The following is a 285,916-nucleotide window of genomic DNA, read 5'->3' on the forward strand; positions in this document are numbered from 1 at the left end:
GGAGGGGCAGAAGTTGGAGTTTGACAAACACATCAACCTCCAGAAAGACAAGAGCACTCAACTCTTTTTTTCCCTCCATTAGCAGAACACGCCTCCTTCTATGTGCGGCTCTCCTTTTTCTAGTGGAGAAAGGAGTGGGGAAGGGAGAAGGGGAAATAGGAAGGGGGCATTCTCAGACCATCAGTGTCCTGGCTGGTGCCGGTTCAGGAGCCTGGGAGCTGAGGGAAGCAGGTGGTGTGGCCCACGGGTCTTCATGTCCTTCCTCTTCAAGAACCAACCATCGCCTCTCTCCATGTACCATGTGGGAGGCAGGGAGGGAACTACACTTCTTGAGAAATGCTGTCAGCCTCCAGGCAGTTATCACTCTCAAATGAATGTTTCCATGATCAAAACCCAGTCTTGAAGAGCTTGCCATTATGGACCAGTTAAACATGTGTTGGGAAGAGTGTGTGTGTGTGTGTGTGTGTGTGCTGTCAACCTCTGTTGATCACTGCCACTGGGGAGGAACTTTCTTGGTGTCTTCCATGTGTTACCTCTTCCTTTATCTGAAGAGGAGGCTTCAGTTTACTCCACTTTAGCGATGTGGCAACTGCTTCTTGTGGGGTACAAGGGACTTGCCCAAGTCCAAACAGCCAGTAAGTGGCAGAACTCAGATGTAAATCAGCTGTGATCACTCCCAAGCCCTCTGGGGCCACAGCTCTCTCTACTTCTAATACAGGTGCACCAAGTGACTTCTCTCACCTCTCGCTTTGTGACAAAAACTCCTCCCTCCAAATTCTCATGCTCTGTGGGTTCCGAGCAGTGTTCTTACTGAGAGGCACCTTGGGCTTCTGAAGAAGATCATCATGTGGCCAGGGAGGCCCCCATACTGACCTTTAGCAGCATAGGAGTGAAGTAAAGGGAACTGACCAGAAATATTCCATGGGGAATATTCCACCCCCTACCCCCAGGATAGCACATCCACCATGATGCCACCGTGCAGAGGCTGTTCAAGGTCTCTTGACAGCTGTTGGTGACTCAGTGTCCAGAAGGAACAGGCTCAGTTCACAGGTCCCCAACATGCAGCTGAGAAGGAATTCGTGTCTATTGAACATGTACCATGGGCCAGAAACCTTTTAGTGCAATTTCTCCCTGAGAAGTGCTGGGAGAGAGATGTTATTGTCATGTCTCCATTGAACAGGAAAAGAGTGGAGGCTAGGGGATTAACACTATAGAATTATTTGTGCATTAATACTGGCTTTCCCATTGGACTCTTGGCTTCAGGAGCAGAGATCTGGTAAGCCCAGCACTGAGCAACACCATTTGTTGTCTGACCTCCAAATCTAAATGGCCTCTGACTACCTAGAAAAGGAAGGTTATGGGGCTTGCTGTGGCATGTCCTTTACCCCAGAATCCTTGCCCCAGGAATCGTCTGCCCTTGTTGTCATATAGTACAGAACAGGGACATTGGTGGGAGGCAGATATGAGTGACAGTCCTGGCTACAGTTGCTGGCTGTAATTTAACCTTTCTGAGTCTCAGTTTCTTGCCTGCTGTATCCACCCACAGGGTTTCTGTGATGATTAGAAGAGAGGACAGAGATAATAGATCAGTGTGGGACATAGGAAGTGGTCAGTAAAGGGTAGCCCTTCAGAAGGCAAGGAAGGAGCAGTGCTACACCACTCAAGGATCTGGGAACAGAAAGCTTCTATTCGAATGGAGCTCTGTCCCAACCCAGCAGCCGTGTTGGAACCTGTGGTGGGAACGTGGGGCAGCCTCATCCCAGAGAACTTCTCCCTCTTGCAGTGGCTCCTACTGCTCTCAGGATTTCTCCATATAAAGGTGGACCTGTAAAGGCACTTCCTTTCCCACATCAAGGGCCCTTGGAAAGTTCAGCATCCCAGGTCAACAGCATGAGCTCACAAGCTAGAGAGAAGCCGTGTTCTGGGCCAAGAGGCAGAGCCATGAGGTCAGTTTCTGTTGGTCAGGCAGAGTTTGCCATTTTGGAGAACACATCACATATCTTTCTCCAGGGAGGTTGTCCAGCCCCCAATCTTCTCGTGGCATTCATTTTGGCGTTCATTTGCACCAAATGTTTGGCCTCCCAGCCCCTAAGTGAGACAGTGCCCCATAGTTTAGAAGGTACACATAGATAACTGCTTGTGATGACACAAAGGGGTATGTCAGCTGCTTGTGGCATTTGCAGGGCACCTCGGCACACCCCTAACCTCAGTCCGACCCTTCCTAGTGTAGGTAAAGGGTACCTTCTTTCCGGAGACTTGACATCCGGTAATTCTATTCAGCACCGGCCCAGGAGCTGTCCTTGGTGCTGACCAACATCGCTCCTCTTTATGGCCAGGGGCGAAGGACCCCTATGACAGAGGGTGGGCTTTTAACTCTTCGTATAAAGCTGCACTTGGCTGCAGAGTTGAAAGTTCCTGAGCCTTCATGGTACCTGAAGCTTGATACCACCTGGCTGTCCTCAGCCTCAGAAGGTCGTGAGGCCCTGTTTGGCCTTGGGAATAGCACAACATGCACAGCCCGCTGCTTGTAGAGAAGGGACCAACAGGTCACAGTGCCTAGAGCAGAAGAAGCTGCAGAGGACGAACTCCCCCATCAGAGGCATAAGCTCTCCAGGGCAGCAGGATACCAGTCTTGCTCATAGTCCTAAAGATGTGTTTATTTGATGTACTCTTTCCCCTTTCCATGTAGTTAAAAGACATTTCTTATTCATCTGTGAAATAAGAGAAATGGACATCTTTAAGGAGATAAATTGAACTCAAGCCTTGGGTACAGATGGGACTTGACTCACAACCACTGCCTGGGGCAGGGTCCTTCTGGTTCTGCTATAAGACTTCCTAGCTTAGGATGAGGACTGAACCTCAGAAATCCCCTTTCCCTTCTCACAAGGATACCTCTGGCTCAATTATACTTATATCATTCATAAATGTCTGACCAGGACTCAGCTCATATTTCTAGCATAAATACACGCAGAGATGTTTGAGTGAAATGGGAATGGGGGGCTCTGGAGTCTCACACTCAGCCTTATTCCTACTCTCCAGGGTTCCCACTCCCACAGGATTTGCACTAAAAGCTGTGGTGCTAAACAGAGCCTTGGTAAACAGTGAACATTGAATGGGTTCAGGTGAGGGTGAACAGAAAAGTTTAGCCTGGGGGCATTTCAAAGGACCCTCACTTCCTCTACCTTCAGCTTCTCCTAGCCCTGCTAATTTGGTAAACATACATACTGTGGAATACCTTAAAGTATAAGTGCTTAGCCCAGATGAGAGAGAATGTCTCAGTTTAGAGAACTTACCCATAATCATGCTCTAGACACAAGAAAAATATTTAGCTCTTGTTATTTTATGCAGTAGACCTCCAGCTAAAATGGACACATCTGTGTGGAACTCTAACTTCTTTCCAAATTTCCACTGAAATGACCAACAACAGAATATGGAAATAGGAAAAGCATTCATAAATGCTAGAAGGTGGAGAAGTGCAGCATTGCCAAATCATAAATTCAGATATTTGAGATACTCCTTCAGAAAAAAATAGGACAAGACCAACTAGAAAGAAGGACCAATCCAATCCCTGGTAGAGCACCGTAAGCATCACCTGTGAATATCCAAGAATGAGAGACAAGGGCAGCTGGGGACACATATGGATTTCATCCTCCCCTGGGTCATAGCAAAGGTGTAGCATTAGTGCTGCACTAGATTTGTGTCCAATAAAAAGGATGACTTAAAGTATGTGAAGAATAGGGATATTGCCCTATGATTACCATTACAAATACAGTTAAAGAAATGTCTCTGAACAGGGTCAGAAATATATGGATTTTCATCTAACCCTCAATAACTGAGTGACCTCAGGAAAGTTACTTGATGATCTCTGAACTTCAATTTCTTCCATCAGTGAGGATGATCTTGAAATTAATTTCATAGAGCTGTGAGAATTAAATACAGTAATCCACATTATGGACTCAGCGCGGGGATGGAACTTAGTAGGTAAATATTACTTCCCGAATTGGTTCCAGTGTTAGATAGGTAACATGATCCATGTTTATATCTATTTAAAAAAGAGAAGTCCAGCTTCACTAATAACTAATATGGAGGTTGAGTCTGGCAAACCAAACGTCAGGTGGATTTTAGTCATGTCTGGCAAAGACCATGTATTAGGGCAGAGCAGGAACTCCCACTGCAGAAGGTGGACAGTGGTCCCCCTCACCACCAATTCCTGCTTTCAGAATTTTGCACCTATTGTAGTTTTCATGGACTCAGCTACAGATACATGTAGATTATCTTTTCTTAAATAGTTGAATCTTTGCTCATACTACCTTTGTCTGGTTCTGGTCTTAGGGTAATGCTGGCTTCATAGAATGATTTAGGAAGTCTTCCCTCTACTTCTTTCTAGAAAATTGGTATACTTTCTTTCTTAAATGTTTGGTAGAATTCACCAGTGAACCCATCTGGGCCTGGCGTTTTCTGTTTTGTAAGGTTATAAATTATTAATTCAATTTCTTTAATAGATACGGGCCTTTTCAGATTGTATATTTCTTCTTGTGTGACTTTTTGCAGATTGCGTCTTTCAAGGAATTGGTTCATCTAGGTTTCCAATTTTTGAATATACAGTTGTTCATAATATTCATTTATTGTCCTTTTAATGTCCATGAGACCTGTAGTGATGTCCTTCTTTTATTACTTATATTAGTAATTTTGTCCTTTCTTAGCCTTGCTAGAGACATCAATTTTACTGATATTTTCAAAGAACTAGCTTTTGGTTTCATTGATTTTCTCTATTGATTTCCTGTTTTCAGTTCCATTGATTTCTGTTCTAATTTTTTTTATTACTTTTCTTCTGCTTACATTGAATTTAATTTGCTCTTCTTTTTCTGGTTTCCCAAGGGGGAAGCTTAGGTGATTAATTTTAGGTCTTAATTCTTTTCAAATATATGTATTCAATGCTATAAAAATTTCCTTTAAGCACTGCTTTTGTTGGATTCCACCAATTTTAATAAGTTGTATTTTCATTTCATTTAGTTCAAAATACTTTTTATTTTGAGATTTCTTCTTTGAACCATGTTTCACTTAAAATTGTGTTGTTTAATTTCCAAGTATTTCGGGATTTCCTAACTATCTTTCTATTATTTATTTCTGGTTTAATTCCATTGTGATCTGAAAGCAGACATTGTATTTTATATTCTTTCAAATTTAATATGTGTTTTATGGCCCAGAATGTGGTCTATCTTGGTAAATGTTCCATGTAAGTTTGAGAAGAATGTGCATTTTGCTGTTGTTGAATGAAGTAGCTGATAGATGTCAATCATACCCAGTTGATTGATGGTGCTGTTGAATTCACTGTATCATTAATGAGTTTCTGTCTGCTGGGTTTGTCCATTTCTGACTGAGGAGAGTTTATGTCTCCAAATATAATAGTGGATTTATCTATTTCTCCTTCCGGTTTTATCAATTTTTGCCTCAAGAACTTTGATGCTCTGTTGTTAGGTCCATACACATTAAGGATTATTATGTCTTCCTGGAGAACTGACTCCTTTATCATTATGTAATCCCCCTCTTTATCACTAATGACTTTCTTTGCTATGAAGTCTGTTCTGTCTGAAATTAATACAGGTACCCCTGCTTTCTTTTGACAAGTGTTAGTATGGTATATCTTTCTACAACCTATTCCTTTTAATCTATTTGGATTTCTATTTAAAGTGGGTTTATGCAGACAACATATGGTTGAGGTCTTGTTTTTTGACCCATACTGACAATCTCTATCTTTAAATTGGTGTATTTAGATGATTGACATTTAAAGTGATTATTGACATAATTGGATTAATATATACCATATTTGTTACTATTTTCTATTTGTTGTCTTTTTTTTTGTTTCTGTTTTTGTCCTTTTACATTTTTTCTGCCTTTTGTAACTTTAATTGAGCATTTTATATAATTCCATTTTATCTCCTTGCTTAGCATATTTGTTATATATATACACACATTTTAAAAACTTTTTTAGCAGTCGTGCTAGAGTTTGCACTATACATTTACAACTAATTCAAGACCACTTTAAAATAACACTATGGATTCATGAGTAGTGAAAGTACCTTATAAGTACAGGATATTTCTAATTCTTCCCCCTATCCCTTGGATCATTACTGTCATAATGTCACTTATACATAAGTAATGCATATAATTATATACATATGCTTATATACAATGTATGTATATAATTATCAAAAATGTATACAACTATATATGCTTATGTACAAATCATATATATATGCATATATGCTTATATATGCAATTATTTTGAACAAACTGTCATCTGTTAGATTAAGAATGAGAAACTAAAAGTTTTTATGTTACCTTCACTTATTCAATTTCCAATGCCCTTCCTTTCTTTATAGATTAGACTCTGACCTATCATTTTCCTTCTCTCTGAAGAATTTCTTTTAACATTTATTGCAAGGCAGATCTACTGGAAACAAATTATCTCAAGTTTTGTTTGTCTGAGAAAGTCTTTTTTTCTCCTTTTCCTTTGAAGGAGATTTTCACATGGTGCAGACATCTAGGTTAGTTGTTTCTTTTCTCTCAACACTTCAAATATTTTGTTCCATTCTCATCTTCCTTTCTTGGTTTCTGAGAAGAAGTCAAATGTAAATCTTACCTTTGCTCCTTTATAGGTAAGTTTTTCTTTTTCCTTTTGGCTTCTCTCAAAATTTTTTCTTTATCTTGAATTTCCTGAAGTTTGAACATGATATGCCTAGGTATAGGTTGCTATTATTGTTGTTTTGGTATTTATCATTTCTGTTATAGTGTTTGTGATCTCTAGCATCGTTTTTATTCCTTCTTAGAATTTCTGTTTCTCTGCTTACATTACCTATCTGTTCTTGCATATTGCCTACTTTTTCCATTAGTGCTCTTAGCATATTAATCATAATTGTTTTAAATTTCCAGTCTGATTATTCCAACATTCCTGCCATATCTTATTCTTATTCTGATGCTTGTTCAGTCTCTTCAAACTGTGTTTTTTTTTTGCCTTTTAGCAGGTCTTGTAATTTTTTTGTTGAAATTTGGAGATGATGTACTGAGTGAAAGGAACTCTGGTAAACAGGCCTTTAGTAAAGTGGTGGTAAGGTATGGGGGGAGGGAAAGCATTCTCTAGTCCTAGGAGTGGGTCTCAGCCTTCTGATGGACCTCATCTTGGTCTTGAACTTCACCAGTACTTCTCCATTATTTTCCCCCCTAAGGTGGGACAGGATGGCTCGAGGGGGCTGGAGCTGGGGCATTTCCCTTTTCCTGGGTAGGTTAGGTTCTGACAAAATCCCTGTAGATTAGGCTTTGGCAAAATAGTTTTTGTGAGGACAAGCATTATCAAGAAGTACAGAATGCTCTGCTGTATTTTAAAATGATTCATTTCCCCCTCTCTCTACCAGAAGCATGAGGAGATTTTTCTGTGATATTCATTCTGAGGATTTGGCATAGCTCTTGGAGGTAAAACTCACAGAAGTGTGGGGTTCCCTGATGACTGGATGCCCCTAGAGTTTTTAACTCTCAAACGTGTCCATTTTGAACCTCCAGAAATTCATCAGTTGCTCTCACATTGGCTCCCCTGAAGGTTTTTGCTCCATTAACTTGCATCTGCCTGTCTATCTCTCCAATATGGGGGATAGCAGTTTGTCCTGTGACTTCACTTCTCTGAAGAATCTAAGAGGAGTTGTTAATTTTTCAGTTTGTTCAGCTTTTTACTTGTTAGGACAGAGTGGCAACTTCTAAACTCCTTACATGTTACACTAGAATACCAAATCGTTGAATCTTAACGTGCTCTGTGAGGAGACGTAGAATGACCGTGGAAGTCCTCTGTACCACAGAGAGGTTTGCTGGTTACCACATGCAAATTACTAAGAGGATCATTGAAATTCATGAGGTTACACCTTTGTCTTTGATAAAAGGACAAGTGTTCTAAATTGTTGACATTAATGGAATTTTTCCTTGATCTTTAATGTGATGGAAAATGAGCAGTACCTCTCAAGGAAAGGAGAGACATGGTCAGATTTGATCATTTGAAAGATCACTTTGGCTGCATCACGCAGAATAGGTCTCAGGCAACCTCAGCAAGAATGGTTTTAATCTAGTGTTTGGGGCTGAGCTCTTTTTACTCACACTTCCGATACCAAATGTGTAGATTTTTCCCCCTTCACACCAACCACTTCTCTGACTTTCCAGACAGCAACTGGGCATCCTACAGTTCAATTCAATTCTGACAACCTGAGTTAGCATGAGACTCCACAGATTTAAAGACTCAGTCCCATAAGAGTGCCCTCACTAGTCGCAAATTTCAGGCCCCCAGGTTACCCACACTACCATCAAATTGGATTCCTGTGACACCATACAACACACCCCCAACCTGAGTTTCGATAATTTGCTAGAATAGTTCACAGAACTCAGGAAAACAGTTTACTTACAATTACTGGTTTATTATAGAGGATACAGCTCAGGAACACTCAAATGGAAGAGATACGTAGGGCAAGATATGAAAGGATGTCATGGCTTCTCCAGACTTACCATCTTCCTGGTACCGCAATGTGTTCACCAACCTGGCAACTCTCTGAATTACATTGCTTCGGGGTTTTTGTTTTTGTTTTTTTTATTGTTTAGGGGTTTTTATGGAGGTTTAATCATGTAGATATGATCGATTATTAACCTGTTCTTCAGCTCATCAACCTCTTAGAAGCTGAGGACGGGGATGAAAGTTCTAGGATTCTGATCAAGGTTTGGTGTTTCTGGTGACCAGCCCTCATCCTGGAGATACCTAGGCATCTGCAAAGAGTACCCTTATTAGAAGAAAAGACACTGCTTTCACTCAGGAACTTCCAAGGCATTTAAGAGCGCCATGTCAAGGACTGGTGGCAAAGACCAAATATGAACTTAAGAAGGTTGGCTCTGATGGGAAAAGAAAGCAGAATGGGAACTATGAGGCCTGGACATTCTTGGTATTTTTTGAAAATGAGAAAGGTTAGATGTTTAAATGAGAGATGAGAGAGGGTATAATTAAATGCACTATATTAAAAAGGAGATATGGCATCCAGAGGAGAGGATGAGAGAATGACCTATGAAAGAAAAGGAACTGGGTCCTCCACCATGACAGGAGGGAAGAAGGGAAGGATGCAGGCAAATGTATAAATTTGGGGGTAAGATTTGAGGCAGTTCCTTATGATGGTTTTAAATTTCCCTATGAGGTAAAAGAAGGAGAGTCACCATCTGACAGGGAGGGAAACAGAGAGAAGCCTGGGGTTTGGTAAAGGCCTGGAGGATTTGAAATTGTTGGGAATGTTTGAAGAATCTACAAGAGAGTAGAGTGAAAAACTCAAACCATGAAAAAAATAAAGCCATAAATGTAACTCTATTATACAAATTAAGACATTTGTTGCAGGAGAAGGGGGAGGGGAATCGAGAGAATGATCATGTCCCAGGTTTCGGGTGAGTTCCTGGGACTGGCCACCAAGTAGGGGTCCTTGGCACCATGCAGGAAAGAATCCAAGAGCGAGCCATAGTAAAGTGAAAGCAAGTTTATTTAGAGAGATTCACATTCCATGGACCTTCTCAAAAGGTGAGAGCAGCTCGGAATGTGAGGGTGGTTAGTTTTTATGGCCTGGGTAATTCCACATGCCAGTGAGTGAGAGGAATAGTCTATTTTGGGGAGGGGCAGAGATTTCCAGGAATTGGGCCACTGCCCACTTTTTGGCCTTTTATGGTCAGCCTTGGAAATGTCCTGGCACCTATGGGTGTGTCATTTAGCATGCTAATGTATTACAATGAGCACGTAATGAAACTCAAGGTCTACGGGAAGTTGAATCTTCTGCTATCTTGGGCCTAGTCAGTTCTAACCAGTTTTTGTCATCAGCTGTGTCATTCTTTTAATAGTTGTATCCTTCCCCCTTCCTTCTTGTCTCACATTGTCTCCATCAAAAGATAACATAAAAGGAGTGATGATATGAGCCATGAGTGGGGAGAAGATTGTCCAAACAATTGGACATTTACCAATTTGTAACACATTTAACTCTCACTGCACAAACACCTAGGATGTCTAGAAAGATTCCAAATCAATAAGAAAAAGAATAATCAATAGAAAACTGAGCAAAAACCTTGAGCAGGTGTTTTACTAAAGAGTAAATTCAAATGACTGATAAACATGTGCAAAGATGTCTGATGTCATTCATCATCAGTAAAACAAAAATTAAATCCACAAGACAATACTATACAACAACCAGATATACAAAAATTGAGAAATCAACACATAAAGTATTGGTAAGGATTATGTATTAGTTTCCTATTGCTGCTGTAATAAATTACCAAAATCCTAGTGGCTTAAAACAATACAAGGCTACCGTCTTACAGTTCTGGAGGTCAGTCTCATTGGGATAAATTCAAGATTGCTGGAGGCTGTAGGAGAGAATCTGTTTCCCAGACTTCTACAGCTTTTATAGGCTATCTACTTTCTTTGGCTTGTCATCCCATCCTCCATCTTCAAAGCCAGCAATGTACCATCTTCAAATCTCTCTCTCTCTCCCCTTCTGACTTCTGCTTCTGTCATCACACCTCCTTGTGTGACTCTGAACCTCATACCTCCCTCTTATATGCGTCCTTGTGATTATGCTGGCCACTCCCATGCCCCCTAATCTCCCCAAGTCAAGATCCTTAACTAATCATATCTGCAAAGTTTGTTTTAAATAATGTAAGGAAAGGACACATATTAACAGTTCTGGGGATTAGGACATGGACTTTCAGGGGGCTAGTTTATTCTGCCTACCACAGGTTGGAATAATGGGCACTCCATACACTGCTGGTAATGTGCTTAAAGCTGCTCCAGGTTCCTTGCTCAAAACCCACCAATCCCCACCTCTAGCAGGAGTTAACATTATTCTTTATGTTAAAGAGTTCAAAGGTAAGAAAGGAAGCTGCAAACAAACCAAAAGAACCCAGATGGAACCACCTGAGACCAAGATGGCAACTGATCTGATCTCCAACAGACCCTGAGTCTCACTACACAGTGACTTGGCTACATTAGCATATTAAATGACACACCCACTGGTGGCCATGACCAGATATTTAGGACCAAAAAAAGGATAACAAGGGGGTGGCACCCTACTCCCTCGGAAGAGCCTGCCCCTCCCCCAGTAACTAATGCATATGACTCCCCATCATTAGCCTCACTCCTCCTCCCTTTGTCTTCACTCTTTAAAATTAATTCCCTTTCACCACGTGGGCGAGATGTTGATTTGTGAAATTCGTGACCGCTTCTCCATTTTTGGTCACTGAATAAAGCTTGTGCAGTGTTATCAGCTTTGGTTTTGTTATTGGGCTGCCTTTAACACGAATGGAAAAAGAACCCTCCCCCGCTGAGCCAGAGAGCCTCGCCAAGCTAGGGCCTGAGCAGGGTCCATATGACTTAACTCGGTAACAGATGAGTGTTTATTAGTACAACTGCTTTAGAAAACAATTGGATATTTCCCAACAGAATTGAAAGTGTGCATTTCCTATGACCCAGAAGTTGCATTTCCAGCCTACACCTGAGGGAACCCTTGCACCTCGGCACCAGGAAACAGACACTGGAATAATCAAAGGGGTCGAGTCCTAGTATCCACCTCTCTGATCTCATCTCCTTTTATTTTTGGTCTTGCTTACTCTTCTCCAGACACACAAGATGTTGTGTGATGAAGAATTTGGCTGGCCTTCGTCCCCTTGTTCCTGGTGGGGGGAGTGCCTGAAACCCTTGGAGTTTTCTGAGTGATACAGGTGTCTTCACTATTCCTGGTGGGCCTTGAGAGCACACCTGAGCTCATGCTAATGCGGTAACTCAGGGTGGGGGCTGACCATCCAGAAAGACCAACCAAGTGATAAGAGGATTGGGGCTTTGAGTCATGTGACATAAACCCGTCTTCCAGGGTAAAGGGAAGGGGCTGGAGATTGAACCATATGGGCAATGCATGATTTAATCACGCATATGCAATGGAATCCAGGACACAGAAAAAAAACTCTGGACACAGAAGCTTAGGTGAACTTCCCTGATTAATAATACTATGTTCCAGGAGGGTGATGCACTGTGAGTCTGTGGGGGAAGAAGCTTTGCTTTGGGGACCCTCCCGGATCTTGCCCTATGAGACTCTCCTTCCTGATTTAAATCCTTTTTGTTATGGTAAGACTGTAATCATAAGTACAGTGCTTACCTGAGTTCTGTGAGTTCTTTTAGTGAATTCTTGAACTTGAGGGAGTAGCCAGTTGGTCAGAAGTGTGGGTAGCCTGGGGACCCCTGAACTTGGGGCTGGTGTCTGAAGTGAGGACTTATGGGTGTCTGATGTCTTGTGAGGACTGGACCCTTAACTTGTGAACTCTGGCCTAACTCTGGGCAGTTAGTGACAGAAGTACATCGCACAGACCCTTTGGTATTGGTCCTGCCTGGAGACTGATGCACTGGCTCCTCCTTCTGCTGGAACACCTCGCCTCAGATGGCTGCATGCCTTGGCTTAGATGTCAACTCAGTGGGAAATACCATAGACCCTCCCAATGCAACTTCCCACCCTGGTAATTTCCATCTCTTTCCCTGCTTTTGTTCCTAATTAGGACTTCTCATCTTTTGACATACACTATTATTTATCTATATTTTTTCCTATTTTTTGTAGTCTTCCACCCCTAGAATGCTCATGTGGGAAGGGATTTGATCTGCTTTGATCATTCTTCTATCCCAATGCCTAAAGGAGTGCCTGGCACATAGTAGGTGCTCAAGAAATATTTGTCCAATGAATGAATGAATAATAGCAAAAATGTCAGCTTCCCAAATGTCTGCTAATAGTAAACCAAATAAATGTATTATAATAGAATACCAAACAACAGTAAACATGAATAAACTAAATAAATTCATCAACGTGGTGGATGAATCTCACAAACATAATATTGATGATACAAGCAAGTGACAGTAGGAAATATAGAGTATGATTCCATTCACACAAGTTCAAAAATGGCATACATATCTAGGGGTAAAAGTTTAAACAGAGGCATGGGATAATGGTTACCTCTGGGAGGGAGGTGGTAGTGAGACAGGAGGGAAGGGGGCAGGGTATGACCACTGAAGGATTGACACAGCCATTGAGGACAAGACAAACTGGTTAGAACCAAGATGGCGGAAGATCCATCTTCCAGTAGACCTGGAGCCTCATGGTGCACCGACAGGCTCCCCAACAGTTTCATAAAAGTCAAAAAGTGGGCAGGGGCCTGATTCCTGGAAATCCCTGACCCTTTCCCAAAGTAGTCGGAATAATTCACTGACCTGTTAGCATATGAAATTACTGGGCCCATTAAAAAACTAACAACTCTGCACCTCGTGGTCGCTCTGTCTCTTGTCTCTTGCCTTCTGAGAGAGGCTGCGCTCTGTCTATGGAGTGTGTATCTCTCTAAATATACTTACTTTCGCTTGACTATACCTTTCTCTTGAATTCTTTCCTGCGTGAAGCAAGAACCTATTCTCTCGCAACAGTAGGGAGAAGGGATAAGGGGGGAGCAACTGGGGAGGACAGAAAGGGGGCTTCTCATGTACTGGCAATGCGCTGTTTCTTAACCTAAGTTCTGATTCCATGGGTGTTCTCACGTGATTCTTCTTAAAACTGTACATATACATTTCATACACTCTTCTGAACATCTAACATATTTCACAGTTTAAGAAAAGGAGAGAAAGAACTGGGTGACTGAGTAGTGTTGAGGTCTCAGTTCCATTGAGGAATTTAGTGTGACTTTAGAGTGCTAGCAGGGCTGTGTCATTGCCTCTAGCAGCACTTAGATACGTGAGGGTACATCTGGAGAAGGCAGAGTTGGATTCATCTGTCACTGGAGTTTTGCCGGGTGGGAGACAGGAAGGTAAGACAAGAAGGGAAATCTAGCGTATTGGCAAGGGAGCAATTGAAAACCTGTTCTGTGGAAACAAGGCTAAAAGGGGAGGAAAGTAAAATTAGGAGGGAGAAAGCTGAAATCCTGGGAAGACCTAGTTTGGGCCGGGAATCAGAGATCTAGAGAACCCAGTGCAGTCAATGACCAGAACTCCATGGGTGTAAAAAGCTAAACCAGTATAATCATTGTGATGGGACGTCTTAAAGCGGGGGCACATCTGAGACAAGACAATGTCTGGGTGCAATAGTGGCTGAATTGCTACGGGCCTATGTATTTTGGTTCCCACAACCTGCAGAAATCCCTCCACCTCAAAGCCAGCCCAAATAAAGCAACGTTTCTAAGTACTACTGAAAGGGAGCAGGACCCTGTGCCGTCCCCTCCCCTCAACCCCTGACTCTTGTTTATAGAAAAGCTGAAGTCTCCCAGGCCTCCCTGAATCACAGACGAGCAGGCTCAAGTTGTTCATTAGGACAAGCCTGCAGGCATTGGGGGATGGCAATGACTCTGACCGCTTGTCTCAATGATTAGCTGAGATTATTCCTTAATTTCCCTTTAAAACTTTCATGGCTGAACAGAATCTTTGGAGATGGTTTTTTTGAGGGGGGATGCTGGGTACACCAGGTTGCAGCCATTCTGATTAAAAGCAGCTTTCCTTTTTGTTACTAAGGTTCTTGCCCCCAGGATCATAACCCTGCCCCTTCCTCAAACAGAAACCAATTACTCTTATCTAAGTCTCAGAAGGCAGCAGCAGAGAAGAAATAAGAACTAATTAGAAGCTACCGAGTCCAAGATGGTGGAGGATCTGACTTCCAGGGGACCCCGAGCCTCATTATATGCTCATTGTAATGCATTAGCTGCTAAGTGACACACCCACCAGCGCCATGACAGTTGACGATTGCCATGACAACAACCAGAAAAGCCCATACAAGGACTGAAAATCTCAATCAAGGACTGATTGGCTTCATCACACCTGGAAGAAGGGCATGATGGCAGAAGCTTCTCATAAAAGCCCATGTGGCCTGACTCTGCCTGGAACTGTCCCTACGGCCCATCTTGGCCAACGGCTCCGCCTTGAGCACCTCTTTCTAATTGGAGTGCTTCTCTTCCCTTCTCCCTGCTTTCCTTCCATTTCCCCTTCTGAGCAATAAAGCAGCTGTTTACTTGGTCCCTCTGCCTCTGCTATGCGATTTCTTTCACAGTCTGAGGCAAGAACTCACACTTTGGTGGGCCTCCTAATTTATGGGTGCCTCCATCTGCTAACACTACCAGTGTGTGCATCTGGTATTCTGTCGCTATGCAGATACACCTCGGACTCCCTCCCCAGCATGGGTAAGGGGGATAGCAGACAGCAGGAGTGCTTGGAACAAAAGGATTTTTGGCTCCTCCCCTTTCTTTGACCTAGGCACTTTTGGCTCTGTCTATCCAGTAGCAAACACTTATCACCATTAGCACTATTAGCGCCATTAGAGTCTCCTGGTCTGTCACCATTATCCATTATCTAACTGTTGCACCAGCCTTTCAACTACTGCCTCCGCTTCCCATGCGCATACTACAGAGTTCTTCTTCGAGGCCACAGTGGCAATGCTGTATTCATTGGCAGTAATGGATCATACTTATTCTCCCCATAATCACTGATAGAGCAAAAAGGAGGGGAAAATCAGAAACTTGTGGACATCTCAATAAAAAGAGATGACAAGGTAGTCACAGAAGCCTGTAATTATATTGGTGATTAAAAAGTATTTCTAAATTTACATATAGTAAAATTCACTCATTTTTGGCTCTTTTAAGTCTTAACAGATACATAGAGTCATGTGACCACCATCACAAATCAAGATACAGATACACTTCATGGCCCCTAAAAATTTCCCCATGCTTTTGTCAACCCTCCCTTATCCCTCACCCCAGCAACTCCTGAGGACCACTGATCTGTTCCTCATCTCTACAGTTCTGCCTTTTCTAGAATGTCATATAAATGTCATGTACATGTGTGAATGAAAATACTGCAAGCCATATCAGTAAACAAAGAATGCTGAAGCCATCAAGTCATCAGCAGCTGCCACCACTCCACAGTGAAGACAAGCCTGCAGCCTAGCCTCTGCAGCCACTCACAATGGTGCACTCTGAGGGGACTCAGAATAAGAAAAGACAGGATACTGGCCCTAGATAGCTAGATGCTTGTCAAAGGAATGAATTCAATGAGCCCAAGTGTTTGCTCCCTCCCATACATAGAAAATTCCTCCATACATACTAAATTCTTTAACTTGAGATGCCTGATTTTCTTTAGTTAACAAGTAATCTTAATGTTCCTACTACCTGGTCTTTGTTGTAAAGCTCCTATATATCCTGGCTCCCCCCCCCACCTCCAACTCTTCAGAGCAGTCCCTCACAACAATCTGAGAGGCTGTCATCCTGGGCTCAAGTCCTCAAAATCGTCCACTGAATAAAACATAACTCTCAACTTTTAGGTTGTGCATTTATTTCAGTCGACACATGGAATCATACAGTTGGGGTCCTTTTGAGTCTGGTTTCTTTCACTTATAATGCTTTCGAGAATCACTCACGCTGTGGCTGAGGAGTAGTCCACTATATGGATGTATCAGTTTGCTGACCCATTTGCTCACTGGAAGGACTTTTGGGTTGCTTCCAATTTGTCTCAGGAACTGACATAATACAAGATATATTTCAGTAGCAGTGGAGGTTTGGACTTTATTAACCAACCTGACCTAACTAACACATACAGAATAATCATTCTTCTCAAGTGCATATGGGACATTTACCAAAATAGCACACATTCTGGGTCATAAAGAATGTATAAGCAGATTTCATATAATTGAAACAATTTCAGAGTACATCTCTGCCTTTTGTATAATTAAATTGGGACTCAGCAACAGGAAGATGACTAGAAAATCCCCTAATATTTGGAAACTAAGCAACACCCTTCTACATAACTCACAGGCCAAAAGAGAAATTAAAATGGAAATTTAAAAAAATCTTTAGCTAAATGATAATAAAAACACATTTAAAACCTGTAAGAGACAGTAAAGTAGTGTTAAAAGGAAATTTATAGTTTTAAATGTATATAGTAGAAAAGGAGATTGAAAACCAATGAGCCTGGCTTCCAACTTAAGAAATAAACAAACAAAAAGGAGAATAAATATCCCTCCAAAGTTAGAAATATCGAAATAATAAAACTAAAGATAGAGATCAATGAAATATAAGGCACAGTTGAGAGAACTCAACAAAGTTGAAAATCGCTTCTCGTGGAAAAAAATTATAAAATTGACAAAACTTCAGCTAGTCTGATCAAAGAAAGAAAAATGCAAAGATTCCCCAGCATCAGAATGAACAGTGGGACATTACTACAGATTCTACAGACATCTGAGGAATAATATGAGGGTGTTAGGACAACTTGTCAGTAAATCTGCAGATTTAGACAAAATGGAAAAATATTTCAAAAACACAATTTACCAAAGTGACATAGGAAAAAGTGGATAATCTGCATGGCCCTATATCTATTAAAGAAAACGAATTTGTAATTTAAAAACTTCCTACAATAGAAGTCAAGGTGCAATTATGCTGTACACCAGAAATGGACACATTGTAACTGACCATACTTCAATTTAAAAAAAAGTCAAGGTGGAGATGGTTGTTTGTGTTCTCACTGAAAATCTGTCAAGCACAAATTTATGATTTGTGTACTATCATATATGTATATTGCACTTATAAAAAGCTGTAAATGTTCACTTAAAGTAAACAAATAATATTGGGAGTGTTGGGTGGGGGTATAAATGAAACGAAGTTGGTTGGCCATGAAAATTGTTGAAGTTGCATCATTAGGCTTATTATACCTTCTTAGGTCCTTTGTAAATGCTTGCAGTTTTCCATAATAAAATGTTTTTGTAAAAAAAAAAAAAAAGTCAGACCATAACATTACTGTGGAAAACCCTCCACCAGCTTTGCAGCTCCCTCTGACTCAAAGCCACAATGGGCCAATGGCCAACCAGGATCTTTTTGATCTGGTTACTCCCTGGAATCTCAGTCTGCACCACATTCTCACTCATTTTCATACCACTCTGGCCTTGTTATGGCTTGCACATGCCCAAGGCATATTTCCATCCCAAGGTGCCTTTGCACTTGCTGTTCCCTTTGCTTCAAATGTTCATTCTTCAGACTCAGCACGGCTTACCTCAGTCAGGTCTTTGCTCAAATGTCACCCTTTCAGTGAAGACTTCCCTGACTACCCAAAATAAAATAACTGACTCCATACATTGATACCCTGTCCCTTCTCCCTGTCATGCTTTTCTCCAGAGCATCTGCTTCATCTGACATATGAAATATTTACTTGCGGTTTTATTTACCTCAAAGATGCAAAAATGCAAAAATTCTCCCTCAAAAATGCAAATTTCAACCAGACTGGGATATTCACACCTGTATCCCAGTGCCCAGAATGGCACTTCGCATATAGTAGGTGCTTAATGAACCCATACTGACTGAATGAATAAAAAAGGTCCTCTGCCTCTCCAAGGTGTGTTACCTTCCCATTCCTCCATCCAGGCCTCTCCAACCTGCAGGCTTCCTGGTCCCAGATTTGTTCCATATTCACCTGAGTCTGGGCAGCCTGCAAGGGTCATTTCTGACCTCGGCCCCACCTCCCCAAACCCAGGCTGTTGCCAGAGAACAGGGATACCCCTTCAGAGAGACAGGAGGCTCCGCTGGGAGCCAGAAGACTTCTTAGTGGTTTTGGAAAAATGGGGACTATGGAATTTCTCAAGATGGTTTTGGACCCTTGCTCTGCCACTTACCAGCTCTGAAATCCTGCAGGGTCACTTCACTTCCTAACCATCTGTTTACTCATCTGTCCCAGGGCAACAACACCAACACCAACCATATAGAGTGGTTGTGATGGTTAATGGGCATAACCAGAGGGACCAGATTTGCCCGCGGAAGCTCTTTAACTGTCAGATGCTGATGATAAAAATTTTGGCGGCTCTCAGAGAGCCCCCAAAGGGTCTTTTATAGGAGGTGGACACATCACCTTTTAGGTTGTTTGTTACTTTATCCTTTATAAAATGAAAAGCTGGCCCTGTCGCTCCCTGCTCCCTCCCTCTTTACCCTCAACCCGTGCCCTTGCCCAGCGCCCTGTGCCCTGGACACGCGCTCTACCTCGCCATGCACCTTCCGTTCGGCACTTTCCCTCTCCACGAGCCTGCCACGCGCCCCTCCTCACCCGGCGCTCTCGCCCCACACACACTCTCTCGCTGCGCCCTCCTTCTCCCGGCGCCCGCCCCGCACCCTTGTCCCGCGCCCGCCCGCTCCCCGCGCTCTCGCGCCCGCCGCTCCGTGCCCGCTCCGTGCCCGCCCACGCTCGCTCCCTCGCTCGCGCTCCCCGGCGCCGGCTGCGGAGGGAGCCGCTCTGCCCGCAGCTGGCGCAGCGCGGGGGCGGCCGCGGGTGGGCGGGTGCCGCGGGCCCGGGTGCCGAGCATGAGCCGCCGCCGGCGCCGGCCGCGCGCTGCTCGGGGCCCGACTGCGGCGCGAGGGCTGCGCTGGAGCTACGCTGGCCCGGACAGAGGTAGGCAGCGGCCGGCGACCCTCAGTCCCTCAGTCCTTCCCTCCCTCCTGCGGGTCGTCCCCTCCGGTCCCGGCGCGGACAGGGCGGGGCGTGCGCGGGCCCGGGGTCCCGCCCCGCGCGGCCGTCGTGGGGTCGGGGCGCAGGCTCCCGGCGCTGGCCGGGGGACGCGCGTGGAGGAGGGCGTGCGGGAGCCCAGTGCGGAGTTGCCGAGAACTCCGCCCCGGGCTGGGCAGCGCCGGGACCCCCAGTACCCCGCGCCTGCGGGGCACCGGGCGGCCTCAGCCTGGGCGTGACTGGAGCGCACTCGGCAGGTTGGAATGGGCACCCGCTGGCTGGTCCCTTGTCCCGGGCCTGGCGTGGAGGAGGGGGCTGGGAAATACGAGGCGCTGGGGCTGCGCAATTGGAAGTTTCCATTGGCTTGTCTGCATTCTGGGGCCCGCGGTGGCATCTCACGCCCTTGCTGTTTGGCGAGGAATTGGGGCGTGAGCTCAGCATTTGAGGGGAGCCGGCCAGGGCGAGATGCCCACCTCTGCACCGTGAACAAGAGTCATTTCAAGGACCGCGCTCTTTTTGCCCAGGCCCTCCCTGCTGGAAATAGAGCCTGGGGCAGGTGCAGCTGGTTCTGGTCTGCTTATGTGAGGGGATAGGGGGCCCTTGCTGTTCAGGGAGGGACACACAGCCGGCCCCTTGTCCCCTGTATCTCTAGCTGCTTCTGCGCCATGGGGCTGGTGGATATTTACAGCGAGGCCACCTGCCTCTTGGGAGCCGGTGGCACCCTCCTTCCCTGCTTAGAGTTGGGAGCCCCGTCTGGTTCACCCTTCCCACTGCTGCCCTGGTTCTCTTACCCTCTGGAGCAAGGGAAGGGCCCGCATGGCCATCTACCCCAGGGAGCCTGGACATGCAGATTCAGGTTGGCGTGCAGGGCCACCTCACAGAGGAGGTCTGTTCTGCTCCTCAGGGATCTCCCACCTCCCTCTGGACTCAGTCTTGCCCAACCCAGCCTAGCGTGTGTCCAGGCCCTTCCCTGCCTGGGTAGGATGTGTAGCACCCTGTTGTGAGCAGGAGGCCACAGGTCTTGACTTTTGAGCTATAGGCTGACTGCTGGCTCCTTCGAGACTTGCTTTCCCCATCTATAGAATGATGCAATGGTTTCAGTGACTTCTGAGGCCATCATCCCCCTGACATTCAGGGACACTTTACATTGAAACTTCAGGACCCCCGCTCAGAATAGGAGGAGGGGATCCAGAATGGAAGGAAGTGGACGGCCTCGGCTTGGGACACAGGAGTAGGTTTTCTGCCCCTCCAGCTTTTCTTTGTTCTTAGGGACACATGTCATAGTGACCAGCAGCCCTCTGGGGTTGCAGGCCTGGGTGCAGAATCTGCAAGCCCTGGTCCTGAGAAGAGTGAACAGGATGCACCCATTTGCTGACACCCTCCCAAGGGCAGCTGTTTGCTTTAGCACATGGCTCCCACGTTTGGGAGCACAAGCAGGTGTCCCCAGGTATGCCATGGGGGCCCAAGAGCCAGCCAACAAGTTTGTTTTTCTCTGGGAGGCAACCTCAAACTGCCAGCCTGATGGCTCCCTTCCACCTGGCAAATTGTGGAAATGGAACAGTTCACACAGAGCAGAGGGGTTTTTTAGTGTAACTTAGCAACTGCAGGCTGAGGAGGAGGAGGAAGAGGAGGAGGAGGAAGAGGAGGAGGGAAGGGGAGGAGGAATACTGGCACCACAAGCATTTGTGCTGGGTCGGCTGAATGAGACCAGTGGCTGCTGGGCCCAGGCTGAAGGGGGAAGGCATCTCCAGCACAAGTTGCCTCCCTCCAGCTAGCCAGGTGAGGGACAAACTTGCTAGTCCATCTCCTGGGTCTTCTGGAGGAGAGCGGTTGGAGGCTAGGATGCTCAGATGTAGCCAGAGAGCCCCCGAGCACACCTGTCTCCCCATCTGTGGATAAGGGACTGAATGGGCAGGATTGGAATAGCGTTGGTTGATCTTTGGTTTTTAACCACAGACCCCTGTTCTTGAGCAACATGTTTCACAGAAGCCAAATTTGTCAAATAGGCCAAGTGAAGGTGCAGGGCGAGGAGCAGGAGCTATGAGGTTCAACCACTGCCCTCAGGAGAGGGGGCTGGGGCTGCAATGGGCCCGTGTAGGATGCACATCTCTGCAGGACCTACCCCAGAAGCCCACAGTAGGAGATGCAGGTCAGGGCCTGTCCAGGTTGTCCTGACTCAGTGTGGCTCCCAGTCCCAGCCCGGCCCTCCTGCTGCCCCTGCTGGGACTCCTCCGCTCCCCCTCTTCCCTCCGGAGGCCATCTGCTGCAGCCCTGGGCCGCTCTGGCTGTTTTCTCTCTCAGAGCTTCCAAATGCTGAGCAGAAATCTGCCTCCTGTAACTCCCACCCACTCCATGCTGCCTCGAGTTCCTTTGCCCTCACTTGCCCATCTCCCTCCTGCAGATGAGTGTTTACTTAGCAACATGTCTTCCAGGCAGAATCTGAGGAGGGAGGCAGGGAGGGAGGTCCGTCATCACAGGGTACCTAAGTGGCATCAGTGGTGAAACTGCCCGGCCCATGGTTATGGGAGGTGAGGTGGGCCTCTGACACCCATTGGCCACATGTCAGGGCCCCCTGATCTGCTGGGGCCTCGGGAGGACAGTCTGTCCTTTTTTAAGAGGGTGTGCCCTTCTCACGTCTTTCTGGGCACAGAGACCGTGTGTGTGTGTGTGTGTGTGTGTGTGTGTGTGTGTGTATGTGTGTTGGAGAGTGAACACAAGGCTGCCCTAGGCTGGTACAAGAATGGCCTGGTCACTATGGAGTCATCCAGAATGTCCTTGCACTGGGGACACCAGGAAGCCCAAGTCTAACAAGCTTGGAGCTGGGTTGGGACAGTCAGCTGACAGCAGCCTGGCAAGGGCATGACAGGAACATGGAAGGGAAAGCCGAAAGCCCCGCCACATCCTGGCCTGCCTGGAGTGTGTGAGGGCCAGGGACCAGGTGCGGAGGAGAGGGGCTCACCCTGGGGCGGGGAGGGTTCGAGGATTTGCCTCCTGGGATGAGCCTCAGGCCCTATAAAGAGGCTCGTGAGAGGCGTCTGGTCGACAGTGTGAAAGTGTCAGGGTCCACACTGATGCCAGCCAGGACCAGGGAGAGGCAGGGTGGCTGCCTGTCGCTGCCCCTGCCTCAGGGTGGACAGTCAGATGGCCTCAGGCGTCTGTAGAAGCATTTCCTGAGAGCCACACAGGTGTCTCTGAGCATGATTCAGGGCAACACCCAGCAGTTCTGCCCTAGAAGCTTCTCCTCATCTCACGTGTTTGACAGGGAAGCCCCTCAGGGTCAGTGAACTGGTGCCGAGATGTGCACACAGCACAGGAGGAAGGGAACCTCTCACCCCCTGACCACCATGATCGCCTACACTGGGCAGAGGACAGGCTGGGGACTGTGCTGCCCACGAGCTCCGGGCCTGCCGTGTCCCTTCTGAGCGGGCTGTGAGGTTCTCCCGGGCCCTCACCCTCCCTCCTTGGTGCAGGGTGAAATCGGGTGGGGTGGGGAGTGGGAGAGCCCCACCTCCAGGAGGGGAGGCCTGGCCCTTGATGAGTATCCAGCTTTTCAGAGGAGAGCATCCCATTTCTGTTGCGGGACGCATGTACAGGGAGCTGGCCCCTGGGGTGCCGCGTTCCATTTGTCCAGCTCCTTGCAGGTGCGGTCAGTGTAGCTGCCCTAGTGGACTGTTGACAACTTCAGAGGTGAAGTTACTTGCGCAAAGCTTCTTCCAGTTTAAACACAACAAACCTTTCTTGGCTGTCTCCCCCTCCAGCTATTTTGCACCCTACTCTCCTCCTCTGCACGGGCTGACTCTGAAGGGTGTTCTCTGCTTGCTCACTGTGCGTCCTCACTTCCCACTCTCCCCAGCCCACTCCCATCTGGTACGCCCCTGACTCCAGGGAACAGGTCTTCCGAGGCCCATGGACATCTCCAGCCCTGCACACATTCACAGCCCCTGCTTCCAGGCTGTCATCCCCCTGGCTCTGTAGGCCCAGACCAGCGCCTCCATGTCTTCCGGCCTCCCTGCAGACCTCCCCTCCTCTCTGGGGGCACTCAGGGTTCCTGTTCCTCAGGATCTGGGCACACCCCTATCTCCTCCCCACTGTGGCTTCTGTTCCTTCCTTGATGCTGATCCCATCCCAGCTGCTGACTACCTCCCAGGTGACCACAGGCAGCCTGTCCACTGTCATCGCTGCCCTGAGCCTCACTTGCTCCAGCCCCTGCATCTGAGTAGGCGGGACAGCCAGGGTCTCCCTCGAGCCTCTGCCAGGTCAGCCCTCACATTGACTGAGTCTTCAGTCAGTCTGCCCTCCTCCCTCTCTTTCACCCTCTCCTCGTCCCCTTGCCCATCACGACCGCCGAGGGTTGGGCTGCCCTCTCCTGGCTTGGACAACTGCAGTGGCCTTCTCCTGCAGAGCCTTCCCCACACCACAGCCAGGTGCCCTTTTTCACCTTCTCTTTGTAAAAATGCCTGGAGTCTTCTGCTGCCATGCAGGACTGCCTGTCCCCACCTAGTTGGCTCCCAGCCTTCCTTAGGGTGCCTTCCGGCACAGGTGTGCTGGGAGGGGTGCCCTGGGCCTCTGCAGCACACTGCCTCTGTGCAGTTGTCTGTCTGGGATCCCTTGGAGTTAAGTCTATACCTGGCCTGTTGGCCCCAGTTGGACCACCAGCTCCAAGATGGTGGCTGTGCTGGAGGACTCAGCAAACAGTCGTGGGATGCATGTGAAAATCTCTGAACTGCTGTGCGTGGTGGCGCAGAGAAGCGCAGATCTGTCTGGGGGAGTGCCTGGCCTGGGCCACATTGCTATCCCCCTTTCAGGGAGAGGAGAGGGGAGCTGACTGACCCACAAGCTCTGGGACAGGCCAGGTGGTGGTCTCTGGAGACCTGGACCTGTTCAGGAAAGAGTAATGGGGGTGGGGCTGGAAAGCCAGGCCCTTGTCTGTTGTCACCACCACTTCCGTTTCTCCAAGTGTCACCCTCAGACTGTACCTTGAAGAGAGAGTTCTCCCTGGATCTGGTTGTCATGGCAACACTGTTAACAAAGAGTAGCTTCCGTGGAGGAGGCTGGCTCACCCAGAAACTGAGGGGGCTGGGAGAGGGTGTGTGTCTGATGGGTTTATTAGTGGGGGCCTGTGTTCGTACCCTTAGCAAGGCCCAAATCACATGGACCCTTCAGCCCATGGGGCTCTCTGGGCCTCTGGTACCCAGACCCTCCCAGTATGATTGTCATGAAGCCTCAATTCCATCTGGGTGTGGCCTGGATCCCAGCCACAACTGGATCACCAGGCAGGCCCAGGGAGGCCTCCGATTTTGGTGGTGGGGAGGATGTGACCAGCCTTGGCACCGTCACTTTCCAGGATGAGGACCCCGACTTTGTCACTGGAGAAACCCAGACGCAGAGGCAGGGACTTCTCTTGCCTAGGACTTCCCTGAAGACTGGATCTGTGCCCAAGCCCCTTAGGTTGGGAATTCTGAACAAGGCCTGCCCAGGTTCCGCTCCTCCTCTGAGGTTACGGTTTGATTGAATGAGGTAGTGACACGCAGTGCTGGGTGAAACCCTGGAGCCTGGAAGCCCTGGCCATGCTGACTGCAGATGGTTAGGCCTGGGATCCAGGTCTCTGGCCTCAGAGCTGGGGGAGGGAGAAGGAGGGTGAGAGGCTGGCCACGGGGACCAGCTCAGGGATTAGGTTGGATGGATTAGGGTTGGATGGGGTTGGAGGCTCACGTAGAAGGGGCTCATGGAGTTCCTAGGGGACCCTCCACAGCTTTCATGAGTTAATCACTCGGAGCAGGCAGGAGGCTGAGTCAATTATTCATTTTATTGTGGTTATTTCAGTGGGTGGCCCCTGCTGGACATATGAAGCCAGTAGCAGGAGAGCATCGAGGCTGCCCTTGGAGGAGCACATGTCCTGTCCACACTGCCCATGGCCAGCCAGGGCCCTTCCTCCTTGGCCCCACTGTGGGAAGGGGCCTCCATGCCCTGCGCCCCATCCTCCTTGGGCCTGGGAGCCCAGCCCACCCCCGCTCTGTGAGCCTTCGCTGCTGGGATGATGGGTGAGCAACTGGGCCCTGGGCCCTCACTGCTGGGTCAGCAACGTGAGGGTTCTTGAGGACTTCAGAGTGAGCAGGGTTGGCCCGGGCCCAAGCCGTTCCTCTGGGAAAGTCCAGGGCAGCCAGAATCACTTCCACGAGTGGGCGTGTCACTTGGGGCGGGGCCTGGAGGGGAGCCTCCCACAACGTGCCAGTCACCTCCCTACCGCCCCCAGACACGGAGGGCTAAGGAGCTCACGTGTACTTGTAGAACCGAACAGTTAATGATCGGAACATTCGTGAATATTGCCTGCAAACTGGCGGTCACAACACCTCAAGGAATATCACTGAAATGCTATGATTCAGACCCTGTTTTCTGCCTACAATGCAGTTATGATAGAAATTAATAACAACACGTAACTCTAAACAGTCTAATATTTGGAAATTTTGAAACGTGTAAATTCGTGACTCAAAGAAAAAAAATCATACTGGCAATTAGATGATAATGGACTTAAATGATAAAAATATAATGAAGGATACTTGTGGGACACAGCCATAGTGGCACTGCAAATGTGTCACCAGCTGACCTTGTCTGAAGAGCCCATGTTCTTTGAGACATCCATGTCGAGGTGCCTCCTCCTTGGCCTTGGCCAATGGGAAAGGGACGCTCCGGGTGCCTTGGGAAGGGGTTAGAGGCAGGGAGCAGTGGGCAGTCCTGTGACTGCCAGGGTGCCTGAGTTTGGTGTGGAAGCCCCTGGCTTCTCCTTGCTGTCAGGCCAGGCTGGGTCTGGGGGAGCTGCCCTGCCCCCAGCTTGCAGAGACCAGGAATTTTAAAGCACACTTTCTGGCGGCCCTGGCCACCAGGGTGCGGCCCCAGGTCCTAGCCATTCACAGCCCTGGAGGGGAGGATGCCAGGGGTGTCGAGGTCGGGCTGAGACTTTGAAGAGCTGTTATGTGAGGTGGCTGGGGACACTGTTAGGGGAAGGAAAGGAAGGACCAGTGCAGGGAAAGGCCCAAGGCTGCAGAGTGGAGAGAGGACAGAAGAGCTGGTGGTATGGTGGAGGTCCGAGCCCTCGGACCACCCTGTCTGTGCTGAGGAGCTTGGTATGCTGGGCACGTTGTGTGTGTGTGTGTGTGTGTGTGTGTGTGTATGTGTGTATGTGTGTATGTGTGTGTGTGTGCGCGTGCGCGTGCGCGTGCGCGCATGTGCATGTGTGGAGGGGAGGGTATTCTGACCAGCCCTCTGTCCCAAGGCCTCTGCTGAGCATCTCACTAATACCTGACTTAATTTAATGCCGTAAACGTTTCTTATTTTTGGTGCTGGCATCATTACACCAGTTTTGCTGATGAGCCTCTTGGTCCTGGGGAGAGAGGCGAAGACAGAATTTGAACCCAGGTCTTTCCTCTGTGCCAAGGAGCATTTGGTGACGTGGAGTAGGTGATGTGCTTCTTTGGTGCCTCTCTTCCTCTTCCTGTGCCCTTCCAGGCCCTGAGGTGGCTCTCACCTCTTTCCTGATATTGACCGTGACCTACCTCCATCCCTGTGCTTCCCTGAACTCACACTCACACCTCGGGTCTCAGCTTGGCCAGGGCTCCTAGCAAGAGCTTCTTAACCTCCTGGGGCGGGTGAAATGCCCTTTCTCTGGGGCTGTAGGGCCCCAGGGTCTTGTGATGGTGGTAACTAGCTCCCTGGGCGCTCTTCTAAGTGCTTTGCCTGTGTCCATTTAGCTCACACATACCTTTGAAAGGCATGGCTTAGGTCAGATTCCCCAGATGCAGAGACTGATGGGGGTTCTGATGCATGGGGTGCAGAAGGTGTGCTCTCAGGGGGCCAGCAAGCAGGTAGGAAAGGGGAGGAGGCCATTTCAGGCTAAGCCTCTTCTGACCCTAACTGCATGGGGGACTCCGGAGTGCAGACTGCACTGCCAGCTTGTCCTGTGAGGCAGGGGACAGGCTCTGTCCCCTCTACTGCTCAGCTCTTGGCTGCTGGCCCCTCCAGTCCTCTGGAGAAGGTTGCAGGTGTGAATGGCACGGTGTGCTGGCTGCCCTAGGGGACAGGTGCCCCAGGCTGGTAGGGGGTCTTAGCAATCTAGGTGAGCCCCAGTAACACCCTGCCGCAGGTGCCACTGTCACCCCCACCCAGGCAAGAGGCTGCCTGCTTTCTCCGTAGTCCTTGAGGGGCTTGGTATGCAACCTCAGGTCCAGCCTGCTTCTGCCTGTGGCATCCTGTGGTCTGGCTCCCACGGCCCTGGCCACTTTGCCATGATGCCTCATCTTCCTGGGTGCATCTGCATGCGCCTGAGTCCTCTGCTTTGTGCTGCTCACTGTGGGGCCCCTGGACTGAGGGCTGTGCTGGTGCATGGAGGGGCTCTGTCAGTTTGTCCAGAGAAGACCTGACCAACAATCACGGTTGTCAGCCTGGGCTCCATGGCGGGACGCTGGGCAGCCAGAGGTGGGAGAGCCTGAGACTGAGGGCTGTCCAGAGCCCATCAGACCCGAGAGAAGGTCCTGGCACCAGGCCAGTGAGGGTAGTGTGGGGTGAGGGGCCCTGGCCTGGCTGTCTGGGGCCCACATTCCAGCCCCCGCCCCGTCTCATCGCCCACCCACCGCTGTCCTGCCCAGGGCTGATTGGCTCCCTGGGGTCCCCATTCTGGTATGGCCGGCAGCAGGAGGGCCCACAAGCTCTTCCTGGCTTCTTGCAGCCCAGCTCAGGGGTGGACAGCACAGGGCACTGACCTGGAGGAGGCAGATGATTAGGGGCAACGGTGAGTGAAAGATGGGCTGTGAGCCTGGCCCCTGAGAGTGCCCTGGGGCAGCATCCTCTGGCAGCCCACCCTATACCTGCCAGGCCCCCCACAGTGCCCTGTCATCCACGCCACTGGCCTGCCCAAGCCACGCTGTTCCCCTCTTCCCAACCCCATCCCCTCCTTATCCTGTTTTGTCTTCCCTGTTGCACACTTTTCACCCCTTAGTTACATTAGCCATATATTTTTTAAAATTGTAGTCAGTTGCAATCTGTTAGTTTCTGGTGTACAGCATAATGTTTCAGTCATACATGTACATACATATATTCGTATATTTGTTTCTGTATTCTTTTTCAATAGGTTACTACAGGATGTTGGATATAGATAGATAAGTTTTTATCTATTTTATATATAGTAGTTAATATTTGTGAATCTCAAACTCCCAATTTATTCCTTCCCACCCACTTTCCCCCCAGTAACCATAAGTTCCTATTGCACACTTTGAACTTTTCTTCCTCTATGCTCCAAATGGCACTCCTTCCTCTCAAGAATGGTCCAGGGAGGGCCTTAAAGCCTCTCGGTTTGCTTGGCCACATTCAAACCTGTATCTAACAGTGCCTCAGCTCTGGGCCCCTGGGGCAGCCTTGGGCGGGAGGCCCTCCTGGCAGCACCTGGCCGCCTGGCCTGGGAGGGCAGGGTGCCTGTCACTGTGGCTGGAGGGGCCTGGCATGAGCACAGCCTGGCGGTGAGTGGACACCGGTGGTCCGACTAGGCTCCAGAGTGCTTCCCTATGATGCTGGGGATCTCCAGTTTTCATAGATTGGTAGCCTCAGCGGCGTTTTTCGTAGAAGGTTCCAGTGCTCATGATGCTACTTCAGTCTTCGAGGTTCCAGATGCTGGAGGACTCAGGGTCCCCTCTGAGACAGGAGCTAGGGCCAGGAGGACAGAGATGGATCCACTGGGGGTTACAGAAAGGGTCACTTCTTTTTCAATAAGGGTCACATGGCTAAGAGGTTGCAGAGTAAGCTCTGGAGCTCAGGCCTGCCTGATGCCCAGGTCCAACGGCTCTGCCCCCCAAACCCAGCAAGTAATGAGATTGAGCTGGGGGTCCCAGCCCCCTCCCACCGAAGCCCCTCTGGTCCCATAAAGTGGAGGCAGAGTGGGGCTTCAGGGAAGTGGTAGCCTCTGTGCCCAAACCTGCCCATCCTGACTCCCTCTGGCCGCCTTCTCCAGCCTGAGCTCAGCCCAGACCCCCTCTGCAACCTGCCCCTGGCACCTGGTGTGGCCACAGGAAATGCACTGCAACCTATGGCTTCAGATGCAGTGTGGCAGGTGGCTTCCTGCGTTGTCCCCCTGAGGGCTGTCCCCTTGTGAACTGAGGGCTGTGAGTACCAGGTGAGCCATGAGTGTGAGGGCAGGGCAAAGGGGGAAGGGCCCTGACTGGGCCGGACCTCAGCGCTCACGCTGCCCCAGCAGGAGGGTGTAAAGACCTGGCCCTGCCCTTCACCTCAGGCCTCTGGACAGGCTGGCTCGTTTGGCAGTGCTGGTTTTGGACATTTCCGCCCGTGAGTCCCCCATCTCCCACACACGCCTACTCAGATGATCCTGAGTTGAACTGAATTAAACTGCTCCTGTGTTTCCCCATCTTTTGGTAACGGGTTGACTAAAACAGGGTTTTCAGAGCCCCGGGTCCCTGAGTGGCTCAGGGGCGGACAGGCCTCTGTCTGTGCTCCCACACACACCCACCCCCCTGCCCCACCCCCCCAGCTGCCCTGAGCTCACCTGGGGTGTGTGACTTGCGCCAGGGGTTGTAAATGTTGGAAACTTCCGAGCCTCTGCAGCTCTGACGTCGGAGGCGCTAGTGTCCTGGCCCCAGCCTACCACCCTTACTAGGCTGCAGCCGGGTACCTTGGCTGGAAACATGACTGCCTGGTCTACCTGGCCCTGGGCGGTGGGAGGAGGGCAGCTGTGGCCCCATGAGTCTGCCAGTCCCACGGGAGCACACCCATCCCAGGCCAGCAGGGATGGCTGGAACAGGGCCTACATGTCCCCTGTGGGAACCCAGAGAAGAGGAACCCAGCTTCAGTGAGCTATTTTATTGCAGGAATAAAAGTGATAAACAGCCTAGTGAGACCATTACCCAGGCTGGTGTTAGAGGATGATAATGTGTCTGTCCCAGGCCTGCTTGAAAAGGAGAGGGTGCATGGACTCTGGAAGCTGTCATTGCCCAGTTATCTGTGCATGCACGGCCGGGCTAGGGAGGAAGGGGAGGCCTGGGCAGAAGCATTGCTTTACAGGACACTGGTGCTGAATCGGTCTTCAGGCCAAATAGGACAGAGTTGGGGACTGGGACACAGAGGAGTGTGGGCTCAGATGTCCACAGAGTGAGACGGATGTGGAGGGGTGGCATGGACCCAGGCCTGCCCTCCTTACCACATTACTGTGACCACTAGAGTCACGTAAGACCCACATGCCAAGGTGCGGCGCACCTCTCCCCTCCCTGAGTTGGACTCGGGCAAAGCCCCTGAAGAACCCAGAGAGCCTAGGCAGGTGTCCGGTCATCATCCTGTCATGGGGATGCGTGCGGGAAGCTGTGTGCCAGGCCGGGCCCAGGCTCTGGGAGTGCAGACAAAATCCAATAATAGATAGAGAACAGTACAACAGGTCATTAGGGGGCTATTGTTGGGGGCAGGAGGTGCTGGGGGCTTCCATGTAGGGTAGAGTGAGCAGCGCAGCATCACGGGGAAGGCTTTGCAGGGAGGAGGAAGGGATGCCGTGTGGACATCGGGAGGCAGGGACTTCCCTGCAGAAGGACCAGCTATTCCCAGGCTCCAAAATGGACGCATACTAGTGTGTCTTGAAATGCCAGGAAAGTGGGGGGGAGACAGTCCACCGATGACATGTCACCCTGATGTGAGCCAGGGGACTTGTGGCTTGACTGAGGTCTCACGCCACCTCCACGGCTCACCCATATCCACGCGTGTATGGCTCCAGCAGAGGGGCAGCTGACCCGCCACACTAGCTATGTCCCAGCCCCAACGTGGACAGTCCTGTGCCTCCTCCAAGAGAGAGCCTGCTTAGGGGTCCCACTTGGGGAGGCCTGCTTGGGGGCGGGGCTAAGATCAAGGGAGTCGTATTGAGTTTGGGGTGCTCTTGGATTGACTGAGAGGCATGGCTTGTGTGTGATCGTGTGGGTGGAAATTCTCCCCAGCTCTTCCTTTCCCTAGAATTCCCTTTCCATTTACAAATCCTGGTATTGAATTTATTTTAATAGCATTCAAAAAGTAAGACGGATCGATGTGGAGCACGTCTCCTCCCATCCCTGGCCAGCTCTCGCCTCCTCCCAGCTGCAGTTATCTGTTTCCTGAGCACCCGTCCACCTGTCTGGTCCCTGCACACCGGCAGCACATCAGTTCTTGTCATGCACGTGGTGGCGACGGCCAAGCACTGGCTTGGCTTCACCTCGGAGCCCCTATCTCAGCGTGCCTAGAGTAGCCTTGCTGTTTTGAGCACCTGTGCGGTCTCCTCATGATGCATGTGCGATAAACCATTCATCCAGGTGCTGAAAGGTGGCCATTCAGGCTGTGTCCGCCCTCCTTTTATAAGCAGGGCTGCAGTGAGGATCCATGCACAGGTATCATTTTGCTTGAGTGTGAGCACAGGTGTAGGATAAATCCCTAGGCATAGAGTAGCAGGGTGAAATGGAGGTGCAATGATGATTTTGATAATTTTTGCCAAACTGTTGTCCACAGCGACTCTAATTTATACCTCTACCTATTTGAGTACCTGGAGCTCCCTATCCCCTTATCTTTGCCAATCTGATAGGGAGAAATTGCATCTCGTTGCAATTTTAGTTAGCATTTCTCTTAGTGAATGAGATTGACCGTATTTTTATATGTATAAGATCCACTGGTATTCTCTTTTTGGTGAACTGGTGTTTGAATTATTAACCTGTGGGGTTAATGGCATTTTTCTTACTGATTCATAGAAGTTCTCTAAATATTAGGAAACGTACTTTGGAGTGTGAATTGTAGATCTTTCCCCCGATTTATTGTGTTTTCATTTTGTTTGTTACGATTTTTGCCAGGCAAAGTTTTAAAAAATGTATGTAGCCAGAACCATCATTTTTAAAAATGGTTTTGGGGCTTTGTAACATACATGAAATCATGTGAAATTACTATTTCTGTAGGCAATAATGCTTGTCTGCCAATACTTTCATGGGATTCAAACTAACAGAAAAGCCTTCTCTTCTGTGAAACTATAAAGCAGTTTTCGTGTGTTCTTCACGTAGGTTTACTGTTTCATTTTTTTGGAATGTGAATATTTGATCCATCTGCTGGACTCCAACTTAATTTTTTTCCAGATGGCCACCCATTTGTCTGACACCACTTCTAATTACCTTTTCTTCACTGATTTGAAATCTCACCTTTATCATATACTGAGCTGCCATATGTGTTTGGGGTTATTTCTAGACTTTCTTGTTGGCTTCATTGCTCTGACTGTATATTCATGTGCTGGTACCATGTTTTACATTTAACCATTATTATGAAAATTAAATTGCAATGAAAGTTAAAGAGAATAGAATAATGAACCCGCGTATTCTCATTCCCCGGATTCAGCAGTTAAGATTTTACCAGCTTGCTTCACTTGCACATTTTCTTCCTCCCTCCCTCCCTCCTTCTTGTCTTTTCCTTTTCTATTATTCTTTTTCCTGAGCTCCATAATTTGCCCCTAGATACTCTGGTATAGATCTCTAAAACAAACAAGCAAGGCCATTTTCAAACACAACCACACGGTCAGTAGCACACTTCACAAAATTAACAGCAATTCCTTGCTATCATCCAACACCCAGTACACACGCAGTTTTCCTTAATTGTCTTGAAAATGCCTTTGGCAGTCAGTTTTAAAATTGGGAACCAAATTAAATCCACATGTGGCATTTGGTTTGCATTGTTCTTTTTCTTTTTCTTTCTTTTTTTTTTTTTAATTGAAGTATAGTCAGTTACAAGTTGTCAATTTCTGGTGCACAGCGTAATGTCCCAGTCATGCATACATATACATAGATTCGTTTTCATTGGTTTGCATTGTTCTTAAGCCTCTTGAATCTAAAGCAGCCCCTTCTTCCCTGATCACCTTTTTTATAAAGCCATTGGCTTGTTGCAGAAACTTGGTGAGCCGTCTGTGGAAGGTCCTATTTTCAAGACTTGTGTTTGCTTCCTCTCAGTGTCGTTGAACTGGTTCCTCCACTCCTGGTATTTCCTCCGGACTGGAATTCAGCTCAAACAACTCCATTTTGTGGGGGTTCATGTTTTCTTAGCAAGAGCGCTTCATGGTGCTGCTATATTCTTTGCATTGCATCATAGCCGGAGTCTATATCATGGTGGGTCTTGTTGCCGTGGGCATGAACGTGGGGGAGATAGACCCTCCTGCCCTGGCATTCCTTTGTCCATCCTTCTGACTGTTTCAGCCATTGACAGCCACTGTCTGAGTATGACATCCAGGGTTGTAACATGGAACCTTTCTAACTGTTCCTTCCAAATGCATTTGTGGAATTCTAATGTGAAAAAATGTTCCCTCATCAACCAGGGCTATTTGGGTTTAATCTTCTCATTAAAAATGGAGGATAAGTGCTCAATTCTTTCCTTTGCCGACACGAGTTTCCTCTGATCTTCGCGATTTGTGCTTGTTTTCCTAACTCAGCAGCCTCACCTGACCACACTCCTTTTCAAGTTTTCATTACCATTTTTTTCAGGGATAGCCCTGTATTTACTGTAGAATTCCTTTATCTGGTAGGTCTTAGCCTTGTTAACTGTGCTGGTATTTACTGTGGTTATCACTGAGTCTCAGTCAGACGGTTTCCTCATTGTGATGTCACACCCATGAGGTTTCCCATCAGTCCTGATATACTGAGGGGCAGTCTTACAGCAGGTGAGGTTTGTTTTTCCCCCGAATGCTAGATCTTGTTGGAGCAGAAATGCCTACAAATGTTTGGGAGGCTGGTGAAGAGGCTGCATGGAGTAAGGCCCGCCTGGGACATGGGAAGAAGTGCCTCCCAGCTGTCTTGTCTTCTCTCTGTCCATGGATGTGAGCCATCTGTGCATTAGGAGAGGGGGTGGGAGGGGAAGCTGAAGGCCCGTGCGGGTGCCACCACCTATCGAAACCAAAGAGGCTCCTTTGCAAGGTTGAGACAAGGAGCACCTCCGGATGTGGCAGGGCTCCCAGCTGGAGAAGAACCTGGAGCACTGAGGGAGGCGGGGCACACATGCAGTCCCTACAGTATTCCCAGTGAAGGGCCTGAGGTGGCATGGATGCATGATGAAGAAGGGCCTTGGGAGCTGGTCCGGTGCAGCCCCTGGAGGCGCAGACCTGGGTCTTATGGGAAGGAAGGGTCTGTTGGGGCAGGGCCTGTGGGAAAGGCCAGCACAGAGGGTCCCTGGACTCCAGACTCCAGATCATCGCCCAGCTCCATCCATGCTGACGTTTGGGGGTCTGAGCCTTGCCCCTGTCCTGCCTTTGGGGTCTGATGAGGCCCCCTATGGATGGGTTGATGCTGGTGTGGATGATGGGCAGTGAGCAGGGGTCTCTGACTTCATTGGCCAGAAGAAGCCACTGGGAGCAGAATCCACACCTAGGAGCTTTCTTGCCTCTCTCTGACTGGGAGGCCTTTCACAGCCTGGCCTCGTCCCAGGCTCGGAGCTGAGGCACCGACAGCGAGGGTGTGGTGGTACCTGAACGAAGGGTTCCTAGTGTCCAGGTGGCCTTGTCTTCACTCCCCTCCCACCCCAGGCACTCGGACCCAGATGTCTGTTGACTGAGTGAACAGGTGGAAGCTGCCTCCCCCGACATTGCAGTGCTGAGGCCACCAGGGTGGGCACACTGGCGGGCCATCTGGACTGCTGCACATCTGAGTCAGCACTGTGATGGGGCATCCAGAGGTGTGTGACCGATCACAGGGGCTTGCTCTGCTGGGGGTTGAGAGTCTCCCCTGAGGTGGAAGCATTGAGGAGATTGGTGGGAGTGGACCAGGGACCAGAGGCGGGAGCGAGCACAGTGTGGGGGAAGCGAGTTTCTTGAAGCTCCTGTCTGGTGTGGGGGGCAGTGGGGGCAAGGGCACAGCAGGCCCAGGGCTTCCTGCTTTGCAGGCTGGGGTGTTCTTCCCCCGCAGTGTGGCCTTCATCCCAGCCACCTACTTCCTAGCCCTGCCCAGCCTGGCCTGGGCTCCTGCTGACCCGGAGGCTGCCTCTGGCCGGAAGGGGCGCTGGGCTTTGAGCACAGTGCCTCCTTCTTTCTGTTCTCAAGCCATCTCCCAGCTGTGATTTTAGATCAGTTCTTAAAGAGGGGTCCCAGGACAGCAGCATCAGCATCCCCTAGGATTACGTTAGAAACGGGGGTTCTCAGGCTCCGCCCCAGACCTCCTGAATCAGATGCTCTAGGGGAGGGGGTTGCAGTAAGTGTTTTCATAAACCCCCCAGGGGATTCTGATCTCTTTTAAAGTCTGGGAACACTTTGCAAGAGGAAACAGACCAGCCTCAGGGTTCAGGCCTGGACAGGAATAAGACTCTTCCTCTTGGTTCTGGAATCCTCCCAGACCACAGCTTGCAGATCTGAGCCCACCAAGCCCTACTGAACTCTAAGCCTGCTCCCAGATGCTGACCTGCCAGGGAGGGCCAGCCCAGAATGTCCAGTGAAGTTGGGACCTGGACACTCACTGTAATGGGGCCCAAAGGCCGCAGTGCAGGGACCTTTGAGTTCAACGGCAAACAGGAACTTTTCATTGCATTTGCCTTGGTCTCTGGATAGCTGCCCAGTGGCATTCGGCCAACCCTCCGCCTCAGTCACAGAATCACGGGGCAGAATCATGGGGGCAGACAGGGTCGACTGCACCCTTGGAATGGCCCTCAGGGGCTGTGGTTCGTGCCTTTACCTAAAACCCTTTTGGGAGGTTAGTGGCTGGCCCAGGGCCAGGACGTGGGGGAGCTCACTTCCCAGGTCATCCCTGCCTGTCATCCCCCCACACTCAGCTCAGACAATCACTCGGGTGTCACTGAACCCAGTTACTTACTGAGCACAGATGAATCAGATTTCCTGTAATTGGCATCAGGAACTTGGGAGCTTAGAAGGGTTTCCTGGATACTTGGGGGCTAGATGTCTCTTGTTGGCATCTATCTCCTTGCCTGGGGCAAAACAACATTTGGGGCCAAGAAGCCGCTGCATTAGTGGGAGGTCGTACCTGGTGGAGACCTTCCCTAAATGGATCATTTGACAAAGGATCTCTGACTCTGGGTAAAGGAGAGGGTGGGATGAGAGCTTTCATATGAGACCTTTTTATTCTCAAAGATGCCCTAGGACAGTGGCCTTCTCCAGTCCTATGGAAGCACAGAGCAGGCTCAGAGAGGCTGGGGAACCCAGTGGAAGTCACTCAGCAGTGAGGGTCAGACCCGGGACTCAGACCCGGCCTGGCTGTCTCCAGAGCTCCAGGCGGTGTCTGAGAGACTGGGACCTCACCCCAGCATGGTCCTCCTAGTCTGACCGCTGGCCTCGTGGTGCTGGAGGTGCCATGGTGGGAAAGGCAGGTTCCATGGTGTGGCCTTGGGGACCACAGCCTGGCTGCCCGCCTTCCTCTGAGTGGCGGGCCAAGGCTGAGTCAGACCTGGCGAGTGGGGGGTCTTTGTCAGGAGTAGACAGCCCCCCACAAGATCCAGAACGGTCACTGGGGAGACGGCTCATTCGGAGATTCTGTCCACGCATGGGGCCCAGACTGCAGCTCCTGCCCTTCTGGCTCTAGGCCCCGCACAGCAGGGGGCCCTTCATTAAGTGTCAAGGCAAGTGAGCAGAATTGTCCCCAAGACAGGCATTCAAGGGTGGACCTCACCCGCCTGGCTGACCTCCAAGCCCTCATCGTCTCTAGGGTCCTGGGCAGATGTAGGTGGAGTTATAGCCCAGGGAGGGTCAGGGACAGGAGCCCCTGGCCCTTCACAGCCCAAGGGGAGTCCCAGGTTGGGGAGGGTACATCCGATGTGGTGAGACCACACTCCATTCACTCACCCCTAAGGCATGTTCACTGTCCAGGGAGCCCTCAGCCTCCTGCCCACCAAGATTTTTCTCTTTACCCCTCCCTCCAGTTCCCCACAGTGCCCCCTCCAGTGGTGTCCACTTCATCATGGATGCCATGTCCCCTCCCTGCTCCGTGCATCCCCAGCCCGACCTTTGCTTACCCACTGACTGATGGCAGGCGAATGCCTCCCACCCCTCCCCCAGTGAAGCCATTGCCCTTGCTCTGTGCTTGGGTCCTCGGCCTCGCCTTACCTTCTGTTCCACTCCCCAGGCCTGGTCCCTGAGACCTGTGCTCTCGGCCACTTCACATCCCAGGTCCGGAGCCAAAGTCCTGGCCAGGCTGGTGGCCTGGGGCCGAGGCCTGCCTGGGTCTTCATGAGCCCTGGCTCAGGCTGGGTCCTGCCCCGAGGCTGCCCTGACTCTGGTTGGGGCGCATCCTCTGTCCCACGTCTGGCGGCTGTGCCCACCAAGCCCCCACCTCCTGCCGGTTACCACACCTGGGACTGCACCCCTCCTGACTTCCACCTTCCTCCCGTGGGGGAACAAAATGCCACAGAGTCGAAGTCTGAGGAAGCCGGAGCCCAGACCAGGGATGTCTGGAGTCTTTTCCGTAGAAAGGAAGTGTCTGTCCACAGGGCCTCCCTCAGCCTCGCCTGTGGCTGCGGCCCTCAGAGGCCCACCTGCCCTCTGGCCTGGGAGGTGCAGACATGGGCTGTGGGCATTCCGGGCTCAGTGGGGCAGGCCCAGATCTGCTCTGTGGGGTGCTCGCCTCGGGGTGTGGGCAGAGGACCGATGATGCCTGTTCTGACATAGGACATATGGGACTTCGTGAGCGTCTCACGTGCGGTAGCTCAGCTAATCCTGAGAGGCAGGGCCCTTCCCACCCCCATCTTACAGGTGAGGAGACTGAGAGGTTAAGGGCTGGCCAGGGGTGTGGGCAGGCCCCAGGCTGTACTGTTGACTGCAGGGGAGAAGGGGATGCTGCAGGGATGCTCTGGCAAAGGCCTGGGCTCTGTGGGTACCTGCTGTGGCTCAGAGGCCCTACAGCCACGCCCCTGGCAGGTCTGGCTTCTCAGTTTGCCCACAGCGCCCCATAGAGCTGGCCCGTGAAGCAGCACCCCAGGCGATTTCTGTGGCTGCCTCTGCTGGGCTTGGTACAGTGACCAGACACGCCTTCCCTCTTCTTTTTCCCACAATGCAGTGGGAGTCATGCTCTGGGCCACCAGGGTCAGCCCAGAGCCAAGGCCTACCGCCTGGCTGGGCCGAGGGCAAGCAGTTTGACACCCCAGCCTCAGTTTCCCCATCTGTGAGGTGGACAGCTGGGCTCCCCGGGGTCAGTGCTTACTGCCGCCGTCCACAAGTTTCCCAGATTCTGTCGCCCTGAGCCCCCCAGGTGGGCTGATGGGCCAACTCTCCTTGCTGAGCTTCTCATGTGAGGCCAGGTGGCATCCATCACCCCTTGTAAGGCCTGAGTTCCTTGGCCTGCTCAACCCTGTCACGTCTTGCTGACAAAGGGCCCTGCGGGCCTTCAGTGGTTTTCGGGGCCTCCTTAGGGCAGGAATGGTGAGAGGTGCCAGGGATGCCAGACGGAGGCGCTGGTCAGAGATGCCCGCAGTGTCCAGCCTGGGGGCTGCAGGGCTGGAGCTTGGCCCCTGCTTCATGTCTCCCCCAGATGCCTGTACCCCCTAGACCCTGACTCCCCAGCACTGAGTGCCTACTCAGGCCTGGGCCTCCTCCCTCTCCCTCATGTCCAGAGCTGGTGGAGGGGGACTGTCCCAAATGATCCCCTCCAGCAGAGAGCCTATGGGGCACACGGTGGCCGGGGTGCAGCCCTGACGCCTCCTGCCTGGCACAAGTGGTTGCCCCTCTGGTCTCCTCTGTAAAAGGAGATGATCTGTAACCTGTGCTCCAGGGCAAGGTGGCTGTGCATGGCTGGGGGCCTGGGTCCTCTCTGGTCTGCCCCTCCCCAGCTCCCCTCCCTGGCAAGGGTCCTTGAGCACTCCCAGCCCCAGGCTCACATGGGTCCAGGTCCAGCCCCGGCCCACCAGGCCGAGTGTAGGGGAGGCTGCACAGCAGGCCGAGCTCGGCATGACCAGGATGGTCAGTGGGCTTGCGCTGCCTGCAGTCAGGTCTGCTCTGGGTCACCTGGGGGCCTCCTGCCATGCTTCACCCAAGCAGGGGACATGGTGCACAGCCTCTACTGTAAACAGTCTGACAGAGGTAGCAGTGGGGTGAGGAAGGGGAGAGGGAGGGAAGGCTGGAAGGGCCTCCCTAATTCACATGCATGCCATAATTTTAGTGTTGCCTGGCAACCAGAGGAGCCCGGATAGCACTGATGCCCCAGCCCCGCGCTGGGCTAACCTTCCTCGGGGAGTAGGGTGTCAGCGGGCAGGCAGAGCTGGGAACCTGGCACCTAGTGGCCCTAGGCTCTCCCTCCAGGGCTGTCTTCCCAGAGGAGCCAAAAGTGATGAGGGTTCCAGGAACCGCCACACGCCTGCCACCTGGTGGCCCTGAGGCTGGGCTTCCCTCTCCCCTCCAGCCCCGGCCTCCAGGGTGCCCTGATGTGGAGTCAGGGCTTTGATTTTGACTTTGACCCTGACCAGTGTCCTGTGTCCTTGGACAGGCTGCTTCACATCTCTGACCTCAGTTTTGCACTCCTGTCAAACGGTCCAGTAACACTCCTCATAGCAGTTACTGTGAGGAGTAAATGACAAAGCTGCGATGTTTTGATCCTGGGGCCATTCAGTCCTCAAGGGCACGGTGAGCACCTATGAGTTGGGCTGTGGGATGCAGGAGGCTCCACAAGGAGTAGCCCCTGTCCCCAGAAGTTGACAGTCTAAGAGGGGGTGAGGGTGACAGACTATCCAGGGCCTTTGGATAAACTGGATGAAGGCGCAGCCCTGAGGCTGGATGGGGACTGGGGCCAGGTCGCCACAGCCCAGTCTGCAGGACCCTCCCTGTCAGGGGCCAAGCCCAGAGTGGCGAGCGAGGCAAGGGTGGTGGCAGTGGGTGGGGCAGGAAGAAGTGACATTGAGCAGGTGGCCAGCGAGGGTGTGTGGATAGTGTAGTCAGCCAAGGCCGGGGGTGGGGAGGGTGCCTGGTGGTGGCTCCCGGGAGGGGCTGAGGCAGGACAGTGACCTTGGGAGGGTTTTCCTGCATCCCCTCCCCATGTGGCATTTCCACCCAGGCCAACCAGAGGGCCTGGCCTGGGCTGGGCTGGACTGGGCTCGAATCTGCCCGGCAGTGACCAGGCGGTGGCTGAGGGGACTTCCCAGGAGGGTGCTGGAAACCCCAGTGCTGCCCAATTTCCTCTCCAAATGCCTGGGAATGCTGTGGCCTCTGCCCAGGAGGAAAGTCCCCAACTTTCCCTGCTGGGCTCTGTGGCCAGGGCTGCTGGGGTCCAGGGGCCTCCGGTGGGTGTGGCTACCAGCCATGCAAGGGGGCCATGTGGTCAGACCCTGACTGGGACATACCAAGTGTCACTCATGTCATTGCTAGTGTGCTCTGAAGAGGCTGCCTGCCTCCTTTGGTCCCTTCCTTTAGCCACAGTTTCGGGGGCTCCAGGGACAACCCCTGCTTGAAGTTTACCCCACAGTGACCTTGAGCTACAGCCAGTGTTCCAGATTTGCTTTAGCCATAGACACTGTGCTCAGGGAACACAGCCTTTAGGAGGGGCACTACCAGGGCGACCTCTGGGCAGGACACCTGCTGGACCCGCCAGCCCCCCCCCCGCCCCCTCCTGCCGCACAGGGCCCGAGAGACCTGGTGTTGCGGTGATGTGACCTTGGAGTGAAGGTGTCAGTTCCAGGTCCTCTGAGAAGCAGACAAAGTTGGGACTGGACTAGAGGTACAAGAGAGGGAGGGAGCTGGAGAGGGGCAGGCCAGCAGTGCCTCTGTGAGCCCCGAATGGAGAGATTAGGCTTGGAAGGACCAGGCAGGAAGAGCTGCAGACTGCAGACCACAGACTGCAGCCTGGTCTGGGTCAGGGCGATGGGGCCCGCGGGAAAGGTGCGTGTTAGGGGAAGCCTGCCCTGAGCAGGAGTGGTTTGGGGGTGGGGAGAGGGAAGTGTGGCCTCAGCGGGCACCATGGCAGATGCAGAGGCTGCACTGGGCACCGTCAGTATGTTGGGGGGTCCATGGCCCCTCACGGGCATCTCGGCACCACTGATGCAGTGCAGTTGCCTAAGAGGGCCCTGAGGGCAACCCCTCTTTGTCCCCCCTGCCCTCTCTGCATCCCCTCCAACACCTGGGCTCCCCACCTTGGGTATTGCTGTCCAGCTCACTTCCTCCTTGGACAGCTGGGATCATGGGAGGCATCCTGGAGGGAGGCATCTTCTCTGGGTACTGACTTGTGCCGACACCTGCTACGGCCTGGCATGTAGGTCCCCTTCAGTCCTCCCAGCAGCCTTGCAGGGTGGGGAAGGTGGTACCAGACCCAGGACGCTCTCCTGAGCACAGCAGGGACAGACAGGCGGACTGTCAGCTCTGTGTGTGTGGCCGCAGGGTGGCATGGGAGGCCTCCAGAGCCCACGTCCAGATGGGCTTGTGCCAAGAAGCCCAGGAGGTGTTCCTGGTGCCACCACTGCCACTCCCTGGTGCTCTGACGCAGAGCTGGTTGCCGTGGCCCCAGGGATGTGCACAGGGTGGCTGCCTGAACTGCCGAAAACTAACCAATAACACACACTTATCCTCGTATGGTTCTGTGGGTCAGAAGCCAGCGTGGCCTCAGGGGACTCAGGCCAAGGTGCTGGCCGGCTTTCCTCTCTGCAGACTCTGGGGGAGGGTCTTTTCCTGCTCATCCGGGTACTCATTCCACATGCTGTGGGATTGAGGTCCCTATTCCCCGTTGGCTGGCACCCCCGCACCCCCAGGCCTCGCACACTGCTCCCTGCATCTCAGAGCCCGCAGCGAGGTGTCGGGTGCATCTCTCTGACCCTACCCTGTTGTCGCATCTCTTTCTCTGACCACAGCTGGGAAGGTCCTTCAGTTTTACAGAGTCATGCAATTAGATTAGGGCCACCTGATGATCCAGAATAATCTCCTCATCTCAAGGGCCTTAATTTAATCACATTAGCAAAGTCCCTTTTGTAGTCTAGTCCTTTTGCCCCCAAATCCCTTCTGTCCCCTTCAGAGTCACAGGGATCAGGATTTGGGTATCTCTGGGTACCATACCCACTGTTGAGAGCCTAGTCTCGTCTTTGGAACATCAGGAAGGCCTCTCTGTCAGAGGGCCTCGGGCAATCACAGCCCAGCGCAGGTTGGGGCTCCCCTGCAGCCCAGCCTCCCTGGTATTAGGGGGTATCAGCCCTAGCACCCCTAATGGCACACCATACACTGTGAGAGCACGGGGGAGCAACCACTCCCCACGATGAGCTTTTCCAGGGCTGGGTGTGCAGCCCCACTGTGGACACTAGAAGGGATGTGGTGGTCTCCTCATGATCAGGCTCCTTGTGAACTTGGGTGGACCTGAGGGAAGCGGGCAAGTGTGCTCAGTGAGGAGAGTTTGGGGGAGGGGGGAGTTTGCTGGCACGTTGTGGAAGTTCTGGTTCAGAAGATGAGCCATCAGGGCACAAGAAAAGTATCTGCTCAGAGCAGGGAAACTGGGATGGGAATGAGGAGGTCCTCAGGGCTATTCTCAGGGTGCTGGCTGCCAGAGAGCCCCAACCCGGTCATGCCTGCCACAGGGCAGGAGGGGCAAAGCCAGCCCTTCCTCTGGGCAGAATTCCTGACTTAGCCTTCACGGCCAGCCCTTCCTGCAGGCCATTCTCTGGTTGCAGCTGGACAGAGCCTGCAGGCACACTGCTCCATGGAGCCATCTGCTCCACTCAGGCAGTCCTGGCACAGGCCACCCCACCAGAGGCAGAGCTGGGCCAGAGCACGGCTCCTGTCCTGGTCTGGTTGCACCGCATCCACCCTCACAGTCCAGGCCTGGAGGAGCAGGTGCCCATGGGCTGAGCAGGGTGGCTGAGCCGGGCATGCCGAGGCAACGACCCAGATTTCTGACAGTCCTGATGGGACTGAGCCACCGTTCAAGTGTGTTTTACAGTCTGCTCAGGGTTCGCACAATTAACAGGACTGTGCTGCGTGTCCCCAGCCAAGTCTGGAGGTGAGATGGCACAGCCTGGGGCTCTGAGCTGACATCTCAATTTTCACAGCTGCCCGCGTCCATCATGCACACCGGCGCCCCCTGCTCAGCTGCAAATGAGGAACAGCAAATCAGTCTCTGTGGCTTTTTCCTTTCTTTTCAGTCCATGTGTGGGTGTGTTCCTGCTCCAGCGCTTGTGCCTCCCGGGGAGTGTCTGATAAAGCCCCAAATCACAGGATGGCGAGGGGGCGGCCAGGGAGGCAGCATGTGGCTGCAGCCCTCCCTTGGGCAGACAGGGGACCAGCTGCCCAGCCCACGAGGACACTTCTCTTGAGGGCTCCAGGTGGCTGCAGCTGGCTGATCTGCACTGCAGGTGGGGACTGGGGCAGGAAGGGAAACCGAGTCTCAGAAATGGGGTCACAGAACAATGGAGCCAGTCCCCAACCCTAGAGCAGCCTCTTTCCACAGCCCTTCCTGTTGGATTTCTGGGTTTCGGGTGCCTTCCCCAGCCCTTCCCTCGTGGGCCAGCATCCCATCAAAGGGGCGACCCATGCCTTCCATGCCCTGCAGCCCTGGAGGTGCCCCCAGAATTACAATACAGTTTGCACTGCCTTGAGTGATGCCCAGGCCCCAATGAATCTTACTCTGCTCCTTGGGGCGGAGACCCCTCCTCAACACTGGTCCTTTTAGATGCATAGCAGGCTGTAGGAGCCTCTGCCTGTCCCAGGACAGGTCCTGCTGGCAAGTCCCCCCCCGGGACCCAGGCTTCTCAGCCCCCCCTGGTTGGTCAAGCCTTGTTCCTTGAGGGCTGCCCAGCTTCAGCCTCTTGCCTTCTCTTTCCCTTGCCCTACGGGAAGCTGCCCGCAGGTGGCAGGTGGGGAAATAGCTGAGCCATGATGCCCTTCCATGTGCCTTTGACAGAGGTGAGGGGACCTGCGTGGGTACCTGCTACATGCATGCGCCATACCTAGGGGTTCTCAGACCTGACTGCACGTAAGAATTCCCCTCAAGCTGGTGGGAAGTGTAAGTTCCCAGGCGACATCGCCAGGGACTCTGGTTCAGTCGTCTGGGGGGAACGCGGTGTGGAGCCCAGGAATCTATTTGTAGCAGTCTTCTTGGGTGGAGAGGGGAGCACTTTTTGAGAGTAAATTATGCCAGACAACAGGCAGAAACCGGACTGTCCTCCGTCCGCTGAAACAGTTGTCTCCTTGTAGTTAGTGACAGGTGCTTGCTAAACTGGGAGCCTGTCTTTGCATCACCTCAGCTGGGGATTGTCAAAGCTGCTCGGGGTGTCCTGCGGTGGGGACCCCTTTCCACCCTCCCTCCAGGGTTGCCCACCATAGGCCTGAGACTGCAGCCTGATCCGTGGGTGTGCAGTGCTGGGGGAGGCACTGGGCTGGGAGCTGCGCCCACCCTCCTGGGTGTACATCCCACGCTGCATTTCCCAGAGGAGGAGAGTGAGGCGCAGAGAGGTGAAAGCCTTGTGCCAGCTCCCTTAGTGGGGGCCACAGAGCTGGAGACCTCGCCAGAAAACCGGGTCATGCTGTGTGCTGCCTCCCTCGGGGGCTTTACTGGAAGAAGACAAGTGAATAATCCTGCTTTAGAAAGAAACTTTAAACACATGAACTGAAGCATCTGCAGGAGCATTTTCTCTGATAAAGGAACTACCAGAGGCTGGAGCCAAATGCCTCAATTAGCACGACCTGACTCAGACAAGGCCCCCTCCGTCCCAGGACGTGGTCTCCTGCCAGACACCCTCCCCCAACAAGAACCCCTGCCCAAGACCCTGGGCCTCGGTCCCTTGGGGCAGTGGTGCACACAGAGCCCCGATTCCTGGGCATTGAGAGTGAATTGTTTATGTTTCTTCTATTTCATTCTAAAGAAGGTTCCTTTGCAGAATTCTGTCAATGTCTGAAGGAAGGTGAGCCCGTGCGGACAGCCTGATCGCGGAGTTGGCAGAGCTCCATGCACCTCCGTAACCTGTTCTCGGGTTCTGTGCCTCCCTTCCCACCCAGTGGCACCCCTGCGCAGCAAGACAACAAGACACCGTGGTGGGACTCAGGCCAGACTGCAAAGGCCAGGGCCTCCCTGCGGGCTCAGCCCGTTACTCTGAGTGCCTCCTTCAAATTGGAGGCCACGTGGTGTGTGGCAGGCGTTTTCAAATTTTCTGTAGCAGTGAAGTGAAAGAAGCCCAAGATAATGCAAAATAGATCAAAAGAAAAAAGAAATCAGCTGTTTGAAAGGAGGTGGGGAAGGCGGCTGAGAGTCTGGTAGGGGACGCAGACAGTCATAGGATGATCCCAGGAATAGCGTAGCTGTGATCTGTGATCTGGGAAGAGTTGCGGAGAAAAGGCTCCTGATCCCTGGCAGGGAGGTGGGGGCCCGGGGAGGCCGAGCAGGAAGAGCGTTCTGAGCAGAGGGAACACCGTGTGCAGGGCCCTGTGGCAGCATGGGAACAGAGCCACCCAACAGCAATGGGGAGAGGGTCAAGGTGAGTCTGCCCTGCCAGCCAGGTCATCAGGTTTTGTCCTCTTTGAAGCCATTGAAGTGTTTTAAGTTGGGGTGGGCAGAAGCCACACTCATGATCCCATCTGTAGAGTGATGAGCAGATGAGGAAGGGCTAGGATTGGGGGGGCAGTAGTGAAATGGCACTGGGGGGTCAGGGCCGCTCCCAGGGGGAGAGCGGACGGCTGCTTGGACTAGGGCGTGCCAGTGAGGTTGGACAGACAGATGTGGTCAGACATGGGGAATACAGAGCAGGCAAACTACCCGAATCGGGTGATGGATTGGATAGGAGGCAGGCGGTGAAGGAGGGGTCTTGGCAGAGCTTCTTGGTCCTGAACTGTAGCGTCCTACTCACTACAAGGATACAGCTTCTCAGTGTCTCTCTCGTTTACAGTTGCTTCTTTTATGATTTCTTTTCTTGCTTAAAATATGTTTTCTCTGGGGTCGGTTCTTCACTTGGCCATTTGGCTTTCTGCTTTCATGCTGTCCATTCTTCTCTCAGTCTGTTTATGCAGGGCTGTCTGTCCATTTGAGGGAGGAGGTCTGGGTCCAGCTGAACACTCCCCCTACTGTACTGGGGTCTGGCTGCAGCGTCTTGTAGCTGTGTGGAATTCCCAGGCAGACACAGCGCGGGGAGGTGGGATGTGTCAGCATTTGCCGTGAGGCAAATTTGGGTGCAGGGGGCTGGCTGGCAGGTGCACTGCCCGTCCCCTTGGTGCCAGCACTCGGAGGGCTTCCCACCGGGCACCTGGCTCCACACTGGAAGCTGCTTAGAAGACAGCTCTCCAGGGGGTGGCTATAGCTCAGTGGTAGAGCACACGCTTAGCATGCACAAGGTCCTGGTTTCAATCCCCATTGCCGCTATTAATTAAAAAATATAATGTCTACATATAATTTAAACTATAAATATAATTTATTAAATAAATTTAAAAAACAAACCTAATTACTTCCCCCTAAAAAACAAAACAACCCCCTAATAAAGAAATAAAGAAATAATGAAATGGAATAGAGTTAAAAAAAAAAAAAAGTAAAAGAAGATAGCTCTCCATGTGGGGTCTGCCCCTGCCTCCCACTCCGGTAATGACCTTTCTTACATCCTGCACCTGGAGGGTGGGGGCGACACTCCCCCACCTCCGGGGCAGACCTCTGACTGGTCTTTGTATGCCCACCTCTCCCCTGAAAGGTGGGGTTTCCTGCTCCCGCTTCTCTGTGGCTTCTTCCATCCACCCGCCCCATCTGCCTTCCGTTTTCCAGAACTGTGAGTCACTCGTGTCCACCAGCGACCCACCCTATTCCACAACTTTTCCTCTGTTCTCTTTTATGTCGTGGAGGTTGGGAAGGGTGAAGAGCAAATGACTGTGCTCGATTCACTGTGGGGGAGTCAGAAGGATTTCTTCCTATGTAAAGTGCTTACAAATCCATAGCTTTTATTTCCTTTTCTCAGGCCTGAAACTGTCGCAGCCATCACTGAGCAAATCCTATGTCACCACAGTAAAGCCCAGAATCTGCCACTTCTCAACCCCTGCACACTCTCCCCAGCATGTAAATTTTTGCGGGAGCTTCTAACTGATCTGCTTTGACCTTGATCCCTGTGGGCTTGGCTCCATCAATCAATCACAATGGTTTAAATTCGATTGCGTCATCCTCTACCTCAAACCCTCCAGCAGGAAGTGAAGAGAGTGTGTGAATAGAGGAAAAAGGCAGGGAACACCACAGACATACATAGACTCCACGGGTCTGAAGAGGTGCCCTGTACTGGGGTGAATGGTGTCCTCCCAAATCTATGGCCCCCCGGGACCTGTGATGTGACCTTATTTGGAAATAGGGTCTTTGTGGATATAATCAAGTTTAAGTGAGGCCAGACTGGATTAGGGTGGTCCTTAAATCCAGTGACCGATGTCCTTATAAGGAGAGGGAGTATAGGGACAAGAGGGAGGAAGGCCATGTGGGAATGAAGGTGGACACCGAAGCAACATGTCTGCAAGCCAAGGAACCCCAAGCATTGCCGGCAATCGCCAGAAGCTGGAAGAGGCGAGGGAGGGCTCTTTCCAGGACTTTAGAGGAAACGTGGCCCTGCTGACACCTTGTTTCCAGACTTACAGCTCCCCAAGCTGTGAAAGAATACATTTCTATTGTTTCAAGCCACCCAGTTTGTGGTAATTTGTACAACCAACCCAGGAAACAAATACAAGCCTTATCCCAGCCCACCAGGCCCAGCAGGGTCTGTTCCGACCTCTTTCCACCCTCACTCTGCCTCAGAGACACTGGCCTTGAGCAGGTCTGTTCTTTGAACAGACTACATATGGTCCTGCCCCAGGGCCTTTGCACTTGCTGCTCCCTCAGATCCACATGGATTACTTTATTCAGGTCTTGCTAAGTCACCTCATCAGGAAAGTCTTATCTGACTGCCTGATTTCAACAACAAAGCCATTGCCTCCCCTGTCCATTCCTGGTCTACCCTGCCTGTTGTAGTTCTCTGTTTGGCACTTACTGCCAGCTGGTATATATTCACTTGTTTAGTCTTTGTGCCTTCCCTCTACCACGTAAACCGCATAAGGGCCTGGACTTTGTCCATTGCATTTATGATTGTATTGCTAGTGCCTGGAACAGTACAGGTCACACGTCCAGTATATCATCACTGAATGAATGAATGAGTAAGAAAAATCCACAAGCCAGTTGAACAAAGGGGAAAATGCCAAAGCAGGCGATTCAAGAAAAGAAATGTCCTTTTATTTCAGTCTCACTCATAATTGAAGAAATACAAATTAAGTCTGCAACGAGAGCATCCTCGCTTATTAGATTGTAGTGAATGTGAGGTGAATTGGGTGCTGTCCTGAGAGTACAACTTGGGCCATCCCTTTCTTTTTCTTTAAAAAAAATTGAAATATATAGTTCATGTAACATGCAGTTCATCCTTTTAAAGTGAATTAATTCTGTGTTTTTTCATATATTCATGGGGTTGTAGAACCATCATCGCTATCCAAAACCGGCACATTTTCATTACCCCCAAAAGAAACTCCCATACTCATTAATAGCTGCTCCCCCTTCCCCCACTTGCCAACCCTTGGCAACCACTATCTATTTCACGATCCTAAGGATTTGTCTATTCTGGAAATTTCATGTAAAGGAAACATACAATATGCAGCCTTTTGTGTCTGGTGCCTTTCACTTAGCATGATGTTCTCAAGGCTCGTTCATGTAGCATGTACTCCATTCCTTTTCATAGCCATGTCGTATTCCATTGTATGGCTGTCCCACATTTTGTTTATCCATTTGTCAGTTGATGACTATTGGGGTGTTTCCACTTTGTGGCTAAGATGAATAATGCTGTTATGAACCTCCATGTACATTTTTTTCTTTAATTTTTAAATTTAAAAATTTTTAATGGAGGTACTGGGGATTGAATTGAGGACCTCATGCATGTTAAGCACATGCTCTACCACTGAGCTATTACCTTTCCACCATGTACAGTTTTTAAAAATTTTATTTATTTAATTTTGGGGGGGTAATTAGGTTTATTTATTTATTTATTTTTAGTGGAAGTACTGAACCCAGGACCTCATGCATGCTAAGCACATACTCAGCCACTGAGCTATACCCTTCCCACACCATATACAATTTTTAAGCGCGCATAAGCTTCCGAATACCTTGGCTGTGTACCCAGGACTGTACATGCTGGTAATGCTATATTTAAAACCTTAAGGAACTGACAGACTGTTTTCCAAAGCGAGTGCACAATTTTACACTGTCACCTGTATTGTATTAGAGTCCCAGTTCCTCAGCAGCTTCTTTAACACTTGTTATTATCCATCTTTTTTATTACAGCCATCCTGGTAGGTGTAAAATGGTATCTCACTGTGGTTTTGATTTTCATTTCCCTAATAATTAATGATGCTGATCAACTTTCATGTGCTTACTTATAATTTGTATGTCTTCTTTAGAGAAGTATCTATTCAGATTCTTTGCCCATTTCAATTGGGTTATTTGTCTTTTATTATGGAATTGTAAGAGTTCTTTATATATTCTGCATATCAGACCCTTATATACAGTAGTAGTGCCCCCTTATCCAAGGGGAGTGCATTCCAAGGCTTCCAGTGGATGCCAGGGATAGTACTGGACCCTATTTATACTACACTTTTTCCTATACATACGTTCCTATGATACAGTTTAATTTAGAAATTAGGCACAAGAAGAGAGTATTCAAATTGCCAGCATCAGTGCTCTTGCCGCCAAGTGACACATGGGCAGACAGTGTATACAGCGTGGATATGCTGGACCAAGGAACGATTCACATCCCGGGTGAATGAGTGAGACGGTGCACGATTTCATCATGTTACTCAGAATGGTGTGCAATTTAAAACTTATGAATTGTTTATTTCTGGAATTTCCAATTTAGTATTTTTGGACCACATTTGACTGCAGGTAACAGAAGCCATGGAAAGTGAAACCATGGGTAAGTGGGGACTACGGTGTATGGTATACAAATATTCTCTCCCATTCTGGAAATTGTATTTTTCAATACCTGTATGGTGTCCTTTGAAGCACAAAAGTTTTAAATTGTGATGAACTCCAATTCATCTCTTTTTCATTTGGTTGCTTGTGCTTTTGGTGTCATATCTAAACAAGCCATTGCTTAACCCAAGGTCACAAAGATTTACAACTGTGTTTTCTTCTAAGAGTTGTATGGTTTTAGCTCTTACATTTAGGTCTTAGATCCCTTTGGAGTTAATTTTTGCACATGATGTGAGACAGGGGTTCAACTTCATTCTTTTGCATATGACTGTTTCGTTGCCTTAGTACCATTTGTTGAAAAGACTATCCTTTCCCCCAGTGAACTGCTTTGCCACCTTGGTTGAAAATCAATTGCTCATAGGTGTCCGAGTTTCTTTCTGGACTCTCAGTCCTATTCCCTTGGTCTATATGTTGGTCCGTGTGCCAGAATTATGCAGACTTGACTACTGTAGCTTTATAGTAAGTTTTGAAATGGGGGAATATGAACCTTCCAACTTTGTTCTTTTAAAAGACTGCTTTAGCTGTTCTAGGTCCCTTGCATTTTCATGTGAATTTTACAAACGACTGTCAATTTCTGCAAAATAAAACAACAATTTGTCGATTTCTGTAAAATAAAACCAGCTGGAATTTTGATAGGAATCACGTTGAATCTGAAAATCAATTTGAGGAGTATTGCCATCTTAACAATATTGTCTTCTAATCCATGAATGTGGCTGTCCTACCATTTGTATAAGACTAAGTTAATTTCTTCCAACTTCAGTGTACAAGTTGTCCACTTCCTTTATTAAATTTATTCCTAAGCATTTTTTTTTCTTTTTGATGCTGCTGTGAATGGAATTGTTTTCTTAATTTTATTTTCAGATTGTTCATTTTAGGTGTATAGAATTACAACTGATTTTTGTATATTGATCTTGTATCTTGCAACCTTAATGAACTTATTTACTAGTTCTAATTGTGTGTGTGTGTTTATGTGTATTTTTTAGGATTTTCTATATACAAGATCATGTCATTTGCAAATAGAGATCTTTTCACTTCTTCCTTCCAGTATGGATGTCTTTTGTACCTTGAATCTTTCCTAATTGCTCTGTTAGAACCTCCAGTACAATATTGTATAGAAGTTGAGATCTTTCTTCTTTTTAAATACAGATGTTTACAGCTATAAATTCCATCCTAAGCACTGTTCTAGCTGCATTCCGTAAGTTTTGGTGTATCACGTTTTCATTTCCATTTATCTGAAGTCGTTTTAAAGTTTCCCTTGTGATTTCTTCTTTTCCCTGTGGTTATTTGGGAGTGTGTTGTGTAATTCCCACATATTTACGAATTTCCCAGATTTCTTTCTGTTATTGACTTCTGCTATTCCTTTGTGGTAACAGAACATACTTTGTTTGATTTCAGTTCTTTTAAATTTATTAAGTTGTGTTTTATGGGTGAACATGTGATCCGTTTTGGAGAATGTTCTATGTGCACTAGAGGAGAAGATGTGTTCTACTGTTACGTGTTCGATACACGTCTGTTTGGTCTAGTTGTATTGTTCAAGTCTTCTATTTCCTTACTGATTTACTGTCTAGTTGTTTTATCCATTATTGAAAGTTGGATGTTGAAGTCTCAAACTATTTTTGTAGAATTGTCTCTTCTCCCTCCTTAATTCTTTTTTCTTTTTTGGTGTCTTTTCTTTTTTCCTTTTTCACTTTTATTAGGTAGAATTATTACAGTTCAACTGCACATACACATTGCATGTAACTACACTATACTGCACATTTTTTTTTAGTTTGCATATATATATACTAATTATTGTTTCTAAGAACAGATTAGATCTTTAGCTTTGTAAACTTACATAGTTGTCAAAGGAATAAAGCTTACTACAAAATAAGAGTCAACAGAATGTAGTAGCCCAATCATAAAGGACAGTTAAATGTGCTTACACATATTCAAGAAATCAATCATCTTATTTATAAATAATAATTAGTTCATTTATGTCCTTATTATTATTGTTATTGTTTTTTAGATTCCTCATATAAATGATGTCATGTGGCATTTTTCTTTATCTTTCTGACCAACTTTGCTTAGAATGACAATCTTCAGGTCCATCCATATTGCTGCAAATGGCACTATTTTATTCTTTTTTATGGCTGAGTAGTGTTCCGTTGTATAATATGTACCACATCTTTATCCAGTCATCCGTTGATGGACATTTGGGTTGCTTCCATGTCTTGGCTATCGTAAATAGTGCTGCTATGAACATTGGGGTGCATGTGCCTTTTTGAATTTTATTTTTCTCCAGATATATGCCCAGGATTGGGATTGCTAGATCACATGGTAAGTCTGTTTTCAGTTTTTTAAGGAACCTCCAATACTGGCTGCACCAATCTACACTCCCACCGATAGTGTAGAGGGTTCCCTTTTTGCCACACCCTCTCCAGCATCTATCATTTGTAGACTTTTCAATGATGGCCATTCTGGCTGGTGTGAGGTGTTATCTCATTGTAGTTTTGATCTGCATTTCTCTGACAATTAGTGATGCTGAATATTTTTTCATATACCCATTGGCCATTTGTATGTCTTCATTGGAGAACTGCTTGTTCAGGTCTTCTGCCCATTTTTGGATTGGGTTGCTTGTTTCTTTGATATTAAGGTGTATGAGCTGTTTGTATATTTTGGAAATTAGTCCCTTGTCAGTCACATTGTTTGCAAATATTTTCTCCCATTCTGTAGGTTGTCTTTTTGTTTTGTTGATGGTATCCTTAGCTATGCAAAAGCTTTGAAGTTTAACTAGATCCCATTTGTTTATTTTTGCTTTTATTTCCAAAACTGCAGGAGCTGGTTCAAAAAATATATTGCTGTAATGTATGTCTGCGAGTGTTTTGCCTATATTTTCCTCCAGGAGTTTTATAATATCTGGTCTTACATTTAGGTCTTTAATCCACTTTGAGTTTATTTTTGTACATGGTGTTAGAGAATGTTCTAATTTCAATCTTTTACAGGTAGCTGCCCAGTTTTCCCAGCACCACTTATTGAAGAGACTGTCTTTTCTCCATTGTATATTCTTTCCCCCTTTGAAATAGATTAATTGACCATATGTGCATGGGTTTATTTCTGGACTTTCTATTTCTGTTCCATTAATCTGTGTGTCTGTTTTTGTGCCAGTACCATATTGTTTTGATTACTGTAGCTTTGTGGTATAGTCTGAAGTCAGGGCACATGATTCCTCCAGCTCCATTCTTTTTTTTCAAGATTGTTTGGATATTTGGGGTCTTTTGTGTTTCCATACAAATTTTACCATTTTTTGTTCCAGCTCTGATTATTTATTCTTCCAATCCAAGACACGGTGTATCTTTCCATTTGTTTATGTCATCTTCAGTTACCTTCATCAGTGTTATATAGTTTTCAGCATACAAGTCTTTTGCCTCCTGGGGTAGGTTTATTCCTTGGTATTTTATTCTTTTTGGCACGATGGTAAATGGTATCATTTCTTTAATTTCCCTTTCCGCTATTTCATTGTCAGTGTATAGAAATGCAACTGATTTCTGTATATTAATTTTGTATCCTGCAACTTTACCATATTCACTGATGAGTTCTAGTAGTTTTCTGGTCACTTCTTTAGGGTCTTCTATGTATAGTATCATGTCATCTGCAAACAGTGACAGTTTTACTTCTTTGTTTCCAATTTGGATTCCTTTTATTTCTTTTTCTTCTCTGATTGCTATGGCTAAGACTTCCAAAACTATGTTGAATAAAAGTGGCGAGAGTGGGCATCCTTGTTCCTGATCTTAGAGGAAATGCTTTCAGCTTTTCCCCATTAAGTATGATGTAAGCTGTAGGTTTGTCATATATGGCCTTTATTGTGTTGAGGTATGTTCCATCTGCGCCCACTTTCTGGAGAATTTTGATCATAAATGGATGTTGAATTCTATCAAAAGCTTTTTCCTGCATCTATTGAGAGTATCATATGGTTTTTATTCTTCAATTTGTTAATGTGGTGCATCATGTTGATTTGCGTATATTGAAAATCCCTGCATCCCTGGGATAAATCCCACTTGATCATGATGTATGATCCTTTTAATGCATTGTTGGAGTAGATTTACTAGTATTTTGTTGAGGATTTTTGCATCTATATTCATAAGTGATACTGGCCTATAATTTTCTTTTTTGGTGATATCCTTGTCTGGTTTTGGTATCAGGGTGATGATAGAATCAGTTTGGAAATGTTCCTTCCTCTGCAAATTTTGGAATAGTTTCAGAAGGATAGGTGTTAACTCTTCTCTAAATGTTTGGTAGAATTCTCCTGTGAAGCCATCTGGTCCCGGACTTTTGTTTTTTTTGGTGGGGGGGGGTTTAATTACTGATTCAATTTCAGTACTGGTAATTGGTCTATTCATATTGTCCATTTCTTCCTGGTTTAGTCTTGGCAAATTGTACCTTTCTAAGAAATTGTCTGTTTCTTCTGCTTTGTCATTTTTGTTGGCGTATATTTGCTCATAGTATCCTCTTATGATCCCTTGTTTTTCTGTGGTGTCAGTTGTAACTTCCCTTTTTTCATTTCTGATTTTGTTAATTTAAACCCTGTCCCCTTTTTTCTTGATGAATCTGACTAAAGGTTTATCAATTTTGTTTATCTTTTCAAAGAATCAGCTTTTAGTTTTATTGATCTCTTCTATTGTTTTTTAGTCTCTATTTCATTTATTTCTGCTCTAATCTTTATGATTTCTTTTCTTCTACTAACTTTGGGGTTTGTTTGTTCTTCTTCTCCAGCTGCTTTAGGTGTAAGATTAGGTTGTTGAGATTTTTCTTGTTTCCTGAGGTAGGCTTGTATCACTATTAACTTCCCTCTGAGAATTGCTTTTTCTGTGTCCCAGAGGTTTTGGATTGTTGTGTTTTCATTTTCATCTGTCTCAGAGTATTTTTTGATTTCCTCTTTGATTTCTTCTGTGATCCACTGGTTGTGTAGTAACATATTGTTTAGCCTCCTCATGTTTGCAGTTTTTGCAGTTTTTTTCTTATAGTTGATCTCCCCCTCAATTCTATAAGTTTTTGCTCTTAAAATTTGGGACTCTGTTGTTAGGTGCATATATTTATAATTATTATATCTTTTTATTTATATATATTTAAACTGGAATACTACTCAACCATAAAAAATGATGAAATAATGCCATTTGCAGCAGCCAGGATAGACCTAGAGATTATCATATTAAATAAAGTAAGTCAGAAAGAGAAAGATAAATATCATATGATATTACTATATGTGGAATCTAAAATATGATACAAATGAACTTATTTACAAAACAGAAATAGACTCACAGACATAGAAAATAAACTTATGGTTACCAAAGGGGAAAGGAGGGGGAGGGATAAATTAGAAGCTTGAGATTAGTCGATACAAACTTCTGTATATAAAATAAACAAGATCCTATTGTATAGCACAGGGAACTACAGTCAATATCCTGTAATAAACCATAATGGAAAAGAATATGAAAAAGAATATATGTATATACATAAATATGAATCAGTTTGTACATCAGAACTAACACAACATTGTAAATCGCCTGTACTTCAATTTTTTAAAAATGTCCTTCTTTATCTCTAGTAACAATTTTTTTCTTAAAGTCTGTTTTGTCTGATAAAGTCTATGTTGTCTGATATTAAAGTCTATTTTGACTGATTTGGCCATTCCAACCCTTTTTTGGTTACTGTTTACCAAAGATGGGATATATTTTCCATCCTTTCACTTTCAATCTATTTGTCTTTGAATCTAAAGTGTGTCTTTTGTAGAAAGCAAATATTTGGATCATGTTTTTAAATTCATTTTGCTACTCTCTAATTTTTAATTGGAGCATTTAATCCATTTACATTTAATGCAGTTACCACTAAGATAGGGTTTGCTATTTCTTTTTCATGTTATTGTCATCTTTGTTCTTCTGTTCCTCCGTTATTGCCTTCTTTTGTGCTGAACAGAAACTTTGTAGTACCATTTTAATTTCCTTGTTATTTCTCTTACTATATATTTTTTAGTTATTTCCTTAGTTATTGCTTGGAAGATTAACATTAACATCTTAACTTATAAGCATATAGTTCAGATGAATACTAACATTTCAGTAGCATACAAAACCTTGGCTGTTCTGTAATTCTGTTAGCCTCCCCTCTCCTTTGTGCTCTTATTGTCATAAAATTTACATTTTTATACATAGTGTACTCATCAGCACATGCTTATAATTATTGCTTTATGTAGTTGTCTTTTAATTCAAATAGGAAGTAAAAAACAGTTACAAGCATAAAACACATTTATACTGTGTTTTGTATTTACCTATATAGTTAACTTTACTGGTGCTTTTTATTTTTTCATCTGGATTTGAGTTCCTGGCTAGTGTCCTTTAATTTCAGCCTGAAGAACTCTCTTTAGTTTTAGTAGTTAGTGCAGGGTAAGTCCCCTAATGATGAATTTTGTTTTTATTTGCTGGGCAATTTCTTCTTTATTTCTGAAGGACGGTTTTGCTGCACGAAGAATTGTTGATTGATATCTTTTTTCTTTCAGTACTTTGTGTGTGTTATCCCACTGCTTTTTGCCCTGCCTTTCTCTGGTTTCTGATGGAGAATCTACTTGGAGTTTGTTGAGCTTTTTGATTGTACAGACTAATGTTTTTCATCAAATTTGGGATGTTTCAGCCATTAATGCTTCAAATATTCTTGTTTTTCCTTTCTTGCTTTTCTTTCTGATACTTCCATTATGCACATGGTACACGTGATGGTGTCTGAGGCTATGTTAATTTTCCTTCATTCTTTTTAGTTTTTGTTCCTCAGCCTGGATGACATTAATTGACCTCTCTTCAAGTTCACTGATTTGTACAAATCTGCAGTTAAGTCTATCTAATTAAATTTTCATTTCAGTTACAATTTTCAACACTGGAATTTCTATTTTAAAAATAATTTTATGCTTTTATTGATATTCTTTATTTGGCCAGACATTGTTAACATTTTTAAATTATTCTGGTGTAATTTCCTTAATTTATTTTTCTTAAATTCTTTTTTCTAGTTCTATTGAAACTAGAAACTTATAACAGTGTATTAGTTTAAAGTTTACAATATAATGATTTGATACATGTATATTTTGCAAAATGATTACCATAATAAGTTTACCATCCATCACCCCATGTAATTACAAGTTTATTTTCCTTATGATGGTACCTTTTAAGATTTATTCTTTTAGCCACTTTTAAATACACTATACAGTATTGTTTACTATAGTCGCCATGTTGTACATTACATTCCACTCATCAGTGAGATCATACAGTATTTATCTTTCTTTGTCTGACTTATTTCACTTAGCGTAACACCCTCAAGATCCATCCATGTTGTCACAAATGGCAGGATTTCCTTCTTGTTCATGGCTGAATAGTATTCTAGTGCGTGTGTCTGACATTTTCTTTATTCACTCATCTGATAATGGACATTTAAATTGTTTCCTTGTCTTGGCTGTTGTAAACAAAGCTGCAGTGAACATTGGGATGCAGATACCTTTTCAGGATAGTGATTTTTTTTTTTTTGGGATATATACCCAGAAGTGAAATTGATGGATCATATGGTAGCTCTGTTTTTAATTTTTTGAGGAACCTCCATACTGTTTTCCATAGTAGCTGTACCAGTTTACATTTCCATCTTTTTTCTGCATCCTCAGCAGCAATTGTTATCTGTTGTCTTTTTGATCACATCTTAACAAGTGTGAGGCAATATCTCATTGTAGATTTGATTTTCATTTCCCTAATGATTGGTGATGTTGAGCACCTTTTCTGTGCCTACCTGTTGGCCATTTGAATATCTTCTTTGGAAAAAAACCTATTCAGGTCCTTTGCTCATTGAAAAAAATTGGATTGTTTGGCTTTTTGCTATTGAACTGTTTGAGTTCCTTATATATTTTGGATATTAACCTCTGATCAGTTGTGTGCTTTGCAGATATTTTCACCCATTCTGTAAGTTGCCTTACTTAGTATCTTTGATTATATTTAAAATAACTGATTTAAACTTTTTGTTTAAAACAAAGTCAAATGTCTGGACTTCCTCAAGGACAGTTGTTAGTGATTGATTTTTGCTTGTGGGCCATATTTTTTTTCCTGTATATCTTGTAATTTTTTGTTGAAAACCGAACATTTAAGATAACTCAATGTAGCAACTCTGGAAGTCAGATTCTCACTCCTTTTTAGGGTTGCTCTTGCTGTTTGTTGAAGTCATTGTTTGTCTGTTTACTGACTTTTCTGAAATAATTCTGTAATGTCTGTATTCTTTTTTTGTGTATGGCCACTATAATTTCTGTTTGATTATTTTAGTCGTCATTTGATGACTGAATAGAGATTTGCTCAAATGCCTGGAACCAGTCTCCAGTCTCTGCCCAGGGGCTCTGCGTGCGTGTTTGGGCTCATCTTTAACTCTCAGCCAGGCAGTTGACAACTCTGCCGTAGCCCTCACTTCCTGTTTGCACAGAGGCACGAAGTCTTACCTAAGCATGTGCATGCGCCTGAGCATGCATGTAGCCTTCCAGATTCCCAGGAATACATTGCAACTTTTAAAAGTCCCTGCAGGCATCTCATCTCTTTACTGAACTTTGTCTTTTAAGCTTTTTGGTTAGTTAATCATTTGCTCCAACTGTTATCCACTGCCTGAAGCAGCTGTGAAGTTAAATGCCTGTAATTGTTTCAGGAAATCAACCGTCAGGAATAGGCTTTTTGTACAGGGTGAGCTCTGAGTCAAGTCAAATACGGACATCCTTGCAAATGAGTCTTCCAGGGAACCACCAGGCAGGTGAAATAATGACAGTTTTCTGGAAATGAGGTTTGAAAGAGTTCAGCCCTGTTCTGCTTCCCGGCAGTGACTTCCAGGTTTTGTGTTTTCATGACAAGCTTGGGGTCTTGTTTTTCAAGGCTTTGGGAAGTAATGGGGGGACTAGACCAAGTTAAATCACCACACAACTTACAATTATTAGCAATATTCAGCTGTTTTTTTGCTCCACATCTCTGATTAATTTCCAGAGTTCTAAAAAAATTTATTCTGATCATTTTTGCCAGTTTTCTTGTTGCTTTTGTTGGGAAAGGGTTTTGGGAGTTCCATACTCTGCCATTTTGCTGACATCTGTTCATCCTCTTTTGAGAGCATGTCTGTGATGTCTCTTGTAGCTTATAATGCACATAATCTTTGATCCGACACATCCAATTTTAGAAGTTTATTTTTCAAATATGGTCACATATTTTAGATCAGACCCTTGGTCAAGATGGTGATTGAAGACTGTTTGTGATTACCATATTATGCCGCACCTGAGTGCCTTTGCTAGGGGACAGCCCAGCTACCCAGCAGAATGTCCTGCAGCTGTTACAGATCATGAGGTGATGCCCAGAGAAAAAGCAAATTGAAAACAGTGTGTGAAGTGTGAGCCCTTTAGTTCAGGAAAAAAACCCCTGCATGCACATGTAAATCATCTCATGAACACAGAAAATTCTGGCTGGTTGCACACAAGAAACTTAATTGTGGGTGTCTTGTCTTTGGGAAAGGGTTGGGGCCTCGGGTGGAAGGGCACTTACTTTTCCTTGTATAATCTTTTGTATTGTTGAATATTTTCTTGTGAGCATATTCAATTTTATTTATTTAATTTATGCAACCTTTTTAAAAATTTTTATTTTATGTATTCACTTTTTTTAGGTTTGTGTGTGTGTGTTGGGGCAGGGAGTAATTAGGTTTTATTTATTTATTTTTAGAGGAGGTACTGGGGATTTAACCCAGGACTTCGTGCATGCTAAGCGTGCACTCTACCAATTGAGCTATACCCTCCCCCTGCATTTTCAGTTTAAAACAGGTAGAATAAACAAGCAAACTAGGCAAACAAATGTGTGAATGCAGGCAAAGGCCTTGCACAGGTAGGCTCTGGTCTCCTCCCCTCCCCTGGGGTCCTGGTTCTGGCTGGGAGAATGAGGAACATTACTCCTCAGGCCATGCCCACAGCTCTCCCTCCTACAGGGTCCCCAGGACAGGGGTGGGACCCTGGAGGGGAAGGGCACATGCTCTGCTCTCAGCTCTGTGACTTCACGGGGTATCCTCAGGACAACCCTCAGATAGTGAAGGCAGGAACTGCGGGTGCTGGCCAGGTGGCCGCAGCTGTCTGGGGTGCCACTGTGGTGGCATCCTTCAAGAGCCTGTGATTCTGGGAGCAACTGTGGGAGACCCCTCCTTGGAGCGTTTGTGTCTGGTCTAGGAACAGTCTCAGAAGCACAGGTCACCTCGTGTCTGTTTGGCATTGAGTCCCTTCCCACCAGCCTGAAGCATCCTTTTCTCTGGCTCAAGACAGGCCCTGACTGTGTGTGGACGCTTGTGGGCAGAGAGCCACAGTAACTCCCCAGGGAGGAGGGCAGAAGTCCCAGAGGCCCACTGCCTGCTCATACCCTGTCAGCCGGACCAGCCTCCCCTCTGGAGGCTCCTTCAGGGTCCTCAGTGCCCCTCCCTGCTCAGATGCCTCCCGTCCATCACAGACGGCCTCTTCCTTCCAAAGGAGGCTGGGGGAGTGCCCAGGGACCCTCGCAGTGGCCCTCGTGCCTTGTCAGGTTTGTAGGACTATATGTGCCTATGAGGTTGGGACAATGATCAAGGAAATCGGAGGAGGAACCCAAGCTCTCCTTCAAACCTAAAATAAAAATATAAGTAAACTATCAAAAAGCATACTGTAACTCTGCAAAATACTGAAGTCAGCCAAGTAAATAGAGATGCTCAAGCGTAGGAGACTGTATGTTCTGCTCCAGTTAAAACCTTTTCCCGAAGGTGGAATTCGAACATACCTGGGTCAGGCACACCTCTGCCTGCTCGGCCCTTGCTCCCCTCCTCCCCGCCCCCCGCCCCCGTCAGGGCCTCACCTGGCCCAGGTCCCTGCCCAAGGTGTGTGAGGGGCGGGTCTCCTGGTGCCTTTGCCCAAAAGATTGCAGGACAAGCCTCTGCTCTCCTCTACCAAGAGGGAGGCTTGTGGCAGTCCTGGGACATGTGCCTTGGTGGCTGCCGGCTGGGCTATGTGTGTGTGAGCAGGTCCCTGGGGACTCCTGCGGGGCTGGGTGGGGCTGGGCCCTGTGGAGGAGCAGCTCAGGAGGAGGAGAGCCGAGGCCAGCCGGGCATCCTTGCACGGAGCCCCTGTGGACGCCCCTGGTATCGAGCACCTGGGGTTGGCTCCAGGCTGAGGCTCTGCTGTGAGCAGTTACGTCTTGTGGGAATTCAGGGCCTGAGTTAGCCAGGTGCCCCAGGATGGGTCAGGCAGAGACAGTGAGGGAAGATGCGGGAAGACTGTTCCAGAGGCTGAGGAAGGGGAAGGGATCCAGGCCAGGGAGTGTGTGCGGAAACAGAAGAAATAAAAGTGGCGGATGCAGTCTGCTTGTTCTAGAAAGGTGATTAAAAAAGAAGTTGGAAGGCAGCTAACAGATGTGTGGTGTCAGGGAGACTGTTTGTCGGTCTGGAAAGGGTGGAACTGAGAGGAAGTGGAGACGGAGGCTGAAGGGGAGAAGGGGGTGGAGCGGAGGAGAGAACATGATTGCCTGGGTGGGGCCCAAGGGCTCCGAGGCCCCGCCCGCCTGATGCTGGGGCTCCATCCAAAGGGGAGGATGTAGTGGGAGAGCAGACTAGGAGCCTGCAGGGCTAGGGACCAGGCGGAGCCCAGAGGCATGAGGCGGGCTGAGAAGGAGTTTGGGAGCTGTCCAAGGATAAGGGGAACCCAGTGAGACAGAAGTCCCTTCTCTCACTTGCTGGCAACTTCAAATCCCAGCCCCCACCTCCCCGCCCCACCAAGCCAGGCTAGTCCCAAGTCTCTGCCCCTGTTCCCTACCCCCCACCAGCTAGCCCTAAGCATCCTGCCCCATGCCCCCAACACACACACTCATTAGGGGACCTCAGATGTGAATTCTCTGGCAGAGTCTCCTCTGAAAACTGGAGCCAGATGACCTTGTGGGTGGTGGTCGCTGACCCCGCCTCACCACACCTCTGAGCATCCCTAGGAGGCCATCGGTCCCCTGCCCCCCTGCCCTGAGTCTTCCCTGTTCCTGGAACAACCGAATGAGAAGCCTCACCTGGACAGGTTTGTGATGGAGCACAGCCCTTCACAGCTGTCCAGCTGCTTTCCAGCTTCCTGGGCCCTCCCCACAGAGCAGAGGGGGTGTGGAGCCCATGGTCACATAGCAACTTGGCCTCTCCAGGACTGAAGCCCACGACAGCCCCTGCTTCCTACCTGGGTGGCCTGCAGGTGCTCAGAGGACAGGTGACCTCAGGCTCCACCTGGCCTGGGCCCTGCCTGAGGCAGGGAAACCTAGGACAGAGAGGGTACAGAAGGTGAAGGCAGCACTGTCACCTCCCCTTGGACACCACAGACCAGCTGCCCTAACGGGCAGCAGTGGACACCAGGACAAGGGCACTGTGGACACCCGGCAGGCACAAAAGAGGGGTTCCACCTGGGATCCCTCCATGAATGCTGCCCCTTTGGAGCCAGAAGCAGGGGATACAGAGATGCAGGAGGCCAGGCCCCACCACCCGACGCGGGCCCTGGGCATTGGGCATGTTCTGCCCACACTCAGGTCACATAGCCCTAATGACCAAAGGACAGGTGGTAGATGGGGCGGCAGCAACAGCATAGCTGAGTCCTTTCTACCTGGGAACCACAAGCATGCAGGGGACCTGCTAAACTCTGGCCCCGAGGGCAGGGGGACAGCGGAACAGGGCCAGCCCCCTAGCATCTCAGCCACCCCAGCCATCCCAGCTCCCATGCTGCCAGCTCCACTTCTCTGCCCAGCAGCCTCAGGACTTCACTCTGCAGAATCGGAGGTGGCCAGGGGTAGGGCCTTTAGAGATTACTCGTCCAAAGGAGGAAACACTGAAGCACACAGAGGGGCACAGCTTGCCCAGGGCCGCACAACAAATCTTATGCTCTAGCCCTGCTGGGGGCTGGTCCACCACCTGCATGTAGATCCCTGAGCCATGAAGTGGTCCATGCTAGGAAGAGGGGGAGCTCATGGTCCCACAGCAACTTGGCCTCTTGCTGAGGCTGGGCTGGCCCTGTATCCCTTCATCCTGTTCCAGGAAGAACTATTTATGGCTTCTGGTATCTGTTTATTCTTCTTGAAAAAGCGTTTTTGAAGTATCAAGATAACCAAGTTCATACAAGCCATGCTTGAATTTCCAAAATCATACTGTAGGCATTTGGACTGTACCCAAGAGGAAAATGCCAGCAGCCCAGAGGCTGCATCTATGGATCCAGAGAAGGATACTGGGGACAGTCAGGACCTGGCTTGGGGTCCAGAGGAAAGAGGCAGGCACTCTGGGTAGTCTTGGGACATCTTCCTAGGAGTGAGGGATGACACAGACGTGAGAAGGTAGAGGTTCCCTTGATTCCAAGAGAAAGAGGGCATACATATTCTCAAGCTTCCCCTGGGTGGCTGTGGACTTTGAGATGTAGGGGAGAAGCAAGGGTTCCCAACCCTAATTCACACCTTACATGAGTGGCCTGAGCCCCTTTTCCCCCTTTAAGAATAGAAACAAAACCTTGGTCTACAAAGTCAGCCCTCCACTGCAGTGGGTCCCCGTGGCCCCTTGGAGGAAGGCAGATGCTGGACCCAGCCTCTGCCAGCTGGAGGGGGCAGCAGAGGGAGCAGCCAGCCTGATTACGTGCATCCCTTATGCTGCTCATATTGCTTAGACCTGGTCTAAACAGTGAAGGGTTTCCATCCAGTTGCAAAACAGCTACTGTTGGGTCAGCCCCAAGTGGGTTAAAGCTGGCACCCAGCTGCATTGGGGCTGCTCAGGGCCTTGAGAGGGGATGTCGAACCGTGCACCTTCTGTTTCACATCTTCTGTTGGGTGAAACCTCCCAGGTAGCCTGTGTCTTGCTTCCTCCCTGTGCCCCTCCCTCCCCCAACTTGGCAACTCAGCTGAGCTTCTGGAAAATTTCTGGGTGTCTCTCACTACAGGTTCCCACATTGGTCTTTCTATGCCTTGAATGCACCAAGCTCCTCCTGGCTGGGGCCTTTACCCTCACTGGGCCCTGTGCCAGGCACACCCTTCCTAGTACGTTCACGGGATACTCCCACCCAGCATTGCAGTCTCTGCGCCAGGCTCACCTCCCCAGGAAGTCCTCCTCTGACCCCCAGGCTCTAGGCCATTGCCCTTCTCATCACCAGCTGTATTTTGTTTCTTTGTTTACTTGTTGACCCCCCTCCCACAGCCCTGAGAGTAACCCCAGAGAGCAGGGAGTGTGTGTCTGAGAACTTGGCACATAGTAAATATTCATTAACTTAAAAAAAAAAAAGGAATAAGTGAATAGTCTAGTTAGGGATGCAAAATGCCACCCAATTGTTGAAGAACCTATCAACGAGGAGCTGGAGGAGGGGTGCAGGGGTGCAGATCCAGGGCCTGTGCCTTCTTCCTCCACTCCCTCACCTGAAGCAGACATTGCTAATGTAACACAGCATGTTTGGCTTTTGGAGCCCAGACAGAGCTCTGACCCTCAGGGAGCCCTCTAGGGAGGCCCTCAGGGAGCCACTAGCGCTCCTTAAGAGGTGGTGGGAAGAAGACTAGGGTATAAGATGAACATTGTGAGTGGGCTGGCAGTCCAAGGGCGAGGCCCTTGAGCATGCTCTAAGAGTCAGGAAGGCTTCCTGGAGGAGGTGACTGGGTGGGCCAGAAAGGCATGGGGACAGAGAGGGAGGGAAAAGGACAGTTTGGAGTGTGGATAATAACGTAAGCCTTGAAAGTGAGAATCAAGTGGATACGTCCCCAAGACAATAAAAACCAGCCTGTGTGGAGAGGAGGGCACCTGTCAGGCTGGCTCCCATAGGTTGGTACCAGGCAGAGCCTTCTGGTCTACCAGCTGGAGAGAAGCTAGCGGGTTGTAAGGAGAGAATTGCTGAGCACTGCTGAGAACACACACCAGAACATGCTCCCGGTGGGTGAGCCAGCATGGGGTCCTGTCCAGGCTCTTTATGACCAAGAGTGGAGGACAGTCCCTTCGAGGACCCAGCTGTGTGGAGGGTGCTGCTCCCATGCAGCCACGCTACCTGATGCAGCCTTTCCTGATACCCAACCGGCAGAGTCCTCAGGCTTCTCTGACCCTCTATGCTGCCCATATTCCCTGGGCACCCTTCCTCCCTTGGTTACACACCTCGGCTGATGGGAACAAGTCTCCCTTCTCTAGGAGCTGCTGAGGATGCTTGGGGGCAGGCATCTCCTGGTGGTCTACTGCTGAACCAGCCCTGCCTCCCACCGAGCATCCTCGGGAGGAGCACTGCAGCCTCATGTCCTGGTTTTAGCAAAAGAACATGCATTGTGTTAGGCCTATGACAGAGTCCATCATGTTCACTAGAGAACACTCGGGAAGCCTTCGACAAGGGTAAACACGGAGAAGAGAACAAAAGAGGACATGAGAGAAGAGGCCAGTGGGGGGCAGGCACCCCGGTTACCCTTTCTGGGTGTATGTACCAGTCTGTTTTATAGGCATATACACACACGTGCACACGGAGGCACACACAGTCATGTGGGTACTCGCACGGTACACATGCGCCCTCATGCACAAAGCACGCACGTGCTCTCGGGACATACATGCATGTGCACAAGCACAAGGTCACGTGCGTGTGCACGGACTTGCTTTCATCCAGGCCTGCTGCCAAGGAGTGGCACTTCTCCCAAGTGGTGCCGTGTGGAAACCCATCTCTGTCATCCGCTTGTCTCCTTTTCCCACCGGTGACCCTGACACTTCCGCTAACACCCTGTATTACCGTGAAAGTTATTTTTGCAGATTTCACAGGTGAAAATTGGTGAGTCAGGCTTTTTGTTGCCATGAGGCAATTTGCTCCTTGTTGATGGGCCTTTCCTGCTACTTCATTTCCACGCCCCTCCGCCTCTCTCCAGGCTCCGCAGGGTGCCGCAAGGACATTCACGCCTTGTCCTTGTCCCACTTGCCGGCCTGTTTCCCAGGCGGTCCTCCACTCAGGTGGAGCTCTGTGTGGGGAAAGGTCTCCCTCTGTCTTTCCCTTTATACCACCTGTCTTTGCCCGGCGGATACGTCCATTAGGCTCTTGATAGGTGCCTGGTTTCCATCGTGATCTGCTTCGTCTCAGAGAAGTCACCTGCCATGGCCCCTGCCTGCTGGTGGTCTGGCAGCCTCCTCCCTGGCCTTCCCATCTCCATCTCCATCCTCCAGCCCCTGCAGCTGCCCAGAGCCTCACTGGGTCCCACTGCCCTGGGCCTGACCCCACCGCCAAGCCCTGTGTCCCTGCCCTTCTCTCCCTGTCCTCTCACTGTCCTCTCTGTGCCTTTGCATGGGCTGCCCCTAGGTCCCGTGGCCCCACTCTCCAGTCCGAGTTCTGATGCCACCTCTCGGAGCAGTGGGTCCCCATGCACGGGTGGAGGGAGTCTCTCTGAGGATGGGGCCTGGCTGTTGCCTTTTTAGCAAGTTCCAGGGTGGGGATCAGGCCAGATTTGAGAGCCCCTGACTGGAGAAAGCCTCCCAGCTCAGCTTTCCTGCCCTTTCTCCCACCCCTGCATCTGTCAGCTCCATGGTGCCGCTGAGTCTGGATGGGGAGGGTGGGCCATGGACTCCTGGCCTTCAGGGGCCCAGATCATGATTCCAGGAAGAACTTCAGGAGATACTCATGTCCTTTTGGCCTCCAGGAGGTGGAAGTGGACAGATGGATTCCTGGAAGCCTCATGTGAAAACACATTATAAATCCTCTGTGCCAACTTAATGTGTCTCCCAAAGGGGAACCTTTGTGCAGATGGAGATTCTGATTCCCAGATGATTGAGGAGAGAGGCACGTTTACTATCTGATGGTGCGTTTGTGCCTCAGGAGTGCCTGGAAACAAGGCTGCCTCTGCTCCAGCTTCCAGCCTGGCAGGGGTCCCCACCCCGCCCCAGGGCATCGCAGACCCAGGAGGCTAGGCTTAGGTGGGGCAAACACACAGGCAGGGTGATTGCTGCAGACCCACAGCTGGTCAGGAACAAGCCAGCAGATGGACCAGAGTGGCTGGCTAGCATGAGGGGGACATTAGAAGGGCCCTTCTCAGCTGCTGCAGGGTCTCCTGGAACACTTGGTGAGACTCTGAGAAGCCCAGGGTGGAGAGCCCAGGGCTCACCCATCATGGATCCCAGAACTCTGTTGTCCTGCAGCTCTGCGGACCAGGGCATCCTTGGGGAGCGCTGGCCTGAGGCCACAATATCCCAGGAGACAGGCCAGCCCATTTTTGTACTTCCTTGCTTTGTGGCCTTGAGTGGGTCCAAGCTCTGCTCTGAGCCTCTGTCTCCTTGCCTGTGAGACAAGTGGAGACTGTGGACAAACTGCATTGGTTTATGGGTTGGTGCAAACCCAGAAAGCAGCTCTACTGTGGGGCACCCAGCTTGGTGCTTGTTGTCATGGTAACTGACAGGGAAGGGGCAGGTACAGAGCTGAGAGTGAGCTGGGCTGAGGTCACCGATGAGGTGGGCCAAGTGACACCCTGTGATGGAAGCAGAAGGACAGTGGTCTGGGCCGTCCTGCACTCACCCTTCTTCTGGCCTTTGGACGTTGATGGCCAGACTCCTGGCTCCTGGATGGCTGTGTGCCTGAAGCAAGTCTCTGGGCCTCAGGCTCCCTCCCTGTACAATGGACGAAGGGGAAGTGCTGGACCAGTGGTCCCTCACTCCACCCTCGAGCCTGCCTTATGTGGTTCCTGAGCTGGTGTTTACCAGTCACCTGCCAGGGCCGTTCATGTTGCCTACACTTCCCATGTACTTTCCTCAGCTCTCACTGTCCTCCTCGGGGCATCATTACGGCCTCTTCTGCCTAAAGATGGCAAAGAACCAGCATCCACTCAAATCATATCTCCTGGACAGAGCGGCCTGCTGTGCCCCAAGGCCACAAAGCTGCCCAGCCTGAGGACACAGGCCTCCCGGAGGACCCAGCCCTGGGATCCTTGTCCTGCCAGCTTTGGGACCCTGCTAGGCCCAGAAGTCTCACCTCTGGCCCTGATCTGAGTGATCACTCTAGGGTCAGCCTCCCTGTGGCAGGGCCTCCAAATGGGGAGGCCATGTTCTCTTAGAAAGAGGAATGTTCTCTGAAGATGACAGCCCTGGAGTGGACCAGGTCCTTCAGTGTCAGGGCTGCCTTTTGGCCAGGCCAAATGTCCACGTCAGAGGAATGGGAACTCTGGGGAGCAGCTGGCAGGTGGGGCCTTGGCCCTCCAGTCCAGCAGGAGTCTGACCAGGTGAGCAGCCAGCCTCCCCCGCAGCCTCTGCCACCAGCACTGGCCAGGGAGGCACATCTGGGCTTCCTTTTGGGGAGAGGGGTTTCCTCCGCCCACCTTGCTGCGGGGGAGGGCATTCTCTCTCCTCCTCTGCTCTCAGAAGACAAATGCTGGCTGCTGGGGCCACACACAGACAAGAAAACAACCTCGCTCCAGAAGCTGGACCAGCTAGGGAGTGCTGCCTGAGGGAAGCCTTTCTTATGAGAAATCAGTTGACCTCTTTGAGAGCAGGAACCTGAGTGTGTCCTCTCTGAGGCATTTGGGTGGAGCTGTAGAAAGAGCCAGAGCATGGCCTCCCCCGTCCTGGCCCACCCCTCAGAGGGCACCAGGGCGTGGACCCAGTGCTCCTGCAGGCCCCCCTGGGCAGGCCGCTGCCCCCCTGCCTGGTGATCTCCGTGCAGAGGGCTCTGGCCCGTGCTCTCCCCACCACTGCGAGCCAGGATCGGGGGAGGCACTCAGTGTGAAGGGGCGGCAGGATTCAGGGGAGCACGGCCAAGGAGGGGCACTGCTTTGGAACTGCCCTCCTTCACTGGGAGGACAGGACCCAGATGTGCTCATGCCTGGGCCTCCCTCCCCGCCCCCTCCCTCCCCAGCCTGCATTCCCGCCAGGGACCTCACCTGGTGCAGGAGGGGCCGCTGTCCTTCCACACTCAGCTCCCTTTCCAAAGGGCTGCTTCGCTAACATCCAGCACCTCCTGGTGCCCTTTGTGGGAGCAGGGTCCCTCTCCCGCACACCAGGGTCTCTGCGTCCTCTCAGCCCTGCCACCAGGGCCATCCAGGCCTTTCCTCACCCTCCCCACCAAGGACCCTTTGCATCTGGCCAAGCCCCCTGGGAACTGTCCCCACCTATCCCACCTGGCCCCTCGGGACACTCCTGCCACCCACTGGTCCCTGTGCCTGAGGAGCCCTGCTGCAGGTATCTTTCCTCTGCAGCCTGTTGCCAGGAGAGTGATGACAGGGCCTGGGTGCAGTGAGCGGCCACTGTCCCAAGCAGTCTGTGCTGTTAGTCACAGTTAGGTAAACGCCCAGTTACACACGTGGCTAGTTACACATCTGGGGCAGGTGGGCAGCTGTCCCTTAACCTGTTATCAGATCAGGACAAAGACGAGGGCCATGGTCAAGGGCAAGCAGAGGCTCTGGGGAGAGTCTTGTGGGGGATCCTGCCCTGCTGGAGGCTGTTTGCTTAGGCAGAGCAGTAACCACTGTGATATGAGGGGGACATCAGAATGGTCCCCCATTTGCCCTGCCCCACGCCTTTGGCTCTGTTGGTACCTAAAACCATAGTGATTTGTGTGCTTTGAACATTATTCTCCAAAAGGGAGTATTAATGGGATAGTGTTAGGGAAATGCAGAGACCCCTGTGGGTTTCCCAGTGGACAGGCAAGTCATGCCCAACTGGTCCAGGTCCCCTGGGGACAGGGCCAGCAGCCAAGGAGAACTGGTACTCAGCCCCTCCGCAGGGTGATGGGTACACATGCCATGATGCTCACAGATGTGCTTGGGTGTGAGCGATTTAGGGCGACCAGTGACCCCTCAGAGTGCTGACTGGCCCTCAGGCCACACCATGTCCTGGAGGTTCCCGTTTGCACTCTCCGTGAGGGTGTGAAGGAAACTACAGGGGGCCTCTCATCAGACCGTCCTGAGTACAGGCAGCCCCGGGCGGTGTCCCAGGGCAGGCATAGAGCCTCTGGACAGCGCCAGCCCTTGGAACTAGCAACTGAGAAGTTCCTAGGGCTCACAAGGTGCTTGATTTGTTTTGCTTCGTGTTTTGCCAGCCACTTTGAGTCGGGTGTCATGAACCCTGCTCTATACTTAGCAAATGCTAACTCAGAGAGGCGCCCACCTCGTCCATCGTGCTCAGGGCTGGAGCCGAAGCTCCGCCTGCAGAACTCCCTGGGTGACAGGTGGCTGGCAGAGGTGGGGGTGCGGCTCCAGCTAGGCAGTGTGGGGAGGGCAGTCAGTGGAGGAAGCAGAGCCTGAGTGTCACCTACTCCTTTGCCCTGGGTGCTCACTCCTGCATGGTCCCACGGATGCCATCAGACTTTCCCCTGGGCCTGCTGGCAGCCTGCAGCACCCCCGCCCCGAACCCTGGCTTCCATAGTCTTAGCCTCCGCAGGGTCTTTGCTGTCATGCTGGTCAACACCCCCTGTGTGGGCACTTGGGTTCCGTGTTCCTTGGTTCTGCAAGGTCAGTCACCCCGCCTTAGGCCACCTTCCATCTTCTGAAAGTAAAGCCCTGCAGGCTGTACGTTTTTAAAGGAGGGAGCAGGTGTTTTTACCAGAAGGGCCTTTGGCCTTGTGGGGAATGGGGAGAGGGAGGCTGAGACCCCTAGTGTCCCTAAAATACTGCTTCCCCCAGTTCGGCTTCTCTGAGGTGTGGCCCACAGCAGACTTGGAAGGACCTTGGGGCTCACACGGCTTTGTCTGCCTTGCCTGGGGTGTTATTTCTTTTTTTTTTTTGTCTCTCTCAACTTTTTTTATTTTGGTGGGGGGAGGTAATTAGGTTTATTTATGTATTTATTTTAATCTTTTTAATGGAGGTACTGGGGACTGAATGTAGGACCTTGTTGCATGCTAAGCGCACGCTCTACCACTGAGCTATATTCTTCCTCCTCTCTCAACTTTTTTTAACCATAAATTGTTTTGAAGTGTAATGTACATACAGAAAAGTGCATGAGTCATAAATGTTGCGGCTCTGATTTCTCATGGTGTGAAAATGTGGGTGACCAGCACCCAGCCCCAACCCCAGCGGCCCCCTCGGATCCTGATTTGCTCCACGTGATGGAGGTGAGACTTGCCCTTGCATGTGGTTGTCTTCGTCCATTCTCATTGCTGGGGGTGCTCTACTGAGTGATTACACCTCCTCACTATGGAAGGCAGCCAGGTGGTTCCCAGTTTGGAGCCACTGTGAATAGTGAGGCTATAAACACTTATGGATGGGTCTCGTGGTGTATCTAAGCATTTCTGGTGGGTCTACACCCAGGGAGGAATTTCTGGGCCTGCTTATGCTCACGTGGCGTTTCTGGTTTAGCTCCCACCACCAGTGGCTGGGAGTTTCTGTTGTGCCACATCCTTGTCATCACTTGGAATTTTCTGCCTTTTCATTTTAGCCATTCTGGTGGGTGTACAGCAGTATCACACGGGAGTGTTACCTTTCCTTCCCCCAGTGACTAATGGCGTTGAATGCTTTTTCTTACGTTTACCACCCTTTTGGATAACCTTTTTGGAAAGTACCTCTTCAAGTCTTGGGCTTATTTTTAAAAAGTTGGGTCTTTGGATGCTATTTATTTGCATGGGCTCTTTAAAAAAAATTTTTTTTTGGAGAGGGTAGGTAATTAGTTTTATTTATCTATTTATTTTTCAGTGGAGGTACTGGGGATTGAATCCAGGACCTCGTTCATGCTAAGCACGCACTCTACCACTGAGCTATACCCTCCTGCCCACCTTTTTTTTTTTTTTTGTAATGGTTCTTTATATATTCTGGATCTGAGGCCTGTGCTGGATATATGTACACTTACATCTGTACCTGCACAGGTATACACAGACATACACATGCATACATATTTATTCAACAGATAGGTGTCCCCGCAGGCAAACATGTCACAGTCATTGGGGCACAACAGGGGAACAGGGAACAAAACAAAGGCCCTGTGCTCCCACAGCTCAAATTCTCCCTAGAGGAGACAGACAAATAAGGAAGGAGAAAGAATGTGTTGGACTGAAGTAGCCATGAGGAGAAGAGTTCAGTGGGAGAGGAAGTGTGGGAATGGAGGTTAACACTGTATATATGTCACCAAGAAGGTGACAGGTCAGTAAAGACCAAGGGGGAGAGCCACGCAGACACCCAGGGAAGAGCGTTGCCCATGGAGGAAGGGGGGACAGGGCCTAGAGGGGTGGTGGTGGCGGGTAGGGCTGGCCCAGAGTGAGCGAGGGGTGAGGGGAAGGAGGGAGGTTTCAAATGGGGGCAGGCAACTAGGATTCTGGCTTTCATTTCCCTGAGGGTTCTGGGCAGAGGAGGGACGGGGCCTAACTCAGATTTTAACAGGGCCAATCCAGCTGCTGTGTTGAGGCAGCCCGGGTGGAAGCAGGGACAGTAATTAGGAGCCTGTAGCAGTAGGTCCAGCCTCCTGTCCCAGTTTCCCATCTGTCCCTTGGGAGGATGTCCAGGGTCACTGTCATCCCAGAATCAGGCTTCCTTGCTCTGCGCTCAGAGCGTCCTCTCATGGTCCTGGGATGGGTGCACTGCTCCTGGCTGCATGTCCAGCCCACATCATCTGGGACATCTCATCTTTCCAGAAGCCCCCAGCACATGTCACTGGCCACACCACACCTGGTTCCTTCTCCACTTTTGAAAACCAACTCTGACAGAGTAACAGGGTTCCTGTGTTGGTCCTCACAAGCCCTCCCGGCAGCACCTCGCTCCCTGTGCCCAGCCCCTCCCACAGCTTCAAGCAGGGGAATAGCCTGGCAGGAGTCAGCCCTGGCACTCCACCTCCCCACCTCCTTGGGCACCAGGAAGGATGTAGCTGTAGTCGAGGTACAGACATGAATGCTGAGGTCACACCTGTGCACAAAGGAGAGCGAGCACCATCCGTGTCTGCCAGGAGGTTCCCATTGCAGAGGGACCTCCTTCCTCCTGTGGAAGCACATACCTTATCAGGGTCCTTAGGGATGCTGGTGAAATCTGTGGGTGAGCATCTATAGGAAGGCACTGTGGGGCTGAAAGTCAGCTCAGCCATCTCCTCTGGGCTGGAAGATATACAGAGGCAGAGGGGAGGGCTTGCTTTGGGTACAGGTGATGGCAAGGGTTTTAACTGCCCACACGGACTTCCTGAGACCATACTGTGGCCTACTTTAGGACCCAGATGTCCTGCAGGACTATGGGGTAGAGCTGAGGACTGCAGGGATAGGTGCCTGGCAGGCTTCCCCAGGGCAAAACCGCAGGCCACACCCCTCTTGGTGCTCTGGAGCTGCCTGAAGGTGTAGGGTGGCCAGGCAGGCTCCGGACCCCAGGGCCCAGGCTGGTCCCGGTGCCATAAATCACTCACAGGGGCCACTGTGAGCTTTACATCCTCTGACTGGCCTGAAATGAGATGCAGAAGCAACAGGGAGAGAAGGACAGTGTGAAAGCTTAGCTGACTGTGCCAGAGGTCTGCAGCGCTGGCCATTTCTGGTAACAAACACCCTCCGCCCCCACTCCACTGCCTACCCACAGGAGCAGTACAAGGCTCTAGTCAACAGTGCAGGAGCTGGAGCAGTGAGATCTGGGTTCCAGTCTCAATAGAGAAAGTGGGGTGGGGGCAGACCTCCAAAAGAAGGACACCTGTCTCCAAACTTCTGCATCCTCTTGGGGGAGGCTGGTGGATGGACCCAGCACAGCCCCTAATTCCTCAAGACAGAAATAACTGTCCACCAAAACTCAGCCTGAGGGCAGTCTTGCTTCTTGTAAGAGAACAGGCAAAGGAGAAGGGGTAGCTGGGAGGAGAGGTGGCCAGGAGTGGCGGGGGGCTGTCAGAGGCAGGCATCCTGGGACCTGCCTGGACACTGACAGGAACACCTCTCCCCATCCCAGCCCCAAGGCTTGCTCCTGAGCTCTCCAGGAATCCGGCCCTGCTCCCTCTCCCAGCTTAGTCTCTCGGCTCTCTGGTTCCCAGAGAGGGCGCTCTTCCCTCAGTCCACCTTTTCCATTCAAATTCTCAGAGCCCGGACTGAGGGCTACGCAGAACGCGGTGGAGGGGAAGGCGGGTCACCTGACAGGATTCTTTCTGAGCGCTGGGACTCCTGGGGGCGGAATGACGCCTCACTGTGCCATGTGCCAGGCCCGCCCCACGCCGTGTCTTAGATTAGTCCTTCTACAAAAGCAGCAGCTGTGTCCCCTGTGTTCACTCAAGGAAACAGAAGGACAGAGAATTCCGTGGGACGCTCGAGGCCAGAGCTGTGTGGAGTGAGCGCCCCGTGAGGGGAGGCATTCAAGCCAGACGCTGGCCAAGCACCTGCTGCAGCTCTGTAGTGGACATCTACGATGAGGTGAGGTTGGAGAAGGGGAAGAGAGGCTCGAGGGAGGATATGGGGGTGCAGGGGGCTCTCTGTGAGCTGGATCTCACCAACACAACCGCCCCCATCCTACGCTAAGCAGCGACCCACGCGGCGCCCCTTCTCCCCGGGCACAACCCACCCGGCGCACCGAGCACCGACATCCTGCCACGGCCTCCCCACTGATGCCACCGCTTGCGCCCCCTGCACTCCCGGCGCCTCCAAACCCAGCGCTTACACTGCGTCTCTCTCGCGCCCCAACCCCTACACCTTCCCCACCTCCCCTCCAAGCAGCACCCCGCCCCTCCGGCCCTTTCCCCGCCCCCGTCCTTTCCCAGCCCCCTGTGCCACGCCCCACCCAGATACCCCGCCCCCTGGCGCCCCGCCGCCGGCCTGGCCCCTGGCTCAGTCTCACTGTCCCCCGGCCCGACCCGATCCCTCGCTGCCCCTAGCTGCTCCTCGGTTGGTACTTGGGCCCCGCCCAGACCCCTAGCGTTTCCCCGGCCCTGGCCCCGCCCCGGGCGCCCGCTGCCCCTCGGCCCGGCCCCGCCCCGCGGGAGGCTCTGAGCAGGAGGAGGCGGGCGTGGAGAAGTCCGCGGGCGGGACTGAGGTGGGGGTGGTACTGCCTTGGCACGCGGGGAAGAGAAGCGGTCACACACGGGACGCCCTAGGCGCCGGGGGACAGCGCGAGGAGCAGGCAGCCAGGATGTTTCTGGAGCCCCAGGTAGGGCTGCGGCGCGTGGCAGGTGCGGGGCGGCGGGTCTCGGAGGCGGTGACTGGACGCGCTCGCCAGGCAACCCTTTGGTTGCAGTAAGGAGCGCGGGGCGAGTGGTTCCTGTGCCGCCGAGTTCGGGAAGGGGTGCTGCCCTCCGAGCAAGGTGTGCGGCCATCATATGCATCTTTGGCCAGACCGGTAGGGAGCCTGCTTTGGGAATCACTCCCTCTGCGTGTCCCCACTGGGGCACTTGCTGCCAGGTGGGCTGTGCCCAGGGCTCAGGACAGAAAGGCAGCCGAGGTTGCCACCGCCTTTCCTGGCGTGGCTTGCGGGCGCCAGTGATCGTCTGTGGCTGAGCAGCACCTGCAAACCTGGTAGGGACCTCTGTGGAGTGAACAGGTCCAGGTAGGCAGGAGACAGCAGCCCCAGCAGCAGGGCCCCCGCAGGATGGTGGCTGCCCTGGGACTGTCACAGTCAGGCTTGTAAGAGCCAAGACAACGGTGGATTCCTTTGCGGACTTGAGGGGCGCAGAACCACCTGTTTGCCCTGGAGGAGATGCATGGAAAGGAGGTTTGTGATGAGGTGGGCACGTGGGAGGTGTGTATGTGTGATGTGTGGGCTACAGTGAGAGTGTGAAAGTGTGGGCATGTTTATATATGGTGTGTGTGTGAGAGGGGTGGGGAGAGGGCAGGATTGTGCCTGTGTGGGCCCACAGATGCCTGTGTGTTTAAGGAGAGTGCACTCCAGGCTGGGGCTTGGAGGAGCGTGGGCTGCCAGGTGAGGGGCAGCTTCCTTTCTACATAAAGGGAGGGTGAGAATTGTCCTGGAATTAATCCTGAGCATGAGGCAGTGTCAGATTTCTATGGCTGTTGATAAAACCCCCCCTCTTTGACACTGGATCCGGCTGTGCAATTCAGGTGCGGCTGTTCCAAGCCCTCTCAGCAGGGAGCTGACCGGCATAGACCAGAGGCCTCAGGCTCAATGTGGATGGGGGCGCAGAAGAGGGCCACAGCTGGGCTGACCAGCCCTGGCTGTGCCCAAGAAGCAGGACTCGTTTGTCCCTTATTTTGTTCACTTATTCAGTGCACATTTATTGAGCACTTGCTGGGTGCAGGCACCATGGATTCATCAGGGAAACCAATATACCACAGTCCCAGTCCTCATGGAGCTCACCTAGCAAGAGAGACAGGGGGAAAAAAGCACAATCAACAGATAAAATATGGACTGTTACACAGTGATAAGTGCTAAAGAAAAAAGTAAAGCGGGAAAGAGGACTAGAACATATCAAGGGTGCATCAGGCAGGATGGTTTAGGTTATCTGCAGTAACCAAACAACCCCCAAAGCCAGGGGCTTATAACAACAGGGTGTAGTTTTCACTTATCTGCATGTCCATCGTGGGCTGGCAGGGCCCTGCTCCAAGCCTTCCTCAATCTAGGACGTGGGCTGACAAGTCCCACGGCAGAGGGGAAGAGAGGCTCTTGCACTAACATTTTAGTGCCCCAGTTCAGAGTGCCACACGTCACTTCTACTCAGTGCCCTTGAGCCTGATGAATCACATGACCCCACTCAATTGCACCGTGACCAGTAATGACAGTTCTGCTCAGCCTAGCAAGCAGGGTCCAACATGTTTGTTTGGTGCCCAGAGTATTGACCACCAGTGTCAGGGGTGCTGTTTGTACCTTGGGGAGGGCATTCCAGGGAGGCCTGAGCATGAGGACCTGATGGAGGAGAGGGAGGCAGATAAGTGGCGGTGGGGGTGGAGGGCACATCAGGCAAAGGCTGGGCAGGGATTTGAAGAGGAAGCCGCCTGTGTCTTCAGGGACCAGACCAGAGACCAGTGTCAGGAGCAGAGCTGGTGAGGGTAAGTGGACAGTCTGGCCAGCGCCGCAGCCCAGGGGCTCAGTGGAGGAGGAGGGAAGGGCTGATTTGGACACACTCTGAAGATAAAGCAAGAGGTCCTGCTGTTGGTGGAGATGTGCTACTAGAGACGGAGAGGAGGTGGGCCACTCCAGGAAGGAGAGGTGGGAAAGGTTGCAGGTGGAGCAGGTGGGGGCAGGAGGTAGGACAGTGTGACACCTTCAGGGCAACGTCACCTGCAGTGGGTGGGCAGTATGGAGTTCGGGGAGGGTCTGGCCTGGGGTGCTAATTTGGAGTCTCAGCTTGCTCTTTCCTGTGGGCCCTTGCTGCCTCCTGGCCCTGGGCCCAGCTGGCCCCAGAGACCATGCCCCCATCTTGCTGGGCATGCTTGCTGCTGGAGTTGGGGGGAGCTTCATGTGAGCTCTACCAGGGGAGGCAAGGTGAGTTGAGGGAGCCACAGCATCTTGTGTCAACCTGGCCATTGTGTGCCTTGGGGGCTGGCCGAGGCGCAGGAGTGCTGACAGCACTACCATGTGCAGATCACAGACCCAGCAAGCACAGGGCACAGTGGTGCAGGGTCTTCGAGAGCTGGGTTGTCTGGGAGAGCCAGTGGGGGGAGAGAGTCACACATTGGCTTTGGGATAGGTAGGGTTTGACTTGAGGGATGGAGCTGGGGTACCTGTGGAAGCTGCCTGCACCCTCCATACCTCTGGGCTCCTTGGGCCTCATCCTCTGGAGAGCTGCTGGTGAGTGACCAGAAGAGGGCTGGATCTGTCAGGACTGTGATGTCAGCCCGGAGATGTGTTATCTCCCTGCTCTTCTTTCTCCTAACACCCTGGAAAACCCCTCGTCATCCTTGGAAGCCCATCTCAAAATCACCTCCTCCAGGATGCCCTCTCTGACTTCTCCCTACAGGGTGAGTTCCCTTACCCTTGTGCCTCCTCAGCACCCAGCACAGACCCCTAATCCTGAGTTGCTCACACCGCACTGTGGTGTTACTTCTGTCTCTACTGGTAGACCCCGAGGTCCATGGTGTTTTCCATTTCCAAGTGTGCAGCACAGATCAGAAGGACCTCAGGGATGTTTGTTGACTGAATAAGTGAGGGAAGGAAGAAACAGATGCAAGGGCTGGAATGGCCCATGGAGGCTGCCTAGTTCTGCTTCCTTGTTTTACACACGGGGAAACTGAGGCCCATAGGGCATTGTGGCTTGCCAGAGTTCAGCCAGGATGTCAGGGGTCAGAGCTGGCTCCCAGACCAGATGCCTCCACTATGCTGGGTTCTGGGCTGGCTGGAACCCTGTGGGTTCCAGGACAAGGGGAGCCCAGAGGCAGACAGATGGAAGGGCCCTGGGTGATCTGTCAGGTGAGAGCGTGTGGACGATGGCCCGCGGGTCCCTGGAGGAAGGCAGCCAGGGGCCTCCACTGTGGTTCTTCGCTTTTCTCCCCCCTGGAGCCCTGCAGCCCCCAAGGCTCCGGCCCTGTGGCCTCACGCTCGCTGGCCGGGCAGTGGGGTTTCTCTGGCAAACCCACCACCCTGTGTCTCAGCCCCCAGTGGAATAACCCAGCCCTCACTTTCCCACTCACACTGCCTGCCTGGCTGGGGCCAAGCCCACGGCATTTCCCAGAGGTCAGTGTGGCTGCCACACGAGCCGCCCCCTGCCCATGGCGAGTGTGAGTCAGAGGACTTGGGAGCCAGCCCTCGGGTCTCCTTTAACCCTCACAAGTCGCTGTTCCAGTGACGCAAGGGGAAGCTGAGGCTCTGAGGTCTGAGGCGACATGAGCAGAAGGAGCTAACATCCGTTCTGGGGCTGGCAGACCACAGAGCCCGCCCCTCTGTGAGCAGCAGGGCCCTCTGCAAGCATCCTCAGAAGAGAGGCAGCAAGTTCCCAGAGGGGCCCAGCCCAGAGGGCAGAATGCTGCAGTGTCATGGGTGTGTGGCCAGGAGAGGGGTCTGTGGGCCAGGCGGCTGACCTGTGAGCAGGCCAGCTGGGGACAACAGTTCCCTGGCCCATGGCTGGGAGACCTGCAGAGCTGGGAGGCCCCAGGACACACACGCATTCAGGCACCCGCTCGCACACACCCGCCACTGGAGTCAGCATCAAAGCACGTACTCCACGTGGATGTCTTTGGGGATGGGGACACCTGGACCCAGGGGAGGTAGCTAGTTAAGATACTGACCTTTCAAAAATTGTATGTTAGGTAATTGGTAATTAAACTCTTATTAGTTTGAGCAGATTTCCAGTTGGGCTCCCTGGAAAACCCAAGAAATTAATCATATTACCTGCATATAAGGAACATTCTAGCTCTTTATTTCTAATGTGTCTTTTAAAAGTTTTCTTATGTTTTCTAAAAGGTACAAAACAACATTGAATAATAGCAGTTGTCCTTGGCTTGATCTTTATTTTAATGAGGAGGCCTCTAATGTTTTACTGTTAAGTCTGAAACAAGTCCTAAATTTCAAATAGATACTCTTCGTCATGAAGTACACTCTATTCCTACATTAATTGCCGACAGTGTACACCAAGTATGGAGATTCAGTTTTATCCCAGGCTTTCGTGTATCTAGCAAAATCATCAAATTCCTTTTCTCCTTGGACCTATTAATGTGTTGACTTACTAGCTTTTCTGAGCTAAATTATCTTGTTCCTGTACTAAATCCCACTGGGTCAGGCTTGATTGTGCTTTGAAACGCTGCTGGGTTCGGTTTTGCGAATATGTTGCTTGGGGTATTTTTCATCTATATTCATAGGTAAGAATTTATACGGACTTTTCTGTTAGGGGAGATATTTTTCACATTTATAAATCATGGTTATGTGAACTTCACAAAATGAATAGGAGAGGTTTTTCAATATGAATTGGGTAGTTGAAATAGTTTAAATATCATACAAAATTATCTTACTCTCCAAGGCTTGAAATGATTCATTTTAGAAACTGGCCCAGCCAGGGCTTGCTTTTATTTCTCCCTGAGGTTTAGTTGGCTGTCAACTTACTTAATTTGTACTATGGTTATTGGCCTTTTGGGGTTCTAAACATTTTTAGTCTGTTTTGGTTATTTATATTTTCTGAATAATACCCTAGTTTAAAATGCTTTCAGATCCTTTAGCACAGATCTCCATCACCTATTCTTTTTTTAAGAATTTTTCTTGGGGGGGAGGTAATTAAGTTTACTTATTTATTTATTTTTGGAAGGGGTAAACTGGGGATTGAACCCAGGACCTTGTGTATGCTAAGCATGCGCTCTGCCACTCGACCTATATCCTTCTCCCCTCTACCTGCTCTTTTAAAGTCTCTTATCCACACCTGTGGTTAGGTTCCCTTTCTCATTCCTAATAGCTATATTTTTGCATTTCTCCCTTGCTCTTTCTTTATTCCTTTCTTCCCTCTCAGTCTCCCACCCTCCCTCTTTCCCTCTCTGCCAGCTTCCTTCCCTTCCTCTATCCTTTTTTTTTTTAATCGGAGTTGCCAGAGGTTTATCTTTTTTTTTTGAGATTAATTTTTGCTTTTTGCCAGTGTAACCTAACAACAGTGACTTGCGAACTATTTTGACCTAAAAAATACATTTTACATCACAATCCAACAAACACACACATATATATGTATATAACTGAAACTGTAGTTTTGCCAAAAATGTCTACTCTGAGTTTTCATGTTTTTAAGACTAAGAGGTTTAGCTTTTTAATTTGTGTTTTCAAAAGAAAATCAGCTCTCAAATATAACCAGCAAGTTCTACTCTCTTTCCTAAATCAACTAATTTATCTTTTAGTAATTCCTTTCTTCAGTTTGCTTTGCTGTATGTCATTTTGTTGAGAAGCACTTTTTAGCTTTTGATTCAAGTGCTTAGTTGGTTTTCATTTTTCCCTGTTTCTTTAAAATATATTGACATCTATGAATTTACTCTGAGTACAGTTTTGGCCATATTGAATTTCATAAGGAGTTTTCTTATAATGGTTATTTTCCCAATGTCTCTGTAATTGGAGTTTTGATTGCTACTCAAATAGAAATATGTTTAGGGAAGTTTTTTACCAAGTGGGTGAATTTCAGTTCATTGCTTATTTGTTAATATCCAGCTGGGTTTATTAATATCCAGACACATCATTCTGTCACCTGTACATTTCTTTTTTATTAATTGAAGTATAGTCAGTTTACAATGTTGTGTCAATTTGGGGCACAGCGTACTGTTTCAGTCATACATATACATACATACATTCGTTTTCATTTTCTTTTTCATTATAGGTTACTGTAAGATATTGAATATAATTCCCTGTGCTATGCAGTAGAAACCACCTGTACATTTCTGCATGGGGACTCCATCAGGGTTTCATTGGTGATATGAGGTATGAACAATGTGGATGAGTACTCAAGGGTGGAGCAATATGCCTTGCTGTTTTTAAGGCATGGTATTTCATGTATTTTTCTCTGTATGTTTCCATTCCCATATCTGGAGAGAATGCACTGCAATATTTTCATCTATTTGGGTTTCAACCACTTGTCAGGAATTGTAGAAAGTTCTCGTTTTCATTCTGCCTGTCTCTGGCCCATGAAGAGGAGCTCCCTGCACTGTAGTTGGGCACAGGGCCCATTTCCTGGGCATGGACGGCGGGGCAGGCGTGTTCTTGGCAGTTTGCTTTTCACTTTCAGCCCTTGGCAGAAAGAACAGCCTGTAGGCAGGAGCCCGGGGCTGTTCCTGGCTCTGCCCTGCCAGACCATGTGGCCTCAGGCTGTCCTTAGCCTCCTGGGCTACCCCTGGACAGTGGATAGTAAGACCTTGCAGGGCGCTGTGGGGATGTGTAGGATGGCCTGGGTAGGTGGAAACCTGTGAATGTCACTCATTGGCACTGAGACTGCTGGGCTGTTTCAGGGAGGGCCCTTGGGGCCACATGCACAGCTGGCCCTCGGACCCTGCCCTGACCCCTCACAGTGCTGCGCTCACTGGCCCCAGCCTGCACACTGCAAGCCAGTAGCTCCTTCTGGGCCAGGCTTTGTCCATCTCCCAGGGGCCCTGGCAGGCTCCCACCTGCCTTCACCTTGCACCTGCCCTCCCTTCTCCTGAGCCTGAGCTGATGGTCCTGAGTTTCATATGAGATCATGGTGGCTACACTCACTAGGGTTCAAATCCCAACTCTCCTACTTTGGAACTGTAAGGCCCAGGACTGATGTCTTAAGCCCTTTGGCCCTTCTTCCTTGCCTGGAAAATGGGGTGATGGCTACCACGCCAGCAGCGTGTGCAGTGCGGTGTGTGAAGAAGTGCACATCCTTGGGGAGGGAAGGATGGACGCAGCTGTGCTGCTGGTACTCCCGGGGGCTGGCCCACCACCTGGTTACTAGCCCCCAGGGCCAGGGGGCACAGGGCACGTGGCAGGAAAGCTGCTTGTGTACAGGGAGTGTGCACAGGGAGTGGAGATGTCAAGACACGTGTCCTGGTTCTGTTTCTGAGAGGCTGTGGCTGCTGGCAAGGCTGTGGCTGTCCGGACCCAGCAGGGAGCTGGGCGCCCCCTGCCCTCCTGCAGAGGCAGGCGCTCAGAAACCTCCAGCTCCTGCTGCACAGAGGGATCCCAGGGGTGCAGCTCTGGGTGTTTGCCAGGAGGATGACAATTCAGGCGAAGGAAATTGATTTTTATTTGTTTTTAAACACAAAGGAAAATCGTTGCTCAGCCTAATTAGATGCCATTTTAAAATAAAAGAACTGTACGTTCTTTTTCCCTGTACCCTGGCCACCCGCCAGGCAGCATTGGGGCAGAGTAGAGGCTGCCACTCACTCCTGGAAAGGCCTGAGCGTGGCTTATACCCCTGCACCCCCCCTTCCATCCCGAGGGGCCCAGCCCTCAGCTCTGTTGTCTTGCTTGCTCACAGGCACACCCTGTCGCTCCTTGGGGTCCTGCCTGGCTCTTGGAACCTGGGGTCCTGCCGGGTGGGAGCTCTGGCGGCTGCCCCAGATTCTGATTAGCAGACTCATTAGTGGCAGTCTTAAGTGGGTGCCCCATATAGGAAGGGGATCGCAGAGGCGCAATTCCAGTGGGTTGGAGGCCTGTACCCTGCCCCCCAGCTTGCCCCCTCTAAGTGGCACCTTGAGGGGATTCCCAGAAGTGACAGGATTGGCCCCAAGTTTATCTCAGTTTCCACACCCTCCTGTCTAAGGCTATGCCCAGCTCAGCCTCCAGGAGTCTGAGAGTCACTGGCCTGTGTGCAGGAGCACATGGTGACCCCTGTGGAATCCGGGGCCAGAGGGGAAGGGGGGGGGACAGGGAGGCACAGCGGGAGGGCCCCCCCCGCAGCCCCTCCCTGTCTTGAGGGCCTGAGTGGGAGGCCAGTGTGCCAGCAGCCCGCCGCCCTTCGGGGAAAGGGCAGGGATTCTCTGAAATCCTACCTGCTCCTCCTGGGGCTTCTCAAGGCTCAATAATGGGATGGTTATTGGTGGACAATGACATTTTGTCCCTTGAGCAGCCACCCACCAGAAGAAGCTGACTGGACAGAAAGGGAGACAAGAAGGAGGAGAAAACCCGGACTCGGCAGAATCTGTGTTTAGGAGTGTGAAGAAGAGAAGGCAAGATTCCTTTAGTCAATTCAAATAGGATTCGGTAATAGGAAGGGATTCAGAAGACAAAAAAAATGAATCATGCATCTGTAACAAAGCTTTAATTGTCAGCATCTCTTGGAGGCCGGGCCTTTGTGGAGAAGGCGCCCGAGGCACTGCGTGGCTCTGGTTCCCATGGCAGCCGCCTCCTGGCTGGAGTCCGGCCTGTCCTCCCCCGGCCCCAGGACTGCCCTGGCCGGCCCGAGGGTACACGAAGGTAAATGTGCTCTTCCTGTGGGCATTTGTAAATATGATTTCTTGAAGCTTGGTTTGCGTGAAAATCACCCCTCACTCTCCCGCTCCCAATGCCCACCAAGCTGAGAGGATGTGAGCTGCAGGGTGCTCCTGTGGTCCCACCTGCCAGGATGGGGCCAGCCAGCCATGCCCTCCCAAGGACTTCCCTGAAGAAAGGCCACAGGGGTATAGGGGAGAGGCCTCTCCAGAGAGGTATGTCACCTCTGCCACTCCCCACTCTGGCTGGGGGCCAAGCAGCCACCCCTAAGGCAGAGCCAGCTCTGAGCGCCACATGCCAGGACAGCTATCTGCCTGCTGGAAGGAGGAGGCAGCTTCTCTCCACTTTCTCCCTATCTGCAGCAGGGGCCCATCGGCCCCGTGCAGGGCAAGAGGAGGGGAGAGAGCCCAGAGGTGGGATCAGCACCAGTCTTGGTAATCTGTGTCCAGGAAGGCAGTGGGTAACCCAGAGGACAAGTGTCCCAAGCGCCTATCAGTGTCCTGCAGTCCTGATTTCATCGAAACCAGCAGGTGCTAGGTAGGTCCTGAGCTTCTAAGCCTCATGCCACACCCACTACCACATGTGAGGCCGGTGCTGGAGATGCCGGTTGACATAGGAGGGCATGTGGCCTCACTCCCCCTACTGGATCCCCAGCCCATGTTTGGAGCCAGACCCTGAGTATCTTCAGCGTGTGGCCCCAGCAGATAGGACTAGGGCTTGCTGGAGCTTCAGAGAGACATATTTCAGCTCCAAGTTAGGAAGATCTGAAAGCTGGGGCTGGGGGAAGGAAAGAGCTGCCTCCAGGAGGGAGCTTTCTGCCATAGGAGTGTCTGAGCTCAGGCTGCTCTCCTGACCCTTATCTCCTCTTCTTCCTCTTCTAGAGCACTGATCTCCTTCTAACTCATATTATCTCCTCCTTAACTGTGTGGTCATCATGCAAGCCAGCCACAGCCTGCTCCAGGGGGCTCCATGGGGACAGAGAGCCCTGTTCCCTTCACTGGTAGATCTCCAGTATCTAGGCGGGTCCTTGGTAACATTTGTGAATGAATGAATGGTCAGTGGGTTGGTCGAGGAGTTCGGGCTCCATGGAACACCCCACCTCCTACCCAGCCCCAGCGGACATGATATCAGAGAACCGGACAGTTAGCCCTAGAAGGGTGTTTGGGTGCAGGAGGCTCAGCCTCTGTCCCCCAAGGTCCCCAGTAGAGCTGGGCTCGAGTGTTGCTGGCCCTGGTCCAGGTAGCCAGCTTGGGTCTCTCCCTATTGTGGCCTCTGAGTGCTCATGGGGCTCCTGCCCTGCTCCCAGCTAGGCTGGATTTTCCTGGAACTGGAATGAAACCAGAGACAGCCCCATGAATGCACTCGTTCTGAAACCACTGCCAAAGGCTGCCCTCTTGGGTAAGCGGCCCACCGCGGTGGGGGCCAGAGCTGGCACCCAGCTCCCCACCGGGAGCACTTTCCCTCTCTCTCCTCCAGCCAACTGAGAGGAGACTGGCAAGATGTGTAATTTTCAGTTGCTAATTGTGATGCCCTGCAGCTTGCTGAGCTAAAAATAGTCCCCGTTTTGTTGAGTAGGTTAAAAAATAGAAGCCCATGTGCTGCCTCCGAAAGTAGCACCCCTTGCAAAGCCTGGCAGAGGCAGGGGGCTGAGTGGAGCCCCTCCTCCAACTCCCAGCAGGTCCCTGGGGACTCATGCAAGATGGACCCTCAGGGTCATTTTTGTCCCAGTTTTTCAGGAAGCTGGGATGCTTAACTTGGCACCCATGGATGAGCTTCCGGGAGCCTGTCGATCCCTGGAATCATATGCAGAGCGCCGTGGGAAGATGCACTTATCTGTGTGTCCAGGGCAAGGGCCTCAGCCTTCAGCTGATGCTCAGAGGGTCATGCCCTGGCCAGGCGCAATGATGAGGAGAAATGACAGTCCTTAGAAGGAGCAGGGCAGTGGGGGGACCTACTCACCGCTGCCTGCCTGGGCAACCTTGTGCAAGTCCTGTGAACGTGGCGTCCTTATCTGCACGCAGTGTCCCATGGGTTGGGGGGATTGCATTAAGTGAGATGGGCTGGGCTCCCAACTCCTAATGACGAACATTTAAAGTACAGAAGGTTGTCCCCACTCTCAGCTGGGGTAGAGCTGGCTGTGCCTGAGGCCAGTTATCTGAGGGCAGAGCTGGTGTTGGGAGCAGGTTCCTGGGCATCAGTGGCCAGGAGGCCTGAGGACCCCAAAGAGCCCAGAGGTGGGGACCCTCCCACGTGGCTCCCAAAGGATGAGGTCCCTTCCTGCCCTCCCCTCCCACCCCATCTTCCTGCCCAGAGCTGGGGACTGTAAAGCATTATGGGATGAGGCATCCAACTGGAGGCCCACAGCCCTGCTCCCGGGCAGGGACACTCACCCTCAAGGGCTGGGAGGCAAGAGATGAGGCAGGAGTGGCCCCTGGGCACGGGAACACCCCCAGGAAGGTGTCAGGGCTGCCCATGAGCACGGACAGCCCTGCACACGGATGCTGCAGTAATTGGCTGTTTCTCTAGAGTCAGTGTCTCCTACATTCCTTACTCAAGTATGTTTAAGTAAATTATTTGTGACAGCTTCAGCTGTGGGAGTCTTTTACGAGACCATTGGGCAGTGTCAGGCCTCCCCCGGGCCTTGTTGGGCCTCTCTGTACAGGAAGCAGAAAAACCACTTGGGAAGGGCCTTTACCCAGGCCCGGACAAGTGTGCAAGCATAGGATGGAAGGTACGTGAAGGTGGATTGGTGTGGGTATCTGGATGCACACAGCAGCTCTGGCCGTCGCAGTGAGGCCGGCAGCTCCAGGGGCCAGGGGCCAGGGGCTCCTGTGTGATGGGAGTGGGGCCATCTTGGGCACAGCTGGAGTTTGTGAGTGGGAGGACTGTGCCCCCAGGTCACAAAAGCTGTACACGTGTGCGTGTGCCCGGCTGCCCCTCCCAGCGCAAGTCCGGCTTCTGTCCGCACGTGGCCAGGAGCCGATACCCTCCTCCTGGTTTTGCTGCCTGATGGGGGGCCGTGGACTCCCCTTTGCTAGGGCCACATTAGAAAGCCCTGTAGCAGTGAGTGGCACCCAAATTTCTAGCTTAAAGTCTCTTGAAGAGGCTGCAAAAAGGGAATTTCATTCAGAAAGTTCCTAAAAACGCTCTTTTCCCACCTGTCCCAGCATCTCTCACAGCACTGGGGCTGCCTAAGATCTTCTCTTACTCTCTTAGACCCTGGCTGCCCCCTTCTGTCTCCCACGCCCTCAGTCCAGGCTTCCGTGTCCTCAGTGCTTTGGTGGGTGTGTTCCTTAGAAAGTGTGCACACGTGTGTGTTGAGTGGGGGGAGGGGTCAGCTGCACATACTCTGAAGCTAAAGTTTTTGGCTGAGCCCCTAAAAGAGGCCTCCGAGCTGAGTTGTGTTGATGGAGAGCACCAGGTTTTACCCCTGGAAGGGTCCCGGCACGGGGGACCACGTTCCAGCAGCCCTCAGCCTGGCTGAGCAGAGCCCAGAGAATGGCGTTTACTTTCTGAACGATGACACACTTGGTGTGTGAGCACTTGTTCTGGGCTGAAACCATGCCCCGTGCATTCTCCCTTCCTGCACCCCCAACTCACGCTGCAAAGTTTGGGGACCAGTGTCCTGTTTGACAAACTCGGGGCAGGGGGGCTCACACAGATGGAGTAACTTGTCCCAAACCAGCAGCTGGAGGGAGACCTGGGCCCAGGTCTGGGTGTGTCAGGCTCCTGACCCCGGGCCCTTGGGGGCACTGGGAACCTCAGCTGTGCCTAGTTAGATGGGGAAGGCCTGGGCAGACAAGGATGGGCTGCTCTTCTCTGAGACCAGCTTCCCTAGAGATCAGAGGCTGAGGTAAGCTGACGTGTGAACACTTCATGGGGGAGCTGGTCCTGAGGAAGCAGGGAAGGAAAGTGAATAAATACAGGGGATGAGTTCTGACATGGGTCAGTCTTAGCAGACTTCTTTGGAGAGACCCTGTGAAGCTTGTGGCCATCTGGGGTGAGGAAGGAGAATTTGCCTGGTGGCTCCTGTGTCATCATTGGTCCAAGTTTGCCCTAGGGTGTTTCCTGGCCCTACACCCGGGCTGGATGGATCCACAGGGTCTCACACCTGAGCGAGAACCCACAGCCAGGGCAGGGGGCCGGTGGCCTGCTGATGGCTGTGAGGCTGTGTTGTTGGGCCGCTGGTGTGCCGTCAAGGCACAGGTGCGGGTGGCCCATAACGGCACTGGTAGGGCTCCCAGCGACACATTTTCTCATCTAAGCTTCACCGTGACCTGGAGGGAGGGAGGCAAGAAACTACACTCAACTTACAGCTGAGGACCCTGAGGCTCAGAGCACTCAGAGGCTTCTGCACCATCATCATCAGACAGTGTCTCCTGACTCCATTCTGGACTCTCACCAGGTCCCAGACGCAGGCCTGAAACTACAGGAAAGGACTTGGGCAGCTGTGCATGCGAAGTTCACGGGCGGGGCTACAGACAGGAAGCGTTAAAGGAATGGAGTTTTGGAGGCTGGGAGCTGGGCTAGACCATGGCGTAAGGGTAGCTGCAGGACTGCGCGGTGGCCACGTCTCGCTCTGGGGAACAGCAGGAGATGGAGAACCTCCACGGAGCCTGGGGGACCCGGACAGCCTCTGGTCGGACAGAGTGGTGGGGGTGCCCTAGGAGGGGGCGGAAAGAGGGAGGGGGCAACTTACACCCCCTTGCTTGGCCCACCTGGCCTACCTGATCTACGGCCAGCCTGCTGGACACTGCTGGTGGCAGCTTAGCCAAGCAGGTAGCAAAGGGTCCCACGGGCTCAGCCTTTGCCCAGACAGTCTCCCCTGCCTGCTCCCAGCCCACTCTGGTCCCCACAGTGCAGTTCTGTCTGTGCAGGGGCAACAGGTGTGGCCTTCTCACTTGGCATCCTGGCACCTTTGAGGCTTGGCCAGGAGGACTCTGGGCCAGGTGCAGGGAGGCCCCTCTTCCTCCATGGTGCCCCCAGAAAGCCAAGGAAACCCAGGTAGAGACGGACAAGTGCTGACACATGGCAGCTGCCTCTGAACTCAGAGCCAGCTCTCTCTCTCTCTCACCCCTGCACCTGGGCACCTAGGCACCTGGGCCGGTCTTCACGCCCACCTGGGCGGCGCGGAAGTGGAAAGTTCATGGGGCCCAGCTTCTAGGAGCCGATGAGCCGCTTGCACCTGGCTGTGAGCCCGTTGCATCTAAGTTGCTTGCCTTCCTGCCTGAACAGGGGAGGAGCTGTAAGGAGTCAGAGGAGGCAGGCTGGGGGCAAGTGCATCCCTTGCTCCCCGCAAAAGGGCCGCTGGCTTGTCCAGACCAGTACCAGCTGACCTGGGGCAGAGGTGCAGGTCCCCAGGGCCTCCATCCACGGGCCCACCCCACCCCCCTCGTCCCCCTACCCTCAGGCTGGCTTCTGGAGGCTTCCAGAGCTCTCCACCGAGTGTTTGTCTGAGTCTGCAGCCTTGAAACAGGTCTGAATGTAGCCAGAAGCAGTGGGGCCGGAGAGAGGCTCCTTGTGCTTTCTGCTCCCATTTTCACCTCGAAAGCCTGGAAAAACCTCCGGTGCCTGGGCTGTGCCCCCAGCCAGTTAGATCAGAATTGTTGGAGTGGGAGCCGGGTGAAGTGATTTGTTTAAACTCCCCAGGTGACTGTTGTGCAACTGCACCTGAGAGACACTGACCTAGGTACCTAGAAGCTGCTCTCCTCACCTGGAAGCTCAAAGGACAAGCACGTTCAGGGAAAGTGCAGGCAAGTCCCCTCTGGAGGTGGCTGGAACTCGAGGCCCTGCATTTTAGCGGTTGACCAGGTGATGGCGCTGCTGGTCAGGCCACACTTGGAGCTGCGAAGCTTTATAAAGGAGAGGACCTAAAACTCCAGAGAATGGTGAGTTCTGACTCAGGGCAAGGTGTGCTGCGACTGCCGACAGGCCCCCGGGGGTGCTAATGTTGCGGCGCTGGTGCTGAACTTGCTTCAGAGCATCCATGTGGGGTCGGCCCCCTGGGGCCCCTGGGGGTCTGTGTCTGCAATGGCCCGTGTGGGCGCTGAGCAGGCACGTCTGTGAGTCAGCTCCTCAGGCAGGAGGTGCTTTCCCAGGTGGGCTCATTCAACCCTCGCAGCAAATCTCGGAAGTAGCGCTCCCCGTGCCCATTTTACAGATGAGGAAATTAAGACTCCAAGGGGTTCAGGATCCTGATAAAGCCACAACAAGTGGCCAAGCCAGGCTCAGACTCGGGCCTCCCTGACTGCCTGGCCCTGCTGTTATCTCCCCAATCTTGCACTTTCTTCTTTGTCTTCTTCCAACATCTCCATGCCTTCATTATCGTCATCCACCTCAAAGTTTAACATAAGACTTGTCAGTGGAGGCTCCAAAGCTCTCATTGCATCCCCTTGCTCTGATTATCCGCTGTGTGACCTGGGGCAGTTACTTGGCCTCTCTGTGCCTTGGCCTCACCTGCAGCGTGCATAGAATAAGGGTTTCTCTCATGGGGTCATTGTGAGGATTAGTGAGATGATTCAGCTCTAGCGTTAGTGTTGATGGCACTACGCAGCACTCGGAGTCCTAGCTAGTGCATTTCTGATTGCGATTGCTCCTGCTGTGTGTTCCCTCCCAAGGTGGGAGCCCAGGTTTCCTGTATGCTGTGCTCAGAGTGGCTCTTCCCGGAGAACGGGACCAGCTGGGGGCGATGGACACACAGGTGTGTGGCCAGAAGCCTCAGTTTCTGCTCTTGCTGGGACGGGAGAGGAAGACACTATGTCAAGAGCAGAAGATTGAGACAACATTGCAAACTGACTATACTTCAATAAAAAAAATATATATACAAAAAAAAAGGAGGGGGTGTGCAAAAGAAACCACAGGGCTTGGTGGGGCGGTAGACAGAGATGCCAAGTAGTGGTACAGCCGGGGGAGTCCTGCCATCATCCCCATTTGACAGCTGGGGAAATCAAGGCTGGTTAGACTTGTCTAGGAACAAGGAGCTGGCTCATTGCAGAGCTGGGATTCGAATCCAAGGGTGCTCTAAATTCCTGCCCAAGAGGACCCACTGGGGGAACGTGCCTCCTCCCGTTTGGCACTGAGCCTGGAGACCCTCCCAGGTGCTCATTGTGGGGAGGGGTGGTGGGTTCTGCGAGGGACTGAGTGGGTAAGGAAGGGGCTCTAGGAGTTCCCCGGGACTTCCTCAGTGGCTTAGCATACAGAGGAGCGGGGAGAGACCGGTCAGGGAGGCCCGGTCTGAGGCAGGGTCCCAGAGTTGGGGAGAGGCAGGGGTGGCCCTGCACAGCCCTTGTGGGGGTTTCGGGCCTCTGCCTCGAAGCCCACCCTCACAGGTGACCCGCTCACTGGTGGCCATGCTTTTGTCCACAGGCCCAGCCCTGAGGCTTCAGTCTCCATAGCATACTTTTATTCAAAACTCAGCTTCTTTGCACTAAAAGACAAAACTTATTTTAAAGATGACAAAATAGATGTGCCATTTAGAAAAGTTACCGAAATAGTTGACAAATGTGTAGAACCAAAAGTGGAAGTCTCCTCCCCTCCTCCACCCCCTTACAGCGAACTCCGTAATTAGTGTGGCCACGGGTGGCCAGGTGTCTTCTGTGCATTTATGTACAAGTCGTGTACACGTCTGTTGATGTCATTTGAAAGTGACCAGTATGAGATCTTGTCCAGCTGGGGACTCCAGTTGTGGGGCCCTTGGCCCAGCTGCTGTTAGAGGGGTCACTGCCCCAAGCTGAAGGGAGGGTCCTCACCTGGCTGCTCCCTCCCATGGCCTCCTGGGCTGTGCATGGGCAGGGTGTTGGTGCCACACAAGAGTCGGGGACCTTGAGGGAGGAGCAGTGTGATGTGTCCTGAGCTGACCAGGGTCAGGTGTAATGAGTCCCAGTGGCTGCCCAAGATGGATGGACTGGGACCCCACCCTCTGGGCAGGTGACTCCACCCTAAGTGTCTGCCCTTCACCTGTCGTTGGAGACAGTGCGTGCTGAGGATCCCCAGGGAGCTGTAGACTGGGACCCAGCATAGAACTTGGCCCCCCTGGCCTCCTGCTAGGCTTGCTGTTCCCTTCATGGGCTGCAGAGCTGGGGAGCTGCATCCCTAGGCTGGCTTCCGGTCTCCCTAGCCCCGGAGCAAGTGTTCCTGCAGGTGGCCTTGCCCTGTGGGGGACCCAGCAGGGGCTGTGAGCTAGTGGGGTGTTAGTGTGCTCCCCACTGCAGCACCTCCCGACCAGAGCAGTGGGAGAGGCCAGTGGCTCCAAAAATGCCAACTCTGATGACCAAGAGACTTGGGGTCAGGAGGTCCAGCTGACCAAGTTTACTACCCTCAGGTCACCTTTGGAACTCAGAACTGTGTGATCTTGCAGAAGTCGCCCCACATCACATGACCTCAGCTGAGCACTGGGGTTCGGGACCTCTCAGGAACCAGTGACGGCCCAGCAGAGCAGCGGCCAGTGCCGCGGTGCCTGGGAGCCCACCTTTGTTATTTCATCCCACAAATGGTCACTGAGCACCGCTGTGGGCCAGGCTCCAGCTCAACAAGAAGACATGAAGGCAGGTGATCAGCCACTTCTGGCCTTGTGGGTCAGCAGCCTAGGCATTAACCCAAGGAGGCTTCCTCGAGGCAGTGACACCTGGGCTGGGCTTGGAAACCCTAGGGTTTCCTCAGTTGAGTTCCTGCTTGCTGAGCCTCTGTTTTACCATCTGAAAAATCAAGGTTTTGCTGAAGTCAGTGGTTCTTTGACTTGAGCAGCATCAGAGGGCCCACCCCAAGTTTCTGAGGCCTGAGAATGTGCATTCTCACATGTGTTGAGGGGATTGTCCTGAGTCTGAACCTCCATCCTGGAGTGAAGGCAGTGTGGAGCCTGGGGGCCACAGACATTGTCCCCAGGGCTTTGTCCTTCCCTTGAGCTCTTACCCTCCTTGCAAAGAATTTTCTGAGAATTCTAAGGTGACCTTCAGGCGTTTGGCAGAGAAGCCAGCATCGTTTGGTCCTGGTGCCCTTTTTCCCCGGTGTGAGGCTCAGTTGATGTGCTGTGGGGTGGGAGTTGGCTCTGCTTGTGAGCCCCAGGGGGCAGCAGCCCGGGGCCCCTCAATAATCACAGCTACTCTTTGCTCAGTCTGCACAGTGGGGAAACTGAGGCTGGAATGGCTCAGAGGTTGGCCCTGGTCCGGGTAAGAGAGCAGGCCAGGGCCGGGTGGAATCATTGTCATGGGTAAGGTCAGCACTGAGGGCCGCGGAGCCTGGGGAGGGCGTGTGTTCTTTCCACTCCCCTAGACGGGGAGGCGGCGTGGCTGCAGCGGGGAGGTAGCTATGGGGTGGTGGCATCTGCTTGCCGGTGACCAGAGAGGGTGAACCTGGCCAGGGGCCCTGCCCAGGCAGGAAGGGCCAGCTCCTCCCCTCTGACTTCAGCCTGCCTGCCCTTCAAGGTGGGAGTAGCCAAGTGAGCAGACCAGGCCACCCTGGCCAGCAAGAGGGAGAGTGCACCCATGGGCACTCTTGTGGGAGGCCCCAGCTGGCAAGTGTGCGTCACCCTGACCCCACAGAGCCCCTCTAGACACAACTAGCTGCCTTGGGTGGTGAGGAAACTGAGGCTCAGGCCTTATAAGAGCTCTCAGCTGAGCCCTCAGCCCCATCACACTAAGGCCCCAGACTGCTTCCCAACGCCTGCATGTAACAGGCACTTCAAATCCCGTGCGTCCAAAGCAAGTTCCAGGTCTTTCCCCAAACCCCAGCCCCAAAGCCCTTCCCCATGCTGGTCAGTTGCTCAGGCTGAAAACCCTTCCTCACAGCATCCAGAGTTGACCCTACTTCCCTCCTACTCTCCTGTCACCTGACCCAAGCAGTCTCTCACAGGATGCTGCTATGGCAAAACCCACCGATTGGTTTTCAGGCTTCTCCCTTTCAGAGTCTGCACACGGTGGCCAGAGAGACCTTCACCCTGAGTCAGGTCACTCCTGGGCTCAGGGCCCCCACGCCTCGTCTCATGTGCTGCACCTGGGGCCCCCAGATGTGCACAGTCTGGCCTGTCGCTCCTCAGACCACTCTCTTGCTACCCTCTTCCCGTACACTGGCCTCAGGACCTTGGTACCTGCTGTCCCTTATGCCTAGAACATCCCTCTTTTATCCCAGGAAGCTGCACAGCTGACACCATCAGTCTGCCTTGGTGCAGCCTCCCCAAGTCTGCCTTGACCCCCCCGCCCCACCCCCCAGGTGTTCTCCTGGTGGTGGTTTTCTCCATAGTTCCACTGGGACGGAACCCCAGGAGGCAGGGCTCTCTGTGTCCAGGTCCCTGGAATGAGGCCTGCTATGCACAGAGCAGGTGCTGAAGAAACATTTATCAGACATATTTATCAGCAGCTTCAGGGCCACCAAGGAGCCTGGCCGCTCACCTGAGCTGACGTCTGGTGACCCCGCTCCCGGCCCTGCTGGGCTCCCACTATGCACCCGCATGCAGGCTGCAGGCGGCCTGGGAGGAGGGCCTGGCAGAAGTGCCTTTGATGCCTCACAGCCTCATTCTTTCCTCCCAGGAAACTATGCCCCAGACGTCCGTGGTCTTCTCCAGCATACTTGGGCCCAGCTGTAGTGGACAGGTGCAGCCCGGCATGGGGGAGCGAGGTGCTGGGGCTGGCGGCTCCGGGGACCTCATCTTCCAAGACGGGCGCCTCATCTCCGGGTCCCTGGAGGCCTTGATGGAGCACCTAGTCCCGACAGTGGACTATTACCCTGATGTGAGTACCTGGTGACTGGTGGGGATGACCTGGGCTCCAGGCGAGGCTGCTTCTGGGATGGGGAGGGAGGCCTGGCCAGAGCTGGATGGAGCAGCAGGGAGGGGCAGGGCAGCAGGGACCCCCAGCCTCACCTCCTGTGCTTCCCTCGCCTCCTGCTCCCTCCCCGACCCCCAGCCTAGGAGAGGGGAACCTCCAGTGACTTCACTGCTGTCCCAGGCGGGTGGGAGATGGTCCTGGGGGAGGAAGAGGGGTCTAACGGGCGAGGCCAGTGCCTCCAGGTCCTGGTGAGCGTCTACGCAGCCACATGTCCGCCTCTGAGCTGGGAAGTTTGTGCGTGAACCGCCATAGTTCTGAATGAAGGGGGCCCAGCCCCTCACCCACCGGCATGCAGACCCCAGGGCACGTGCCTGTGTGGGCAGGACTGGCCTTCACCAACAACCCAGATCCTCTCTTCACCTCAAGATGACTCTGGCACATTCTTGGAACAGTGAGAGAGAGTTCCCTTGTCACGTGAGGCTTCCCTTCTATGTCCAGTAGATGGCATCTCTTAGCCGTGGGGTTGATGCCTGCTCCCTTTTGAGAGCTAAGTTGCCCCTTGGGGGGCCCCCTCCCCCTGAGGGCAGAGCCCAGCTCCTGACAGACAGGGCTGCAAGGGACGGTGGGGAGGAATTGCCCCCTCCGCCCTCAAGCTTCCATCTGATGGCACTGGAGTCAGCCAGGCTTCTTTCTGGGGGTTCCTGGCCCACCTTGACACGTCAGGCCTCCTCCTTCCCTCCTGGGGCTCTGTCCACTCCTCTATCTTTCCATCTACCCCATAAATCCTCTCAGGGCCTGGTTGGGGCTGGTGTTGGTGGTGCAGACATGAAAGCTGAGGGCCCAGGTGGCTGAGCTGGAAAGAGGGGGCTCTAGGCCCTGAAGAAGCCCCCAGGGGCTGGAACCCCCAACCCTAGTGCTCATCTGAGGGGCAGCTGCCTGCGTGGCAGGGGGAGGACCCGCCCCTCTTCTGGGCTTGTCCCGGAGGAGCCTCCTGTCCCCAGAACTCTGTGCCTAGGATCCCACCCTGCTCCCCAGCAGAGGGCAAAGGGGTGGTGGGGGCGGAACGGGGGTCCAGCTGGCACCGGCTCCTCTGCTGAGTGCCCGCGCTCCCCCACCCCGCACGCTGGGCAGCTGGGGACACACCTCTCCAGTACGGCCGGTGCTCCCCTCGGAGACGCAGGGCTGCTGCCTTGAGCGCTCCTCTTACCCTCGCCTGAGAGCTCCGAGGTGTGACACCTGGGTGCCTTTCTTCACACTCTGGGCCATCTGCTTAGAAGGGGGACCCTGAGGGTCACACTGCTGACCAGCTGGGACCTGTGAGCACCACTGCACAGCCTGGGGACAGGATGTGGGAAGTTTCACGGTGCTTAGAGGATTTCCCTGCTGCTCCAGGGAAAATCCTTTCCTTGGAGCAGCAGGGAAATCCTCCCCTAGTGGCCACAGGGCTGCGTAGGGGCAGTGAGGGGGGCGGGGGAGCCCAGAACTGAGGGCCCCAGTTCTGTTCCAGGAAGCTGCGCTCCCAGCAAACACGGCCTGGCTTTCTTCAGATTGCAGCAAGGAAGCCCTGCTCCTTTGGGCCTGGAATGGGGGGCAGAGGGTCCTGGGCCCTCAGCCTACAGCAGCCAAGTGTGGGTAGAGGACTGTCTGAGTAGAGTTCCCAGGAGAGCCCCAGACAGCCTCCCCCACCCCTAAGGCCTCCCTGTCTGCAGGCAGGGCCAGGGTGCAGATCCAGAGGGCATTGATCCATGTCAGACCAAACACTTCTGAGAACCCTTGGCCCTGGGCTCTGCTCCCTGCTCTCTTTCAGTCCACATCGTGACACCCCTTAGAGGCTGCACCACACAGCCAGGTGGCGGGGGCAAGTGGAAGTGGGACTGGGGGGCCCTGGCATGGCAGGCAGTGACGAGGCCCACAGCTGGTTAGTGAAGGCACAGGGGCTTGCAGCATTTCCTGATGCAGGATCCTGGGACTAAGACAAGACCCGCACCCCACAGACAAGACCCCCACCCCACCACCATCAACCAGGCCCTGCCTCCCTGGCCAGTGAGGATCTGGAACAGAGCAAGCTTGGTGCCTGGCCCAGGGAGCACCGTGGACTGGGCAGCCGACCCACTCAGGCCCACAGAGTCCCACAGACACCCAAGGCCGGGTTTACCCCCGTGTAGGGTGGGGCGGGTAGGGGAGAACCCCAGCAGAGGAAGTCTGCCAGGGGTCGAGCTTATCAGGGGAGGCTTCTGCCAGCGACTGTGAAGAGGTTTGATCTGTGCCTTGCACGGCGGGCGGGCAGGATTTGGGTAGCAGAGAGAGAGGAGGAAGGGCATTGGAGGTGAGGTAAACCACGCAGAAGGTGATGTTGGGCCTGGGAGGCAGCTGGACCAGGTGGGGGAGCAGGCCGTGACCATACCAGGGGGCTGTGCCAGGCCTGACCTGATCTTTGCCCTCTCTCTGTCTCTTTTCTTCAGAGGACGTACATTTTCACGTTTCTCTTGAGCTCCCGGGTCTTCATCCCCCCTCATGACCTGCTGGCCCGTGTGGGGCAGATCTGCCTGGAGCAAAGGCAGCAGCTGCAGGCTGGGTCTGAGAAGGTAAAGGCGTGCTGTCTGTTTCTGTGGCCCTGGCTTCCCCTCTCGCTCACTCTCTGGAGAGAAGCCTGCTCAGAGGAAGCTGGCAGGACAGGGGCTGGCTGAGCCCGGCCTGGGGCCCTCCCTGATGGGGGCAGGTGTGCTGGTCTCTGCAGGCCTCCTGGCATATGTGGGGCCAGGCTCCCCAGGGTCTGCAGGGCCGCACACAGAGCTGAGCACACCTCCCAGGGTGCTGGGTGTAACTGCTGTTGGCGGGTGCGCACCCCCTCCCTGGAAAGGGCCACAGCAGACAGCTCTGCCAGCTCTCCTGGTCAGTGCCAGGACCCCCAAAAGGGAGGGTCCACTACAGCTGGTGGAGAAGCAGCCAGTGGGGCTGGAGTTTCCAGTGACTCAAATAGGGCTGTTTGCCACTGTCGTTTCTTCTGGTTGAGTCAGTCTTTGGGCAGTCAGGATGATCAAGAAACCATGGCTCATCCCTGAGGGCCTAGGGGCAGGGGCCAGGGGCCAGGGGCCAGGGGCCAGGCTTTTAGAAGCCCAGGGTCTGGTGCAGAAGGAGGGGTGGTGGACGTACTGTCAAAGGGCTGGCAGGGCCTATTCTGGGTTTTGGCAGAGCATGGCCTGTTCTGGCTCACTGGTGACCTCTTCCTCCCTGAGGCCGGGCCTCTTGCCCATGGAAGTTTGCAGCAAAGGCCTTGAACGTCCATACCCTCTTTAGAGTCTCCTCTCCAGAGGGGCTCCTGTCCCAGAATGTGCTGGGCAGGGATGGAGACAGGCATCAACTGCAGCCTGGGGTTCAGGAGAGGTTCCTGAAGGCATGGGTGGAAAGAAGCCAGATCAGGGTGAGTGGGGGATGAAATTCTAGGCTGAGGGTCAGTGTGGGGACAGTAGAAGCCTGAGAGGAGCCTGGGGTGAGCCTGCAGGCCTTTGTGCGTGGTGACATGCAGGGCGGGACCTCTGGGGAGGGAATGCAGGGCTCAGGTTCCTGCTAAGTGTGGGGTACTGGGGACATCTTAGGGGAGTGTCCGCAAGCACTGGACTGTGGTCAGGAGTGGCTGCAGGGGCCAGCTGGGAGAGCCTCCACAAGGCATGGGAAGCCATCACTAGGGGACTGGCTAGGGGTGTGGGTGGAATCCGGTTGGCTGAGGCAGTGCCAGGGGGCATGGATGTGGGAGGGGCAGGTAGATATAGGGATGGAGAGTTGGGTCATGTGGGAGCCGGGCCCTGTGGGCTGTCAAGGTCAGAAGGGTCCAGGTTGGGTAGGCGGACACAGGGAGCTGGTCAGGGCCAGGGAGGAGCCAAGGCGGGCACAGGAGGGGTTTGGCATGTGTGAACCAGTGCTGGGCTGGGCACGGAGGACTGGCCAAGAGACTGCAGCCGAGCATCCGACACCCCTGCCTTGGGCTGTATGTGCGTGTGGACCTGGGCCAGCAGAAGTCAGGAAGAGGGTGCCTGGCATGTCTGTGCCTCTTCCCAGCATTTGCCAACCTGCTTTTAACTGCGAAGAGGCAGGCTAGAGTCTCTTGCTTAACATTAGTGATTTTGCTTGGTTCTCAGTGAGTTCTTTTTTATGCGTAACTTCTAATTACAACAAGTAAAACTATTTTCTATGTCATGGTAGCGTTAGGACAGGTTTTTTGAAAATGAATTTAAGTGAAAAAGAGCCAGCTTAAGGGGAAAATGGAGCAAAGCAGGTGTAACAAAGCTGCAGGTGCGCAGGACCAGGGACGCCCTACCTGCAGCTCTGACCCCAGCGTCGGGATGGAGGACAGGTCCTGTGGGGGATGGGTGGGAGGGTGTCACAGAACTGGGGGTGGTGAGGGGCATGTTCCCACTTGTCATCTCTCACCCACTCTAGAGGGTCAGCCCTCACTCTGTGCCCTGCCATCCCACCAGGTCAAGCTGAAGTCCTTCTCAGCTAAGATCGTGCAGCTGCTGAAGGAGTGGACAGAGGCCTTCCCCTATGACTTCCAGGATGAGAAAGCCATGGCAGAACTGAAGGCCATCACTCACCGGGTCGCTCAGTGTGACGAGGTGAGGACCCTGGCAGAGTTCCTTGTCTGGGGGAGGGTGAGTCTTCGGGGCAGCTCTGTGTGTGGCCCCCTTTGCTGTACTCTCCCAAGAGGACTGCAGGTGGCTCTGTTTGCCCCCAGCCCCATGATGACAGCTCTGCTGGCCGGCAGCAGGCCAGACTCACCCTCAGCGTCCTCAGCATGTGGCCTGGGTGCATGATCCCGGGCCCCACCTTCTGCTGCCCCGGGGGTGGGTGGAGTGGGGGCCTGGTGAGAGGCTGTAAGAGCCTGCCCGCCTCTGCTGGCTCCCAGCTCACTCCTGGTCTTCAGTGTTGAGAAGGGCCCCTCCAGGGAGGTGGTGGGCTCGCCTCCAGCCCACACTGAGCGGGAGCCTGGGTGTCCACGATGGAAGTGCTCCTGTGCTCAGCAGCCTCTGCCTGCCTGGAGGGCTCAAAGTCCAGGGAGAGTTTGGGGAGGGGCCAGGGCTCCCCTCACCCAGGGAAGGAAGGCCTGGTCCTGGAGGAAGCCCTTCTGGATTCCCTCATCCCTACTGTGGGCCCCTCCTGCTGGGAGGAGGTCACAAGAAGTAGCTCAGCTGCCACCACCGGGAAAGCCATGCTCATCAGACCCGGAAGCCTAGCCCTGGCCTTCAGCTCCCTTCCCCATAGGACAGCCAGCTGAGCCACCCTCCCCAGCAGTCCTCGAGGGAGCCCACACTATACCCCGCTCTGGCATCAGCAGCCCAAGTCTTCATGGCAGGTCTGGGTGGGTGATGTGGGCTCGAAGGTAGGCAAGTCCCTGGAGATGAGATGGGCCCCTCCAGGGCGGCGCTGGTCTTGCCGCCAGCCCACGCCAGCATCTTCTTCACCCCCTGCCCCTCTCAGGAGAACGGCACGGTGAAGAAGGCCATCGCCCAAATGACGCAGAGCCTGCTGCTGTCCCTGGCTGCCCGGAGCCAGCTTCAGGAGCTGCGTGAGAAGCTTCGCTCACCGGCCGTGGACAAAGGGCCCGTCCTCAAGGCCAAGCCACCAGCTGCTCAGAAGGACATCCTGGGCGTGTGCTGTGACCCCCTGGTGCTGGCCCAGCAGCTGACTCACATCGAGCTGGTCAGTGATGCAGTGTGCCCTTCCCAGGACGGGTTTGGGGCATATTCACTGGCACTTACCCAAGGCCACTGGCCCCCGGCACCTTCTCACCATGGTGCTGCAGGGCCTCCCCCACCAGTCAGACTGGGGTGTCAGGTGAAGCCTGCCTGCTAGCTCTGACCACTGCCTCTGGTGTGTGTGTGTGTCCACCTGCGCACCACGCATCCCCAGGATCACGGCAGCCCCGTATTAATGGGAGGGGCTGAGGACATGGGGACTGCAGTGGCTGCAGGATGGAGGACTGACCCGGGAAGAGATGAAAGGTTTCAAAGGGAAAGGCATCCTCTTCCCACCGCATCCCCCGCCCCAGTCACCTCATCCTGCCTGTGCCTTGGGCCCTCCCAGGGGCGGGCCTTCTAAACTCCTGGGATACACCTTGTGGCGGGGGCTTGCCCATGGGTTGGATGTTCTGATCAAGGAGGGGCTGTGGCTGTGGTGCACGCCTGCAGGAACGTCTTGACTGCTGCTCTGAACGTGCCTTACACCCCGAGGGTGGGCCTGCCTGAGGACGGCAGGCATGTCACCCTTCCTGTACTGTCTCCTCACTCCACCCTAGGAGAGGGTCAGCAGCATTCACCCCGAGGACCTGATGCAGATTGTCAGCCACATGGACTCTCGGGACAAGCACAGGGTGAGGGGCCGCTGTGTGCTCTGGGGTGGCCTGAGGGTGGGCCTGACACCTACACCTGGGTGGGTGGGGGACTCCCCAAGCATGTCTGAGCACCTCCACAGTGATGGGCCTCACAGCCTGACGGGCATGGGTCCTGCCTCCTAGCGCCTGCTCCAGGGAGTGGGTGGGTGGCCATGCAGGGTGATGCGTGCTGGGAGGGAGCCCAGCATTCCCAGAGGCCTAGGGAGCCAGCCTGGCCTCCAAGCCTAGCCCTGGGGGCATCCTGGGAGATCCCGCCTGGCCAGTGGCAGCCCCCCTCTGCCCCCAGCTTTCACAGTCTCCCCTTCTGGCCATGACTCCTGCTCCTTGGTGTGGGGATGGGGCTGGGGCAGCACCCACTGGCAGGGTCCTCTGGCTCCCTGTGACTTGCCGCGTCCCCCCAGTGCCGAGGGGACCTGACCAAGACCTACAGCCTAGAGGCCTATGACAACTGGTTCAACTGCCTCAGCATGCTTGTGGCCACCGAGGTGTGTCGGGTAAGTGCCGTGTGGTGGACACGGGGGCGCGCCATCTCCTGCGCCCTCTGATGATGGAACTTTGAAAGTGGAGACAGGAAGCTTTTATTGCCAGGGCTGCCCCAACTCCCACCACCCCCACTTCCAACAGCAATGCCTTAAATTGCAACAGAGGCCTCCCACGGAGTGCACCCTGTGCCCGGCGCAGTCTGCAAGTCAATTTGGGGCTCCCTTGGTCCTCTGCCCTCCTGCCCCTCTGCCTAGCATCAAAAATGCCCCAGCTGCATTTCCTGCCTCTGCAGCCTGCGAGCATCCCCTCACCCCAGATCTGACAGCTCTGTGGGCCCAGGGCGGCTCCCATCTGGGCCACCTTTCAGGGGCTGGTGCCAGAGGGGACAACCCCTAGTCAGGCACACGCTGAGCAGCCTGGCTGCCCTCCAGGTGGTGAAGAAGAAGCACCGGACCCGCATGCTTGAGTTCTTCATCGATGTGGCCCGAGAGTGCTTCAACATCGGGAACTTCAACTCCATGATGGCCATCATCTGTGAGTGTGCGGGCCCAGGGGGTCCCCACCCAGCTCTGTCTGGCCCGCCCTCACCCCGCCTATCATCCCCTGCAGCTGGCATGAACCTCAGTCCCGTGGCGAGGCTGAAGAAAACATGGTCCAAAGTCAAGACGGCCAAGTTCGACGTCTTAGAGGTAGGCTGCCTAGCTTTGTCCTGCCGTCGTGTCAGCCAGCCTGGCTGCGCCACCGCGAGGAGGCAGGCAGTCTGTGCTCTCCTTGGCCCTTGGGAACTTCAATCAGAACTGGCATCACCAAAAGCAAGTTCTGGGGAGTGGTTAGTAAAGAGTTTGGCAAAAGCAGGCCCACAGCTCCAGGCTGGACAATGCCAACTAAGCGGTGACCGCCCTTTCCTGGCTCAGCGTCTTATGGTCCTGGATCCTCTGGGTGGCCCAGGGGCTGACAGGAGAGCCCACTTACAGCCTTGCCCAGATGTATTTGATCACAGAATCTGTTTTTTGGCAAATGTGTGTCTTGAGGATCTGGTCAGGTTTGGGAGGTATCAGCCTAAGCAGAAGGGCAAATGAGGGTTTTGAAAGGAAGGAGGTGAGACCCAGACTCAGCAGGGCAGGGATGAGGTGTGTGTGAACTGTGAGATTTCTCTACAGCGTTCTGGATGATGCTTGCACCCAAACCCAGAAGGCCCTGGCCCAGTGCTCAGCCCTCAGCCCTCAGCCAGGTGCTTCTGGGCTTCCCTCCTCGATGCTCACTCCTGGAAAGGATGCTCACTCCTGGGGACAGTCCGGGGCTACCCGGAGCTGTTTCTTGCAGAGTGTCCTGAGCAGGTCTGAGGGGCGCAGGGAAGCACCGCCCACCACATCCTCCCGTCTTCCCACAGCACCACATGGACCCATCCAGCAACTTCTGCAATTACCGTACAGCCCTGCAGGGGGCCACACAGAGGTCCCAGATGGCCAACAGCAGCCGGGAGAAGATCGTCATCCCCGTGTTCAACCTTTTCGTTAAGGACATCTACTTCCTGCACAAAATCCACACCAACCACCTGCCCAATGGGCACATTAACTTCAAGGTCGGCTCAGCGCCTTCATGGTCTAAGGGGAGGGGGCCGGCTCTCCCAGCACAGGGTAGGGCAGACCTCCTGGCCTTGCTCCAGGAGAAGCAGAATCCATCTTTGCCATGAGAGCTGTAAGGCAGTGGCCCTGTGGCAGAAGGGCCGTTTAGGACTGACAGCTCTAGTATGGTCGTGGGTGCCATTTGACCTCAAGGTGTGAGGATGGCCCCAGCTCTTCTGGGAGGATAATTACAGGGCTATTTACAGGGCTAGGAGCCACAGGGAACCTGTATCTTGGTCCCAGCACTGACCCCACCAGGGAGACAGAGAAGGGGCCACTCCTGGGGGTTTGTGGGTCAGGAAGACTTTTGGCAAGAAGGGACTCGGGCAGGGAGAAGGCAGCAGAATTCCAGATGAATGCTTACAGGTACCTGGCCAAAGTCAGGAGGGTAGGACAAAGGTGACTGGGGAGTGCAGGGGGAGCTGGGCTGTCCTGTGTTCACCTCACACAGGGAAGGGGAGGGAGTCCTGGATTCTTACCTGGGCCCCAAAGAGTGAGATCAGGCGTGTTCTGGTTGGTGGTACTATGCTGGGTGTGGCTGGGATGCCTGCCTCAAGCTGGAGTCACAAATGCAGGCCCTTTTGGGGTCCCTTCGCTGGGGAAGCAGACGCTGCAGCAGCCTGATGGCTCAGGTAGAGGGCAGGGACAGAGCTGCCCTGAGGACACGTGCTGGCTCTGATGTTGCACAGAGTGCTTCCGCGGCTACCAAGTCAGCTCTGTAGGGCCACTGTCCCATCTCGCTGGGACCAGGGAAGTAAGCAGCAGACTGAAATCAGAGCCTGTATCCCCTGCCCTAACCAAGATTTTCAAGCTTATGGTGACAAATGAACATCCAGTTGGTCTTCTGCCCCTTCAGAAATTTTGGGAGATCTCCAGACAGATCCATGAGTTCATGACATGGACACAGGTAGAGTGTCCCTTCGAGAAGGACAAGAAGATTCAGAGTTACCTGCTGACGGCTCCCATCTACAGCGAGGAAGGTGAGGGCCACCTCCCCACACTGTGCAGGTCACCCTGACTCCTTCCCCCAACCATGGTGCCATCTTGGGGTTGCCCTGGGAGGCAGGCCTGGTTGTTAGTCCCACGCTATACTGGGGAAGCTTGGCTCGCAGAGGTGAGTGCATGAGGCTGGGCTGTGACAGATGACAGATTAAGAATAAGGGCAAGAAGAGGTCAGGCTCCCGAGGCCATTTGAGAGCCAGGGCAGGGTTGGGCCAGCGCTGCAGAACCAGAAAACTTCTCAGAGTTCTCAGGCAGGTATCCAGGAGTTCTAGGCCCCATGGGGCCTGGAACCCCACGCAGTGGAGACCTGTGGATGCGCCCAGGCCGTAAGTCCTTGCCTGCTTGGTCCTGGGCCTAGCTCCAGCCCTGGACGGGAGTTTGAGAAGGGCTAACTGGTACAGGAGGTGGACTGACCACGTGTGGACATGGGTTCTGAGGCACTTCTTGTCTCTCAGCTCTCTTCATCGCCTCCTTTGAAAGTGAAGGTCCTGAGAACCACATGGAAAAAGACAGCTGGAAGACCCTCAGGTAGGAGAACTCAGAAACAGTCCGGTGAGCCCCCAAGACCAGCCCCATGGCCACGTCTACAAGGAAGGGAAAGGACAGGGTGGGGGGCAGCCTGATGGAGCTGCGCACCTCTCCATGGACCAGGTAGAGGAAGGCATCCCCGGTGCAGGTTGAGGACCTGGGGTTTGAACGGCCCTGACTCCTCCCCTCAAAGACCAGTTCTTGGAAGCCGGGCCCTCCTCTAATAGCATGGGCCGGCCCGCTGCTTGCTCAGGGGAGGGGCTGGCCAGCCACCTGACCATTTCCTTGTGCCTTGCCCACCTTTAGGACCACTCTGCTTAACAGAGCCTGAAGGCACGGATGCAGCCTGCAGACCTGGACGAAGCACACATGTGTACTGAGTTTTAATCTTGATTGATATGGGTTGAGATGAGGAGGCCTCACTGGTTGGGGTCCATTTTGTATATAACTTTTATGAAAAAGAAAAAAAGAAAAAAGTATTTCATGCATCAACCTTTGGCACTTAACAAAGTTTTTTTGTTTATTTTCAATAACAGGGCAGGGCCCTGCTTTGGGGAGGGGTGGGGAAAGTGTATCATGGGAGATGGCATCCATGATAACATCTTATTCTAATGAAATGTAGATTTTTATTTTCTACTTTTGATTATTAACATCTTACAAAAAAATATTTTAAAAAACCCAACCAAAACCAACGTGAGCCCTGCCTACTTTCCAGCCAGTGTCTCTGAAGTCGGGGTTAGTGCCTTAGAGGGTACTGGAGGGCCGGTCTCCCGCTCCTTTCTCTTGCCCACAGCCAGTGCCACTGGGAGGCGCAGGGAAAGCTTTGCCCTGGACCACAAGGGCGCCTGCCCTCAAAGCCTGGGCCAGCAAGGTTCCGGCAGGCGGGGCTTGGGCGGCCGGGAGGTCTCGTTTGCGTAGTTCTGGAAGTGAACCTTGAATATGGGCTTTCCGAAGTTTACATTTTCATTTTCCTTTATCAGGGATTTACGGGGGTCTGGGGGGAGGGCAGGGGGACACCTGGCAGCATATTTTCTGTTGGAATATGTCTGGCAAATTGTTCTTCAGCTACATTTTAAGAAAAGAGATCTGAAATGACCTAAGGGGGAGAGTCGTGGAATTGTCAGTTTTCCAGGCTGTAACTGAAAGACACACTTAGGTGCAATAAAGCGAACACAAAATACAGTTAAGGATGGGGACATTCAAAGCTGTCTTGAAGCCCAAGAACAGAGTGAAAAGAAGCAACTCACAAGTCAGTATCCTCCCTCCCTCTGGGTGGGGGGCCTCCCCTAATAGAATCTGAAACACAGAAAGTTAGCCAGGCCAGTAATGCTGGAGCCCACTCACATGAAACTGCCCAACACGTAGAGGTATTTTCTACACCCAAACTTGAGGAGTACACTCCGTTTTCTGTCTGATGTCCTGGCCATGGGACAGTGATGGCCCTGCTCCCTCGAAGGCCAGAAGTGGGCAATACACGCTGACTCCATCTCCCTCACAGCGTGGCTTTCATTCTGTACAAGCAGACTGGGAACCACTCACCCTCGTTTCTCTCCGCACGCCTGGCTTCCACCGGAGCCTCCAGCTGGGAGGCCTGGGTGAGGACGGGTCAGCTAGTTGCTAATTCCCAAAACTCCTAGGAGAGCCTGGAGATGTGAAGGCGAGGCTTCAGGAGGGAGGTGGCTCCATGATCCGCTGGTGACATCACCCTCAGCCCTGGGTGGAGCAAGGATATTTACACTGTATTGTCACAGTGTTTTTGCACTTTTCAGATGTTCTAGATAGTACATATTGTATATTGATAGTACATATTGCTTTGTTTATGTATTTGAGATAAAGAAAGGTTTAAAACTTGAGAGTATATATTTGGAATACAATGTGAGAACATTTTCTGTACACGTGTCAAGGAGCTTTCACATCAATGTGCGCGTCCCTGGGTTGTCAGTTCCAGTACCTATCTGACAGTGTCTACATTTGCTACTTTATTTTCCCAATTTGATACAGACCCTAACTATGATGTTTTGGTATTTCGAGGTGAACTCTGAGTATAAAGCTGTACCATACATAATGCAGGGTGGCAGTTGTCGGTGTGACTGGACATACTTGCATCAATAAAAGAACATGTTGCTCCCCTCGTGTGCCTGTCCTCTGTGCGTGGCTGCTGAGGGTGGATGGCTCTGATGCTGGCAGGAGGCACGGGGATGCCCAGCTGGGGAGGAGGATGAGACTGCCCGGGCCCAAAGATGAGATGGCCTTCCAAAGATGGAACAAAGAACCCTCACCTCCACGTTCTGACAAAGGGCTTTTCAAATAAACAAGGCAAAACAAGACAAAGTTGTACAAGAGGCATGTTCTGGTCCTGCTTTCCTCAAAGAAAGATCCAGAAAGCTGTTGAATTACATAGTCATGTCAGTTCAGGAAACCTACCTGAGTTGGCTGTAAAGGGTCCTTTACTGCAGGACTAATCAGAACCTTTGGTGTCCACGGGCGCTGTGTGTCAGCTGGGGAGTACCCACTGACATCTTTCTGCAGAGCAGCCTGCAGAGTGCAGTTCTGTTTCAGTGAGTCACACTCAGGGGCTCTATAGAGAAGGGATTTGTTGAGGGGCACACGAGAGCTTGTGGAGTTGAAGGGAACACTAGGATGGAAGCTGAACTCCCGCATGCTTCTCTGTGGCCTGTCACACAGGCCAGGCTGGATGCTGTCTGCTCGTTATAGCTCACCAAACCTGACTCTGCTCCTTAGAGCTGACTCAGCCCACCAGAGCAGCGCTGCCCACCGGAGAACTTTCTAGGGTGATGGAGTACTCCATAGCTGCATCATCCAGTCTGGTAGCTACACAGAGGTACTGACCATGGAAATGTGGTCAGCGCGACTGAGGAACAGAATTTCTAATCTTACTTATGTTTACAAAGCTAGTGGCTACTGGCAGGAGGCTCAGCTTCTGGGGCCTTGTCACCTGCTACCCCTCCAAGTGCCTCGTGGAGTGGACTGCACACAGTAGGTGCTCAGGTGGAGCAAATGAGGACCCCTATGAGGATGCGTAAGTGAGTTTTGGGTAAGTGACACCACTTTTTAGGTCCTTCCATTCAATGGTATCTTTAATTTCTTGGTAAGGCTATTTCTGGAAGTTTCTAACTACCTCAGCTGAAGAAGGGGCACGTCATTTAGTCTGGGTCTTAGACTCGGAGCTTGAGCTGGGAGCAGGAGGCGAGCTGGCTTGGCTAGCCACAGCACTGTCCTTCACCCGCGGGGTGGTCCCTCCAGGCAGTGCCTCTCCAGGTGTGGGTCCCAGACCAGCAGCAGCATTAGCAATACCAGACACTTGGTTCACAATGCTCTCAGGGCCCCACTGCAGACCTGCTGAATGGGAAACGTGGGAGTGGGGAGGCCCGGGCGAGTCTGAGATGCTCTCCCAGCAGGTTAAGTTTCTGCAGGAGTTGGCAGAGCACTCTGCTGCCCCGCCACTAGCCTCACCGTCCTGCCCGCACCTCCTCCATGCACTCGCCGTCCATTCTCACACATTCTCTGAGTCTCCTTCCGTCCTCTTGGTGGGTGGCGCTTGTGCTCCTTCGGGCCCTGCCCCACCTGCCACATCACACCGTTGGCATCCGTCTCATGCACTGGAGTCTCAATCTCTCTGTGTAGGAGCCTCTTGTCGAGTATCCGTGTGGCCAGTGACCAGCACAGTGTGTGGTTCTTAACAACACCATGGATGACTGAGTGCTAGCTTTTCCCCACGTTTCAGGAACAAATCTATGTTACAGCGTCAGATGTGACAGGAAGATAAGCTAGGGATCTCTACTAAGGCTCAGAGACTTCTGTGACATACTAAGAATTTTTGTGAAATATACACCTACCACCACACCTATACATTTGTAAAATGTGAGTCATGTCCCTCAGGGAGGCAAGATAGGATCAGTGTAAGAGCAAGGAATCAAGAGCTACACTGTGGATTTGAGTCCTAGTCTTCAGTTCCCAGCTGGGTACCCTGGGACTACTGTCTACCTTGTTAAGCCTCCATTTCCCCATGATTAAAATGGAATTACACTACTCTCGATCTCATGGGGTGGTTGTAATGTTATATGGCAGGAAGTGCAACGCCTCATTGTTTAGAAGCAGTCAGTGTTAGCTGTGTACCAGCAGTGGTGCCCTGATGAAACTAAATGCCACTTCGCCCACAGAGAGAGGAATCTGGGAAGAGCGAAACAAAGGATTGTAAGTGCCCTTCTAAGGTACAACTGAAGTCCTGGTCATTACAAATGTATTCTAACACTACCAAAAAACACTCAAGTGTCAAGTTTAACCAACATATAAACATATATGAGAAAAAATTCACACAAAGTTGTGATTCAAAACTACTTTCTAAATGAAAAACTGACTACCCATCTATAGGCTGGTAACATTAGATCATGCCAACATAATTTCTATCCTTATTCTCAAAAAGGAAGTCGTGACACTGTGAGGAAGGCGAGGGGCTGCCAAAATTCCCCACAAAAATCTATCTCAACATATCCAGGACTCTCAGGTATGGAACTTCAGCAACAATGTCAAGGGAACAATACTGTCAGGAATGTAAGAAGTTGAGCACTTGTCCATTTCTGGTAGCATGAAGAGAAAGTGGCTTGCCTATTGAAATCAACTGATAAACTTATACAAAATTTTAACATCCAAGTCAAAGTGGGAACCCAGAGCTTCCATTTTTCAATCCACAAGGGGGACAGAGAAGAAAGTCCAGGGCCTGCTTGAGAAATTACCGAAGTGTAACACAGAGAGACAAAGACTGGAAAACACAAAATAGGTTAACAGACGTGAAGGATACTACTGGTTTAACATGTGTTATCATGTTATAGAAGGAAAGAGAGAGAGAATGAGGAAGAGACAATGAAAATGTAATAGCTAGAATCTTTCAGAACTGACAAGAGACAATCCCAAAAGCCGATTCTTAAGCAGGATCAGAAAAAAATAAATCTGTGCACTCAGACATATCATAGTGATACAGAACAGAGGTAAAGAAGAGATTTTAAAGACAGCCAGAGAAAACGATGGTTGATTTCTTTTTCACTTTGGAGTAGACAAAGGTGGTTAAAATTAGACACCAAAATTACTAGCCATAAAAGAAAACTGATAAACTGGACTTTTATTAAAACTAAGAACTTTTGCTTATTAACAGATAACATTAAGAGAATAAAGAACAGTCCTCTGCCTATGAGAAGATATTTGCAATATATAAATCTGACAAAAGACTCATACACAGAATATAGAAGTAACTCCTATAAATCATTTTTTTTAAAAGCCAGTTAAAGAAAAAGGACAAAATCCTAGAATAGGCATTTCACAAACAGGATATCCAAATGGCCAATAAGCACATAAAAAGATACTCAACATCATTTCCCTGATGATAAACTAAAATCAAAATGAAGTAACTGTACACACCCAACAGAAATTAGAGTCCAAATTAAAAACACTGAAAATACTGTGTTGGGGAAGATGTGAAGCAACTGTATCTCTCACATGCGGCTGGAAGGGGGTCAGTGATTTGAAAGGACTGAGACAAATCTGCCAACATCTGGCAAGGCTATTCAAGAAAAAAGAAAAAGAAAAGGCACAAGTCAACAGTATCAGGAACGAAAGAGAGGCTATCACTATAGACCCTTACATATGACACAGATAACAAGAAGATACGGCAAATAACTTTGTACATTTCATCTAAAATTTCAAATTTATCAGTATAAATTCCTAGAAAACAGGACCCTACCTAAATTAACTCAATCAAAACCGATTCTAGAAGAAATAGAAAATCTGAATAGTTCTACAAGCATTAAATAAATTAAACCAGTGATCAGAGATCTTCCCATATAGAAAAAGTTCAGGCCTAGGGGGCTTTCAGGCAGTTTTGCCAAATATTCGAGGAAGAAATAATTCCAGTCTTACAAAACTTTTCTAGAAACACAGTAAGAAGGAACCCCCTAGTAAGAAGATACAGGTAATCTTACTCATGAACATCGATTAAAAAATGCCTGAAAAAATATATATACACATCCATACACAAATATATACAGACACGTAAATAAATGTGTTTGTGTATGCACGCAAACCAAATCCAGCAAAGTATAAGGCTAATGTAATACATCATGACAAACTGGAATTTACCCGAGGAATGCAACGGTACTTCAGGAATTTGATTAACCTAATTCATTAATTTAACATATTAAAGATGGAAAAAATATATATGATCATCTCAACACATACAGTATTTGTTAAACGCTCTCAAGCATGATAAAAACTTGCCAAGTAGTAACAGAAGGTAATTTTATTAACTTAGTAAAGAGTATTTATAAAAACACCTACAGGAAATACCATACTTACTAATGAAACACTGAGAGTGTCCCCCTTGAAATCAGAAACAGAGGCAGGATGTCCACAATTATCACTTTCAGTCAACACTGCACAATAAATCCTAACAAGCACAGTAAGACAAGAAAAATAAAGATATAAATATTGAAAAGGGCAATCAGCAAGCAATAGAAGGAAGAAATCTTTAACTTGATAGAGAGTATCTATCAGTAACCAAGGGAAAACTCGTATTTAATAAGGTGACATTGGAAGCTTCACAGTTTTTACAATTTATAAAATGACAAGATTTTCCCCCTAAAATGGAAAACAAAAGTCAATGGAAACTCATCGTGGAAATTTTTGAAAATATAGAAAAATCACAAAATAAAGAATATTTGATTTTCAAAAACAAAAATAAAAAAAACCCCAAAAAGATACTGAAAAGAAACAAATCTTCTACTACTCATAGATACATGATTGTATAACAAAAAAATGTAAAAGATACTAAAAATACATTATCAGAATTGTGTTTGGCAAGGTTGCTGAACACAAAAATTAACACACAAAAAATGAGTTTGATTTCTAAATAGCAGAAACAGACAATAAAAATAAATAAAAGTTACAATGGCATCAAAAATGCAAACTACCTAAAAAAACCTAACAAATAATACATGTAAATCCACTGTGTGAAAAAGTATAAGATTTAATCGAAAAACAATAAAGACTGAAATAGAAATGCCATGTTCAAGGACTGGAAGGCTCCATATGATAAGAAACACACTTTCCCCAAAGTGATCTTACAGATTCAGTGAGATTCTACTCAAATTCACAAATGTTTTCAAGAAACTTAAGCTTATTCTAAAATTTATATGAAAGTGCAAAGGCTACAAATAGCCATGACAATCTTTAAGAACAAGGTGATGGACTAGCTCTCAGCAATGTCAGCTTCTATAAAGTTACAGTAACTTAGACTGTGATGTAATGATGCGGTCATAGAAAGCCCAATGTGCTGAACAGATGAGAGCCAGGGTTAGGCCTGTGCACGTCTGACATCTGATGGATGAAAGTGTTTTTGCAGATCAGTGGGTAAAATACGGACTTCACAGTAAGGCAGCACTGGAAAAAAGTGAAATGAAATCCTTACCTCACACATCATACACAAACACCTCTTCCACTTAGATTAAAGACCTAACTGGGAAAAGCAAAGCCATGTATGAGGTATTCGGAAGATAATACAGAACAATAGCTTTAAGATATCCTTCTGTATTACAAGGTCATAAATCAATAATAAGTAGACTACATAAAGGAAAGAGATTAAGTAAACACATTAAAGTTAATTTTTATTCATCAAAAAGTACCATCGAGAATGGGAAAAGACAAGTCACATCCTGTGAGAAGATATTTGCAAACATTTAACCAACAAGAATTGGTACCCAGAAGATGTAAGGAATTTCTGTGAACTGATAATAATGGGCAAAAAGACTGGAAATGCAAATTATAACAACAATTCATTCTTAAAGACCACTAAGATTAGCAAGAATGAATAAGCCTGACAAAATTAAGTATTACCAAGGATGCAAAGTGAATCTCTTATAGTGCTGGAGATGGTCCACTTTGGAAAGTAAGTTGAATGTGTACACAACCAATGACTTGGCATCGTTACTCCTAGAGAGATTCTCACATGCTCGTAAGAGACACGCACAGCAGTATTCAAGACAACATTGCTTGTGATAGCCAAAGCAAACAACAGAAAAACTACGAATGATCCAAATATCTATAAACAGTAGCATAAACATTGTAGTATATTCATTTACTAGTCATTAAATGAATAATTTTGAGATTGACATGAGTGAACCTCAAAAACATTAATACTGAGAGAATGTATAATGAAATGATATGCATAAAAATTCAAAAACAGGCAAAATAGTCTATTGGGTAGAGATACACACACAGTTGGGAAAACTGTGGAGAAGAACAAGTAAAAAATCATCACAAAAATCAGGATAGTGACTATTACGAGTAAGGCTATGTGATCGAGAAAGGGTACACAGAGGTCTTTTACTGGTGATGTTCTATATCCTAATCTGGCGCATTGGTGTTGGTGTTACTATTCTTTAAAATACACAATTACAAGTCATACACTTTCCTGTATTTACGATTTTTACAACAGAAAGAAATTAACGTCACATTTTCATTTAACTTTTGGTAATAAAATACTTTATTGGTACCGTTTAATGTCAAAAACATAGTAATGTTTACACTGCTCAACTTCCATATTTAAATTAAAAGCTTGTTTTAAAAAACAGGAGAAAAGAAAAAAAATCATTTGATTCTGTCAAAAAACAAGCCACAACTCACCTTTGCAAATAATTAGGTTCTCTCATTTTAAATACCCTAATTCACTGGTCTTTACAATAAATAACTATAAAAGGAGACGATGGCCTGAACAATTTTGCAGAGAATATTTTACACATCTTTAAAAAACAAGCCTAAATGCTACCCCAACTTAAAACTTGTAAGAGTAATTAGTAAGAGTTATTGTAAAATTGAATTCATGTAGCACCAAGAAACACAGGATTTATAATATCTGAGATAATAAGAGTAATGATTTATCCTCCATGAATTTTCAGGGGTTTATATACAAATAGCAAGAATTCAATATAAGTCTCTTTTAAAAGGCAAAGGTTAAAAAAATCTGTGCATGCCTCTCACCATGTCTCCAATTTGTTGAGCTAGCAATTGACCCTATGGTAAAAGACCCATGCGTGGTAAGTAACATAGTACAGTCCTATCTGAATATGATTTCTTATTCATCTTGTCTCATTCATGTAATTTACACCTCAATTAAAACACCACTCTATCTGCAAGTTATATATCTCCCTAAAATATCCTGCAATTCACATTTCCATTTAGACAACCTTCCTCTCCTCCCCTTTCCTTGAATCAGTGTGATCTAATGGTATACCTCATTAAATTGTTTGGTCTTTCTCCCTTCAGTGAAACTCCCCCTTAACTCAAGGTATTATAATGCAAATACAGATGAAGCATAATTAATATATTAGAAAAAAAGGATAATAAGTACATATGGATCCATGCTAAATGAGACAATACAAAGCAAAAAACACACAGTACCATGCTATGCTCATCTATTCTGAACCACAAGAAGGAGCCCTGGCTCATGTAAACTGCTGCTCCCAGACACCCCCGGTGTCCTGTACTCCAACATAATTATCTGTTCTGTTCAAGACATTTCCCTGTTTATCTCTGTTTGTTCAAAACAGTCTATAGCAACTTTGACTCCTAAACCTGAATATGATGATAAATTAGCAACACGTTATACTTTTAATCAAGTCTAACCTAAGTATTTTCTCCTATCACGCATTTGTTTAAAAACAGATATTCAGGGGGCTAACCAACATAAAGTTGAGGGGTTTTTAAGCTCTGCCTTCTCTTGACTAGTTGGGGATTTCAGATGCGTCATTTAACTATCCTATCCTCTGCTTCAGTGAAAAAGGATTCTGCAAGCAACTGACCAAAGATCCTCATTTAAAAACCAAGCAGGTTCACCCAGTGGTTGGCAGGTGAAGAGCCCTTGTCGACACACTCCACCCACAACACTCCATCCTCCTGCAGGAACACGATGCTCCCGACCCACCATCAGCACAACACATTCCATCCTTCAGCCCAGATGCACCCAGAACACACAGCAGAATATGAAGCCGGGTAGAAATTAACTCAAAACTACTCAGAACAAATACCAGATTTTGCTTTGTCAATGATTCCATAGTACAGTATTCTCACAAAACAGAGGCTTGTGTTACAATACTCCTCATACCAAGTTAAACTGCTAAAGTCAAGTCATGTCAGCAAGAACACAAAAGATAAGCATGTCTTCTCTGAAAGAGGCACTGCATCTGGAATTGGAATTAAGGCTAAATAAATAGTGCTGGTTTGTGGTTCAGACTAATGCGCCAATGATTACATTAACCACCAGCTTCGCTGTTTGTCCTGTATGCCTGTTTGTGAAGATGCGTCTCTATCTCCTCCCTGAAGACCAGCATTCCCAGGTGCGAGTGAGAGGCCTCGTTCATGGCTTTGGACTGGATGCACATGCGGTACTGCTCGGGAGTCAACTCATCAGCACAGCGTTTCTCATGCCAGAGGTGGAAAAGACCAGGGACTGGAGTCCGAATCACAATCAGGTCACCATGTAAGTATTTTCGATAAAGATGAACATCTTCTCCACCCCAACCTTTGACTTCCATGTCAAATCCACCTGCGGGATCAAAACTGACACTATTAAATAACTGCCTGATAAAGATGTAAACATTCTGCTTCAAATGAGAGGACATGGTATAGTCCAAAGACACCTAACAAGGAAATTCTTGTTTGGAAATCTGGTTACCAGCTGTATCTAGAAGCTCAAAGTCTGTTGTTGAAAGTATCAAAGTAAGATTAAATATTTGAGAATACTTTGTAAACTTCAAGGTTCTACATGAAATCTCTAGAAAGTCAAACAAAGGAGAAGGAAATATAAATCACCCATAACACCACCATTAATATTTTATTATGTTTTCTTTCAATCCTTTGAGATCCAAGTTTTTCTGGGTCACAAAAACTTTCCAGAGAGGAAAACTGAAGAAATGGCCAAGCTGGAGACACAAAATTGAGACTGGGCACACAGATGATTTAAAGCTACAGAAGTGGATGAAATTCCTGGAGTTTAGAAGGAAAACAGGACCCAGGTCTAAACGCTAAGAAATGCTGATATCTAGAGGGTAAACAGGCATTGAAAGACAAGTCAGCAAAAAAGACTGAGAGATGGCCCCAGAGGAGGGAGACAGTTCTGGAGAATGTGCTATCACAGTAGTCAAGTAAGGAGAGCACCTTGAGGAAGAAATGGTCAAGCATGTGCTGCTCAATTAAGAACTTAAAAAGAATCAAGCAGACCTGGCAACATAAATGTAATTTCCAGCCTTACCTCAAATGAGGGAGACAGGGTTCAGACTATTTTCAAACTGGTTTAAGCTGAACTAACTTCTTAAAGAAGCATGGTAGATACAAGCTATTTTGAGTTTTTTTGAAGAGCTAGAAAAATTTTTAAAAAACAGAGAAAAAAATTAATTCTTTAATTAAGAGCTAGGTTTCCAAATTATATCTTTCGTCAAATAATTCTAGGTCACTTAATTTCACACTCACAGGATGACTATCCTGAGATCGCTGAAAAGGATACTTTAAATAGTCACAGCTGTATTCAGTGCTGTGTCTGACATGTATGATCTTGGCTTTTCTTCCCTGTAAATATGAACCAGCTCTTCAAATATCAGAGATGGTATAGATAGTGAGAACAAACAGAGGACTTCTGGTTTCTGATTCAGCATGTACAGAGCTTAGAAGTCACCACTCCATCCTGACAAGTAAAAAGCTGGGCAAACTGCAAAATCAACCACTCTTCTCAGATCCCTCAGAGAAACAAAGTCACAGAGCAAATTGCTGCTCTCCCCCAAAGCGGAGAGGCAGATGAGTAAGACAACCACGAATATTAGAGAAGAAACCCACGAGCAGAAATCTCCAAGGGAACCAGTACTGGGGCAGGAAAATCTGAACCGTAATTGATGAATTGCTAGAGGCTCAGTGGAAAAGTCTGAGCTGGAAACTCCAGGGGGCCCAGGCAGGGAGGGGCCCCTGCACTTCTGTAAGTTCACCTCTAGGTCTACCAGGTTCTCACAGTGAGGACTGGAGAAAAATCCCATAGTGCTTCCAGGAGGAGGAGGAAAGTAACCATTCTGAAATATGCCAGAGCATTTTGTTCTTCTTAACAAGGCCTGCCCTCAGGAAAAAATATTTTACCAGAGTCTAACCTATCTGGGGGAAAGGATATACTCAACTCCAGCCCACTCCAGCCATCCTGTCCCACCTAAGGCTGGGGCAGTGTCTGAGAAACAATTGTGAAGTTCACAGTCCAGATTCACAGGCTCGCTAAAGGACTGAGACCTTATCACTGGACTATGAAACACTTCCTCTTCTTTCACATTTTTTAACATCACATCACTGAAGGCCTGTTTACGGCTATTTCCTTCACCCAGCACATCATGTTCAGCTATGAAGAAAAAAGTTAGGCAAACTACAAGTCAAAAACAGTTTAAAGAGAAAGAGCAAACATCAGAACCAGACCCAGATATGGCAGGAATGTTGAAACTCTAGGACTGGGAATTTAAAACTGTGATTAATGCTAAGGATGCTAATGAAAAAAAGAGACAACACGCAGGAACAGGTGGGTAATGTAAGCAGAGAGAGAGGTATTCTAAAAGAATCATAAAGAAATGCTGAAGACAGAAAACAATGTAACAGAAATGAATATCTTTGAGGGGCTCACAAGTAGACTGGACTTAGCTGAGGAAAGAATCTCTGAACTTGAGGACACACGCATAGAGACTTCTAAAACTGAAAAGCAAAAAGAAAGAAGACTGGGGGAAGAGGGGAAAGAAGAATAGAAAAAACAGAATAGGATATCCAAAAACTATGGGACAACTACAGAAGGTGTAACATATGTATAATGGGAATACCAGAAGGAGAAGGAACAGTAAAGGAACAGAAGCTCCAAATGAAAGAGGCCAAACTGCAAACAAGTGCTGCTGAGGGCAGGGGCCCCCTTTCTCACCCAGCCCGCCTTCACAGGGCAGAGGTTCTACTCCAGGAGGGAGTGTGGCCCTTCTGCTCCCACCTAATGTCCTGATAATAAAGCGGGGATGTCACACTGAGAGCAATGTGACACTGTCTCCCCCCACTCCCCAGCTCTGGAGCAGAGACTCAGAGACTTTTGTCAGGGGAAGGGGCAGTCCCTAAGAACAAATGCTCCAGAGCTTTTCCCAAAGGAATTGACTTTATTTGAAACAGAGTGCAGAAGTTCAGGCCAAAGGGGGTTCTTGACAATACTGGAGATTTTGGTGTAAACAATTAAGAGGAAGCTTGTAGCCCTATGAGAGCAAGCTAAAATGTAGGCCAGCTAGTTTACCAGAGAGAAGCAGGGAAAGAGACAGCCAAGCAGAGCCCTCCTAGAGGCCAAACAAACCTCAAAGACTTGCCTCAAAAACTATCCTGGGTTCAATTTAATTGTTCAGACTGTGGAGCAATCTATGTCCCAGAGCACTGTCAAAAACAAGAGAACAATCAGTGAGCAAATGAGTGCAGCCTAATAGTCAGGAGTGTCACCAACAGTGGCAGAGAAAAGAGAGAGTCAAAGAAAGCCCTGCTAAATCCAGCACCATCCCAGGATGACTGTGCACATGCACTGATGAGTGACACGAGAAGCTTCGTGTTGCTGGGAGGGAGAGAGTGGGGAGACAGAATTCACTGAAATAGTAAAAGCCAAATCAATAAATAAATCAGCAAAAACAAAACAAAATACAAGCTCTGGACACAGTAGGAATCAATATCTAGAATCAACACATTATCTAAAATGTCCACTTTCCAAAGAAGAAATTATGAGGTAGGTAAAGAAATAGAAAAGTGTGACCTGTATACAGGAAGAACAGCAGGCAACAGAATCTGCCTGTGAGAGGGTCCAGATGGCAGTTTTAACAAAGATTTCAAAATAATCATTATAAATATGTTCAAAAAATTAAAAGAAATCATGCATAAAGAAGTAACAGAAAGATGACAATGTCTCATCAAGTAGAGAATATTGATAAAGATAGAAATTATATATTAAAAAGAGAGAATTCTGGAGTTAAAAAGTACCATAATGCAAATGAAAAATTCTTTAGAGCAGCTCAACAGTAGATCTGAACTACCAAAAGAAGAATCAATGAGCTTGAAGATAGATCAACTGAGATTATACAGCATGAAAAAGGAGAAAAAGAATGAAGGAAAACGAACAGTCTGGAGAAATGTGGGACACGATTAACTGTCCTAACACGTATCTAATAGAAATATGAGGAGAAAACAATGAGAAAGGAGCAATAAGAAGTAACACAGGTCAGAAGGTGGTGATGCATCCTTAATGTTTACTAAGCAAGAAAACAGGGAAAAGGGTACCAGTTTCATTTAATAGTCTTTTTGTTACTATTTGCTGATTTTTCCATCACTTGTCACAAATATAAAAAGACAAGGTGGAGGAACTTCCAAAATAAAAGGCTTGATTATAAAAATGAAAGTAAAATGGACCTAAAAAGTAAATAAAATATATTCTATTAAAGATACACATAATGTATTCTAATACACTACAGCAAGGTAGCCCCTAAATGAATCAGGAGACATGGAATCAGGTTTCAGCCTGCTTCCTTAAACTACGCTTTGATGCTTTATTTTTTGCTGGGTAAGAGAATGAAGCTGGGTTGGGGCAGGTAGCTTAGATCAAATTCTTCATGGTCATCTCTGGTTAAGGGGAGTGGATGACTAAATCAGTGTTTCCAAGTCCCCCACTCCAACTTCAACCAGAGCTAGAAAGAGCAGGCTTTTTTTCCATTTGTTTTGAATACTGGGATTTTGCACTAAGTCCAAAAGACAAATAAAGGTGGTTTCATCTCTAAATAAAAAATATGAAAGCCGTGGACTAGATAATCCAACATTACTTCTAGCTGTAACAATCTGTGAGCACAACACCAAAGTTAGGTAAAGATTTTTTATAAGAGTACTCAAATGCAAATACGGGTATTTTATTTTATCTTTAAGACTTCATTCTTCTGTTCAAAGACACTAATTATAAACTCACTTTGACTTTCATATTTCCACATTCTTCTTTTCAGTTAATCTGAGACATTCAAAATTTAATAGGAAAACACTCAAATCTGAGATATTACCTTATCCTTAAACGTAAGGTACACTCACCAATGGTCAGGAAATCTGATCGATACTGACAAGTCATTCCAAAGCCAAAATCTCGCCAGAAGCCAGAATCCTTTTTGTGAACCTTAAGTTTAAAAAACAAAACTCAATTTAACCCCTCAAAAACTATACACTGTTTTAATCAACAATGAAACAAAATATTTTCCAAACAATACTTTTTCCTATCATTTATGTGATTATTAATGGATCACAATTTGTGTTATAAAATCCTTACAAAATTAACAAAAATATAGTAATCCCCATGAGCACAGGATTCTTGCCACTTTCAATTTAACTGAATTCAAGCCTTGTACAAGATGCAAGTTGAGGTTACTATTAATCAAATGGTGTGATGCCTGACCTCAAAGGGCTTACTTTTTTTTTAATTGAAGTATAGTTGATTTATAATGTTGTGCTAGTTTCAGGTGTACAGCAAAGTGATTCGGTTACACACACACACACACACATATTCTTTTCCATTATAGGTTATTACAAGAGATTGAATATATATATATATATATAGTAGGCCCTTGTTGTTTATCTATTTTATATGTAGTAGTGTGTATCTGTTAATCCCAAACTCCTAATCAACCCCTCATTCCACCTTTCCCCTTTGGTGACCGTAAGTTTTCTATGTTTGTGAGTCTATTTCTGTTTTGTAAATAAGTTCATTTGTATCATTCTTTTAAGATTCCACTTATATGTGATATCATATATTTGTCTTTATCTGACTTCACTTAGTATGATAATCAATAGGTCCATCCATGTTGCTACAAATGGCATTATTTCATTCTTTTTAGTGGCTGAGTAATATTCCATCTCACATATATGTATATATTCCATCACACACACACACATTATATATAGATACACTACATCTTTATCCAGTCACCTGTCAATGAACATTTAGGTTGCTACCATGTCTTGGCTATTGTAAATAGTGCTGCTATGAACAATGGGGTGCATGTGTCTTTTCAAATTAGAGTTTTTGTCTTTTCTGGATATACGCCCAGGAGTGGGATTGCTGGATCATATGGTAACTCTGTTTTTAGTTTTTTAAGGACTTTCCATACTGTTCTCTATAGTGGCTGCACCAATTTACATTCCCACCAAAAGTATAAGAGGGTTCGGGGGGCTGACATTCTATTTTAGGAGGATACCAGCTATACAAGCACATACCGTAACACACCAATCAATTCTACACAGTAGACCTCATTTGGTGCCTAGTCTGCATCTTTCCCCCACCCTCTTCCTGACTATATAGTTTTGCTCAGGTAATTTACCTGGCCCCATGAGCTTCAGGGACGCTCCATTCACCTGCAATGTCAGACTGGGCCATGAACACTCTATACCAGTGAGAAAGTCTCACCCCACTTACTGTAGGAACTGATTTACTAACAGGCATTAGACAAAATTCGGGCCAACATGCTAAAAAGGAAGGTTGTTGAGAACTTTGCAAAACAAAGCCCCCGCATTCTGCTGAGAGAGCTACTAGAAAGACACCTGCTCTCTTTGGATGCTGTAGGGCAGAAGCAAGCAAACTACTGCCTCCAGGCTACATCTCGCCTGCCATCTGGTTTTGTAAATACTTTTATTGGAACACAGCCACACTCACTTGTTTACAGACTGTCTGAGTGTTTTCGTGGCACAATGACAGAGGTGAATAGTTGTGACAGGCACTGTATGGCCTGAAATACCTAAAACATTTTCTATGTGGCTTTTTACAGAAGAAGTTTGCCAACCCCTGGTGTATGGTATAGATGTGACATTTGGAACTGCTGCGGTCCTTTTCCACAATGAAGGACACCAGCTTTAAAATGGAGCAGTCACCACTGAAGTTCAAGCAGAGAAAGAAAAAGAAAATCAGGGCTTTGATGGTATTGAGCTTGCAGAATTACATGAAAGCTGAATCCTGATAAACGTCCTTTTTAAATTCATTCATTCAACAAGGTTTAATCTATTGCACTTGGTTCTGGGAGCTGGGAGCCAGCAGACGTGACAAAGTCCCTGCTACCACAGAGCCTCTGTTTTGATGGAAAAATAGCAAATAAATAAATGTAAGTCTTACGTGGTGATACATGCTAGGAAGAAAGATGCCAGGACAAACAGCATGCTATAGAGAGAAATTTTAGATATAATGCCCACAGAAGGCCTTTCTGAGGAGGGACGCTGGAGCAGGGACCCTAGTGAAATCAGGAAGCAAGCTATGTAAATATCTGAGATCATTCCAGACAAAGCACGTACAATGGCTCTGAGGTAGAAGTGCACTTGATGTGTTCGACAAACACTAAGGAAACAATGTGGGAAGACCCCAGAAAGCAAGCGTGAGAAGAATGAGGCCCCAGGGCAAGAAATGACTATATTTTTCAAACATAAGCGGTATTACATTATTTCTATATGTGTATAGTAATGATCCAAAAGAGGCAAAATGTTAGGATAGGGGAGAATAAAAAATGGCTGGAGGGGCGTCCCTGTTTAGGCGTGAGGGATGAGCTCTATCTAGTTCACCAAAAAAGGACGAGCTGGCCTTATGAAGGGACGTGGGCAGTTCCTCCACCGGGAATGGAGAGAGGCTGGGGATGTGATACGGAGCCAGTGAGGAGGATGGATCTCATGACAGGAAAATAAGGAAGTGAACGTCTCACTGCTTCTCTTTTCTAAGTGAGATACGAAGCAGGATACGTGGAGAGTGAGAGTGGTGAGGGCTGCTGGCAGGTGGGAGGACAGTGTCACTGGCCCGCACAGCGAAGGACACAGAGTGGGTGGACTAGGGTGTGGCACGGGACCACAGGGCAGTCATACATTTAAAGCTATGCCCTGCAGTGGGACTGTCTCTCACTCTCTACCCACATTCTGCTGCTCTGGGGCCTGGTTGACAGAGCTGCCCTTAACTAGGTTGGGGTTTTAAGAGAAAACACTGGAAGAACAGAGAGATGAAGGAGATGAGTATAGAGCAGAAAAGAGGCTGTGGATAATGACTGACCATGGAGTCTGAGTTGTGTATGGAGGGAAGTGGGGATATGGGTGTGAGGAGGGTGACAGAAAGCAGAAAGACAGGCACCTCATCCAAACTGCAGCGTTCTAAGCCACTTCCTCCAAGAAATGAAGTTAGAGCTGGGATCTGAGAGGTTAAGTAGGAGTTAGCCGAGTGAAAGAAGTGCTGGGAGAAAGTTTTAGGCAAAAGAACAGTTTGTGCAAAGGCCTGAGATCAGAAAGAGCACTGTGGGTGAAAGACAGTGGGACTGAACACTGGAGTCAGAAGTAGAGGTGCCCACAAATGTGGAGCAGGGATTAGAAAACTTTCATAAAAAACTAGATGGTAAGTATTTTAGGCTCTGCAGTGCATAGACTCTTTGTCACAACTACTCAACTCTGCCACTGTAGTGTGAAAGAAGTCATTAAAGATAAATGATCAAATAAACATGCTGCATTCCAAAAAACTATTTATGGCCACTTAAATTTGAATTTCACATAATTTTCATGTATCATGAAGTATTACCCTTTAAAAAATACTTTTCAACCACTCTTAACTTATGGGCCATACAAAACTAGGCAGCAGGCTGGATTTGGCCTGTGGGCCACAGACTGCTGACCCCTGGCCTAGAGGGATCAGCAGGGCCACGTCAGAGAGAACCCCGTGTGCCTGGTCACCTGGTTTGGGCTTTATCCTAACGGCAATGGGAATTATCTGAAGAGGAGGAGCAGAAGGAGTAATGTGATCAGACGTTCTGGGGAGATCACTCGGCGGATAAGAGAGAATAGATAAGAAGAGAGAAGATGTAAGAAGGCAAGACTAGAGGCAGGGAGGCTGGTTAAGAGGCAACAGCTATAACCTGGGAATGGGAAGCTGGTGGTATAGACTATCATGGTATGTAGAGAAAGAAAAAATTCAGTGGATGTAAAAAAGATTTAGGATGCAGAACTGACAGAAGTCAGCAAGTGACTAAATGGGCAGGAGCAGGGGATGAGGGGGAAGGATCAGTCAAGATGGCAGCAGTCTGATGTCCTGACAACGGGTATGTGACAGTCCTCCCCCCGAGAGTGGGAGCCGGGGGAAAGGGCCAGCCCAGAGAGGAATGATGTGGAGCTAGGTTCTGGACATAATGAGTCTGAGTGATCCGTAGGGCAACACTGTGGAAATTCTTGCAAAAAGCAGAAATACAGTAATATTCAGGCCACTTCTGAGATGGGTAAAGACAGCCTGAAAGAGCTGCTGTGTAGAATGGAAAACCAACTTGAAAACAGAATGAACCAGGCAGTACTGAGGACTTGGCTCATGTAGGAGCTAATAAATGAAATACAAAATTTCCTTTTCCATTTGGGGGTGGGGTGGGGAGAGGAAGCCTTCTTCCCTGCTAACAGAAAGTAAAACTTCCTGAAGACAGCGTTTTTTCTTAATTGCGATCACTGCTATATCCCTAGCACCTAGAACAACGCACACATGGTAGGCTTTCAATAAATGAAAAAATAAATAAACTTATAGAGGTGTAACTTTTGTAGCAAAACCAAGATTAGGCTCTTATCTCCTTAGTTAAAATATAATCCTGGTGCAAAGTATTAAAACACTCACCCTGACATTTCTACCCCGTGCCAATTATGATTTTATAAATATTATGACTTCATTTATAACTTTAGTTTCTTTAAAAATTCTTCAAATATTATCAGGCTTGTGGAAAAGTCATTGGTTTTGTTTGATTTTTTAAAAAGCAGCACATTTTCACTGACGAAAGTAGAAGGAAACTCATTATTGTTCATAACCCCTGGTTGTTAATATTTTATTGCATTTTAATCTGTCTCCTAAGCAGGTGGGGGATACAGCTATCCACACATAACCTACATCTCCAGCCCTCAGCCCCTCACAGATGCCAGGTTCATGAATCCCCCTTTGGCACCTTCAATACACAACACAAACCTGTCATGCTCAAATTGAAGTTTTCATCTCTCCTCTTCCACTCCTGTCTTTCCCTTACTCCCCACATCCAATCCACCAGCAAGCTCTGTCAGCTCTGTCTCCAAATCATACCTAAACCTTTCTCCACAATCACCACCCTCACGTAAGCCACAGCACCTCCCCTGATCTACTGCAAAAGCCTAACTGGCTACCAGCAGCTAGAGCCATACACAGTCCACTCCCCGCAGAACCAGAACTCCCCAGGCTTTCCTTTCTACTGCATTTAGCATAAATTCAAACTCCTTACAGCAGCAGAACAAGCTCTATGTGACCTGGCCCAGCTGGGTGCCCCCTCGCCCACTGTGCTCCAGCCACCTCAGGAAATCCACTAGCTGTTTCTCCTGCCTGGAACCGCCTTCCCAGTCACTGTGTATCAAGTTCCTTCTTGTCATTCAGATGGCCCCTCCACAGCCCCATCTCAGGAAGGCCTCTCTGACCAAACAACCCAGAAACCACCTAATCACTCTTCACAGCTCAGCCTGTTTTAATGATCTGCATGATACTTATTAATTTTATTTTCTGTGTCTTCCTACCACACTAAAAATTCTTATGAACAATAACCATGTCTGTATGGTTCTAGGTGCTGTGTTCCAGTGGTGAATAATGGCTGGCATAGACTGGACACTGACTATCTGATGAATAAATGTAACAGAGGCAGTCTGCACAGCAGGTAAGAGGGAGACTGGAGCTACAGAGCCAGGGCTCCTGGCCCCATCTCGGCCCCTGTGCATTTGTAGGGGGGTGGGGGGGTGGGGGGACGGCACTCAACTGGGTCCTCATATGTAAAATAGGGGGAATAATAGCACCTGCCTCAGAGGTTGTTACAGGATTAAATGAGTTAATATGTATGAAAAACAACAGTACCTTGCACACAGAAAAAGGTACCAAAACATCTGCTATTATAGAATTAAAATATCAAAACAAATATAAATACATATATATACTATTTCCCATTTTAAACTTTACATTTAATTCTACATTCACACTCCTGTTCCATTTAATGAACATTTTCCTCTTGACACATAATATTTACCATGGTATATACTATAATTCAATTTATCATTTTATTATTAGTTTTGCTTGTTTTTAATGTTGTTAATATTATGCACATTGCTACTCTGCAGTTCTGCTACTACCTCAGGCAGAGACTCTCTGGAATGGAAATTACTGGGTTAAAGGGATGAACCTGTTTGAAAACTCCTGATTCAGAAAGCTCATGCTTCCCACACCACTGGTGGGATGGAAGAGCCCCCATCCTGCCAGCCTCACTCACATGGCTGCTTTTAAAAACAGTGATTTTATAGCAAAAAAAAAAGTAATTGCACTGCTGTTTTAATTTATTCTTATAAGAATGACTTAAATATATTTATTGTGAATTATCATCAGCTGTCTTTTACCTGTTTTTTTCCCCATATTTCATATTTATTTGTAATATAGCTAAACATTATGGAGAGCAAGCTTTCTTCTTGTGTTTGTAAGGAGATAAGCTTAGAAAGCTTAAATAACTTGCAATGGTTACAAAGTGAAACTAGAACTTGAAGTGGAAGTTCTTAAACTTATTTTTCTATACAACATCTACAATGAATCTGCATTCAAATCATTCTTTGCCCACACCCTCCCAAACCAGACAAGATTATTAGCTCTTCACCCTAACAGGTTGAGTTCATTTTGCACTTTTTTGGGTTTGTTTTTCAAGTAAAATTTTTTACAGATGAACTTTTTATGTTGAAATATTTTTTCAGGTTTACAGAAAAGTTGTAAAATAGTAAAAAGTTCCCAGATGCTTCTCATGTAGCTTTCGGCTTCCCCTAAATGTTATTAGCTAACATTGTTGTGGGATATTTGTCAAAGTTAAGAAACCAACACTGGTACATTACTATTAACTAAACTCCAGACTCTGTTTGACTTCCACCATTTTTTCCTTTAATGTCTTTTTTCTGTTCTAGGATCCAGTCCAGGGGACCACATTTCATTTGTTATGTCTCCTTAGACTCCTGAGAAACTGTGACAGTTTCTCAGTTTTGTTTTTGATGATCTTAACAGTTTTGAGAAGTGAAGTATTTTGTAGGATGACCCTCAGTTTGGGATTGTCTGAAGTTTTTCTCATTAGGGTAGGGTTGCAGGTTTTTGGAAGTAAGACCACAGGGCTAAAGTGCTCTTCTTGTTACATCGTATGAGGGAGGACATGACAACACTGGTGATGCTAACCTTCATTACTTGGTTTAAGGTGGTGTCTGCCAGGTTTCTCTGCTAAATTTAGTTTTTCTATTTTCATACTTGTTTATTGGGAAGTGAGTCATCTATCTCCACCTTCTGGAAAAGGGAGTATCTACAAAAGTTATTTAGAATTCTGGTTCAATCCTCCATACCTCCATTAAAAAACAAATACATAAATAAATCAACCAATTTATTCATTCATTTATTATTATTTATCTATTTATTTGCTCACAAATTTATTTACGTCAGTAAGGATTCATGGATATTTATTTTATGCTTGGCGTTATAACCCAGTACTATGTGATTTATTTTGTTGCTCAAATTGTTCCAGATTTGCCGCCGGGAGCTCTTTCAGGCTCTTGTGCCCCTTTGACGTACCCTCATCCTTTTGTTGCTTGAATATTTCCTCACTTTCTGGAGCTACAAGATGCTCCAGGCTCCTCTATTTCCTGTCTCAGCATTAAGATCTGGGAGCTGGGTGTGCTTATTACTGTAAAGAAGTCACTGCTTCTAGACCCTCTTGGGACAGAGCTAGGTAATACACATATGTATACCATGTATGTACCCCTTGACTTTTTAGTTTAAGCTGCTATTAATTTCTCTTTTATTATGTGTTTCATTAACAACTATGTAAACAAAAGTTTTACTGGGTTTTTGTTGCTGTTGTTGATCACTATTTTATTCTCAGGTCTTTCTCCTTCAATGTGTTCATTTCTGATTCAACTGAATTAGAAAAGGCCTGTGAGAAGTAAACTCTGAGTCTTTCAATGTTCAAAATGTCTATTTTGCCCTCAAATAGGTCAAATATGGATTCTAGAACTGAAGTTATTTTTCTTCACAATGTTCAAGGTATCTCTTTATTGTTTTCTAGCACCAGTATCATCACAAAGAAGGCAAATGCCAACCTGATCACCATTCCTTTGTAGACAAGCTAGGTTTTGCTATTTTTGGCGTCTCTGGAAGGTATTAGGATTGTCCCTTAACTTCTGCTCTCGAGTGCCAGAAGACTTATCTTTCCTTGGTTCTTTGATGTTTTCTTCTATTTCCTCCCTGCTCTGTCCTGTCTCTTCTCCCCCTTCTGGAACACCTACTAAACAATCTGGGAACTTCTGGATTGATTTCCCAGGTCTCAATCTTTTTCTTACATTATCTCTTGGTCTTTATGTGCCCAGTTGGCCCATCTTCTAGTTTACAGATTTGTTTCAACAGTGACCATTCTGCTTTCAGCCCATTTACTGAGTTTTATATTTTCACAATTTTCAAGTCCTGACTCTTTTTTAGCAACAAATACTGTTTTGTGAAATTAATGTTTTCTCTAATTTCCTTTAAGACATACTTAATTTAAAGTTGTTTCTATCTGTATTCCTATTCTCATGTGTTAATTTTCCTATTTATTAAGATTTCGTACCTCTTTCATAATGTTGGTTTCTGTCAAATGTTTTGCTAAGTCTTGGTTAGCTGCTACTCATTTTTGTTTCAAAAATCATTGTTCAAAAACCCATGGCTGCTAGTTATGATTGCAAGGGTCTATCTCCAGTAACAGTGGAGGAAGGGCTAAATGTGGTCTCGGGCAGAATGTGCCAAAAGCAGCTCACGTTTGGAGTCTGGGGCTCCCTATCCACCTTACAACTCGTATTCCGAGGACCCTACTCTGCCTCTCTAGCTCCAGGGTCCAGCCTGTGTATCTGCGATGCCTGTTGTTAAGCACCTCTCCTGGAGAAGTATACATACTTCACCACTCCCTGTCTTCTGAAATGAGCCCGGAGGATGCAAGGTAGCCCCATCTTCAGTGTTCTCCTGAAACATTCTAGACTGTTCTCTTATGACAACTATTGTCATCTTACAGAAATTTCCCAAAATTTAGATCCACTAATGGAATTTCTCTCATTCCCCAATACTAACATGCCTTTTTATTTTTAGCAATTCATTCTCACAAAGCATTGAGGGTGTTAGATAAGGCAGATGTGGATGCTCAGTTTGCCATTTTGCCCCCAATTGTATCTGTGCTCCTAAGTAATACTAGACTACAGATAAGGTAGAAGTGTACGTGTACGTGTGTGTACGTGTGCGTGTGTGTGTGTGTATACATGCTTTGCCAGGGGTTGGTATGAAGATAATGTTGGCCTCATAAAATATATTAAGTAGATCATATGGCACCAATATTACCTGTTCTTTGAACGTTTGGAAAAACTCACCAGTGAAACAGCTATGTATCTTCGGGTAACTGTTTGATAACTCTTCTAATATTTTAAATTGCTCTTAGTCTCTTCAGAGCTTCCATCTCTTTTATTCATAAAATGCTTTTATAAAATACTAATATGAACTTAATTCATACTAATATTTTATCAATTCTCAAATCCTTCCTTTCATTTAGAATTTTTTAAACTTACTATATGAAACTGATTTCTCTCAATGTTTTCTTATTCTACCAATGTTTTCTTATTCTAATTTCCTATGTTGTGTTTTCCTTTTTACCCTAAATCTGCCCACTTTATGATTACACTTTTTCTGCAAATAAAGAATAAGCTCCTATGTTTGTCAACCTATTAGTTTGGTTCATTAATTTCTGCCTTTGTCTTTATTTCTTTCTCAGTTAGTTTTCTTTTTTTTTTTTAAAAAACATGTTAAATTATCTTCTTAGTTCATTTATTTCCATTTTTTCCTAATATTAACAATAAAAGATTAGGCTAAATACAATATAGTAGCCTAGACTGGATCCTGGAAGAGAGAGGACGTTAGTAGAAAAACTGGTGAAATCTCAATAAAAACTATAGTGTAATAAGCAGTAACTTTCCGAAGTTAATTTCTTAATTTTGACAAATGAACCACAGTCATATAAGATGTTAGCAATAGGGGAAGCAATAGGGGAATAGGTGAAGTACAGTGACTCTCTATACTATCTTTCCGACTTTTCTGTAAATCTCAATTACTTCACAGAAGTTTATTTAAATTTTTTCCCAAAACTTATATAACTTTGTCAATAACTGTAAGTTCTGATATATGGCATTCCTATTCCAAGACTTTCTAAGTAATTTCCTGTAGTATATTATTCCTTCTTATTTATTTAGTAGTTTTAATTTCTAGTTAGTAAGTTTTTTAAAATTAAAATTTATTTTTAGTATTACTAGAATTAAGTTGGTAGAAATAGATAATTTTCACATTCTAGAACATGAGTATTTCTCTGTGGCCTAAACTCTGCCCTCACCCAATGACATTTAATTCTGAAACAATACAAAAGCATTTTATGGAGGTGGGTAGACTATGGATATGCGTTTACAGTAATTACAGTTTTTAATTGAAGCTTTGTTTTCTACTTTGTTGTGAAACAAACATAAAGGAACCTAGCAAGGATCTTTGAGGCCTTTCATAACCAAGTCTTACCAGCTGCTGCTCCACAGGCGGTGGCACATCCTGATTGGCATAAACGATGGCAGGGTTGTAAAGACTGAACACCACAGGGTAAAACACCTTCTTACCTACAAATTAAAATATATGTTTACATACAAAAAGAAGTCATAAAATAAACCACTGATGTTTATTGCAATATCTACTAAGACTTTGTTAAAGTGTTTGTTACATATTGTAATTTTATTTTATTAATGTTGTATTTTATCAATATTCAGGCTACTGAAAACTCATGTTGATGAACACGATGATGACTTCATAATATATCAATAAGTTAGACTATGAAACTATAACCCTGCAAAAGAACAGAGAAAAAAAGACTATAAAGAGTGCTCTATTCCCTTGTGATACATTTATACCCTTTGACTTTGGGGAGATACACAAAAGCATTTTCTCAGCTGTTCATTAGGTGAGCCATTAATTAATCATTATTTCATTGAATTAACAGTAATAGATAAAGGTTAACCTCTGACAATCACCAAGAGACTTAGAAACTTCTGTTAAATCCACTCTCCAAAATAAATCATAGGAACAGTGAATCCAAAGGATACTGTATCATGGATATACAGAGAATAATTAAAATATAGAACTGCAGATTGATCTGAACAAGATTTTGAAACCCTGGGAAAATTAAGAGTTAAAAATATCCGATGTGATAGCCCCCTTCAAAAGCCTTTGTCATGAGCATTCAAACTGTTATCAATGAAGGGACCTTTAAAGCTAATCAACTAGCCCACCTCCCCTCAATAGAGACCCCCTTGCTGAGACTGGCCTCAATCAGAAATGATAATATGAAGTGCTCAGAAGCTGTCAACGACCCTGCAAGTAATGGGCAGCCTTTTATTACAAGATCCCTAGCAAATGTTTAACTCTTCGTTAGAATCCACTTAGGAAAGGGGAGCTTGATTTCCCAGAGGCAATTCTATTTGTTTTACATTAAAGAAATAATGTAACATTATATAAAATATTTTATATAAAATATTTCTCTTATATTAAGCAAACACATCTCCTTCAGCTTCTACATTCTGGGCTTCATCCTGTCTGGTGTAAAAAAAAAAAAAAAAAGTAAATCTAACCCACATTTACTCACTAGGTCTCACAGGGTTCCTGACAACTATCCCTAAATAAATTGACTTGTAAGAAGGTAGTAATTTGAATGATATGAGTAGTTCTATATCAAAAACATTTACTGTGAGATTTTTTTTAATACAGAAAACTTCCTTTTCATATTTAAAGTAATATTTGATACATAAAAATGTCATTTGCTCTTATGTTTTTGAAAACTATATACAACATAAAACAAAGTATAAGTAATCATCCCCAAATGCACAGTCTGGAGACCAAGCACCAACTGATCCTCAACCCCCGTAAGCGTGCACGCCCGTAAGTGTGCCGGCACCATCTGCCTGAGGTACAGTGCTGCTGACTCTCACACATCACACTGTTGGCTTGGCTCTTTTTCTAATGGGTGCTGCTTCCTCCTTGTCAATTTCATGACTTTTTATTTCTTTGCATGTGTTTATTTAGATTCAAATACAGACACTGGCATTTGGCCATAAGAGAACAAGGGGTATGAACTTGAGGGGCAAATTTTCACTTTTCTACTTAAAATTCCAGTTAAATTATGCCTAATATAACTCAAAAAAAAAAAACATAATTAACTTGATTCAAAATATGAGACATGCTGACACTGTTTTAAATTCTACACTCAACTCACCCACCACCATTTTACACACCTGGCTCAGCATTCAACCGGCAGCTGTTAAGGAATTCGGCTGAGAAATAGATGTCAACATCACAGAAGAACATCAATACCTCTCCCTTGTCCCAGGCTCGAGCACCCACATTTAGTCCTCGTCCACGGTTAAATTCTTCATTCAATGAGACCAAGGTGTAATTGTGAAAATCAGACTCACTATAAGGAAAGCACATATAACAAATGGTAAGTTCCATTTAAAGTTGACTTCCTTCAACACAACTTACAAAACATATTTTACACTTCAGGTTATTTACTATGTTGGTTCTACATTCATACAGGGAAAGGCAATCAGGAGCTTCATGTGTATGACCATCATCAAGGACAGATACTCACTAAATGCCCACATTTGAGGCAACATGCTAGTGGTGTGAGGTTAATAAGCGTTGAGAGACCACTACCCTTCAGGATCTTAAAAACCTACTGGGAAGATAAGAAATATACACAGGGAAAAATAGCCATCATGTTTGGTAATAAATAATGCAAACCTCATGAATGATACATACAAAGGGTGCTCTTCTCTCAAGTCTGTCATATCTTTGCTCAAATGTCCCCTTATCAGAGGGATCTCCTCATGCTGTATGTGACGTAGCCCTAAGCTCCCTTCTCTTTAACGTCTATCCCCTTGCCCAGCTTTGTTTTCCTCAGTACCACCAGACATGTCTGTTCGAGTGTCTTCCACTAGAATGTAAGCTCCATGAGAGCAGAGGTTTTGTTCTGTTCACTACTATGGACACAGTGTCCCTCAGAGAGTAGGAGTTCAATAAATATTTGTTGAATGAATGAATGAACAGCAGTTCTGAGAAAGAAAAGATTGCTTTTGTCTGGAGTAGTTAGAGAAGATGCTAGAAGCAGAATTTAAGTTATGCCTTGGTTAGAATCCTGAATTCAGTGGTGAGTATAAAGGTCATTCCAATTAATTCTTCTCAAAGGCAAGGAGGCAAGAAAGTAGAAAGCAATTTAAAGAACAGGGATGAGACAAATCAGATTGGAACAGAGGGGTCCTAAAATGGGAACAGTGAGAGAAGATCAGAAAAGGGTCAGACTGAGGGGTACCTTCTGTGAGAAGTTAAAGCCAGTGTTCTAAAGGCAAGGAGGAGTCAGGGTTTTTCCACTAGGGCAGTGGTTCTCACAGACAAGTCCTTGCATCCACAGCATCAGATTCCCCTGGGAACGTGTTAGAAATACAAATTCTCAGGCCCCACCCCAGTCCCCTGCATCAGATACTAGGGGAGGAGCTGAGCATCTGTCTCTCTCTTGGGACAAGTCACTCCAGGTGACTCTGATGTTAAAGTTGGAGAACCGCTGTACTAGGGGATAGCTGGATCAAAAAAGCAACATTTAAAAAAGATTACTCTTACAATAGTATAGAATGGGGAATGGAGAGATGGAAACAAAGACTCAAATAGTGCATGGAGTGGACTCCAGGGGCTCCCCTTTTACAGGTTATAAATCTCTCCCTTCTTTGGGGGAAACTTCTGATCACCACCTCACACTCCCCAGCACCAAGTGGAGGAACTAATCATAGAATAGCCCAACCACAGTAATTTCCTAGGGACCGGACTAGACTCAAGCTGGGCCAATCACAATACCCCCACCCCACCTGGCCATAGTGACTGGCTCAAGAGTGGGCAAAAGTCCTTCTCTGGGATTTGCTCAACTGGACCTGGGAGAAAGCTCTTTTCTCTCTGATGGTAAAGCTGAGAAGATGTGAGCTCAGAGCTGCCAACAGCCATATACCTCACATGTGGAAGAAGCCACTCTGCAACAGGAGAATGAAGTCAACATGCAGAGAAAAACAGGTAAGAAGACAATAAGAGATTCTGATGGTATTTGAGTCTCTGGTCCCAGCTCCTAAGATACCAAAGCTGTTTTGGTTTTCTTCATTAAATCTGGTTATAATAATCCCTTTAATTTCAGGAGTTAGTCAAGATTCTTCAATAATGCTCCCATTTTCCTCAAGCAAGTTTAAGGTAAGTTTCCATCATTTGCCACAGAGGAATCTGGATTAATGCAGGGACAACTTTGTAATAACAACGTGAGCCATTAGCACTTAGTAGGTGATCTGAAAATGGTAAGGAGGGAAGAGATAAGGGAAGAAATGGAGGGAGGGGGAACCTGGGTTAGAGTGGTGGCTGCAGCAAGGAAAGGACAGAGCAGAGGTCCTGTGCAGTGAGCAGGAGCTGACAAATAAGAGGTAAAGAATGAGTGAAGACTCTGGCTCTCAGACATCAAGCCCAGGGGATCGTGAGAATGGTCTTAGTCTGAACTGAAAGGGGGCCATCAGGAGGAGGAGCTGATGAAAGGGGAGGAGAAGACAGTGTCTGTTTTTTATACTCCAATGCTGTGAGAGTCCCTTTGGGGTAGGAACTGCAACTCCTTCCTCTGGGCCCAGTCCTATCCCAGCCACCCCAGTCAGACTCCCGAGCAGTGTACCTGGAACATAGTCGGTGGGACTCAATGAATGTTAGTTGAACGATTCGAGAAGAATGGCCGGCCAAATCTGGACTCTTAGGGAATGGCCACAACTAGCAGAAAGGTAGAGAAGCAAGTAAAGGATACAGAGTTGATGTGGTCAGAAAAGACAATCAACCTAATATCTTACATTATAACATATCTACATTTACAAAATATTTACATTTTACAAACATCAGAGGAAAGTTTCAAGAAGGGAGTACTGGTTAGGTATCAAATGTAAACAAACAATCAAGGAGGATGACAGAGAAAAGCCAGATTGTGGCAGTTAGGTCATAACTTTGGGCCCATAACTTAGAGATAAAAAGGTTGAGAAGCTACAGGATTAATAATGGAGTATTAAGGAATTACTAATTCATTCATTCAAACCTCTGAGCACCTACTATGTGCCAGGTACTATGAGTTGCTGGGTTAGAGAACTACCGTTCTGTGAGGTTTAGCTGTGAAAGGACAGAAACCTAAGAGTAGCTACTGGGAACCGTAGAGTCAGGCAGGGGTCTCTGAAGGATAGGGGAGTCCTAAATAAGCATCACTTGCAGGGTGAGAAGGAACTTAGGAAAATGAAAGGAAAGAAGGGTGGCAAGTAAGAGACAAGCTCAGGAGATGAAATCAAAGTGAAGAGGTTAGATTTAGAAAAAGGGAAAGAGTTCAACGGAAGGAAATGAAGAATAAATGGAGGCAAATATACAGAAGGTGAGCGGGCCACAGAGTGAGAGCACCCAGATCAGCTAGGCTGTCTGCTAAGAGGCTAAGGGAAGATGAGTCATCTAGAGTTGCACGAGTGAACTCAGGGGTGAAATGAGGAACTTGCTACCACCACCACTCACATGCTCAGCTAACAGCAGCTATTCAAAATTATTGACTCATTAAATATCTGAAATACTCATTAAATATCTGAAATTCTCATTCTTCTAAAGTTATATATCAAGGACTTCAATGCAAACATGCCTCACCAACCTTGCGACAGATTCGAGGATAGACTTGACTTCAGATAGTCCTTCTTTACCAAAATACACCACTGTGAGATGAATTCTCTTGTCCTGATGAATACATACATCCCTAACAGAATTGAAAAAGAGTTCATTCAGGAAAATACATAAGGCACTAGTCATTCAGAAAGCAATCACATGAAGCTTTAACAAGAAAATGAACGAAGCATTTCTTACGTAGGATGAAATCACATGGAGCTTTAAGTGAAAATAAAACTGGCAATATTGCTGAATTATTAAAGGCGTCACAGCAAGCACATGACAACATATATGTCTAAATGAATGCAACACTTGAAGGGGCATGTAAGCAGCACAAGAAGTCGCCATATTTCAAAACATCTTTGGAGCTTTTGCTTTGGCATTGCCTTCAGAAGCAAGTTACAAGCTGCTCAAGGAAATAAGTTCAATCAGTTCAAAAGCAAATAAATAAATAATTCAAGTTTTGAGTCAAAAGGTATTTTGTCTTCAGACTGCCTAATTCCAGAAATTATACCTATTGTCAAGGAATAAATATTTGCCATGACTGAGATTATTAACTATAAAGAATAATGTAGCATCTGAAGATAATTCCAAGACAGGCAATTAAAAAATGTTTTAGGAAGTCAGATTTCAAGTGAGCAATTTCAAAAAGATGAAACTCATTTGGAAGCATGACTTTTAGATATTCTGAGAAATTCTGCAACAGAATTGTGTAACTAACTTTTACATTCAACAACTTCAATGAGAACAAAGACTGGAATTACGAAGTTATTAAAAAAAAGCATATTAAAGTATTAAAAACATGACAACTGTTAGAGTAAAATAAAAAGTAAAACTTTCAAGTAGTTACCTAATATGAAGCTGTTAATTTTTTTTAACACTTCAGCATTTAAAAAACCCAAATTTAATGATCAAAAAAAGAAAAAAATATTTAAAAAATGTTATAATCTCTGCTTCCCAAGATGGAATAATGTTCTCCCATCTTTCACTTGAATATTTGTATTTCCAAAATTTCTTTCAATTTTAAAATTCAAATTGTTCTCAGTGGAATTTTCTGGAGAGATAACAATGTTCTATATCTTGATTGAGGAGACAGTTACATGAATGTACACATTCGTCAAGTCATGAAACCTCTATATTTAGAATATGTGGATTTAATTGTTTGTAAGTTATTCCTCAATAAAGTTACTTTTAAAAATTCAACTTGTCCTAAAATGAATTAAAACACAATTATAAAGGTCATCAAATTTAGTTTCTAATAATTGTCACCCTCAGTTTACTTCATAGTTCAAATTGTCAAAAATACAATATAGTACACATACTATAAGAAAAAAGGGAACATCAAAACATAAAGTTCCCCTGAGCCTGCAGAATTACTCTGTAATTCTAAGTCATCATACTCAGTGAAGGTAAGTTAAATAAAACGGCAAGAAATATGCTTTTTTTTAAAGGAGCACTTAGCCAAATCACTAAGCCTTGAGAGTTACCTGAAGTTCTGCATAAACTGCGCGAACGCTTCAGTCCTTTCAGCAAGTGGCACGATGATATTAATAATTGACCTAGTAATGTCAATCATCTCGCTTTTCACTTTCATGAGAGGTCCAAAAGGGCGGAAGAGGGTCACGTGTCTATATTCCATAAGGTCTGCTTTCTTAAAAAAGAGCTCATACTGTGTGCCCTTATCTCTCTCAGTACGATAATAACCTAAAGGAAAGAGTTAGGAACAAAGATGTCTCCATGTCAAAGTTTACAAATTCAATGTGGCTACTGATTTCACCCAAATATCAAGAATGCAAAACCAAACTTATAGGAGTTTTATTTATTTGTAAAAATATTTATCCCCACTGTACAGTCGGTAACAACTATTTCTTTAAAAGGAGAGGTTAAAAAAGCATTCACCACTCCGCTAGAGTATTCAATCCATAAAATATGCTCCAAATGACAGTGATTCCTTGGGGAGGGTATAGCTCAAGTGGCAGAGTGCAGTCACACTATGTACCTTGGCATACACAAAGTCCTGGGTTCAATCCCCAGTACCTCCTCTAAAAATAAAATAAATAAGTAAACATAATTACCTCTCCTCCCAATTAAAAAAAAATGACAATGATTCCTTTTTACATATGACTTTTTAAATAGCAGAGCCTATCAATACAAAACCAAATGACGAAAATAAAGAAATTACTTATAGCAATACTAAATTCTAGACCTGAGAGTCACAATGTCTATTAGTCGGTTCAGCTTAACAAAAACGAATTGAGTGCATTTGTGCCAGGCACTGATGGTATAAAGAGCGATACATGTCCCAGTTCTGAGGAAGGGTCAGCTGAGTGAGGGTGATAGAGAAATAAAGAAATAATATTACAGTGATATACACATGCAAACATACACATTCTGAACAGAGCAAAGTCAGACGAAAAGTTAGCATAAATTTAAACATGGTGATTTGAGATGCCTTTAGGAAAAAAGTATGGAAGTCTCCTGGGCAACACTGAGGAGAGAGGTTAGACTTACAGAAGTGTGAGTCAGTCAACATCTGGGAATAAATCAGTGAACAAGTCCCACTCCTCCTGAGACTGACAGTCTAACAGGAGATGGGCAATGCCATATACTATGAAAAGTGCTTTGAGAGAGAATACAGGGTAGAGGTCACAAGAGCACAAAAGTGCTTTGAGAGAGGACACAGGGTAGAGGTCACAAGAGCACAAAAGTGCTTTGAGAGAGGACACAGGGTAGAGGTCACAAGAGCACATAGGAGGCACTGCTATCTTAGACTTGCAGGTTGGAGATGCCTTCCCAGAAGAAGTGACATCTAAGCTAAAGTCTGGAAGAGGAACAGGAGTTACTCAGTCATTGTCAGTAATTATTTTTTTTTTTGGTGAAGGAAGAGGTACAATGGAGAAAAAGTGAGGGACAAAATATGTTTCATGCAGAGAAAAATCCTGTAAGTGACAGAATCCAAGGAGAGTTATAAGAAAAGCAGAAGCTGTAGAAATAAAACTGCCATAGGTTCCTTTCTTTTTAGGCGGACATGAAGACATTTTATACATCTTAGTTAGTTATCTTATTTCCTCTGTAGCTTTCAATTCTGCCATAAGTTACAAACATACAGAGTCAGAAGACAAAAAGCTGAGCATGCAGAAAAATTAGAAGAGTTCTGAAAGAAACAACCCATCAAAAATTGCAGGAAGTGACAGCAGCAGAAAGAGATGGCTATAGGCAGAAGATAGCTGAAATGCCACAGAAAAGCTCAATGTCCTCCTGATGGCCTCTAAAAGCCTCAAGCAAGTGATACCCATGATGATTTGGGATCAAAAAAGCCTACATGTGGTATACTGTTTATAGAATGAAGCAAAGACAACTTTTAAGAAGTATTTGTATACAAAATGGCTTTAAGTCTGCAATTAAATATCTAGCAGGGAGTATTAAGAGGGAGATGGGTTGAGATCTATAATTATTCCTGTTTATATCAATGAACAAATATCTTAAATTACAAGTGTTCCTCAACTTTTGAGTCATGTCCCATACTGATATAAAAATCCATGCCCTTTCTGCAGTCTGTAATAGAAAATCAGGTTTATTTCTTTACTTTTACAAATGCCAAATATGCTTTTCAGAACTATGTATGCCTGATGTTCTGACATGTGTTTCTCCTCCCCCCAAAATATAGAATAACCACTAATCAGCTAAATTAGAATTTTTTCTTTCCTTCAGCAAATGGTTTTCAAATCTTGAGTCTCAGTTCATATATTTAAAAATATATAAAAAAGGAACATCAAGACCAGTTAAGAAATGAATGCAAATACATATATATGCAAATACACACACAACCTGAAGAGCCCTTCAGCTTGGGGGGTATTTTGCTACATGAGCTTAGATTTTTTTCTATTTCCCTGCTCCTTATTTTCTATTTTATTACGGCCACATTATAATTTTTTCTAAAAAGTCACTTCAGATTCTTGTTGGAATTTAGTGGTTAAAAATTTAAATGCTTTAATACTGTGGGTAATGACTGACATATCGCCAGCATACAATAATAGGATTCTATCATACTAACATAACTATGGATCAACATATTTTTCACATTACCTTCTATGAAGTCATTTTCATTAAATATCAGTTTCTCTCCAAGGGGACCATCCTCATCTTCCTGTTCATCATCTTCATCAGGATTATTAATGACCTCCAAGCCGGCTTCAATAACTTCTACCAATTCATCTCGCTTATCTTTTCTAACTGGCTTTTCCTCAGGATGGCGAGTGAGACCCATTTCCAACTGGAATACTTTCATTAAGGTAAAACTTTCAAAGGGAATGACTCCATACTCACTAGGTAGTCTGGCTCCTATGCTGACTTCTGCTTTGTCAATTTGGGAATGAAGGAACTCTAAAAGATCACTAGGTGCTTGCTCTTTGTTTCCTTGATAGCCTATGCCATTAGCCCCTACATTCCTTCTCTCCTGCAATGATCTCATCTTCTCGCTCATTTCTTGTAATTCTTGTTTTAATTGGGCAATTTGGCGTTTCAGACTGGTTGCTCTGGTTTGATAATGTTCTTCTTGTTCCTGTAGGAGGGCTTGATAATATTCTTTACCATAATTTTCCCCAATGACACCAGGAAGAGATGCATTTCCATCAGTCTGGGGGGCACATTCCAGAAGATATAAAAATAACACCAAACTGCAGAGTAAAGCAAGACCAAACAGTAGCCAGTGGGTCCGGGTCTGAAGAATCAATCCTCTTCTAGGCATTCTTATTATTATGGACTTGTCTAATGAGATAAGCTCTTTGCTTGTTCATTCCTTTAGCAAAAGGTTATAAAAAAGTAAAAACAAAATCAGGATTTCCATAAAAAGTACCAAAATGAATTCGGCTGTAGCTTAAAAAATTTCTTCCTTCAGCAGTGAAGACTACTTGCAGAAATGAGAAATAATGCATTTTTCCTGTACTTTTAGCACGATATCCAGAATAAAGAAATCTGACCTACACATCAGGTAAAATTCCATTACATGGGTGGTGATTTTTCTGAAAGAAACAGATCAGAATCAATCAGAATTTTGTTTCCTTAAGCATATCAAATTGTTGATAGCTTCGATAAACTTGGCTATATGACTACTGCAGGTAGAGCACCATGAGAGGCACTAATTTAGAATAGTCAATAAAACCTGGGAGAAAGTATTAAGAAAAATACCTTACAAAACACTAAAATTTCGCACGTAATACTTTCAACCAGAATGTCTATACATCCATAACCTGAATGAATCAATGAACCATTAAAATTATGTTTAGCATAGTTTGTATTATGTAGATTCTATTGGTCTCTAACTATTTGAAAATTACATCACATATAACTCTTTATTAACAAAATATTTTGATTAACTTGCCATTTCCCATCTATAGCATATCACCATTTGGGAAGAACTATAAACTGTTTTTGTTATATTCATAATGGCTTTCTAGAGAGATACTGTCTTCCAGTTTATCCAATTCAAGCATTCTACTTCATTAATTTCTATAGCTCAACTCAGTCACTCTAACAGCCCTAAAATTAAGTGGGGGGAAAAGCAATTTCAAAAGGTCACAGACATCTGGAAAACACATTAAGAAACATTTTTATATCCAAAGTCCTCCAGTAGATTATTTGAGCATTAGATCACATAATTCTTTCCACCGTATTGCACAGCAACAGATTTCCTATAAGTCTGGAAAGGTCTGGAGTCTATATAAAGAAAAAAAAACATGAAAATGTTTATCTGCAGGGAAAAAATTTAAGAACTGTTTATAAATTTATAAAATTAGATGCTATCCTTCATACCACAACCAAGTTGTGTGAGGTCTTCCTTGTTTCTTTCTAAACTAAAAATCCCCTTCTAGAAATAGAGAAAGTTAGATCTAGAAGACAGGCACAGGGAAGGCCTCCCCTGCAGAGAGGACTTCTGTTCTAATGAAGTGTTTGTCAAGAAGAATATGCGATATTACAGTAGGCTTTTAACAGAGCTGGCTTCTACCAGTGCAGCAGAACCTATGGAGGAAGGTCACGTGGGAACATCAGTCCTAGCCAGCTTCTTGGTCATTAGGAAAGCCTGGATGCCTTCTGTGAAAAATGCTGCAATGTGTGTTTTCTGTGGCACATATCTGTGCAAAATGCAGGACAGATTCAAACTTCTTATGGCTAGTGGGCCACAAACTATGGACTTAACTACCCTTTTTCATTTATTTCTTTAGTTAACCAAAAGATAACTAAGTATTCTTAAAAATTTAACTCACCACAAGTAAGTTTTACTATGGTGGCATCTGTTTTACTGATTGTAAATGTTATTTAAGTGACACAGAAAAAAAGGAAAAAACTCAGTATTAAGAAAACTAAGCAAAAAACAAGGATGCAAAGCTAGTATTAGTTCCAGGACTTTAACATGCCTCAAAACTGTAATTCTTAGCATAAGAAACCACTTAAATTTCATTGTTTAAAAGTTAAAACTCAGAGGTATCTCTTTTAACTATTTATAAGTTACTACTAAGCCTGTTTATCAGGGAAAAGACTAGAGCTAAAAATGTGGAGATATAATCTTATATAATTGTTGATAATAAAGTTATACATATTTAACTATACTATATTCAAACTTAATAATAGAACTAACAGTATATAATTTAAGTATTTCAACCTTTTATTAATATGATACCTCACAGTTTCTCTTTCTTTATATAGATAATATATTTTAAACTGTGAGAAATCACCCATTAATGGGTCACTACCAAAGGTTTATTTTTCAGTGAACTAGAACAGGAAATACTGGTGTATATCACATATAGTAGTTTTTGGTTGCAAATATATATATATATACATATATACATACACACACACACATGCACACACACATGCACACACACATATACACACACATACATACATGCATAGGCATGAGATATCCACATAAAGTGTATTTATAAGTGGGTTGTGATACAAAAATCTTGATACTGCTTTAGGAAGTATTTTTATACATTTCCCTTGCCATCTTTTCAGAATAGTGTTGCTATTATCTTCATTCTGGATAGGAAAAACAGGCTCAGAAATGAAACGATTTAAGTAAGGTTAATTACGTTACATAACTACTAAGTGGTAGCATTAAAGCCAAGGTTTCTTTCTCCCTCCTTTAAGCAAAATATAGGTTTCAGATATCTTACATGCTTATCTTACAGTTGAATATTATCCACTGAAAGAAAAGTTGCTGTAATTACTTTAGAATACAAATGTTAGCAACACAGCTCTGTGGTTGGTTGTTAAAAATACGATTCCAATTAAAGTTTTATTTGCCTAGTTCCTGAAGGGAACTCTTTAGCCACATCCTGGAAGACTAGATTATGACAGCTCTGATTATGCTAAGAACAGTATTAGAGAAAACACCCATTTTCTGCTGTTACACCTTGATTGCCATCATTCTCTGTAGTGTGTCTGTATGATAAACAAGGTTCACTCATAACCCAGAGTTAATCCCAAGCAACCTTTCAAGCACCAACAGCAGACAGTAAAGTGTTCTGAGGAGAGAATGGGACACTGTCGAGATGGGAAATTGAGCTGTCAAAGATATATAAAACAAAATCAAAGATCTCAGAGTTGAAATAAACCTTAGGAGCCATCAATTCTTACTCTTTAAAACAGACTAAAGCCTCTTATAATCAAGATAGAATAACATGGACCAGATTTACTCTGACACTTGAAACAACTAAAAACAAACAAAATTAATTAAAAAAACCCCCAATATATATGAAGCAATGATTTTCAAGATACTGAACATTAGGTAATAACGTACAGTGACCCAAAACAAGAAAACAACTGATTGCAAAGCTTACTGCCTTAGTTTCCAGGACACAGCACAGGGAGTCCACTCCTAAGCAGAGCCCAGCCAGCACCCTGAGTTGCTAAGATGGAACTGACAGTCTGAGGAGACCAAGGCAGCTAGATTCAAAGGATATAGTACCTGAGGAGAGAGCTGCAGCAGGGGAGAACTCCAGAGATCTGAAGATGACACCCTTTAGGTGCGCAGTAGGGCACTGATCACTGCAGGTATAGGAAGAAACTAACTGAAGCTAAGGAAAGAAGCACACAAAAAATTAGAAGACACAGAACCCAGCATTCAAACAGAGCCAAGAACAGTGAATGTTCCCACCAGACAGACTGGAAAACCTCAAAATTCATGGGGCATTGGGTAAAGTACTCAAAAAGGTCTTGCCTCAGTAGTGGGAAATAATTAGCTCTAGACTAAACATGGGTCTGGTCCTGCCAACAAATCTTAAAAGCAAGACCTGAAAGGATCAAACTGTTTCCATGTAACTGCACAACAAGCCTCACAAATATTTATAGGAATATAAAAATATCCAGCACCCAGTAAAATAAAATTCAAAATGCCTGACATCCAAACAAAAACAATCATGCACACAAAGAAAAAGAAAAATACAGCCCATAATGAAAAAACTCAAAGATTGAAACTGACCTAGAAATGATACAGATGCTCAAGTTCACAGAAAAGGACATTAAAACAGTTATTATAACTGTATTTAAAAAGATGTTCATGTTCAAAAAACTAAGGAGAGACATGGCTGACATAAAAAAAAGTTCCAAATTAAACTACAGGAGATGAAATCTTCAATGTCTGAGATGAAAACTATACTGAAAGGGATTGACAGCAGATTAGATATTTCAGAAAAAATATTCATAAATTGAAGACACAGCAAAAGAATTATTCAAAATATAGAAGCAAAAAAGAATGAAACACATAAATAGAGCACCTGGTAAACTGTATGACAACTTCGAGCTGCCTAACATATATAGTAAGTAGAATCTCCAAGGAGGGAAGAGGCTGGTGGAAATATTTAAAGAAATAAGGCTAAAAATTTTCCAAATTTGATGAAAACTACCAATATATCAATCCAAGAAGCTCAACGAATACGAAACACAAGAGCCACGAAGCAAACTAAAGCAAGGCTCATGATGATCAAATTGCTCAAATCTTAAGATAATTAGAAAATCTTAACAGTGGCTTAAGGAAAACCACCACACACAAGAAACAGAGTGGAGCAATGGCTTTATAGGACTGAAAGGAAAAATACGTCTACCTAAAATTCTATACTCAGAAATTCTAGGTATCTTTCAAGAACAATTACTTTTTTTAGATATTAAAAAGTCAGAAGAATTCATCACCATCTGACCTGGCACTACAAGTTCTTTAGGCAGAAGGAAAATGATACCAGATGGAAATATGGAACTACACAAAGCAATGAAGAAAACAGAAACGTTAACTACATGGAAAATTACAAAATTTCTGTTATTATTTAAATTGCTTTAAACTGTAAATGGACTAGGCCCTATAAAGACACAAACTACTGCTACTGACTCAAGGAGAAATAGTAAATATGAATAGATCTATAATGAGACTGAATTAGTTATCAAAACACTACCCACAAAGAAAAGTCTAGAACCAGATGGTTTTACTAGTGAATTCAACCAACTGTTAGCGAGAATTAATAACAGACCGGTTTGGCTCCGACCCTGTCCCGAACCCAGCCTGGCCCACTCCCAGCCCCGCACGCGGCCGCCTTGGGAGCAGCCCAAGCACAAGAGGGACGCGTGCCTGGCCGCCAGCGCAGACGAGACGGAACTCCCGACCTCCAAGGAGGAACTGAGGATCAACGCGGTTCCAGAATCAATTCCAGTGGTTCATGAACCACCGGGCCCCAGCCAATGTGTTACAAAAATTCTGCTACCTGTTACACACATGCAAAAAAAGTTTATACCTGACATGCCTACCCTGAATTCCATAAAAGGATTTCAATAATGAAATGTGGAGTAACCTCACAGGTGGACAGTCTCCCTGGACCCGTGGCTTAGATTCTGGGTACAGGAAGGATTTGGTGGAATTCTCTAGACTTGAGCTGACCCCTACCTTCGCCTTAATGACATGCTTTGTCAAGTGAGCTTCATGACACCAGAGTTAAAATGTTTAGAGTCCAAACTTGGTTTTAAAGAATGCATAGCCTAATTTGATTGTTTACTGTATTTGCCTGGATATCCATCTTTTATTCTTTTTTTTTTAAATTGAAGTACAGTTGATTTACAATATTGTGTTAGTTTCAGGTGATTCAAAGTGATTCAGTTTTATATATATATATATAGATTACTTTCCATTATAGATTAATACAGGATATTGAACATAGTTCCCCGTGTTACATAGTGATAAATTCTTGTTGCTTATTAAAAAAAAGAATTAATACCAATTTTTCACAAACTCCTCCAAAAAGCATAAAGAATACTTCTCAACTCATTCTATAAGGCTGGTATTATTCTGATATTAAAACCAGATAAAGGTATCAAAAGAAAACTTCAGACCAATATTCTTTATGAATACAGACAGAAAAATCCTTAACAAAATATTAGCACACTGAATCTATCAACACATAACACCATGACTCGTGAGATTTATCCCCAAAATGCAAGGTGAATTTACCATCCAAAAATCAATGCAATACACCACATTAGTAAAGGACAAAACCCATATGACTGTATCAATAGACACAGAAAAAGCATTTTATGAAATCCAGCACCACTTCCTGAAAAAAACACTCAACAAACTAGTAGAAGGGAACTTCCTCAACCCGATAAAGGGCATATACAAAAAACCCGTAACTAACTTCATATTTAATGGTAAAAGACTTCATGTACTCCCCCTAAGACCAGGAATAAGACAAGGATGTCTGCTCTTATCACTTCTATTAAACACTATACTGGAGGATGCTCTAGTTAGGGCAATTAGGCAAGGTAAGAAAATAAAAGACCTCCAAGTTAAAAAAAAATAAGTAAAACTATTTGCAGATGATGTGATCTTGTATACAGAAAACACCAAGGAATTCACTAAAAATCTATTATAAGTAATATATGAGCACAGTCAGGTTGCAGGATATAAAATTAATACACAAAAATTAATTGCATTTCTATATACCAGCAATGAACAATCTGAAAATAAAATTAAGAAAACAATTTGATTTATACAAAAAAGAATTAAATGCTTAGGAATAATTTTAACAAAAGAAGTACAAGACTTGTACTCTGAACACTACAAAACACTGTTATAAGAAATTAAAGATTTGAATAAATAGAAAGATACCACGTTCACAGATTATAAGACTTGATATTATTAAGATGGCAGTACTTTCCAAATTGATTTACAGATTCAATACAATCCTCTTCAGATTCCCAGCTTTATATAAATCAATAAGCTTATCCTAAAATTCACACAGAAATTCAAGGAAACCAGAATAGCCAAAACAGTATTGAGAAAGAAGAGCAAAATTGGAGGACTCAACTTTCCCATTTCAAAACTTACTTCAAAGCTACAGTAATCAAGACACGATGGAACTAGCATTAAGACTAGACATACAGATTAATGGGATAGAATTTAGAGTCCAGAAATAAGCCTTTACATTAAGTCAACTGATTTTCAACATTGGTGGCAAGGTAAATCAATGGGAAAAGAACAGCCTTTTCAATAAATGGTGCTAGGACACCTGGATACTCACAAGCAAAAGAATGAAACTGAATCCTTACCTCAACCTAGTCAAAAATTTACTCAAAATGGGTCAAAGATCTAAATGTAAGAGTTAAAACTATAAAATTCTTAGAACAAAACATAAGTGTAAATCTTGAAATAAATAAATAATCTTCAAATAAATAAACTGGACTTCATTAAAATTAAAAAGTTTAAAAAAATTAAAAACTTTTGTGCTATAAAGGATATCAAGGAAGTGAAAAGGATGGAAAAAAATACTTGTAAATCATATATCTGTTAGATGTCTACATCAAAAATGCATAAATAACTCTTACAATTCAACATTAAAAAGATAAATAATCCAATAGCAAAAGATATGAATAGACATTTCTCTAAAGATTAAGCCTACAAATACATGAAAAGATGTTCAGTATCATAAGCCAACAGGGAAATGCAAATCAAAACCACAATGAGATACCACTTCATATGCACTAGGAGATTCTTCAAAAATAAATCACGGAGGGAGGGGCATGATGGGGGGAGGGGATTACGAGGTACAAACTTCTAGGTATAAATCACTACATCGTACACCTGAAACTAATATAATATTGTAAGTCAACTATATTTCAATTAAAAGAAAATCGCAAAATGAATCACAGATCTAAATGAAAAACCTAAAGCTATAAAACTAGAAGAAAGCATAGGAGAAAATCTTTGTGACCTTGAGTTAGGCAGGGATTTCTTTGATAGGACACTAACAGCATAATTGATAAATGGGACTTTATCAAAATTTGTGCTTTTTGAAACACACTATTAAGAGAATGGAAAAACAAGTCTCAGACCAGGAGAAAATATGGGCAAAGCATATATATGATAAAGGACTTGTATTCAGAATATATTTTAAAAGTATCAAAATGCAATAACAAAACAAACACAACTCAATCAAAAACTGGCAAAAGATATGAAGAAACACTTCAAATAAGCACATGAAAAAAAATGCTCAACATTGTTAGCCATTAGGGAAATGCAAATTCAAACCACAATGAGATACCACAGAATGGCTAATATTAGACAGGCTAAAATTAAAAAGACTGATGTGCTGGTGACAATGTGGAGGAACTAGAACTTTAATACACTGCTGGAGGGAATGTAAGATGGTTTCACAGTCAAGTTAAATATAAGCCTGTCTGATTGAGCCATTCCATTACTAGATATTTAACCAAGAGAAATCAAAGCATATGCCCACACAAAGACTTGTACACAAATGTACATAGCAGCTTTATATGCACCATCCCACCACTAGAAACAACTCAAATGTCCATCAACAAGTGGATGTGTTAAACAAACTGTTACAGCCATACAATGGAACACCGCTCAGCAAGAAAAAGGAATACACTGATACATGCTTCAGTGTGGCTGAATCTCAATAACAGAAGCCCAACAAAAGACTACGATGAGAGTATGATTCCATTTATATAAAATTCTAGAAAATGTAAGGTAACTTGTAGTGACAGAAAGCAGAGGAATGAGTGGTTGCTCGGGATGGGGTGGGGGTAGGGAAGGTGGTACGAGGAAGGAATTATAAAAAGGCACAAAGAAACTTTTGGGAGTGATGGATATGTCCATCATTTTGATTGTGGTGATGATTTCAGGTATATACATATGTTCACATTATCAAATTGTGTACTTTAAATATGTGTAGTTTATTACATGTCAATTATACCTCAATGAAGCTGTTTAAAAAACAAAACCAAATCAGATTTAGTTCTAGTAGTAGTGCCAAAGAGGCATTTGTAAGTAACCTCCATTTTGTTCATTAAGACAAGCACGAAGATTTGTTGACTACAAGTTTGGATTTAAAAAACTAAGCACATCCCCTGCCCTCCCCACCCCTCAAAAATGTAGAACACAGATTACTCTGAAGGTCTTGTTACATCTTCTCTATTTGGCTTGTGATTTTGAGACAACAAAAGAGTGTTAACATAGTTCATTCTACAGCACTGATTCCTACATAATACAACCTTAAAGCAGTTTCTACTCAATCTTTTGATTCTATAATTTTACGGAACTAATACACATTTCATACATCATTTCCAGGATGCTTACCCTGCAGTGTACCAAACTAACTTCTGCAATAAGAGTAGCCTACTGCTTCCTGCAAAATACAAACAATCCATTTGAATCTGTATCTATTTATTTTCAAAGTTCTAGTCTGTATAATCTTCCTACATTTTCTGTACAGAATAATTTCTTATTAAAGTTTTAAAAAACTAAACATATAATTTTGAATTCTTCTTTTTAAACAAAAACAAAGTCACAAAAATTATTTGGAAAACAAAAGCTCTGCTAGTAAATCAAAACATTATGAAGTACAAACATATGTGAGGGAGGGAATTAAAACTTTTTATTTCTTGAGCAATTAATGAGTATTATAATGATATATGTATTCCATAACACATCATTGAATAAATGCTTTGTAAATATTCAGAAATACTGATCACCAAAAGGCAGCATGATTCAACAAATATTTGAGTACCTACTGTGTGTCAGTCATTGCAATGAATGGAATGTTTCTCCCCTCCCCCTGCCAAATTCATATGCTGAAATTCTATCCCCCAAAATGACAGAGATAGGGCCCTTGGAAGGTAATCAGTGCATAAGTGTGGAGCCCTCATGAATGGGATTAGTGCCCTTATGAAAGAGACCCCAGAGAACTAAGTAGCCCTCTTTCTGCCATGCGAAGATATAATGAGAAGTTGGCAGCCTACAAGCCGGAAAAGGGTCCTCACAGAACCCAACCATGCATGCTGGCACCCTGATCTCAGACTTAAGAAATATATTTGTTGTCTGTAAGCCACTCAGTCTATGGCACTTTGTTATAATTATCCAAACTGACTAAGATAGGCACTGTGTTGGGTGCCAAGGACAAGTAACATCAGATGGATCATTCTGACAAGTGTTTCTGGGGAAAACTAAACTTACGGATTTCAGCCAGATAGATGGCACTAATACTCATATTATTATAGGTAAAACAGAAAAATGTGCCAAAGGCAGCCAGTCATACAGTGAAAATAATTCAAAGAGTCAAGTATAATAGCTACTTGATAGCTATGTAATCTTGGGCATAATATTTAACCTTTCTGGCCTTCATCCATAAAAAGTAGTAGTTTGTCTGGATGGCCAAGGTTCTTTCCAAGATGTTACAACACCTTTGATTAAAGACAAACTAAAAATACACATATACATACACACACATTCTTATTTTTTGGAGGATAAAACTGATTTAAATGCACATGCCGTTTAACCCAACAATTTGCAATTCCACTTTTAAGATTCTATACTACAGAAATATTCATACTAGTTTATAAAGTCACATGCATAAGATGTTTACTAGTGTTATATATAACAGCAAAATAAAAATAAAAACAACTTAAAGTCCATCAATAGGAGAAAGGTTAAGTAAACTGCAAACATTCACGCAACAAAATATCTAAAAGGAATGAGGTAGATCTAGATGTGCTGACAGAGATAATGCCTATACAATGTTAACAAATTACAAATATCTCAGTTTTCGTCTGTACAACAGGCTTGGGAGCCAGATGGCCTAAATTCATGTATCTGCTCTACTACTTTTTAACTCAATACAGACAAGGTTTCTTAATCTCTCCATAAACTTCAGTTTTCTCACCTGTTAAGTGGGGATAATTACAGATCCTACCTTGCAGTGTTATTGTAACAATTAACCAAGTAAAATATGACAAGCATTAAGTGTACAATAAGTTTTAGGTATTATTCCCCATTATCCAAAGTTTTGTTTCATTGTTGTTGTTACTGGTTAAACCTATCAGTCTTTTCCTGCATGACATCTTGATTTTGGTATCCCCACCTGAAAAAATCCTAATATAAAATTTATCTTCTCAAATAGATAGTCAATTCTTACCACTTTTTAAGCAATCCATGGGCCAGTCACTAATTTGAAATGCTACCTTTATTATCAGCAAAATTCTTATATATATGGAAGTCTATATCTGACCTCTAAATCAGAGGTTAGCAAACATTTTTGGTAAAGAGTCAAATAATAAATATCACAACCAGTCAACTCTGTCTTGTAGCAAAAAAGCAGCCTAGAAAATGCATAAATGAATGGCATAGATGTGTTCCAATGGATGCTGAAATTTGAACTTCATATAATTTTCATGTCACAAAGAATTATTCTTTTGTTTTTTTTCCCAAGCACTTAAAAATATAAAAGCCACTCTTAGGTCACAGATCATACTAAAATATGTGGTCAGCCAGACTTGGCAACCCATGCTCTAAACCCTTACAGTTTTTACACTCCTAAAATTTTTTTATATTTATAAAATTCCACAAAATAAATACATGTGATCAAAAGGCTAAACATGCTATAAGGGCATACAGTGAAACCTCCTTCTTCTATCCCAGAGGCCCAGTTCACCTCTCCAGTTTTTGTGTATCCTTCCAAATGTATTGCCACTATTAAACATCTCAGCATAAAAGCCTTATATGTGCAAGTAAAGAAATAAGTTTTACTGTTTTTTAAAATCACTATTTCTTGAATTCCACATCTATTTTCTTGGATTAATTTTTCATTTGATATAGTACATCCTGCGGTATTCCGAGTGAGTCTGGGTAAAAATGATTTTATTTTGCTCCCACTTTGAATAACAGTTCGCTTAGGGATAAGATTCTGAGTTCAAAGTATGTCCAATGAGTACTTTTAAAACACTGCTTCACTGTCATCTAACATTCCATGTCCCAGATGAGAAGTCTAATCTGGCTGCCCAAGACTCTGCCTGGATATTCCAATCCTCTCGATCTGTTATCTCGGCGGTTATTTCTCCTCTTCTAATTTCTCTTCCCTCCTGGAACTCCTATTAGATGTACATTGGCTCCCCTGGATCTATTTTCCATGGCATAGCTATCCTGTCCTTCTTTCTATATTTTAATATTGAAGCTTATTTGCAGAGCAGCCTGTGTATGTTCAGTAAGCATGATAACCTCCCAAATCTGAGCATACTAGTATTTACCTCAGAGTTCTCTTCTCTTACATGAACTCCATTCTTCAGGTCTAGTCGTTGTATTTGTTCAGTCTAGGGCATCTCTTATATGCTACTGATTTCACACAAATGTTTAGTGACTTTTGTTGTCTGTTCCCATTACAAACATATCAGTATCTCAGCACAGGTGGAAATCACTGCACACCTCTAGCAAATTTACATTTATAACTAACTTTATAATTCAGTTTTACATTTATATCTAGGACTTGTGCAGTACAATAACAATGTTAAGTTCTTTGACTTGCAATCCCATGATTCTTCTATCCATTTTTAGTCACATCCTTCCAGTGTTTCATTTCCCCTAACAACCACTAACTTGAGTAACACAGTTCTTACCAAAGTGTTATACAACCAGCTGTATCTAACAGACTTGTCTAACAGTTAAACAAATAATGACAGTTTGGTAGAAGACTGTCACAGATCACAATCCAAGGTGTAAAAATAATAATATGGTAATGAATCACTTAAATCTTGAAATCATAATAGTTATGCTTTTTACCAGTCTTTAATACTATAGAATTTAAATAACAAACTGTATTAAAAAAAAAAAAAAACTCCATGCTGGTTAAAACGTAATTTTCCACCTGCCTTATGATTTAGCCATTTCACAGCTGACAGAAATGCACAGATGCTTACCAAGAAATTTATAAGACTGTTCACAGCATTCTTCAAAATACATAAAACTGAAAACATAAATACCCACCAACAGGAGAGTAGTCATATAATCATGCAATGGATTACTACCCAGCAATAAAAAAGAATGAACTACTAATACATGAAACATTATGGGTGAATCCCATAAGTAATATGCTGAATATATTGTATGATCAAGCCCCAAACTGACAAAACTAACAGATGATGACAGAAATCAGAATACTGATGGGGGGAGGGCGGGGGGGGGGGCAGGCATACAACTGACTTGAAAGAGGCAGGCAGAAACTCCTGGGTTGGTGGAAATGTTGTATAGGTATAATTTGATCTAGCTGGTGGACGCACAAGTTTTAGTATATGTGCTGCCGAAGTGAGCACAATGCACAAGTTAATAAACATAAAAATTCACTGAGCTGTACAATTAAGATTGACGCACTTAAGGACTTCATATATATTTTATACCTCAATCAAAGAGTTAAAGAAAAAAACCCCATAATTTCCGGACCGATGGAACTAAAACTGTATGTCAAAATTGCCTGAGCCATAAATATTGGAAATCCAACATCCTTTTTACATTCTTTAAGTCATAATGACAATTTTAAAATACGGTATCAGAAGAACAATACAAAACGAACGTTAACATTCTCAGTCATAAAATACTTAGCTTCCTACTTCCACGTTCGAAAGTACTATTTTAATACAACATTAATTCCACCAGAAATGAAGGCCCAGCTCCTGAGAACCTCCAATGACAGTTAAATGTCCAGACATCGCATATAAATCTCAGGAGTAGGCTGAAGGATAAAAGCTTAAGATTTATAATCAAATTTTCATTCTGCCAATAACATCATCATAAATAAAAGCTTCACCATTGCGTTTACTATTATGCCTCAGCAAGTTGCTCAGAAAGAGCGTAATTTTCAAGATGAAGTCTGAAAATGCAAAAGATTTCCCGTCCTGTAGTCTCTTCGGGCCCCACTAATTCCTACACAAATGTGCATCTTTTAAAGGCGCCTAGCGTCTGGCAGAAATAGAGAGGCTGCCGTCGGAGACTATTTTAATGCAATAAAGAGGAAACAGCTGACTACAAAGTTTATCCACTGAGCGGAGCATAGATGGTGCTGAGTTAGTTAAAAAAAAAAAGTGATTAAAAATAAAACACTAGCAAACCAACGGCTTCTGCCAGCACTGTTCTTAAAAGCCAACTAACTCAAACCACTCCGAAAAACCACGGCTTTTCCTGACACCCGAGCAGACTCTGGAGGGTTTGCCCGTGAGGCGACCCCACAGGGACAGGACCCCCGGAGAGCCCGTTCGTGAGGTGACCCGACCCGGACAGGGACCCATAGTCCGGGGCCCGCGTCCCAGCGCCCTCACGGGCCGGGCCCAAGCCGTGGGAGCCGCGGGAGGGCGAGGCCAAGTGGGCCGAGTACTCACAGCGTTCACCCGTCCACTCACCGCGGCTGCCGCCCCGCCGCCAGCTCCCCAGCCGCGGGCACACCTGGGCGGCGCCCGGCACACTGGGGCCGCCACCCCTTCACCGCCCACTCTCCGGGCGCGCCGCCGCGCCGACAACCTCCACTTCCGGCGCGCGTGAGGAAATGAGGCGGCCTTCACGGCGCGCGCCCGCCAAGCCCCGCCCACGCTCGCCCCGGCCTCGACAGCCCCGCCCACGCCCCCAGCCCCGCCCACTCCCTTTCCACGCCTGGTGTTTGGCATAGAAGCTCAATAATTGGCGTCCAGTACTGATTAATCCATTATCTGTAACAAGTATGTCTGTGTGTGTGCGCGCGCGCGCGCGCGCGTGTAGCTCAAAAAACCATTTGCGGAGGCTAAGAGAGAGCTGGAAGCGGGAAAGCACTCTTGCCGGAGCAAGCGTTTGCAAGGACGGGAGTACTAACTCCCGCCGGACGTTTGGCTTTGCAGGAGGGAGGGACTCCGCGGGGGATGGCTGGACTTTCCTGCCCGGGAGCCCTGTCCTGGGAGCTCGAGGGGGCGATGAGTGTCTGCGTGGGCACTGAGCTAAGAACTGACAGGCCGCCAGAGGTGTCAGAGCATCCTCAAGAGTGCTGGGCTGCGCGTGAGGCCCCAGCAAAGGAAGCCGTGGACTGCCTGCCAGTCACATTTCTTTGAACCTGAATTTCCTTATATGTGGAAGGAGGGGCTTGAGGTAGATTTTCTGGAAAATGGCTTTGAGGGCTGACATTTTACAACTTTAGTAACTGGAAAAAAAAGAAAAGCCCTCCCTGACATCCCCTCCACTCAGCTGCTTATTCCAGGTTCATCCCCAAGGCACTTTGTCCAGCTCTGAGCTGAGCAGGTTGAGGGGATACCAGGCAGCACCAGCCCCTGCTTGTGTCTGGGCAGGACACCGAGGTGCTAAGAGGGGCTCTGCCTCCCATCTGGGCTCTGCTTTCCTTAGCGGGTTACCTTGGCAGGTTATGTGGGCGTGGCCTCTCTAAGCCTCAGTTTCCTGAGCTGTGTTATGGGGACAATAATAATAGCAAATGCTTCTTAAGATTGTTGTGAAGATTAAACACAGTTTTGTATTTGAAGTGTTTGGTACTGTGCCTGGCAGGAGGCAGGCAGTCAGAACTCATTGTCATCATTAAGTGCTTTAGTTAACAGCAGATGTCTGGGGTGACTGTGGGGTGCATTCTGTAGGAGTGGCAGTGTTCCAGGGGGATTTGTTCCTAATCACAGCTGTCTTTGTTGGGTGATGGTTGTTGGGATGTCTTTCATCCAGATGTTTTCCTTGGAAATGCCCTGTGGGAGATCCCATGGATAGGAGAGTCTGGACAGTCTACTTCTAAGCCAGGTTTTCTGAATGTCCAGTCTCTATCCAACTTCAAGGTCTTGCTCCTTTCTCATGTCATTTCTGAGCAAATGAAAACATTTATAGTCCTACCATCCACTTTCCTCCAACATGGCCCAAGAGTAAAAATTCATCTAGTCATAGATTCCATGGGTCTATAAGCTCCCAAAAATAAGGACCATGTCTTTCTCATCTTCCAGCACTTTGCACATAGTAAGTGTTCAATAAATATGAATTGAATTGATTAAAATAAGAACATGTAACAGTCCCTCCCTTGTCCAGAATCTCGGCCACTTGACCAACTCCTCGAGATAGCATGCCTGACTGTGTGTACTGCCTGTCATAATTAAGCTTTTGGTCTGGTTGGCTGGTTATGCTCTAGTGTGAGTCTCCTGACATCCCTGTGGAGTAAGTTATGGTCCTCAGTTTGCAATGGAGAAAACGGAAACTCAGAGGAAACTGCAGAGGCTCTCCCAGGACGGGCCTAGCATGAAATCATAGCATAGGGTTAGGATTAGTGTCATTTCTTTAAAACTGTTCTTTGAATCCTCCATTAGAATTGTTTTTAAAATAATTGCGGTTCTGCCATCAATGGATTTAAATTGTAAGCTTATTATTATTATTTTAACTGCCAAATCAAATACTAAATGTATATAATTTGAATTTGGAGAGAAGATAATGCATAATTCAAATTTTACAGCAGATAATGAGTGATATACTGGGGCTTATAAAATAAGTAGTTCCCTTGGGAAAAATACTAAAGTACAGTTTTGGTATGATTAATATCAGAAGAATGTAGTTTTTAATAAAACTAAAATTTCCCACCAATCTCTAATCTGAGGCTTTTTTTGAAACTATAAAGCTTTCCCGTCCTCCAGCCTGTCTTTGAGTCTCTGCCAAAAGTAGTGGGTCTGACTCCCTTGTTACTGCAAGCTTTGAATAAATAGCCTTTGCCTATTTCATTTGGGTAGTCTTCATTTGTTTCCATTTTTCCTGGTGGCCCCACCAAGATATGGCTGCACCAGAGTCTGCTTTTTGCCTTAGACTGCAGCCTTCAATCGGGTGCAGGACCCTCGGAGATCCCCTTGTGCCTTGAGGTTCTTGGTTTATCCAGTCCACAAGGCACTGGGTCTTACCTCTGCTCTCTTTGCGTTGAGTTCCCTGGCTATTTATTCGCAGTTTGGTACTCAGGTTTTGTTGTTGATTCCCATTTGTTTGGCATCTTTGATAGAATTGGGTCGTTCTTTTGCATCCTTTTTTGCCGTCTTCCGTGTTACTGTATTGTGTTAGGTAATGCTTGGCATAAGAAGGAGGATCAAAGAGTAGAACTGTATGTTATCACTTGTATGTGGAATCTAAAAAGTAAAACAAATGAATGTATATAACACAACAGAAACAGACTTACAGTTACAGAGAATAAACTAGTGATTACTTGTGGGGAGAGGAAAGAGGGGAGCAGCAAGATAGGGGTATGGGATTAAGAAATACAAACTACTACATATAAAATAAATAAGCAACAAGGATATATTGTACAGCACAGGGAAATATAGCCATTATTTTGTAATAGCTTTAAATGGAGTACAGTCAATGAAAATATTGACTCACTATGTTATACACCTGAAACTAATATAACGTTGTAAATCAACAGTACTTCAATAAACAATTTTTCACAAGTCATAGTCAAAATAACACAAAGTGTTGTTTGTCATAAGAAGGAGAAGCAAAGCCTAGAACATAGGCCCTAGGACCCTGTTGCTGCAGACAGCCTCACTGACCTGTGAGTCTGGGGTTCTCACCAGACGGGCATCCACTAGGACACATTTTATTGCAGTTGCCAAGGAAACTGGCTGTGGTTCTTCCACCTCGATTTTGTGTCTGGAGAGACATGAGGTGCACAAGCATTACATTCCTTCCCACTCTCGTGGTGTTGCCTATGTCTAAATCCTCTCCCCCTCCAGGAAAACTCCTGCTTCTTATATGTACCCTATCTGCAATCCCAAATCTTGCACCTATCTCTCTAAAGGGCGTAACATCACCAAGGATACTTTGGGCCTTCAGTGGCCACTCCAAGGAACGTTCAATCTGAACAAGTTTATTTGCGAGGTGGTTTAGAAAAGAAGAGGGTTGGATCAAGACCCTAATTCTTTTTTAATATATATTTTTAATTTGCTTGCTTACTCTTATTTGCTGCAGATCCCTGGTTGTCATTCACCAATAATGGCCCCTTTCCTCTTGTCTGTCCTCTTTATTACAATGGTTAGGGTCAGAACATACTAATTCTAATGCTATTGTTAGATTATCCCAAACAGTAGCCACTGCCCTAGATCTTAAACTGGCTGCTGAACCTACCATCCATCCCCAGACCCCCATGATGAAAACCACAAGGAAGTTTTAGTCTCATCAAAGGAGACAATAGGGAATCACAGCTGATGGCAGCTCCATTTGCAATGTGGAAATGATCTTAAACAAGTTAACCTGTGACTTTTCCTAGTGTCCTGCTTTCCCAGAAAAAGAACCAGTTACTACAACCTATTGACCAGATCTTAGGTAATTCTAAGTTTGAATTCAACAACAACCCTTTCACAGGGTGATGAGTCAAATATTTGCCACGTGTAAGAGACCAACAGAGATCTAAATCTGTAACCCAGCTCACGTAAGTCCTGGTTCCAGCCTTCCGTCATGAACAACTTCTTTCCTAGATCTCCAGGTGTCCCTACTAGATACTACACCTTTTGCAGTCAGGATGCCTCGTCCTGTTTGCTTCAGACTAACTTCTCATGCCTGTTAGGAATGATATTCCAAGACTTGTCTGTACACAGAGACCCTAAGTCTATAAATTACCAAAGATGAAAATTCCGAGCTCCAAAACAAAGCCACCCTTGATTATTCAGCAATGCACCTGGGGGAATTACTGACTCACTGTTCATGTGAACAATTAGAGCAGTGTTCCCATCAGTAGGGATCGTACATAAAGGACAGTGAGAAACTTATCACCAACTCTGGCAGAAGTCGTTAGCAGTACCACCTCTTCCCTACATGGAACACAGATCAGTCTCATCTTGTTGCATCGTTTTAGATTTCTTGTTAGTCATGATTGGTGCCACTCCTAATACCATACTTGGATCACTGAAACAGGGAAGCTGGGACCGACTATACAATGCCTTAAGGCAAAGCTACTTGGCTCTCTAAATTTGATCCTCGTGGCCTATATGGGGTTTGTTCTTGACTTGGGTTGCGTTCTTGGTTCAAAGCATTTTACAGGGATTATTAACTGTACTTGTGTTTGTCACAGTGCTCACGATGCTGGTCCACTGCATTCTACCTGGGGTCTGAAATGCTTCTGTGTAGCCACTTGCCTGTCAGATGACCACCATGATGATGCAACAACAGAATGGCCAAGAATACCTCACAATACAGTTAACAATGGAGATGACTGAACAATCAGTCTCTAAGCAGTGAAGCTCTGGATTTCCAAGCTTCCCTGAATTCATCAATCTTCAAGCAAGAAAATGACCAAAAGAGGGGACTGAGAGACCGAATATGCAAACAGACAATGGCCAGACCACATATAACTGAAGAACTCTGACCCACAGCCTCTGCAGTAACCAGCCCAGAATGGTCAGGATTTGATCAATGACTGTCAGAGTCCCAATTTTTTTTGCCCCAGTTTTCAACTTGGAACCAATTAGAAAAAGCCAAATACATTCTCCAAGTGAATCACATAAGAAGCTTCTAGTTAGCCTGCCTCCAGCTTCCCCATGCCAACAACTTCCAATCACAGCATATCTGAAGCTTCCCCCACTTTTTTTTCCCTGTAAAGCTTTCCCACTCCTCTGCCTGCCTTTGAGTCTCTGCCAAAAGCAAGTGATGGCAGTCTCTTCTCTTGCTATAGCAAGTTCAGAGTAAATAATCCCTGCTCATTCTTTTTCTAAAATTTATTTACATTGTGTCATTTACATTGTGTTACATTGTGTCAATTTCTGGTACCCCCTGCTCATTCTCATTTTGGTGGTCTTCATTTATCACTACAGAGCTAATGATGATAGGTAATTTGACCTCTCTTAAAAAATATAATTTTCTGCCACAAAACTTCTTTTAACTTCTTTCAGTGACTATCTTGTGAGAGACCAGAACCCTTCTCTCTTCTGTGTCATTCCTATCCTTGAAAACTGCTTCCTGTAATCTGACCTTTCTTTCCTATACATTCATGAGGTCTCCCAACCCCTTTACCCCAGAGTTCTGAGCAATCCCAGAGCTTTGGCCTCTCAAACTCTATGGCCACAGAGGCTCAAGGAAAAAATTCAAGCCCTTTAAAACTCCCAGAATAAAAGGTAAAAAAATATGGAGCAAGTCACATGCTCTTGTTGAGAGGAGACTCCAAGGACAGAGGCTGAGACACAGGCACATGTGAACTCCCTGGAGACCCCCGGACAAAGTCCCTTGCCTCAGGTAGCAAGAGGCAGCCTTATGTTCTTCCTCCTCCTGGGCTAGAACCTTCCCAACCCACAGGAATGACCTCCCTCCATGAGGGAAATGACAAGTGCAGAAAAGGACTGGAGTGCAGATGAGAAACACGAAACACGTCTCATCAAAAAGGATACAGTTAACTCTCTACTGTTTATAAAGCTGACATCGATAAATAAAAACACGGACACAAAAAGTGTTTGCATTTTTATTCACAAAATTGATAGTCTGCATGGTAAATACGTTTGTGTAGGAAATATTAAAATGGTTTCCTTCTCAAAAAATGATTTTTTTCTTAGCTTTAGAACACACTTTCCTTATCTTGCCTGCCCACACTAATTTTGAACTTGAATTGCTCAGTGTCATCTGCAAGGACGCAGGATTATGGTCTCTCCTGGTGTGGTACAGAACTCCTGATGTCACAGTGATTGGCGTAGTCCCCGGCCATGGTTCCCCCCATGCTGCCTGGCCCAGTTCCCTGTGACATTGATGTCCCTGAAGCTGCTACAGCGAGATGGCCTCCCTGTCACTGCTCTCCTGCCTGGGCTCCTGCTGAGAGGTCGCGGTTGGCCAGGTCCTGGGATTGAGCACGTCCCAGAAACATCTGCCAAAATATCTTGTCATTTGACATAGCAATCAAAACCTGAGTTGCACAGGTAAACCGGAAGTTCTCTCAGGTGTTCACAGTGTGTTCCTCTTTAACTCTGGGGATGAAGCTCATTCTCCCGGCTGTCACACAGCCACTCATCCAGCCTCAGCTGCAGGACACGGCAACACACTCCAAACTGAAAAATTCTCTACATACAGGTTCTAGTTTCTCCTGAGCTCAGCCAAGAATCGTTCATGTGAGTCCCAGCTCCCAGGAGAGATGGGAGGCTCTACAGAATTCTAACAAGGCTGCCGAGGTTGTTGCCACGGAGAAGGGACGGGGGTGGGGGCAGGCACCCTCAGTGGAGGTTGTTTTCTGTAGATACAGGCCCACCTGGAGGATAAGCACCAAATGTGAAGTTCATGCTGAAGGGAGATGCATGTTCCCACTGCCGCACTTGCCCTTTCTGACCCAGGGCCCCAGAGGTAAGGATTTCTTAGGCAGTTTCTAGAACCACCCTACATACTCCCAGCCAACTATTCCACATGTCAACATGCTCCAAGGAGGAGAGGAAACCATTCACTGCTCTGCCTGGGAAAAAATGCTCTAATTGTAGTGGGGGAAATTATGCCTTCCCACTGAATTGTCTTTTATATATTAAGTATTTGTCCAAGATCTGTTCTCAGACATTATGTTCAACTATATTTCCAGCCAAATTAGCTGGATTTGTGGCTAAGGAGTCCTTTATGGGGGCTGGTGAAGAATGTGGTTTTTTAATTTTTTTGGAAAAATAAACCATACACACATACTCCTAATGGAAGTTCTCTGCTCTGGAAAAAGGGTTTTTCAGTATTTTGGTAGTAGTTTTTCTCAGCATGGTTTTCTAAACATACTGAAGTAAAGGCTGCAGGAAATAGCTGACCCAGAAATTATGTTTATTTCCAGTCTCTGTGGTCCACGTTGAAGGAGGAAGCTGAGAACAGACATGGGCGCTGAGGGCCAGGACTGGGGCAGCCCCTGGGTGATGTGTACACGTGCCTGTGTGTGCACGTGCATATGTAGGCACCCAGGACATGAGACAGGCCCTCAGTGTCCAATGCACAACTGCAACCATAAATCAGATTTCTGTTGGTAATAACTGGCATTTGCCTAATGACCCACCTGCTCCTTACCAGATGTCTAAGGAGGAGCTCAAAGAATTCCTACACAATCTGACAGGAGGACATAAACGGAAACATTTAGCATCTTAAGCTTCACAGTGATTCAGGGCAAAATTTCTCCTCCAAATTCTACTGGATTTTCAGTCATGATTATGCATTTCACCTTCTCTCTCAAAACTGTCCAACTCCAGCTCCAGCAAATAAACAGCAAGCAAATGGCTAGAAGAGCAAAAGTCTGAACTAGGCATTGCTCGCTGCTTATTTTAGGGGAGCGAGGAATTCCTTGAACGGCAGAATTAGCTGAGTTTTAAGTTATTATAAATGTGGCTGTTCATGTATATATTGTGTAAAACAAGTCAGTAACACCCCCAAGTGCCTCCTAGTCCTAGGTCACTAGCCCTCGCCAGTGGCCCCCACAGTAGATCCCCTGGTGATATCTTACTCCTTATATTGAAACTTCAAAATCAGAAATCTGACGTTTCCAACTAGGAAGTTAAAAAGAAGAAGTTTACACACTTTACGATACATGATTTTATTTACAGGACTGAAATCACTTTCTTAGTCACCTTGATTACAAATTAACACGGTATGGTTTAATAATAACCTTTCATAAATAGATTTAACAAAGTTTAATCAATCACTGACAGAGTGCTACTTAATACTCAGTAATACTTAACACTCGGTAACTTCTGCATATATGCATATGAAAATTCTGTCTGATAGGACTAATTGATACGAGTACTTTTATAACTTAGGAATAGACATTAGATAATGAGTCAAGGGTTAATTCCACTGGGTCAGCCAGTTAGACCTGGAGTTCTCACCCTGCCGAGGACAAACCTGCTGTGGCCACTCCACTTACCGAGTAGGCATTTTTGATAACTTGAGTTTATTCCTACTTCCGCATTTATCAAGACTATCTTTAAGCACATCTGAAACCCCAAAGTTTACTGCAACTAGATATTTGTAAAAGAACTTATCACAGTGTATCTGGACAATGGCCCAAATCTAAACCTAAGCCACGCTGCATCTGTAGTAAGTGTTTTTCCAGAGCTTTCCCCGGCTGTGTGTGCACACACTCCACCCCTCCCCAGCCCTCCCCGCCCCATGAGGCTCCTCCATATACTCATCCAAACCTTCCTGGCCACAAAAATGCCCTAATTTTACTGCTTTTGTGAAATGCCTATAAAATACAGTATTTTCAGGAGATGACCTTAAGTCCGTTCACAGTGCTTTAAGTCTGAAGACCAGGCAGTGTTTTGGTAACCAACCCTCTCCTGCAAGGTTACAGCGCTGAGACAGAAAGAAGAGCCGCTGGGACTTCCCGAAAGCCACCCCCGCAGGATGGGAGGAGCGCTGAGTGCCTGTGACCACAAACAAGCGGTGAAGAATGACAAGAAGCTTATGAGTCATGGTCAGAACGTAAGAAACAAAAATGTCGGGCTGTAGCAGCTTTCAGTGACAAACACAGGAAAAGTGAAGACATGTACTTTCTCACATAAGCTCTATGAGAGCCAAGACATTGTCTTTTCCACATCAGAACTGTAATCAGAGGTGTAGTGGCCCTTGCTCATTGTCGAGGCTACTTCGAATGTAACTAGCTGAACTGTCCCTTTTAAACTGAGCACAAGTCCCACCCACTAGCATGTGAGATGGGCCACCACCGCCTTTTGGTGCTGGATGTGTGTGTGGTGGTGGGAGTGGGATTCACAGCAGGGAAGTCTCTGCTGTCAGCAATCCTTGCACAGGAGGCACTCCCCTTGGACGCCCTTTTCCTCCGTACCTTTCTCTGTCGGGGGTGGGGGAGCGATTCCTCAGCAACAGTGACAGATGTGTCTTGAGAGCCCCCTTTCCTCACCCCGCCTGTTGACACAGCAAATACGGCATCACATCTCTCCATTGTGCTAAATCTAAGAATCATTTTGATCATGATAAAAAAATCATACATCTTCCTAAGAAAAGGTAACACGATTTAAAAAAAAAAAAATTCTCAGGATCTCAAATGCTGAGCAGAGTCCTGTCCCGAGGTCCCCTCTTTCCCTCCAGCCCTGGCTGGGCTTTGACATCACGACAAGGCCTGGCTGGGCTCTCGTTCTGAACAGAGATGTGTCATCTGGGCCAGATCTTATGTTTTCCTGCTGCCTTTGTGTGTGTGTGTGTGTGTGTGTGTGTGTGTGCTTCATGTTTAAATTGTGTTGCCTCATTGGGTGGCAACCAGAAAAATCCAACAGTTCAGGTAGTGAGTGAGGAGCCCACACGTGTGAGCACGGAGTGTGTGGGGGTCCCAGTGCGCTACGTCTGCTGGGAGGGAAAATCACCAGCCAGTGTGAAATGCACAAGGAGGGGCCGGCAGCCTTTCCCTTCTTGGCATGTTTCTCCCCCTTGTGAGTCCATTACCTTTCCCAAAGAAATGTTAACTATCAAACGCGTCCATTAATTGTGCCGCTGAGGGTGAAACCATCCAGTTAGCATATACACTATCATTTGCATATCTTGGACACCCAGTGTTAGTGCCATCGGCTCTCGTGGGTGGTACAGGACTCTCTTCAGGCCAGTTCGGGTCTGACATGCCTAAAAATGAAAACAGATCATTTGTTCTGCACTGAAGAACCAAAACTTCATGTGCAGACAGTAAGGCCTTGGCAAAACTCCCTTTGAGGTTCAAACCAAACTTCTGATTTCTGTGCCAATTGCCTGAAGGGTTTCGTGCTCCAGGTTTCCAAAACATTGGTATATCTAGGGGGAAATATCACGTGCTCTCTTGGTAACTGCAACTTAACAGAAACTATCAATTTTGACTTTTATAAGCTTCAGACTCGCAAATCTGATTTATATTTGTGGATTGGTTTAACTCTTTTTCTAAGGCAGCTTAAAGCATCCGCACCTTGCTGTACTACTGCAGCAGGAAGCTTCTATCAAAAGTTCTCTAATGGAAAGGAGCCTGCTTGTCTTCCATCCAAGCCTACCACGGAGGAGAGGGTCTTCAAATCAAGGGTGCACGCAGGCGAGTCCCACAGCGTCGACGGGACAAATGGCAAGTAGCACTAGCCAGCAAGGATTCAGTGACTCAGGAGGCATGCAAAAGGAACAATCTCAGCTGAAAAAAATGCTTGAAACTCCAAGATTTCCAAACAATCAGTGATGACGTTAGGAAACAGCAAAAAATTTCGAGTATTGAATAGAAGACGAAAGAAGGAGTTTTGGCAAGAACCATATTTACTGTCCATTGCAAGACCACAGCACCACAGACCACGTTCTTTCAAAAAGCGCTTTGCTCCAGCTTTTAGCACTGACTTTATAAGTGACAACTGTCATGACAGCGTGTGATGCAAAGGATGTGAAAACAGCCGTCTGCATGTGTCCTCCCCGGTGGTGGTCCCCAGCACCGGGTGGCCTCCAAGAGCCACGGCCTGCCCAGACAGGGCCTGGAGGGGACCACTGGATGCTCCTCCTTTCTAAATGAAATGTCTCCCCAGATCATGTAAATTTCTCTCAGTAGTTAAATTAGAAGTACTATGACTATGACCCACCCCAGAAATGACTTATTGTTTTCCCAATATCCCCTGAGAATTCTGCCCCACTTTTTCTTCTTTGTCATCTTAAATTGCTGGGCAGTCTGGTGATTACACATATTTTCACATCCTTTAAAAAAAAAAAACACACACACAGTTGTAAAAATGCCTGAATGTAAACGGATGCAAAGTCAGACATTTACAAACAGAAAGGTTCAGAGCAGACTTTGGTTTCATTCAGACCAGAAACACTCTTAAAAAGCATTACAGAGAGTAAGGACAGCGCAGAGAGGAACAGTGTGGCTAGAACCTAGTAAAGGCATGTGAAATTCTACCATAGAGTTTGTTTTCGATCCACGTGGAGGGGAGGGCTCGAGGGAGGGGAGCACTACTACAGTCCACCAGGGGCATCTCCTCCTCCGAGAGGTCGTCATACAGCAGGGAGCCGGATGGGGTGGGTGCGGCCAGGTCCAGGTAGTCCTGGAAGGGAGAGGCGGCTGGTCACCCCTGGCGCGGGCCTCTACCGGACACGTCCCGGCCCTCCCCGCACCAGAGTGGAGCCCTGGCCGAGTTGCACCCCAAGCCTACTGGCTGCTCCGTGGGACCTGAGCCCCTTGCCAATTGCCAGCCCTGAGCTCCCCGACACCTGGCCATGCTCTGTGGTCCCCACTGCTCCCCACTGGAAAGCCACCTCCCTGGGGGCAGAAATGGGTTCCTACTAGCCGAGTCCTCTCCCTGCAGCACTCGGGGCACCAGGTCCAGCACTGGCAAACTGGCCTGTTTACAAAACCCGAGGCTCTGGGAGAGCTCGCTGCAGTCCCATGACTCAGATAGGAATGCCAAGAAGAATCTCAATCTGCCGAATTCTTTCCAGCTTTCCTCCAGGCACTCCTGCCATTTAGAACATCACTTCAGGACTCAGAAATCTGAAGTCACGGATGGGGGTTTTGCACAGGATGCTGCTATAAGCTTCAGCTCCCAAGTATGACAATTCTGGAGTACCTGCTATTCCCACTGCCCTGGTTAAATGTGTCATGAACGGTTGAAGCATTTTTTTCTGGCTGCTTCTCAGCACTGTTCTAGGAAGGCCGTCTCTCGGCCTCAGCTATCACTTTTGTTTAGGACAACCCTGCACTCATAGGATTCGGAGGCTTCCACCAAGTGATACACTGATGTTAGGTTTTATTACAAGTCGCCTCGTCCATGCATCTTGCTTTTTGTGTTGGAAGAAATGACAACTTTTAGTAAATGTCTCAATGCAAGGATGAAACTGCGAGGGCAAGGTCTGGGCCTGCTTTGTTTACGTGTATCCCCAGCATCTAAGGTAGAACACGGTACACAGCAATGGCTCAAGTAATATTAGTTGGAACTTTGACAACTTCTCAATTACCCAGAGTATAACCTGGGGGCCCAGGGATATGTTTTGTTTGGCCCACATTGAGCTTTTGGAAATTAAATGAATTGCTAACATTAAAAACTTGGAAACAATATAAATATCCCATAAAACTCAGAGGAACTGACCCGCTGGCACTCATATTCTTATAGGTTACATGTGCCTACGGTGAGGGGTCCTTTCGAGGCGGCTGGTGGGTTCCCATCTGTCAGAGTCTTCACTGCTCCCTAGTCACTCCCCGCTCCCCGCACTCCCGGCTGGGCCCCTCAGAGCATCTGAATTTAGGGCACGCTAATTTCAACTAAGTACTCATGTTCTGTTAATGAAAATGATTCTGTTTGGCTTTGGAACATTTTCCTCCCACCCCTGCCTGTGGAGGGCTCTCAAGGTAAAAATCTTGGTTTCCTCATGATTTAAAAGAAGCCCAGGGGGCCGAGATCACAGACAGCAGCTCGGTCACTGGCTGCCCCTGGGGACAGCCTCCCTCTACCTCTGCACTGGGAACTCCACAGCCCAGGGTGATGCCAGAGTCCCCCCACTGCCATGTTCAGTCTGTGGGTAGCTGGTGCCAGGAATCGGCTCCAGGTACTCACTCTGCTCTTAACCATCATCTTATCCAGGTCTTTGCTGATGTCAGCGAACACTGGCCTCTTGTCCGGTTCCTGCTTCCAGCACTGCAGCATCAGACTGTACCTGGTGGGAAGCACAGGTGGGCGGTTACAATCCAGCAAGGACTAACTGCCCAATCATGGCCACCACACCCAGAGAGTGCCCTGGGCCAGGGGACTCTGTTCCCCAACCCCAAAGCTGTTTCTGTGTCACTGACATCCTTCTCTGAGCGGGGCCAGGGTTTGAAGGGTCACCAGGAGCTCACAGTATCTGGCCCTGGGGTCCAGCTGTGCCTGCTACGGTGGCTAAGGCAGAAATGCCAGTCTTTAAAACTCTTAAGAAGGATGAACTGGGTATAAACACAAACACACCTGCCAATCACACCTGTGTCTCACCCCTTCCTCTCTTTCCTGGGGGCCTGGCATGGCTGCAGGGCTTCCAGGGCTACCACGTGGGTGTGAGCTGCCAGCCCAGGCCACCCAGGGAGGTGGCACCTACTCACCCTTGTGCTCCCCCATCTAGCCCCGAGCCGGGCACGTGGCAGGTGCACGATAGACTTTGTGGAATGAATGGACCAGTGTGCCTCTGTCTGTGGATGACCCCTTCTCATGTGTTCTCAACTGTCCTCCGAGAATTATCTGATGGAACCATACCACCAGATGAGAAGATTCTGGTGCCCTTGGGCTGAAGTCCAGGCCCCCCAAGCCTGCCCCTTGCCCGTCTTTGTGCCTCCTCTTGGGCACTCTCCTATAGGCACCCCTGGGTCCATTCTGAATCACTTGCCCCTCCCAAGGCATCCTGGGATAGGTCTCTGGCCTTGGGCTCAAGGACTGAAGCACCCTCTCATCCTTTCCCACTATCTCTCCCCAGGTCCTGTTCCCCTTCATCTTTGTAAGTCCTTCTAGGAAGCCCACCCAGCCCCCAGCGGTGTTGGGGTCCCCAACATCTGCCCTTATGCCCAAAGGTGATTCTCTGACTTCTGCCCTGTCACTACTGGCACCCAGGGCTACCGAGGGGCAGGAGGGAATGACGGTGTGTATCTGTGTCTGAGGGAGGCTGGGCCAAAGCAAAGCCTGCTCACATCTCCTCACTGCAGTTGTCTGGCCTCTCCATCCGGTAGCCTGTCTTCAGAAGGTTGAAGAGCCGCTCTGGAGGAATCCCAGGGTAGGGGTTGCCCCCTAGGGTCACAATCTCCCACAGCAGGACACCGAAGGACCACCTGCAGAGAGCAAGAGGACCAGTGAGTGGCTGCACTGGGTCTGCGGCACCCTCTGTGCAGCCCGGACTCCCATCCCTCCAGCAGCTTCTGACCCAGAGTCCCCAGGACAAGGAGTGGTCCGAGTGCTCACGGTTTCTGCCTGGGCCGACCGCACAGATGGATGAGGGATAGAGGTGGGGGTGAGCCGTCCTCACCTCTGCCAAGCTCAGCCTCCACACCCAAAAGGGACAGCAGCTGGCCCCTGAGGTGATGCTCTGAAGCATCAGACATGGCATAGAGAGACCAAGCAAGTACAGCAAACACGAGGCGGGACCTAGGCCCCGGGGCACGGGGCTCCCTGCACAATTCCTCCACCTTTTCTGTGTGCTTGGAAATGTTCATAAGATCTTAGAAGAAAAAAAAGAAGCACCGCTATAGAAAAACACTTAACTGTGAGGGAAAATTTACTGTGAGGTGGGAGCAAAATCGTATCACAAAACAGCATTATCACACATATGGGAATAAAAAGCATGTATTTGTACAGCACGGAAAACACTAGAAGGCTGCGCCTGTGAGGGCCAGCAGTGGGTGTTTAGGGGTGGTGGGATCCAACCGACTTTTCGTCTCTTCATTATGCTTTCCTCTGCATTTTCCAATTGTTTTACAGTCCACTTTGTAATCAGAACACAGTTGTTGAAACAGTTTGAGAACTAACTGCCTTTTCACAGCCCACGTTATCCAAAGTATGCATGCCTGTTCAGAGCTGAACACTTGGAACAAGTCTGTTGTATTTTTGAAGACTATCAAGAATGCAGTTGGACCTGGAAGACTGAGTTTTGGTTCCTGTCTTGCAGCAACTGGGGGCGCACAAGCCTAGAAACTTACTTACTGAAGGCCATCCCTGCCTGCTGGGCAGGGACCAGTCCCGGGGGACTTGCCTGAGCCCAGCCATGCTCAGGCTCATAGGAGGGGGACTGCTTGGCTGGGCCTGTGTGTCACTAAGATGCCCGGAGAGGAGAGGAGAGGAGAGGGGAGGGGAGGGGAGGGGAAGGGAGGGGCGGGGAGCGAGACAGGGGAGGTGAGCAGGGTTTGCAGCCGCAGCTCACTGCCCTCCTGCATTCCACCTCGGCCTTCAGAACTACTGCCTGGGCCCTCGCCATTTGCTGAGTGAACACACAAAGCCTCAGCTTGGGCCACTGCGGGTGGTTGGCATGAGCTGACGGGCACTCAGGGCCAGTGCTGTTCCCCAGCCGAGCTGCCCAGACAGGCGGCATGGCCCCCTACACGTGTAATCTCCACCCCAGGAAGTCAACACCTGGACTCACACATCACTCTGAGTGGTGTAGATATGATCGAAAAGGGACTCGATGGCCATCCATTTGACTGGGATCCGACCCTAAAGAGGGAGCGAGAGAAAGGCATTAATGCCACTCTGACATCTTGGGGTGAGGGGTGGGGGAGGGTGGAGCCGTGTCCCAGATGCTTCCAGCTCTGAAGCGGGGCTGAGTAATGGTACCCAGCATGTTCCTGGGTACAGAACTGGCAGCACAGCCTCGCAGGGGCTAGAGCTCCAGCCTGGCCCTCCCAGGCCTGGTTGAGATGTTGGAGGGAGTCAGCTGGCCTGCCCATAGCTACACAAGGTATGCCGGTCATGCACCACATCCCTGGTGAGAAGAAACCCAAGGAACTGATAACTGAGTGCAAGCCAGGTCCCCCTGTGGCCGAGTCCAGGGAGCACTGGGGTACCCTGGGTGGTGCTGCCCAGTGGGTGGGCCAAGAACACCATCCAGCAAGATGTTTTCCCAGTTTGGGAAGCCAACATCCAGCCTTTCCGTCTTAGGGACTTCTGATGCAAACGAACACACTAAAGGCTCTTCTGAGAAGCTCAGAGGAGAAACAATCTGTGTATGTGCCTTGAGGCTAGTTTTTCCCTCTTATTTTATTCCAGGGCCCTTTTAGCACCTTCTGAAAGGGTGCCTCTCCCTCCCCCCATCCCACCAAGGAGGTGCTGGGATCAGACCTAACAAATCCTCTCTAATCCAACTCGAGAACTAGCTTTCCAGTACAAGAAGGTCAATCTGAAGGCCGAATCAATAATAAAGGCCGTGCATTGGATTTTAATGCAACTTTTACTGTAATTCCTTTTTGTTTAAAGTACTCTTTAGGATTTACATCCTTGCTGAAGATGAAGCGTGACTGTTTGGGGGAGCGTGTGCTCATAACAACGCCGCCTGCACCCTGTGCTCTCGGGAGCCGTGCTTGGCCACCTTGTGCTTCTCCATCAGGACCAGGGCGTCAACAGGAAGACTCCGTCCACCCTCTCCACGGGGCGGGGAGCAGCCGCTCCCCACTTCCCCTTCAGTAGTTCTGAGATACGCTGTCACAACGGAAACCCCAGAAAAAATGAAACATCCTCACAGCTCTTGGCAGCACTAGGGCTCCTCAGGTGTATGCCGTTGCTTTTTTTGTTTTTCTCTTTGAGCAGCATCTGTTCTGAATGTCAGATTAGCTGTGTCTCTTGAAGGGGCCCATGAGCTGGCCCTGTCTCATCTGTCACAGTGAGGCTGCAGGAGAGGGGCTGAGGGGGCAACAGAACTAACAGGGTCAAGACCGGTGCCCCAGGGAGCTGGATGATGCCAGGGGACCAGGTATCCTGAGATGGGCCCTAATCACCTATTTCAGAGACTTGGGAAAAAAGGCTTCTGAAATCCTTAGGCTGCATCTCTGGAACCCCGTCTCCAGGGCCTCTCTGTGCACCTTCTAAACTCACTTCGCCAGGGATTCCCAGGTCTCTGTCCCAGCAGAAACCCCACCTGTAAAGTGGTTCATTCTCTTCTGCAAAGAATGACTACAAAGCTCGGGTGTATTTCACTTCACTCTGCTCTGAGCAAAGGGCTAATGTTCCACAGAAAGGAAACAGTGACCTCCACTCTGCAGAAGCGAGAGAAACAACTGTGGAGAAGACTTATTTCTGCAGCGTTAGGTGACCTTCAAAAGTGATAGTGATGAAAAGCAAGAGATGCTGCCAGGCCCCAGCTCCCCGGAGGGCAGCTCTGAAAGGGCGCCGGTGGCACTGAGGAAGAGAAGGAACAACGAGGTACTCAGGACTGCGGAAGGGTTCAGGGATGAGGGCTGGAAGGTTAGACTCTAAAAATCTGCTTTATCTCCTCCAGGTGTTCTAAGGGCTCTGCCCTCACCCTGTGGGCACCCGGACCGCTGCCCCCACCCAGCCCTGGAGCCCCAGGCCGCCACACCCCACGACCTGGTACCTTGCTCCTCTTCACGTAGGAATCCTCTTCATAAACATCTCGGGACAGACCAAAATCCGAGATCTTCATCCTGCGCCCTTCGGCTACCAGGACGTTTCTGGCTGCCAAGTCCCGATGGACGAGCTGCGAGGAAGACAACAGCAGGGACCCCTGAAACCCCAGCCCACTGCAGGCGGTTGGAGGGGCTGGGCTGGGGCGGCACGCACCTTCATCTCGGCCAGGTACTGCATCCCCCGCGAGATCTGCCAGGCGAAGGAGATGAGGTCGCCCATAGTCAGGGCCCGCTCCTCCGGGTTGTCCAGGTAGCTGGAGCTGCGGCTGTCTCCGCTGCCCACGTAGCCGGGCCCTGCCTTGCGGCTTTCTCGGAGGAAGCCCCGCAGGGAGCCGTACTTGGCGTACTCCACGATGAGGAGGAGCGGCCCTGGGGGCAGAGGGGCTGGGCTGTGGGCTGAGGGCCTGTGGGGTCCCCGTAGGTGCAGGTCAGGCAGAGCACGGGGAGACCACGGGGCCCCGGGGCAGGCCCTGCACCCTACCTGTAAGTGGGCAGACAGCCCTGCTCTGGGTGGCAAGTGCCTGGGTTCTGGCATCCTGAGAAATGATTTAAGTCTCGGCTCTCTCTAACATCCCTTGCTCTCCCTGTTGCTAGGGCCTGTGCCAAAGCCAGCTTCCCGGGGGGTTGAACATGACCTTCTCCCTGGTGCCCAAGGCAGGCAGTCACTGTGCTCAATGCTGCCCGGGGAGGCACCCCCTGCTGCTGGGATGTCAGGCCCTTCCCGCCACACCATGGCCTGGAGACGGCTGATAGAGGCAGAGGATCTGGATGGGCATGTGGCCACCTGCTCCCTGTTCCTGCAAGCCCTCAGCAGCTCCTGGGCTGCGGTCCTGCCCTAAGGCCGGCCCTGAGTTCTGCTGGTGCTGACCAGTGTCTCTGCTGTCCTTTGCTCCCTGTTGGCTCCCTGTCTCCCTCGTACCTCAGACACATGTACCCACACACACACACGCAGTGGGAGGCCCCTAAGGATCAAAAGATCAGGATGCTCTTATGTAAGAGATGGTGACAATGCCTTTACCATGCAGGGCTGGGGTTGGGTCACCTAGAAGTTATGGCACACCTAGTCCCCAGTAGGTACCCAATAGGCGGAGTCCATTCCTGGAGCTCCCTGCCCTGAGGGCTCTGCCTGGGGCAGGGTACTGATGACCAGAAAGTCACCAGAGACCTCCTGGCAGCCCCAGCAGGCCCAGAGAGCACACTTGGAGTAGAGGCCTTGTGCAAGCACTCATGTAGCACCTCTCCAGGCCCCCTCAGTGACATGTGAGCTCCAGGCAGGGGCCAGAGCCAGACACCGTGTTTCCGGGAGGACAGAGGACAGGGGCCAGGAGGAGGAAACAATGAGGAAAGGGGGAGGAGGAATGGGGCGGTCCAGAGTGCCCTGGCCTGTGCCCGGCTGCTGCTCATCCCCAGCCAGCCTTACCACCCTGGCTGCAGGCCCCGTACAGCTTGATGACTTGTGGGTGGTTGACCTGCTTCAGGAGGTTGAACTCTGACTGTAGGTCCCGCATCTCACTTGTGGAGGCATTCTCTGAAATGCACGTAAACAAGGCAACTTGCAAAGCAGTCCCTTCTGTTAGCCCCTTTCTGCAACTCCACTGAGCCACGTGACCCGCATCAAGGATCTGCACAGACCCCAGGAATCTCCTTCACAGACACTCTACCCAGGTTCAGACTGAGGCCTGCAAGGACCCCACCATCTGGGGCTGCTCTCAGCCCGTGGGGTGGTCGACAGAGGCTTCATGTGCCTCTGGGGAATAAGAAGCCTGAGAAGCACTCCAAGTGAGCAGGACCTTTCCAGGGAGAGCCTCCCAGGGCTGGGCCATTTGTGCAAGTGGCATTAGTTCTCTGCAATCGCCATCTCTCAAAGGCAGTGGTGCACAAAGATCCCCTCATTCATCCTTCTGGGAAGGTAAGAGGGCTCCCTGGTGTCCCCAAAACACTTGCTGACCAAGCACTCAGCAGTGGGGGCTGAGGCACAAAGGTGAAGGCTACAAGACTTCACAGAAGTCTCTTGCCATGCTGAAGTCGTGCGTCCAGAGAGCAGACAGAGTTGTGCTCAGGCTCCCACCAGGAGATTGGTTATGGAGTTATTCTGAGTCACAAGCTGTGGCTAAACAGCCCTCCTGGGCCAGCTGCCCCACACCCACTGCCCAGCTGTGCCGCGCCACCTCCTCGGGCTGCAGACCTGTATGCAAATGAGAAGACAGCTAGGAGATGGGGCATCGGGACCCATTGGACCATATATGGGTGGCCTGGGGCCAGTCTCACTATGCCCCTTAGGCCTTGGGTCTCATGGGCAAGGGGGGGATGACCCCAGTCAGGGCCTGGGTAAGTATCCAGAAGCATTCTGCGCTGCGTGGCCCCCTGACCGCTGAACCTATGTGTGTACTAGCTGACTTGCGCCCACTGCTGGCCATAGAGCCTGGCCGTGGCAAAGGGCTGTCTACCCAGTCTCTGCTGAGAAACACGAGTGAGTATGCCAGGCTGATAGCAAGACTAGGGCAGGGCAGGCCTGCTGAGGGGCAGTGGGGATTGGGCAAGGCAGGGCCCTAAGGGGCAGGGGCCAGTCCTTACAGGTGGTCTCTTTACCAGGACCCCAGTTGAATTCCTGGCTGAGAAGAAAGAATGGGGCAAACTGGGGTGGGGAGAGCTGTCAGTTCAAAACCGGAAGTGCTTTTAACTTAAAACTTGGATCTTTACCCAACATTGGTACAGATGCAGCACCACCACTCCTGAACCTTCCAAGGGAGGAACATCCTTGCTCTGCTTCTCCAGGGCCCAGCTGGGGCCACATCATCCATGGTGGGGGTCAGCGGCTGCAGCCACTCAAGGGGGGCAATGGGAGCGCTCTCCAGGAGGCACGAGGCTGGCCACGGGAGCCCTGGCTGTCGCGGTGGCTTTATCCACCCCGTGGGGCCCCGTACTTGTAGGTACTGCCTGGACAGGTACCTTTCAACATCTTCACAGCCACAGTCGTGTACCCCGCTTTGCCTTTCAGCCGGAAGGCCGTTGCCTTGACCACTTTTCCAAATTCGCCTTCTCCCAGAGTTTTGCCAAGAACCAAGTTCTTCCGAGGGAATTCCCACTTTGGATCCTCCTGTGATGGGTTTGATGGAAGGAAGAGAAGAGAACAGGGAAGAAAGATGGTGAGGATTAGAGGAAAAGAAGAAAGCAAGACCCGTTCAACAAGCTCCAGTGTGCAGACAGCCGACTGTCACCTGAACTGGTAGGTTATAGTCACCAAAGGCAGGATCCACAGTCAGACCCTGAGGTGCCGTTACATGACGTGTCTCCCTCGTAGGAAGGCAGGCGTTGCCACAGACCAGACTAGACTCTGTAGCCCATACCCTCACTGGTCCCCGTCTACTGAAGATGCTCTGGGCCATCCCAGCTCACATCCTTGTCTCTCTAATGAGGGATTCAGGGCTTACTCAGCACGCACAGTGCTCAGCGGGGAGCATGTCCTCTTCCCTGGGAGTCAGGCCCAAGCCTCTCAGCACTGCCTCTGCTTTGGACACAGGCAGCTGCCCAGGCCCTGGTGTGCCCTTTCCAGCAATTCTCAGAGAACCGAATTGACTCCAGTGGCCCAAGTTGCCTACCAGCCTAGGACCCCCAGCTACAGGTGGAAGTATCCAGGGCAGCTCCTGGAAAGGTACCACTGTGCTTCTTGGGAACCTCCATCCCAGTATGTGGAAGAAGCTGCTCCTCCTACAGGCGCAGCTATTGCCCTGAACCTGCACACATCTGCTCACCATGCTCCCCTCCACCTGCCTGCCCACTGAAGTCCCATCCATACACCATGCCTGTTCAAGACCACGCTGGGATGCCTTCCCAGACCCCCAGCTCGGCGCCAGGTACTTGAACTCTGACTGGGGATACAGAAGCCTGACTGGAACCTCCCACCTGTGCCAGCATTGGGTGTCCATCGCCCCCAGTCTCACTGCACCTGTCTGTGGGTGTGTCTTCAGGTACTGCTCAGGATGTGTTCTGCCAAGCTTGTCTAACGACAGAGGCAACACCGCTGGGGTCCCACTGTCCCTCAGTGACCAGAACCTCGTATTCTAATGTCTGGGTGCAGAGGCAGCATCATCTCAGCACCATGGCCAGGGGTACCATCCAGCCAGCTCCTGGCGTCCTGGTGTCTCAGGTTCCCCAAGAACCCACAGTCAGGGCCAAAGTTGACATCATCATCACTGCTCTGGTGTGCTCATCTCTACACTGCACTGGATAAGGGTTTAGTTTACTGTACACAGAGACTGTGCTAAGCAAATGCGGATGTCACTGATTTGATTCTCACAAGAATGTTAAAAATCATTCTCCCAAAGGGAACCCTCCTGCACTGCTGGTGGGAATGTAGTTTGTTGCAGCCATTATGGAAAACAGTATGGAGAGTCCTCAAAAAACTAAAAAGAGACCTATCATATGATCCAGCAATCCTACTCCGGGCATATATCCAGAGGGAACTCTAATTCAAAGAGATACATGCACCCCAATGTTCACAGCAGCACTATATACAATAGCCAAGATATGGAAGCAATCTAAATATCCATCGACAGATGACTGCATAAAGAAGCTGTGGTATATTTATACAATGGAATACTACTCAGCCATAAAAAGAATAAAATAATGCCATTTGCAGCAACATGGATGAACCTGGAGATTGTCATTTTAAGTGAAGTAAACCAGAAAGAGAAAGACAAACATCATATGATATTACTCATATGTGGAATCTAAAAAGAAAAAAAAGGACACTATGAACTCATCTACAAAACAGAAACAGACTCACAGACATAGTAAACAATCTTATGGTTACCGGAGGGAAAGAAGGTGGGAGGGGATAAATTTGGGAGTTTGAGATTTACAAATGTTAGCCACTATGTATAAAAATAGAGTGAAAAAAAGTTTCTTCTGTATAGCACATGGAACCATATTCAATATCTTGTAATAACCTTTAATGAAAAAACAATGCAAAAATATGTATATATATGCATGACTGGGACACTGTGCTGTACACCAGAAACTGATGCGTTGTAATTGACTATATTTCAATAAAATAAAAAAAAATTCTCTCCACTTTATATAAGAGAAAACTGAGTTCAAACAGTTGAGTAACGTGGCCAAGACCTCGGAGATGGTCAGGGTGGCCCTTGGGCTTCAGGCCTGGCTCTGGTTGCTCTGCACCCTGGGCTGAAGGCAACGTGGGCCGAGGATGGTCTGTGTCACCCGGCATGAGCACCTGTCAGCACCACTCTTGCTGTGTATCTCACCACACATGGCTAGGGTGGATAAAGGAATCAAATGGCTTGTCCCAGAGGCCTGCATGGAGGCTGAGATGCTGCTGGGGGTGGGGGTTGGAGACCCTGCCTGCTGAGTGACTGGACTAGGAAAGGCAGGAGACAGGCGACTGTGACCACATCTGAGAATGGTCCTCATGGCCAAGACCCTCACCAACGGGCGAGCACCCCTTGGGCAGCACCTCCCAGGAACCCCAGCTACCTCCCAGCCCAGACCCTGTGGACCGCCAGGGCCCTGTGGTCCCTGGGTGCTGAGTTTCCTGCCTGGAGGCCCCTGCCAAGATGCATACGCTGTACTTCTCCCTATCCAGCCTTGTGGGCAGAAGAACTTCTGCTCCCACTCACCCTCAGTCCTCCCCCAAGGCCCAGCTTCCAGCTCCTTGGGTGTTCCCAGCAAGATAGTGAAGGGACATGGCAGGTTGAGGAGGGGCCTGGCCAGGTCAGGGGTGGTGTCTGAGAAGCACATGCTGACCGCAGGCCCAGGTTTCCTGCCTGGGAGAAGGGGGCTCTGGAAGCTTGCTGGCTCTGGCTGGCACTCTCCCTTAGCGGGCCAGTCATGGAGCCTGGGGGCCAGAGGATCCTCAGTGTCCCCAGTCCTGCTCTCCATACTACAGACAGACTCCGTTCCCTGCTGCTGCCACCCTGGCCAAGCTGCTGCCTGCCACCATCTCCCCTGAATGGGGATAAGCCTCATCACCCACCCCTGGACTCCGCAACAGAGTGGCCTGCAGAAATAAAGGCCAGGAAATGTGCCGCCAACCCTCAGGGCCCTACCCTCTGAGAATGAAATCCACATTCCTCCTCAGGACCTCCCTGCACCCTCCATCCTCCCCCCACCAGCCCTTGGGGCACCTGCAGGATAGCCCCCGTCAGGTACAGCATGGCCTGCCCTCCTTTTATCCTAACAGCCCAGATCCCAGTCCGTTTAAATCAGCACCCATCCTCCACCCTGCTCCATGCCCTCCACTCCACCTGCCTTCTGCCCTCCATGGAAGGCAGCTCAGTGAAGGCAGGGGGTTGCTGGAATGCTCAGTGTCTTTCCCGTGGGCAAGGATGCATCAGCCACTTGTGGGCTGCAGGACTCATGGCAGCATGAAGCCCTGGGTGCCCCGTCCCCTCTCACCTCCCAGCTGCCTGAGACCCGAGGCCAGTGCCACCTGCAGGGCCCCTGGGAGGGGCTGCCTCCCCAGTCCCGAGGCCACGTGTGGAAGCTCACCGGGATCTTGAAAGTTTCCACAGAGACCTGGTTCTCCACGGAGTCCGTCGAGGGCCGGCGGGTGCCGGATGAGGAGTAGCTGACCGGGAAGGCCTGGGCGGGCCGGCGGAAGGTCATCTCAGCGGAGGCAATGGGCGGCTTGTGGGCATTCTTGTGGTAGCGGTGGATGCAGAAGGTGGAGAGCAGCACAGACACGATGAAGGAGAAGAGCACGGCCACTGCAATCACCGTGCGGCAGAGCTCATCACACAGCAGGTCTGCGGGCAGGGGGGCTGTGAGAGACCACACTTCGGGAGGGGAGCCCCCCGAATACCTACAGGAGCCAGCGCAGCTCAGCTCTCTAGCCTGCCATGCCCAGGACAGCTGGGAAGTGGCTGCTGTGACAACCTGTGAGCAGCCTGGCAAGTGCTGCTGGTGTGAAGGTATGAGGGTAACCTGCAAACACTCCAATAGCACCGACCCTGAGGCAGGTACTGTTATGCACATTTTCGCCATCAGAGACTGTTAAGACCCCCTTGCGGAAGGGACAGGGTGGCATAGAGTTGAAGCAGCCTGCCTGGAGAGCAGAGGCAGTGCACCCCTGCAGGTGCCATGCACGGAAGCCAGCTCGCCCATGAGGGCTGGCGGGAGGCGTAGATTTTCCTCTTCATTCCCAATATCCTTTGTATTTTCTTTATATAAAGAGGGGAGGAAATGAAAGTGCCTCAGGACCCAGGGCCATGCAATAGCCACCCAAATACCAGAAAAGTATCCCTGGGTTTGGGCAGGAAAACTCCCCATGTGCTCAGTGGGGCACCTGCCATCCTAGAGGGAGCACCTGGAGGCTCTGGCTGGAGGGTGGGGACCCAGGCGGCCAGTGCCATGGGCCCAGCAGAGGCCCTGCACAGGGACAATCCAAGCAGATGCTGAGTTATTTGGTGGAAGAACTAATTTTCCAGGCCAATCTTCACCATAGAACTTTGGGCCAGAAGGCAGTCTCAGAGGCCCTCACCCAACTCCCTGTCTGCACAGATGGGGGAACCAAGACCCAGAGGGAAGGAAGAAGGTCTCTTGGGTTTCCTTGCCTTCCTGCAATTTCCTCCCTTGAGCGATGGGGCTCAGGGAGGTGGGGATCCCTGCCCACATGGCCCCAGCCAGCTACCGCCCCCACCCGCTTACCCTGGCTGTCTTCCGGCTCACAGAAGCACTTCTTCTCCTCGGGGAAGCAGTTGCAGATGCCGAAGCCAGCTTTAATCCCCCTGCGTTCCCCTGGCTCATGCCCACCGATGATGCTGCCGCTCCCTGGTGACAGACACAACCCACTCAGCAGCCCCCTCAGCCTTCAGTGTGACCTGACCAGCCCAGACCACCAAGATGGGACCGTGAAAGGCCCCTCCCCACCCCATAAGCACCCTCTGGCCCAGGGAGGGCAGTGAGCTCAGAAGTCTGGGTCACCTGGGCAGAAGGCTTAGCAAGACAGGCCCCCAAACCAGTTCCCTGGCCACAGCAGGCGAGAGGAGGAACCCACAGGCTACCCAGGGCCCTAGGTGAGGTCCACAAATGGTTACTTTTCAGGAGCAGAGAAGGGGCTGCAGGGGCAGCTGGGAGCCAGTGGAATGGGGGGGTAGGGGGCTGTACCCCGTGAGTTGGCCAGGGTGACACCGGAAGTGTGAGTCAGGCCACCAGGCTTGTTTGGGGAAAGGAGAACCCTTTATTCAAATAAAATGTTAGAAAAAGCCTCAGCACATGAAACCGAGGTGCGCAGCTGGTCTGGCTGAAGTGTAGGTAGGAGCCCAAGTCTCTTTAGCTCGGCACCCCCACTCATCCCAGGCTGTCCCCGCTCAGGTTAAACACGCAGGCTCAATGGGCTGCTTACGGAGGCAGTCCTGGGGGCAGATGTTGGCATCTTTGCTCTCCACGGCATCACAGTGGCCATCGGGGCAGGTCTTGATGCTGGGGGAGCAGGTGGAGAAGTTCCTGGTGATCCCTACGACACACAGCAAGCAGGTTACCACCACTGGGAGCACCTGCCCCGGTTGGACTGCCAGAGCCAGGAGGGCTGCACCTGAGGGTCTCCCAGGCACACCCTGCCCCACCAAGGAGGAGCAAACTGAGGCTGAGCAGGAAAAAAAAAAAAGAACCCACACACAGAGCCCTGCCAGCAGGGGCATCCCTGAGGAGAGCTGGGGGGTCCAGAGTGTACAGGGCAGCCCAGGCGGTGAGGGCCTGAGGGATGGGAGAGTCCCAGGGGTGTGCCTGGCCTCACGGCAAATAGGCCGGAAGAGACCAGACGAGGCTAGGACCCTCTCAAGGCCGCACCATGCATGGGACCCTCATAAGGGTGGGTGTGGCTGGGAGCCAGCTGCTGTCCATGCCCAAGCCTGTCAGGCGCCCCCTGCTTGGGGCCACCCTCCCTGGGCTGGGACTGCCCAGGTGGAGGCTCTCTGTCCCCTGCACATCCCAACTTTGGCCCAGACCTTCCCAAGCCCAGAGTGAGTCCAGCCTCAGGCATCTGTGATCTCACAGCGATACACATCCTGAACGTTCTCATGACACCCACTCCCGGCACTCACGTCCACCCGCTCCCAGCACTCACGTCCACCCGCTCCTGGCATCAGGTGCCATCACAGGGGACAAGGCGTTGGGGAACAGACTTAGAGTGGGGGAGCATCACAGAGGCTGGCAGGGCCGGCACAGACCCCATTTCCACTCAGCCATTATCACCCCTTTCCCTCGCTCTGCGCGGGGCCTACCTTTGCCGTCTCCTTGTCTCCACTCGCACCTGCCCGTCAGAGAGCCCAGGCCACCGCATTCCTCACACTCGGGCCGCCTCTTGCTGACCGCGCAGGACAAGGGGCAGCCTGGCTCCTCAGCCATGTCTGGGGATGGAAGAAAGCAGGTCACAGGGGGCCAGCCTGCGCCCGGTGTCCAGCCAGCACCCACGCGTGGGGGCAGCACTGGCTGAGCTGCCCCAACGGGTTGAGCCCAGAGGGGAGGGAGTGACTAAGCACCAGGGTGCAGGGCAGCGATGGGGCCTGCTGGGGATAGGGGTGGCACCACAGTCACAAAGCAGGGCTCAGCTACTGGGTTAAGTCTGGAGGGAGGGTGCGAGGTGGCCAGACTCAGCCAATGACACACAAGACGCCCAGTTAATCCTGAACTTCAGATAATAGTCAATATGTGCTTCATGTTAAGTATGTCCCTAATATCTTGGTGACATACTTGTAAGTTTGTTTTCTAAGAGACCCTGCAAAGGTTGCATGGGACATACTTATACCAAAAAAATTGCTTGCTGTTTACCTGAAATTCACATTTAACCAGGGCCCCCTATGTTTCTGGTCCACGTCTAGAGCGCGTTGCCAGCGGTGATGGAGAGTAATGACCATTCACAATGCAGTCACTCTGGGCTAAATGGTTTCTCATCTTACAGGGAAGGAGGCTGAGGCTCAGGGAAGCTGCCAGTTTGTGAGGGGGAGCAGGACCAGGCCCCTTCTGTGTGGGAAAAGCCTGAGGCTCTATCCTGCCCTGTCCACCCCCACCCTCCACGCAGCCCTGGCACTCACATGTCCCCTCCACGGTGACGAACAGGGCGGCCTGGGCTTGCCTGCGGGTCGGCCGGTCAATGGCCATCACCGTGTACTGGAGTTGGGTGCACTCGGGGCGCTGCAGGACCTCGGTGTCATTCACAAACAGGGTGCCCGTGGTGTCCTCGGCCGAGGTGACCATCCCCAGCGCGCTGCAGTTGGCACTGGGTAACTGCAGCTTGTACTGCACGTGGATGCCGCTGAACTCCTGGCAGTTTTCCACACAGACTTTCCCAATCTAGGCATGGGACCCAGGGAATGCCTTAGCTGGGTGGCTGGAGGGGGACCCTAGCAGCCTGAGTCCCAGAAGTCTCCTATTCAGCCCAGGGATGGCAGCCTCCCTGAACTCCCCATCCTCCATGGCCTGGGAACTTGCAGACCCATCTGCCTGCCTGGCCCTACCTTGCCCAGGCCATCACATCACCGTCCACCCTTGCTGCTGGGAGCTGAAGGTGTAAGAACCCGGGGAACCCAGCTTTGATTTAGTTGCTGGCCCTCCCGGAAGATGCTGACTCGTTCAGGCACAAAGGCTGCCCGGATGCCTCCTATACACCTCCCTCTCTTCTTTGGGCCAGCCCAGTTTTCCTCTAAGAACTGCCAGTTCCCATCCTCAGCGCATGTGGCTGGGGTGGTCCAGTCCCTGCCCAGGTCACCTGCCTGGTTAGTCAGAGTACGGCACCCAGGGTCACTTGATTCACACACCACAGTTATTTGTCCCACATGGGACCCGGGGGCCATGCTGGAACTTGGGCTGGAACCCCTGAGAAAGAGGGGATGCTAGGCTGGCAGCTACAGCCACTGGGGCCAGGAACCAGGCAGTTGAACTCTCTTTTTCACCCCTCAGCCACTCGAGTTACAGTTAGGGTTGCAGTGGCTAGGAACCAGGAGCTGTGACTAGTCAAGGCTGAGGTCTGGGGGGCCTGGTTTAGGGGAGGAAGGCAGGGCCCTGCCTGCAGACACATACCAGACCCTTGCTCAGCCCTGCTCAGGCCCAGGGCAGAGCCAGGCTCCCCCAAGGCCATGCCTGACACAACAAATACACCTCCCAGTCTCCAAGCACTTCCCCATACAAAGGGGGCTCAATTCCACTCTCTCCTGTGATCCTCAAAATTGCCCAAGGTCACTATCCTCAATTTACTGTTATAAAAACTGAGGAGAGGGTGAGAGACCACAGTGCGTCTGAGGCTGGACTGGGACTCAGGTCTCTGTGGTCTCCTGAGTCTGTCGGAGCACAGATGACCCACCTCCAGCAATGCCTGGTCCCCTTGGCCCCCCAGACACCCCTCAGGCCCCTCTGCTTTGTCACCTCCCACCATCCTTGACCCCTGACTCCATGAAAGGCCTGGGGGTAGGTGGCAGATCAGGGAGCTTGGATGTGTTCAAGGGTGGGGTTCTTTATGTGCTGGACCCGGGTGGCTGCCAGGAGTGGAGGGGGGCATGGGAATCAACTGCAGAAACTGGCAAAAGCCTTGGGACAGTAGGAGATGGCTTTAAACAGGACATTCTAAAGAGGATGTAGCCACAGCTGCTCTACTAGAGAATGCAGTATGTTAAGTCACATGAATCCTCTGATTGCAAGTAAACTTTAAAAAGTGCTGAAGAGAAACATTTGAGAAAGAACTGCACCAAAATGCTAAACGCTGATTGATATGGGAAGAAAAGATCACTCTGTCTAGCCCTTACCTTCTTTGGCGAATACTTATTACTTTCATTTTTTCTACTTCTAATCATTATTTTCCAACGACAAATGCAAAACAAGTTCCAGCAAAGGTAACTTGCAAGAAAAGTAAAAGGTAGAAGCGCTCGCTGTCTTTCCCTGCAGAGGGCGCCACCGTTCACCGCTGCCTGTACCTGCACCCTTTGCAAATTTTCAGCAGTGAAGACGTTTTTGAACACACGGAGCCACGTGAGACCAATATTTCTGCAAACCATTCTTCACTTAATTCACCAGGAATGTCTTTCCAAGCCAGCATACATAGATTTACCTGGCTCTGCTCTTACATTAGTGCAACATGCGCTTTAAAGATACCAAGGAAGGAGAGGGCAAAGAAGGGGGCCCACGGAGCCCACCAGCCCTGCTCGCGACTGTCCCACTTTCCACGGCCCCAGCCTCCCTGGCTCTGGGGCACTCCATGTACTACTTAGCTCACGGAGTTGGTGGCGTCCGCCCCTAGCCCTGCTTGAAATCTGCTAAAGGGAGCACCCCACCTCTGGAGTCCCCCACCCCTCCATGCCCTTCCCCAGGCAGGCAGCAGGTCGTGGGCTCACCTGGGCGAAGCGGCGAGCCCGCCTGCTCACGGTGAAGGAGTAGTCGCTGGGCAGATGCAGGCTGACAGGCAGCACCGACACGTTGAAGTGGAGGAGGAGGATGCCCTCCCCGGGGCCCTGGAAGTCCGAGTCGTTGACCAGTACAGCCAGCTGCACAGCACGGCTCTCTGAGATGGGGACGCTCCGGTTGAGAACCAGCCCTGTGGGTGGGGGCACAGTGATGATGGGAGGGTCCCTGCGGGTGAGGACCACTGTCCCTCACCACTGCATGCGTCTTCCCAAACACATTCCCTGCACACACACACGTGCACATGTGCAAACACGTACTTTCATCTACACGGTGCACAGTTAACAAACCTGGCAAGAGGCACTAAGTTAGAACTATCACATGTTAGTTACTGTGCTGAGTTGGAAGCCCAGAAGGCCCTTCTCAGCTGGGACATAACGTGTGTATGTGGTATGTGTTTTGGTGGGGAATACACACGGTAAAGACCTGTCACCACAGAGGCCCACCCTGGGAAGATGTGCTGGCCCCTCCAGTTCCCCCAGAAAACTTCTCTCAACAGCAGCAGCCTCCAGTGGACCCCTGGACTCTGCAGGCCTCCAGCCCCTGGGAGTTTGCACACTTTTGTGCACCTCCTGTGGGCTGAGGCTATGGTTCTAGTTTAGACCGAAGGAGGGGCTCTGGTGCACAGTGTAGATGAAAGTGTGAGTGTGCCAGAGCAAGGATGACATTTTCCCTCATGTAGGACAAAGGCCTTTCAAGGCTTGGTGGGGGCAAGGAGGATGAGAAACAGATAGGCTCATTCCAGGCACAAAGGAGTAAAGGCACAAGCGATCCTGGGTTTCCATGGAAGCAGATCCCCCAACAAGGATCCAAGTCCAAGTCGGGTATTTGAAAGGTGATCCTAGAAAACATGGGCAGGAGGGGAGGGGAGGGAGGCAGGGAGACTTGGCAGCTCAGGAGGATGTCCTGTCCTGCAGGTGAGCACCGTGGGACCTGGAGCTAAGCCTGCAGGTGGGTGCATTCCAGGAGCCAGACAGGACAATCACCTCAGAACCCCCCAACACCCGGGCATGGAGCTGCTATCGTACACCAACTCCTGTTCATAGAGAGGTTCTGAGGGGGGAGGGGGCAATAATCCCTGGGCACTCGGGCACCTGGGAGGTGGCAAAGCAGGTGCCAGGGGCCAGAGGAAGACTCTAGGTGATGGTTAGCATGGGGAGGTGTGGTGGGGTCCCACCAGCGTTGGTCACGGGGCAGTTCAGGGAGAGAGGACAGCCTGTGAAAACCCAAGGAGGCTGAGGTAGGACCAGCAGAGACAAGGAAGGGCTGGGAGGAGGGATGGCAGGGACGGCTGCCAGGGGCTCAGAGGACCAGGACAGGTGTCTGTGTAGGCAGGGTGCTGCCCAGCCCAAGAAGAGTGGGCCACCGGTTCCCTAGGGGGCCCAGCCAGGCCACACCTGGCCTCTCTTACTGTAGTCATGCACGGTTGCGCGCACAAAGCTGCCGTTGGCCTGGGCCAAGGTCTCGTTGGGTGAGTGCTCTACTCGGAAGGTCTGGAGGGCCCAGGCGTCCCCGGGGAGCAGCGTGCTTGTGTACCGTCTCAGGAGCTCCCCGGATGCTGGCACCACGTCTGCATCGAAGACACGTAGTGTGGCCACCACTGTGCCCTGCAGAAAATGGGGGCATAGTGCCAATCAGAGCTGCTAAAGCCAGAGACTGTGGAGGGGGCAGGTACTCCACAGATGGACAGACTGACCTGGGTTCAAGTTCTCATGGGGCCCCTAGCCAGCCTGGCCGAGTTACCCTTCCTGGGCCACTGTGCCTCACCTGTGCAACAGGTGTGAGAGGCATCTACAGAGTTCCCATAAGAATGGATTAGAGCAGATGCCCTGGGGCTCTGCTGAAGACCTCATCCACGTGCCCATAAAGCAGAGCAGTGGCACCTCCACTACCCCCTGAGGAAGCAGGGCCCCACAGGGTGGAGGAGTTAGCTCACTGTCATAGAGAGTCATGGCAGAGCTGGGATCTACACCCAGGTGTCCACCAGAATGCTCTCCTTTAAGCATCCTCTGTCCACCAGGCTGGAGAGGGGCCGGAGGAAGGTTCTGAGCTGTCACAGGGCTTCTCTGCTCTCACTGCTAACCAAGACTCTCCAATGTCACCACAAGGTGACCCTGCCAGGCTCATGAGACATTTCACTACGAGATGTGCTTTCCTCCAGCCCACCCGTCTACTAAACCTGCTCCTGGAGTGCCCAGAGAAGCAGGCAATGACAACATACTATGTCCCCGTCCTGCCATTGCTCCCGCTGGCTGGCTATAGCTGCAGGACAGCCCGATGCCCAGCAGGTGGCAGCCACGCTCCACCTGCGCCGACCAGAGTAGGGCGGGGCCGCGATGGGCGGGGCGGCGCAGGGAGATCCCTGCCAGATCCGCTTGCTTATCTTTCTCCACTCCCGGGTATCCTCCATGAATTTCAGTGGCCCTTCCTTGAGGGGCTGACAGCCCGTGGAAGAGCGTGCCCTTCCGGGAGATGTCCTCTCCCCCTCCTCCCGGCAGTGCGCCCCGCCTGCGCAGCGGCACAGCTGCGCCCCTCAGATGTGAGACCTGGGGACTCTCCCGCAGCGTCAGACACAGGCTGGGCACCCAGGGCCTCCAGCCTCCCAAGACAGGGGCCAGCTGGGTGCCGGCGGGGCTGGCCACCTCTCTCCTCCTTAGCTGTCCTGGAGGGCGACAGAAAACCCCGACAGACTGAGGGACAGATGGAAGACGAATAACTAGACGACTGGTCAGCCGCAAGTCTGGATTTACAGCTAAGCCGACCAAGGAATAAATGGCGGATGGAGAGACCTAGACAAGAACAGACAAGACGACAGACGGCAGACAAGCACATGGGCAGGCGGATAGGCACCTCCTTCCGCTTGAACTCCACTACTGCGCTGGCGGTGTCGACGCCCCCGAGGAAGGTGGGCGCTGAGTCGTCCTCGTCGTACACAGTCACGGGGAAGGGCACCATCACCTCCTCGTCGCGCGCGCCGACGCGCACTGTGCACACGGCCACCAGCTCATACTTCTCCCGCTGCTCGCGGTCCAGGGCCCAGCGCGTGCTCACTTCCAGGCTGTCCGGAGCGCAGCGGAAGGGCAGGCTCTCACCTGTGCACCAAGCAGACCAGGGACCCCGGGATGACCCTCGGGCTGGGGAAAGGGTGAGCTGCCTTCCTCGGGGGCCCGCCAGGAGTGGCGGCACGGGAAGCGGCTCTGTGGGCAGGGCTGGGGTGCATGCTGGCTCCGGGCCCTGCGCTACTACTTCTCCTCAGCTCCACAGTGGGGCAGTTTGCAGTGAAGACTGCATTGAGCTTCACTGTGGCTGCAGCCTTTACTAGTGCTGCTAGGGAGGGGCAGGACCTGGTGGCCTCCATCAGGTCCTCATCCTGATCACCTAGGGAGGGCTGGCACCAGCTCAGCCAGGCTGCAGGCCGAGATTCAGCTCCCAGCATTTGCTGGTTTTTGAAAAAAAGTTGGGAATTGTTTTTTTAATTATGGAAGCAATATGTGCTCATTTTAGTGAATGTGAAGAATAAAGCCACCATTCCATCACTTAAAAACAAACACAGTGGACATCTGGTATGATTTTATGATAACATAAATATTTAATATTTATGACTGGTTCCAATCCCTGCCCTAAACACCTTTTGGCTGTGTGGCCCAAAGCTGGTCATTCTGTCTCTCTGTGCCTGTTTCCTCACCAGAAGATGAGATGACAAGGGCTAAAGTGTCTGTTCTTCTCCAGCAGTGTATTCAGTGACTCACGTATATTCCCACAAACCAGGGAGGCGGGAGCCAGTAACAACAACACACTCTTCAACCCAAGCCTGTCCTGGAATTCATCCTGTAGAAAGGGGAAACGCTGAAGGCTTGAGGGTCAACACCGACCACCCCACAGTCAACCACAGGAGGGTCACATCAAGTCCACTCGGTGGGAAATCACATCAGGGAATCAAACGTGTGGCAAGTGCTTATCATATAATGTTTCCCTCTATTGTTTATGGTTATAAAAAACGCTCAGCAAAATTTAACTATAAAAATTTTAGGGAAAAAGGGCAGCACGCTAAACCATGTGCTTTGCGGGCAATCATGCACAAAAACATGGCTGCTGCAGGGCAAGTGGAAGGATGCTTGGGGGGCCTGAGTGACTACTTTTCTTTCTTTATTGAGATCTTTAACATTATCACCGTGTGTGTGCCATCAACCTGGCATGAATCCAGGTTCTACTTACTAGCAGTCCAGTTAGTAAGTGTCCCTTTTCAGTCCCAGTTCCTTGCCTTTAAATGGCTTAATGGCACCTCACGCGTGGCCGCTCAGCTGCCTTCTCTCATCTCTGCTGGGATCCAGCTCCCCAACCCCCGCGCTCTTGGCCTCCCCAGAGCCATCTGGTGGCAAGGTTCACTGTCCTTGCAGCTGCTCAGGCAGAATCCTGGAATCCCTGCTTGGTCCCCTCTTACTTTCAACATCCACATCCAACTCCCTGGAAAATCCTGCTCGATCTTCCTTCAGAACACACCCAGAACCTGCCTGCTTCTGGTTGCCCAATGGCTTCCATCCTCATCCCTGTCTTCATCCTCTTGTTCAAAAACTTCTCCTGTAGCCTCCTGTTTCCCCGCTTCCCCCCTATACCACTCACCCCCAAATCATTTCTAACACAGCAGCCAGACTGATCTTTTAAAGGTTAAGTCAGGTCCTGTCAATGACCCTCCTCATTCACCTTCCATGACTCCCCAGTTCCTCACCTGGAAGCCCCTTCCCAGGAACTTCTTGGCCCTCAGCAGCCTCCACTCTCCCACTGTTCACTGTACTCCAGCTACACAGGGGTCCCACCTCCGTGCTCTCAAGGGGCTCACCCTGATTGCCTGGTACCCTCCTGCCTTTGCTGTAGTTCCCTCTTTCCCCGCCACCTGACTTGGGACAGCTGACCTCCACCACCCCCGCCTTCTCAGCTTTATTTCCCACCGAGTCCCTTCAGAGGCCACTCGATTCCCTTAGCATGTGTGTGGTCTCCATTTCCCATGGGAAAGGAGGCTCCAGGCAGGCGGGATTCTGCTCTGATTTGTTCACTGTCACATCCTTGGTCCCTGGAACACTGCCTGGCCATGGCACGCATACAAGAGATACTTCTGGACTTCTGAATGAGCAGATGATGTGCTGGTAGAGACTAACCAGGAAGGCTCGGGTCGAGAGACTGCAGCGCCGTGCCTGGCACTCACCTCCCAGGAGCCTGTAGGCCACGCTGACATTGGGGCAGAGGAACTGCACAGGCAGCAGGCGGAACTGGTGGAAGGTGCCAGGAGGCCTGTTTTCCCTAATGCGGAAGGACAGGCCTGTCTCGGGGAAGCAGAGCTCCCGGGGTTTGAGGGCGCCACAAGCTGGAAAGGAGGCGTTGATGAAGGAGAAGTACACTCGGGCACAGCCCGGCCACTGACACTCGCCCTCGCGAAGGGACGCTGGTGACAGGAAGACCTGGAGGTAGACGGTGAGCAGAGGGAAGCCGCCGTCTGCAGAGAGAGAAGAAGTCACTGGGGGTGTCGCCAGCCAGGAGGTGGGGCACAGAGCCAGGAGGGGGCAGGAGCAGCTGGGCTGGTAGATCCCAGTCCTCACCAAGGTCCACAGGGCTCTGCCAGGCTCTCTGCCCTGGTCTGCCACCTCCCCCTCGCCCCCTACTGCCCTGGACCTGGGGTCCGCCTGCCTCAGGGCCCTGAACTCCTGTTCCCTCAGCCTGGGTGGGGGGTGCTTCCCAGGCCCACCTCTCTTGTTACTCAGGTCACAGCTCAAATGCCTTTCTGCAAGGAGGTGTCCTGAGCCCTGGGCCTAGCACCAGATGGAGCACTTCCCGGGGCGAGGGGGTTCCTGCCACAAGTGGGGACCCTCCGAGGAGTTTCATTGTGGACGCCTCTGCAGAGACACAGAATTCCCTAGAAGCTAGGGAGGAGATTTCTGGCAAGTTCCATCATGGAGGCACCACAGCGACTCCCCCCTCCAACAGGCCTGGATCTCAGCTGGGCGGGGGCCTCTTCCTGGGCCCTCCCTCCCAGTCCTAGGGAAGCGGCTGCCTCACACATCTGCGCTTCCCACATTCATTAGTTCTCTGTGCTTCGTACTAGCCTCTCCATTCCTCCAGTGTCCCGCTGTAGTTAATAATTCTCCATACAAACTTTCCCTGTCAAATTACTGTGATTTCTCTCCTGACTGGGACCTAACAGGTGCCTGAGGCTGCTCTCCAATCATGAATGGGACAGGCCTCCTATTAACTCCGACCCTCAGCAAATTCCACTCTGGCCTCCACACCAGTGACCCTGGTTCTTCAACTCCCCACTAGGGGCTTGCAATGAAGAAGGTGGCAACTAAGTATGTGCGGAACCAAGACCCTATCTCCAGGAGCCAACTGGGGAGCCCTGGGAGGGGCATCTTTACTTGGGGACCCTGGCTTTATTGGCAGATGGGTACGGTCATTCTGTCCCTGCTGAGCAGGGCCACCTTCTCTGCATTCGCAGGCATGCCACCTGCCTCTGCTCAGCACATGGGAGCTCAGGGCTGGGGTGAGGCTCTATTGACGCCAGGTCTCTGGAGGAGGCGCTCAGAGCAGGGAGCTACTGGGTGTGCGATCAAAACTCTGCTCCACAGCCCTCCTCCACCCAGGTACCAAGGTCACACGTGGCCTTCACTGTAGTTCGGACCCCTGCTCTGTGGAGCTGGCTGGGCCCTCCTCCTGCTCCACTTTGCTCCCTGGGACCAGGCCCAAGTCCCCACCAGGTGCCAAGGGCAGCTTGCTGCTGATGGGGAGCACGCTATCTGTGGGAACTGCTGCTTCTCCAGCAAGTTCCAGATCATCTGCTAAATCAGGATCTTGGGGGTATTTATAGCCCCTCTTAAGTCCTCTCTCACAATCCCAAAGCCTTGTTAACCCAACTGGAAAAGGCATCTGGATCCAGCCTGGAGAGAGCACCCAAGTCCTTCACGTGGGTTCTCCAAAATCGTGACAGCCTCAGAAGGCCCAAGGGCCCTTAGGTGGCTCCCTCACCAGGCTGGACACAGAGGTGGGCCAGCCTCATCTCACTCCTTCCACTCTCACAAGCAGGAGCCCTAGGGAAGCCACCCTCGGTGTGACGTGAGTTGCCGGAGGGTAAGACAGGAATGGGCGGAAGTGAGGTGGGTGGAGGGTGGGGTCAGGCATGCTCCCTCACTGCGGATGCTCAGCTTCTCCCAGGAGCTGTGGTCCAGGCTCCGGTTCAGGTAGAGAAGCCCCGTGTCCTCCTGGATGCGGATCCAGTCGTTCTCATGCAGCCGCGTGCGGTAGGCACCGTAGAGGTGCTGGCCCAGGCGGAAGCTGGGTACCTCCTCGGGGACATCTCGCAGGGCATGGACGTACAGCAGGGGTGTGCCAGCCGGCTGGTCCACGTACAGCTTCTCCCAGTAAGCATCCCTGGAGAAGTACAGTCCCAGCGGGGCTGCGGGAGGCAGGGGAGCCCATGAGGGAGGGACGGCGACGGTGATGGCAGAGCCCGAGCAGGCCTCCCGGGCAGACCAGTGTTCCCCAGCAGCTTTATTTCACACTTTTTAAAATTATACATATATACCAGCAACAAAAACTGAAACATATAGTTTCTTTGTTTTCTTTTTTTCAAACATCTTTATTGTGGTATGATTCCTGTACAGTAAACTACACGTTTCAGATGTACACTCTGATGAATTTTGATAGATGTACACACTCATGAAACTACCACCACAATCAAGACAGCTAACATTTCCATCACTCTGCAGCAGGTGCAAATTTCACATTCCCAATGTATCCCTTTCTGCCCTCTTAACCCCCTGGTAACCATAAGTTTGTTTTCTATGGCTGAGTCTGTTACTATTTTGTAGGTAAGTTTACTTGTGTCATTTTTTTTTAGATTCTACATATAAGCAACATCACATAGTTTTTTTTTTCTTTTTCTGACTTCACTTTGAATGACAATCTCTACTTTATAATAGCTTCTTTGTGGACAAAAAAAAAAGTCACTAATTTAAAACTCTGATCTTAGTAGGACTTTCTCATCTGTAGTCCAAAGAACATCAACACGCAATTGCTTGTATAGCGAAACACTCGCTGAAAACACACTGCTTTAAAACAGAAAAAGAAAAAGGAAGAAGTGAGGCAGCACAAAACAGTTGCAAGATCATGCTCCATTACCTGCGTCTGATAAGCACGTGAACCACTCAGCTGGGAATTCACCCAGGCTTCTGAGCAAATCACCTGGAGCCAGAGTTTTCAAGTGTACAAGACACTGCCAGACAAGCAGGCAGGCAGGAGTCACCAAAAATGAATAGAGCACTTTTTAAGTAACGAATCTTTATCTAAAGTCAAACACACTCCTGCCATATGGGCCAGAAATTCCACTCAATTTATGCAAGAGAAATGAAAACATATGTCCATCAAATGACTTATTCACAAATGGTGGGGTTATTCACAGAGCCAATAAGTGGAAGCAGCCCAGATGTGCTCCAGTGGGTGAAGGAAAACAAACAGTGGTACATCACACCACGGAACCCTACGCAGCAAGGACAGGGCGTGAACTAGTGACACACATGACAGCCTGGCTGGACTCTACGACTTTGTGCCATGCAGAAGGGGCAGGCACAAAAGAATCACGTGGCATGATGCTAGACTGATTTCAGGTGAGAGAAATCAGACTGGATACCTGTTGGGTGTAGGGGAAGGCAACAGACCGGGAAGGGCAGGGGGCATGTTCTGGGGAACACAGAGGTTCCATATCCTGACAGGGGTGTGGGGCACACAGGCATATCCATTTGTCAACAATGCACAGCCAAGATTTGTGCATTTCAACCTGTGTAAATTTTGCCTAAAATAACCAATCATGAGGAGGGTGGATGCTGACCATGGCCTTGCTGGGTGAGCCCACAGGGGCATGCATCCTACTACCCTGCGACTTTGTATATGTTCAACATTTTCCATCATAAAAAGTTTTCAAAAAAAGAATTTTTTAAAAAAGATGGATAACTGGGCAAGCAATGCTTAGAAACCATTAAAAACCTGCAAATACATCCTACAAAGTACAAAAAATACCAATGCACAAATGTTAGAAATACTGCACTTGTGTGTAATGGATTTCTCTTTTCAGTTTGTTTCCACCCACATCCCACTTCCCTTGCAGCCATCAGCGTGAGTGGCCGGTCCACTCTGCACCAGTAGAGGACACCGGGAGCCACCTGGGGCCTCGAGGACACAATTGGGCGTGGGAAACAATCAGGTGCCAGATGGAGTCAGGGGAAGAGAACAGGTAGGACCTTCTGGATCCCAAAGCGGTGAAACAGGAAGAAAACAAGAAGGCAGCTTGTGCTGTGGAGTGTTTCCCAAGGATGACCTCAAAGGCAGCCAGGCTGGGAAGGCCAGCTTGGAGGGTAGTGTGTGTTTCATCCTGCCCACCCGGCATGGGTGCTGCCCTGCCAGACACCTGCGCCACGGGAGTGAGGGGGAGAGGGAGGGAGCAGGAGAGAGAGGGAGGGAGGGGAAAGGGAGAGGGGGATGAGAAAGTCAGAGAGGCAGCCGGTGGTGGGGAGGGGAAGAGAGAGATGCTCTGGCCTCATCCAAAGCCTGGCCCTGCACACCCCACACTAAACACAGAGATGGAGGGACAGGGTCAGACACATAGTGCTGACCTTTTAGGCCTTCAGAATGTGCTTCCCTAGGAACACTGTCCCTGGAGTGGGACCCAGAGTTACTAGGAAGGGCTTAAAATGCTTAAAAACCATTAAAAACCTGCAAATATATTCTATAAAGCACACACACACAAATACAGCACTAAAGCAAACATTAACATAGCACAAAGCAAACATTAGCAATACTGTACTTGTGTGTAACCGATTTCTCTTGTCAATCCGTTTGTTTCCACCTATATCCGGCTTCCTAGTACAGGGCTAGGACCTCCAAGGAGCTGGCTCTGTGCCCTGAGCCAGACTCTGTGCTGTGGCCTTCCTGCCTCATGGGGGAGGATCCACCCCAGAGTGTCACACAGCTTGCCATCTGAGGGGGAGGTGACTCAAAGAGCCCCGTGAAGCAATCAGGGCAAGTCTGAGGAGGGAGCGCTGAGACCCTGCTTCCCCTACCTTGAGGTCCCACTGGCAGAGACCAACCAGGCAGAGCTGCCTCTATGGTGCTGAATGTCACCCGCCTCTCCCCACTGGCCAAGAGGACACAGGCTACCCCACAGATGTCCTTCAGGGCTGATTTCTTTGGGATTTAGTAGCTGACCCTAGCAGGATGGTAGGCAGCTCAGAGGGCTGTGTTGGCCCCAGTGGCCACAGGCTGGCCTCTTCCCTGATCCTGTTACAGAGCAGCCAGTGGCACCGGCTCAGAGCAGACCTCCTGCCAGCTGGGCCGAGAGTTGGGCCTCAGCTGACAGGCCCTCTGTGGATCCTGCACAGCTAAGTCCACTCCACAGGCTCGCACTTCCTGGGAGAAGCACCCACACTCCCAAGGTTTGGGGGCCCAAAGAGGACCCTACAACACTGCTCATGGCTGCTCTTGAGGCAAAGGCAGGGGTGCTTCCTGCGGGGTCTCCTCACCCCATGAGAGGGGAGGGACAGCTGCAAAGGGATCCCTGATGTAGCTTGGCTGCCACCTCCCACCAGGAGTGTGCCATAGCCCCACAGTGCTGCCTGGCAGAGTAACCTGGGTCTGCCCTCCCCAGTGGGGCCACCTCACCGAAACCTGAGGGGCTCCCGGCTCAGGGCAGCCCCCGGCCCAGCCCCAGGAAGGCTGAGTCTGGGGAGGCAGACTCAGAAAGGGGACCAGAACCAGGCACAGCTCTGCTGCCCCAAGACACGGGCCCAAATCAGGAGCAGCAATACAGCTTCTTTTCCCTCCAAAGTTCCAAGAAGTTTGCGAGTTAGAGGGTCTGGTGGGGGGGGGGCTCTGAAGGTGGGGGGGGGGCTAGGGAAAGGGCCAGGAAGCTGATGCTGCTGCCCCGTAGACAGGCGGAGGAACAGCTCTCCCTTCCCTCGACTTCAAGGACTTCTCCAAGGACTCGGCCCACTGCTGCCTCCTACTGCCTCTCCAAGGTGTGGTGTAGGGTGAGCACAGAGGTGGCACCTGCCTCTAACACAGCATAAGGCCAAGCCCCCACGCATACAGTGACTCCCCGTGTCCTCACAGCCCCAGACGGAAGTGCCGATGGGACCACTGCTTTGCAGACACAGGACTGAGGCAGAAAAAAAAAGAAGGTTGTTTGCATGCTCAAGGGCACACACGGACCGCAAGAGAACCAGAATTCATAAAGCAGTCTTTCCAGCAGCACATCCCCCACCAGCCTGCTCCACCCTACATCACAGCAGGCTGGCCTCTGCAGCCACCGTGCCCTCGGTCCCCAGCTGACCATGCCCGGGCCCTGTGGGGGAGGCTCCCCCCTGCCACACACACACAAGTCCTGCGCTGTGACCGAGGCTCACTGCAAGTCAGGAACATCAGCTTGCAGTGGAAGGCAGTCCCTGCAGACTCACAGTCTCTCGGGAAGCTAGCATTTCTGGCTACAAAGAGGATGAGAGACTTTAATTCCCAGTGGCTTGACAAAGGGGTGGCCTGGTGGCAGTCCAGGCTCATGACACCATGCTGGGTGGGAAGGGGGCTCAGCCAGGGCCTGCACTGCTGGCCTCTTCCTCACCCTGGCAGAAAGGTGTGCCCCAGTCACTGGAGATCTGAGATGCTGCAGGGAACTCTGCTTGTGGGGGAGCCCAGGGTGGGTGCAGGTCCAGACGGCATACAGCCCAGGGCAGGCTGTGTTTTCCAGAGCCCACCAAGTCACCAGCTCTCTTTGACATGCCAGACCTCGCTGTGGAGGGGCGAGGCCTGTGTTTTAGCCCCTAGAGTACCAGCGAGGGGATGCTCTGTGGCAACAGAATCGATGTCACGAGAGGCCACAGCTTCTGCCAGCTCATTCTCTCAGGACGCACACCCCAGCCCTGGTCAGCTGTGCATGAACTGGCTGTCCTTGAAATGGCCTTGCAGATGGGTCTTGTCACGGGGAAGATGCTCTGCCCAGAGCACCCTACCTGCCAGGTAGCGGGGAGCAGATCCAGGGCAGGCTCCTCCTCTGGGGGGCCCCCTGGAGCACATGCATTTTCTGTGGTCTGGGGGCTGGGAGGTGGGAGGGCCTGTGCTCCTAGGAGCACCGCCCCCATCCCCGCAAGCTGGTTGAGTCTCCACCTCACAGACCACATGTGCAGGGGAGAATGGGCCCTGCCCGCCTTCATCTCAGAGCCAGGCCCGACGGGATCCGTGTGGGGCCCAGTCTGTTGCTGCCAAAAGGGATTTGTGAGTCGGGCAATGACTGTGAGCAGAAACAGACTTAAATGCACTTAAAATGCCTCCCAGGTGGTCCCTGCTCAGGGCACGGCTGCTTTCATGCTCCTCCTTATCACAAACACTTTTCAATGGGAAAACATATGGTCCCAGGTGGAGAATGAGGAGGTGGGTGCGGGCCCCAAGGGGGTGTAGTCTGGGGAGCCCACAGGCCTCCATGCTTGGTTTAATGCTCTGCTGTCACTGTCCTGAAATCTTTCATAATTCTAGAACAAGGGGCCCACATCTTCATTCTACACTGGGCCCCACAAATGATGCAGCCAGTCCTGGTGAGTGAAAGAGTAGACCCTGGGACAGGCCACCATGGGTGTACAGCTTTACGGGGCTGTGCAGGGTGCGGGCCTCCTCTGGGCCTCGGTTCCTTCAACTGTGAGCAAGAGAAGGGCCTGCTGGGGAGACGAGGAGCAGCCAACGCAGGTGCCAACAGGCGTCACCCGTGCACAGGTACGTATCGAATGACGCTCTCACTTCAGATTCACAACCGCTGTGTGCATATCCCTCCACTGCCCCATTTCACAGGGAAGAACATTGAGGCGGGGTGGTGAGAAGCCTTACCAAGGTCAAACAGCTGGAGGTTCTGCCTCTTGCGGTTTGGCACAATGGCTGACAAAGTGACTGTGGGAGTTAGGATCTGGGCAGATGCTGACCCCACCGGGAAGCCCAGGGCCCTGCCAGCTGGCAGCCCGTTACTGCTGGCACCATGTGTCAGGAAGGACTTCCCAGCTGGGGAGATCAGACCTGCCTCTGCTGAGAGCCTCCCCTGGAACTTTGGGCAGGTCAACAAAGCAGGACTTGCAAAGCCTTTCCCACCTATGCCTTCCACCTCTGAATGCCATGGGTGGGAGTCCTCCGCCGACACCTAGCCTCACGTTTCTGCCTGCCTGCCAAAGGCTCAAGTCACCACATGCATTAGGAGGGACACCAGGAACCTTCACGGCCTCTGTGTGTGCGTGTATGTGTGTGTGTGTGCGCGCGCGCGTGTGCGTGTGTATTTCCTGAACACCGGTGATGGAAAGAGAGATAGAGGTGCACCGGCCCAAGACTCCACCTGCTCCACTCTGCCCTGCCCCGCCAGGAAAAGACGTGGAACTAACATCAGTGAGGCGGATGTGTGGTCCTGCTCAGAGCAAGGCCTCCTCTGACATCTTCTTTACAAGTAAAGCTCCCAGGGCAGTGACGGTCTCATTCGGTGCACGAAGTCACCAGCTATGATTCTGCAGCTACCCGTACCTTTCTGTACCCTGGAAAGGCAGTTTTCAATGTTAGTACCTGGTTGGGATGTGCAATTTATTTGTATTTGGATGCAGATAGAACCAGGTCCAAGTTCCCATCCCCATCTCGTTCATTCAACCCATCACAAGCTCACACGTGTGCGCGCACTCACCCATGCACTCTTACCCACCCGGTCACACGCACACATTCTCATCCCCGCACTGGACTCTCTGAGCCCCCTCCTTTGCGGTGGAGGACACCGCAGGTGGACAAGGGCTCCGCTCCTGCTTCTGGCTGTTATCCCTTGCTTTTGCAGCACAGGAGTGCAGGCACACCCCGCCTGCTCCACCCCAGCCGCAGGCCGAATGCCTGCAGTCCCTGGGCGCCAATACTCTAGGATCACTTCCCATAATCCCTCAGACGCAGACGCCTCTGCACACCCACTGACAGCCTCTGCTCCCCGTGCCCTGGAGGGTCACCTCCTGCTGGTCCTGAGGCTGCAGGCCAGTCCTGGCCCTGGGCAACCCAGCCAACTTCTCCACACGCAGTGTGCTGCCACCCAGCTCCCCCAGGGGGCTGTGACCCCAGCCTGGGGAGGAGGCTACCTTCCCTGGGCACCCACCCTCAGCCTGAGGGTGGCCCACAGAGCTCTCCGACATCTCCCTCTCATCGCTGTTAAGAACTCTGATGTTAACCTCTCCTGTTTCATCTGCTGTGTGGCTGCTGCCTCCCGATTGGACCTGGACTGATACACACATCTCCCTCTCTCACACATACACTTATGGTCACACACCCTCACACACATTCTCTCCCACTGTTGCACACTCATACCCCCCACCCCAACTGTCTTGCTCACTTAATGAGACACACTGAGCCTGCCGGGCCCTGACCCTAGGCTCTCCTTCGCCAGTTCTCCATGGCATGACCAGCTCTGGCCATCGGGGTCCGCACACAGCCCCCCTGAGTTTCCTTTGACCTCCTCGCCACCCTTGGTGGAGGAGGTGCTGCCATCCGACCATGCCAGTCCTGATCCAGGCCGGCACCTCCTAACCGGGCGCCCCTGGCCTCCCACTCCACACCTGGGCCTGTCCTCCAGGCCACCCAGAGCACCTGTGAGTCACACTCATTGTGGCCACCCTGCCATGGACATGCACAGAGCCTTGAACAACTGAAAATGTCCTAGGACTGCAACGTGAAAGCCAGGATTTGGGGCTCTCAAGAAAGAAAAAAACACCGTGAGATGGTATGGTCTGTGAACTGAGTGCGGTTAGCAGCCGTGCCCACATCTGTGTGCAAGGCAGACCCTTCCTGCAGCAACAACTCACCAGGCAGTTCTGGCTGCTGCCCCTGATGAGAGCCAGATCATGCAGATGACAGTTTTATTATGGCCCAGCAGAGTCTCTTTAACAGACCGTTTCCTAATGCCATCATCTTCACTGGGAATGGGAACCAGACCTCGTGGACTCCTCCCCAGGGACGGGCCCTCCCCACGAAGGCCAGCTGTCCCCGTGGGGGGTCCCTCCAGCCCCACCACCCAGACAACAGTGCTTGGCACCATCACCCTCTCAGGATGTGGCCCGTCTACCCCACTGCCCCTCCTCCAACATCCTGCTCACGTTTTCTCTTTATTCCAGTTGAATATTTGATATGTACAGAGAGTACATTTTGCAGAACATTTATGCGGAAAGCATATGCTAGAACAGACACCCATGAACCCACAGTAGCAAAGCTGCTCCCACGCCCCCACCTCCCACTGTATCTCACTCACTGCAAACGTGAACCTGGGTCTTCTGCCTTTCTTGCCCCTCCCCTCATTTTTTCCTTTTTTTTTTTTTAACTGCTTTTACCTCATTTTTTTAAAAACATTTTTTATTGAGTTATAGTCATTTTACAATGTTGTATTAAATTCCAGTGTAGAGCACAATTTTTCAATTATACATGAACATATATATATTCATTGTCACATTTTTTTTCATTGTGAGCTACCACAGGATCTTGTATATATTTCCCTGTGCTATACAGTTTTACCTCATTCTTGAAAGGTATTTTTGCTGGGCAGAGCATCCTTCAGGACAGTGATTCTGTCCTTCAAAGGCATGATTCCGCTGTCTTGCTTCTGTTTCTGCTGCTGAAAGCTCTGTGCTCGTTTTAATTGTCACTCCCTAGTGTTCCATCTTCTCTCTGGTTGTTCCTAGGACCTCCTGTGTTTAGTGCTCTCCAGCTTCACCACCGATTCATCAGCCTGCTCACCTGGAAATGTGTTCTCTCTCCAGATTCCCCTCCAGCAAACGGCAGCCAGTCCCATGGCTCGAATGACTGCCTCTGGGCTTAGGAATGCCACAAGCCCTGACCTTGTCACAGATCTCCACCAACTTGCTTCATCCCCTCCCACGTCTCCATCCAGCTTAGGAGACAACCCAGCCTCCTCAAGGCACCACGCACCTCACTGTCGAGGCCACACATCTCAGACTCACCCTGAGCCCTACCTTCATTCACCCCTTACACCAGCCCACAGACTGCCCTCTGCCACCCCACTGCTCAAGCTGCCATGCTCGCTCCCCTCCCTCCCCTGCATGACACCATGACACCAGTCTCTCTGAGCTCCCTCTTGACCCCATAAGCCACTTCCCACGGAGCAGCCAGGGTTAGTGGGATGTCACCCTCTGCTTAAAGCCCCGCACTAATCATCCACTGCTTGCAGAATAAAACAAACCAGGGCTGAGGCCCCATTTGCCCTGCTCAACTCAGCTCCTCTCCACCCTCGAGGGAGCCCACCTCCCAGCCACACTGGCCAAATCACAACATACGAGCAGAAAAAACAAGTGAATGAGTGAATCAATGAAGGAACAAATCTAACAGATAAATTATTTCGTAAACAGGTGTGAGTCATGGCTGGGCACGTTTGGGAAATGGTCAGAATCCGGGCTAGGAGAGGGACGGGGCCAAGGAGGCAGTGAGATTAGACTCAGCTAAGATGCTCTGGGTTGGTCTGATGGGCACTGGGAGCCACGTGGATGCTCAGCATCAGGATGAGCCGGATGGAGCCTCGTGGATGGCCGTCCTGTGCTCACAAGACTCGGGCGAGGCGTGCAGTGCCCTCTGGCTGCCTCAGAGAGGCCAGCAGTTGGTGTTGAGCCAACAGCCAAGAGAACAACCCAGAACAAAATCACTGACCCCGGCTCAGGAAATGACTTACTGTTAACTGAGGAACCCTGCCAACTGGCAGATGTTAGGCAGAACGTGTGTGCTCACTCACACATGCACATGCGTACACCCGCTAGTGTGCACTCACAGGCAGGGACACCCTGTAGTACACATCACACACCCTGGATTTTGATGCTTTATGCCAGCTAGAGGCTGGTTTTGCAAGGGACTGTAATGTAATTTTGCTTTCAGGGAAAAAAGTACAGATCGGGGAGGCTTTACTGCAAATAACAATTTTTTTTAGAGGGATATATATAAAGGGGAACCCAGTTTTTAAAATTAATTGTGGTAAAATACAGAACATACAATTTATCATCTTAATCATTAAGTGTATAGTTTAGTGACATAAAATAAATTCACATTGTTTAGCAACCGTCACCATCATCCATCTCCAGAACTCTTCATCTTGCAACACTGAGACTGCACACCCAACCATTCAACACTAGCTCCCCACTCGCTCCAGCCCTGGCAATCACCATTGGACCTTCTGTCTCTGAATCTGACTATTCCAGGCACCTTGTATGAGTGGAGTCATGCAGTATTTGTCTTTTTGTCACTGGCTTAATATCATTTATCATGATGTCCTCAAGGTTTACCTATGTTGTAGCAGGTATCAGAATTTGCTTCCTTTTTAAAGTTGAATAATATTCATGGATTCACGGATACACCACATTCTGTTTATCCATCCATCCATCCATAGACTGTTAGGTTGCTTCCGCCTTTTTGCTATTGTGAATAGTGCTGCGATGAATGTGGGTATACAAATATCACTTTGAGACCCTGGTTTAAACTCTTTTGAGTGTATACCCAGAGGTGGAACTGCTGGATCATATGGTAATCCTATTTTTAATTTCTTGAGGAATTCTAGTGCTGTTTTTCAGAGCAGCTGCACCATTGTACATTCCCACCAAAAGGGTACAAGGGTTCTACTTTCTCCACATCCTTGCAACAGTTGTGATTTTTCTGGGTTTGTTTTTTTTTTTTTTTGATAGTAGCCATCCTGATGGTTTGAGGTGATACCACGTTGTGATTTCTACTTGCATCACCCTATTCATCAGTGATGCTGAGCATCTTGTCACGTGCTTATTGGCTGTTTCTTCTTTGAAGAAATGTCTGGTTCAAGTGCTTTGCCCATGTTTGAATTGGGTTTTCTTGCTGTTGTTGTCGTTGAGTTGCAGGAGTTTTTGTCTATTCTGGATGGTAACCCTTTATCAGACACAAGATTTGCCAGTACTTCCTCTCATTTCACAGGCTGCCTTTTCACTTTGTTGCCTGTGTCCTTTGATGTTTTAAATTTTGATGCAATACAATTTATCTATTTCTCCTTTCTTTTGCCTGTGCTTTGGTGTCATGTATGTTTTAAAGATGTGCCCACAACTCTGTCTTTAGAACCAAGGCCAAAACAGAACCAGTCAGTTCTTGGTCCCACCTGGCATCCCTCTAGCGCCGGCCTGGCTGCCTGCCACAGGCCAAGGTCCTACCCGGGCACTGCCGGTTTCTGCTGTGGTTCCCGCCTTGGCTGCTACTCACTCACAGGGCCACGGGACTCGGGTGCAGGAGAGACCTGAATGGCCTGGGGGCTCCCTGGCCATGTGGGCCCACCCTCAGTGCCAGGCTCCCAGGGTTCCTTCATTCCCAACAGCACCAACAATCAGCCGCTGATTAAGAGGCCCCCTCAGTGCACACTGTGGCACAGTGCCCAGGCCCACACAAATGTTTTAGCTTATTTTAAAGCCAGAAGGAAGAAAGAAATATAATAATGACTGTGAAATAATAAAACAGCCTGGATTATATCTGTTTTTATATCAACAGACACAAAATATAATTTTACTTTTTTATGGGGAAAGGAGCCCACAGAGGTCACAAGGCCTGAGCCCACAGTGGTTATGATGTGGCCTTGGCTCCAGAGAGTCACCTGGTACCTACAGAGAAGGCAGAGCCCAGACCGAGGCCAGCTGAGTTTGGCCCAGAGCCCCTTCCTCTGCCTGTGTGGCCATACCTCCTGCCCACGTGTGCCAAGGTGCCAACCCCAGGAGTCCCGTGTGACCACTCACTGCACCCTGCCTGGCACCTTGCTCCACAACCCAGTTCCTTTCTGCCTCCCCTGCATCAGGGGTGTTCAGAGGGCTCTGGCCTCCCCCGACCGTGGGCAGCCACCACACACATCTGTTCCCAGGTGTCTTGCTGGGCCCCCCATGCCTGGCCCCATGCCTGCAGCCTTGGCCTGCAGGTCCCATTGTCACACCCTGGCTCTGGGCTTTGAGTTCACTGTTCCCAACCTTGCCCACAGCTCCCAGGTATGTGGTCCCCTGACCTCGTCTTCTCTCCTGGGTGAGCCCCTGCCCAGCTCAACCTTTCCCCCCACATCCCAGGCCATGGTAGTCCTTCCTTCCTGAACTCTCAGAGCACTGACCTGAAGCTAACAGAAGCAGAGGCCAGCATTTCCCATGACCCAGCCCCTGCTCTGAGCACTGGTGCCTGCTCCATCACAACCTGCCAGGGGCTACTCTCATCAGCCCAAGTTCAGGTGAGGAAGCTGAGACCAGAGAGCTCAGGGGCCTGACTGCGCCCCGAGATGCGAGTGGGAGTGGCCGGTTAGGCCTCTGCTTAAGTGTGTGCCATGGTAGGAAGGTCTGCTTCCTCAGCAGCTCTGCCTGTGAGCATGGAGGCAGGCCCCTCAGGCCACCCCCACCGTGGCACTGATGGGATGTTCAGCCCCTCCCTGTGTGTGTGTGGCTATACCACCACCATTACCCAAACCCCATCACCACCACCGCCACCTACACCATCGCCACTACCGTAACCACCACTCTCACCAGAACCACCCTCACCACAGCCATCATCACCATCACCTTGGCTCCCCCACCACCTATACCATCACCTCCAGGACTCCACACCCCCCACCATCATTATCCTCACCCCCAGCCCCCAACCACCACTTACAGCCATCATCACCCTTCCCACAACCATCACTGCCACCATCACCTTCACCCCACCACCTTCACTACCACTGCCCACCACCACGTACACCATCACTCACCATCAAGCATCATCACCTTCATTCCACCCCCAACCACTGCCACCACCAGCCATTTTCACCACCATCACCATCTTCACCACCACCATCACTTTGCCAGCCATCCTGAGGCTTCCAAATGAAAGCAACTTTGGCAGGTTTGCCCCACACAAACAGTGGGAAGAAAGCTGGGTTGTAAAGACCCATGGGACCCTCACTTGTCTGATGCCTGGCACAGAGCAGTGTGAAGGGAAGGCCTGGGGAGGGTTTGAGTAACTTGATGGTCCACAGCTACCTCCCTTTGAGAGCCAGCTGCCTCTGTTCATGGGTCCTCGTCTCAGCTCAGCTGTACTCAGTCACAAGCCAAAGCCTCCTTTGGGGGAGATCTGACAGCGTGTCCCAGTCCTGATGCTGGAAACTGAAACCTCTGTCAGCAAAACCATCGAGAAAATGCTGGCCTCTGCAGCTGCATGCAACAGATGAACAGCTCAGTGTATACACTGGGTGCCCTGATATATCAGGGCCAGCTACACCCCTGGTGCCTAGCGAGGACTCCAGTCACCACTAGTGCAGCCTCAATTCCAGTCTTAAATTCCTTCCTCCTTCAATGCTGCCTGCAGGCCTCAGGGGGCAGCCTGTGCTACTGTGGCCTCAAGGCTGAGTGCCCTGCCTGGTCTGGGCTGCCCGGGCTTCCCAGAGAGACCTCTGGGGCTCTCCATGCTCCTGAGGTCTCGGTGTCACACAGAGCCCAGACCCCTGCCTGCCTGTCTAGGTCGGGGGCTTCACATGCAGCACAGATCTCAAGGGTCTTCCCACCATCATCCCTCCAGCCCCGAACCCCTCCCCTGTGTGGTCCCTGGTGGGGGGGGAGACCCAACATGGGGGTGCAGTGTCTCCCCAGACACCTATTTTTAGGGCCCTGGCTGGAACAGGGTGGCCAGCGGCCTGGAAAAACAGCTAGATGGAGGAGGAGAGACCAGAGGACCAGCCCTCGCCTCAAGGCCCCACCATCCCGGCACGCCCGCCACACTCCTCGGCATCGTTAAAAAGCTCTTCCTCGCACACCTTGCCTGAGCTCTCGCTGTTGGCCAGACACCTCGCTCTCCCCATCTAATGCTGGGAAACAGAATTCACCTCTTGCTCTCCAAGTGGAACTGTCCCCAGGGACGGGGTCTCCTGACACTGCCCACGTCCTCCATGCGGCCCTCTGCCTCGGGTGGGAAATGGGTTGGAGCACGGCTGAGGTTTGGGGGAGTGAGGTGTGCAGCTGAGGTCTGCAGCCCAGCAGCATGGGAGCCAGCAGCCCAGACTCATCCCCTCTCTGCATACAGGCTCCAGCCTTCTCTGCTCCCAGAGGCCTGGGCCCCAGGCTGTGCCCAGTACACACCCCCCACCCCCCGCGGCCACCACCCACACTTCCCCACCCGCCCACACCAGCTGCAGGGGACTTGCTCAAAGGATGGACACTCTTGCCGAAATGTGATTTCCCAGCTGCCACTGACTTAATCACCATCCTCCCTGGCAGTTCCTTCCGGCTTCTATGCAAAGGAAACTGCCAATTAGGTTACAATTAATTTCTTACCCAGGGCAAGGCCTGACTAGAAAAAGACTGGCCACCCAAGTGGCCTGCTGATGACTGTGTGCGGGTCACCAGGCCCCCTCAGCTCCAGGGCTCTGGTGCCCTGTGGCCCCAGCCAACTGTGGGTGTGCCAGCCCCAGCCTGGAGGCGACAGATCAGGACATCACCAGCTTTGACCCTGGTGCCTCTGCCTGGGCAACTGTCCCCCTCACACTCAGCAGGGCACTGTGACTCAGACTTAAACAAAGCTGTCACCCCACCTGTCTCCAGCTCCTCGAACAGAGATGGTCCTGCTCGTTTTTATCCCTACCCTCCAGCACCCTTCTCGACTATGTTCAATCTTAACTGGTAAGACTTTTAGATTCTTGAGAGACCCTGCCCTAAGTGCTTCACATGCATTGTCCCCCTTAATCAACACAACTGCCAGAGGTGGCGACGATTATGATTCCTGTCTTACCTTGGCCGAGGGCACACAGAGATTGAGCTGGGATTTCAGCCAAGGGTCCCACCTGGCCAGCATGTTTGGCCACCAGGCTCCTCTGCTCAGGGTGGCCATGCACACACATGCAGAAAAGCCAGGGCACCATGACTTGGGACTCCGGGCCACCCACCCACCTGTTTGCAGACCAGGAGGAAAATGCAACCACAGATAACTGTCTGCAGCCTCTTTCGGACCTCCTTTGAAAGGCAGGTGCTCCTAAAAGTTTCTTCATATAAGGTTGCTTCTTTTACATCGCAGTGAAATAGAGCGAGGGCGCAGGAAGGCGTGAGCAGGCAGGAGTTTGCTCAGGCAGCATCCGCCTGACAGGGACAGACACAGTAATGGTGGCTGTGTGCGCAGGCGCCCACGGATGCTAGGGGCCTGACGCGTCCAGGCCTGCTGGACACAGATGTGAGCCTGGAGGAGTCCTTCTCTTCTGTCCCCTGCTGGGTCCGAGCACCACCAAACGCTTGAGAAGGTGGATCAGGCAAAGCCCACCTTCAGCACAGTAGATGGTGACCCACAGCTTGTACCTCCTGGTGGGGGTGCTCAGGGTAGACCCTGGGGGAGCAGCACCCACACAGGGCCTGCCCACATAGGGTGATGGAAGCAAAGCCTGCGGCAGCCTGTCTATCAGACTGGGACCCACTTGCAGCTCGAGGGGCTGCTGGGAGGCCGTCCTGTGTCAAGTCTGAGAGGAATGGTGGGGGTAGGGGGTGGTCTGACACTCTCAAAGGAAGTCCCTTCTTGGACCTGGGGCTGGACAAGTTGCAGGTGCTAAAGGCCGACTATGCACCCATGCAGACCAGTGCTGGGGGCCCAGACCTCAAAGATCCCAATGTCAAGAATAAAACAGAACCCAACTCCAGGGCCGGAGTGGCTGTGTGGAGAAGGAGTCATGGCAACCAAGTCCCCAGCTGATGCCTCCCTGATGCAGGACACCTCACACCTCTCTCCAGGCCTCAGTTTCTCCATCTATAAAATGAGGGGTTGCTCCTGATGCTGAGGCTCTTTCAGAGCAGATTCTGATCCCCTCTGAGTCTAGAGGATGTCTGTGCAGGAGCATTCATGTGATGAGCTTCCTGACCAGGGGCTGAGAGTCAGGATGGTGGGCATAATGGAAATCAGGGTGGGCTTGAGCCTAAGGTGGCCCGTGGGGGGCCAAGGACATGGGGGCTGGAACAGGATTAGGACCCCACATGTCCTCCTAGGCTGCCGATGATAAGGCAAGAAGACCTGAGTCTGGATACAAAGGAGAGATTTCAGCATGATGCAAGGAGGCAGAGAGACGAGGGCAGAGCGGGGCTGGAGCCATGCTCCTTCCTGCCCCACTGTGTGGCCGGCTCGGCTCTCAGCCTGTCTGGATCTGTTCCCAGCTGTGGACTGGGACATGAACTCTTGCCTGGAAGCACTGCTGGGACAGGGCTTTGCTGGTGGAAGCCAGAGCCAGTTCTCATCCTTTCTCCCTCCCCGACTCCCGAATGAGACTTGCCTGGACCCACAAAAGCTTCCTGCTACCCCCTGATCAAGGCCTTCCCACCCCATGCTGGGCCCTGGCATTTGTGCAGCTTCTGGGTGGGGGCAAGGTGCACTGCCCTTGTACTTTCTGCTGTCTCAGGAGAATGGCTTCAAGGGATGGGCAGCATGACGTCACACAGCTGCAATTACGGTAATCAACTTATACCAGATCCACCTGATTATTTTTAGAGTCTGTATTCAGACTGAGCAAGACAGGGCAGCCCTGGGTTCCCCTCCTGCTGAGTCCTGCCTTGCCAGGTGGGCTGAGTGGGTCGCTGGTTCCTGGAACCCCCACCTTCCTCTACCTCCTGGGTCCTTCACAGGATAGTCCTCGGGCATCAGTATCTCACACACAAAACGTGACACCATTGCTTCTGGGATGTTTGAGCTCAATATGGCTTTAGAGTCCGGATCCTCTGAGAATGTCCTCAGGGTCCCAGTGGGGTCATGGTGACTCAACCCCCACAAAAGGGCATTGGATGAACCCGTGTCCTCTTCAAAAGGGACCTGGGGCTCAAGATGCTGACAGAAACGTCTCTGGATGAAAAGTGCTTCTCAACAACACTTGGTGGAGATTTGATAAAGCAAAGTAATCCCCACAACAAAAAGACACCCCACCCAATTAAAACTTGAGCAAAGGATCTGAATCCAAAGAAGATACAAATGGCCAATAAGCACTTGAAAGGTGCTCAACATCACTAATAATTAAGGAAACGCAAACCAAAACCACATGAGATATCACTTTGTATCCACTAGGAAAGATACAATTTAAAACTATAAACAAAAAATAACAAGTGTTGGTGAGAATGTGATGAAATTGGAGCCCTCATACACTGCTGGTGGGACTGTAAAATGTTTCAGTTGCTGTGGAAAACAGACTATCAGCTCCTTAAAAAAATAAAACTTGGAATTACCGCTTGACCCAGCAATTCCACTCCAAGGTATACACCTAAGAGAATTGAAAACAGGGACTCAAACAGATATTTGCACATCAATGTTCACAGCAGCATTAGTCACAAGAGCCAAAAGATGTAAACAACCCAAATGTCTACCAACGGATGAATGAATAAATAAATGTGATATATACATGAAACAGAATATTACTCACCCTTAAAAAGGAATGAGGTACTAATACATGTACATTGTGGATGTTCCTTGAAAATGTCAAGCTAAGTAAAAGGAGCCTGATACAAAGGTCAGTTTATATTAACTATCCAAAATGGACAAGTCCGTAGGGACAGATGCAGGATGGCAGTTACCAGGGCCAGGGTCGGGGAATAGGCAGCAGTGTCTAATGGGCATGGGGTTTCCTCCTGGGGTGACTGGAAGTGTTTTGGAACTACACAGAGGTGATGCCAATGCAACACTGTGAATGTACTAAATGCCACTGAATTGGTCACTTTAAAACAGTTGATTTTTATGTGATGTGAATTCTATCTCCCCCAAAAAAGTGAATTGTAATTATTTGCCACTGCATTCTCTGCCCCTGTCCCCGTGGCTAGACCCCACACAAACCCCTGCTGTACTGACCAGGAGAGGCTGACCTGGAAGAGCTGTGTGCAGGGGCACAAGTCCAGACAGGGGACCCCCAGGAGTGTGTGCAAGTGCCCCAGTGTGTGCCCCACCCCGCACCATGATCTCCTTTGTAGTCCAGCCTCTCCTGCAGAGAGAAGGACCGTGTGACTGGATTCCAGTGGACATGGGCAAAGTGCCATGGCCCCTCCAGGCTTGGCTCCACAGAGTTCTGTGCCCATCCCCGTGTACATGACTAGGCGTGTAGTGGCTGATGGGTTGGGGGTGTGGGGACAGGAGACACATGCACTGTGTTGGGACACAGAGACTGGGGGCTTGTTACCCTCAAGTACACAGCCTCTCCTGCCCTCACAGACACAGGTGGGTGGGAGGCTGCGGAAGCAAAACAGATTCAAGTAGGTCTGAGATGGAGACTTTTCAAGGCTCTGTGGTACCAATCTGCTGTCCAGCTGGATGAGTTTTCTGCAAACACCACCTGCAGATGCCCATCCGACCAGGCTCAACCAGTTCCATGTGGCAAAGCACTGCTCACAGTGCTAAGTGCATGCAATTCTGCTTCCACAGCTGAGGACACGAGGGCAGCAGCGCCCACTTCATTGCTACAGTGGCGGCTGGGAAGGAGCCCTGCTTCCCGACTCCATCCTTTCCCCTTCCCAGAGGAAGAGAGCAGACAGCAGTGGATGCCACACAGGCAAGGCTGGAAGGGCAGGATGGGGGGAGCAGGCAAGGAGAAAGCCCACTTGGGACCAGCCCCTCAGCTTCTGGGTCTTTGACCGTTTCACTGTTTCTGTGCATTTGGCTGTTTCAGAGGCAGAAAAGTTTGATGAAGAAACTCAGTAAACTCCCCGTCTCCACTCAGACTCCCATCATCACTTTGTGCACCCCCAGGTGGCCCCCCACACTCACCCGACTCTCAGGTCCTGGCACACAGAACACGTATCTTCCCAAGCATTTTCCAGGCTGTTAGTTAAAGTTTAGGAACTTACATTGTTTCTTTTCCCCTTTCTGAAAGAGTGAGAACCATTGGAATTTTCTGGCAATCCCACAGGCATGCAGAGTGGGGCGGTGCTGGCATCAGTTTTGATGTCCACTGTCTTGCCCGGGGCTTTCTAATGGTTTTAGCAGCAGAATCCTTTCAGATCAGACAGCAGGTCAGGGCCAGTGCTCAGGGCAGAGCTCAGAGGTTGGCCTCCCTCTCCTGGCCACCCTGCCCCTCAGGCACTTCTCTGGAGCCTTGGGCTCTGGAGAACCTAGATAGGAGCACCCCACGTCAGAAGAGTGAAGGCTTAAGACTGCGGTAAGGTGCAGCCTCTGAATCTGGGAGAGGGCCTAGGATCCCGGGACCCAGGTCTGCAGGGGTCTCCCCTGAGCAGGTTCCAGAACTGATCCCTGCCTGCCAGAGTGCCCCAGCCCTAGCCCAGCCCCAGGAGGCATCGCTGATGTCATGGAGAGCGTGCACCAGCTGGACCACCAGGTGGGCACACACCCCGCCAGGTGCACAGGTGACCTTTCTGCAGCAGTGCCCTGGCTGCTAAACTCTGTGGAACCACTCACAGGACAAAAGCAAACAGAGGTGTTTGCTCATGGCTGGTCACCTGCTCTCCTTGAGGGCTCAGGTGGTGCTTGAACTGCCCCCCTCAAGGTCTCATTGGCGTCATCGACCCCACATCCGTGCTTTTTAGGGGGCATCGGCTCCAATGGGGGAGGAGCTAAGTGAAAAGTGGCGCCTCTCTGCCGTCTCTCACCCCACCCCCACCTTGCCTGGGGTCTCAGAGTGGACAGCTCAGAGGGCCAGTGGCTTCACAGCCTCCAGCCTTGGGGGCTCTGAGAGGGTTCCCAGAGGCTCCCACAATTACAAAGCTGTGAGGCCAGAGCTTGATGGCAGCCCAGGCCTCGTCTGGCCCCAAAGCTCAGGGAAGGTGAATGGTGGGAGGACCAGGTGGGGATGGAGGGCAGGAGGAGGGCCCATCCACAGAGGCCCCCAGGTGGCCTAGAGCTTCCACTGGAAGAGGCCTCCATCCTCTAAGGCCCTCTGAGATGAGGTGAAGCCCTGCCTCAGGAGTCACAGCCACCCCCAATCCCCTGAACATGGGCAGGCCCTGGGCTACCAGTCTCTGCTGCTCCCGGGAAGGGAGAGAAAAGCCACCTGGGCTCTGGGAGGCCTGAGCCTTCTCACCCCTTCAAGCCCACAGGAGGGCCCTCCCCAGGCCACCAGGTCATGGCCCTCATAAGGACATCCTGGGCCTGATCTATCTGAGTCATACTGACCCCTCAGCCTTCCAGGGACTGAAGCACCCCCACCCATGAAGCATGGAAGACAGAACCTCAAAGACCCAAGGGAGGCAAATGAGAAGGAGGGAAGGAATGGGATGGTGACAGATGACCCCCAGCTGCCGTCATAGCTTGTGGCCCACAGCCAGGAGGGTCATGTTCCCTGCCTGGCTGCCCCCCATCCCCTCCCACCTGGCCCCTCAGCCTGCCTGCTTCCATGCACTGGTCTGAAATCACACACACACATTCAAGACAAGTGACCACTTTGTGCTTCCTTTACTGCCCATCTCTCCCTACGGGGGACAGCTCTGAGGTCAAAGGGACCTTCCGTTGTCTCAGCACCTACATCCCTAGCCCTGGAGAAGCTCCTTGGCAGCAGGGGGTCCCTCGGGGAGTGTCTGTGGGCTGATCACTATGACGGCTATTGTTAACTGTTAAGTCACTCATTCAGAAAAACAGTCCCCGAGGTGAGGAGGAGGAGGACATGCTTGACCCCTACACAAGGAAGTGTCCTCCCTGACTGACACCCACGGGAAGGGGGAGGGGGTCCACAGTGGAAATGTAGGCACGTCCACAGGAGGGAAGGAAGTGCCACTGGTGGGGGGGGGGGGCTTCTCCAACTCTGCCTTTTTCCCTGGGTGCCCAAATGGGCACTTTCTTCTCCCAGTCTGTCCTGGAGCCCTGGGGAGGAAGGCTTTGTCCTGGGAAGGCTCCGTCCTGGACAAGGAGACACAGCTGTACCCATGTGTCCTGAAGCCCAGCCCTGCTCCATCCCCCCAGCACAGTAGTTTCTGTCAGGTTCTGCGTCCCCAGACAGTGGACCCAAGGACCACACGCCTGGCCTACAGCACCAGCACAGAGGCCTCTTCCTGTCACGCCAGAGCACACATGCCCCAGCACACACTGCCCCCTCCCCTGGGGCCAGATTGGCAGGATCCCACCTACTGGCTGTTCCTGGACCCACAAGACTCCCAGATACCAGTGAAAGCGCCAGTCCTGCCTGAGAAACCAGCCAAGATCCCCAGAGGGGCTCCTGTTTCAGGTGTCAGAGCACAGAGCCACACTTGCTGCCCATACCTGGGCCAGGCTGTCCCCAGGGCCCTGAGGAGTAGTCACTGGTGGATGAGTGAACTCAGGGCCACCTTCCCCTCTCAGGACTCCTCCTCAGCCCAACCCCTGGTCCCCACCACTGGCCCAGAGAAGGGGCTTGCTGAAAGCGAGGAGACCAGGGGCGAGGAGTCACTAAGTCCTCTCCTAAGTCACTAAACTGAGGCTCAAGTCCACAGGCTGTGAGAGCCTCTGTTTCCTTACCTGTGAAATGGGAAAACAAGGCCACTTCCCTCAGGATTTCAGGAGGATACAGGGAGCCAGCAGACAGGTAATGCTCAGCCCAAGACAGGCAGGCCCTGAGGCCCCTGTGGGCTGGCTGCTGCCGGCATCGGCCAGTTCAGACCAGGAGACCTTCCAGTTCAGACCAGGAGACCATGGAAAGGAGTCCTCGCTGAGGTCACAGAGTGGGGAAGGCCTCAGGGGAGGCAGCAGCTTCCTGGCCCTCCCTTCCCCTTGGCACCCCAGGCTCCATTTTAACAGATACCATCATTTTTCATTAGTTTTCTCCTCCCCTGGCTAAATGGCCATTAGCTCCCTATTAGGTGACAGCATCCCATTTTCTTCACACCACCGAGGAAACAGTGATTTACTTAGCCACCCCTAAAGCAATTCTGCAGAATAAAGGCAATTTAGCAATGGTCTCAATAAACTTCACCATTTGCTCTCTGCTTACAGACCCCACCCTTAGGAGCCCACCAGCTGACCCAGCCCCTCAGGCCCTGGGTGGGTTGGGCCCTGCTAGGGCCCAGAGCAGCCAGCCTGGGACAAGGGCTGCTCCCAGAGGCCAGACGCGCTTAGTGGGTTGGGGTGGAGGAGAAAGAAGGCTGGGCCCAGGTAAGCCTGGTGAAGCAAGACATGTCTTCCACGAGTCCCTGGTCAAAGAGAGGAGGGGCCAAAAGAGGCAGAAAGAAGTCGGCAGAACAGCCTTCCTGGCTGAAGGGCTTGCTCCAGCATCTGCTGGTCCACGAAGAGGTGGTACACCCAGGCCCAACCACAGCCTGGGGAGAGGGCCTCCTAAGTGATGGCCATCTTCCCTTCTTCAGTACCTGGGGTGAGAGGGACTGAGAGGCCCAGAGGATGCGTGCACAGGCAGAGGGAAGGCCTTTCTTTCCCCATGGCCAAAGGTGCTGAGCAAAATGGAACCCAAGAAGCCAGGCCAGAAAGATGAGAGAGTGAGGCCTGGTGAGGAACAGCAGAAGGTCAAGGAGATGCCGTTGGGTGAGGGGTCAGCCTGAGACATTCTGGGGAAACCCCAGAAGCTGGGACTCAGTCTCCTAATCCATGCAACAGGATGCCTTTACCTGCACTGGAGCAGCACAAGACCAGAATCTCTTCTGAGAACAACTTTCAGAGGCAAGTGCTTCAGCTCTGGTTCAAGGACAGCCAGGGTTGATGGGCTGTGCTCCTGAGTGTGACCGGGGAAGGGCAGGTGTCCCGGGGTATACAGGCGGGGGTTCCAGTGTGTGTGAGTGGCAGAGAGAGGGGCTGGGTTCCCTGGGTGAGGGTGGAGTGTGAGGGGACAGGCTGTGCTGTGTGAGTGGATGTGTGTCCACTGGCCTCATGATCACATATCCTTGAGAAAGGGCAGAGTGTGTGTTAGTGATGACCAAGAGTGAGTGTGAGAGCGTGTGAGCATGGATTCAAGGCTATGTGTGTGTGCGTGCGTGTATGTGAACGCATGGATACCAGCCTGTGAGTGAGGAGTCCTGCCCTGATCTGGGAGTCTGTGTCTGGGCTGGCACCTCTTTCTGAAGGCATGTGCACTCCCACACAATGAGGGTGTGTACGCGTGGAGGGGGCAGGACTTGGGGTTTGCTGATGTCTCATGACCTTGCTCTGAGCATCCCTGGGTCCACCTCTGCCTGCCCTGAGGCAGGGCGGTTCCCTCCCTTGCATTTCCAGTCTAGGCCACTGCCTCTTCATCTGGGCTGCCTCCTTACCCTACTCCCTCAGTTCCCCAGCACAGAACGGAGCTTCCAGTCTTGGGGAGGTATCTGGTCCAGTAGGGGAAGGCTTTCATTCTCTTGAGACCCAGCCCATCCCCCAGGCAACAGGCCCAGCCACTGAAGGGCTGCATCCACAAGAGGGCGCCCGGAGGCCGAGCTGCTCCCAGCCTGGCAGGGCTCACCGGTAGCCGTCTGGGGCGGTTCACTGAAAGGCAGGCTCCCCAGCTCCAGGATTGCTTCTCCGTGAGGGGTGCCTGCGGGCCTCTCCAGAGGCCTAGCTGCCTCCTCCTGGGTACTGCGGGACCACCTCTCCCCTCTTAGTGCCTCTAGTCGCGGTTTCTCACTCATCCCAAGGGAAGGGTGGGTAGGGCAGGGACTCACTTTCCCTGAATTGGAGAGCCTTTTTTTTTGACCACCCAACTCCATGGGTCCGGGGAGAGGAAAAGCTCTCCTGCATTCCTGTCAAGTGTCACAGGCCCACCCTCACAGTACACCCCCACCCCCCCAACCTTGTCCAGGCCCCCACAGCCTTGCTTGGCACCCTTGCTATGCCTAGGGCTGTGGAGAGGCACAGGGGAACCATACTGACTTCAGGCACACATGACACCTCCCAACCCCCAACTACAAAGTTGCAACCCAGAGTTACAAGTGGTCTTCAGAACACCTTGTTTGTGTTTACTTCTGCCCTGCATTCAACCTCCTCCTGCCTTTCCCCTAACAGCACTGTGACCCTCAGAGTCCCAATGCTGGAAACAGACTCTTTCCTCCATTCTTTCCCAGTGCAAGGAAAGGGTTTCTGCTCTGCCTTCCCTATGATGGATTGGAGACCCATTCTGGCTTCGGCATCTGTCTCTTGAGCCCAGGATCCAGTCACACAAGCGAAGCCTTGGGCAGGCATGTGAACCCAGAGTCTGTGCAGGACCAAAGGCTAGAAGCAGGGGACTACGGCCTCCTCCGATCCCAAAGGCCACAGGGAGAGAAAGCCCTGTGTGAGGAGTCAGGGAGGGTGGTCGGCTCCTTCTCTCTGGGAGGGAAACTTGATGTATAAATAAGCCCTTCAGAAAGGGATCAAGTTAGGGACAGTTCAAGGGGAACTAAAATTCATGGCCAAGGAGGGTCAAAGATTCACAGCCTTGGAGTTCATTCATTCTGACAGTTTGGGGGTGGGGGCGGTGACCAGCTTTTGCAAGGCCACATCTAATCCTCCCAGCACCGACCCTGGTGGCACACAGCCCTAGCCCACTCCAAGATGGTCAAAAGCGCTTAGTAAAGGTTGGCTCAGAGCCATCGAATGGTCTCAAAGGCCACACCTTCAGGTGCCCACGCCTGGCAGCGGCGTGGGACTCTGAGGCTGCGGAGGGACGGGAGCCACGGCGAGCCCTCAGCCGGCTGCGCTGGGTCAGCCTGAGCAGGCCCTCGAGGGCAGCATCCTTAAGAAACCACAGGGTTTTTGCTTTTTTAAGGACTAGGGCGGCAAAAACGCGCAAGGGAAAAGCGATCTTTTAAAAAAAGAGCAGATCCTCTCCGCGTACCGCGACGAGTCAGGGCGTCGGAGCTGGAGGAGGAATGCACCGACGTGGAGTGCTAAAAGAAAACCAGGACAGAGCAATCTTTTGCAGAAACAGAACTGCCCAAGTCGCCAGCTTTCTAGCTACCTCACTCGTCCTCCCCTACTTGCACCGAAACGGCAAGATCCGTTCGGTTCGCTCCAAGACGTGGCTACGGTGAGAGGCGCAACCAGGCTGGGGCGCGCGGCTGCGACTCCGGCCCTGGGCACCGACCCTGGCCGCCTGGCCCGCATCCCGCTCCGACCTGCGTCCAGCTCTGTCTCGAGACCCGCCCAGCCTGGGGCCCGAGGCGCCCTGCCCGCCACACCACCTCGCTCCCAGCCGAGCCCAGGCAGCCGGCAACTGCGCAGCCCGCTGCCGGCCGCAAACAGAAAGGCGTTTCCGAACGCGTCCACTCCGCCGCTCGGCGCGCGGCGCCAACTTCGCCACGGCAGCTGCGGGCACCAGTCCCCGGCAGGACTCACCTTCTCCGAGCAGCGGCAGCAGCAGCAGCAACCGCAGCCCCACGGCGACGGCCGTCACCTTCGCCATCGCCGGGGCCGCAGCAAGAGGGATGGTGACTTGGACTGGAGGTCTCGGTGGCGGGGTGCGGCGCTCAGCCGGGCCGCCCCATGCCCGCCTGGGACGCGGGGGACTCGGCGGACACTGCCGGAGCAGAGCGTCGGGGCGCGGGCTCAGGGGTACTCTAGGATGCTGTGCACCGGGCTCTGGTCGCGGGACTGAGGTGGGGCGCGCGCGGGCTGCGCCCGAGGAGCGGGCAGGGGCGGGGCGGGGCGGTGAGGGGGGCGGGGCGGGGGCGGGGCGGGCGGGGCCAGGGTGCAGGCGGGGTGTGGGGGTAAGGGCGGGTCGGGGGGTACCCACACCGACGGTGCCAGTGAGGCTCCCGCGGGGCGCGGGTTAGGAGACCGGTGCTGATCGCGGGGTGCGGGCCGGGTGGGGTGCAGTAGCAGCGAGGTGCGGGACGCGGGGTGCCTGCCTGCCAGCCGCAGCCTCAATCCGCGCATCTCCGCAGGCACAATCACTCTTTCTCAGCCTATGAGCCCGCTCACGGTTTCTGCGCTTCGACCTTCCCCGCTGCCCAGAGAGGGCAGGGAAACCACGCGGGGGTGCTAGGTCTGGGCAGAATGGCTGGGGGTCCGAGCGGACAAGGAGACTAGGCGGGCACCTCGCCTCCGAGCTCCAGGCACGGCGCGCATCCTCCGCCATTTCTCAGAGAAGGCAGGCGCGGTGGGAGCGCGGCCTCTCTAGGGGCCGGTGGCGAGAGGAGGGGAAGAGCCGGGAGAGGAAAGGAGAGCCGGAGCGCTTTCTGCGCACTCCAGGGGCCAGCCTGGCATGTGGCTTACAATGTCCTGCGGTCTCCCTAGGGGTGTCCTAGAGCTAGTTTGTGAACCCCTCTCTTAGGACTGGTCTAACCAATGAGAGCAGGCAACCGACTCTGGGCGCATCTTTCAAAGACACCTTGCCCTGGTGTCTTGAAGGCTTGAATGGGGTGCCCCCTCTTCCCCACCAAACAGAAGAACTCTTAGGGCGTGGGGCTGACTGGGATAGCAGAGCAAGTGACAGGGAAGAACTGGAGACCAAGATTTAATTTTTGCCCTAAGAAATGATGCCCATAAACACATCCCGTCCTAAAAAGGGAAGACTAACATGGGGCGTCCTGGGGTGAGGTTGGAGGTGAGTGAGTTCTAGGCCTCTATGGGAACAGTCCACTCTTTTCCTCCTGCCCCCAGCTGCCTCTGAAGGTCTGGCAGGCCACCTAGGCACAGAGGCAGAGAAGCCCATGGGTTCTTGGGGTGGGAGGGTCCAGGGCACCTAGGCCTGGGATGCTCCTACTTCAGTGCCTCTTCTTCCTGCTGTGCACAGCGCCCCACCCTCTTGCCTGGCTGAGCTCAGGGATGAATAAGAGCTGTGCACATCACTCTGCAGATATGAAGTCAAAGTGAAGTCACCCTGGCAGGCAGGAGGAGGAGCTGCCAAGACAGGCTGGCTGGGGGCTCTGCCAGCTGAGATGTTCAGAGCCAGCCTGCTGGCGGGAGGCCAGGGCACAGTGCTACCAGCTCAGGAGAGCCACCCTGCGGCCATTGGACCTTGTGTTGCCTGCCTTACACTTTTGGGGTTTCAGGCCCTTGGATTTATGGGGCTGGAGTTGGCCAGGGTGGGCTCCCTTGGGTGTAGACAGGCCCTGCCTCTGGTGCTAATAATATCTACCAAGGCTGCACATTCAGACCTATGAACAAGGAAGGGGCCTGAGTAGGAAAGGAGAGCCTGAGGGGAACTTCTTTGTTACAAACAGGCTCCTATGGCAAGAGGATGCAGAAGGAAGAAGAGTGGCCTGGCCCATTCTTCCAGCCAGCCCCACCCTTGTGCCTCCCAGGGACTACCCTGGCCAGGCTTTGGCTGACACTGGACAGGCTGGATGTCTGGTTGTGCTGTGTAATTGCCTCAAGGGCCCAATGGAGATTGTGCTCCTGCCTGGGTCCCCTTGGGCTCTTCCACCCTCTCTCCACCACCACCCTTGGGGGTCTTGAGTGGACATCTGACACTATGGTGGGGGCATTGCCATCTTCTTAGGAAAAGGTTTGGGGACCCTTATATGTGTACCCCTGTAAGTGTGTGCACCTGTGTTCACATACATGGATGTGGGTGTATACCCTTCCCCACGTGCATGCCTAGAGACCTGATCAGGGGACATTCAGGAGAGCACAGAGAGCACTGGGCTTGCTGGCCTGGGAACTACAGGGAGGGGAGTGACTCTGCCCTGCCTGGGCTTAGACACTGGCTCAAGATCCAGAACATCAGGCAGCAGGAAGGAGCTTCCTCACCCTGGAGGAAATGGATGTGGCCTTACAAGTGGAGTTCAGAGACCAAGCTGGGGTAGAATCCGAAGGTGCCAGTCTGTGATTCCTGGGAGGCCCCTTTCTTTACTTCTCTTTGTCCTAGGCGCTCCGGGACAGTTACACAAGACAGTCTAAAGCAGTTTCTTGCTCCCTGTCTTGGCTTCCCCTAGTCATGCCTCTCTGAGTCTCAGTTTCTTGGAAGGAAGAGTGAGGATGAAAAGGGAGTACATGTGAGGGTAGAGCTCAGTGCCAGGCACACAGTAACTGCTCAATAAATCATAGCCATCCTTGCCCAGGCTGAAGACTTGGCTCTAGCCTTAGCCTTGCCCTGACCACACTGTTGAGGTGTGTGGGCTCCCACAGGCAATGAGAAGCTCTCTGGGAGCTGGGGTGGGGGCACATCACAGTGCTATCAGTGCTCCCGTCTTTTATCAATATGTTAGATTCCTGGGTCTCACTTCCATAAAAGTCCACATTAAAAAAAAGTTCCCCAAAAGATTGTGATGCTTTGGAGTGAGTCAGACCTGAGTTTGAATTTTGTCACTTCTAGTAAAGTGACATTGTACCAGTCACTTTACCTCTCTGAACCTCTGCTTTGTCTTCTGTAAAATAGAGGCTGAAATAGTCCCCATCCCTCCCATGACTGTGAGGAATGACCAAAATAGTGTGTGTAAGGTCTAGCCCCCAGCACAGGGTACACAGCTCAGTGGGCAGGTGGCTCACATGTTGTCCCTGCAATGTTCCTTGCTTCTGATCAGGTGAGGCCTCCCTGGAGCCCCTTGGGTCTGGCCCAAAAACACAGCACAAGGAAGGGAGCATGGAGGTCAAAGCCAGTGTAGACGTGGATCCCAGCAGGCTTGCCCAGGTTGGGTGGAGCTGCTGCTGGGGGTAGGAGGTGGGACGGGATGCTCTGCGACCATGGACCCAGGTAGCTGTGGAGACTTAGGGAGGTCCAGGCGGGTCCAATGGTGCTAAGAAGGCCAGCCGTTAGGAGTGAGGCTGGGTGCAGGGACAGGAAACCTTGGCCCTGGGGGGCCTTGCAGGGAAGGGGAAACAGTCAGGAGCAAGCACAGCTCAGTCATTGGGGCACTGGAAGGCCAGGCGGCATTCCTGGAACTACTGATTGAGGCATTTCAGGCCCTTGCCTGGGGCCAGATGTGGTCAGAGCAGGTTTGGGAAGGGGTCTCAGTCCCTCCTGCAGGCAGTGTGATGCAGGGGCTGGAGGCACAGACTTTGAGGCTGACTGCATGCTGTTAGCTGACTGCTCAGTGCCTCAGTCTCCCCTCTGTAAATGGGGGTAATAATTGTACCTACCACTGCACTCTGCTGCTTCAGTGGGGTGTTGAGGTGGAGGCAGGTCTGTCACCTGCCCTTCCTTGTCCCCCATGGCTTGCCGTCCTCCAGGAACAGCTGCAAGGGCAGCCAATGCCCACCAGCTGGCTCTCAGGGCCCCACAGTGGGGCTCCCTGCCCCTCCAGTGTCAAATATGCTATCCCCATAACACACTCACGATACGCCAGGCTGGGCTCCCAAGGGGTGGCCCAGGGGTGCTCTTCATGTAACTCTGTACCTCATATGCACAGCTGGTGTTTGCAGACAGGGCCTCAGCCTGGCTGGTGAGAGGCTCTTCCCTTGGGCCTGACAAGGAGCTGGTACCTGAGTGGAGCCAGTTTTTCTCCTCTGCATTTCCTGCCCCACCTCTCTTTCCTCCCTTACTTCCTCCGCTCTCCCTTTCTCCTTCTTCCCCACCTCCTTTCTCCCTTCTCTGAAAGAATCTCTTCTCCAGTCCTTTCCCTCAGTGCAAGAACCAAGCTAGTTGCATCAATGAGGCCTCAGGGTCTTCATCTGTAAAGTGGAAATAGTAATACAGTGACTGCCTGGCAGTGATGTGAGGCTCAGCTCAAATGAAGCATTTGGCAGGAGTTTCTGGCTCCCTAGAAAGTGAGCATCTTTCTTGCTCTTCTTTCAGGGTCCTCTGAAGTCCAAGGAGCTGTGTGGGTGGTAGGCTAGTGGTATGGTGTGAAGGTTGCAGGTGGGCTCTGGCTTGTATCCCGGCTGTGTCTCTGGGCTGGGTAACCTCAGCTTGTTCCCAGTGTGTCTGGGCTTCAGCAAAGTGGAGTTCCATCCACCCAAGTGCCCGAGGACAAGTCAGTCCTCGGCAGTCAGTATGAGCTGTCATCATTATCACTGATTGTCATCCACTGTAGAGGCTGAGGCCAAGAGGCCAAAGGGGTCAGCGGGCACTTGCTAAGGTAGCACAGAAAGCTGGTGGTCTCTAAAGCCAAGCTGTCTGCTTCCCTCAGCTCTGGCTTCCCACTTACATAGGTAAGGAGTCACACCCTGTATGGGGATGGCAGCCAGTGAGGCTGGCCTGCAAGAGCCTACTAACCTGTCTCTCACCTGCCCCCCACCCCCCATCACATGACCTGCAGCTTTCTCAGTGGAAGGAGAGAGAGCCCCGGAACCCCAGAGTCCTCTTTGCTGCAGCAGCGCTTATGTGAGAGTGTAATTACACACTGAGGAGTGGTGGGTTGATTAATGTTCAAGCCCCACCAGGCATTGGGGGCTTTGCTCCCACACAGTCCCCAGCCTAAGGGTACCGCTGGCCCGAGGCCACCGAAACCTGATGGGGCCTCAGGCTTGGCAGTGCCCACCTCTTGCATCAAGGACACCAAAGAGAAGGCCCAGTCTGGCTCCCAAGCAAGCCATGGAGAGCTCAGTGAGCTCGAATTGGCCAGTCCAGCTGATACAGCCTGAATGCTTTTTAGAAAAAACATCTCCCAAGGCAGTTTCATAATCTGCCTTGTAATGCAGATTTAGACAAGTTTTTACGAATGCACTTTTTAAAATAGGTCTTAATGGATCCTTTGCAGTAGTTACAGTCCATTGTGTAAATGCAAACAGAAGGCTTTTTGAAAACATGTATTATTGATCAGAAAGGCAGCAGCAATTAGAAGCCAGTGTGTCATATCATTCAACACACACTTCCTATACTGCCCTGCTGGTGCTCACTCATAACTTTCTGACAAATTATCCTGTCACTAGGCAGCCTTTTCTTTTCCTTTTTGCTTGTGGAAGCCAAGATGGACCTCCCCATTGGTTATTAGCTAGAGGTGGGTGAAAAATTAAGCTTACCTTTGCCATCGCAAAACCTATTTACGACTTCTCCGGTTTCAAGCTGAAACGGCGAAACCTTCAGGGAAGATGGATGATGCTTCTCTATTCGGTCTATGGCCCACAGTGAAAAAACAGAACAAAACAAAACTGGTGGCAGGTAGCATGTGCTGTGGGAGGGCTGAATCACAAAATCAGGGAGGTGTGAGCTGGAAGCCCCGCTTTGGGGAAGGATGCTTAATGAGTGTCCACAGGAAGGGGCCCCAAACATCCCTTTCCAGCCATGGACCCTAAAACGATCAACTAGCATAAAGTGGAGACTTGTTTTTGCTAAAACTCATATTTCGCTCTATCTGTCATCCGAGCTGCACATTCCCATTCACGCTTCCTCTTGCAAAAGCTCGTTTATTTAACAAACATTTGCTGGGTGCTTACTGTATTCCAGGCACAATTTTCAGCGAGGGAGACATTACAGTGAACTCAACGAAGACCTTACTTTTGTGGTGTTTCTCACAGTCACCAACACAGAAGGCACATATGCACTGCCTTGGAAAGTGACCCCAGGTGGGGAGGGACCCAGGGCAGGGCCCTGTCAGGGCTGGATGCCCAGGGAAACTGACTTTGGGCAAAGAAGACGGAGCTGTGGGGTCAGTGCTGCCCACAGGGAGCAGGGAGGGGACAGGACGGGCCCTGGAGTTTCCTACACTTGGAATGAGGCCCCTGCAGAGAGGAGGGGCTGTCTTTTGTCTCCCCATGAGAGCATCTCCTGGACATCCTCACCCCTCTGGAAGCTGCTACTCTGATCGCTGAGAGGATTATAGCCGGCAGAATCTGCAAAGTGAGCACTCTGGCCTGGGCAGTCTTTTGGAGCTGAAAAAACCTGCTGTGCTCTCAGCATGCTGACAAGTAGGAAGTTCATTGACTTAATGCCCTGTAATGGCTTCCAAAGTCTCCTTGCCCAGGATGGGTTGGGCTGCAGCTCCAGGCACAGCATGCAACTTCTACATCCATCTCAGGCCTGCGGGTGCTGAGGCGGTGTGCTGTGAACTGGAGGGGTCTGGGAGAAGGGGGCCAGCAACCCCCTGTGGGAAGGCACAGAGTTTGAGGGCGTAGCCTGGGAGGCTCCCCCAGCCCCCAGTGTTTGCAGACAGACAAGAGCAATAGGGCACTTACTTGTCTCCCTCTCCCCATTTCCCCGCCCCCGACCCTGCAAATGCCCCAGAAGACCTTACTCAGCTATTTCAAGCCCCCAGGGGTAGGGGGGCTCCTGATCTCAAGAAGATCAAGGGTGCCCTCATTGCTTCCTCTCCAGCATCTCCCTAAGGTCACTACCTGAGCCTAGGTCTAGCTGGGGCTCCCAGCCTTGCTGCAGGCCGCTTATACAGGCCAGATGGGGCCCCTCCCTGCTTGCTGAGAAGTTTGCCAGCCTGGCCTTCATCCCCTAGAACAGTGCTGTCCAGTGGAACTTTCTGCAATGGTAGTAACTTCCCATTCCGCACTCTCCGATGTGATGGCCACTAGCCAAGTATGGCTCTTGAGCACTTGAAATGTGGCTAGTGTGACTGAGGAACTAAATTTTTAATTTTACTGAATTTATAGTAATGTAAAATTAAGTAGTCATAAGTGGCTGGTGTATTTACTGGGCACTGAAGCTCTAAGAAACACCTCCCCAGCCTCTCCCTGGGGATCCCGGGGGCTGGGCAGGCTTCTCGCCCAAACCCCACCCCACCCCTACTGGAATGAGAGCAGAGAAACCAGAGCCTGCTGGGTCGCCCTCCCCAGTGGGCTCTCTGATCCAGCAGCTTCCACTCGCTTTCCTGGTGGTTTGAAGATGCCATAGCGCCCCTGAAGAGAGTGGAGAATGGCGGCGTGGCTGGGGTTCACTCTGGGCATGCGCTCTTGCTATGGGGCATCTTCTGTTTCCCTCTGGGCCTAGCCCCAAGCCTGCCCACGCCTCCTGAAACCCCTGCCTCCTGCTGGCTGGTGTGGTGAAGGCTGCAGGGCCCTGCTCTCTGGGGCCTCTTTGGAAAAGGGCTGATGAGTTCGTGCATATTAAGATGTGGTGATGAAGGGCTGCCAGGGGACGCCGTGCAGCAGCCTAAGACCCAAGGGCCTGCTCGCTAGTGCGGGGAGCTCAGCACCTGGCCCCTCTCCAGAGCCCTCGCCCTCTGCTCCCAAGCCACCTGACCTCCAATGGCCCCAGACTCCCCAGGTGCTCTCTGGGTTGCTGACCTCCAGCGGCTGTTCCTTCTGCCTGGAAAGCTCTTCCTGCCTCCTCCTGGACCCTTCTGTTGTTCAACGACTCTTCATCACTCAGAAGTCTTGGCTCCATGGTACCTCCCTTCCCAGCCCGTGCTCAAATGCTCCATCTAGGCACTCCCAAGGGGGCCCAGTGTGCCTCCTGGTCTGGCTGAGCTGGAGTTATCTCCCAGCCCTCTGTGTGGGGACTAGTGGGGGTTTAGAGTGCTGGTCAGATGACCTGCTATGAGAAATGGCCCTTGTGGCCGAGAGGACACGTGGGCAAAGGCACAAACAACTTGCAGGGAGGGAACGAGGTGCCCCAAATAAATCATCTGGGGCCCGACATTTGGAGTGGTTGAGTTTGAGACCAAACACAGATGCCCTTTAGGTAAATACATTTTTGAGACACGTTCTGCAGAAGAGGTTTATGACTTTAATAGGTTTTTAGTGTCAGACGAGCATCAGGAAGTGCTTTGTTGAGAGACTTTCTCTTAAAAGCACAGGATCCTTCTCTCCTCTCCGGCCCTTTAACAGAAAGATTACAAGGATCCTCTGTGAGGAGAACTTCTCTTTCTCTAGGTTCTCCGGAGATTGGCCCTGGGCTGGGATTGCTCAGCTGAGGAATGCTCTGGAAGGTTCCTAAGACCTCAATGCTCTAGCCAGTGGGGGTGGGGGATGGCAGGGTCTCTCAGGAAGCTGATTTAGAAGCTTAGATGCAGCCTCCTTGCTCAGAGCAGTGCCCCCCCTCCTCTTCCCAATCCCCTCCACCCAGAGAAGACTGATGGCTGGTCCTCAGGGATGAGAAGGGCTCTGTGTGGAGGACGTGGGACCCCCTCAGGCCTCCAGAGTTTGGCAATTTTCTGTGGATTGGAAACATTACAAAGTTCCCCACACTGAAGCCCAGGAGTGCAAAGGAGCTGAGCTCACCGCGGGCCCTATGCCAGAGAGAGGAGACACAGGGAGAAGGTCAGATATGATCATGTCTGGATGCTTCTTCCTTCCGGCTTAGAGACAAGCTTCCACCTGCCCATCCTGGGCTCTGCCACATGATCTCAGGGTGCCCTCGGCCTGGCTCTGGCTTGGACACCAAGCAGCCACACTTGTGACAGGTTTCACTACCCTGTGTGTGCTGCGCTGCTCTCAGCCCTTGCCCTGCCCCCAAGACAGGAGCTGCGTTGTGAAAGAGTGAATGCCCTCTTCGAATTGCAACCCATCCCCGAATGAGGCCAGCATGGAAGAACTACTCCCCATGTTGTCTGCGCTGTGGCTCTGGGCCATGTGGGGAGGTCCGCTGGCCAAGGTGGGCTGACCTTGGGCTTGTCTTTCCAGCATAGTGGGTGTGGGTGGGCCAGGGACACATGGGACCTGGAGGGGCCCACTGAGACCCAGGAACTGGCTCACAGAAAACACACAGATGGAACTGAGATGACGCCCATGTGAACTTGGTGGTGATGCGGGCTCCAAGTGCTCAGGCAGGCCCTCTCCCAGCACAGGTGTGAGATGAGTGCTGGGGGTGGGGGTCTGGTGGGGGCAGGAGAGAAGAGACAGTTGTGTCTGTGCTGTTCTCCAGACAGGACATCTTCTGGGGCAGGAGAAATGTTCTAATCAATCAATATGCCAGGATTCCACATCGATTGCAGGGAGGGTCCTCTTGTTTCCCTTAGGTGACTTCTGAGGACACCTGGAACCACATTTTCAACTGCTCTAGCTGCTGTAACTGAGAAACTCAACCACGGTTTCTCCATTTCTGTGGATTTTCTGCCTTCCCAGCCTGCCCCTCTGTCTCCCACCCCTTGGCCCTCAGGGGCCTTTCTCAGACTCTCACCTTGCCCCAGACTCCACTCCAGGTCCTGCTCGTTTTATCTGGGGCTGTGTCAGGCAGTGAATAAATGAGGAGGTGGATGCTAAGAGGCCAGAACTGAGCAGGGACCTGGGTGCACTCCCCCCACCCACCCCAGACTCTAACTCACTTCCTCAGCCCTGAGATTTGCCAACAAACTCATTAGAATTTCCCCTCATAGATGCGTAATAAACGTTTGGATGAAACACCTGTGATCTTCTAAAGCTTCCCTCTTGCCTCATAATTACTTCCCTGCTGGTTCCAGACACTTGGATACCGATGATTTCTTAACATCATTCACAACTACCTTTTTTTTTGTCTTTTCACAGTTGTCTTGGAAGCAGCTGCCCACAAACTGAAAGCAGCCCATAAACTACGCATCATCCTTGGGGGCTCTCGTGACCTTGCCTGGATAGGGGCAGGAAGGAATGACCTACTTTATTGCCCAAGTGGATACCCAGGCTGGGAGGGGGTTTGACTGGCTACAAATGACCATTTGTAAATTATCATTTGCATCTGGAATTTATCAGCATTCTCAAAATCCTAAAGGTTTGGGGTTTAATTATGCATGTCTGACCCCTAGAAGAGAGGCCGAGGGAGGTTGCTTTGGGAAGCAAATCTTTGCGGCCTGAATCGTATCTCCTAGAAAAGGAGGCAGGCCCTGGGTGGGTACAAGTGAGAATCTACCTATGGGTAGCCTTGGACTGGAGCTTCTAACTCATTCAAGTTCATAGCCCCTGCCTGGGTCAGAGCAGCATCTCATTTTACAGGCAATGTCCCCAAGGTGCAAGCCAATGTGAGCCTGCCTGCCCGGCTCTGACTTTGGGTGTGGGGTGGGGCGACAAACTGCACTCAGAACCAATTCCCAGGGGCTGCTGGTGCCACTGGTCTCGAGCCTAAACTGAGGGACTGACTACCCAGAGCTTCGTGGGATGAGAGCGACGTGGGTAAGAGTTTCAAGGTGGAAAGCGCCCACTTCACCCTCCTACCAGCCCACCCTGTCCCCCTCCTCCTCTGCATCTCCCCCTTGTTCCCAGCCTCCAACCACCACTGGCTTATGCCCACAGTCCTGGCTTTGCTGGGAGCCTAGCCAGAACATGCCTGTCATGCACCTCTGCGGGGACCCACCTGTGTCTGCAGACAGCTGTCTCTTCCTAACACCTATTCCTTCAGCTGGGTCCCTCATGGGAGACATAGATGATTTGGAGTCCACTGGGGTGGAGGTAAAGGGGTGGTCAATTCTGTGATTGGGCTGGATTCAACTGCAATCTGTGACTCAACCCTTGCATGGTACTGAACTCAGGGTGTCTATAGCAGACGCATTTCCCTCGTCTGCTGAGCAAGATGGCTATTGCCATCATCCTGGGGACTGTGTGCTCAGCCCTAGGGTGCCTGGTCTCTGCCAAGTCATGGTCACTTGGTAAAGGCTGACTCAGGAATTGTTTATGGCCAAGGGAGACCTGGGGAAGCTAAGGGAAGAGGGGGGGGCCAGGGGATCCTGTGACCACAATTGGGGGCTCACAGGCCCCTCCAGACAGTGCACATAGCTGGCGATGGCAGTGGCGGCAGTCACTCTGGCTGTCCTGTGCGTTGTTATTTTCAAAGACTGAGTCTTTGGAGCAAAGAAATTTTCATTCCTTTTTCATTAATGAAAAACCTTGCAACCAAAGGAAGCACCCCACTAAATGACTGATACCCAACGCGATATGCACTGCTCAGAAATGTCTCCTAGTCAATGAAGAAGAGATAACAGTCAGTGGAATAAAAATTAATCTGGCCACTATAGGAATTAATATAAAAACATCAGATGCAGGACTTATAAGGGATGCCACCTTCAACTAACCCTCCCTGGGTTAAATACCCCTGGGACGATGATTTACATTCTGTGCTGCAGGCTGCTGCAGGCATAATCGATAAGGATGAGAAATGGGGCCACTGGCTGTGTCTGCCCATGAGGCTGGGGAGGGGAGCTGAGGGGGGCACACAGGCTGCCCTGGAAGCTGCTTGGAGCAGGGAGCCCATCTGAGCCACTTACTCTCCTTTCTTCCCCTTCCTATACTCCCTGGTGAGCTCCAGGCATGTGGCTGATGGGTTTCTGGAGGCTTGGGCCAGAAGGCCATCTCACCCCTGTGCCCTACCCCTCCGGGGTACAGGAGGCGGCCAGGGGAGAAGAGGGTGGGGCAGGCTGGGCCAGGTGCTGCTGGAGACCAGAGCAGTGGGCCCCACGACTCCTGTGCTGGGAGCTGGGCTTGGGAGAACCTCCTGACCATAATCAATCGCACATCTATCTTGGTGAACAATTACTGCTCCAGACTCTTGGTTTAGGGTGAAACATGGCTATACAGCTATTTATTCCCACCATCTCAAACTTACGATCCGCTGTTTCAGTCAAAGAGATGCTAAGTTCAAGCCTTTGCTGGCCAGCCCCAAGGGTGTTTCTCTGCAGGGAGCTTCAAGTCTGGGCTCGTGCATGGAAGCAAATGGGCCTCATCACAGCTGCACGTCTGGCCTTCCTGCTGTGCCAGGTGAGTGGTGAGTTATCCTCATGCCTCCGTGGTGAGGGCCGTGCTTGCTCAGTTCTGCCCTGCTGCGCACAAGCCACACATGGGCGGGGGTGGACAGTGGGGTGGGCAGGCCAGTGTCAGGGCCAGCCAGGCTCCGGCCTCCTGTGGAGGCATCTGCCCCTGGCTGGCTCCCTGCTCTCCACCCTTCTTGGATCTGCTCCTGGGGGACAGAGGACTACCTTGTTATCTGCCTCTTGATATGGAGGCCCTGGAGGAGACCAACGTGAGGAAGACAAGGTGTTTATCCCCCCGTCCCTCCCTGCGAAGCCCCCACTGTCCCTCTCCCAAGCTCTCTACCAGGCCTGGAGTTCCGGCTGCTGCCAGGGGGAGGGGGTACCAGTTCTCCACTGTACCAGCCTCTTACCATGTCCTGCCCAGCCCTCTGCTCTTAGGTTAAACTCTAGTCATTGCCCTTCTGGTGTGCCCTCTGCTTCTACTGGGCTCTGACCATACAGCCCCCAAGGAAAATTCCTGCAGGGCTGGCAGTGATGAAACTTTTGGGGAAGGGTTGGCTCCCTGTTCTCTTTTTTTTTTTTTAAATAACTTCACATTTTAAATTTTAATTTATTATTTTGTTTTGGGGAGGAGGTAATTGGGTTTTTATTTATTTACTTATTTTTAGTGGAGGCACTGGGGATTGAACCCAGGACCTCGTGCTTGATAGGCACCTGCTGTACCACTGAGCTATACCATCCCCCCAGCCCCGATTCCCTGTTTTTGGACACAAGAACCTGGCCCTTCCCAGGGAGGCCTATTGATGTCTACTTTCTGGGCCCCACTCACCCTGAGCAGCCTGGCAAAGTGTCCATGTGACCACCACACTGCTGCTCACACCCACACGGGGCAGACCCAGGGCGGACCTCTATGTCTGATGTGACCTAAAGCCAGGGACAAGTGACCTTGAGCAATCTCAGGGAAAGAAAGGCCCAAAGGGACCACTCAATCTAAGCCTCATGATACAAATGGAGAAACTGAGGCCTCAGAGAGACTGGCCAAGGCCACAGAGCAAAGCAGGCCTCCTGGCCCCAGGGCATTGCCCTGTGCCTGCTCCAGAGTCTCCCATGATGCTGGTCTGGGCTACCACAGAGTCATCCTGAATCTTACTAAGGAGGTAAACATAAGCCCAAATAGTATCCTTTTCATTGTATTATGTGTTGAATTATGTTCCCCCAAACCCATTTGTTGGCATCTGAACCCCTAGTGCCCCAGAATGTGAGTTTATTTGGAGATGGGGTCTTTACAGATGTAATCAAGTTAAAATGAGGTCTTTGGGGTGGGCCCTAATCACATAGGCCTGGTGTCCTTATAAAAAGGGGAAATTTGGACAGAGACATGCACAGAGGGAAGATGACATGAAGTGACAGGAGCTGAGGAGAGAGGCCTCGAACAGAACCTTCCGTCACGGCCCTCGGAGGAGCTGACCTTGATTTTGGACTTCCAGCCTCCAGGACTGTGAGATGATAAAGGACTGTTGTGTAAGCCTCCCAGTCTGTGGAACTTTGCTGTGGGAGCCATGGGAAACTGATTCCGACTGTAAAGAAGGTTGTGGTCATGAACTTAGAGCACTCTTCATTTAGTTTGTCTTTATTTAATTTGGGGAGGTGTTGGTGTTTCAGATTTTTTTGTGTGCTTTCACTTTTTTAGTTTGTTTTGTTTTATGGATCTGCAAATTGTAATGTATTTATTAACACTCAGAGGTTAGGAGGAGATGCTGTTGGGGAAGGCTGCCCGGGGCTTTCTGGGGTGATGGCCCTTTGGGGATGTTGGTTCCTAGGTTGCTGGGATCGAGGTCAGAGAATTGCTGGATGTGTGGGCTGTTAGAGGCACAGAGTGGACGAAGGAGCCAGAGCCCACATCGCCTGCTGTCTAGGTGACGTTTTCTGTCCCCGTTGTTGGCAGTGACCTTGATCAGGAACCCCATGATGACCCAACCATGGCGCCTCCATCCAGCCAGAGGTGGAGGAAACGGGCTACTGAGTGTGTCTTTGTCCTCTTACATAATAACAGGGCAGTGTCATTCTAATGGAAAGACCTCATGGGTGCTACTGGTGTAGGCGTAATCACTTAATATGTATTTTGAACAAAAGCACAGATTCCCCCCTTGGTGAAACTTATTCCAGAGAATTTCCACGTGTTGTTTGTTTGATGCCCCGTTGACCCGCCCTTCTCAGTGCCAGTTTTGGCTCTCACGGCAGCCCCATTAGTGCTGCCTTTCAGTGGAGGCTTAAAAAAGGCAATTTCTCTGCAGGCCAGAACTCAGCTGGCTGTAGGTTCGCAGGAAAGATTTAGAGACCTCACAACTTTGGGAAAATGACCATATACCTAATTCTGAAGGCTAATACCTAACATTTTGCTACCATGAAAACATTTCTCATTAAATAGGAACCCCTCCAGGCAGGGCTTCCAGGCATAAGGCACCTCCCCTCCCACACATGGCCGACCCTCTTGAGTGGCTCTCTCAGACCCAAACCAATTGGAGCTCCCTCAGGACGAGGAGCCCTGTGTCCAACCATGTCCTCAGTCAGTCATTCACAGAGTGAGTGAGCGCTGCACCCCTGAGCAGACAAATCCCAGGGAGGACAGAGGGGTCACCTAGGGTCCCTCGTCCATCGTCTGTGGCCGAGTAACAAAGTATTCCATTATTTCTTCAAAAAAATTTTTTTAAATTAATTAAACAATTTTTATTAAACATTTTTTTTATTGAAGTGTACTTGATTTATAATATTAGTTTCAGGTGTATGGCAAAGTGATTCAGTTATATGTATACATATATACATATATTTTTTTTTCAGATTCTTTTGCATTATAGGTTATTACAAGAAATTGAATATAGTTTCCTGTGCTATACAGTAGGTCTTTGTTGCTTTTCTATTTTAATATATAGTAATGTGTGTCTGTTAATCCCCAACCCCTAATTTATCCCTCCCCAACCTTCATCCCCTTTATTCCTTTTGCTTGTGAGTCTGCAGTTTGGACAGTGCTCAGATGGGGAAGCTTGTCCCTGCTCCGGTCGACTTAGCTTAGGGTGGCTTGCAGGCAGGGCTGGAAACACCCGAGGGCTCCCTCACGTGACCGTCTCTGGAGCTGGCTGTCAGCCCAGACCTTCCGCCTTCATTGGAACTGTCAGCCAGGACATAAACATGCCACCTCGTAAGATCTGGGCTTCCTTACAACATGGCGGTCGAAGTTGTAGCACCTTCTGTGACCTGGCCTCACAAGTCACCCTGTGTCCTCTGCCATGTTCTCTCCATCCTGGCAGCCATGAAGGCCTGCCCAATTTCAAGGAGAGGGGAAATAGAATCCATCGCTTAATGGGGGTGGTGGCGAGATTCTAGAAGAGCATATAGGGCAGAAATATTGCTGTGGTCATTTTTAGAAAATGCAGCCTGACACATCATGGTCCGGAGGTCACACAAGGGAGTCTGGGTCAAAGAGGACAGGTCCTCAATATGTTTCACCATCAGGAATTAGGGACAGAGTCCAAAAATGCCTCCCTACTGCAGCTGAATTGAGTCTGAGTCCATACTGCACAGGGCACACACGTGTTCCCCTTTGGCCCATGGGCCCATCAGCCCAAAGACGAGCCGTGACCCTCTCTCAAGGTTCCTCAGCTTCCGCCATCCGTGATGCCAGGACTCTCCAAAGGACAGAATGAGTCATCAGTGGAAACTCCTTCAGCAAATGACCCATTCAAGGGGAGGATCTGTCATGCCTAGGGCGTTTTACAAATCTTATTGCTTCGTCTGGCAAGCTGTGATTCCTTTAGTAACAGCACAGCCAGCATGAGATAATGCTGCCAGGGCCGATGCTCTGATCCAGGGCATGTGGGTGGGATGTGCGACCTGTGCCCAGGCCGCCTTCTCCCCAGTAGGGGCTCCTGGAGCCCACCTGCCCCGGCGGGGACCCCGGGGCGTCAGCTCCTCCCAGGCAGGATATTTGGGTGGAATGGGGTCTGCACGCTCGTCAAGCTCACCTTCACACCCGTGACACTTGTGCCGGTGGCATAACGCCCTGGTTTCTTGGACCCCAACACGAGGGAGGAGCCGGCCGGGGAGCAGGGACAGCTGTTCACACACGAGGATCCAGGCCCACACCCTGCTCTTCTACGGCCTGGCATGGGACAGTGTTCACTGGCCACCTGAGGCCTCCTTCCTCACCTGGCGCCCAGGCCACACCCAGCGTCCAGCAACATGCATCAGAAGGCCCAAGCCTGGGGGCGCTGGGTGCCGGGGCGCAGGGATGCCCTTTCATCCTTCTCCAGCTTTTCCCATGAGGCCTAGTAGTGCTGGGCACACACGGGGCTTGGTCAGCACCGTGGGCCCTAGGACCTGAGGCCTCTCTGGCCTCCTGGTCTTTCTCAGAATGAGGACTGACATGTGGCCGCAAATTAGGGCCGAGGAGGACCTGGACCTCAGGGTCTTTGAGATGGGGTGGTTTGGGCTGTGCCCATGTGCTGGGCAGGGCTGCTGCAAGGACCCCAGAGGGGCCAGAGAGAAGGGGGCTGCTTTCCTGCATCCAGTTGGAGTTCCCTCTGAATGTCCTTTTCTGGATCATAACCATTGGATTTGAGACTTGGAAGGGACTTCAGCAATCTCTAAGGTCATTCATTCACCGAGCTTCTCAGAAGGTGGGGGTCCTGGACTCCTTGGAGCATATTCCACCCCTGGTCCGGTCTCCACCTTCTTCTCCCTGCCACAAATCCTTGTGTCCCCTCACAGAGAATTTGCCCACTTCCTGAGCCCTCCATCAGCTGCAGACTTCATGTCCTCAGCACAAAACGGGCTCAAAGTGGAGCCGGCCCCAGGGTGGGGGTGCGGCAAACCTGCAGAGCTCCTGGTACAGAGCAGGACAAGGACATGCCACGGACATCTCCCTTCCTCTTCCCCCTACACTGCCCCATGGTATACACTCCTATTCACCTGGCAAAACCCATCCCTGGGTGGGCCCGGTCAGCTGCCTCCCTGAGCCTGCACCAGGCTGGAGGAGGCTCAGCGAGGCTGCCTGCATTCAGGGCACCTCCGATCTCAGCCCGCCCTGCTCATTTGCTCACTGGTTTCTGGGGCACCCCAGCCTTCACACCCACCTCTGGAGCCTCCCTCTCTCTTTGAAGGAAACAGCCTTTCTGCTGGTTACCTGTCCACTCTGTCTGCACCACACATTCAGCCACAGCTCATGAGCCTGCCCCGTCCACCCTGCACATCCTCTTGCTGCAGCTTGAGACCCCCTCTTATGCTTCCTGGATCGTTCCCTTCAGAATACAATCACGCCGAAATGCCAAAACCCAAACCCCAAGAACTCATGCCTCTCTCTCATTTCTCGGCTCCCTTGACAGATGCTACCTCCATAACTGCCTCCTCTCCTGGCCCCTGTGGTCCCTGTGGTGCCTCGGGTTCCCCCCTCCCCTGACTCTGGCCTTGTCTAAGCCTGAAGGCTGCAGGCCTCCACCCCGCTGGGCCCACAGTGACCCTCTGCATCCACATCCACTCAGCCCCGGTAGTGCTGGGCGGGCCCATCTGCCTGCCCCCCATCTCCTCTCTTGGCTTCCCAGACACACCTCCTCCTCTTCTCATCCACCTGCCTTTCTGTCTCCATTTCTAAACATGGAAGTGTTCACAGAGGGTCCCCATCCTGGGCCCTCAGCTTACCCCACACTCCCTTCTCAGTGACCTCATCCAGGACCAGCTTTAAACCCAGCCCACCCCCTCCAACACCCGCCCCCCCGCCCCCTCCCAAGCCCCAGCTGCTCTCTCAGCCTCTCCTGCCACCTGAAGTCCACTTACTGGGCTGCCTGTCCTCTGCGCTCTCTCTGTGTGGCCCTCGACAGACATCTCAGGTTTAACACATTCAAAACAAACTTTTGATTTCCACTCCTCCCACCCTCAAATCTTGCTTTTCTCTCTGTTCTGCCCATCTTAGTAAATGGTACCATATTCAGTCAGTTTCTCCGGACAAAGAGCAAAGATTTTTCGTATGACTCCCTTCCTTCTTCCATACCTCATATCTGATCCAGTAGCATATTCTGCTGGTTCTCCAGAACATGTTCAGAATCTCAACCACCTGCGTTGGTCACAGCCGCCTTGGTCTAAGCTGCCGTCCTCTCTGGGCCGTTGCAGTGGCCTCCTCTGGAATGCCCACCTTTGCCCTCATCCCCTTCTAATCTGTCCTCCCCATAGCCCCAGAGTGATGCTGGAAACAAACAAGGCCCATCACATGGAGGAGGGAGCTGAGGCCCCAACCCTGCCGGGGCAGGTATCTCAGCCGCCGCACCAGTTTGCCTGACCCCGAGTCTGCAGCCTGCAGGATGAGTGGTCCAGAGCCTGCTCTAATGAGTGGGTGCTTCTCCCCTTCCCCAGCCTCAGCCTCCTCCTCACTCTGCTTGAGTTCCTCCGGCCTGCTATGTTCTTCCTTAAATACAACAAGCCTGTTTGTACGTGGGGCCTTTGCACTGGCCGTCCCCTCTATCTGGGAGGTGCTAGTCCCATATGCCCCTGATCTCTCCCTCACTTCGCCCAGATGTCTAATCAGATACTGTTCCTCGGCAGGCCTTCCCCGGCCACGCTTTCTAAAGCAGGCTCCCACACTATCCCTGCCCTACTTTGCTTTCCTTAGAACCTCGTTACATTTGCATGGTTGCATTTGCTATCATGCTTATTTGCACGTGTGTCATTTTACACTATAAGGTAAGCTTCCGAGGGCAGCAAGTCTGTGCTTCTGTGTCCCTGGTGCCTAGAACAATGCCCGGACCATAGTAGATCCTCAAGAAATAGCTGTTAATGAACTAAATAAATGAGATGGTGATGCGCCCACGTCAGGACATGCGGCTTACCCGGGTCTTCCCAATAGCTGTGTACTGTTCCACTGTGTAGATATGCGGCAGTTTAATTACCTGCCCCTCTACGTGAGCACATTTCCCATTTCTCTTCTTTTGCTACTATAAATAAAGTTGCATCGCACATCTTTGTACACCTATCTTTGCAATCATGTGTGAATATAGTGAAAAATCAATAATTCCAGGCTCTGGACTTGCAGGGTCAAGAAGTATGTGCCTTTACAGCCTTGGTAGACAGTGCTAAACTGTCCCCCAAGGGCATTTTTTAACAAAGTATGATTTTCAAAATATTTGAAGACACATATTTAAAGGAATGAAATTAGCACCACTCCCTTATAGAGCCCTTGGGACTGTGATTTCAGGCTCTGGGACCGAGTGTCGTTTCACAAGGGCGAGGCTGAGTCTCAGAGAGGGTGTGGGGGACTGTGATTTCTTGGCCTTGGCCATGGGAACCAGGACTCCAGGCTCCAGCACTGGAGTCTCACACCCAAGCCTTTTTCACTCTTGCAGAAATCAGCCTTTAGCGCCTGTCACTGGATCACTTTGTAACACAGGAAAAGGAAAGTCCAGTCGCTGAGGGTGGGTGGCTGTTACTCATCCTGCATGGCCAAGAACCTCCTGGAGTTCATCGGCACCACACAACAAGCATCTATGCAGTGCCTGCTGTGTGCTGTGACGATGTAGGTGGTGAAGACACGCCCTGCAACAACATGAACAGTGCTGGCCTCACACAGTTTGCGTTTCACTTGAGACAGACAATGAACAGAATAGTAGGTCAGATGGGAAGAAATGTTATGAGAAAAGCAGCAGGAAAAGAGTGGTAGCCAGTTTCAGAAGTGGCTTTAGCCGTTTACATCTCCAGGTGCTCGCATGCTTCTGCAGTCCCCTCTCTTTGAGTGTGGGCTGAGCCTAGGACCTCCTTTAATGACTAGGAAAGGCAGAGTGATGGGATGTCACCTCCAAGACTAGGTGACAAATGACAGTCAGTGTGTCTTACTGGCACACCCTTCCTTTCTCCCTTGCTTACTTTGATGTTTTGAGCAGCGCTGTGTGGGCCCCCATGCAAGAGACTGAGGGCAGCCCGAGAGGGGCCGATTTCTGCCTGCGGCCTTGTAAGGGAGCCGGAAACAGATCCAGCCCTGAGAGGACCACAGCCTAGCCAACATCTTGACCAAAACTATGAAAGACCCTGGGCCAGAGGAACAGCTAAGCCACATCCAGATTCCTGATAAATAGAGACTGTGAGATAAATGTACAAATGTTGTTGTCTTAAGACTCTAAGTTTTGGGTTAACTTGTCACTCAGCAGTAGCTAACTAACACAAAGGGGAATAGAGAGTGTCAGGGTAGGGGTGAAGTTTAAAATAAGGTGGGAGGGAAGGGGTTATTTAAGAAGACTTGAAGAAGGGAGAGAGTGAGCCGGGGGATCCCAGGGGCAGAGTTGGATTTCAGGACATGAATTTGTGGGAGCTCAGGAGACAAGTGGCTGGAATAAAACAAGAGGGATGAGGGGCTGGGGGGAGGGCAGACAGGTTTGTCATTTGGGCTTCTACTCTGAGCTTGGGGAAAGGGAGGCTTTAAGACTTTGAGCAGATGTACGTTTTCACAGGGTCCAGGTGGGTGATGATGTACTAGAGGTGGTAGGGAGATGGCCAGAGGTGTAAGTTCCTGGTTTACTGTAAAGGTGATACAGGATTACAGGTGGGGTGTGAGGGAAGAGTTCTGGCATCTAAGAGAAGGTGACGGCAAGCAGGTGTGTGAAGACCCGGAGTTCGGGGTTCACAGGCCCTAGGTGCCTGTCTGACTTTGAGGTGGAAGGTTGAGGAGGCAGTTGGACTGGGCAGCAGTTTGTAGAGTGTTCAGAGCCCCGGGAGAGGAGGGAGTGTGGAGACAGGTGAGGAGAGGACCAAGGGGTGGGAGGGGCCAGGGCAGGGAGCCTGGAGTGTGGCTGGCCCAGGACAGTGTGGAGCTGCGGGGCTGAATCACTGAGTGACTACAAGGTCAAGTGCTGACTGGCACTTAGCAACTCAATGGTCAGAGCAAAGAGAGTCCAACAGAGGGATATCTTAAAGATGGGGAAATAACAGTATATTTGTACTGGATGAGGACGGTCTAGCTAGAGAGTGAAACACCAGGATGCAGCAGCTAGGGTGGTGGCTGGAACCAATCCCAAGCGAGGCAGAGGGAAACGTCCCTGGGAGCCGGCTGGGAAATCAGAGCGTCTGGTCGTCAGGAAGTTCTGGAGGATGCGGATGCCCCTGCAGCACGTACCGGTCCCCTGACTTCCTGCCATACTGATGGATAAGAGACCCTGGGGGTGACTGAGAGAGCTGGAGCCGAGCTGGGAGACTGCCTTCGGAATTTCCTGACCTGGATGAGTTTCAGCCTTTAATCTCATGTTGCATCTACAGCCTTGTTTCATGTGGTTTGTGAGAAGCTGGGGAAAAAAAAAGAAAAGGGCTGATAAGCTTTACAGAGGGGAGGAGAGGCTAACCCCAGACATCTTTGACTCAGCCTCAAGGTGCTGGGGGCAGGAAGGAGACCCTAGGGGCACAGGCCTGAACTGAGGACGCAGCCAGGGGTCCGAGCATGCTGGGCTGCAAGACCAGGCTCAGGGCCAGGCTCCTGCCATGGTTTCAGGCAGGGGCTGACCTTCTCAAGCCTCGGTTTCTTCATCTGGCAAATGGAGCAACTGAGAACAGACCCTCACAGGCTGTGTGAGCAGGAGCACAACATCGGCAGTAACCTTGTATAGTCCTGGGAGTGGGACCCGGGGGGCACCCACAGGTGGGTAGGGTGCTCTGCGTGGGGCCAAAATCACTATGCAAGTGGAAACTTGCTACTAAACTAAGGAAAAACCTCTTGTTTGATGCAGCGTCTGTTTCCCTTCCTCTTCATCTGGGCCCAGAAGGATTTGCTGCCTCTCAATGGCCAAGAAAGCAGGTAGTGAGAGCAGGACCCGAGGGCTGGATGTCTCAGCCAACTGAATTTTCCTTCTTTTCTGGCCTCTGGGGAGAGATATTATTTCCTCCATTGATGCAAATGTGTACAAAGGGCACTTCCCACAAACTCAGAAATAACAAACTGCCTTTCCTCTGAAGCCTGGGACCGTGGCCGTGGCCCTCCTACTGAAGTTGGCCCGTGGCTGGCTGTGACGGGTGACCTAGGGGGACCTGCGGAGTGTGTGCAGAGGAGAGCAGCCCAGGAAGCATCTGATCCGCCTCCTTTGCTTTACTGATGCAGATCTGGGGCCCGGAGAAGGCATTAGGTAACCCGGGGCATGCGGGGAGTCCTGGGTGCCCAGCCTTCTCCACTGGCCAGCTCAGACCAGGCTTGTTTCCGGGAAGCAGCAAAGGAGCTTTCAGCCAGGAGTTTGGGGTTTTAGGCAGGAGTTGGTATTTGTTAGAAGAGATGGAAAAGGTGAAGCTGTTATCAAGAGAGAGTATCTGAGGTCTGAGTTCACTGCAGGGTCTCAGGAACTAGATACCATCAGCCTGGCCTGCCCCGCAGACATGAAGGGAGGCTGGGGCTGTCACACATGGGAGCTCCTTAATCCCTGGTCGGCCCACCCAGTGCTCCCGAGAGCTCAGAAGATGGAAAACAGGTTAACAGTCTGGGAGGAAATGAGCAGAGATGCTCTTGTTGCCAAGGGCTGGGTGGCCCAGCAACCTCCGGCTTCCTCACTGGCCTGGAGCTGACAGCAGTGGCTGTTTCTGGCAGAGAGGTGTCTGGGTTTGGAAGCTGGAACTGGGGGCTTTGGAAGCCCTGGATCCTGGTCTGCATGGCTCTCAGCTTTGCTAAGTTCCCAAGAAAATGTGAACTCCCAGCTGGACCCCATACCTGGACAATTCCCTCTTGTGTCACAATAGGTGGGCCTCACTTTAGATGAACCCCTAAAGCAGGAGGGGGTCCCTTTGCTGAGAAAACATTTGTGAACTTCCCCATTTACTAAACGTGGTCACACAGATTTTTCTTTAATGGGATGAAGAAACTAGAGACAGGCTCTGTGAGGTTGTTCCCAACCTCCTTTCCCTTGTGATCTGCACTATTGAGGCTGGAAAGCTAACTCTATTCCCAGTCTGTCTTGAACTAAGTGTGGCCAGATAACACAGTTCTGGTAAATGAGATACAACCGGCAGTCAGCTGGGGGATTCAGGGAAGGCTTGTTTTCTTGATAAAAGAGCCATATGTGGCTGGTACTTCCAGTTTTCTGTTTCCCTTCTTTCTGCCATGCAGGTGGGTGTGATGCCAAGAGTTGTGGCAGCCATGTTGCAACACTGAGGTGGAACACACGGAAGAGAGGCTAAGCACTTGCTGAGACAAGGCCCTGACACGCTAAGCTGCTGAACCCAGGCCAGCAGCTGTCTGCTCACAGGCCTCTGATAAATTGAGGTAGAACCAAATCTTATTTGTTCAACCTGTTGTGTTTGGAATTTCTGCAGCTGAAAGCATTGCAGCTAAAGCACACCACTGTGTCAAACTATCAGCCAGCATCACACATGACAGTGAGACCCCAGATGCATTCCCATCACGTTTTGAGGCAAGGGTGTGTCCACTGAAACCACCAGGAATGATAATAATATTTTTGAGTGTTTGGTACCTGCCAGATATTATCCTAAGCACTTGGCATATTTACTCATTTGATCTTCCAAAAACCTCGTGGGGAACATTTACAGTGTGTCAAAATTAAGGCCCAGAGAGGTTGAGGGATCTTGCCCAAGTTGGTAAGCAGTGAGCCAAGGTGTGAATTCAGAAAGTCTGGCTCCAGGATCTGTCCTCATAATAACATGGGGTACTCTCCATCTATCTCTAATCACGTGGGGTGCTCTCCATCTACCTCTGATCATGTGGGGTACTCTCCATCTACCTCTGATCACGTGGGGTAATCTCCATCTACCTCTGATCATGTGGGGTACTCTCCATCTACCTCTGATCACGTAGGGTACTCTCCATCTATCTCTAATCACGTGGGATATTCTATATTTATCTCTAATCATGTGCAGTGCTCTCCATTTATCTCTAAGATCAGGAGGCAGAGAAGAACAGCCCAGCCCAGATTAAGGCTTCTTTTCCCAAGCCTCATGGCCACCAGATTCCCTCTCTCCACACACTGATCCCTGGAAGCCAGTTACCTTCTGCTCTCAGATTTTGTGAGGAATCTTCTTGTCTTTTGAAGTAGGTGATGTTCCACCAAAGTTCATCCAGTGTTCTGAGTGAATGGGTGAGTCCATGGATGTATCTCTTGGTATACTCGTGGGAGAGGGTGAGCTAAGTGTGTCCTTCTATTCCGCCATCTTGGAAAAGCCAGTTACCTTCTGAAGGAGGGTAGAGAGCCAGGATCAGAGCTGGGGAAGTGACATCTGAAATGTGTGAGCTGGGAGAGCCTGCAGGACTCCTTCAAAGACAGCCAAGACCCAGGGCCAAGGCCCCTCCTCTGCTCCAGGGCACGTATGAGTGGACACTGCCAAGATTTTCTCTTCTTTTTAGTCTTCTTCCATTTCCAGAGCTGATTGATTCTACTTCTGATTAACATATTTTTCAAGCTACTTTAGTATTCAGAAATACTGGTGAGTGTTGTAGGCTGGGGAGCTCACTGTCTCTTCTTCACCTATTATCCTAAATCTTTTTAAAAATTATTATTAATTGTGAAAGAAACACGTGGCTGATATAAAAACCTTCAAATTGTTCAGAAGTGTACAAAATAAAAACTACAGTTTTCTGCTCCAGTATTTTTAACCTCCACACCTTCCCCCCATAACTCAGAGGGGTAGCACTCCCTAGGAGATTGGAGTGTGCCCTTTCAGAGTGTTCCCTACACAAACACACTCACCTAGGTAAGATGCATATCTCTTATTTTAAATTTAAAAAATCAGACTCCATGGCATTCTGCAAGTTGCTTCTTCTCTAAAAATAATTAATGGACTTACACAAACCTGGCTCACTGTTTTCAAAGTATGCTGAGTGTTGGTACGGAAGAAAGAAGTATGACTTGCTTAGTTAACTTTTTGTCAGTGGGCAGTGTGGTTGTTTCCAATGTGTTGCTTTTGTGTACTTGCGTGCTAGTTTGGGTTGAAGAGACTCCTACAAGTTGCATGGCCGCGCCCATGTGCACACATAGCACCATTTGACAGGTATGGCCGAACGCCCTTCCCAACTGCTGTACCGGTTAGTCTTCCATTGACTGAGAACAAGGGTGCTGTTCACCCGTGCCTCACTAATCGGGAATACCCTGAATCTTTAAAAATGTTGCAAAACATTTGTTACACCTCAGTAACAATATCCAGTGCCCAAATCTTGGTTTCTAAATGCTAGTCTCCACCAAAAGGAACCAGGAACCAAGGCTCTTGGAGAAATGATTGATTTCAGGGCTGGGGCAGGGAATTTTAAAATGAGCTTAGGAAAGCTTGCTGTGACGGGAAGTAAGGAAGTACTCAAACAGTGATGGGGACATGTCAGAGGGACACAGGGGCTCCCCTTGACCCAACTGGGACATCAAGATTAGTAATTACAGTAATGAATTATAACTATTGAAATTAAAACTGCATGATGAAATTAAATAAGAAGAAAAGGAAAAGCTTGTCCTTATAGTAGAATGGCAGCTAATAAATGTAGATAGAATGTAGAAAAATTATCATTTGGCAACAATTGTAATAATTGATTCAGACAAGAATCATCATCAGAAGCTAAATTTGTGGGTGAAAGTTTGAACACGAAAAGTGGAATCACTGTACTTGTTTATCACAAAAGGAAAAGTGATACATTTTTTACAATTCAGAAACCCAGTCAATATCAGCTTAACCAAATAATCAATGTTGATTAATCAGTGATGGAACAAACTTCCATGTCCACCCTGGTGTGATGTACTGAGGGTGCAGAAACACTTCTGGAGAATTCCTGCCCCAAATGTGTGATCGATCTAATCTGGAGGAAAATCACACAAACCAGAATTGTGAATTGTCTCTTCAAAATTCTTTGCTCATTTTTCTTTTAGATTGTTCTTGTTTTACTTAACAGAATGCTCCCTGAATTTGTATTACAGTTCTTTTCTGTACATGGTGAATATTTCTCCTATTTTGTCATTTACCTTTGGATGTTTATAGTCTTGAGCTGTGTAAATGTTTTACATTTTTATTAGTCAAATCTATCATCTTTTCTTGCTCCTGCAAAAATATAAAATATGCCTAATCTCTAGTAGTTAAACAGTATTGCTGGGGCTCAAGTCTGCTTCTAATGTCATCATTATTTTTTAAAATTAAAATTTTTGTTTTGAGATAATTGTAGATTCACATTCAGTTGTAAGAAATAATACCCTTTACTCATTTTCCCCCAATGGTAACATCTTGCAAAACTAGTACCATATCACAACCAGAATACTGACATTGATGTAATCAAGATACAGAACATTTCCATCCCCATGAGGATTCCTCATGTTGTCCTTTATAGCCACACCCACTTCCCCCTCCTCCATCCTGTCCCTCCTTGGCCCCTGGCAACCACTAATCTGTTTTCAATTCTACAATTTTATCACCTCACGAAAGTCATATAAATGAAATCATAGAGTATGTAACCTTTTTAGGATTGATTTTTATCATTCAGTATAATTCTCTGGAGATTCATTCAGGTTGTTACCTCTATCAATAGTTTGTTCTTTTTTATTACTGAGTGGTACTCTGTGGTCCCGATGTCTCAAAGTTTGCTTAACCATTCAGCCACTGAAGGACATTTGGATTCTTTCCAGATTTTGGCTATCGCAAATAAAGCTGCTATAAATTTTTGTTTGTGTGCAGGTTGTTGTGTTAATGTAAGTCTTCATTTTTCTGGGATAAATACTTAGGAGTGCAATTGTTGGGTTGTATGGTAATTGCCTGTTTAGTTTTTTTGTTTTTGTTTTTATTTTCGTTTTTTAAAAGAGCTGTCACACTGTTTTTCAGAGTTGCTGTACCATTTTACATCCCTAGAATCTACAAGTAATACAATTTCTGCACATTCTCTTCAGCATTTGGTGTTGTCACTATTCTTATTTCAGCCATTCTGATAATAATATGTCATTATGGTTTTAATTTGCATTTCCCTAATAGCCTATAATGTTCAATCTTTTCAAATGCTTATCTGCCATCTATATACCATTTCCAGTGAAATATCTGTTTATGTTTTTTGCCCGTTTTCTAATTGATTTTCTTTTACTTGTTTTATTAAATTTTTTTCTTTACATTTTCTAGGCAATTTTATTTATTTAGGTTGTTTTTGGGGGGGGGAGGTAATCAGGTTTATTTATTTATTTTTGGATGCAATACTGGGGTTTAAACCCAGGACCCTGTGCATGCTAAGCTATGCATTTTACCACCTGAGTTATATCCTCCCCCTAATTTTCTTTTACTTGTTGAGTTTTGAGTTTTAAGTAGGAAAATGTTCTATCAAATGGCACAAAATGATATATTCTAGATACCAGTTCCTTGTTGTATATATGGTATACAAATATTTTCTCCCATTCTGAATCTTGCATTTGATCCTCATAACAGGGTCTTTTGCAAAACGAAAATTTTAAATTTTGATCAAACTCAGCATACTAAGTTTTCCTTTTAAGGATCAGGCTTTTCCCCCCACTGATTTTATTTTATTTCATTTTAATTTTTTTAATTTCAGAGATTTTTTTCCCTTTTTTTAGTTGAAGTATAGTCAGTTTACAATGTGTCAATTTCTGGTGTACAGCATAATGTTTCAGTCATACATACACATATGTATATTCCTTTTCCTATTCTTTTTCATTTTCATTATAATTTACTACAAGATATTGAATATAGTTCCCTGTGCTATGTAGTATAAATTTGTTGTTTATCTGTTGTGTATATAGTAGTTAGTATCTGCAAATCTTGAACTCCCAATTTATCCCTTCCCACTCCTTTTCCCCCTCGATAACCATAAATTTGTTTTCTATGTCTGTGAGTCTGCTTCTGTTTTGTAAATAAATTCGTTTGTGTCTTTTTTTATATTCTGCATATAAATGATATCACATGGTAGTTTCCTTTCTCTTTCTGGCTTACTTCACTTAGTGTGGAATACTATGCAGCCACAATAAAGAATAAAATAATGTCATTTGCAGCAGTATGGTTGGACCTGGAGATCATCATTCTAAGTGGATATCTTAGGGGGAAAGCATTCAATTTTTGACCATTATGTATAATGTTAGCTATAGATTTTTTGGTAGGTATTCTGAATTAAGTTGAGAAATTTCTCTCTATTACTATTTTTCTGAAAGCCTTTTTTTTTTTTTTTTGTGGAATGAGTGTTAAATTCCATCAAATGCATTTTCTTTGTCAATGATATGATCATGTGATTTTTCTTCTTCAGTCTGTTAATATGGTGGATTACACTGATTAATTTTCATATGTTGACACTGTCTTATATTCCTGGAATAAACCTCACTTAGTCATTGTATAAAATTCTTTTTCTATATTGCTGAATTTTCTTTGCCTTTATTTTGTTAAGGATTTTTGCATCTATATTAATGAAGGATATTGGTCTATAGTTTTCTCTCTCTCTTTTTTTTTTTTTTTTTTGTACCATCTTTGCCTAATTTTGCTATCAGGGTGATACTAGCTTCATAAAATGAATTGGGAATAGTTCTCGCCTCTTCTATTTTCTGGAAGAGATTGTGTGAAATTGGTGTTAACTTTTCTTTAAATGTTTGGTAAAATTCTCCAATGCAAACTTAGGGGCCTGAAAATTTCTTTGGGGGAGTTTTTAAAGGTACAAGTTTATTTTTCTTAATATTTATAGGCATATTCAAATGATCTGTTTTATTTGGGTGAGTTTGATAATTTGTGTTTTTCAAGGAATTTGTCCATTTTGCCTGAGTTGTCAAATTTACGTGTGTAGGGTTTTTCACAGGATTCCCTTTATCCTTTTGATGTCTGCAGGGTCTGTAGTGATAGCCCATTTCATTCCTAATACCGGTAATTTGTGACCTCTCTTTTTCCTTTGTCAGTCTTGCTAGAGGTCTGTCAATTTTATTGATCTTTTTCAAGGACCAACTCTTTGCTTCATTGATTTTCTCATTTGTTTTTTGTTTTCACTTTCATTGACTTCTGTTTTTATCTTTACTGTTTCCTTCATTCTACTTGCTTTCCAGTTATTTTGCTTTTCTTTTTTTAAGGTTCTTGAGGAGTGCTTTGGGCTGAATTCTGCTCCTCCAAAATTCACAGGTTGAAGTCCTAAACCTGAGTACCTCAGAATGTGACTGTATTGGGGGATAAGACCTTTAAAAAGATAATTAAGGTAAAATGAGGTCATATGAATGGGATCCTAATCCCATGACTGGTGGCCATATAAGAACAGGACATTAGGACCCAGACACAAACAAACAGACATGATAAGAAGGCAGCCATCTGCAAGTGAAGGAGAGAGGCTCCAGAAGAAACCAAATGTGTTAACACCTTGATCTTGAACTTCTAGCCTCCAGAACCATGAGGAAAAAATTTTCTATTATTTAAGCCACCCAGTCTCTGGTACTTTTTACAGCAGCCCTAACAAACTAATACAAGGAGGGAGTTTAGATAATCCATCTGAGCTTTTTTCTGTCACATGCCTTTGGTGCTGTAGTCCCCTCTCATCACTGCTGTAGCTGTGTCCCACAAATTTTGATAGGTTGTATTTTTATTTTTATTTACTACAGTGTATTTTTAAATTTCCCTTGATGCTTTCTTCTTGACCCATGGATTACGTGGAACTATGATGTTCAGGTTCCAAGTATTTAGAGATTTTCCTCTTATCTTTCTGTTATTGATTTCTAGTTTCATTCCATCATGGTCAAAGAAAACACTGTCTGATTCCAATTCTTTTAAGTTTGCTGAGATTGTTTTATGGTCCAGGATATGATGTGTTTGGAATATGTTTGGTAGGAACTTAAAAAAAGTATGTTCTGCTGCTTCTGATTTGGATGGTCTACAAATGAAGATACGATCCTGCTGGTTGATGATGTTGTTGAATTCTTCGATATCCTGGCTAATGTTCTGTCTAGTAGTCCTATGAATTGCTGAAAGAGGAGTGTTGAAGCCTCCAACCATAATTGTAGATTTGTCGATTTCATTTTCAGTTCTATTGCATCTTGCCTCATGTATATTGTAGCTCTGTTTGGTGTGCATACATTTAGAGTTGCTATGTCTTCCTTGTGGATTGACTTCTATCATTATATGAAGTCTCTGTCTTTGGTAATTTTCTTTGCTCTGAAGTGTACTTTAGTTGATATTAATATAGTCATTCTTGCTTCCTTTTGGTTAGTTCTTGGATGAAACGTCTATTTCCATTACTGTACATTTGTACTGCCTATATCATTATATTTGAGGTGAGTTTCTTGCAAACAGCATATAATTGGGTCATATTTAAAAATCCATTCTACCAATCTCTGTCTTTGATTGATATACTACTACCATTAACATTTAATATAATTATTTAATGTGATTTAATGATATGTTAGGGCTTGTCTTCCATTTTGTTTGTTTAAAATTTTTCCATTTTGTTTTTTCTACCTTTCTTGGGTTAATTGAACTTTTTTTCAGAATTCCATTTTGATGTATTTCTAGTGTGTTTGAGTGTATCTCTTTGTATGGCTTTTTTAGTAGTTGCTCTGGGTATTACCATAATATAGTATATTTATAATATCATAGGATACTTGTATCATTGTTTTGCCATTTTGAGTATGGAAATCTTACCTTTATTTACATCCTTTACTCTTTCTCATATACAATGTAATTGTCTTAAATATTTCCTCCTCACACATTTATAACCAGGTAAGATAGTGCTATAATTTTTGCTTTAACTATCAAGCATCATTTGGAAATCTCGAGAGGAGAAGGAAAACCTGTTGCATTTGCTGGTATTTTTGCTTGCCACATTCTTCCTTCCTTACTGAAGTTTCAAGATTCCTTCTTTTACTGCTCATTTTCTGTTTAGAAAAATTCCTTTAGCCATTCTTTTAGGGTAAGTCTGCTGATGACAAATTCTCTTAGTTTTCCTTCATTTGAGAATAAGGATGAGAATGAGAATGGTATTTTCACTGGGGGATTCTGAGGTGGCTATTCTTTTTGCATGTGAGAAATACTAATGCCATTTCCTGCTCACCTCCATGTGCTGATGAAGAATTCACTTTCATCTGAAGGGGCCATTTCCCTCTAGCTGCTTTCAAGAATTTTTTCTTTGCTGTTATGTTTCAGAAATTTACTTATCATGTGTCTTGGCGTGGATTTCTCTGGTTTTCCTCTGTTTGAGGTTTACTCAGCTTCTTAAATCTGCAGGCTTATGTTTCTCAATAAATTTGGGAAGTTTCCACCTCTTATTTCTTTGAGGATTTTTCAGCCCACACTCTTCCTCCTTTCCTTCTGGGAACTGAATGATATAAATGTTAGGTCTTTTGTTATAGTCTCTCAGGTCCCTGAGGTTCTGTTCATTTTTTTTTTTTGCTTCAAATGTTTTATCTCTTAAGTTCCTTTCTTAATAATGGAATTTAACCCATTTGCATTTATTGTGAAGTTTGATAGGATTTGACTTATTCCTGCCATCTTATTGTATGTTTTCTCTTTATTATGCTTTTTTATCTCCTTTCCCCTATTCCTTCTGTTTTAAAGTCTTAGCTTAATCTCACGAGCACCTAAAATCCTTTGGGTTTGCCAATTTTTCACTATCCCTTCACTGTTCATTTTCTCATTTCCCTCCTCCACCCTTGCTCATGGCAAAGACCCATCCTGGTTACACCTACCCCTGCTTACCTGTGTCTGTGCCCACAAGCCTAACAGGCTGGAGAAAAGCCCATGACCAGCTGATTTCACTTCAGATCCAGGGCCACCAACCTCAGATGGCTCACAGAGTTGCCTGGCAGTCATGCTCTAGTCTCTGGTTAGTTCCCTCCCCCATTCTTCTAGATGGTTATTATATTTTCTCTTCTCTACTTGAAACACCATGTTCTCAGCAGACGCTGTATACCTGGCTTTATGTATATTTATATTTCACAGAGAAAACAGAAGCAGTTTGTAATGTCCACAAACTCCACTCATATCTACCCACTTAGCAGTGTATGCTCCCAATACCTTCTACATTTGCTTCTATGGATAAACGGTCTTTGCTCCTAGTAAGATCCCTTGTGCCCTAGATCCCAACATCTCATGCCTACTCAAGGAATTTTCTCTAGTTAATCTCTCCTGCATCATCAATTTCCCCCTTTCTGCCAGATATTTCCTATATAACCATACAGATAGTAATTTATCTCACCCTAAGAAACAAACCAGTTTCTTGACCTCCTTTAGATTCTAGCTACTCTTCCACTTCTCTTATTCCGTGTTAAACAACATTACTCAATAGTCACATTTGCTTTCATTTCCCACTGTCCCATTAAAATTGCTCCAGTCAAGTTTGCCAATAGCCTCCATTTGTTGAGTTATTCCAGTCACACTGGGTGTATTAATTATTTATTGCTATGTAACAAATTACTCCAAACTTCAGCTTAAAATAACAAACATTCATATGTCATCGTTTCTGTGGGTCAGAGAGGCTGATTTGGGAAGTTCTGGCTCAAGGTCCCTCATGAGGATATGGTTGAGCTGGGGCTGCAGTCTCATCTAAAGGCTCAACTGGCGGAGGATCCTATTTCTAAGCTCACTCACATGGGAGGTCCCAGCTCCCTGCTGTCTGCCGGCCAGAAACTTCCGTTTCTCACCACTTGGACGTCTCCAAATGCTGCCTGAGTGTTCTCCTAGATGAGTGATAAGTTGTAAGCTTGATGATGGCCAGCTTCTCCTAGATGAGTGATCAGAAGTGAGAGTAGCCAAGGCAGATGCCACAGTCTTTTCAAACCTGATCTTGGAAGTGACATATCATCACTTCTGCCATGATCTAGTCTCTAGAAGTGAGTCCCTAAGCCCAACCTACACTCCAGGGGCAGGGATTGCACTGGATGTGAATACCAGGACACAGGGATCATTGAGGGCCATCTCAGAGCTGCCTGCCACACAGCCCTTACCCAGTCCGTCAGCAAACCAACCCTGCCACCGCTGCTTCCTCTTTTACCACGTGTCCTCCACTACCTTCTCAGTCACTCCATTTCAGCCACACTGGCCTCCTTGCTGCCCAAGTCAAGCCCCCACTGCAGAGGCTTTACAATTCCTGTTCCCTCTGCCTGGAATTCTCTTCCCTCTGATCCACATGATGTGTTTCCTCACCATCTTCAGGTCTCTACTGACAGGGAGGCCTCTCCTGACCACTCTGACTGCAAACCGCCTCTGACACTTCTCCATCACTTCTCCTGCTTTGTTTCCATAGCATTTATCACCAGCTAATATGCTATGTATTGGCTTGCTTATTTTGATTATTTTCTGTTTTTCCCACAAGGATGTAACCTCCACAAGGGCAGGGAATTTTGTCTGTTTGTTGATTGCTGTACCTCCATCACCTAGAAGAGTGTCTGGGACATTGTAAGCCCTCAAAAAATATATTCAAATAAATGACTGAACTAAGTTTTCTTTGTTTCAATGTTTACTAAAAACTACCCATTCTGTTTTGTTTTTTATTTTTTAATTTTTATTATTTTTTGAGAGGGGGAGGCAACTAGGTTTATTTATTTATTTATTTAAATGGAGGCACTGGGGATTGAACCCAGGACCTTGTGCCTGCTAAGCACGTGCTTTACCATTGCCTTATACCGTCTCCCCTCCCATTCTGTTTCTATTTTTCTAGTAGCTACTCTTGAATGTTTAATACAAATATTTAGATTTATATTTTTCTATCAAGTCTGAATTTAATAAGCAGCTTTATTTCCTCCATCAAGAAATAAGGGTCCTAGTATGCTTCTATTCCCCTTTCCCTTCTCATAATCTCCCATGTTGCAATGAACTGAAATTTTAATTTCATTCACTCATTCCATTCACTCATTCATTCATCTTTCTTCCATTCAGCCAAAATGTATTGAACATCTAAGTTTCAATTTTTTTAAGCAATTAAAAACGTTGTAAACATTGTTCTCTATCATGTCAAGAATATGTGTGACACTGGTTGTTCCCATTTATCAAAATTATGCAGCTAATATTTATATATCTTAATTGAGAGATTGAATACACAAATGGACAATGGCCACACCATATGTAAAAATAGGACTCTGACCCACAACCTGCAGCAATCTGCTCTTACCTACAATAACCAGCCCAGGGAGCCGGTCTGCTGTAAGTCAGACATGTAGGAAGCCAGATTGCTCTCTCTGGTGACCACCCAGGAAGCTAAACAATAACTTTTGTAACAATTGGCCCCAAATGGAAAGGCCTTGATTAATCACTGACAGCTTCCCTATCTTGGTCCCTACTTACAACTTAGGACCAACCAGAGAGAGCCAAATGTGCACACCTAAGCAATCACATGGGATGCCCTGTGTATAGTTAGCTTACCTACAGCTTCCCAGGTCAACAGCCTCCAAGCAGGGCATTCCTGAGGCCTTTTCTTCTTTCCATTGTAACGTTTTCCCACTCCTCTGCCTGCCTTTGAGTCTCTGCTAACATGCAAGCAACCATGATCCACTCCCTTGCTATAGTAAGTTCAGAATAAATAGTTGTTGCTTTTCTCAGTTGGGTCAATTGGGGGGCGTCTTTGTTTATTTCTACAAGTTGTATGCACATTTTACCAACAAAAATAATAATTGAGTAGAGTGAGGAGTTGATGGAGGTAAAGATGATACAAGAATGACAAAAGCAGCAGAGGGAAATAGCTCAGTGGTAGAGTGTGTGTTTAGCATACAGGAGGTCCTGGGTTCAGTCCCCAGTACTTTCATTAAAACAAACAAACAAAAAAGCATGGGGGAGGGTATAGCTCAGCAGTAGAGCCTTCATTGAAGATAATTAAATAAATAAAAACCTAATCCCTGCCCCCCGCCTAAAGGCATGAAACATTTAAAAAAATGAATGACAAAATGTCGATAATTGTTGAAACTCGGTGATGGCACATTGGGTGTTCATTGTACTATTCTATTTACTCTCTGTATGTTTGAACTTTTTACATAATAAATGTTCAAACAATGTTTAAATGTGACCACTGCTGTTACTCTTACCCTACATCTTTCCTTTGCATCCATTTTTCATTTTGTTCCAACTCATTCACTTATCCTGTCAAAAGAGATGCATTGAGTGTCTCTTGTGTGTAGGTCTGTTCTAGGCACCAGGGACAGTAAACAAAACAGAGCAAGTCTCACTCTTCGGAGCTTGTGTTCTCATGGATGAGGCTGGTAATTAAACGGATAAATAGATACCACATTAGAAGATGATAAGAGTTGCCGTCATATCTCCATTCATGCAGAATCAGGAAGATGGAGGGTGGTGGAGATGGGGCTTCTCCATGGGTAGGGGCTCAGGGGACAGGGTGACATTCAAGCAGGGATCTGAAGGGAGTGAGTGGGGAGCCTCCCACCATGGGAGGAAGGATGTTCCAGGCCAAGCTCTGAGACAGGACTCAGACACAAGGCCTCAGGTGCCCCCTGTATGGCCTATGGCTGGCTCCTCTTCATTCACAGCTGTGGGAGATGGTTCTGTGTGCTCAGACTCCCACCCACCTTGGTGTGCCCTCCAGCCATGCCCTGGGTCTTCCCCCTTTGCACCTTGGGGCGTCCCTAAGGTACCGACAGGTAAAGCTGTGGCAACCCTTACACAGTGTCCAGCTGCACGTCCTCCCAGTGGGTGGTTCTGAAAGCTTCTCAGGGGGTCTCAGCAGCCCCCAGCTCCCATTGATGACCACCTCGCTATTGGCTTTTCTCTCTCTCTCACTTCTTCCTCCTGCCATTGCCTCTCAGACCACCTACTCTCCCCAAGACCTTGTCGCAGGCCCTGCTGTGGAGGGACTGAGGCAACATGCCTGGTGCGCTCCAGGGGCCCCACGGAGGCCACCGTGGCTGGAGCACAGGGAGCAGGGAGGGGTTGGGAGATGAGGCCAGCAAGGTGACAGCAGCTGGGTTCTGTGGTCATTGAAGGCCACGGCAAAAGTTATGGATTTTCTCTAATGGGAGAGAGATGAGCAGCATGGGAAGGTAGGGAGCCAGTAGTTAATACTCAGCTGGCTTCCTCTCTCTCTTGGGATCACTGAACTGAAAATCACGGGTAGGGGGCCAGGTGGTGTGGGGGAACTGTCAGAAGAAGTTGCAGTGGTCTAGCTGAAGGCCAGGGTGGCTGGGACTCCTGGGCAGGGTCGCAGGGTTTGCTGATGGAGGGTGGGGAACAGCAGCAGCGTCGCAGTGACTTAGCTCCCAGGCTTTTGGATTGAGCACCTGGAGGGATGAGGCTGCACCTGCCACGGTGGAGAGGAGGGCTGGGGGGAGTGGTGTGGGCACCGTGGATGGGTCAGGAGGTGGCACAAGTTACCCTGGAGGTGCCTTTTAGAGGGTCGGAGCAGTCTCTGTGGGCGGCATCAGTGCACAGATGCACGAAGCCACTTCTGAATGAGATCACCACGGAGGGAGTGGGGAGAGAGAAGAGGACCAATAATGGAGCCTCCCGGGACATTCCAAAGTCCACACGTCAGGATGAGAGGGTGAAGCCAGCCAGGGGACCATCAGGGGTGGGTGGTAGGTGAGGTGAGACTCCAGGGCCATCTGTGTGGGCTGGGATGCTGCCTTGGCCACCCGCTGCTGCTCCGCTGGTCCCAGCCAGGGAGGGCAGTGCTTCCAGGAGGGAGTGACTCACAGAGTCAAGGGCAGCCAAAAATGTGGAGGTCACAACGGACCTAGATGTCCTCAGATGTACTGAGATCCACAGAGGAGTGGCCAGCCCCCTCGTGGGCCTTTGCACCTCTGAAATGTCCCCACTTTTCTTTCCCATGTCATTAGCACTCAGAGCAGGACAACTGACCTTTTTTCTTAATGTTTTTTTATTTCTCAGTTTTCCACTTTGAACAGATGTTATTTTTGTGTAAGAAAAAAAAAACAGTGAATTTTATTTTATTTAAAAGTAAGAAGTAGAGGGAGTGTACAGCTCAAGTGACAGCGTGTGTGTGCTTAGCATGCACAAGGCCCTGGGTTCAATCCCCAGTACCGCCATTAAAAAAATAATTAAGTAAACCAAATTACTTCCAACCCACCCCCCTCAAAAAAAGGTAAGAAGTTAGGTTCCAGATCTGGATCCCATAGGTACAATTTCGGGCTGGCAATAGCTTCAGGGCTCCCACATGGGTCTGGGGACTTTATACCCAGGTGAGGGCAGGTCACCTGGGCATTGGTTCAGTGGGGCTGAACCTCTGGGTAATCCTGAGAAACTTCTCACCCATTTCAGAGAACCAGACACCCGTTTCATAGCCTGTGTGGCCCTGGGGAGTCTCTTGGCCATTCTGTGACTGTTCTTGCCTCTGTCCACAGAACGGAACAGTGGCCTCTGCAATGTGGGCTGTCATAAGGCAGAGGACGTGTCATCGCCAGTCATTCTGTTTGTCGGCTATGACCTTCATAAGGGGGCATGGAGGTCATCGTTTTCCCGTTTGGCAGCCCATCACGAGTATTCATGGTTCATATGGATTTATTTATTCAGCATTCACCTGTCAGGTAGTCACTGAGCACCCACCATGTGCCATCCACCATTCTGGTTGCTAGGTGTGTAGCAGTTAAGAGAAGATGAGGTCAGAGTGAGACCAGAAACAGTGGGATGGCTGTGACCGTGGATGGGATGGGCAGAGGCGGGCCTGGGGACCAGAACCGAGCTGGTGCAGCAGTTGGATCCGTTGTGCCTCTCCAGGGCTGAGAACTGAGGGTGGCCAGGCCCTAGGGCCCCCTTGCAGAAGTATCCTCACACTGGGCGAGGAGTCTGAGGACGAGAGGGGAGGGGCTGCCCAGGGCTATGAGTGGGTGCTCTTCTCCCAGGCCTAGACCCCCTGTCTGCTCCCTGTCCCTCCTTCACCAAATGCTCCATTCTCCCTCACCCTAACTGCCCATTCCAAGCCCCTGGCCCCACCAACGCCTGGCACCACCCAGGAAAAGTGACCTTGCTGTGCACCACAGGGACAGGTCATTTACAACACAATGTTAAAGGTCAGCGTAAATTTCAGGACATTGTCAAACTAGTTGGAAATCAATGGGATAAAGGAAAAAACAAAAACCAAAAGCCTGCTGACATAGTAGCCACGAGCAGCTTTCTCTGGGCCCTGGGACCCAGGTGGTTTCGATGGTGACAGTTCTTTGGGACCCGAGGCCCCTGGAAAAGTGGACATCAGCCCTGCAGTTTCTCCTCACAGTGTCTGCATCAACTTTTCTTTCAGGCTGGGTGTCCAGGCTGAGAACCTTCTCTTACTGCTTTGTTGTTTCGTTAGATTTGCCTGTTTTTTCCAAATTGTGTATGAAGAATGGGTTACTTTATCACTGAAAAGCCAGTAGTTTTATTGAAATGCAAAGGAAAGTTTACAGTTTCCTTTTAAAAACAACAGAAGCAGCTCTGGCCAAACCTGGGTTGGGTAAAGTGTGGACCCGAGAGTCCTCCTGGCCAGGGCCTGAGCTGCCGGCTGGAGCCTCTGGGGATCTGGCAGGACAAATAGGTGAGCAGGGGTTGCCAGTTAATTTAATGATTCATTTATCCCAGGGACTCTTGGTTTGGGCTCATCACCTTCTTGGCCTCTAGGTCTCCCCCTGTTCCTGCCTCCTCCCATTTTTCTTTTTCCGAAATGACCAAAAGAAATACAACTTCCCATTTCAGTGGGAAAAAAAATTCATCTAAGTAGCCTTTTAATAAAAACAGAGGCTCTCGTTTGATAACAAAATCAATTAGTCGGTGGAGAATTTTATTAGTCAATCATGTAAGTAATTAAAAATATTGATTGATGGGGGCGCCTGTGGCTGAGAGCTGCTGCTTCACCCCAGCAATGTAGGGCAGAGGCTGGCACGGGGGCACTGGGATGTGATCTAGAGTGGGGGCTTTTAAATCGTTGCCTCGTGTGTCCCTTCCAAGGTCAAACCGGGACACATTAGGCAAGGGACTCAGCTGATCTCGGAGCCTCAATTTTCTCATGTGAAAAATAGCAGGCCTGACCACATGGGATCTGCTTGCAGATTAAATGAGACAGATCTGAATGGTGAGTGGCAAAGCCTCTGGCCATGACAGGTGGGGCTCTATTCCTGAGGGTCGAGGGATTCTGGGCCCCGAATCTAGCCTTGTCCTGGGGCTTTGGGCTGGCAGGGACAGAACGGTCACAGGGGCCCTGTCTCCTGGGTCAGGCCTTACTGGGCAAGGGCTTTCCTGGGTTTGTCTGACCAGAGGTGGAGAGGGTGTTGGGGCGGGCGACCTCCCATGCTTGGCACCCACCTCGAGTTCAAAGGAGGAGGAAACAGGTTCCCTCTTGGTGGGGGAGTGAGAGATTCTGAGAGAGAATGTGGAACAGAGAACACTTTTGTGGTCTTTTTGGGAAAATACCATCCTCTGCACTGGACCCCTCTCTCCCAGAGGCCCAGGGATGGCGTCCTCTGCATGGTGTCTGCCTTGGTGCCCACTTCAGAGAGGTCACTGACTGAGTGCCCTGCCCTGTGCCTGGCACCAAACAAATTACCCTACTCCCTCCTCTTAATAGCATGTGAAGTGGAAATCACTTCCCTGCTTCACAGATGAGAAAGGGGGAGTCTGGGAGTCTGTGTCTTACTTTGTCCAAGTCCCTCTGCTGGCACATCAGGGGCAGAGCTGAGAATCAAGCTTGGCCCACAGGACTCCAGAGTCTGCACCCCTCTCCCCATGCCTTGGGCCAGGGGACCCTGCTTTGGCTGGGGAGCTGACCATTGGCTTTGGTCCTGGCCCCTTGCCCACCTTCCCAGCCTTGGAAGCCTTGTCTATGGTGGGCTCGACCTCACCGATCAGTGAGTGTCTGCAATGAGGCCCCAGGGCCAGGTGGCCCACCTTTGCTGCTGCTCTAGAAGTGACCCGCTGACCACTTGAGCCACTCCAGCCTGTCTGCCAGAGTCCAGGCCTCATTCTTTTGACCTGCTCCTGACTTGCTGGCTCTCCTCACAGTGGGCTCTTGCCTTGACCGAATTCCCGGAGGCCATCTAAACCCACATGGGGCTTTTCTTTGACGATGGTGACAGCCTGGGCCCAGCCCATCCCCACCCTGTGAGTGGCTGCAGCTGGACCTGCTCCTCAATGGTGTGGGCACCCTCGGCCTGCTGTGTGAGGCAGGTTCTCGGGGACACCCCAAACCCTGAATGGATTCAGCTCCCTGGATGCTGCCTGGATGAGCCACTAGCTGCTCCCCCAGCTCCCGCCAGGTGAAGACCCCAGTTTGTGAGACTCTGGTTGTAATTCCCCCCACAAGTTCTGGGCCTCCCTATCCTGCTGTCCAGCAGAAGCCGTGAGTCCCATCTCACCTTGGGAGGCCCCTCAGGATCAGACCCAATCAGTGCCTCTTCTAACACAGAGATCTGCATAACGAACAAGGAGGAAGATGGGGCTCCAGGAAGTGGACCTCTTCCTGGTGGAGGGATGAAGAGGAAGGGAGGGACACTGAGCCTGAGAATCATCGGCTGTCAGCCCCCTCCCCGCCCCTTTGCCCACAGGGTCCTCAGGAGGGAACCCCCATCTGGTGGGAGTCCGGTTCCTCGGGCCACCTGGACAGTCACCCCACATCAGGTTCAGGGTCTGCCTGCCCCTTCCACCTGGGAACCCTGTAAGCCCTACCTCTCTGAGCCCCCATGCTTGCCCCACCAGGAGGGATTATGAGCTTCCTTTCTGGCACACAATTTTCCAGAGTCACCTCAGAAAGCGGGCCCAGAGGAGCTTGTATGTCGGCTGCTCATTCTCTGTAAAACCTGGCTATTTGTTTAGACTAGCTGACATTTCCATGCTCTTTTATTAAAGAGAATATCCTGAGGAGAAGGCAGGATGTTTGCACAGAGCTTATACCCTCTGCCTCTGGTCCCCCGCGACCCAGAGCAGCGAGGCCCGCACACCTTGATTGGGTGGGCGAGGCGGCAGGGATGCAGGCCTCTCCCCTGCCCTTCTTTCCTGAGAACGAGGGGTGTTAGGCAGCCCCCCTGCAGGAACAGGGACCATCCAGGTCTCTGCTTGGCCCCGTGCTGTACTCTGAGGGAAAGGACAGACAAAGGCCAGGTAAGACCATGGCTGCCTCCTCGGTGGGACTGTGGTCAGTGACCCCACGCAGGACCCCGTCCAGCTCCATCGGCTGTGCCCCGAGTTAGTCTGCTGTGGGCTTTGGGGCGCCTAGCCCTTCCCCCTTCTTTGTGCCTTTGTTGTCAGCATCTGCCAGGAACCCTGGTAGCTTAAGGGGTGGGCGGGCTGCTGGCAGGCTCCATGTTGAGCTGATAATAGTACTCTTTTTAGGTCTACCTCAAGGACTACGTCCCTCCTGAGGCAGCCCGGCCAGGTGCACCTGCGGCCTGAGGAATGCTCTTCCCCTCAGCCCTCTCCCAGGCACTACTGAGGGATGACTGCATTCGGGTCTAGCACCAGACCACGGTGGCACAGTCACACTGACTGGGGTGTGGTTCCCCACTCTGCCATTTACTGGCTGTGCCCCCTGCACAGCTGCCTACCTGGGCGTGCTAAGCTTTCCTAAGCTTACTTCAGCAGGGGGCTTACTGTCCATGTTTGAACCTCCATGGGGTGTTGGCCTGGGGGTCCCCGTCTCCTCCACTGTGCCTGAAATGCGGTCTAGGTGTCAGGTCCCAGAGCCGGCCTGGCAAGCAGAGGGCACATCGGCACATTCCGAGGCTGTGTTCCCACCCTCGGAATCCTAGGGAAGAGGAAAGAAGGGGCCCGCTCAACACCGCCATCCGGTGACACCCACAGAGAGAGCCAAACACTGGGGCTGATTAGGCCTTAATTAAATCACACACGCGCCCGACTCAGGGAAATGAATTGCTTTCATTCTTGTGGACTGGGTTCGGGCAGTATCCTTCTGTGTAAACATCCTCAGGCCCTCCACTCTGGCTCCTGCCTGCCAATCATGGGAGGTATATCCATTTTAATTGGCGTGTGGCTTTAGTTGAGACCAACTGCTGACACCATTACTGATCCTGTCCTCAGTCACACGGAAGGGCCATACACTTGTATCTGCACAACTGCCCCCTTCCCAAGAGGAGACTGAGTGGGGCCTGGGCCACCCAGTGGGCCAGGTAGGCTGAGCTGGGGGAATGGGGTGGGAATGGGGTGGGTTGCCTCCACCCTGCAACCCAGATTCTACCCGCTGGAGGTGGGGGGACCCCACTTGCCAGGAATCCCCCCTGTGGGCAAAGTTTTAGTCTTGTCAGCATACAAAGCGGGGGCGGGGGATTCCAGGTGCTGAGAGACTGCCTGAGGGGTCAGGCCTGGACCCCTTTGGCATCCTCACAGGAGAGGGGGGGAAGGAAAGGGTGCAGGAAGAGAGGAAGGAGACACAGAGGGAGTGGGGAGGGGACTGGTGAAAGGCAGGGGCACAGGAGGAAAGAGAAGGAGGGGCCTGGGCATCTGCCTGGATAGTGGGTTGGGTGTTTCTTAGCTGACCAGGAGAATGAGGGTCTCACAGGCCTGGTGTCCACCCTGCCTTTCCCTTCTGGGACTCTCTTTCCATACGGAAGCAGAGGAACCATTGGAGTCTCTGGGACAGGGAGAGGCCAGTGAGGCGTGGGGAGGGGACAATATGAGCCTCTCCAGATGCTAGGATCCCCCCTCTGGAATCCACACAGCACCAGGAGTGAACGGCTTCTTGCTTGTGGCTCTCAGGCCCCTGGGTAAGGTCTGGCACTGATTGTAGTGGGATGGCTGCTGGCCAGGAGAGAGGACGATGGGAAGGCAGGTGGACGCTTCCAACTCAACGTGGCAGGTTCTGGGCCTGTGAGGAGAGAGATGTGGATGGTTCTGGGTATGCCCATGGGCAGAATCAGAACCTGAAGCAGAGGGGACAAAGGCACATCTAAACAGGGGTCAGGGGGCTTTGTATAGCCAGGGCCCCCTGGAGGCATGGAGCCCCCCTTCACCCCTCCTGGGGGAGGTGATGACTGAGGGTCCATTTGGCTCCTGACCAGGGAATGGGAGTCATGACGTCCTGGCAAGGATCTTAGAATCTAATTGAACAGAGCTTTTGTTTCTGGGCCCCGGCTTCCCATTTGGGGTGCACCTCATTGTCAGGAGTGGCCAGCAGGAGGACTGAGGTGTCTCCCGGGACAGTGCTGAGACCCTCCCAGACACCCAGAGCAGCGGGCTGCAGCACCCCTGGGCGTGGGGCAGGCTGGAGGGAAGAGCCGGGGCAGGTCCCTGGGAGCTGGCTATTCCTTCGGCATCACCAGCTCCCACAGCGTGTCCTCAGTCCTGAGCAGGCCCTCTGTGCCCCAGGGGCTGGGAGTCCAGCAGGAGTCACCAATTTCTGCTCCCACACTAGCTCCAGTGAAGCCCAGGTTGGTGCCTCTGTGCTTAAACATAAACCCCACTAGGAGACAGAAACCAGAGTCTACCACCCCCACCCCCCCACCATGCTAAGGCTGCTCAGACAAGTGGACGTGGGCAGCTCAGAAGACTCGGAGTGGGTGTTGAAGACGTCACAGCTGGGGCAGGTGCAGGACCAGGGGGAAGAGGACAGAGCCTGCTCCTTAACCTTTGAGAATTCTTGGGGTGATCAGATCTCTAGGCCAGGCCTGCACCAGACTTACTGGACACTCACACAGGGATTCCTGCAGGAAGCCCAGCTTGGAGTGGTCGTCTCAGCCACAGAGGTCAGCTCACCACATTCTGTGGCCTCTGGTAGTGGCAAAACCTGGCATTACCCTGCCTGCCTTGAGCTTGGGGAAGTTGCCCCAGCCCTTGGGGCTGCATGGCTGAGATGCTGAGAGGGGCTTCCAGTGCTGGGAGGTACATGCGCTGGGTGGGGCTGATCCAGGGCTGAGAGGTCACTTGGTTGGAACCCCTCAAGGAGTGGGCCTTTTCCCCACTCAAACCACACTGCTTCCTACCCGGGAAAATCAAGGGGCCGCCTTCCCACCGGCCTTCCACATCCAAGACCTAGTACACCCAGAGGGAGGGAGGAGAGGCAACAGAAGCTGGTGACAAAGCCAGGGATGGCAGAGACGGGCAGAGAGACTTCAGGCTGGGAATGAGGTAAGAGAGGCCTCCAGGGTGGGAGTCAGCTCCAACAGGTAGGTGAGCCCTGGGCTGGTCTCCTATGCCCTTGAATTGCCTCCCCCTACCTCTAACTCGCTGTGTGTTCTGGGCTACCCACTTCCCCTCTCTGGTCACTGCCTCGATGAACTCCAAACCAACAGAGATGGCCTACCTCAGGCTTCTCAAAGCGTGTTCTGTGGAGCCCAGGTGTTCCCCAGGAGGTGCTTCAGGGGTCACAGAGGGATGGGTTACCATGCATGGGAGTCTGGGGACCAGTTCTAGCCTCTCATCTCACTTCAGGAGATTGAAAACCACTGGATCCTTCTCCACTGAACTTCCTGGGATTCTCTGATTCTGATCCCATCCCTGAACCCCTCCTCCTTTCCTCATCCATTCCTAACTCCCTGCCTAAGCTGGCCCCCTCCTGCCTCTTGCCTGGACTGCTCTCCCCACCACTTTGGCCTCAGCATTCCTCCTGGCGACCAGCCCAGCACAGAGGGTCTTCTCAGATCTTTCTCCTTCGAACCCCTCGATTCTCTTCACCCTTGCTCTCTCGCTATCTCAGTCCTAGACCAGAGCAGAAGCTCTCACTGGCCTCCATGCTCCCCTCTGGGCCCCCACACCTCCCCGACTCACACATACATTAGCCAGAGTGAGCCTTCCAAAATGACGGCCAGACCCGACCCTCCTTCACGCAAACCCCTCAGTAGCTTCCTGTTGCCAGTAGAATAAATTCCACATTCCTTTCTGATGGTCCCCACAACCCTTTGTGATCTCCTGGCCCCTCTCCTTCTTCAGCCACTTCCTTCCTGGGGACCACACTGCCCGGCCATCCTCCTAGCCTTGGGTAGGCCCTAGCACCTTTCCTTCTGCAGGGTCCCCTTTCTCCTCTCCGGTCTGGCCTTTGCTCTCCCTTCAGTCTGAGCTCAGCTGTCGTTTGTCCTGAGAGGCTCTCCCTGAGCATGCCCAGCCATTCTGTGTGAGTTACCCTCCCCAGCAAACTGCTCGTCCCCTTCACCGCGCCTGCCCGTCAGAGTGTGCCAGCATCTTCTTTATTGATTGTTCGCCAGCTCTCTCCTAAGAGAGGTGGATACTCACCTGTCTGGCTTGTGCCCTGAGTGGCCATTGCTCCGGGCACGTCAGTCTCGCCCCGCTCGGCAGGCTGCCAGCTGACTGAGGGCAGAGGCTGCCCTGTGGTCGTGGACACTATTCCTCGCACCTCCGTGCTGGGCACCGTGTGATGCCCTTACGTGCATGGGCTTGGTTTGCCGAGGGTCATGGTGCTGAAGAGCTCCCCATCGGTCAGGAAACACTGCCTCCAACCTCGTGCCCCAGGAGGAGCACTGGCGAGTGGAGAGGCGGCGGAGCCCACGCTGGCTGGAAGGCCTGTGCTGCAACTGCTCTGCGGACCCTCGGCTGGGGCTCTGCCCTGGACGAGCTGCACATGGCCCGACGCCTGGCTGCCCTCCAGCTGTGGCGGACATCTGCTGCAGCTGGGCCTGGCCTGCAGCTCTGCCACATGTGTTCTGTCTTGAACCCTCCACTGCGGATGCCACCGATGATGTGAGACTCACACTGCGGTTTCCTGCGATGTAATTAGCTCCCCAGAGCCGGGGGAATGGACGGCGGCGGGCGGAGGGTGGGCTCCCCTGGCAGGTGTGCGTGTGTCCATGCGTGTGCACGGGCTTGCATGTGCTGCTCCTCTGGGACTGAGGGTCTGGCACAGAGATGCAGCGAGTGTGATCTGCTTTTTAAAGAGAGCACCACGGGCTGCCTGAGCGCTTTGGAAACTCAGAGGCCCTGCTTCCTGGTGCCTGGCCCAACGAGCGGTTCCACCTCTGAAGGTGCTCAGTGTTCTCATCCATGAAACTGGGGAACAATTCTACCTCATTCTCAGGCTCCCCGGAAGCATGACAAGTGCCGAGGGCCGCACCTGCCTGGAGAAGATGCCAGGAAATGTCACTGCTGAGCATAGAGTCACTCGTGCTGAGTGGACTGGGAAGGGGCAGGAGGGAGACCTCAGGGTCCAGCCCACTTAGTGGAGGGACCTCAGGCAAGCCAGTAACCTCAGGAGGTGACCTCTTTCCTGACAACCTCAGGAGGCAGCCCTGAAGGTCCGCAGTAGGATGTCAGCCCGAGGAGGCCAGCCCAGTGCCAGGAGTTAGGGAGGCATTTATGATCGTGGCTGAGATCTGAGCTCTGTTCAGTCCTCAGCTGCTGGGGGAGGGAGTAACTGAAGGAACTGCCCTTTCCCCTGGAGCCTCCTGAGATTTTGCAGCCTGGGAAGACAGAGAGCGCCCACCTTTGGGGATCCTGAGGGCTTCTATGGAAGCTGGAGAGAAGCAAGAAATTTCAGAACCTGCCCTCCCCTGTAGGGAGAGTGTACACCAGCCCTTCATCCGGGCTGAGGGGTTTCCTCAGGCTGTGGGGGGTGGGGGCTGTGGAGCAGCGGGGGAGGGTAGCTGGTATCACACACCGATCCCTCAGTCTCCTCTGCAGGGCAGACCCTGGCTCACCTGCTGCCACCTCCTGTATGCAGGCCTGCACAATGTGTCCCCTGAGGTGGAGGCTGGTGGGGAGCAGGGGAGGGTTGGAGGGAGGGGAGTGATTGTCAGGGTCCATGTTGCTCTCCAAGGTGCTCCGGTCCCGCCCCCAGCAGTCAGGCTTGGCATGTGGGAAAGGTTCTCCAGGTCCCCAGAGTAGGGGCCTTTGGATGAGGGCGGCCCCCTGTACCTCCCAGACTTCAGCGGCCTCATGGGAGCATTGCATGTGCTGCCCGCTCCTGGACCATCTGAAGTCCAAGGGATGGTGCTGTGTGAAAGGATGGAAGCAATAAAAATGATAAAAACAAGCCACACAGGTTATTATTTTGCCCTCCATGTCCTTGTTTGGCTAACTCTGCTGTCTCTGGGCTGAACTGAATGCCTCCCGTGTAATGAGATGTTGGAACAGTTTATTCTTTGTGTGAGACCAACCAGAAACTCAACCTGGGGCTCCAGTCTGTGCCCAGTGGGCAGCCCCCCCAGCCTCTGCCCACGGGACTGTGGACCAGCCTCACCCTCTCTCCCTCCACTTCCCCTCCTGTGAAACGGGGCCCTGACACGGGGTTGCCTCAGAGCTCTCTTCCTTTCTGAATTGGGCCCTTTTTTTCCTGAGTTCCCCAGGGTCTTTCCAAGCTGGCTTTCCCCGAGGCCTGGCGGATTGTTCTAGTTCTCTGGGTGTATGTGCCATCTCGGGGGATGCACCCCTGAACTCCGTTTCCCGTGACCTGGGCACATCCCCTAGGGCATGAGACCATCCAGCTGCCAAAATGAGCCTACTTGGCCATGCTTTCTTGGTGGGACTCCTTGAGGGCTGGCCTGGACCCCAGACTAGGTGCCAGCCTCTGACCCCCTCCTCACTCAACACTGCAGGGCACTGGGCAGAATATGTGTGCTTCCCACCACCGCTCTTAGGCCCAGAGCTTCTGCTGATAGAGGGCCAGCTCCTTGCCTCTCTGTGTCTCCACGCTATTCTGCTTCAAGGAAAGACTGTGGGTCGCCCGCCCTGTCCCCCGGCCCATGCTGGCAGGTTGAATGAATGAGTGCCCAGTGGCCAAGTCCCCATCCTCTCCAAAGCCCTGCTGGGCTGGACCAATGGGTCACAGACCTGGTGATGAAGTCAGAATCACAGACTCCGTCCAATGGTCCACATTCCTGGTCCCTGACTGGGGAAGGATCAGTTCATGAGTCTGTGGGTTGGAGGCACATGTCACTCTCTGCTCACAGAGTCCCAGGGCCCTGAGCTCCCACGTTGACCTGCCTTGGGCTGCAGGCTTATGCTGATGGGGTGGATCCTTCACTCTGTGAAGACAGGCTAGGATGATCTCTTCTGAGGGACTTGAGGAGAGCAGTGAGTGGCCTCCAGAGGGGAAGATGGAGCCCGGAGATAGAAGTGATAAGTGTGGAGAAGGTGACAGGCTGAGTCCAGGCCACCATCCAGTGTGTCCTGTGGAAACAAAGAAACCCATGTCTTAAGACATAAGGGGGCATCATTGCCTGTCCCACTCTTGGAGATTCATACGAGTCGTTCATGGGAAGACCTATGTATGTATCCTGCTGGTTTTGTTTCTCCAGTGAACCCTGACTAATACGGGAAGAATGAGAGACACCACACCTATTAGCACACCACAAAGCCGGGGTCCTGGAGATGCCCTTAGGGTGGTGCCAGGCAGAGGATGTTAAGGGTGAGGCAAACTCAAAATTGTCAGGAAGATGAGTTTCTTCAGGAATTGCAGAGGAACGGCAATTTGGGACACGTAAACTGTACCAGCTACAGGTGCGTCGGTCGAGGATTTGAGGCAGGCTGTATTTATGGGCAGGAGTGTAAAGAGGAGAGAATTCAGTTAGAACCTGCTAAAATGAAAAACAAATGAGCGCAGCTTTGATAATTTCCCTAGCAGACAAATCCAGTTTAGACATACAAAGCTCGATTCAGCTTTTCTTGCAGGACCAATTGACCCAGGTAAGTTTTTTGTTCATGCCTATGGAAACCAATTTCCCAAGGGTGATATGAGGCACCCCTGATCAGCTCCCTATCATTTAAGAAAATTCCAATAATGATCAGTTTTCCATAAATCAGGCATTTACAAGAAATCAGTCTTTCAGTCCTTAAGTTTTGTTTTCCTGAGGGCACATGCCTGAGATTTTCTGTTCAGTAGCCTCTAGTTCCATTTTAGATTGAAATTCTTTCACAGGGGTTATGAGTCTTGGGGCACCCTCTCTCCCCACTCTGCCTGAAAAGCTGGTCCTGGGTGACCAGTGAACCCCATCATGGTCTCCTGAGCCACAACCCCAAGCTTGGGGACCACCAAGAAACCCTCACTTGAACCTCATTTCTTTGCTGCTTCCTCTTACCCCTAATGCAGTTTCCAGGGTTAATGACAAACTCATATTTGAAAAATAGTTATTAAAGAGCCAGCCCATCATGAATACCATAATTCAATAAACAGCAAAAAATGGACAACTCCAGACCACTGACCACTCTCCTCTATGAAGACAGATGCAAAAACCTTAAATAAATTATTAGCAAATAGAATAATACTCCACAACCAGGAGGATGTCCCTCTGGTGAGTAAGGCTCACAGTGTTAGGACGGGTATTAACAGAGTCTGCTCATTAATGGCTCAGATGGTGGGAGGGGAGTGAAGGGGCTTCAGGGCCTGGTGGTGCTCTGATCTGGGTGGGTGACCCGGACTTACGCACTCTGGAGAATTCGTGAAGCTATACATTTGGAGCTATGCAGTTGCTGTGTCGTGCTATGCTTCGAAAACAATTTAAGAAGAAAACCAACAGGGACAAGATGTTCTGCTGTACATGCAGAAAACTAAGGGTTACAACTTAAAAATCAGTAAGACAAGCATATTTCCAGAAAAGACAAAAACTCTAATTGGAAAAGATACATGCACCCCAATGTTCATAGCAACACTGTTTACAATAGCCAAGACATGGAAGCCACGTAAAGGTCCATTGACAGATGACTGGACAAAGAAGTTGGAGTGTATATATATATGCAATGGAATACTCCTTAACCATAAAAAAGAATGAAATAATGTCATTTGTAGCAACATGGATGGACCTAAATATTATCATACTGAGTGAAGTAAGTCAGAAGGAGAAAGACACATATCATATAATGTCACTCATATGTGGAGTCTAAAAAATTGATACAAATGAACTTATTTACAAAACAGAAGTAGACTCACAGACATAGAAAACAAATGTATGGTTATCAAAGGGGAAAGCAGGGATGGGGGAGGGATAAATTAGGAATTTGGTGTTAACAGATACTCCCTACTATATACAAAGTTACAACAAGGACCTACTGTGTAGCACAGGGAACTATATTCAATATCTTATAATAACATGTAATAGAAAAGAATCTGAATTAGAATCTATATGATTTAAATAGCTAAATCACTTTGCTGTACACTTGAAACATTGTAAATCAACTACACTTCAATTAAAAAATCAATAAGAAAAAATACAAATAACCCATAGGAAAGTGGGAAAGGATAAAAAAAAGAACCATTCAGCGAAGAGGAAACATGAATGGCCAATAAAAATATGAAAGCAGATGTTCAACATCACTATTGAGAAAATACAAATGAATAAAAATGAAAGCTCATTTCACGGCCATCAGTTTGGAAGAAAATGGTATCTAATAATCCCAAGAGAGGCTGGACGGATGAACAGTGGGAGATTTCACAGCCACAGGCAGGAGTGTGAATTAACCCAACCACCTGGAGGATCGGAGCACAAAAATGTGTGAATTTGAAAAAGTGCATTCTTGAAAATGCGGAAATTCCACTCTGGGTACATGCCCTTGGGTACCCCTGGGAGGCTGAATCAGGATGTTCCTGATGGAGTAGTTTGTTATAGCATGAAATCGGAAATAACTTAAATCATGAGGGGAGTAGACAAACAAATTATGAGGTATTTATGAGATAGAATCCTTGTGGAGTAGTTAAAATGAGTGAATTAGAACTATATGTATCAATGGGGTTGAGCTTGAATTTAGATTACAGTTTGAAGCATTTGTGGCATCACTGTCCTCACGTTGCTCGTGGACCTTGTTTGCACGTGTGTGTGCATGTGTGTGTCTGTATGTCTCAAAAATATGGAAAGCAGCTGGAGTCAGGAGGGAAGGTAATCTCCAACATTTTATTGCTTTTATATGAATTTAAAACTTCTGAAGTCAACATGAGCAGGTCTCAACATTTATAAATTCTGACACTGGTGTCTGCTATGGTCTGTATGTTTCTATAGTTTTAAAACTTTAGACAGAGATAAAAAAGAAAACCCAAAGGAAAACCAAAGGAGTTAACTGGAAAAAAATCCAACCATTTAAAAAAGTGAAGAAGGTGGCAACTGATGCTACTCTTCAGAACAGTGCCAGGCTGATTCAGGGGTTCACACTCACGAACTCACCCAGCACATGATTGGGTCTGAGTCCACAGCGGCTCCCAGCTGACCTTGGAGGACAATGCCCATGGGTACCCTGGATTATAATTCACTGCTTGCTCAGGCCATGCAGGCCCTCAGTTTGGGTCCAGCTCTGGCCTCTGGGCAGTCTGTCTGGTCTCCAGCCGTCCCTTTTCTAGGGAGCTGCTTGAAGATCTGGTGGCTCCGGCCCCAGCCTGAGGTCAGCCCACATTGAATTTCAGAGCCCAGACCAGCTCAGACCTCCGTATGCCCATCCTGTTCTGGGCTGAAGGAGAAGTCGGGTTTACTCCAGAGTTATAAAAATAAAGCCCACATTTATCTTGTGCTTAGACTTCACTGTCATCATCTGGTTTACAACTCAAAACCACCCTCTGTGAAAGCCAACACCAGGAGAGAAATCCCTGGTGCAAGGAAAGACCCAGGAGCAAGGAAAGAATCCAGAACAGACAGAGAGAGGGGAAAAGGCTGGGGAAGCTATTATTGTGACATTTTTGGTTTTGCCCCTGACACACAGGAGTCAGGATGAACTCACCTCTGAGTGGAGATAAGAATGAGGGGTCCCCCTGGTGCTGGCCCCCTTCCAGGGTTGGGAGCCTCCCTTCTTCCCTGCTTTTACCTCGGGAGGAAGGGGCCTGGGGGCAGGGAAGAGTTACCCAGGGTTGGGAAAGGCAGGGCCCAGGCCAGTGCTGTTAAGGGCATCCTCAGATGAGCACTGTAAGCCCTGCGGGGGTCCTGGGATGTCACCTGCAGGTCCCCTTGCCCTCCAGCTTTGGTCTCTCCTTACAGCCCCACAGTGTGGGCACCTAGAGGCTTCACCTGACCCTAGCCTCCTGATTGCCGTCTCAGGTCTCAGGTCTCAGGGGCTGGGGCTGCAGTCGGGGGTGCCACCCCAAGAGCCGGCAGGAGCAATGCTCAAATTCTAACGAGCCCTCAGCATGAACAGAAGTAAGTTGCAGGGACTCAGCTTCATGTGCCAGTGCTCGCCACGGCCCACGACACCCTTTGGATTCAAAGAACTGTGGTCACATCTGCTTTTTCCTGCTGGACACTGTCTATATTTGCATGTCAGAGGGCAGTGGAGCTGGAGCTGGGGTTGCCTTTCTGGGGCCTGTATCCCCTACCCCCACCCTGAGAAGCCGGTCGTAGTGTCTGCTCACAGCGGACCCCTGGGACGAAGGCTCGGAGCTGCTGCGTCTGCCGGGGAGAGCCTGAAAGGATAGTAATGCAATCACCACCTCGAGACCATGTGCAGAGCGCTTTTGCCGCAGTATCATGTTCATGCCTTGCGACCCCAGCACACAGCTGGACCAGGAGCCCCTGCAGTGGCCGAGGCCCCTCTGGGGCACGCGCCATCCATCTGCCCTGCATTGGCTCCTGCCAGGCCCCCTTCAAACATATCGTGGAGCATCTGTGCTCACTCCCGCCTTCTCACCGTGCTCGTGCAGGTCACCCTTCCCAGGATGACTGTCTTCTGAGCTAGAGGGCCCTGCTCCAAGGCCACCTTCCCTAGGACGTCTGCTTGCCTGGTTGTTCTTATAGGAAGCAAACTCTCTGATCTCAGACGGCATCTCACTTACATGCTCAGTGTCTCGAAGCGAAGTTGTGAGAACTAAGTCTGCCGGATTCATGTTCGTATGCTCAAGTTCAAATAATCTATTAGAAATAGAATCATCTTTGGGAAAACAAGGTTGAGCCAAAAAGAAAGAAAGTGTACAAACAGGAAAAACAGGGCAGTGGAACATCAGTAGGTGTTCTATCAGTAAATGCAAATTGGTTATAAAATCCAGGTGAAGACTCACGTTTGGTCTTGCACAGGCTTGGAAGCAAACCAGTGATCACCTGCTGTTGTCACTAAGAAAGGCCTAGGCACAGCCAAGCAAGGTGGTCCCAAGTGTCAAAAATGTGCCTGACCCTGCATGGGGCACAGTTCTGTCACACGAGGATGGTGGCACAGGGGGGGGCTGCTCCGGGGGTCGGAGTGGCGGGGTCTGGGCCTGGTCTTGGTGCATGAATCCGAATGTACGTATCTGAGACTTCTGGAGGCACCGAAGCCTGGCCTCACAGGTTGGCCCAACAGGTCACCTTGAACACATCACCATGAATGGACTAGTGCCCCTCAGTGTCCCTGCAAGGGTTGAGCACAGCCCACAGGGCTCGAGACTTGAACTGGGCTGGGCCTCTATGGGACACTTCCCCTGTCCTTTCCACAGCCAAGGAGGGGCGGCATCCAGAGATGCTGCCTCTGAATGCTGAGAGTGGGTGGGCCTGACCGGAAGGACCTCACCACGCAGGTTGGCCAGGCTGGCGTCTGTGCCCTGGGGCTTCAGAGCACAAGGGTGTGGGGCTCTGGCTCCTGGGTGGCCCCTACCTGTATGGGTGTGCACAGACAGCAGGAAGGTCTGCAGAGGAAGGTCTGGGGGCCTCCTGAGAAATGAGAATCCTTTTGCCAGATCAGGTGTTGACTCCTGGCCTCAGGTGGCACAGAGGAGAAAGGATGCTTACACTCTGAGTACCTGAGCGCCCGGGGACAGCATGTTGATTCCGCACTCTGTGCTCCTTCTCAGAAGGGAAGGGAGGGTAAATGAGGGGTGGTGGTCAGGGTTTACTGAGCACCTAATACATTCCCAGGATGATGAGAAGGATTTTTTTGAGCATGACCCCATTTAACAAAGAATATGATTCTTCCCATTTTCCAGAAGGGGACAATTGAGGCTTTCAGAGGCCAGAGAACCTGCCTGAGGTCACACAGAGTAGAGAGTCACAGAATTGCTGGATCAACTGCTTTCCTTGGGAGTGGAAGCTCCTGTCATGAGCCAGCAGCTTCCCATGTCTCCTGCTCAGTCCGGGTTACTGCTGAGCACTCAGACCTGGTCCCTCATTCTGGAGATGTCCCTGGGAGCAGGGTCGACCAGGACAATCCAGCTGGCCTGGGTGGGGACACCCATGGCAGAGACAACAGTGGTCTGATCCAGAGGGCGTCCTCTCAGGGAAGCCCCCTCACAGATCCAGCAGGAGGCGGGGTTATTCCTCCTGCTCTGGAAAAATCTACAAACAAATACAGCACAGTCCGTCTACCAAGGAGACCCACCTGCAAGCCACCAGAGGGGAGATTAGGAGCCATGGCTGCCCCATTGGGGAACATGCGGAGAAGGTGGTAGCTACAGGACCTGGTGGGCTGACCTCAGAGCTCAGTCTGGGCCAGTGTGTATGTGTGTGTTTGTGTGTGTGTGCGCGCACACCTGTGTGTGTGTGTGGGCTTGGGTGCACACGTGCACATGCATGGGAAGCTTGGGCATGAAACAGGGAAAAAGGCCTGTCAGGACAGCAGGGCTGTGGCTGCTCTTTCTCTGAAAATGTCCTTAATGAAGAGACATGATAAGTAAATGAAATGCATGGTCTGGAGTTGGGTCCTGTATTAGGAAAAAAACAGTGCTGTAAAGAACAATGGATGAAATTTGAATTTGGACTGAATATTAGAAAGCTGGGTGGCATCACCGATAAATTTCCTGGCTTTGATCATTGTGCTGCATTCTCGCAAGAGAATGTCCTTGTTTTGTAACAATTGTTGAATCCAGGTAGAGGGTATGTGCGCATTTGTACTTTTCTTGCAACTTTTCTCTAAGTTGGAGGTTATTTTTTTTTAAAGTTAAAAAAAGAGCAAAGTGCCCTTTATAGTCATCACAATGCCATAATTTTCATTTTATTTTCATTGATTAGAACGGAAGAGAAAGAAGCTGTGATCTGGGTGCTGACAGCTGAAAGCCTGAGGACTCCCCCTGGGAGGCGGAGACGGGGCTGTGCCCTGCGGCCCCAGTGACCTACTGGCCTTCCCAGGACGTGGGAGGCTTGCTCAGGGAGGTTTGAGGCTCTGAAGTGTAAAGCGGAAGGTGGAGCAGGTCAGTTCTAAGTCAAGGAGGCCTCTTTCTGGGCACAGGCTGCTCCAACCCAACCCAGCAGCCCAGGGATGTGGGGGAGGCCTGGGTGAGCTGGGTGCTCGGCCGGAGGCCTGCCCAGCCCTCCTAATACTCAGACTCCTGTGGGTCTGAATCCTGAGGGCCCAGGGCCGAAAGGTCAGCAATCATGTGTCCTGGGTCTGCTCCTGGCAACCAGGCTTGTGTATCAGCAACACGGGTCAGCCCTGTGGAAACTGCTCACCTCACAGAGCCTGAGATTAGAAGCTGTCCAGGTGGGAATAAGGGTGGGAGGCCCTGGGGGCAGAAACGGTTACGTCATCTGTATCTCTGGGCCCCAGAGGTGCCCATCCCACTCTAGGTACTCAGCAAATAGTGATTCAGTGCTGGTGCTAGACTCCGGACTGGGGCCAGTGGCCAACAGGACAGACACAGCCCTGCCCCTGGGAGCTTGTGTTCTAGGGGGAGAGCCAGACCCATAAACAGAACAGCCTGGGAAGCAGAATGGGTCCCTGAGAGAAGAGGCCCAGGGGCACAGGAGGGCCCCTGCCCTGTAAGATCCCAGTGACGTGGCCATGGAATCAACCGAGGCAGAGAGCGAGGGACAAGGAGGCATGGCCTCATGGGCAGGCGACCACACGGTCTCAGCTTTGGCTGTCTTGAGACTCTTAACAATTTTATCTTTGAACTTGTGTTCTCTTATGAAGTCCTGGAACAAGGGAGCACGCGTGATCAGGGGAGACGTGTGAATATGAGTGCAGACCTGTTCGCACATACCATCGTGGAATCTCAGAAGCACAGGGTACTAGTGGACTGTGTGGGGGGCTGGCTAATCTGTGAGGACAAGGAGAGCTTGTCACTTGGATGACTGAGTAAGGGTGGTGGTGAGGCAGCCCCAAGGGGCCGTGCTTTCTGTAGAATCCGAAAGTGCTGAGCATCGGCGGTCTGAGAAACCCGAACAAGGACAAACATCATGTCCTTTCTCTCTGGTGTCACTTCCCTGGGTCAGCCAACCACTCAATGAAAACGATGACATAGAAGGAGAGAGACTGCCTTCCTTCCTCGCCAGTAAGCTGAGGTTGAGGGTGTTGGTCGAATGTGCCCTGATGTCAAGAAATGAGATTAAAACAGTTGAGTTAGTTGTGTGAAGCATTTGCACTGTTCTGATGAGAAAAAAATACACATGCATGTACGAGTTATAGAAATTTTGATACTTCTGCGTATGAGCTAAATGCTCTTACATTTGCATTTAAAACTGACATTGAACAATAGAAAGGTGAATGGTAAAATTCATGCTAATAATTAAAATTAAAAATTTTCTTAGAATGACATTAAATAGTAAATTAAAACACAGCAAGTTCAAAAAGGAAAGGAAGAAGCTTCACATATCAGTACCTTTAACTGCACATCTTCTTTGGCTTTGGAATGTGGGGCCCATGTCTTGGGTGCAAATTGTACCAGAGACACGGCACAGTGCAAAGGGCAGGTGGGAGGATGTGGGGGAGAAGGGGGTGGTCAGAGAGGAGGCTGTGAGAAGGGGCCAGCATGGTCTCCGGGGGATGGTGTCTGTACATCAGGTGTGATCACTGGTGGGGAGGACAGACAGGATGGAAGTGAAGCCCTTAAGTGTGCTATTCAGTGCCCTCTTAGGGACAGCCTGGGATTCGGGGCTCAGGGCAGAAAGGGAGCAGCTCCCTTGCCTGGTGTCAACCAGAACAGCTTTTAGGCATCGGGCCTCCATATGACATTTCATTTGATCATGGCTCGGAGGCTAAGAAGTGTCTGGACACCTGTGGGGAAGGCAATCCCTGGACTGAGCTCAGGACTGGCCTTCAACTTTGCCAGCCTTGCACCCAGACCTGTCTGGAGGCACAAGACACCTGCTCCCTTCCAAGGCTGGCGGGAGCTGTGGTTATGGGACGCATTTGATTTCAACACCAGTGGCTGTGGGTCACCACCTCGCCCCACCCCCAGCCTGGAGGCAATCTTGGCCCCAAGTGGGGTCTGCCTATGTGGAAGGAAGGTCCAGTGTCTCTCCTTTCACTCATCAGCCCTTCTCTGCATCACCAGTTGGAAGATGATGGCCTGTCTGGTGTCTGGGGAGCGCTGCCTTCCACTTGAAAGTGTGGATGATTAAAGCCGAGGCTGGTGGTGATGGAAGTGGCTCCATTAGCTCCGGGGGACAGTGGCACATGGCTTTTTCCATGGTGCACTTGCTCCAGGTCCTCCTCAGGGGTCTCTCTCTCTCTTTCACACACGCGCGCGCGCACACACACACACACACACACACACACACACACACACATGCAATGCCCCAGGACCTTCTGTGATACTAACAGCCGCTCTGTGAGGTCAGCGCGGTGGGGCTGCACAAGGTCGTTAGGGAAGTGGAAATATAGAGAACTCAGGTTTCCTGCACAGCCATGCTGGACCGGGCTCTCTAAATGCGTTATCTCATTTATTTAATCCTCACATATGTTCTTGTCACTATCATCAGAGCAACTGCTGTTTCCAGAGAGCCGACTCTGTCAGGGATTTTCAATGTTTCAACTCAGATCTTCATGTGAATTTAACTGACCAAGGGGTGGTAGAGATGCCTTTCCATTTATTTAGGTCCTCTTCCGTGTCTTTCTGAAACGCTCTGTAGTTTTTAGCGAACAAATCTTGCACATCTTTTATTAAATTTTTTCTCAGTGTTTTATTCTTTTTGAGTCTATTAAATGGATTTTGTCTTCATCTTATTTTCAAATTGTTCATTGCAAGTATATAGAAGTACAATGGATTTTTGTCTATTGATTTTCTATCCTGAACACTTGCTGAACTCAGGTATTAGTTTTAATAGTTTTCTTCAGAATTTCTTAGAATTTTTTATGCATGGGATTATGTTATGTTACCCGCGAACAGAGATGATTTTACTTCTGCCTTTTCAATCTATGTCTTTCTTTTTTTTTCTCCTTCTCTATTTGCCCTGGCTCGAACCTCCAGTACAATGGTGAATAGAAGTGGTGAAAGCAGGCATCCTTGTCTTGTTTCTTATCTTGGTGGGAAATACTCAGTCTTTTATCATTAAGTATGATTTCGTGGGCTTTTCATGGATGCCCTTCAGAAGATAAAGGAAGCTCCCTTCTATTCCTGTTTGTTGATTGTTTTGCACATGAAAATATGTTGTATTTTGTCTAATGCTTATTCTACATCTCTTGATGTAATCATGTAGATCTTTTCCCTTCATTCTATTTAATAAGGTATTTTATTTACATTTACTCATTTTTGGATGTTATACCAACCTTGCATTCCTGGATAAATCTCACTTACCTATGGTACATAATCCTTTTAAAATATATTGCTGGATTTGATTTGCTAGTACATTTGTGTCTATATTTATAAACGGTGTTGGTCTGTAATAGTCTCTTACTGTGGTATCTTTGCTGAATTTTGGAATCAAGGTATTACTGGCCTCATGGAATGAGTTGGGAATGAGTGATCCCTTCTATTTTCTGAAGGAATATGTGAGGATTGGAGTAATTCATCTTTAAATGTTTGATAGAATTAACCAGTGAAGCTCTCTGGGCCTTGGCTTTTCTTTGTGAGTAATAATTTGATTACTAATTTAACTTCTGTACTTACTGTAAGTCTATTCAGATGTTCTATTTATTCTTGAGTCCATTGCAGTAGTCTGTAAAATAGATACTCTATCTAGGTACCTAAATTTGTTGGCACACAATTATATATGTTATTCCTTTATAATTCTTTTTGTTTCTGTAAGGTTGGTAGTAATGTTCCCTATTTCATTTCTGATTTTGGTAAATTTGAGTCTTCTCTCTCTCTCATCAGTCTACCTAAAGTTTGCCAATTCTGTTTATCTTCTTAATGAAATGACCTTTTGTTTCTTTATTATCTTAATTGTTCTATTCTTCATTTCATTTCTTTTTTTCAAAAGAAATTTTAAATCGAAGTATAGTCAGTTACAATGTGTCAATTGCTGGTGTACAGCATAATGTCCCAGTCATACATTCATTTTTATATTATTTTTCATTAAAGGTTATTACAAGATATTGAATATAGTTCCCTGTGCTATTCAGAAGAAATTTGTTTTTTTATCTATTTTTATATATAGTGGTTAACATTTGCAAATCTCAAACTCCCAAATTTATCCCTTCCCACCCCCTTTCCCTGGCAACCATAAGATTGTTTACTATGTCTGCAAGTCTGTTTCTTTTGTAGGTGAGTTTATTAGTGTCTTCTTTTTTCTTTCTTTCTTTCTTTTCTTTAAGATTCCACATATAAGTGATATCATATGATATTTTTCTTCCTCTTTCTGGCTTACTTCACTTCAAATGACGATCTCCAGATCTATCCATGTTGCTGCAAATGGCATTATTTTATTCGTTTTTATGGCTGAGTAACATTCCATTGTATAATTATACCACAGCTTCTTTATCCAGTCATCTGTCGACATTTAGGTTGCTTCCATGTCTTGGCTATTGTATAGTATTGCTATGAACATTGGGATGCATGTATCTTTTTGAATTTGAGTTCCCTCTGGATATATGCCCAGGAGTGGGATTGCTGGATCATATGGTAAATCTATTTTTAGTTTTTTGAGGAATCTCCATACTGTTTTCCATAATGGTTGCACCAAGCTATATTCCCATCAACAGGGTAGGAGGATTCCCTTTTCTCCACATCCTCTCCAGCATTTATCGTTTGTGGACTTTTGAATGATAGCCATTCTGACTGGTGAGAGGTGATACCTCATTGTAGTTTTGATTTGTATTTCTCTGATAATTAGCAATATTGAGCATTTTTTCATATGCCTATTGGCCATTTCTATATCTTCATTGGATAATTGCTTGTTTAGGTCTTCTGCCCATTTTTGGATTGGTTTTTTTGTTTTTTGTTATTAAGTTGTATAAGCTGTTTATATATTCTGAAAATTAAGCCTGTGTCAGTCACATCATTTGCAAATATTATCTCCCATTCCTTAGGTTGTCATTTTGTTTTGCTTATGGTTTCCCTTGCTGTGCAAAAGCTTGTAAGTTTAATTAGGTCCCATTTGTTAATTTTTGCTTTTATTTGTACTGCCTGGGTAGACTGCCCTAGAAGAACATTGCTAAGATTTATGTCAGAGAATGTTTTGCTTTTGTTTTCTTTTAGGAGGTTTATAGTGTCTTGTCTGAAATAATATTTATGTCTTTAAGCCATTTTGAATTTATTTTGTGTATGGTGTGAGGGAGTGTTCCAACTTCATTAATTTACATGTTGCTGTCCAGTTTTCCCAGCACCACTTGCTGAAGAGACTGTCTTTTCTCCATTGTATATTCTTGCCTCTTTTGTTGAAGATTAGTTGACTGTAGGTCTGTGGGTTTATTTCTGGGCTCTCTATTCTTTTCCATGGATCCCTATGTCTGTTTTTGTGCCAATACCATGCTGTTTTTATTACTGTAGCTCTGTAGTATTGTCTGAAGTCTGGGGGGGTTATTTCTCCAGCTTCATTCTTTTTCTTCCATTTATTTCTTCTCATATTTATTTCATTTCTTCTGCTTGCTTTGGGTTTTTTAATGGTAGGTTTATGTTTAACTTTTTAAAAATTAAAATATACTCAGTTTACAATATTGTGTTCATTTCTGGTGTTTGCTTTGGGTTGTTTACTTTTTTCTAGTGTCTTAAGGTAGAAGCTCAGGTTATCACTTTGAGATCTTTATTCTTTTATAATATAGGCATTTATAGCTATAAAATTTCCTCTTAATCTTACATTAGCTGCATCCCATACTTTGGTATGTTGTGTTTAATTTTCATCCAGCATGAATTATTTTCTAATTTCCCCTTTGATTTCTTCTTTTATCCATTCGTTATTTAGGAGTGTTTTGTTTAATTTTCACATAGTTTGAATTTTCCAGTTTTCCTCCTATTACTGATTTCTAGTTTCATTTCATTGTGAACAGAGAAGATAACGTGTATTATTTCAGTCTTTTAAATTTTATTGAGATTTGTTTTGTGGCCTAATAGATGCGTCTATCCTGGAGGATGTTCAATGTGCACTTGAGAAAAATGTGTATTTTGCTGTTGTTGGGTGGAGTGTTCTATAGGTGTCTGATGGGTTTATAGTGTTGTTCAAGTCTTCTATTTCATTGTTGATCTGCTGACTAGTTGTTCTATTCATTGTTGAAGGTTGGATGTTGAAATATCCCACCATTATTGTTTTTGTAATTTAAACTTTTTTTAAACAGTAAAACCTTGTTGTTTATCTGTTTTAGATATATAGTAGTTAGTATTCCCACCATTATTGTTGAATTGTCTCTTTCTCTCTCATTTCTGGCCCCTTTCGCTTTATAATTTTTATTGCTCTATTGGTAGGTGCATGCATATTTATAATGGTGGTGTCTTTCTGATGGGTAGACTCTTTTGTCATTATAAAATGTCTTTTTTTTTTTTTTGGTCTCTAGTTTGCCTTAAAGTATACCTTGCATACTGATCGAGGCAATCTAACCCTTTTATGTTTACTGTATGCATGGAATATCTTTTTCCATCCTTTTATTTTTTTTTAACTTATTTGTATCTTCAACTCTAAAGTGTCTCTTGTAAACAGCACATGTTAAATCCTTTTTAAAAATTTTATTCCACCTATCTCTGACTTTTGACTGGCATATTTAGTACATTTACATTTAATGTAATTCCTGATAAGTCTGGATTTACATCTGTCATTTTGTTATTAGTTTTCTATATGTATTATCTTTTTTTGTTCCTCTGTTCCTCCATTACAGCCTTCTTTTCTATTATATTTTCCAGTATACTGTTTTGGTGTCCTTGCTGTTTCTGTTACTGTATTTTTTATTTTATTAATGGGCCTCTACAGATTACAATTAACATATCAATGATCAGCTAATGGCTGGGAAGAGATTTCCTTAAATGCCTTGAACCAATAAGTACTCTAAACTTTGCTGAGGAACTCTGTGTGTGTGTGTGTGTGTGTGTGTGTGTGTGTGTGTGTCTGTGTCTGTGTGTCTGTGTGTGTATGTGTCTGAGAGAGAGAGAAAGAAAAAGAGAGAAAGAGAGAGAGCAAGCACACCTTCAATGTTCAGGCATGCTGTTTACAAGTCTGCCTTAACTTTTGCCTTCTGCTTGCAGAGAGCCTCAAGTTAATCCAGGAGCAAAAGATTAGATCCTTATCAGGTTTTTTCCCTAAGCTTGTGCATAGCCTTGCACTTGCATATGATCTTTTAGACTCCTAGGAATAAGTCAGAGCTTTTTAAAGCCCCTTATAGACAATCACATTCCCTGGGTTTTCTTTTTAAACTTTTTATTCAGCCTCTTTTTGGCCCCAACTACTATTGCTACCTCAGACAGCTGCAGTGTAGAACAACTGCTGCTCATTGATGTCAACCAATGCCTTAGGCATAGAGCTGTTCATACACAGTTAGCTCAGATTTAAAAAAAATCATTTATGAAGTTGGAAGATCTTAGGATGGAGTGCAGAACATGACGAAAGAATTTAACTGTGCTACAAGTGTGACATTATTTCACTGAAGAGAGTTGGTAGAAAACTTTATAACTAAGTGGAGTTTGTAAGACTGAAGATAAAAAGAACTGTACATAAGCACTATATTCTAGCTGATATGGTTGTTCCCCATAGAAGTATGGATTAACAATTCTGAAACCATTCTACATATATAGAAAAATTGGACAATTAAACAAATGGATAGATGGTGGTAGGAGCCAGGTTTCTCACTGCTGGAGTGGGAGGTCACAAATGAACAAGGAAGGGAAGGTAGAATGATCTATACCCTAGCCGAGCTGACACAGAAGATTGACCATTACATGTAGTATTGAGGTGGGAAGCAACATAAAAAGACAGGCAGGACCCCCAGGCAGGGCCACTACTCTCCTGCTGGCACCATCCAGTTCCCTGGCCCAGAGGCTCTATCTCACTTTTTGCCTCTGAAATGGCTTAACTTACCCTTAAAATTCTATTGGTTTCCTGAGCTCACATCTGATTGGTTATTTCTCTCCCTCCTGATTGGTCCATTTCCCTCACTCCTGATTGGTTATTTCTCTCCCTCCTGATTGGTCCATTTCTACAAAGCTTGTTCCTAATTAGTCAACTTTCGTTATACCTCATTTGCATATGATGTTGCAAAGTGTAAATTGGCAGCCTATAAAAGCTGGTGTAACCTACAGCTGGTGTCCAGAGTTTGGAGTGTTAACTCCTGTGGGCCTGGTGGTGTAATAAACCTGAGTTCTCCAACTCTCTGAGTGCTGCTTGGTCTCTCGCCTGGATCCAGGTTGCTGTCACAACTGAGCTATAACACTGAGCTGTAACACATTTTTCCACAACAGTGTGGGCACTTATTCCTTTGCTTTGTCAGCTAAGAGGGCCTAGAAGCAACAACATCCCAGTGGGAATGAGCATACTCACCTTTCAGATCTTGGTTTCTAAAACCATTCTTCAATAAAAGGAACCAGAGCACCCTGGAGAATGACTGAAATTGTCTGGGGTGGAAAATAACAAGATGAGCCTGGAGCATATTGTAGTGCCCCAAAGTAAGAAGTGGTTAAAAAAAAACCTATATGATGGGACTATGTAAAGGAGACCCAGAAGTTAACTGAAACAGCTCTCAATGGCCAAAGCTGGAAGAATTTGAGTGACAAAATAAATAAAGTATTGGATTATAACCTAAAATATAAAATTAATATTGATAATTCCTTACTGATATAAATCAATGACTGAATAAATAAATGGGAGAATAGACAAATATCCCATGCAGAAGAATCACAAACAACTGTGGATACGCCACAGTTAAAGGTAAAGTATAATTCCCAATCCTAAAGTGTGGGCTGCTCTTAGTTACTTCTTTTTGTGGAATATAGTGTAATTTGTAAAAAAGGAAAGAAAAGAAAGGAAGAGAGGAAGAAAGAAAGAAAGAAAAGAGTAACTTTACAGTAGAGAAATCTGACAAATACTAAATCAGCCAGGTGACCAAGTTCAATACTTACAGTTGTAAGTCATATTGACAGCAAAGACCCTTGATACAATTTGATGAGAAGGGCATTCTACTTCTGCGGTCTTCCTCTCCAAAACATATTACCGCATTCTAATCATGAGATAGCATCAGACATATCCCAACCGCCGAATACTCTACAAAACACCTGACCAGTACTCAAAACTATCAAGGTCATCAGAAACAAGGGAAGTCTGAAAAATTGTCAGAGCCAAGTGGAACTGAAGGAGGCATGACGACTACTTGCAATGTAGTGTCCTGGATGGGCTCCTGAAACCGGAAAATATATCAGGTCAAACTGTGAAAATCTAAGTAAGGTGTGCTGTTCAATTAATGATGGTGCATTGATATCTGTACATTAGTTGTCAGAAATGTACCGTATTGACAGAAGACATTAATAATAAAGGAAATTGGGTGTGGGGTATATGAGAACTCTCTGTACTATCTTCACAATAACTCTGGACATAGGAAACTCTTCTAAAGTAAAAATTTTATTTTAAAAAATAGATTGAAAGTTTTGTATAGAGAGATGTGATCAATGTGCCAGACTTTTAAGTAAAGGATCTTGCCCTAAATGCTTTTTCTCTGGGACAATTTCATTTCCCTGGAGAAAAATCCTCTGATCTCTGGCCTGGGGAGTACATGTCTGGTTGCTGCTACTTGGACTGCTGCTTCATGCGGGAAAGGGAGTGGGGAGGTTATGTCATTGCTCAGTAGGTAAATGTTCACCCACCTGGTGCCTCCCTTTCTCAGTAGGTACCAGATATTCCCAACACGAGGACCTCTCTGGCTCACTTTCCCTGGGAACACACCTCCCACCTCTTGCGGGGCTGGGTGGGTGGGATGGGTGCGGTCTTGCAGCTTAACTCTGGAGCTCACTCACTGCTTCTCATCCATTTCCCTCCGTGGGACTCAGGGCTGTTTCCACCAAATCATCTGCTTTCCATGTTCCCACAAGTGTTGGTACCCGTTGTTCTGTTGTCTCTTCTCCTAAGTTTTGATTGATTCATTGCTCATTTGTCTTTGTAGGTGTAAAACTTCTCTTTTGATTTATGATCGTGTTGGTAGGATTTGGGGAAAGAGTGAAAAATAAATGAAATGCTCAATTAGCCAAGTTTAACTGAAAGTTTTATTGTTCCTCCACCATGATCAAATATTCCACAGGAAATCTGGGGGATGATTTTTCCTACCCTAAGATCCTGGGGCTTAGTGCTGGCCCTGAGGCTTCTGTCAAACAAAAACTAATTAGAAAATGGGCAGATAAAATATTGGAGCTAAAAGATCAAGGTCAGAATCCCAGTCTCCCTAAAACCCCAGAGTCCCCTGGAAACCCATGACCTTATTACCTTGAAGGAAAGATGACCATACAGGTGAGTTTCTCTGAGCATCAGCTTGTCCAGGTAGGTAGCAGGTCTCTCCTTATGGTTGGGGAATTCTGTGGCAGCTCTGATATCTTCGGAGCCCACAGGAGCCTCTCAGCAGAGCCTGAGTCACCGTCACAAAGCTGGCCAGAACCCTGTCCCATTCCCAAGTGGGACAGCAGAGCTCGGGGGCACTCCCATTGCCCTGCTGCACAACTCCAAGGAAGAGTCACTCAGCAAGTCCCCTGACCCCTTGTATCCTGACATACTCACATTTAAGGTGTAGGCGGCAACCTCAGTGGAAATACAAAAAGGTAGTCAATTTCCATGGGTTTTTCCTCACAAAAAGAAACCTAAATACTGTCACTCAGGCCAAAGCAGCCTGAACATGGGATGTGAAGCTTCAAGAAAAAACTTAAGAGACTGCCTCTAGGAGTCTTTGATACTCAGGGCTCTGTCCCTCCCTGGAGCCAGAAGATGCTGTGTGGGATTCTACTCCCAGCTGCCCACCGGCCTTGGTGTCAGTTTGCTTTCCTCAGGGTGACAACCAGACCAGGAGAGGCTGGCTTAAGACTTGCCCCTGGCACACAGAGAGTCTGTCTGAGCTAGTGTCCCTTCCCTCCTGGGGCCAGGCTGAATGTCCCTCTGAAAGGCCTTTCCCTCCTCGCAATCTCATACTGTGAAAAATGCAGACGACCACGTGGTCCTCTCACCTCCTTGCAGCTGGACTGCACCACTGTCTCCTCCTGTCATCACAGAAGTGGGTATGATCTGCAGGGCTCTCCACTGGCTCTGCGGCCTGCCCTGGGGAGCCCTGCTGGGGAGAGCAGCGGGGTGGACGCAGGCAGCCAGGGAGGGGTGCAGGCACTCACGGACCCCGGCAGTACCCAGGGCGTTTCCTCCTGCTCACAGTTCGACTCAGTCCCTGGAGTCCAGTGGAGCCTCTGGCCGACCTGAGTTGGGTCCATTTAGCTGGGGATGGGTAGGGGAGCAGTGGAGGTAGCCCTGCCCCAGCCCCGTCCTGGGGTGAGTGGTCATCCTCCATCCAAGGTTCAGCTCCTGCTCAGGGGAGGCCTCTCTCCACGTATCTGCACCCCCGCTCATGGGACTGACCTCAGCGTCCCCTCTGCTGAATGCCCTCTCCTGCCAGGGCCCCCGCAGCCATTCCCCAAGTGCACTCCTCACTGCATTCCAGCACTGACATCATCTCTATGTCGGTTGCCTCTGCCAGGTGCTGCCCACACAGGGGAAGGAGCTCCCTGGGCAGAGCCCAGAGCAGCAGCCCTGGGCGGCCTCACAGGGAAGCAGATGAGGCCGCCCGAGAAGGTCACCACCAAATGCCAGGGGCCCAGTGCCTCTCCCAGCCTCTCCCCATGCAGGGCCCAGGCTCAGGCCGGCAGCAGCGAGGTGCGTCTCAGGGCAAGTCTGACGGCCCCACTCCCACAGGAAAATGGGCTCTGCTCCATCTTCATGTGCTTATAACAGCCCTCGCTTGTTTCTTGTCAAGCTGTGTTCTCTGTTTATCAATAAAATCAATAATACAAATCCCACACCAGGGGCTGATTTGAAATCTCTGCTGGGAAGCTCCTCCTTCTAAAGCTCTCCCTCTTCAAAGAGCTCTTTCTAAAAAGAAGTAATGGTCTCAGCCCCTGCACGAGCCTCGGGGGACTCAGAGGGCCATGACTCTGCAGCCTGGCCTTCCATGGGGCTCTCTTGTCTGCACCCCAAAAGTGGGTGGGTCAGAGATGTTCAGTTGAGGCGAGCACACCATGGATGTCCTCACCCGAAGGGACCTTGGGTACCGAGCATTAGCAGGGTGAGAGCTCGATGGCCTGGGAGGCTCAGGCTGGCTCTGGATCTCAGGCCCTGCTACCCTTGACCCCACACCCCCACCTCAGCCTGGAGGTGCAAGCTGGGCTGGCCACTGAGGAGTGTCCTTACTGGGCCAAGGCAGCCTGGGGTCCAGTCTAAGGAGGGGTGAGCTCTGAGCACCACTGCTTGAGGGAGCCCTAAGGAACTCCTGGATGAGGCCCCAAAGCTGCAGAGCACAGAAAGGAGCTCTCAGGAGAGGGACTAAGGCCAGGGCCCCCCGGATGGACTGCATGGGCTCCTGGACCTGCTCTGAAGCATCTGAAGTGGGATGCGGTTTTCCAGGCTCTCCTTTTAGGGCTTTGCCCTCTCCAGGACCACAGCAAGTCCCGCATGTCTCATGGAAAGACCAGCTCCTGTCTGGGTCACCAGGTGGGCTCACAGGCATGGGGTCAGCATAGTGGTGGTGAAATCAAAGGGAGAGGAGAGTTGGGGACCAAGGACCCTCGTTGCCTGCTGATCTCCATCTCTCTACAGGAAGGTTTGCTCAGGGTTTCTGGGCTCCAGGGAAGGCAGGCAGGACCCCTGGAGGTGCCCTGGATCTGTCCCAGATCTACCCGAGGGCCTTGTGTCTCCTAGGGGTCACCAGCACGCAGTTGGGCAGGGGACATGCCACAATGGCTCTTATGAGTTAAATCATGTCTTCCTCAAATGTATATGTTGTCACCATAACCCCTAATGTGTATTGGGCAATGGGGCCTAAAGGGATGCAATTAAGGTTAAATGAGGTCATAAGGATGGGGCCCTAATCCAGTAGGACTGGTGCCCTTATAACAAGAAGAAGAGACTCCAGAGAACTCTCCAACACTCTGTTTCCCTCTTTCCACATGCTTAGAGGTCAGGCCATGTGAGGACACAGAAAGTGGCTGCCTGCAATCTGGGAAGAGAGGCCTCACCAGAAACCAACCCAGCCTCCAGAACTGTGAGAAATAACTTTCTGTTGTTTAAGCTCCCCCATCTGTGGTATTTTGTGTGGCAGTCTTAGCTGACTAATACAATTGGCCCAGTAGGAATGTTCTAGATAGAAGGATGCTCTGGGCTGTGAGGCTGGGGCAGCAGGGGGGTGTGATCAACAGGAAGAACAGATAGCTCAGGTGCCTGGAAGTGGGCAGGCCCATGTGGACTGAGGCTGGCAGGACCTCTCCCCTGGAGGGCCCCTTTGAAGCTGGGGACATACTGGGGCCATGGCTAAGGACTGTGTAGCTGAGCAGTCCTTGAAGGTGCCTGAGGTGACTGATGACAAGATGATGACAAGCTGATGACAGGACTAGTGTTGAGGGCTGAAAGTGCAAAGTGACCAACACCTCCCTGGAAGTTAGCTCTAGGGCCAGCTGTCAGAGGACAGGCATGTTGGGGGTGTTGCTCTTGGCTGGGGAGCTGAGAAGAGATTACCAGTGGTTCCAGCAGCCAGAGTGTGACCCTTGCACAGAGGCAGGCCCTGGATGTCTCCCAGGGGAGTGTGGGCTTACCCTCCTGGGCACTCCCAGAGGTGTTGGCACAGACAGTGAAGAGGCACCAGGATTTCAAGGTCAGGGTCTCTGTTGTTACCCTCTGGGTCCCCTGGGGTTCCTACTTCCACCAGATGCATCTGATGGACAGTTGCAAGTGTCCTGGACCAGGAGCCTTTTGGCATTCAGCCCTGGACATTGGGCTTTTCAGATACGGGGCTCAACCCTCTGTGCATGGCCAGGCATGGGACAAGTTGGACCCGTTTGTGGAGGTCAGCTGTCTGCTTTCCAGTTTTCTGCCACCAGCTAATACTTGTCCAATACTTGTCAGTTGTGTGCCAAGCACTGTGCTGGGCTTCTAAAACCCTGTGAGGTGAGTGCTCTCAAGTCCACATCTCACAGGGAGGTAACTGAAGGTAAGTAGCTGCCTCTAGGCCACAGTTGGTTGCATGTCGGCATCAGGTTTACACCTCAACTTATTGAATTTCACAGCTC

General features: G+C 49.3%; 3 protein-coding genes and 1 non-coding gene across 14 annotated transcripts; 1 reads left to right on the forward strand and 3 right to left on the reverse strand.

The window, feature by feature from the left end:
* Positions 1–19,319: 19,319 nt before the first annotated feature.
* On the forward strand, positions 19,320–105,372 carry RASGEF1A (RasGEF domain family member 1A). Of its 7 annotated transcripts, none has more exons than XM_032491781.1 (14): positions 19,320–19,483; positions 74,611–74,746; positions 94,649–94,849; positions 97,348–97,470; positions 99,361–99,498; positions 100,361–100,582; positions 101,178–101,252; positions 101,675–101,767; positions 102,188–102,290; positions 102,366–102,445; positions 103,147–103,338; positions 104,238–104,361; positions 104,839–104,911; positions 105,218–105,372. In XM_032491781.1, the coding sequence occupies exons 3-14, from the start codon at positions 94,655–94,657 to the stop codon at positions 105,240–105,242; spliced, it is 1,443 nt and encodes a 480-aa protein (XP_032347672.1). In that variant the 5' UTR covers positions 19,320–19,483; positions 74,611–74,746; positions 94,649–94,654; the 3' UTR covers positions 105,243–105,372. The 7 variants fall into 7 exon arrangements, with proteins under 7 accessions (XP_032347672.1, XP_032347669.1, XP_032347667.1 ...); XM_032491776.1 differs by lacking the exon at positions 19,320–19,483 and adding an exon at positions 81,559–81,659 and having other exon boundaries at positions 74,517–74,746; XM_014565839.2 differs by lacking the exons at positions 19,320–19,483; positions 74,611–74,746 and adding exons at positions 75,145–75,476; positions 81,559–81,659.
* A 64-nt stretch (positions 105,373–105,436) lies between these two features.
* CSGALNACT2 (chondroitin sulfate N-acetylgalactosaminyltransferase 2) lies at positions 105,437–154,717 on the reverse strand. Of its 4 annotated transcripts, none has more exons than XM_032491774.1 (8): positions 154,542–154,699; positions 139,929–140,863; positions 137,330–137,546; positions 135,832–135,933; positions 132,380–132,558; positions 130,620–130,714; positions 120,074–120,155; positions 105,437–106,624 (listed from the first exon to the last, which is right to left on the reverse strand). In XM_032491774.1, exons 2-8 carry the CDS (start codon positions 140,587–140,589, stop codon positions 106,545–106,547), a joined length of 1,416 nt encoding a protein of 471 aa, XP_032347665.1. In that variant the 5' UTR covers positions 140,590–140,863; positions 154,542–154,699; the 3' UTR covers positions 105,437–106,544. The 4 variants fall into 4 exon arrangements, with proteins under 4 accessions (XP_032347665.1, XP_032347664.1, XP_032347663.1 ...); XM_032491773.1 differs by lacking the exon at positions 105,437–106,624 and adding an exon at positions 113,445–115,520 and having other exon boundaries at positions 154,563–154,717; XM_032491772.1 differs by lacking the exon at positions 105,437–106,624 and adding an exon at positions 113,445–115,520 and having other exon boundaries at positions 154,542–154,698.
* Positions 143,815–217,094, reverse strand: RET (ret proto-oncogene). Of its 2 annotated transcripts, none has more exons than XM_032491770.1 (20): positions 216,824–217,094; positions 191,748–192,011; positions 189,774–190,061; positions 187,424–187,665; positions 185,985–186,180; positions 184,507–184,706; positions 182,218–182,476; positions 181,408–181,533; positions 180,531–180,641; positions 179,834–179,956; positions 178,676–178,932; positions 175,115–175,262; positions 173,586–173,693; positions 172,320–172,534; positions 172,114–172,236; positions 170,170–170,240; positions 168,728–168,865; positions 167,631–167,730; positions 165,980–166,124; positions 143,815–143,923 (listed from the first exon to the last, which is right to left on the reverse strand). In XM_032491770.1, the coding sequence occupies exons 1-20, from the start codon at positions 216,888–216,890 to the stop codon at positions 143,892–143,894; spliced, it is 3,213 nt and encodes a 1,070-aa protein (XP_032347661.1). In that variant the 5' UTR covers positions 216,891–217,094; the 3' UTR covers positions 143,815–143,891. The 2 variants fall into 2 exon arrangements, with proteins under 2 accessions (XP_032347661.1, XP_032347660.1); XM_032491769.1 differs by lacking the exon at positions 143,815–143,923 and adding an exon at positions 162,649–164,703.
* Positions 217,095–229,577: 12,483 nt separating this feature from the next.
* On the reverse strand, positions 229,578–229,649 carry TRNAD-AUC. The gene has a single exon. It is a non-coding gene; the product is annotated as a tRNA-Asp (tRNA).
* Between the last annotated feature and the right edge of the window lie 56,267 nt (positions 229,650–285,916).

This window comes from Camelus ferus, chromosome 11, assembly GCF_009834535.1.
Source record: "Camelus ferus isolate YT-003-E chromosome 11, BCGSAC_Cfer_1.0, whole genome shotgun sequence".
Lineage (NCBI taxonomy): Eukaryota > Metazoa > Chordata > Mammalia > Artiodactyla > Camelidae > Camelus > Camelus ferus.

Excerpts from the sequence above, each read along its gene's own strand:
- RASGEF1A (XM_006192473.3), top strand. Across the intron at positions 103,339-104,237 it reads ATGGGCACATTAACTTCAAG|AAATTTTGGGAGATCTCCAG; the intron begins GTCGGCTCAGCG and ends CTGCCCCTTCAG. Across the intron at positions 104,362-104,838 it reads TCCCATCTACAGCGAGGAAG|CTCTCTTCATCGCCTCCTTT; the intron begins GTGAGGGCCACC and ends CTTGTCTCTCAG.
- CSGALNACT2 (XM_032491773.1), bottom strand. The coding sequence starts at position 140,589 with ATGCCTAGAAGAGGATTGATTCTTCAGACCCGGACCCACTGGCTACTG. Across the intron at positions 132,559-135,831 it reads ATCCTCGAATCTGTCGCAAG|TGAGTCTGATTTTCACAATT; the intron begins GTTGGTGAGGCA and ends CTTTCCTTATAG. Across the intron at positions 115,521-120,073 it reads ATCAGATTTCCTGACCATTG|GTGGATTTGACATGGAAGTC; the intron begins GTGAGTGTACCT and ends TTGATCCCGCAG.
- RET (XM_032491769.1), bottom strand. The coding sequence starts at position 216,890 with ATGGCGAAGGTGACGGCCGTCGCCGTGGGGCTGCGGTTGCTGCTGCTG. Across the intron at positions 186,181-187,423 it reads TGGAGTTCAAGCGGAAGGAG|GGCACAGTGGTGGCCACACT; the intron begins GTGCCTATCCGC and ends CATTTTCTGCAG. Across the intron at positions 179,957-180,530 it reads CTGCCCCCAGGACTGCCTCC|GGAGCGGCAGCATCATCGGT; the intron begins GTAAGCAGCCCA and ends GTCTGTCACCAG.